This window comes from Phacochoerus africanus, chromosome 16, assembly GCF_016906955.1.
Source record: "Phacochoerus africanus isolate WHEZ1 chromosome 16, ROS_Pafr_v1, whole genome shotgun sequence".
NCBI classification, from domain to species: Eukaryota; Metazoa; Chordata; class Mammalia; order Artiodactyla; family Suidae; genus Phacochoerus; species Phacochoerus africanus.
In genome coordinates, this window is record NC_062559.1 from 54,394,906 (window position 1) to 54,663,141 (window position 268,236).

The window sequence follows — 268,236 nt, forward strand, 5'->3', positions numbered from 1 at the left end:
TCTGTTTCTTTTAAGTTTGTCTACTTACTGTCCTGTAAAGAGACTTGAAATTGCCATGCAGGACTATACTTTAATATTTTACTGTTTGTGTGTTGTGACATATCATATGATGGCTTTTTTAAAAGGGAAGAAAAGAAAAGGAGGTGGTAACTTTTTTTGCTTTCTTTATCTAACAGGTCATACCATGTCACCTGTTCTTAATGTGTGGCCTGAGCCTAAAACTTTTTCAGTAGATGTGCAATCAAAGCTGTTTTCATTTTATGATATGATTTGTCTTTATCATTCTCATTTTGTCATGAATGTAGAGTGGAGTTTTCCAGAGGCAGCATGACATGATGACATCATCATTCTGATGGCTAATGGAATGTGTGCTTGTGTGTTCATATGTTTTCTAGAGTGTTCTAAGATACTAGGTTTCTGAAATGTGTAAACATTTGGAATATCTGTCTAACTCAGTGGACCAGTATTTTCCAAATAAGTAATCGATGATGTTACAAAATCATGAATAAAAGATTCATTCAAGCTGCAGGACAGGGAGTTCCCCTTAGTGGCTCAGCGGCAGTGAACCCATCTAGTATCCATGAGACACTGGTTGGATCCCTGGCCTCAGTGGGTTAAGGATCCGGCCTTGCTGTGGCTGTGTAGGTGTAGGTCACAGACGAGGCTCGGATCCGGCCTTGCTGTGGCTGTGATGTAGCTCTGCAGCTCTGATTCGACCCCTGGCCTGGAGACTCCATATGCCACAGGCGTGGACATAAAAAGAAAATAAAAAGGAAAGAAACTACCATGGAGGTTCAGTGTAGTATCAGAGAATAAACACAATTTTTTGGAAAGGCTATGAAAATACTCCCTCTCTTTTCCAACAACATCATGTTCATATATTTCTACCAAAACAACATACTGCAACAAATTGCATAAAAAGGTACATATGGGAATTCCCACTGTGGTGGGTTAAGAATATGACTGCAGTGGCTCAGGTCGCTGCAGAGGTGCAGGTTCAATCCCTAACCCAGCACAGTAGGTTAAAGGATCCAGAGTTGCCACAGCTGCAGCTAGGATTCAATCCCTGGCCTAGGAACTTTCTATGCTGTGGGTGAGGCCATAATAAATAATAAATAAATAAGCAGATATGAGAATCCATTTCAATTCTATTCAATCAGTCAACAAAGAGATCTGAAAAGGTAAAACAATAATTTTTTGGTTTTGTAAAGATAGTTTCTTTCATTTAAATGTGGTAGTTGTGTTAATATATGATGTTGTTCTTTAAGATAAATATTTTTAAATTATCTCCTTTTTTCGGCCATACCCCTGACATGCAGAAGTTCCTAGGCCAGGGATTGAACTGGAGCCACAGCAGTGACAATGATGGATCCTTAACCCACTCAGCCACCAGGGAACTCCTCCATTTTTATTTCTAATATCAGTAGGTATAACTCATAAAAACAAAAGCTGGAGTTCCTGTCATGGCACAGCAGAAACAAATCCAACTAGGAACCATGAGGTTGCAGGTTCGATCCCTAGCCTCACTCAGTGGGTTAAGGATCCAGTGTTGCCATGAGCTGTGGTGTAGACTGGCAGCTGTAGTTCTGATTAGACCCCTAGCCTGGGAACCTCCATATGCTTCAGGTGTGGCACTGAAAAAAGCTATTTTGTGGTCCTCAAAATTTTTTCTTAAGTGTAAAATTTCTTCAGTCCAAAACTTTTGAGAAATGCCATATAAAAATCATTAAAATTCCAGTGCTTCCCTTCATGCTTCTAATGATACAGACAGTTCACAGATAGGTCATAGACTATCATTCCAGAATCCTCATAAGTAGGAATTTCTTCAGTGTCTTTCAACTTTGCTTCTCCTTTAGAAACGTTGGTTGGTTTGACTTTCATTTAGGTTTCTGTCAGTCTTGAAACAATTTAAGCTCACCTTATTTCAGCCCACTATTCTTCATCATAAAGAAGAACATCAAGCATATAGAACTTTTCATTTCAGTAATAAAAACAAGCAGCGTCTAGTATTTCCTGAGCATGTACTATATGTCAGGCTCTGCGCTGAGTGCTTTATGTTTGTTTTCTCATTTAATTTTCTCAACAGCGCCTACAAATCAGATGAACATGGTCTTTGGTTTGCCAGTTGGCTGGGGTGGTCCTGGTTTCTGCCACTTGTTCAAGAATAATTACTAATAGTATCCACTTCCTAGCACATACATTTCCCATTTTGGACATAAATTATCTGATCACACTCCCTGTAAAATTATTATCCACAATTTACAAATTAGGAAACTGAGGCATAGAAAGATTGTATCTTGCGCAAAGTACACGGCTAGTAAATGTGGATCTGGGATCTAACCCAGGTCTGTCGAGCTTTGTAGTTCAGTCTTTTAAAGAATTATGAGCTGTTTCAGTGCTCCTGAGATTTATGTTGATCCCGACCACAGTAATATATTCCAGAATAAAATAAAGCGTAACACAGAAACTTATGATAAAATTTTCAGTTCAATTGCACTAGTGAAATACAGACATAAGAGACGTGTCATCTCCATGCTCATCTTTTGTACGGTTCAGAGGCCCGCGTTTGCTATTAACACTGGGCTGAAAAGCAGTGTGTGGGTGGGTGGGCTGGGTGGGGTGGGAGGCAGTTCTTGCAGTTCAGTAAAGCTGAAGGATGCCTATTTAGAAAACAAGAATGGTGGCCCAAACTGTTAGGGATTCTCCCTGATCATAAGTAACAGAACACTAGTTTTGTTGGGTGTATAAATGTGCCCAGCTTAAAACTGCATCTGCCAGCGCTGCTTACCAATGAAGGAGCTGACCATACTATGCCGTTCTGGGCAATGAAATGCAAGTGAAAGTTGTTGGATGGGGCTTCTGGGAATGTGTTTTTTGTTTGTTTGTTTGTCTTTTTGCCATTTCTAGGGCCGCTCCAGTGGCATATGGAGGTTCCCAGGCTAGGGGTCTAATTGGAGCTGTAGACGCCGGCCTACGCCAGAGCCACAGCAACTCAGGATCTGAGCTGCGTCTGCAACCTACACCACAGCTCACGGCAACGCCGGATCATTAACCCACTGAGCACGGGCAGGGACTGAACCCGCAACCTCATGGTTTCCAGTCAGATTCGCTAACCACTGAGCCACGACGGGAACTCAAGGGAATGCTTTCTTAAAATGAAAGGCCCATTTAGCTGACCTTGCCTTCTGCTTTTCTTTACATCTGGAACTCAAATGCTATACTGGAGTTTGAGCAGCCATCCTGTGACTGCAAAGGAACACGCACATGTTAAGGATGCTGGGTGAAGGGAAGAGAGAAGGTCCTGGCTCTCCAAGGACATTGTGGATCTTCCAGATCAGCCCTGGACTAAAAAAGACGTATATGATAGGTAATACGTTTAAGCTACTGTTTTTTCCAGTTGTATTACAGGTAAGCTAAATGCCTAAATATTACAGTATGACCCCATGCCCCCCTCCCACTTCAATAGGAGGGTATCATTGGAGTTCCCATCGTGGTGCAGAGGCAACAAATCCGACAAGGAACCATGAGGTTGTGGGTTCGATCCCTGGCCTCGCTCAATGGGTTAAGAATCTGGCGTTGCCATGAGCTGTGGTTTAGGCCAGCAGCTGTAGCTCCAATTGGACCCCTAGCCTGAGAACCTCCACATGCCACGGGTGCAGCCCTGAAAAGCGCACACATGCATGCGCGCACGCGCGCGCATGCAACACACACACACACACACGCACACAAATAGGAGGGTATCATTAATAACAGCATTTTTTCCTGCTCATCCTAAGTATAGCCTCAGAATCCATCTCAACATAAGTGCCTAAAACCCACAGTGCAGCAGAATCCCCGACGTTACCCAGCAGCTCAGGCTTGAGAAGGACGTGGTCCTTGTGTGGTTCTGCAGCTGGCAGCAGAAGGGCAAGTAATCAAGCAGTGACTATTTGCAGCGAGAGGACTGTGATACTGGCCCCTCCTTTCTTGGGCGGGGGCGGGTGGGAGGACCAGTATCCTTTCCTCTGGCACCAAGGCCCCAGTGTAATACCCCAGGCTGTGGGTACCCTCATGTCTCTACACTGGCCTCCTTGGTCTCTTTCCATGAGAGTGAAGCCTTTCTTGCTGTGTCTATCAACACTCTGGGCTCTCCCATGCATTCGAACTGCGGTACCTGCCCTTCTCAGGAATGGGGGCCAGAGGAAAGGGAGGCGCTAGGAGAAAACCTTGGGGTTTGTACCAGGCTTCAGGGATTAAGTTCTTCATTCACTAAGAAAGGAATTGGCCACACAGAGGGGGTGGGGACCCAGAGTTTGGGGGAACTGGCTGGAGGGAAGGTGAAGTTCAGCCATACTCCCCATTGTTTCCACTCTGCTCTTAAATAAAGAAACCTGGGACATAGACACACAGAGGGAGCAATATATTCCAGAATAAAAAAAAGGAAAAAACAAAATGGACAGTAAAAATTTAAGATCAGTTTCACCAGTAAAACTGAAATGATCAGTGTGTCGTTTGCATGCTCATCATTCACACAGTTCAGAAGCCCATTACCTTTGAGTCAGAAATGCTACCAACAATGAAGTTATTTTTCATGCTTGTCCCGGAGCAATTTTTGTAATTATTTGGGGGAATTGCTTGGTCCAAAAATTCAGGACTCACACTCTGGGCACTAAACTACATATATGAGTTAAGCATTTATTATAGAGACAAATCAATACATTGAATCATGTCAGGATTTAAACGTACGTAATTTGGAGTTCCCATTGCGGCACAGCAGGTTAAGAACCTGACTAGTATCCTTGAGGATGTGGGTTCAATCCCTGGCCTCATTCAGTGGGTTAAGAATCGGCATTGTTGAAAGCTGCTATGTAGGTCGTAGATGCAGCTAGAATCTGGTGTTGCTGTGGCTTTGGTATAGGCCCACAGCTGCAGCTCCAATTCAACCCCTAACTTGGGAACTTCCATATGCTTCAGGTGTGGCCCTAAAAAAAGGGGGTACATAATTTATCGGAATAAATATTTTTGTTAATGTATTTCACAAGAATATTTACATTTAGGAGATAGATATTCAGGAATATTTGGAAGTTCAACTGCAGAACAAGAATAAATTTATAATTACATCACCTAGTAGATGTGATGCTGAAAGCGTAAACAAACAAACAATTCATTTAGGTTGTGTTAAAAGTTCTCATTGATGGGGTCCTTATCATCTTAAATTACATTATTGGTGATATAGTTCAAAGTAAATAATTTCCACTAGAACTTTTAAAATGAAAACATGAGTCTTATTCTGTGTTCAGATTATTGCAATAAAATTAACAGAATCAGCATTTTGGAACTGATTCACTCTTATATTTATGATCAGATGATATTCAACAATGGAGCCAAAACAATTTGATGGGGAAGAATAGCTTATTCAACAAATGGTGCTGGGACAACTCAATAGCCACATGCAAATGAATGAAGTTGGACTCTGGCTTCCTTCAATGTACAAAACTTAGCTCAAAATGGATCAGAGACCTAATATACGATCTAAAACTACAAAACTCTGAGAAGTAAACATCCGGAATAAATATTTGCAATCTTGGGTTGCACAAAACCTTCTCAGATTCAACACTAAAAGCACAAATGACAAAAGAAAAAATAGATAAATTAGACTTATCAAAATTAAAAATCTTGTGCCTCTTCAAATGACACCATCAAGAAAATTAAAAAGTGCATAAATCTCTACAAATTGTATGCATATATGTAATATGTCTGTATGGTAAAGAACTTATAGGTAGAATATATAAAGAACAAAGAACTCCCTCAGCTCAATACGGAAAGATAAATAACCCCATTTATTTATTTATTCTTTTGGGCCACCTCATGGCATATGGAGTTCCTGGTTCAGGCAGTCTCCCATCCAAGTACTAAACAGACCCAACCCTGCTTCACTTCCAAGATCAGGCTCATTCAGGGCAGTATGGCTGTAGACAGGAGGTACTAAGCCACAGCTGTGGCAACACCAGATCCTTTAACCTACTGTACCAGGCTGGAGACTGAACCTGTGTCCTGGCACTGCAGAGATTCCACCGATCTCATTGCACTACAGTGAGAACTCAAAATAACCCAATTTAAAAAACGGTTAAGGAGTTCCCATCGTGGCACAGTGGAAACGAATCCGTTGCGAGTTAGATCCCTGCCCTCGCTCAGTGGATTGGGGATCCGGCATTGCCGTGGCTGCAGTGTAGGTCGCAGATGTGGCTTGGATCTGGCGTGGCTGTGGCTGTGGTGTAGGCCAGCAGCTACAGCTCCGATTCGACCCCTAGCCTGGGAACCTCCATGTGCCACGGGTGCAGCCCTAAAAAGACAAAAATAAAAACTAAAAACGGTTAAAGGGGAGTTCCCTTTGTGACTCGGTAGTACCGAACCTATGAAGACTATTATCAATTAGGACTCGGGTTCGATCCCTGGCCCCAGTTGGTGGGTTAAGGATCTGGTGTTGCGGAGAGCGGTGATGTAAGTCACCGTCTCCGTTTGGATCTTACGTGGCTGTGGCTGTGGCTGTGGCAGGCAGCTGCAGCTCAGATTCAACCGCTAGGAACTTCCATATGCCGCAGGTGTGGCCCTAAAAAGACAAAAAAAGAAAGAAAATGCTAAACACAAAGCCACAACATGACCTAGCAATTTCACTCCTAGCTGTATGTGCTATATACCTATGAGATATAAAACATTTCTACATGCAAAAACTTGTACACAAATGTTTATTGCAGCACAATTCTTAAAGCCAAAAAGTGGAAACAGTGCCAATTTCCATCGACAGATGAATTTAAAGAAGTGACATAACTCTACAATATAGCATTTTTCAGCAATAAAAAGGAATGAATTTCTGATACATGCTACAGCATTGAAAACATGCTAAGAGAAATAAGCCTTTGTTTCCATCTTTAATCATCATCTAAAGTTCACTGTATTATTCCCATTTAATACTCAAGGAAAGTAAAGCCCAAGGAGACTGAGTTTCTACAGCCACATAAACAACATGTGAAACCTGAATTTTAATCCCAAAGCACATCCTAAACACAAATCAGACACTTTGTGATCTGTACCCACACAGTGCCTTTCTTTCCCTCAATCATGTCCTCAGTGACACACAAATGCTACCCATCTTTCTTTCCCCTTTCTGTTTTGGTGCCTGGCCTTCTCTCCAGTGTCCTGGGCATAGCTAAACCGTTCCAGTGGAAATCAAGGGATTTTGGAGCTGCAAGGAATCTTTAAAAACTAAGCTCAATCCCCTCATACTCACTCTATAGATGGGAACCGAGATTTATGCAAATCAAACGTCTTGCCCAAGATTCCAGAGCTACTCTGTGAAAGATGCTCTGTTTATTTTGTCTCCCATCCAGTACTCTTTACATTTGACTCATGGTTTTCAAACTTGGTAGTGGTACTCAGAGACATCCCAAGGGGTGCACAGGCTGGGAGAGGCTAGAGGAAGTCATCTTTGTTTTTGTTTGTTTTTTTGCCTTTTCTAGGGCTGCTTCCGCAGCATATGGAGATTCCCAGGCTAGGGGTCTAATCAGAGCTGTAGCCACTGGCCTGCGCCAGAGCCACAGCGACGCTGGATCTGAGCTGAGTCTGCGACCTACACCACAGCTCACGGCAACGCCGGATCCTTAACCCACTGAGCAAGGGCAGGGATCGAACCCGCAACCTCATGGTTCCTAGTCGGATTCGCTAACCACTGCGCCATGACGGGACCTCCAGGAAGTCATCTTTGGATGATCAACTTCCATACTTCTAAAACTGGTCTGCCTGAGGATGTACTTCAGGTCAGGGTATCTTGTTGGTTCTCTAACATTATAAAACAAAGACACAGCTCATTCTCTAATCTTAATGACACATTGTCCTAAAGCTTAAGAACAAAGACTAATCAAGGCATGACTGAAATCTTGTGTGTGGGGGGGAAGGCTTTCTAAATCAAGATAAATGACTCATTGGGAGTTCCTGCTCTGGCTCAGCAAATTAAGAATCTGACTAGTATCCATGAGGACACAGGTTCAATCCCTGACCTCGCTCAGTGGGTTAAGGATCCGGCGTTGCCGTGAGCTGTGGTGTAGACATGGCTCGGATACCACGTTGCTGTGGCTGCAGTACAGACCAGCAGCTGCAGCCGTGATTCAACCCCTAGCCTGGGAACTTCCATATGCTGCAGGTGTGGCCCTAAAAAAAAAAAGAAAGAAAGAAAAAGTGTCTCATCGTAGCAGTAGTATTCTTCTATGAACACATACATATAATACATTTACTAGTATTTAAAAATTATTAAAACATGAAGTACAGGGAATTTCCTGATGAGCTAGTGGTTAGGATTCGGCACTTTCACCACTGCAGCCCAGTTCAGTCCCTGGTCTGAGAACTTAGATCCCACATCAAGCCACTGCACACCACAGCCAAAACAAAAAACCACAAAAACAAAAACCATGAAATATATTTGCAACTTTAATCAATTGTATGTTACTGATATTTGAAATTATGACTAAATCTAGAAGAAAATTTTTAACACGTACATATTTTTATGGTAAAGATGTATGATAAGGTGATCAATAAAAGATCGAACGTGGGTTCAAAAATATGTTAGTATATTACATTAGGATAAAATTATGTGAGAAACATGGAATGGAAATACAAACTGAAAGAGGAAAATAACAATGTAAAATTTCACCTACTGAAGTTTGGACATAGTTTTTTTCCTCTTTTCTAGGGCCCACCCCGGGGCATATGGAGGTTCCCAGGATAGGGATCTAATCAGAGCGACAGCCACTGGCCTACGCCAGAGCCACAGCAACACCAGATCCGAGCCGCGTCTGTGACCTCCACCACAGCTCATGGCAACGCCGGATCCTTAACCCACTGATCGAGGCCAGGGATGGAACCTGCAACCTCATGGTTCCTAGTCAGATTCATTTCTGCTGCACCACCACGGGAACTCCTACTCCAACGATCTTAAAGGCATTTATTGGAAGGATATTAAGAGCTCATGAAATGACAGGAAGTTGTGATACCGGGCTTGAAAAATAAGTAAATCGCTGAGTAACTGCAGCAGCCAAGAAGCTGGAAAATGTTAGCAGGAAATGCCTAATAGGCCGAGAGGGACACCTTTGTTGTGGGGCGTGGCTGCTCCCCCCTTGGAAGTCCGTCTCAAGGGCCCTCCATCTACCTCCTGCTGTGAAGTAAATCGTATTGCCCCTTTGTCTGTCTTTTTGTCACTTGGTCCAGATTAAAGTTTCTGGAAAAATAGTCACTGGGTAAAAAATCCCGTGTCATGCCGGTGATGCTGGAACAGCCGAACGTGGCCTCGCTTGCCTCGAGATGGGAAGGCGCGCACGCTTCTCACTGAGACCCGGGGCGGGGGCGGGATTCCCTCAAACGGGGAGAAGGCTTGGGTACGGGGCCGAGTACAGCTGTCTGCTGCAGCTGTCTAGAACTAAAGCAAAATATGTGTTCCCACACGGCGCAGTTTGTTTTGGTGCCATGTATGTATTTAGGGCCTCTACAATGGCTTAAAAAGTAATAAAAACACATGAATTGAGTGTGATGGTTTTAGAGAAACATAATCCTCATTCTCTAGTCGAAAGGAATATTCACTACTTCAGATATGGTTATGCTAGAAGTTTTACTTAATGCTCAGTTAAGAATAGAAAGGAATTACAAAATGGACACTTAAAACATCAATGGAAAAAGAACTTAAAATACGTTTGGTTGCATTGTGCCCAAGTTATGTAGGGCTCCAGTCTCAATAGCACACAGTTCTACCTTTCTGTGGAAATTGCCGTAAGTCTGGAAATCCTAAGACCTTGAAAATCACCTACCAAATTTTAAAATGTCTGTATGGGTTTTGAGGAAAGTTTGTGGTGATTGATGTTTCCTGAAAAGCCAGTAAGAATTGGGGCTCGTATAAATAAAATGAAGTTTTTTTCTCAGATATGAAAGATAGGAACCACCTAAGGAAAAAAAAAAAAAAAGGAAAAAAAAGCCAGGGTAAACCTGAAGAGCTAGGGGTGAAAACAAAGTCTGCATCTGCACAAAACCCTGTGCATGAGTGTTTACAGGCGCTTTATTCATAATTGTCCAAACTCGGAAGCAACCGAGATGCTCTTCAAGACGCGAATGGACAACCAAACTGCAGTACACTCGGAGAAGGGAATTTTAGTCAGCAGGAAAAGAATTGAGTTACCAAGTCACAAAAAGACATGAGTGGGGAGTGGAAAGATAAATTAGGAGTTTGGGATTAACAGATACACACCGCTATGTATAAAATAGATAAACTGCAAGGACCTGCTGTGCGATCAGGGAACTATGCTCAAAATCTTATAATAACCTATAATGGGAAAACTGAAGATTTTATACACACACGTACGTGTCTATATATAACTGAATAAGATTATGTATGTATGCACATGTATGTGTATACATATAACTGTAGACTATATGTTATATAGTATACATAACTGAATATAACTAAAAAAATTTGCTGTATACCTGAAACTAACACAACTTGTAAGTCCACTATACTTCAGTTTTAGAAATAGTTGTTAGAGGAGTTCCTGTTGTGGCTCAGTGGAAATGAACCTGGTATCCATGAGGACATGGGTTCAATCCCTAGCCCTGCTCAGTGGGTTAAGGATCTGGTGTTGCTGTGCGCTGTGGTGTAGGTTGCAGACGTAGCTTGGATAGGGCATTGCTGTGGCGTGGGCCAGCAGCTGTAGCTCTGATTTGACCCTTAGCCTGGGAGCCTTCATGTGCCGCTGGTGTGGCTCTAAAAAAGCAAAAAAAAAAAATTGTGAATCTCTTTTCTGCAGGAATCATCCATTCAGTCTTACTGTTTCTTCCTTAAAAAAAAAAATCAACTTTATTGGTGGATAATTCATGTATGGTAGAGTAACAAATGCATAAGTCATACAATCACCACATAATCAAAACAAAACCAAAAGTTTTCCAAAAAAAAATTTCCTCCCACCTCATTGAAATCAAAACCCATCACCACCCACCCCAGGCACCTAACTGTAGATTAGTTTTCATGTTCTAGAATTTCTGATGAATTGAATCATAGAGTGTGTGATTCTGGATTCTTAATGTTTTTGAGCTTCCTCGTGTCGTAGCAGTAACTCATTTCCTTTTCTTGCCGAGTAGTACTCCACTGCATGGCTACACCCACGGTTTATGCACCCACCTGTGGTTGGACTTCCAGGTTGTTTCCAGTTCAGGACTATGATGAATAAGACTGCTCTGACATTCATGTATCCACCCTGGGGCATCATGGCAAGGAGTTTCATTCCCCTAAAAAAGTCCCCTGTATTCCATCTATTCCACCATTTCTCACTCCCCTCAAATGTCTGGCAATTGCTGATCTTTTGAACACCGTCATAGGTTTACTTTCCTAGAATATAATTATAATTGTCGTGATACAGTTTAGTCTTTTCAGGCAGGTTTCTTTTCCTTAACAATGTGTATTTAAGATTCATCCACGTCTTTTCACGGCCTGATGGCTCTTTTCTTTTCATCACTGAAGAATATTCCCTTATACTGATGTACTGCAGTTTGCGTATCCATTCACCTACTGAAAGATGCCTTGGTTGTTTCCACTTTGGGGAGATTATGAATAAAGCTGATGACGTTATTATTTGTTTGTAGGTTTCTGTGTAGACATAAAATCTCAAATCAGTTGGGGAAATACTTGGGAGTACAACTGCTGAATCATATGGTAAGACTACATTTAGGCTATTTTTAACTTGTAAGACGTTGCCAGTGTGTCTGCGCCATTTTCCATCCCCTCAAGCCAATGAATGAAGTTCCTCTTCTCCACATCCTCACCTCCAATAGGCTTCATCAGCTTTTTGGACTTTAGGGATTTGAATAGGTATGTAGTGGTATCTAATTTTTGTTTTAATTTGAAGTTTCCTAATGGCAGATGCTGTGGAGTATTTTTTTCATATACTTGCTATCTCTGTATCTTCTTTTTAAGATTTTATGGAGGTAGAGTTGATTTACAGTGTTGACTTGTGCTGTGCAGCAGAGTGATTCAGTTATACACACGTATATATGTATGCATATATGAGTGTGTTTATATATGTATGTACATACATATGTACACACATTCTTTTTCATATTCTTTTCCATTATGGTTTAATCACAGGATATTTCTGTATATCTTTTTTTGATGTGTTCTTTTCATATCTGTTGCCCATTTTTAAAAAATTGGGTTGTTTTCTTATTGTTGAGCTATAATATTTCTTGGTATATTAGTTATACAAGTCTTTTATCAAATACGTGTTTCACAAATATGTTCTGCCTATCTGAGGCTGGTCTTTTGACACTCTTTCGCAGAACCAATGTATTCAATTTTTATAAAGTACAACTTATAAAGTTTTTCTCTCATGGATCATGCTTTTATCATATCTTAACATTTATCACCAAACCCAAAGTTATCTATAATTTCTCCTTTGTTTCCACTAGAAGTTTTATAGCTTTGCATTTTACTTTTTTTTTGTCTTTTTGCTATTTCTTGGGCCGCTCCCACGGCATATGGAGGTTCCCAGGCTAGGGGTCGAATTGGAGCTGTAGCCACTGGCCTACACCAGAGCCACAGCAACGCGGGATCCGAGCCGAGTCTGCAACCTACACCACAGCTCACGGCAATGCCGGATCGTTAACCCACTGAGCAAGGCCAGGGACCGAACCCGCAACCTCATGGTTCCTAGTCAGATTCGTTAACCACTGCACCACGACAGGAACTCCTATAGCTTTGCATTTTAAAACAAAGTCTATGAACCATTTTTTAGTCAATTTTCATTAACTAAAGATGTGTAAAGAGGTTTTTTGTTTGTTTTGTTTTGTTTTTGTCTTTTTGCCTTTTCTCGGGCCGCTTCCCGTGGCATATGGAGGTTCCCAGGCAGGGGGCTCTAATCGGAGCTGTAGCCACTGGCCTACGCCAGAGCCACAGCAATGCAGATCCGAGCCACGTCTGTGACCCACACCACAGCTTATGGAAACGCTGGATCCTTAACCCACTGAGCAAGGTCAGGGATCGAACCTGCAACCTCCTCTTTCCTCGTCGGATTTGTTAACCACTGCACCACGACAGGAACTCCTAAAGAGTTTTTTAATATTTCATTTTCTTTCAGTTCATTACTGGTATTTAGAAATAGTTATTATATCTTATGATAATAATGTTTATTTATGTCTTTTGAATAATTTATTCCATCTGACTTGTGAAATTTATTGGCATAAAGTTCTTCATAGTATTTTAAATGTATACTGTCTCTTTTCATTTTTTTAACCTGCTTAGCTAGTAACTCATTATTTTTATTCACTTTTACACAGGGTAAACTTTTTTTTTTTTTGCTTTTTAGGACTCCACCTGTGGCATGTGGAAATTCCCAGGCTAGGGGTTGAATCAGAGCTGCAGCCGCCGGCCTATGCCACAGCCACAGCAAAACCAGATCCGAACCACGTCTGGGACCTACACCACAGCTCACGGCGATGCCAGATCCTTAACCCACTAGGTGAGTCCAGGGATCGAACCCGCCTCCTCATGGATGCTAGTCGGGTTCATTACCACTGAGCCACAATGGGAACTCCTACAAAGAGTACACTTATAGGGGTTCCCATCGTGGCTCAGTGGTAAACGAATCTGACTAGGAACCATGAGGTTTCGGGTTTGATCCCTCCTGGCCTCGCTCAGTGGGTTAAGGATCCGGCATTGCCATAAGCTGTGGCGTAGGTCGCAGATGAAGCTTGAATCCCAAGTTGCTGTGGCTGTGGTGTAGCCCAGCAGCAACAGCTCCAATTAGACCCCGAGCCTGGGAACCTCCACGTGCTTCCGGTGCAGCCCTAGAAAAGACGAAAGAGAAAAAGAGTAAACTTTTAGTTATTAGTTTTTGTTTATCCACTTTCTATTTTGTTGACTTCTACTCTACTCTTCACTGTTTCTTTCCTCCTGCTTACTCTGGGTTTAACTCACTCCTCTTTTACCAGCTTCTTAATGATAAAGCATAGATTGTTGAGTTTAGATCTCAATTTTTAAATATACACACTATCCAGATAATTAGACTCTTCTCATATCTTTTGACTGCTAGTTTCTACTTTAATTGCATTATGATCAAAGAACATGCTCACTATAACTTCAGTAAGTGTAAATTTATCAAAACTTGCTTTATGGTCCAAGATATGCCCTATTTTAGTGATTATTCTACAGCCATTAAAAAAAATATGTATTCTTCTGTTGTTGAGTGTAGTGTTCTTTATTAAAAACGTTTTTTTCTATCAATGCTAATGGGTCAATTTGGCTTAAAGGTCTTCTGTATTCTTACAGATCCGCTACTTAATCTACGATTCCTATGCTGAGTGAAATCGCCTACCGCAATTGTGGATTTTTCCATTTCCCCTTTAATTCTGTAAACCTTTGCTTCATGCATTTTGAAATGCTGTTATTAAGTGCATACACATTGAGAAATCATGTATTCCTCAGGAATTTAACTTCCTCCCCATTTTTCATACTGAATTTTTCTCCTGGCGAAGGGGTCATATCTTCACCTTCTTCACTTATCTAGTAATTTGATTTGTAATTATTTATCTAGTAATTTAATTTTTTTCCGTTTTAGGACTGTAGTCACGGCATATGGAAGTTCCCAGGCTAGGGGTCGAATCAGAGCTGCAGCTGCCGGCCTCCACCACAGCCACAGCAGTTTGGGATTCGAGCCTCATCTGTGTCCTACATCATAGCTCACAGCAGCACCTGATCCTTAACCCACCGAGTGATGCAAGAGATTGAACCTGCATCCTCATGGATACAAATCAAGTTGGTTACCACTGAGCCCCAACGGGAACTCTAATTTTTTATTAGAAGTTGAGCATTATGAATGTTATGTTTTTGAATACTTGAATTTTTGCCGCTTTCTAAATAACGCTAAATTGGCTTCCCAGGCAGTTTAGTTGCTTGGGGATCAGCTTGATCACATCAAGGCCTAGCGAAGACGTAAAGCACTTTTAGTCTAATGCTTATTTAACTTAACTACCGCATAGCAGTTCGGGGTTCTCTATTGAATGCGCCAGGCTTTTCATAGGTTTTCTTTTTTCTTTTTCTTTTTTTTTTTGTCTTTTGCCATTTGTTGGGCCGCTCCCGCGGCACATGGAGGTTCCCAGGCTAGGGGTCGAATTGGAGCTGTAGCCACCGGCCTACGCCAGAGCCACAGCAACGCGGGATCCGAGCCGCGTCTGCGACCTACACCACAGCTCACGGCAACGCCGGATCGTTAACCCACTGAGCAAGCGCAGGGACCAAACCCGCAACCTCATGGTTCCTAGTCGGATTCGTTAACCACTGCGCCACGACGGGAACTCCTCATAGGTTTTCTTCACTCTGGTTAGCAACACATGAAATGTCTCTCAGCCCTGTGTAAGCTCTAGGAATCCTTTAGCTCATAGCTCTCTGTTTTTATTCTTTGCCCAGCCTCGTGGAGTTTCGTCTTTCATAGGTTCAGATTATTATTCTGCCAAATAATCAAGGAACTCCATATACAGATTTTTGGAACTCCTTCTTTGCATAGCTCCCTCCTCTTTGGTGTTTTGCCCCACACACTGCAGCCCCTCGGCCTCTCCAAGGCCTCATTTCTGGATTTCTGGCTCATCAGCGCAGTGAGAGCTCCCTCCTGTGATATCTGGACTTCTCCTCCTGAACTATGGTCCAAAAGTCACCCCCAGGAAGAAAGCTGTAACAAACAAAAGGTACACTTTATTGTTTCCTGTCTTTCAATGTCTGAAAAGAAATGGCTTCAAGCATTTATTTCATACATTTTGTCTTGTTTTCTAGTTGTTTATAGCAGATGGCAAGCCCCAGACTGGTAACCTCTTCATGAGTGGAAGCAGAAGTCTGTTAGCCTAATTTTATTTTATTTTTTTGCTTTTTTTTTTGTCTTTTTAGGGCTGTACCCATGGCATATGGAAGTTCCCAGGCGAGGGGTTGAATTGGAGCTGCAGCCACTGAGCTGCGGCTGCCAGCCTGCATCACAGCCACAGCAACGCCAGATCCATGCTGCATCTGTGACCTACACCACAGCTCACTGCAACGCCGGATCCTTAACCCACTGAGCGAGGGAGGACAGGGATTGAACCTGAATCCTCATGTATACTAGTCAGATTCACTTCCACCAAGCCACAATGGGAACTGCAGTTAGCCTCATTTTAAATGTGAATGCATAACCCAGAATCAGCAGACTTTTGAGAGCCACAGAACACAAATATGCTTGAAATTTCAGAATATAGTATGAATGCTACAACATTGAATATATATTATATATACCATGAAGTTATGTCAATATACTCTATATAATGAAATTATTTTAATTTGTTAGGACTGCTGTAACAAATTATCACAGACTGGGAACTTAAAACAACATAAATTTTATTGTCTCACAGTTCTGGAGGCTAGAAATCCAAAATCTAGGTACCAGCAGCACCGGGCCCTCCTAAGGACTGTGGGGAAGGAGCTCTTCCGTGCCTCTCCCCAGCTTCTGGAGGCCTCCTTGCTCAGCTGCGCCACCCCCACCTCGCCTTTCCCTTGGCGTGGCATTCTCTCTGTGTGTATATCGGTCTCCACAGCTCCCCTTTTTAAGGACATCAGTGGTACTGGATGAGGAACCCAACCTACTTCAGTATGATCCCATCTTAACTAATTGTGCCTGCAGTCACTCTATTTCCAAGTAAGGTCACATTCTGAGATACTAGGGATTAGGACTTCACCTTATGAACGGGGGGGGGGCACTGTTTAATCCATAACACTAACAAAGATGCTGTTGACAAAAATATGTGAGATGGAAAGGGAACAGAAGAGATAGAGGAAAAAAATGGAAAAGACGAATATCCTGGTATCACAAAACAGGAAGGTATCATGAGATATTGACAAAAGTTTATAAACATGAAATATTAGTTTTGATGTATTATTTAAAAGTTATAGGAGTTCCTCTTGTGGCGCAATGGAAACAAATCCAACTAGTATCCACAAAGATGCGGATTCGATCCCTGGCCCTGCTCAGTGGGTCAGGGATCTGGCATTGCCGTGAGCTGTGGTGTAGGTCACAGATGTGGCTTGGATCAGGTGTCGCTGTGGCTGCGGCTTAGGCCTGCGGCTGCAGCTCCGATTTGACCCCTTTACTGGGAACTTCCACATGCCATGCGTGTGGCCCTTAAAAACAAACAAAGAGTTATCAGGATAACCAATGGCAGGGTTAGCAAACAGATACTTATAGGAGCAAAACAAGCAACATAAATAGGAAACAGGGTTCAGGTTTGGTGCTTGTGTTTACCTCGCAGATATGAGGAGAACCTTGGCATAATAGTAGGTGCCTGCCCCATCTGGAGAACACAGCCACTTAACTACCTTTTAGGGGCCATATCTGCCATGTGTTGGCATAGCCACCTGAAACCTCAGAAAGAGATCTTGTTGCTGTGGCTCTGGCGCAGGCTGGCAGCTACAGCTCCGATTCAGCCCCTAGCCTGGGAACCTCCATATGCCTTGGGTGCAGCCCTATAAAGACAAAAAGACAAAAAAAAAAAAGGAGATTTGGACTAAGAGACATGGACACAGCGAGGGAAGAAGGCCACGTGAAGCTAGAGGTAGAAATTTGAGTGATACAACTACAAACCAAGGAATGCCAGGAATTGCTGGCAACCACCAGAAGTTCAGAAGAGGCAAGAAGGGATTCTTCCCTAGAGCCTTTAGCAGGAGCATGGCTCTCCTAACACCTTGATTCTGGACTTGGGGCTTCCAGAACAGTGAGATTTGTTTTATGTTTTATGCTTCCTGGTTTGTGGTACTTTGTTACAACAACCATAGGAAACTAAAAGGTGGGCCATCTGACTCTTTTGTGGGGCTAAACATTTGGAATTTTTAAATGTTAAATCTTACAATATTTCATGTTGGTTTTCCTGTTTTTGAACTCACTGCAGTTCAAACAAAACATGTCTATAGTCAGATCTAGCTTCCATTTGCAACCTCTGCAAGAGAGAAACTAAATGTAGTGCAGGCACATGACTAAAAGACATGCCGAGGGAGGGAAGCGAACTGAGCTGAGCTATCAAAGTGCTGAACGCCTTTTTGTCAAAGCAGGAGGTAAAGAGGAAATGTCTGAAGTTGATTAATGAGATACGAACATGATTCAAAGGAGTTGCCTCTCAAAAATGGTACAGGGGTGGGGCAGGTGATGTTGCTTTTTGTTTGTAGTTCTTTTATATTCCTTGGTTTTGAAAGGTAGGTGGGCATTGCTATCAGGCTTGCCAGGAGGCTGCTCTAGAAGTGAGGGCCTATGTATTTCTGCCATTGATGATACTAGAAGCCAAGAGCTGAGAAAAGTTTGAAGCAGTAGCAAAGGCGCTGCTGCTCTCTAGAGAAAAATAGGTCTTAGGACCTTTCAAAGAATGTGCACATTTCAAAAACAGCATGTACGCGTTTCCACACTCTTCTATTTCCCGGAATTTGTCTTTATGAAGGTCACGACGGTCCTTAATCCTGAGTGTGCTTTCAGCTACAGAAAGGAAACCACTGAGTCATGTCTTATAATAGCAAGAAACTAAAACATTAAGAGTATGTTCTGGCCACTTCCTTTCAGAATCACCTGTGAAAAACCCTGCAGATGCCATCTGTGTTTCGTGGAGGTACTTGTGCCCTTCAAAGAGGGAGTATCTATCCTTAATTACACAGTCGTTCATAACATCTGACATGACTAATGATTTCAAATGATAAATCAAAGGAATCAAACCGTAGAACTTGCACAAGAGGGAAATCATCTCGAACTACACCCAGATTATCTTGAAATTCTTGTTTCCATAAAAAACCTACCAACACATTAGCAGTTTATATTTCCATGAAGTTTGCTGATTGAATTTATAGATTTAGGTAGTTACTCAGAATGTCTGGGTTGCTTCTAAGAGCAGCATTAATAAATGAAAACGGGGTTAAACTTGAGACTCATGTTATTGTGTGTCACTTTCTTCCCTCTCTGACACTGATATTGGCCAATATCTAGACTGTCTCCCTCAATCTCTTCTCCACACTAGTCCTGAGGGATTTTGCTCAAAGGCAGATCTGCGTACAGCCTTCCCCTAACCTAAATCCTTTAATGAATCTCCATTGGTGTCCTGACAGATTGATGGTTTTTCTTTCTCTGCTCACCTTTCTGGACTCCACTTCTCAGCATCCCAGTCAGTCCGGATGTGGTGCTTGCCGGTCCCTGAACCAGAGCTCCTGGGCATGGTGCCTTCCTCCTTCCTCCTTCCCATGGCTAACTCCTGCGTAGCCACAGATGTTCAACTTAGGTCCCCCTCCTCCAAGGAGGGGCCTTCTTCACCCTCCAAAACTGGGTTGTCTACCATCTTGGCTATTTCCACGGCGTCTTGTTGGATAATAAGCTTGGTGTCTTTGCTCATTCTCTTCTGACCCTAATTTCCCTAGCTGACTTCTAATCCTAGGACCATTAAAGTTGGTTTTACTGAGAAAGTTTCTCCTTTTGTTTCTAAATAATGACTTTAGCTCTCAGCTCGTTTACAAAGCAGACATATCCCAAACCAGATGAATACTCAGGCCCCTCACCTCACCCTCAAATTCCTTTACATTCAGTCGCCTTGTTCCCATTCCCCACAAGGGATGTCCCAGGTAAACACCAAATTATACAAAATCGAACAAACAAACAAACCAAAATTTCTACCAAAGAAAAAGGGTTCTTTCTCATAGAAAAAATATAGTCAAAATCCACTCTTCTGACTTTACTTTTGAATGTAAGTTTCCTGAAAGTTGGAATTATATTCCCATTGTTTAGCATATTACGCAAAATAGCAGGCCATTGCTAAATGTTTATGGCTGATGATTTTTTAAACTTGATTTCCCTTCATCCCTAGACTTATTAGTGAAAACTTATTGTATGAGGTTTTTTGTTTGTTTTTTTCACAAAAATTTTACTTGAGAATGACAGGATTCATGCAAGTTAAATAGTTTGTCCTATTTTATAAAAAGTTATGAAATAGGAGTTCCTGTCATGGCTCAGCAGTTAATGAACCCAACTAGCATCCATGAGGACGCCAGTTCGATCCCTGGCCTAGATCATTGGGTTAAGGATCTGGCATTGCTGTGAGCTATGGTATAGTTGCAGACGTGGCTCAGATCCCAAGTTGCTGTGGGTAGGCTGGTGGCTACAGCTCTGATTGGACCCCTAGCCTGGGAATCTACATGTGCCTTGGGTGCAGCCCTAAAAAGACAAAAAAAAAATTATAAAATAGTTGATAAAAAGCTAGAAATTCTGATCCAGATGAAAGTGGATATGCTGCAGGAATTTTTTTCCTGATAATTTTTTGTATTTTCTCTGAAAAATCTAGATGTTTGGAAGTCTTTGATTTAAAATTCTTCAAAATCAAAAGAAAATTCAAAGTGCCTATATTTCAGAAAAGGTAGGCTTGGCCTAAATCTGAAAAAAAAATATTTACACCATATGACATTGACTTCCTTCTAAAATATGTTCCAAAACATGACAGATTTGGGGAGTTCGGTCGTGGAGCAGTGGAAATGAATCTAACTAGGAACTATGAGGTTGTGGGTTTGATCCCTGGCCTCGCTCAATGGGTTAAGGATCCAGCGTTGCTGTGAGCTGTGGTGTAGGTCACAGACAAGGCTCAGATTTGGCTTTGCTGTGGCTGTGGTGTAGGCCGGCAGCTACAGCTCCAATTAGACCCCTAGCCTGGGAACCTCCATATGCTGAGGGTGCAGCCCTAGAAAAGACAAAAGACAAAAAAAAAAAAAGGAAAGAAAGAATGTTTTCTTACTCCTTTCCCTTTTTCTTTTGATATTCACTTCAGATTCAAAGGAGAAATTTTAAATGTCATCAGGAAAACTTAGCTGTCACTTTTGCATGGTTTTTAATCCAATAATCCTATGCACAGCTACAGCCCATTAAGCATCCTGTTGAAGACATTTGCAGATAATAACTCATTTACTTTTCAGAACCCCCGTGGGGTAGGTATTACTATCATCCATATTAAACAAGTGCAGAAATACGAGCTCCAAGAAATTACATGATTTTCTCAACATCACAAGACTGGCAAGGAGCAGAACCTTAAGTGATATTTGCAAATGTTAGAGAAAGAAGAAGAAGAGGGGCTAAAAATGAGAATTCGTCTAAAAAAGACGTAACGGTTTTGAAACATTTTTTTCACAGCTGTTTGTGGATGACAGCTGGTTAGTGCCTCGAAAGACAATATGAGGTCAAAGCAGATGCGTTTGCACCCCTTGACCACTGAAAGTGAAAGGTAAACAAGTAATTACTTCAGAAAGCCCAGGGGAAAAAATTTTTTTTAATCAAGCCTTTTTACTATCAGCAGAGATGACAGAAATTGTTGAATCCTACAGTAGCCATGAAAGGCACCATTCTAGCCATAAGAACCCAAAGACACAAACAGATGTGCTTCTTCTCTGACAGAAAAATTTCTATCTTCTTTGGTGGAAAGTTTATTTGAAATGCCACCACCTAGACTATAACTACTTGAGGCTCTTTTTCCTTATTACTAAAAAGAGCCTTGGGAGTTCCTATTGTGGCTCAGCGGTTAACAAACCTGACTAGTATCCATGAGGATGAGGGTTCAATCCCTGGCCTCGCTCAGTGGGTTAAGGACCCAGTGTTGCCAAAAGCTGTGGTGTAGTTTGCAGATGCAGCTTGGGTCCCGAGTTGCTGTGGCTGTGGCGTAGGCCGGCGGCTGCAGCTCTGATTCAACCCTAGCCTGGGAACCTCCATATGCCGCAAGTGCGGCCCTAAAAAAAAGACAAACAAACAAACAAACAAAAAAAACAGTCTTGGAGTTCCCGTCGTGGTGCAGTGGTTAACGAATCCCACTAGGAACCATGAGGTTGCAGGTTCGGTCCCTGGCCTTGCTCAGAGGGTTAACGATCCGGCATTGCCGTGAGCTGTGGTGTAGGTTGCAGACTCGGCTCGGATCCCGCGTTGCTGTGGCTCTGGCGTAGGCTGGAGACTACAGCTCTGATTCGACCCCTAGCCTGGGAACCTCCATATGCCGAGGGAGCAGCCCAAGAAATAGCAAAAAGACAAAAAACAAAAAAACAGCCTTGGAGATAGTTCATGGACGTGTTTACGTCGCCGCTGGCCCACCATTCAGCTCCCCACGAAAGGAGCCTGTGTTGATTATTGTTGTGTCTTTTGGCCCTGCCACCGCCTTCTGATTTAGGGCTGGAGAGTAAGTTTATCGACATAGAACCCCTGTTTTCCTTTCCCTTGATGAGGACACCCCGGGTGTCCAGGACACCTGATTCAGTCTAACATTTGAGTGACCTTCCCATCCCTTCCAGCATCTCAGGGAAATAGCATCACTTAATGGGTGCCAGCTTCCGCTTCCATCGCCTGAGGGCACCCGTACGATTTACAGGAAAAGTCAGGTGATGGGCATATTAATTAGGAGTGAGATTAATATATATACACACTCCTATGTATAAAATAGGTGACAAACAAGGACCTACTGTATAACACAGGGAACTCAATATTTTGTAATAACCTATAAAGGAAAAGAATCTAAAAAACAATATATCTCTTGTATATGCAACTGAATCACTTTGCTGTATCCCTGAAACTAACACAACATTGTAAATCAACTATACTCAATTTAAAAAAAAAACTTTAGGGGGTTTCCGTCGTGGCTCAGTGGTTAATGAATCCGACTAGGAACCATGAGGTTGTGGGTTCCATCCCTGGCCTTGCTCAGTAGGTTAAGGATCCGGCATTGCCGTGAGCTGTGGTGTAGGTCGCAGATGGGGCTTGGATCCCGTGTTGCTGTGGCTCTGGTGTAGGCTGATGGCTACAGCTCCCATTTGACCCCTAGCTTGGGAACCTCCATATGCCACGGGAGCAGCCGAAGAAATGGTAAAAAGACCAAAAAAAAAAAAAAACTTTAAAAAAATTACAGGAGGAGTTCCCGTCGTGGCGCAGCAGAAACAAATCCGACTAGGAACTGTGAGGTTGCAGGTTTGATGCCTGGCCTAGCTCAGTGGATTAAGGATCTGGTGTTGCTGTGAGCTGTGGTGTAGGTCACAGATATTTGCAGCTTGGATCCTGTGATGCTGTGGCTGTGGCGTAGGCCGGTAGCTTTAGCTCCGATTGGACCCCTAGCCTGGGAACCTCCATGTGCTGCGTGTGTGGCCCTAAAGAGCAAAAAAAAAAAAAAAAAAAAAATTAAAAATAAAAAAAATTTAAAAATTACAGAAAGAGTCTTCAGTTATGAAATGGCTTATCTCTGCTGTGTGCTCCTGGGGACAGCCAGGCTCCTTTAAGAGCTCTGTCTACCTCCCTTACATAGCATCACTTTCATATCACCTTACTCAGAGAGTTTGAAGGCTAGAAAGTCACTCTGTTTTTAAGAGAGTCTGGATCTTCCTTTTTTACATACAGTGCAAAAAAGTAACAATTCACATCTCATTTTCATTCTGAGGTTTTACTCATAGCCTCTGGAAGGTCTTGGCTTAATGAACCCCTCCATCTCTCGGCCTTTTTCTTGGAATTGAGATCTGAAAGAGGTTTGCTGTCAGTGGGAGTTGTGGCTTGGGCTCTCACCGTCTGACAGGCAGCCGGATCCAAGGGATTAGCAACGGTGATAGCTGAGCCTGTTACTTGGCAGGAGGCGACACAAAGGTAGGTCTTGACAAGTCAGAGCATGTGTGGTCTCAACGATAGCAGCTCTCCTGCTGTGCTCATGTGGCAAATGAAACTGCCGCTGGAAACTGTTCGGATAATGGGTCCTATGTTTTACGCTTCAACAGATCACTACAAGTCAACAGAAATAAATTCATTCTCAGAACAAACTTTTTTGGAGTGCTTGTAAGACTTTGCCTGTAAACTGCTTTTAAAGTACACTTTTACTTGGGAGTTCCCATCATGGCTCAGCAGAAACAAGTCTGACTCGCATCCGTGAGGACGTGGGTTTAATCCCTGGCCTTGCTCAGTGGGTTAAGGATCCAGCGTTGCATGTTCAGCATCACTCATCATCAGAGAAATGCAAATCAAAACCACTCAGAGGTACCACCTTACACCAGCCAGAATGGCCTTCATCAAAAAGTCTACAAACAATAAGTGCTGGAGAGGGTGTGGAGAAAAAGGAACCCTAGTACACTGTTGGTGGGATTGTAAATTGGTGCAACTCTTGTGGAAAACAGTATGGAGATGCCTCAGAAAACTAAATATAGAACTACCATTTGATCCAGCAATCCCACTCCTGGCCATCTACCCAGAGAAAACCATGTCTCGCAAAGACACACGTACGCCGATGTTCATTGCAGCACTATTTACAACAGCCAAGACGTGGAAACAACCTAAATGTCCATCGACAGAGGCGTGGATCAAGAGATGTGGTACATATACACAATGGAATATTACTCAGCCATCAAAAATAACGAAATACCGGCATTTTTAGCCACATGGATGGACCTAGAAATTACCATGCTAAGTGAAGTCAGCCATACAATGAGACACCAACATCCAATGCTTTCACTGACATGTGGAATCTGAAAAAAGGACAGACGGAACTTCTTTGCAGAACAGATGCTGACTCACAGACATTGAAACACTTATGGTCTCCGGAGGAGACAGTTTGGAGGGTGGGGGGATGTGCTTGGACTGTGGGATGGAAATCCAGTGAAATCAAATTGTTATGATCATTACACAACTAGAGATGTGATAAATTCATTTGAGTAATAAAAAATTAAAAAAAAAAAAGATACACACACACACACACAAAAAAGGGATCCAGCATTGCCATGAGCTCTGGTGGAGTTTGCAGACAGGGCTCGGATCCCATGTTGCTGTGGCTGTGGTGTAGGCTGGCGGCTACAGCTCCGATGCAGCCCCTAGCCTGGGATCCTCCGTATACTGCAGGTATGGCCCTAAAAAGACAAAAAAAAAAATTGTTATGTTATACAGTGTTGTTGGACACATATTTTACCCTTTATAATATCTGCCCCCATGTATAACTTCTAACTCACTTTAGTTCTTGAATCCTTTTCTCTCTTAGGGTTTCGAGATTCAGTCCTCAGAGGAAAGCTCAAGGGGAAATGGAGAGGGTGGAAAGAGTGAGACTGAGTTGGCGGAACTCTGCTCTGCCGTTTGTAAGTACTTCATTTACTCTTACTTAGCCGCGATTTCCCCATCAGTGAAATAGCAAGGTGATAGTGCCTCACCTATTGCTACAAAATTCTCATAATAATACTGGGGAATGTGGGTGCATCGTCTGAGCCAGCATACGAGGTATGTCCTGCCAATCATTGTACAAAGGGAGCTACGTCTTGAAGGGCTTAGTTGACCTGCCCAAGGTCACTCACAATGTACTACACTGAGTTCATACATTACCCCAGACTCACTTGGATCCCCTGACCCTGCCTCCTAACCTTGGCCTTTTGGCCTCTTGGCCATGCCACAGTGACACTGGATCCAAGCCGCATCTGCAACCAACGCCACAGCTTATGGCAATGCCGGATCCTTAACCCACTGCGCAAGGCCAGGGATCGAACCCACATCCTCACAGACACTATGTCAGGGTCTTAAGCTGCTGAGGCACAGCAAGAGCGCCTTCCTTCCTCTTCTTAGTGGGGTGTCCCAAGTACACGCGTGCCATGCAGCACCTCCAGAGATGTCTGTGTGACAGCTGCATTTTCTTGTGAAGCTGGGACCAGCTTGGTACCTCACACATGGTATGCTTTTTTCTTTTTTTCCATCATTCTTTGCTGCCTCTAGATTGCACCTCCCAATAAAACAGCTGACATGACCACGCTCTAGAACTATACTGTCCAATTCAGGATCCACTGGCCCCGTTTGGGTATATAAATTAAAATTAATTAATCGAAATTGGGAGTTCTCGGAAGTTCACTTATGGTGCAGTGGATTAAGGGTCTGGCCTTGCCACAGCTGTGGCACAGGCCGCAGCTGCAGTATGAGTTCAATCCCTGGCAGGGGAATTTCCACATGCAGTGGGCGGAACAAAAAAAATTTAGGAGTTCCCAGGCGACTCAACAGGCTAAGGATCTGGCATTGTCACTTCTGTGGCTCGGGTTGCTGCTGTGGTGTGGGTTCCAACCCTGGCCCCAGAATTTCCGTATGCCATGGGTGTGGCCAAAACTGTTAATTAATTAATTAAATTAAATTAAAAATCATTTCCTCTGTCACATGAGCCATGTTTTGAGAGCTCAGTAGCCACATGCGGTAGAAGCAGGCACAGGACTGGAGAGCCCAGAGACATGTCCGTCGTCCCAGAAAGTTCCGCTGGGCGGCACTCCTCTAAACCTTGTCGTGACTAAGAGCTCACATAAAATTGTTCTTTTAAGCCATTTCCTTCTCTGACAGATACCTTCTGTCTTTCCATCTCACTCTAGCATTCCCACTTAAACATCCGGTAACGCACATCTGGCCTGTAGTTACAAGATCCCGTGTCTTTCTCTCTGCCGACCCCTCCTCCCATGTTCTCGTCACTCCCCTACCTGCTTAAATGGGACCATCTTTCACTTTATTTTTTATTTTTTTGTATGGCTGCACTCGAGGCATATGGAAGTTCCCTGGCCAGGGACTGAACCCTTCAATCTACTGTGCTGGGTGGGGGCTCGAACTCTCACAGTCAGATATGTAGCCCAGTACGGCCACAGCAGGAGCTCCTCCTTTTATTCTTAATTCCCTTGCCTCCCCCTGGACTCTGCTCACTGATATGCAGGACGGCTTTGATGTGCCTTCCTAGGTCTGCCCTCCACCCTTCAGCCTGTTTGTGCCCTGGGACGGTGACATACGTGGTGTGCAGTCACCAACGAACCTTTGTTCTCTGGAATCCACTTGTGTTCAGTCCGTGGCCAACCGAGAAGGAGACCAGAGAGCGGGAGAAGAGTCGGGTTAGGATGTCTACCCTCCAGCTCTCTCCCTGAGAGCTCATATGCAGGCCTCATTGTAGGGACCCAGCTCCTAAAAGATCTTCCACTATTGTCTATTAAAAAAAAAAAAAAGGCGTTCCCAGTGTGGCTCAATGGAAACAAATCAACTAGCATCCATGAGAACACAGGTTCGATCCCTGGCTTTGCTCAGGGTTAAGGATCCGTTGCTATGAGCTGTGGTGTCGGTCACAGACACGGCTTGGATCTGGCATTGCTGTGGCTGTGGCCTAGGCCATTGGCTACAGATCCGACTCAACCCCTAGCCTGGTGAATCTCCATGTGTCACAGGTATAGCCCTAAAAAAAAAAAAAGACAAAAAGCTCCTGGATAACTAGGCCCCACCCTCGACAGATACCTGTGACTCAAACTACCCATCATGACTGAGTGGCATGTGTTCCATCAAAATATCAATAGTTCCCGCTGTGGTGCAACAGGATCTGCGGCATCTCTGCAGCGCCAGGACGCAGGTTCAATCCCTGGCCTGGCACAGTAGGTTAAAGGATCCAGCCTTGCCACAGCTGTGGCGTAGATTCCAGCTATGGCTCAGATCTGATTCCTGGCCCAGGAACTCCATATGCTGTGGGAAGGCCGAAAAAGAAAAAAAGAAAAAAAAATTTGCACATGCACAGCAGATTTCTTATAAAATGGAAGTGGTGTGCCCAGTCTCATTAGCTGGTCCAGAAGACACGAGGAAGCTGCACAAACAGGTGGCACAGCCTCCAAGCTGTCATTCCTCCTGCTTTTTACCTCTTTGTTGGTCCATGCCAGTGCCTCTGTGGAGTTCTAGATGGCCAGCTAATACAAAAGGAAAAACACAGGCTAGGTTTGTTTGTTTGTTTTTGTTTTTAGGGCTACACCTGCCATATATGGAAGTTCCCAGGTTAAGGGTCAAATTAGAGCTGTAGCTGCCAGCCTACACCACAGCAACACCCGACCCGAGCCTTGTCTGCAACCTACACTGCAGCCTGAGGCAATGCTGGATCCTTAACCCACTGCGCAAGGCCGGGGATTGAACCCAAGTCTTCATGAATACTAGTCGGGTTTGTTACCACTGAGCCACAACAGGAACTCCTAGTCTAGATTTATTGATGGATCTGCCTCTGATGCCATCACTTGCTGGAAGCAGGGGGGCTGCTACCCTAGTGCTCCACTGAAGCATGGTCCAGAAGGACCGTGGTGAAGCCCCAGTGGGCAGAACTCTGGGTCTTGCATCTGGTTGTCCACGTCGTGTGGAAGAAGAGGCATCCCGAGGTGCAGCACTGCAGTGACACGTGGACAGCGCTCAGGTGGTCAGGGGCTTGGGAAGATACGTTTTGGAAAATCAGTGGCGAGATCTCTGAGCCTCTGCTTTGCCAGCTCCACCAGTGCCTGTGTTCTTGGAGTAGCTAATTCATCCCCAGCCCAGTCCACACCGCGTTCCCCAGACCACGGATGCATCATATGGTACAAAAGTGGAGCACTGCACCCAGTACCATGAACTTGACTGATCTGACCACATGCTCCATTACACAGAAGTAGCTGGGGTTTTTTGTTTGTTTGTTTTGTCTTTTTACCATTTCTTGGGCTGCACCCGCGGCATATGGAGGTTCCCAGGCTAGGGGTCTAATCGGAGCTGTAGCCTCCGGCCTACACCACAGTCATAGCAACACGGGATCCAAGCTGCATCTGCAACCTACACCACAGCTCAGGGCAACACCGGATCCCTAACCCACTGAGCAAGGCCAGGGATGGAACCCACAACCTCATGGTTCCTAGTCGGATTCGTTAACCGCTGAGCCACAACAGGAACTCCAGAAGTAGCAGGTTTGATAGAACAGCGGTGTCACTTCCCAAAGGCTCAGTCCTGACCCCAGCTGGGAGATACCACCCTGTGAAGTTGGGCTGACGGTTTGTAAATTGAGGTATGGTTTTTGCTTTTTGTGTCTTTTCAGGGCTGCACCCATAGCACCTGGAGGTTCCCAGCCTAGGGGTCCAATCGGAACTGCAGCTGCCAGCCTACACCACAGCCATAGCAGTGCCAGATCCGAGCCGAGTCTGTGACCTGCACCACAGCTCACAGCAATGGTGGATCCTTAACCCACTGATCGAGGCCAGGGATCAAACCTGTGTCCTCATGGATTGTCTTTTTAGGCCCACACTTGAGGCATATGGAGGTTCCCAGGTTAGGGGTCTAATCGGAGCTGTAGCCTCTGGCCTACACCACAGCCACAGCCACGCCAGATCTGAGCCCTGTCTGCGACCTACGCCACAGCTCACAGCAACGCTGGATCCTTAATCCACTGAGCGAGGCCAGGGATCAAACCTGCAACCTCATGGTTCCTATAGGGTGACTTTATTTTATAGCCAGTCAGAATTCTGGGCACCAAGCGTGGGAGATGGGAGTGGTCCCTCTCACTATTACACCACGCCCTTGAAGAATTTTTGCTTTTTGTCCTGTGACCTTGGTGGTCCTAGCGCCCAATGGAGGAATGCAGGGAGTGAGGCTACTGTGTTGATGGGTCCTTGATCCTGATTGTCAGGGAGAAGTTGGGGTGCTGCCACCCAAGGAAGGCTGAGAACTATGTTTGGAGCTGAGAGGATTCACTGAGTGCCCCATCGTACTCAACTGGCCAATTACCCTAGTCAGTGGGAAACTGTAGCAGCACAATAAAGCAAACCACTAAGAATTCAGACACCGTAGGAAAGAAGGTCTGAGTCACTCTACCAGCTGGAGAACCCATCCTGCTGAGGTGCTTGTGGAGGGTAAGAAAAACATGAAGCCGATCTGGAAGAATGCAGCCGTGGTTCCCACCTGCTTCCACCCCATGACCAGTCACAGAACAGGGACGGTCATAACTTTGCCTTATTTATTTTTTGCTTTTGTCCATGCTTGCAGCATGCAGAAGTTCTCAGATCCTGCATTGCTGTGGCTGTGGTGTAGGCCAGCGGCTATAGCTCCGATTTGACTCCTAGTACATATGCCGCAGGTGCGGCCCTAAAAAGACAAAAAAGAAAGAAAGGTGAATGTAAGTAATGTGTGTTGCGTCTGGATAGAAATACTTAATAGCTGGTGTGCTAGCTCCCTGTGCCATCCCCCGTGTCACAGTGACCTTGGAAGCCCAGGCTGAGAGGGCAGCATTTCTGTATAGACTAAAGCTGGATTCTGCAGTTCCTGTCATGGCACAGTGGAAATAAATCTGACTAGGAACCATGAGGTTACAGGTTCGATCCCTGGCCTCGCTCAGTGGGTGAAGGATCCAGCGTTTCTGTGAGCTGTGGCATGGGTCACAGATGCGGATCAGATCCTGCATTACTGTGGTTGTGGTGCAGGCTGGCATCTGTAGCTCTGATTAGACTCCTAGCCTGGGAACCTCCATATGCCTTGGGTGCGGCCCTAAAAAGCAAAAAAAAAAAAAAAAAGAGCCAGATAGAGGAGAGCTTGGCACACCTTCATCAAAACTTATGAGGGTGAGAGAGAAACTTTTTTTTTTTTGACGTAGGTTAAGACACTGAGATTTAGGCTTCGTTACTGCATCCTACCCTACCCTATCCTGGCTAATACAAGTATGTACCATTTGATTTGTGTTGGAGAGGAGAACTGAACAACAGCTGATTCCCGAAAGGTCCTTTTCAAGTCACATCCCCCACATATCAGATGCTTAATGAGAAATTGATTTTCAACCAGCAAACGAAATACACAAAAATGACTTAGGGCTATAAGGAAAATAATAAATGGTTAAGTGCAAGGCACCCTCCCCCATGCTGGAGATGTATCATGGGGATTTTTTTTTTTGTCTTTATTTTTATGGCTGCACCCATGGCATATGGAAATTCCCAGGCTAGGGGTCAAATCGGAGTTGTAGCCACCAGCCTGTACCACAGCCACAGAACTACGGGAACTGAGCCACATGTGTGACCTACACCACAGCTCACCAAAATGCTGGATCCTTGACCCACTGAGTGACTGAGGCCAGGGAACAAACCTGCATCCTCATGGATATTGGTGGGGTTCGTTACCACTGAGCCACAAGGGGAACTCCCATGTGGATGTTTTAAGAGCAAATGCCAGAAAGTCTAAATCACATTGGCTTAAAAATAAGAAAATGCACTATTGTTCCCTTGTGGCACAGCAGTCTCAGGATCTGGCTTTGCTGCAGCTGTGGTGCAGGTTAGTCGCAACTGCAGTGCAAGTTCCATCCCTGGCTGGGGAACTTCCACGTGCTATAGGTGCGGCCAAAAAAAGAAAGAAAGAAAAGGGAAGAAAGAAAATGCACTCTCTTTCATTGCTAAAAGTTTCAACTAAGGCAGAAGAGGACTTCAGCATTGGTCAATTCAACAGCTCAAGGTACCATCAAGGGCCTGGATTCTTTTCATCTTTCTCTTCTGAAATCCCTAGTGTTGGCTTCATCCTCAGGCTTGTAATAAAATGACAGCAGTAATTCTGGAATCCACATTCCCACAGGGAAATAAGAGGAATATGGATGATGTCTGCCTTAGGAAAGAGAGACGTCTTCCCAGAAGCCTCCCAGTAGACGTCCCCTCGTGGTCTCTCCAGCCAGAATTCAGTCACGGGATTAGTCAAGCTGACCATTGACCGGGGGCAGTGGGTTACCCATGGAGGAGTCAAACCTGCTCTTATAGCTGAGGGTACTGTGACTGCCAGGAGGCTCGAAGGATCCGTCCTTTTCTTTTTTCTTCTTATGGTTCTCCCTGCAGCATGTGGACGTTCCCAGCCAGAAGTCGAATCGGAGCTGCAGCTGCCAGCCTGTGCCCCAGCCACAGCAACAACAGATCCGAGCCGCATCTGTGACCTATGCCGCATCCTTAACCGACTGAGTTAGGCCAGGGACCATACTAGCATCCTCATAGACACTATGTCGGGTTCTTAACCCACCGAGCCACAGCAGGAACTCCGGGACTCTAAGGTGTTCTTGTAAACAAAATCTGGTTGCAGTTAAGAAGGAAAAACCGTGACTGAAAGCTGGATAGAAACGAACAATGTGGCCCATTGTAGGAGTGATGGACGAGGCCTGGCCCCTCAGATGAGCGTCGTCCATAATTAAGAGCCATGTGTAAAACTGATACAAAGAAAACAAATACTTAAAGAATTCCTGGTCATATCACTTTCCCCTTTGTAGTGCTCGGTTTTAGAGCATCCAAAGCTTATCTGATTCATTAAGCTATTCAGAGACTAATAAAGGGATTAGAAAGTTGAGGATTATGTAGCAGTTATTTTAGGAATGATTATGGGAATTGAAGAACTATATCAGGTAACATGTTTTGGTTCCAGATTAAAGTACATGAACATGACTTAAACTGGCTTAACAGGAAGGAAATTTATTACCTATTGCAATAATTAACAATTAACCCCCATTCTGTAGCAAGAATCAGGATTGGTTGATTCAGCTGTTTAAGCTTCTTTTCAGGATTGTTTTGTTCCGGCCTTTCTGCTATCCTTGACACTGGCTCATTTTCAGGCTGGTGGCAGGATACCTTCAGCACTTGTGTGTGTCATGTTCTGAAATAACAATGTCGAGACGCCATGGGAGGAGGCACCTGTCCCCGTGGCTTTTCTTCAGGACGGAGGGCCATCTCTCAGAGCCACCTTCCGTCCTCAGGGTCTTTCTCCCGTCCCACTAACCGGGTTTTGTTCACAAACCCATTTGTGAACCACACAGTAGCGAGGAGTATAGAATTACCATGGTTGGCTTATGGTATTATCTGGAGTCAAGTGGATGTTTGGGAGTCAGTTTTTTTTCCACAGCATACGGAAGTTCTCAGGCCAGAGATGGAACCGGTGCCACAGCAGCAACCCCAGCCACTGCCATGACTGTGCCAGATCCTTCACCCACTGCGTCCCAGTGAGAACTCCTGGGAATCACTGAAGCCACAATGAAGTACACAATGTGTAGAGAAGAGAGAGGAGGAATAAAACCCACGGTGAAGACTCAGTTTCCCGGGACCGTCTAGTAATATGGTCAGAGTGAAGCTTTCCCACACTCTCTCCAGCTTACCAAGGACTCCTGGTCACGACCCTACAGGAAATCAGGGGAAACCATAATTTCTCACAGCTCGTCACGTAACACAGTCACCCGGAGCATGGCTGTCATTTATTCAACGTTTATTGAGCACTGGGATACATAATGAGGATAAAAGGAGTTCCCGTCGTGGCTCAGCAGGTTAAAACCTGACTAGTAAGGAGCTCCCATCGTGGCTCAGCAGGTTAAAAACCTGACTAGTATCCATGAGGATATGGATTTGATCCCTGGCCTCATGTGGTGGGTTAAGGATCCAGCGTTGCTGTGAGCTTCAGTGTAGGTCGCAGATGGGGCTCAGGCCCAGAGTTGCTGTGGCTGTGGTGTAGGCTGGCCACTGCAGCTCCGATTCGACCCCGATCCTGGGAATGTCCATATGCTGCAGGTGCAGCCCTGAAAAGAAAAAGAATAATAATGAGGATAAAATTTAATGATTTGTGGCCCCTTTCCTCAAGGAGCACGCAGCGTAGTGAGGAAGTCGTGATAAGCCATTCCAAGAGCTGCAAGGAGGACTGTGTGTCCCCTGGCAGAGACAGTGAGGTGACAGGGAGAAAGAATCAGAGGTATCTGAGGTAAGTACTAAATATGAATAAGGAATCGTCAGACAAATAAATAGATAGAGAAGAGCCTTTTAGGAAAAAGGAACAGCAGGTGTGGAGACCCTGAGGCACAAGAGGATTTGGCAGACTAGCCAAATAGCTGGTGTGGTTGGTGAGTTGGAGTTGTGTGAGCTACGACTGGTCAAGCAGGCTTTGCACAGAACGGTCTCATAAACCACGATAAGATTAGGGCCTTTTTATTTTTTTATTTTTTGGCTGCACCCACAGCATGTAGAATTTCCCAGACCAGAGATCCAGTTGCACCGCAGCAGTAACCAGAGCCACAGCGGTGACAATGCTGGATCCTTAACCCATTGAACCACCAGGGAACTCCAGAATATTGGGCTCTTTATTTATGTGGGGTTTTTTTGGCTGTGCTTGTGGCATGTCCAGCACCCCCAGTCACTGCAGTGACCACACTGGATCCTTAAGCTGCTAAAGCACAGGGAACTCTCTGCTAAAGCACAGGGAGATCCTTAGTTAGTAGAGCTACTGAAGGATTTTAAACAGGGTACGACCGAGTCAGATTTGTACAATCCGGAGCTTATTCTAGAGCCGATGGAAGGTAGTGCAGGGATGAGGCGAAAATCCAGCGAACTGTTTAGAGAGGTAAATCAAGTGGGCTTCGGTTTCCTTCTCTACTTCGGCGTTGGACCAGATGAGGCTTCACAAATGCAGGCTCTACTGGACACATCCTGTATGCATGTCAGGTGCACTGTATGTGGCTGGGGCTGCACTGATGGTAGAACATGCCTCATCTAAATGACGGCAGCAGGGAGTTCCTGTCGTGGCGCAGCAGAAACGAATCCGTCTAGGAACCCCGAGGTTGCGGGTTCGGTCCCTGCCCTTGCTCAGTGGGTTAAGGGTCCGGCGTTGCCGTGAGCTGTGGTGTAGGTTGCAGACGTGGCTCGGATCCCGCGTTGCTGTGGCTCTGGCGTAGGCCGGTGGCTACAGCTCCGATTCGACCCCTAGCCTGGGAACCTCCATATGCCGCGGGAGCGGCCCAAGAAATAGCAAAAAGACAAAAAAAAAAAAGAATGGTGTCTTATGTTACTAAGACTTTATCCAAAGGAAAGTATTTAATTTGTGTATGAAGATTTAACCATAAGGATGATCACCATAATACAAATTTTAGAAACCTGAAAGCAGACCAAATAAGTAGCACTAGGAAGTTGACTAAATAATAACATAAATGTGCTACTAGCTAGTCATTAACTATGACTCATTTATTCTCATAGAAAGCTGTCTCAGGGAAGCCTATGTTGGCTTATATATAAGAACCTTCTGGAGTTCCCTGGTGGCTCAAAGTTAAGGATCTGGCATTGTCATTGCTATGGCTCGGGTCACTGCTGTGGCACAGGTTTGATCCCTGGCCCCAGAATTTCCACATAAGGCAGGTGCAGCCAAAAAAAAAAAGAGATAGATTTCCTGCTGTGGTGCAGCAGGATCTGGAGCACTGGGATGCACATTCATCCCCCAGCTTGGCGTGGTGGGTTAAAGATCAGGTGTTGCCAGAGCTGTGGTGTAGGTTGCAACTGCAGCTCAGATCCGATCCCTCACCTGGAAATTCCACATGCCCAGGGCAACCAAAAAAAGCCCAACCAAACAAACCAAAAAAAACAGGAGTTCCTGTTGTGACTCAGCAGTAGCGAACCCTATTAGTATCCATGAGGACTCCAGTTTAATCCCTGGCCTCGCTCAGTGGGTTAAAGGATCTGGTGTTGCCATGAACTGTGGTGTAGGTCACAGACACGGCTTGGATTCTGAGTTGCTGTGGCTGTGGCATAGGCTGGTAGTTGTAGCTCCAATTTGACCCCTAGCCTAGGAACTTCCATATGCCTCGGGTACAGCCCTAAGAAGATAAAAAAAGCAAGCAAGCAGGAGAGAGGAAGGAAAGAGAAAGAGGGAAATAGAGAAAGAAAGAGGAAGGAAGGAAGGAAGGAAGGAAGGAAGGAAGGAAAGAAAAAAGAAAGGGAGGGAGGGAGGAAGGATGGATCTGCTAACAGCCAGAGTGATGTGGCCCTGGAGTGGGCAACCTGGGGCACTCTAGCAAGACTTTCTGGCAAGAGCTGTCCTGTGTCACCCAACTCTATGGGCAATAGGATAGGGCTGGCAAGGAGGGAGAGAACTAGATGGAACCAGGAAGACCATGTTAGGGAAGTGGTTAAGCCCCCAAAAGGTTAGTTTCAATGGAAACCATCCGATAAATACCACACGTCCAGACCAGCAGCAGCTGAGCCATGTTATATAACTTTAAACTGCCTAGTAGCCAAATTTGCAAAGGACAAATAAACAAGTAATATTAATTTAAATAGTATATTATATTTGACCCAGTACATCCAGACTATTATCATTTCAGTATTCTATCTATCGAGTATCAATGAGATATTTTACATTCTTACTGTGAGTCCACAGTGGCATAGTAAGAATTCCACGCTTAGAGTACCTTCTGCATGAGCCACCTTTCAGGCGCTCGGCGGCCATGTCTGGCTTGCGGCTGGGATGTTGGACTGCGCTGCTCAGAGGCTGACCCGTGAGTGTTAGCACTCGCAACACCTGCGACCAGTGTTAGTGCCTCCTAGGCTGTTTTGTTCGCCACCTCTTTTCGGAGCCTTGCTGGGTGAGGAGGCACTTGATACTCAGATGAAAAGTGCACCTGAAAATTGGTCCAAGGGCAGAGAGCTGCAGCAGTCAGCATCTAAGACAAATGTCCCCACAGAGTGTGAGGGATGCAATTCCTGCCCTGGGTGAGAAGTTGGACTTCCGTGTCCTTCCCAACACTGAGTACCTGACCTCCAAGGTGGGTTTCAGGCCCCTGACTGCACAATTTCTGTCAAAAGAAATGGCAGGTGCTCAATTTTTTTTGCTATTTTAGGACCGCACCCGCAGCATATGGAGGTTCCCAGGCTAGGGGTTGAATCGGAGCTGCAGCTGCTGGCCTACACCACAGCCACAGCAACGCCAAATTGGGGCTGCATCTGTGACCCACACCGCAGCTCACGGCAATGCCAGATCCTTAACCCACTGAACGAGGCCAGGGATCGAACCTGCATCCTCGAGAATGCTAGTCAGATTCATTTCCGCTGAGCCATGACCAGAACTCCAGTCCTTGACATTTTCATTGCAGTGGTAGGGCTATAATTTAATGTTGCTCAGCCAAGAGTCTTACTCAGAAACACTAACCTGATGGATGAAAAAAGGGGTCCAGGAAAGAGCTGGGAAACTTACTTTATGATCTATTTCCTGGGACAGAAGCCAGGAGGTTCATGCTTGTACACCCTGGCTGGTGCTCAGATCTAAGCTGTGCAGTCATGTTGGCAGTGGGGTGGGCAAGTGGCAGCAGAAACATAAACATGTTATGAGGACAGAGGGTATCATGATTGTCATCATGTCTCTGAAGTCACAGGTCTATGAGGCAATTTCTAAATCTTGGCTTGCCCAGCAGTCACCTCGGGGTCTTGTTTAAAATGCGTAAATCTCATCTCTACCTTAAGGATCCCACATTGCTGTCGCTGTGGCATGGGCCAGCAGCTGTAGCTCCAATTAGGCCCCTAGCCTGGGAACTTCCATATGCCATGAGTGCAGCCTTAAAAAGAAAAAAAAAAAGAGAGAGAAAAAAAGGGAGTTACTGTCGTCACACAGTGGAAACAAATCTGACCAGGAACCATGAGGTTGTGGATTCAATCCCTGGCCTCACTCAGTGGATTGAGGATCCGGCACTGCTGTGAGCTGTGGTGTAGGTCAAAGACATGGCTCAGATCTGGCGTTGCTGTTGCTGTGGCTCTGGCATAGGTTGGCAGCAACAGCTCCGATTAGACCCCTAGCCTGGGAACCTCCATATGCTGCAGGTGTGAACCTAAGAAGACAAAAGACAAAAAAAAAAAAAAATGAAGAGGGGTTAGGCTGTGAGGACCTGATTGGCTGTTAAGTCATGCTTTGTTAGCCACCATCTCTCCAAGGTATTTTTTCCCTATGAAATGAGCCAACACCAAGACTTGGCAGTCCTGCCGAGTTAAGTTTATTAGTGCTTCTGGTCTAATCTTGCCTTGAGTCCATATTTCCAACACGGACTCTCATAACCAGTACTTTGGGGTTCTTAGAGTTGTCAGTACGTGTAATCATCCAGAAGCAGGCTAACATAGGACGCAAATGGCAAAAACAGGATTTTGGTGTGAGAGTCTTTGGAAGGCGAGTGGTGCCCTACTTGGATGCGTCACCAGAGGGCGCCAGAGCATCTTTCTCCTAAAGACAAAACACTTCCCCAAAGGGACAGGCTCCGTGGAAGTGACCCTGGAGGCAGAAAAGAATGGCAGGTGGTCCCTGAAAAGTTCTGAGGCATGCAGTTTTATTGATGTCGTCAGTTTTACGCTAAAAGTTGACATGATATCCACGGGATCTCCTGATACATACTGGTATGGTTTTTTTTTTCCTGGCCGCCCCCGGAGCAGGCGGAAATTCCAGGGCCAGGGATCGAACTCACCGCAGAGGAGCGACACCTGCCGGATCCTTAACCGGCTGAGCCACGAGGGAACTCCCTGGTTTGCTTTAATACAGCACAGAACGGTTCTCATTTCTCACAGTAAACAGAGCGCTGCGGAGGGCGCCGTGCTGATCTCCGGCCCACAGTGGCGCCAACCCCCGCGTCCTGGCTTCCTGCCCCCCGAACCGGTGAACCCACTCACTCGCTGAGGAGGCCTCCTACAAGCCGTGATTCTGCACTTGGAACCCTGGGCTGGCGCCGCGGATGCCCTCGGGTAGCCCATCTTCCACGGTCTGCGTTTCACGCAGGGGAAGCCGAGGCTCGGAGGCGCCCAGGGCCTGCTTAGAGTTACAGTCGGATGCGTTTGCGGCAGAGGCGAAGCTGATTTTCTAACCTGTGAACTGACACTGGAGTCCCCGACAGAACTGGGCTGGGGCCGCTGACCGCCTAAAGCCTAAACAAGGAGAAGGGACTGATTCCCAGGCAATGGAGCTCAAACTCCAAGAAGGCATCCTTGCGCCCGGGTGGGGGGAAGGCGGCTCCCAGCTACACGCTTCTGCAAGATCCCCCAAAGGGCTGCCACCCTCTGTTCCACTGAGAAATTAAACTCCGACTTTGCCACCACGCTGGCTTTTCCACTAGAACGCTGTTTTGCGAAAGAGCTGGCGCTTTGCTAGATTTCTTTTTTCCTTAAGGCATTTGCTTGGCATTTCCGGGTCCTTGATCATCAGAGGAACATGAAGGGACAAATGAGAAGAGACGGGGAAATTCCACAACCAACCACTTAGAAATTCAACCCAAAACTTCCATTATGGTCTAGACCCAACCTTTGTTCCTGTGAAAAAACTGTGGGTGTGGAATATTTTGTAATATGCGTTTTCTATGTAATCACCCACAAAACATTATGAATTAACGTAATAGCAAATATCTGAGTATTTACGCCGTGCTGTGTCCATGTTTTATGTGAATAAAATACTTTATGGTTGCATCAACTGTCTGTACATTTTGTGGTTTAATTTTCCCTCCGCCCCCACCCCCGCCGGGTGATACAGAGGGTTAAGGATGGGATGCCGTCACCGATGTGATACAGGTTCGGCCACTGGCCAGGGAACATCTGTATGCTCTGGGAACAGCCAAACAAACAAACAAACAGAAGCCAATAAAAACACTTTCTGGGACCTAGAACATACACATATATTGTGAAACATAATAGTAATATAATTAAGGCCTTAAAAATTAGCTTTACTTCCCAAACTTATCAAAGCACTGGTGACTGTCAGAGATTCAACTGAGTTTTGTTTAGGGAACAATCCACTTCTGGGAAGAAAAGGCCGAAGGGCAGAGGGTGCTGGTGGGTTCCGAAGGGAAGCAAAGGACCCACCCAGGGATCCAGACCAGAGGCCGGCAGCCGCCAGCCGGGAATAATTCCACTTCTGCTCCAAAACAAAACACACAGTGAATGTTAAAGAGGGGAAATTGCTTGAGCTGGAGATTTTTTGTTCCTCGGCTTTTTGACAGCCAGAGAAAGAACAACGGGCCTCCCAGCAAAGGTAGGGTGTATCCCATTGCAGCAGCTTGGATCGCGGGCGCTAGACTCCCAGAATTCCCTTCCTGCACAGGTCCAGGTTGGCAGAGGCCGCCAGGACCTCTGCTGTGGAATTCGGAAGGCGGAAGTGGAACCCTGGCCCCATTTCCTCTCCGCGGACTGGCGAGGGGCTGGAGGCACCTTCGCACCTCCGGCCCCTGCTGCCTTTATCTGCTGGCTCCCCTCTGGGCTCACTGCCTCTCCAGCCTCCACTGGAGCCTCCTTCAGCTTCTGACTCCGGAGCCAGTGCTGTGTTTCCTTCCTCAGGGGAGGGCTCCGACTCCTCCTGGGGGACACGCGCTTCCTTGAGTTTGGAGACTTTCGGAATGACGCCTGTGAGTTCCGCTTGTCCTTGGGTTCCAGCCTTGTGCTTGAGTGTTTCAGTTTGTCCTTGCTCTGCCCACGTCACATCTGTCCTCATCTTCACTGGTGGCAATGCCAGATCCTTTCACCCACTGCGCTGGGCTGGGGATCCAACTTGAACCTCTTCAGTGCTGCTGCAGTTGAATACTTAAGCCATGGCACCACAGCGGGAACTCCCAGGAATCTCTTGATTTTATTTTCAAGTTATTGAAAAACTTCCAATACGGTTTCCATCCCTTTCTTCCTCCTATTCTGCTTTCTTTGCGCCATAGCTTCCTTCTCTTGGGGAGGAGGGGAGAAGGCTGCGACCAGAGCGCGTTTGGATTCTGCTGGCAGTCTAGCAGTGACTGGACCGAGGGTAGTGACCATGGGGATGGGTAGAAGAGATGAGATGTGGAGAAGGGACATGCCAGGACCAGGTCACCGGGTGGCTATGAGGGCTCGGGAGATGGAGGAGGAAAATCCTGCAGGATTTGGAGGAAATAGGGCTGCAACTGGCAGAAACGGTAAGATCTAAAGGAGAGAATTCTGAGGAGACGAAGGTAACGCGTTTGGACTTGCTGGCTTGAAGAACTGGTGGAAAATCTCTACTAGGCTTTGGTAGCATAGTCCTGGAACTTAGGGTCATGGTTAGACAGAGGGAAAAGCTTCAAGCAAAATTATAAACCTCAAAGACTGATATTTATGGCCACAATGAGAAGACTGGAGGAGTATGTCAGGGGAAGGTAATTTTAAAAATTTTTTTTATTTTATTTTTATTTTTTGGTCTTTTTAGGGCCACACCTGCAGCATATGGAGGTTCCCAGGCTAGGGGTTGAACCAGTGCTGCAGCCTCTGGCCTACATCACAGCCGCAGCAACGTGGGATCTAAGCTGCATCTGCAACCTACACTACAGCTCACGGCAATGCCAGAGCCTTAACCCACTGGGCGAGGCCAGGGATGGATCCTGCGTCCTCGTGGATGCTAGTCAGATTCGTTTCCACTGAACCATGACGGGAACTCCTAATTTTTCTTTATTATTGTTGATTTATAATGTCCTGTCAGTTCGAAGGTAATCTTTCCTAGAACTTCTAGAATAACAGAGAGGGCCCGCGTCTAGTGTTCCGTGTCTAGTAATCCGTTGTTTTTCTGATGGTTGGCCATAATTTCTACATATTTGTCTTAGAATTGTTCTTCTTATTATTTTTTTTATTTTTTGCTTTTTAGGGCTGCACCCTCGGCACATGGAGGTTCCCAGGCTAGGGGTTGAATCGGAGCTGTAGCCACCGGCCTCCACCAAAGCCACAGCAATGCCAGATCCGAGCTGCATCTGTGACCTATACCACAGCTCACGGCAACACCAGATCCTTAACCCACTGAGCAAGGCCAGGGATCAAACCCGCAACCTCATGGTTCCTAGTCGGATTCGTTAACCACTGAGCCACGACGGGAACTCCAGGAGCTTCTTTTTTTAAAAAAAAATTTCTTTTTTCTTTCTTTCTTTTTTTTTTTTTTTTTAGGGCTGCACCCAAAGCCCTTCCCATATAGAAGTTTCTGGGCTAGGGGTCAAATCGGAGCTGCAGCTGCCAGCCTGTGCCACAGCCACGGCAACTCGGGATCTGAGCTGCATATTCAACCTATGCTGCAGCTTGTAGCAACACCCCACTGAGCAAAGCCAGGGATCAAACCTGCATCCTCATGGATGCTGGTCCATTTTTAACCCGCCGAGCCACAGTGGGAATTCCTTTCTTTTTTTAACGGTAACATACAGGGAACATAAGTTTTACCACCTTTATCTTTTTTAGACGTGTGGTTCCGTGTCATTAAGCTTTGACTCACTTTGTTGTGCCACCGTTACTGTCATCCACCTTTAGAACTCACTTCAGCTTTTGCAAAACTGAAACCTGTACCTGTTACACAATAACTCCCCGTTCTCTCTCGCTTCCAGCCCCTGGTCACCACCGTTTTCCACTGTCTATGAATCTGACTGCTCTAGGGACTCATGTAAGTGGAATCATACAGCATTTGTCCTTTCCTTTTTTTTTTTTTTTTTTGTCTTTTTAAAGCCTCACCCACGGCATATGGAGGTTCCCAGGTTAGGGATCGAATTGAAGCTGTAGCCACCGGCCCACACTACAGCTCATGGCAACGCCAGATCCTTTAACCCACTGAGTGAGGCCAGGGATTAAACCTGCATCCTCTTGGATACTAGTCAGATTCATTTCCACTGAGCCACGACAGGAACTCCCCTCATTTGTCCTTTTGTGACTGGCTTAATCCACTTAGTACAGTGTCCTCACGGTTCATCCATGTTGTGGCATATGTCAGAATTTCCTCCCCGTGTAAGGCTGAAAAATATTTCATTGTATGTTTATGCCTCATTTTCTTTATCCAGTCGTCCCTCAGTGGACCCCCGGGTTTCCTCCCTCCTTCCCTCCCTCTCCCTCCCTCTCTTTCTTTCTGCTTTTTAGGGCTGTACCTGCAGCATATGGAAGTTCCCAGTCTAGGGGTCGGATCAGAGCTACAGCTGCCAGCCTACACCACCACAATGTTGGATCTGACCTGTGTCTGCCACCTACACAACAGCTTGTGGCCACGCCAGATCCTTAACCCACTGAGTGAGGCCAGGAATCAAACCCTAACCCTCACGGATACTAGACAGATTCATTACTGCTGAGCCACATCGAGAACTCCGGGTTAACTTTCGCCTTTTGGCTATTGCAAATAATGCTTCTATGAACATGGGTATATAAATATCTCTTCAAGATGCTGGTTTCATTTATGTGGGGTATATATTGGATCATATGGTAATTCTGTGTTTAGTTTTTTGAGGAACTTTCACATTATTTTCCACAGTGGCTCTACCATGTCACATTCTCACCAACACTACACAAGAATTCCAATTTCTCCACATCCTCTCCAACACTTGCTATTTTCTCTTGTTGTTATTTATTTGATTCTATTTTTTTCCTTTTTATGGTCACACTTGTGGCATATAGGAGTTCCCCGTTTTGGGGTCGAATTGGAGCTGCAGCTGCAGGCCTACACCACAGCCACTCCAACACTAGATCTGAGTCGCATCTGTGACCTACACTGCATCTTGCAGTAATGCCAGATCTGAACCTACTGAGTGAGGCTGGGAATCCAACCTGTGTCCACACAGAGACTGCTTCAGGTCCTTTGCCTGATGAGCCACAACGGGAACTTCTGTTGTTGTTTTTAATATCTATTAAAACCGTCTTAATAAGTGTGAGATAATATTTCATTGTGCGGTTTTTTTGTTTGTTTTGTTTTGTTTTTATTTTCAGGGCCACACGTGCAGTATATGGAAGCTCCCAGGCTAGGGGTCGTCACTGCTGTGGCTCAGGTCACTTCAGTGGTATAGGGTTCAATCCCTGGCCCAGGAGCTTCCTCATGCCTCGGGAGCAGCCAAAAATTCCTATTGTGGCTCAGCAGGTTAAGAACCCAACTAGTATCCATGAAGATGCAGGTTCAATCCCTGGCCTTGATCAGTGGGTTAAGGATCTGACGTTACCATGAGCCAAGGCGTAGGTTGCAGATGTGACTCGGCTCCAATGTTGCTGTGGCTGTGGTGTAGGCTGGCACCTGCAGCTTTGATTTGACTGACTCCTAGCCTGGGAATTTCCATATGCTCCAGGTGCGGCCCTAAAAAGCAAAAAGAAACAGAAAAGAAAACGAAATGAAAAAGAGGAGTCCCCATGCTCAGCGGAAATGAATCTGACTGGCATCCATGAGGTCATAGGTTTGATCCCTGGTCTCGCTCAGTGGGTTATGGATGGTATTGCCATGAGCTGTGGTGTAGGTCGCAGATGTGGCTTGGATCTGGTGTTGCTGTGGCTGTGGTATAGGCCAGCAGCTACAGCTCTAATTCAACCCCTAGCCTGGGAACCTCCATATGCTGTGGGTGTGGCCCAAAAGAGATCCCCCCCCCCCGCCGAAAAAAAGGAAAGAAATGAAAGGGAATCATTTGACTCATGCAGGCTGAAGAGCACACAAATTGAGCATATTAGCTGATTTCAGTCTTAGCGGTGGGCTCCAATAAGTCACCTAGATCCACCTTCTGCTCTGCTTCCTCTGAGTCTATCCCATCCTGAGACAGGCTCTCTCTGTGTGATCTGAGGGTAGTTGCCTGGAAGTTCCCTTGTGGTGCTGCAGGTTAAGGATTTGGCATTGTTGCCACTGGTGCAGCTCACAACTGCAGCTTTTTTTGACTTTTTAGGGCCGAACTGGCAGCATATGGAAGTTCCCAGGCTAGGGGTCCAATCGGAGCTGTAGCTGTCGCCTACACCAGAGCCACAGCAATGCGGGATCCAAGCCACATCTGCAACCTACACCACAGCTCACAGCAACGCCGGCTCCTTAACCCACTGCGAGAGGCCAGGGGTCGAACCTGCCACCTTATGGTTCTTAGTCAGACTCATGGACCACTGAGCCACGATGGGATCTCCTGTTCTGTTTTGCTTTTTAGGGCCACACTTGTGGCCTATGGAAGGTCCCAGGCTAGGGGTTGAATTGGAGCTGCAGCTGCCAGCTGGAGCTGCCTGCCAGAGCAACACCAGATCCGAGCCATGTCTGCGACTTAAACCATGGCTCATGGCAACGCTGGGTCCACGAACCCCTGAGCGAGGTCAGGGATTGAACCCTAATCCTCATGGACCCTAGTCTGATTCGTTTCTGCCGTGCCACAATGGGAAATCCTGCTCAAGAGTTTTTACAGAGCTCATCTCCAGCCTCCCCACCTTCCCAGAGGTTGGTGGGTGTGGTCACCTCATTAGCATAAGCTCAGGTGTGCACAAGAAGGGTTCCTTGCCGATGAAAAAGGCACTCCCCGTCACTCAGGAAATGCCAAGGTTTTAGGGCTCAGTGCCAGGAAGTATGGCAAAGACCAAATATATTTCCTATTTGCACCACGCCCCTCAGCTGGTTGCCCAGCTGTTCACTTTTCATCCCATTTGTTTTGTCATTCTTTTTCTTGTCCCTACTTTATACACACCTTACCTGCATGTGTTTGTGTATAATGTCATTTTTTTGAATCATGGTTGATGAGTTGCTGATGTGATGATGTTTATCTCTAAATATTTCACTGCGTATCATCTAAAAATGAGAATCTCAGAGTTCCCGTTGTGGCTCAGTGGGTAACAAACACGACCAGTCTCCATGAGGATTCGGGTTCAATCTCTGGCCTTGCTCAGGGGTTCATGATTAGCATTGCCATGAGCTGTGGTATAGGTAGCAGCTGCAGCTTGGTTCTGGCGTTGCTGTGGCTGTGCTATAAACCTGAAACTGCAGCTCCAATTCTACCCCTAGCCCTGGACCTTCCATATGCTGTAGGTGCATTGCTTTAAAAAAAAAAAAAAAAAGGCAAGATATTAAACTTGATATAATGTCAGCTAATCCACAGATCTCACTCAAATTTCACTAATTGTCCCAATAACACCTTTCACGAGAAAATAAATTGCTGAATGTGAATTGTGTTCTGTTAGTCTCTTTGCAATCACTGAATTCTCCAGCCGGTTATAACATTTTGCAACCTTCCCCCACCCTGTCTCGTCCCAGGAATGTATTATAGCAGTAGCTCTCTATTTTTTAAATCTTTTTAGGGCCACACCTGGCATATGGAAGGTCCTTGGCTGGGGGTCGAATAGGAGCTGCACCTGCCAGCCTACACCACAGCCACAGCCGTGTAGGATCCAAGCTGCATCTGTGACCTGTACCATGGCAACCCTGGATCCTTAACCCACTGAATGAGGCCAGAGATGGAACCCACATCCTCATGGATCCTAGTCAGCTTCATTAAGCCGAGTCAGGGCAGGAACTCCAGTAGCTCTATTCTTATTCACATCCAATGAGAAAGAATAGGTCCAAGCCTCTCCGGGTGAACTCAATTTCTCGCAATAGAATCTTTATGTCCTGATTGGTCTGACGTGGTTCGCGTGTTCTTCCTCGAACCAATGACCGCTGTCAGCTTCGCCTGGATCACCTACTTCTCCCCAAGAGCCGGGGTGGATTCAGGGTCCCCTGGAGCTTGTGGGCTCATCGTGTGGGAGGAGTGGTTCCCTAGAGCAAAATCGGGGTACTGTTACTACAGAGTAGAGCTAGATGAAAACAGCAGCAACAGCGACAAATGCCCAATACATTCTCCCCTTAATAGGTGTCCAACCTTCACTTCGGCACCAAAACTGAGCTCGGCCAAAGAAAACATCTCTCAGGACCAGAGCACAGGTACCCTCCAACCGAAGTGTTCATTTTCATGCAGCAAATATTTTAATCTCTCTTCTTTCATTCACAGCGCAGAGATGCTCTGGTCCAGCTACCACTTCTGTTTTGTTTTCGAACGTAATTCATTCTCACAACAGCTGCCCGCAGCAGCAGGAGATGGCACTCAGGACGGCTGTTCTCTTGCTCTCTGTGCGTCACCTACTCGGCCGGGGCCTGCTTCCCCTACCCCCCACCCACAGCCCTGACCGTCCCACTCCCCAGCCCCAAGGCCCTAGCGAGAGCTCGTCGCAATCCGAAGGGGCGGTAAGGGGCGTGCCCCTCTGCCGGTTTCCCTGGCAGCTGAGGAGCCAATCCGACTTCAATGCCGCCCAGACCTGGCCCTCGCCCGCCCCCCAAGCAAGGTCCCGCCCATCTTCCGCCGCGGGCGGTGCAGCGCCGGCCGGGCCTCGGACGGGTAAGCTCCCCGTCCATTAATCCCTAAAGGTCTCTGTCGTGGACTCCGCGGTCTTTCTTTGCTCCTCGAGCTGTGCAGATGCAGCCCAATACCCATTCTTCCCGCTTTCGAAAAACATACGGTGTACTAAAAAAAAATTATGTCTTTGAAATCATTTTACTAAGGAAATAAACCCAAGGGTTTCTTTGTTCCAAGCCACAGGTCTTCTGAAATTGTGATCTTCAAACAAACAAACTTATGTGCTATTTTTCCTCTCAGTGTCTTATAAAAAAAAAAACAAATCCTGAGAAGCTTGTCATTTTTCTGCCTTTTCTTTCTTCTAATAATAATATATATATATTTTTTGCTTTCTAGGGCCACACCTGCGGCATATGGAGGTTCCCAGGCTAGGGATCTAATCGGAGTTGTAGCCGCCGGCCTACACCAGAGCCACAGCAATGCCAGATCTGAAACGAGTCTGCCACCTATACCCCAGCTCATGGCTGGGCCAGGACGGGAACTCCTTTCTGCCTTTTCAAATGACAGTTTTCATCTTTCCTGGAAGCTGGAGGGCTCGCCGTGTGGGGTGATGATTTGTTCCTGTTCACGTGTCTTCTAATTGTGCACTTGTACATTTTGCTGTCACAGAAGATCTTCAGCCGGTCTTGTTCCCCTGCTCTCAGCTCTGTTGTTGCCAAAACTCAGCCTCTGTCCATCGGCGCCTAATAGAAACGCAGGCGGAGGAATGAGCAGCTTTTATTGCTTTGCCAGGCAAAGGAGGTCACGGCCGACTAATGCCCTAAAGACTGTGCCCTCCTCCGGGAGAGAATAGGAGATGGTCTTATCGTTTGGGAGTGGGAACCAGGGCCACAGATAAGGATCAGGGTAGAGCAAATTTCATTCTTCCTTTAAAAATTTCCTTTAGGACTTTATTGCATTTGTTGTAAATTACACGGGCATATTTATTGTTACAGTGTTTTTCTTTTTTCTTTCTTTCTCATTCTTCTTCTAAGTTGGTGTTGAGTGGCCCTGGGACTGGTTCGGGTGGTCCTGGAGTGAAGAAGGCTTTGTCAGGTAGTCAGCGTCTTTCATTTGCTGGGGGTTTTACCTCCGCTGCTCTTCTGTGCATCCCTTGAGGAGGAACCGGGACCTGCCCCAAGGCTGCCCTTTTGTTTCTTGGCTGTCCCTTTTCTGCTCCTCTTATCTCTGATGAGCAACTGCTTGATCCCACCCTTTGGAACTCAGGGGAGGTCATGGAGGCTGAATGAAGCCTGTTGCCTAAAGACAGGAAATGGTTTCACTCACACCAGGCTGGTTTCTTTCTTTTTTTAAATTGAAATGTAGTTGACTTACCCTGTTGTGTTAATTTTTGATGTCGAACAAAGAGATTCAGCTCTACATACATACATATATATATACACATTCTTTTTTAAAATATGTATTTTCCATTATGGTTTATCATAGGATATTGAGTGTAGTCCCATGTGCTATAGAGTAAGAACTTTTTTTTATCCATTCTATATATAATAGTTTGGTCTGGTAAACTCCCACTCTATCCCTCCTCCACCCCCCTTCTCCTCGACAACCACAAGTCTGTTCGGTGTCTGAGTCTGTTTCATAGGTAAGTTCATTTGTGTCGTATTTTAGATTCTACGTATAAGTGATATTATATGGCCTTTGTCTTTCTCTTTCTGACTTCCTTTGCTTAGTATGATTTCTAGGTCCATCATGTTGCTGCAAATGGGATTGTTTCATTTTTTATGGCTGAGTAATATTCCATTGTATATATGTACCACATTTTCTTTATCCATTCCTCTGTCGATGGGTATTCAGGTTATTTCCGTGTCTTGGCTATTGTGAATAGTGCCGCTATGAAGATAGCGGTGCATGAATTTTTTGAATTATAGATTTGTCTGGATATATGCTCAGGAGTGGGATTGCTGGATTACGTGGTAATCCTATATTTAACTTTTTGAGGAACCCCTTCCATCTTCCACAGTGCCTGCACCAATTTACATTCCCACCAGCAGTGTAGGTGGGTTCCCTTTTCTCCAGACTCCCTCCAGCATTTGTTATTTGTAGACTTCTTGATGGCCATTCTGACTAGGGTGAGTGGTACCTCATTGCAGTGTACCGTGGCATATAGAAGTTCCCAGGTGAGGGGTTGCATTGGTGCTTTAGCTGCTGGCCTGTACCACAGCCACAGCAAGGCCAGATCCGAGGCATGTCTGCGACCTACACCACAGCTCACAGCAACGCTGGATCCTTAACCCACTGAGCAAGGTCAGGGATCGAAGCTGCACCCTCACGGATCCTTGTCGGGTTTGAGCCATGAAGGGAACTCCTCATTGTTGTTTTGATTTGCATTTCTCTAAGCGTTAGCGATGGCGAGCATCTTTCCATGGGTCTGTTGGCCACCTGCAGGTCTTTGGAGAAATGCGTTAGTTCTTCTGCTGGGCAATTACTTTAAGTCCAGGAACGTTACTTCTCCCAGGTAAGTCTGTACCAGGACAAACTGATTTCTTGTTTTAGATCCAAAGGGTGTTTTCAGAACCTAAGTGCTTAGAATACTTGAAAGCACACACATTTTATGCCCCTTGCCACTAAACCTCAAAAAGTTCCATCATTCCTTGATCTAGGAATTTACCCCTCTTTATTTTCCATAATTTTAAAATTTTTCCACTCAGCTGAGACTAGAAATGCCTATTTTAAAAAATGGCATTTAAGTCAGTCCCTATCCATTCTTTCTTTCTTTTCTTTTTTTTTTTTTTTTTTTTTTTTTTTTTTTTTTTGCTTTTTAGGGCCACTCCTGTGGCATTTGGAGGTTCCCAGCCTAGGGGTCCAGTCAGAGCTACAGCTCCTGGCCTACACCACAGCCACAGCAACAGGGGGATCTGAGCCCTGTCTGCAACCTACATCACAGCTCCCGGCAATGCTGGACTCTTAACCCACTGAGTGAGGCCAGGAATCGAACCTACGTCCTCATGGATGCTAGTCAGATTCATTTCCACTGAGCCATGACAGGAACTCCGAGGCTATCTTTTTAAAAGTCTTGTGCAGACAAATTATGGAAGAAGACCCGCCTTTGGGAAAGGCAGATTGATTCCTTCAAAAGCGTTGTTCCAGGAGTTCCTGCTGTGGCTCACTGGGTTAGGAACCTGACTAGCTGGAGCACCTGTCATGGCTCAGGGGAAACAACCCAACTGTAAACGTGAGGATGTAGGTCACAGATCCCACGTCCCTGTGCCTGTGGTGGAGGTCAGCAGCTGCAGCTCCAATTCGCCCCTACCCTGGGAACTTCCATATGCTGCAGGTGGGGCCATAAAAAGGAAAAAAAAAAAAATCCACAATGTATTTATTTATTTATTTTTTAGGGCAAACAGTATCTCTAATTTCCTGTTACTCTTACTTAGTCTGGAGACTACACTTCATTGACCCCATGTCCCTCCAAAAATAAGATAGTTTAAGCACCAAGAAATGTCTTAGGAGGCACTCTTATTACAGATAGTTATTCTTTCGTTTAAATGTTTATGAAGAGCATTCTGAGCACGTGGTAAAGAACCAACCCAAAGGCTGACCTCCTGAAGCCGGATTCTGATGAGATATCTACAGTAAAACCTAAGAGTTTAACATCAGCTGAAGTTAAGTGCTGCAAAAAAAAAAAAAGGCATCTTAAAGATGCAGAGCTGGTGGGGGGCACTGGTTCCGTTTAGGTAGGGCGACCCAGAAAGACCTCTGATGAGATGACCTTTGAGCAGAACCTTAAATAAAGTGAAAGCCTGCAACATGAGGTTACCTAGTGTAACAGATGGCAAACTTTTTCTGCAAAAGAGGCCAGACAGTAATGATCTTGGCTTTGCAGGCCCTACAGTTTCTGTTGCAAGTACTCAGCTTTACCCTTGGGCCAAGAAAGCCCTCGTGGACGATGTAAATGCATGGGCGAGGCCCTGTTCCAGCAGTCCCTTATTTTTGGACAGGAAAATTTGAATTTCAGGTACTTTTCATTGGTGTTTCTTGTGATTTTTTTTTTCCTAAACATTTTAAAATGTAAAAAGGTTCTAAGAAGGCAGTCAATAATAGGCTGTGGGGAGTTCCCATTGTGGCTCAGCAGAAACACATCTGACTGGCATCCATAAGGACCCAGGTTCGGTCCCTAGCCTCGCTCAGTGGGTTAAGGATCCAGCGTTGCCGTGAGCTGTGGTGTAGGTCACAGACTCAGCTCGGATCTGGAGTTGCTGTGGCTGTAGTGTAGGCCGGCAGCTACAGCTCTATATGCCTTGGGTGTGGCCTAAAAGAGACTAAAAAAAAAAAAAAGAGAGAAAAGAAAGAAAGAAAAAGGCCATGGGCCATGTTTGCTAACCCCTGATCTCTGATCCTTGATTTCAAGTAAACACCTTCCGGGAGAGGGAACCTTTAGGCCCGAGCTGGAGCTGACAGAAAGCAAAAGAAAGGTGTCAGCTTCTGACTTTCCTTTAGTTTGAAAATTTGTTTGACAATCACAACTCTTTATAGAAAAAGACACTGCATTTCCAAGGATTGGATGAATCTGGAGAAATTTCTTAGAGGAAATAGATGTTGGAAAGGTTTGGCTTATTTATTTATTTGTTTTTGGCTCACCTGTGGCCGGGGGCGGATCCCGCACCACAGCCGTGACCTCAACCTCTGCAGGAACCACACGGGACCCTTTAACTGCTGGGCCACCAGGGAACGCCCAAACAGGTTTAATTTGAAAAACGAACAAGGTTCCAACAGATGGGCCTGGACGTGGAAAAAGAAGGTGTTCTGGTTAGAGGAATAACTTAAATAAAATCTGACAGTGGGATGGGACGGAGCTCTGTGCTCCACGTGAATCCCGGACGGATGCTGCCCGTAGGCTTCACCTCCTCACACTGCACCATCCCTGGGATCCCTGCCTCCCAGGGAAGGAGCACTGGCTTCAGCCACCTTTGTGTAGCTCACAGGGGATGGGCTGACCGGCCAGTGAGAGTGACCACAGGCAGGAAGAAATTACCCCCCCCCCACTGTGAGGCCGATGGGAACCAGGAAATGTTTAACTCTACTCCCTGCACTTTTAATAGAAAAGAAGCTTGAATTCGAGGAGTTCAGTGGGTTAAGAATCCGACTGCAGCAGCTTGGGTCGCTGCACAGATGTGTGTTCCATCGCCTGCCCCGTGTACTGGGTTGAAGCTGTGGGTTCAGACCCCGTGTACTGGGTTGAAGCTGTGGGTTCAGACCCTGGCCTGGGAACGTCCCTATTCTGAAGGCACAGCCGTAAAATGAACGAATGTGGATTCTCATTCAGGCAAGGCGGTTCTTTGGGGCGCAAGTCCACCATCGTCTCGGTCTGCTGGCCTTCTGAGTAGCCTCTGTTCCTTACCCCAGCAGCTCGTCTTCTGACTTGTTGGCCTGCTGTGTGGCCACAGCCGTATTAGCGTGTACTCCTAACAAAACAAAAGCAGGAGTGAGCCGTTGCTGTTGTGGCTCAGTGGTAAGGAACCTGACTCGGGTATCCATGAGGACACAGGTTCGATCCCTGGCCCTGCCCAGTGGGTTAACGATCTGGCGTTGCTGTGGCCGTGGTGTAGGCCTGCAGCTGCAGCTCTGATTCAACCCTTAGCCTGGGAACTTCTGTATGCTGCCAGTGTGGCCCTAAAAACACCCCAAAATAAAAATAATAACAGTAATTTAAAAAAGCATCCCTCTATATCTGGAAGTGACTGTGTTTAAAGCAGTTTATTAAAAACGTGGGAAAGAAATGTCCTTTGTGATCCTGCTCCAGATATTGTGTGTGCGTTGCATGTCCTTACGTCTTGACATGTGAGCCTGTAAGCGGTGGTTCTCAGATTCGGCTGCATCGGAATCACCTGGGGGGCTTGTAAAAACCAGTTGCCAGACCTGACGCACAGAGTTTCTGATTTAGTAGGTCTGGGGCAGAGCCTGAAGAGGTACAGTCCTGGTAAGTTCCCAGGTGATGCTGATACTGCCGGTCCTAGGACCCCGCTGGGAAAACCACTGCCCTACAGGGGTGTCTGCTGCAGAGGCAGGATGGGGTCGAGCAGTCTTCTGCTGCCTGACCTTCAGAATAGGGCTGTACCTGAGAAATAGTGCAAAGCCCATAGCAGTCTGTCTGTCTTTTTTTTTTTTTTTTTTTTTTTATCATTTTAGTGCCGTACCCACACGATATGGAAGTTCCCAGGCTAGGGATCAAATCACAACTGTAGTTGCAGCCACAGCCACAGCAACGCCGGGTCCTCAACCCTCTGAGCGAGGCCAGGGATCGAACCTGCGTCCTCGCGGATGCTTGCTGGGTTCGTTACCGATGAGCCATGACAGGAACTGCCATAGCAGCCTTTCTTAATGCGTGAATTCCCTTTCTCTCCCGCCTTTGCCACAACTATCCAGAAGGGCTTAAAATCTGTCAGCATGTTTCCTGGGGTGCTTCTGCTTCCAGATTTTAAAAAAAGTCAGGGATATGTTTTGCCGTCAACAACAAACAAAGCAACAACATAGTGGCAGGCAGTCCGTGAACAGTCAGGGAATCCTAGGACACTGGAGACACTTTGGAATTGACTCACACAGTGAGTTTCTTTCTCACCAATTAAAGGCCAACGCCAAACTTAAGTTTTCCAGCAGCTAAGAGCATCATGATGAAGCTTCCTATTTATACATGGTATTGATTCTTTTGTCTTAACCATTTTTTTAGAGTGGCCCTTAAATGCAACTGAGCATCACCTATTTCTCTGAAGTAGTTCACTTGCAACAAATTTCCTATGATTAGCAAAAATCTAGAAGGAAGGCGATTGGAAGATCAGTATGCTCTGAAAGAATTTTTTTTCTCTTTTCGGAATTCCAAACCAAACCTCTAGCCGTCAATTTATTCTTTATCTCCACACACTTTTTTTAAAAAGCTAGTATCATTTAAAAATGTTCTTAATATGAATTCCCGTTGTGGCTCAGCAGCAACGAAACCAACTGGAATCCATGAGGACGTGGGTTCGATCCCTGGTCTCATTCAGTGAGTTGGGGATTGGGCCTTGTGGTGAGCCGTGGTGTAGGGTCGGCGCAGATGCAGCTCAGATCCCTCGTTGCTGTGGCTGTAGTGCAGAGCTACAGCTCTGACTCTACCCCTGGCCTGGGCACTTCCACATGCTGCTGGTGTAGCCATGAAAAGAAAAAAAAAAAAAAAAAAGAGTTCTTGGGAGAGTGCTAAGAAGACATTAATTTTATCAAATCTTTGACCTTTGCATACACACCTCCTTAATATCCTGTGTGTGAAATAAGTAGGTATAAAGCGCTTTTGTTCCATATACTGCAGTTGTTCCGGAAAAGCCCTGGGGCTATTGTTTGAGGTGCCCATGGACCGAGTTGCGTTTTTCATGGAACACTGCTTTTACTCGAAAGATCACCTGCCAAGCTAAAGGTAAGTCACATTTGAGGGTTTTGTTTTGCTTTTTAGGGCCGCACCCTACACCCACAGCATATGGAGGTTCCCAGGCTAGGGGTCCAATTGGAGCTACAGCTGCTGGCCTACACCACAGCTCATGGCAACGCCAGATCCTTAACCCACTGAGCAAGGCTGGGGATTGAACCTGCGACCTCATGGTTCCCTGTCGGATTGTTTCCGCGGCGCCATGGCAGGAACTCCTCATTTACATGTTTGGCAGGCCTTTCCTCAAAAATGAATGAAGACCATTGACAGCATTTGTTGCCAGTTATAAAATTTGAGGCCTTGGGCTCTTGCCGTTGTGGCTCAGTGGATTAAGAACCTAGCTAGTATCCACGAGGATGTGGGTTTGATCCCTGGCCATACTTAAGAATCCAGCATCGGCACAGCTGTGGCATAGTTTGCAGCTTCGGCTTGTATTCGATCCCTGGCCTGGGAATATCCCTTTGCCGTAGGTGCAGCCAATAAATAAATTGAGAATTTACATTTTTATTTTAAAATCAATTAGTTTATTTATTAAGTGTTGTGATCACCCTCAAAGAGGCAGGGTGAACCCAAGGGTCTTTGTTCTCTTGCTTTGGCTTGCAAACTGGCTCTCTTGCCTGCTGCCAAGCCAAGCCTGCATTCTGCGCTGCTGCCTACTGGCCGGTGTGCTCTTTGAGCTGTGTTGTTCATGCTGCGGGGGGTCCCACCGGGGTCCCACCCTGAGCTGCACTGCTTTATGCTGCTTTTGCTGAGTCCCCTCAAGCCTCTGCTATACATGTAATCAACCAAAGTTGTAAGTTTTGAGAAGGGACATTTGGGACCTGGACAATGGGTTTGAGGCCCTCTTTCAAGTAGCCGTGCGTGGGTCACGCATCTCTCAGCCTTTGCCAGATGCTGCCGTGCTGGAAGTGGTCCCCTGGCCCCCTCTAGACCCGTTGGCTATGTGGGGAGCCTCGGAGTCAATTCCATGAGTAGCAGTGGGCGTTTAACCAGTTGACGGACAGCATTGCCATCCTTACGCAGGCCGGAGCTCGCGGGAGAGCTGCCACTTTGTACCCCATTATAGGATCATCCCTCATTAAGGACCGGCCACAAGGATCAGCGCAACTAGCTGGACTTGGGGCAGTCATCCCAGCACTGGCTCCAGATCACCGGTCGGCCCCAGGTGCACATGTTTGTAGACACGTGGGTCATTCGTCGGCAGTGGTCAGCCGTCAGGTCCCGCCAATGGCAGCAGCCATTCCTCAACCACCATTGCGTCCTTATGCATAAAAATCGAGGAATCTGTGGCCTCGCAGATACTCAAAATCTAAACCAAGGTCACTCATATCTCTGGACCTACTAAAGCCACAACATAAGGAGGCACCAAGACACTTCGCTCCTCTGCACTCCTAACATTATTAATAGCAGCCAATGCATTTCACGTAGCAAAATACGAACCACTGGGCTCTGAAGGCCTAGCACAGAACTTTCCGCTTCCCTGCCAGCCTCAGGCCACGGACGTCGTCGAATACCACCAGGGCTTATGTGTCACAAGTTCACGTTCAGTTCAGTGAAACACAGCCTCTCTGTCCTCAGTCAAATATCAGGTGAATTTTAAGGGGGTCTGCTCCTGATTTTGCTCTTTGGGTGTTGGCGTATCTCAGCCTCTCCCTGCCCTCACCTGTCCCTCTTGTCCCACAGCTGAAGGTGGTCACAAAGCTTGGCACCCCTCCCTTTGCGCCAACAAGCAGTTCAGACCACCAGGATCTGGCCCTCGTCAGGGAACCCTCACTCCGGCCCCCACCCCCAACGACCGTAAGGCTCCAACCCCTCTTCCTGCTTGCTTTTCTTTTGTCTTTTTCTTTTTTGGCTTTTTAGGGTCACGCCCATGGTGTATGGAAGGTCCCGGGCTAGGGGTCAAACTGGAGCTACAGCTGCTGGCCGACACCACAGCAACGTGGGATCTGAGCTGCGTCTGCAACCCACACCACAGCAAGGCCAGGGATCGAACCCGCATCCTCATGGAAACTAGTCAGATTCCTTTCCGCTGCACCATGACGGGAACGCCTCACCCTGCTTTCTTAAGCTGTTTTTGGACCTTCTTCTGAGCCTGTGCTTCTCTTCCCAGAAAGCCTCATTATGTGACTAACAGAATTCTTCAAACCCCTGTGGTGTGTCTCTTATTTCCTTCTTCTGTAGTTCTATTGCAATGCCTTGTTCTGGTTAAAAGGGTTTGAAGAAAATCCTCACTTAAGTGGTTAGAAAGGGGGAGTTCCCTGGTGGCACAGTGAGTTAAGGACCTGGCCTGACTGCAGAGACTTGGGTCACTGCTGTGGAGTGGGTTCCATCCCTGGCCTTGGAACTTCCATATGCCAGGCCGTGGCCAAAACTAACAAGAAAGGGGAGGAATATTTTGGTTTCAGACGCTTTTTATTTAATTGTGGCTATTGTTGGATATCCCCATCCTAAGTTGCAGTGTGTAATCTCAAACCCCGTCAGTGAACTTTTCATTCTCTGCTACATTAAAATCCATCCTGCCCTTTGACTAGATCTTCACCTCTTCATGGTTTTTTAACATCATGCCTCGATCATTTCGGAGAATAACTGAGTTAATCAAATCTTACAAACGTTGACGCATTTATTATGTAATTAATATAAAAGAAATCAGGAGTTCCCGTCGTGGCGCAGTGGTTAACGAATCCGACTAGGAACCATGAGGTTGCGGGTTCGGTCCCTGCCCTTGCTCAGTGGGTTAAGGATCCGGCGTTGCTGTTGAGCTGTGGTGTAGGTTGCAGACTGGGCTCAGATCCAGCGTTGCTGTGGCTCTGGCGCAGGCCGGCGGCTGCAGCTCCAATTCGACCCCTAGCCTGGGAACCTCCATATGCCTCGGGAGCAGCCCAAGAAATGGCAAAGAGACAAAAAAAGAAAAGAAAGAAAAGATATCACTTTTCTTTTGTGAGTTCCTGTTGTGGCTCAGTGGTAGCAAACACAGCTAGTATCCATGAGGATGTGGGTTTGATCCCGGGCTCGCTCCGTGGGTTAAGGGTCCAGCATTGCCTCGAGCTGTGTGGAGGTCACAGACGCAGTTCGGATCCCCAGTTGCTGTGGCTGTGGTGTAGGCTGGCAGCTGCAGCTCCTACTGGACCCTTAGCCTGGGAACTTCCATGTGCCTCAAGTGCGGCCCTAAAAAGACAAAGGTAAAGAAATCACCTTTGTTAATATGTGACTATAGATCTTATCGGGAAAGGCTTTAAATACTGGGAAACTGTCACCCTCATGGTGGTGGGCACAAGTTTTCCAAAGTTCTAATTGTCACTGAAGGCTCAATTTTTATTTTATTTCTTTAAGATCTGAGCTGTGCCCATGACCTACACCACAGCTTCTTAACCCACTGATCAGGGCCAGGGATTGAACCCACATCCTCATGGATACTAGTCCGGTTCGTAACCCAACAAGCCACAATGGGAACTCCCCGAAGGCTCAAGTTTTATCACTGGCAACATGCTCTCAGGGCTCTTCATTTTTGAGGAAATGCCTGCCAAATACTCAAATGTGACTTTGGTTTGGGGGGAGTTCTTTCAAGGAAAAATGGCATTCCATGAAAAATGCAACTCAGTTTGCAACTCAAGCAGTAGCTCAGGTGCTTTTCCTGGGTAACTTCAGTAGGCAGCAAAAGTGCTTCGTGCCGATTTATTTCATACAGAGGATGCAGAGGAGCTGTGTATGTAATGATCAAAGATTTGATGAAAGTAATGACTTTTTAAGTGCTTTATCGAGAACATTCTTAAGCGATACCAGCTTTCTATTTTTAAAAAAAGTGCACGGAGGAGTTCCTATTGCGGCTCATCGGGGGGAAAACCACCCCCCCCGACTAGTATCCATGGAGATGCAGGTTCCATCCCTGGCCTGGCTCAGTGGGTTAAGGATCTGGCTTTGCCTCGAGCTGTGGTGTAGGTTACAGACGTGGCTCCAGATGTGGCACGGCTGTGGCTGTGGGGTAGGCCGGCTGCTGTAGCTCTGATTCGACCCCTAGCCTGGGAACCTCCATATACTGTACTTGAAGTCCTAGATAAAAGTGTGTGAGGATAGAGAAGCCACTGACGGCTAGTGGTTTGGTCCCACTGCTTTGATTGGTGCTGAGAGACCAGGAATCTAGAGTCACGTGTCCTGTTCTGGCCCCTGCACACCCAGCCTAGAGATTTACAGATAGTAGGTGATCAATAATTATTTTTTTAAGTGATCGATGAACTGTGTGACCTTGGGAAAATCACGTAGCCTCCCTGGGGCTCAAGTGAGATGAACCTGATGATCCCTTAGGCTCCCAAACAAGGTGATTCCATGTTATTTTGCTCAAAATAAAAATTCATCAATTTGGTCCCTGTCCCTTATCTCATTTCTTCACTAACTTTGTAAAACATCCTTCATTCCTTTCCCGATTCAAGTTAACAGCAGGAGCTTTATTTATTTTTCCCGACTTTCCTTGAAATAGAACATCCTTTGTAGTGGACTGTCTCATACATTGGCAGGCAGCTGGGGAAAGGATGCTCCCTGTAAAAGTGCACGACTGTACGGAGCAGAGCACGTGGGTCATTTATTTGATGTGCCACTTCACCGGTGGGAATAGTCTCTTCTGATCTTTTAAATTGTTGCTAGATGTTTGGCAACGTCCACCAAAAGCCTTACAGAAGGAGTTCCTGTCATGGCTCAGTGGTTAATGAATCTGACGAGGAATCATGAGGGTGCGGGTTCGGTCCCTGCCCTTGCTCAGTGGGTTGAGGATCCGGCGTTGCCATGAGCTGTGGTGTAGGTTGCAGACGTGGCTCGGATCCTGAGTTGCTGTGGCCCTGGCGTAGGCCGGCGGCTACAGCTCCAATTCAACCCCTAGCCTCGAACCTCCATATACCTCGGGTGCAGCCCTAAAAAGACAAAAAATAAAATAAAATAAAAGCCTTACAGAAGACCTTCCTTATTTGGAGCCAGGTGAAGACAAATCAAATGAAATACCAAAAGTGAACAACTTTAGTAAAATTTATTTAATGACATATACTTAATTCACAGTGTTGTGTTAATTTCTGTTGTACAGCAAATTCAGTTGTAGATAGTATGTTCTTTTTCGTATTCTTCTGTTTGGTTTATTGAATGGTATTGAATAGCGTTCCCTGTGCTAACAATAGGACCCTGGTGTGTGTCCATACGATGTATACTGGGTGGCATCTGCTCATCCCGAACTCCCAGTCCTTCCCTCTACCACCGCCCTGTCCCCTTGGCAACTTCAAGTCTATTCTTTATGTCTGAGTCTGCTTGGTAGACATGTTTATTTGTGTCACACTTTAGATTCCACATATGTACTGTCATACGGTGTTTATCTTTCTCTTTCTGACTTCCTTTGCTTAGTATAATCTCTAGTTCCCACTATGCTGCTGCAAATGGTATTACTTCATTCCTTTTTATGGCTGAGTAGTATTCCACTGTTTATATATACACACACCACATCTTAATCTAGTCATCTGCTGATGGACATTGAGGCGGTTTCCATGTCTTGGATATTGTGGATAGTGCTTCTGTGAACATAGTGGTGCATGTATCTTTCTTAATTAGAGTTTTGTCTGAGTAAATGCCCAGGAGTGGGGTTGCTAGATCATGTGACAGCTCTATTTTTAGTTTTTAAAGGAACCCCCATACTGTTCTCCATAGTGGCTGCACCAATTTATGTTCCCACCAGCAGTGTAAGAGGGTTCCCTTTTCTGCACACCCTCTCCAATATTTATTATTTTAGATTTTAAAAAAAAATTATGGCCTCACTTGTGGCATATGGAAGTTCCCAGGCTGGGGATCCGATTCGAGCCATACTGCAGTCTACACAGATCTTTTAACCCACTGTGCCGGCTGAGGATCAAACCTGCACCTGAGCTGCTGCAGTCAGATTCTTAACCCACCGCACCATGGTGGGAACTCCCGTAGATTTCTTAATGATGGTCATTCTGACCAGTGTGAGGTAGTGTCTCATTATGGTTTGGATTTGTGTCTGTCTAATAGTAATGTTGAGCATCTTTTCATGTGCCTGTTGGCCGTCTGTATGTTTTTGGAAAAATGTTTATTTATATCTTTTCAATTGGGTTGTTTTTTGCTATTGAATTGTGTGAGCTGTTTGCATATTTTGGAGACTAAGCCCTTGTTGGTCACATCATTTGCAAATATTTTTTCCCTGTCCATAGGTCGTCTTTTTTTTTTTTCTTTCTTTTCCTTTTTGTCTCCTTTTTGAGGGGCCACATCTGTAGCATATGGAACTTCCAGGCTAGGGATCGAATCAGAGCTGCAGCTGCTGGCCTACACCACAGCCACAGCAATGTGGGGTCCAAACTGCATCTTCACCCTACACCGGAGCTTGCGGCAGCGCTGGCTCCTTAACCCACTGAGTGAGGCCAAGGATCAAACCACATCCTTATGGATACTAGCTGGGTCCTTAACCCACTGAGCCACAGCAGGAACTCCCGTAGGTCATCTTTTTCTTATGTCTTCCTTTGTTGTACAAGAGCTTTTAAGTTTGATTAGGTCCCATTTGTTTACTTTTGGTTTCATCTGTATTGCCTTGGGATACTGACCTAAGAAAACATTGGTACAATTTATGCCAGACGGTGTTTTGCCTGCGTTCTCCTCTGGGAGTTTTATGATGTCCTGTCTTGTGTTTGGGTCTTTAAGCCATTTGGCCTCGATGTTTGTGTGGGATGTGAAGGAGTGTTCTGACTTCACTCATCTGCATGCAGCTGTCCAGCCGGGCACGTGGAGGTTCCCAGGCTAGGGGTCTGATTGGAGCTGTTGCTGCTGGGCTACACCACAGCCACAGCAACTCGGGATTCAAGCTTCATCTGCGACCTAGCCACAGCTCATGGCAACGCCGGATCCTTAACCCACCGAGCAAGGCCAGGGATCGAACCCGAAACCTCGTGGTTCCTAGTGGGATTCGTTTCTGCTGCGCCACGATGGGAACTCCTGCATTGTATATTCTTGCCTTCTTTGTCAAAGCTTAATTGACCATAGCGTGTGGGTTTATTTCTGGGCTCTCCGTTCTGTTCCATTGATCCACGTGTCTTTTTGTACCAGTACCGCCCTGTCTTGATCGCCGTAGGTGTGTAATGTTGTTTGAAGTCTGGGAGAGTTATGCCTCCTGCTTGTTTTTTTTTTTTCCCCCTCAGCATTGCCTTGGCAATTCTGGATCTTATATGATTCCATATAAATTTTAGGATTATTTGTTCTAGTTTGTGAAAAATGTCCTGGGTAATGGGATAGGAATCTGTCAATTGCTTTGGGTAGTATGGCCATTTTAACCATTTTAGTTCCTCCAATCCAAGAGCATGGGATATTTTCCCGTATCTTTAAATCATCTCCAGTTTCCTTTATTAATATTTTATAGTTCTCAGCATGTAAGTCTTTCACCTCCTTGGTCTGGTTTATTCCTCTAAGTATTTTACTTATTTACCTTTTTGATGTAGTTTTTAAAGGAATTTTTTTGGTTTACATTCCCTTTATGATATTTCATTGTTAGAATACAAAAATGCAACTGATTTCTGAATGTTAATCTCATCTCCTGCTACTTTGCTGAATTTATTTATCTGACCGAGTAGTTTGGGGTGGAGTCCTTAGGGTTTTCTATAGGTATAGTATCATGTCCTCTGCATAGAGTGACAGTTTTACCTCTTTCCTTCCAAGTTGGATACATTTTCTTTCTCTAGTCTGATTGCTGTGGCCAGGACTTCCAATACTATGTTGAATAAAAGAGTGTTGAGGAGTTCCTGTCGTGGCTCAGCGGAAACGAATCCGGCTAGGAACCATGAAGTTGTAGGTTCAATCCCTGGCCCCATTCAGTGGGTTAAGGATCTGGTGTTGCCGTAAACTGTGGTGTAGATGGCAGACTTAGCTCAGATCTGATGTAGCTGTGGCTGTGGCATAGGCTGGCAGCCATAGCTCCGATTGGATTGGAGTTGTGAGAATACCCATCCTTGTCTTGTTCCAGATTTTAATGGGAAGGCTTTCAGCTTTTCTCCATTGGGTATTACATTGGCTGTGGGTTTGTCATAAATGCCGTTTATGACGTTGAGATGCTTCCTTTATACCCACTGTGGTAAGAGTTTTTATCATGAATGGATGCTGAATTTTGTCAAATGCTGTTAGTGCCTCTGTTGAGGTGATCATGTGGTTTTTTCCTTTCCTTTTGTTGTGGCGTATCACATGGATTGATTTGCATACGTTGAACCGTCCTTGTGACCCTGGGATGAATCTAACTTGGTTGAGGTGTATGGTGGTCTTTTTTTTTTTTTAATTTTATGGCCACAGCCATGGCAACATCAGATCCTTTAACCCACTGCCTCAGGCCAGGGGCCAAACCCATGCCTCCACAGTGACCCCAGCTGATGCAGTCAGATTCTCAACCCACTGCACCACAGCCAGACTCTTGCATGGTCTTTTTTATGTATTGTTTGGTTTGTTAATATTTTGTTGAGAATTTTCGCATCTATATTCATCAACGATATTGGCTGATAAGCTTCTTTTTTGGTATTGTCTTTGTCTGTTTTTGGTCTATCCATTCTGTATACGTAGTAGTTTGCATCTGCTAATCCCAAACTTCCAATCCATCTCTCTTTCCCCCCTCCCCCTTGGCAACTACAAATTTGTTCTCTATGTCTGTGAGTCCATTTCATTGATAAGCTCATTTTTGCCATATTTTCGATTCTACATATAAGTGTTGTTATGTGGTATTTGAAAGACATGGAACGTGTCATGAATTTGTGCATCAGTTTTGCACAGGGGCCATGCTCATCTTCTCTGCATTGTTCCGATGTTAGTGTTCGCGCTGCCAAATCAGGCACAGGAGCTGAACGATTGACTAACGCGTCTGTACTAGTTTGAATAGCATCCCCTCCAATTCATGTCCATCCATAACCTGTGAAGGCGACCTCGTTTGGAAACAGGGTCTTTGCAGATGTAAACAAGTGCAGATGAGGTCCAACTGGGTTCGGGTAGGTCTTCTCATGAGAGGGTGATTTGGAGACAGAGACACAGACCCGGAGAGAAGAAGGTCGTGAGACTGTGAGGGCAGAGACTGGAGTGATGAAACCTCAAGGTGAGGGAGGCCAAGGATGGCCAATAACCAGCAGAAGCTAGAAGAAGCAAGAGAGGATTCTCCCCTGCAGGTTTCAGAGCAGCACAGCCCTGCCAACATTTTGCTTTCAGACTTCTGGCCTCCAGCACTTGGAGAGAAGAGCTGTTCTAAGCCACCTCATTTGTGGTACTTTGTTACAGCAGCACTAGGCAACTAATATAGCATCTTAGGAAGCATCCATTTGAGGAGTTCCCATCATGGCTCAGTGGTTAATGAACCCGACGAGTGTCTATGAAGATGCGGGTTCAATCCCTGGCCTCACTCAGTGGAGTAAGGATCTAATGTTGCTGTGAGCTTTGGCGTAGGCCGCAGATGCAGCTCGACCCCACCTTTGAGAAAACTAATTATGAATAGTTCTTGGACATCTCTAGGCCTGATATTTAGGTGGAAACATTGTCTTGTGCCTATGACTTTTAAAGATACACGTTTTTAAGAGATAACACGAGTTCCTGCTGTGATGCAACTTGATTGGTTGTGTTTCTACAGTGCCAGGATGCAGGTCCCATCCCCAGCGGGGCGCAGTAGGTTAAAGGATCCAGCATTGCTGCAGCTGCGGCTCAGTTCTGACCTCTGGCCCAGGGAACTCCATATGCTGCAGGGCAACCAAAAATGAAAAAAAAAAAAAAAAAAAAGACGACAGTGAAAACTCATAGAGTTGCTTTGTTGTGTAAGCCAGGTGCCCTTTTAGGTATAACCTGTATTTTTCTGACCTTGGCCACTTGTTCTGAAACTGGCAACACCTATGGCTTGAACCCAGCTTAAACCCTGATTGGGACTTCAACCCACGGTTTTTATTTGTTTTATTTTTTGTCTTTTTGGGGCCACACCTGCAGCATATGGAGGTTCCCAGGCTAGGGGTCTAATTGGAGCTGTAGCCGCCGGCCTCCACCAAAGCCACCACAACGCCAGATCCAAGCCGCATCTGCGACCTACACCGGAGCTTACTGCAACTCCAGATGCTTAACCCACTGACTGAGGCCAGGGATCGAACCTGCAGCCTCATGGTTCCTAGTCGGGTTCATTTCTGCTGCGCCATGGCGGGAACTCCCCACGGTTTTTAAATTAGGATCACTCACCCGATGTCTGGACTTACTAAGATTCAGGTGCTTTGTGTCTCAGCACAGAAGGAATTCAGCGAGAGGCAAAGTGATAGAAATAGATTTATTAAGAGCAGGCGCTTGTGCGAGATACAAGCAGGCAGCTAAGGAGGCTCTGCCCCGAGGACAGGTGGGCTACATTTTTATAATCCAAGGGGAGCAGGGGTGAGGCAAGACCGCCTCTTCCTCTTTAGTATCTGGTGAGAGAGTATCTGACCCTGCGAGGTCAAACCAGGACTGACCAGGTGCTGATTCAAGCCAGCAGAAGGGCCGTCCTTGAACTCCTGTCCTTGGCCCTAAGGGGAATTACCTGAGGCATATCTCGTGCTTTTATTTGTGGTTTTAAGCAAGCTGCTTCCTTCCGCTGGCTCTCTGGAGCGTTATTAACTTACAGTGGCTCCCAAGGTTCCCTGGGCTTCCCTCTCTCTCCGGGGTCCCCTACTGGGACTCCCTACAACTCCCTGTGTAACCATCCTGCTGCATCCCTACCCATTCCAACTCCCTGGAAAGACCCACCTTGAGGACCCCTCAGATCGGGGCCCTGACTGGGGTGAGGCTACGGGACAAACCACATGCATCCCCAAATGCTGTGCCCCCCAGGCTTGCCCTGACTCTTTTCCCAGCCCTGCCCCAGGGTGCTCACCAGTGCGCATGCACACAAAGACTTGCGTAGAAGCCGCACCTAAGACACCTTAGATGACACTTCCCTGGTGGGAGCTGGAATCTGCATTTCATGAAACTTTCCAGGTGACTCTGAGTCTGACCCAAGTTGGGGGGTGGTCACAGCCAGTCCCAGATATAATGATTCACAGACTTAATGTTTCAATTTTTTTTTTTTTTGAGTTCCCATCATGGTGCAGCAGAAACGAATCCAGCTAGGAACCATGAGGTTGTGGGTTCCATCCCTGGCCTCACTCAGTGGGTTAAGGATCTGGCATTGCCGTGAGCTGTGGTGTACGTCGCAGACACGGCTCGGATCCCACGTGGCTGTGGTGTAGGCTCTGATTAGATCCCTAGCCTGGGAACCTCCATGTGCCAGGAGTGCGGCCCTAAAAAAACAAAAAACAACAACAACAAAAATTCTCTTAGCCTCACGCTTTCCACATTCATGTAGGTTTAAAGTGCAAATATTCCGAGGAAAGATAACACAGTGTCATGTTTTACAGCAGGGAGGCTGAGGCACTTCCCAGGGAAGAGGAGAGGCTGGAAATGAGGAACAAATGAGATACACAGGGAAGAGTAAAGAAGGTTCAAAGAATTGATGAGAAATATTAATTTATATGAAATGTCTGGAATAGGCAACTCCGGAGAGGCCAAAAGTAGATGAGTAGCTGCCAGGGCCTGGAAAGACCAGGGACTGTGGCGTGAGTTCTTCGGGGGTGCACGGTGTCTTTTTGGGGAGGTGATGATGTCTTGGGAAGTCCCCGGTGTGCACACAGGTGGGAAGAGCAGCTTTCAGCATTTGCCCGTTCCGGGATGCTGGGATACAGACAATCAACAGCAAACTCAGAGAGGGAGTTCCCATTGTGGCTTAGTGGGTTAAGGACCTGACACTGTCTCTGTGAGGGTGTAGGTTCTATCCCTGGCCTCGCTCAGTGGGTTGAGCATCCAGCATTGCTGTGAGCAGTGGTGCAGGTCTCAGGTGGAGCTTGGATCAGCATTGCTGGGGCCTTGGTGTAGGCCCGGATTCAAACCCTGGCCCAGGAACTTCCATGTGCCCCAGGCGCAGCTGTAAATATAGAAAAGAAGACTCAGGGCTTCCCAGTTTGGCTCAGCAGTAACAAACCCGACCAGAATCCATGAGGATGCGGGTTCGATCCCTGGCCTTGCTCGTGGGTTAAGGATCTGGCGTTGCCGTGAGCTGTTGTGTAGGTCACAGATTCAGCTCGGATCTGGCATTGCTGTGGCTGTGGTGTAGGCCAGCGGCTATGGCTCCGATTAGACCCCTAGCCTGAGAACCTCTATATGCTGTGAGTGCGGCCCTGAATAAAAAAAGTGAATAAATAAAAATAAAAAAGAAGACTCAAAGTCTCAAGTTGTTAGGTTTCCTGAATTCACACTTTTCTCCACCAGCCTACTGAAATGTGGCACTTTTTTCTTGCACCGTTTTTTTTTTTTTTTTTTCACTTTACAATTTATTTCAGAGGCATTTCATATGACTGCTTTCTCAATGATGCATTATGGTCTTAACAGCAGTACAGTCAGTTTTGCTGGAAGAGAGCGTGAGTTTGTGCCAGTGCAGTTGCTACCCTAGAGAACTAGCTGAGCCGAACGGGAATGTCCCATTTACTCATGCACCACTTTTTCTGCAAGACATGCTAGGTGAACACAGAAACCGCATTCTACTGAACTGAGCCACGGAAGGAAACTGCCCACGGGTGCACACCTCAGACGCCCTCCAGGGCCCACAGCTAACTGTTAGGAGCCACACCCTGGCAGATGGGGCACTTTTGAAGCAAGGACTCCACCCTTGGAAGAAGAGAGCCAGCCAATCTGCATTTCACTTTTGCAAACTAAACGCCTGAACCTCTTTCCAGATGACTCATTTTAGAACACGGAAACGGTCACATCACAAGTAATTGAGACATTTAAAGAGACATTCAGACTTCACAGATGCAAGAGAACAGGTTTCCCTGACATGAAAAATGTGTTGAACACCTAGGTGGGAGGATCAGATTAACCCGACCAGAGAGAAAGTGACAAAATCATCTGGCCAGGAGGTGGCGCCCGCGTGCGTGCAGCTGGGAGCCTGGCAACCCAGCAGCATTCTTCTGGAAAAGTGAGGCTGGCAAGCTGTGGCCTTCCAGAAAAGTGAGGTTCCTCCCGCACTGCTGGCAGCAAGGAGACTGGGGGTATGGGGAGAGGGAGATCTCAGTGGGCCAGCAGCAAACCAGAAAAATGAAAAATTGCTTTTTTTCATCGCTCACTCCTCAACATAAGTTGGGTCTCAAACTCCTTGGGGATACTGGAGAATCGCCAAAGGTATATTTCAAGTGTAAACGTCGGAGTTCCCACTGTGCGCGGCAGGTTAAGCATCCAGAGTTGTCTCTGCAGCAGCTTGGGTCGCTGCTGAGGTGCCCGTTCAATTCCAACCCCCGACAGTGGGTTAAAGATCAGCAGTGGCATAGATTCCATCTCTGGCCTGGAACTTCCATCTGCTTTGGGTGTGGCTGGAAAAAACAAGAAATGAAGGTAAATGTGGTTATGGGCCTGAAGCCAGCCTCCAGGTCTACAACGTCTGCATTGCAAGAAGCATCCTGGGGTCCGGACGTAGGCGTGATCCTTGGGTAACAGCCATGATTATTTTAGGAGAAAAAAAGCACTTTTTTTTTTTTTTTGGTCTTTTTAGGGCTGCACTCGCAGCATGTGGAGGTTCCCAGGCTAGGGGTCAAATCGGAGATGTAGCCACTGGCCAAGCCGCATCTGCAGCCTACACCACAGCTCACGGCAACGCCAGAGCCTTGACCCACTGAGAGAGGCCAGGGATCAAACCTCTGTCCTCATGGGTACTAGTCAGATTCATTTCCGGTGAGCCATGACAGGAAATCCAAAAGGCACATTTTGTAACTTCAGATTCGCGGCCCCATAACTTGTAGACGGAGAGGACAACGAATCTCACCTCTCTGTCTACAAAGGGTTTTCTCTTCTTTCTTTTTCTCCTTGGTCACACCTGAGGCTTGTGGAAGTTCCTGGGCCAGGGATCGAACCCAAGCCCCAGCAGTGACGATGCCAGATCCTTACCTGGCTGGGCCACCAGGGAACTCCTCAAAGGGCTTTCACAGCACAGGTTTTGTGGGGACTCAGAATGACCCTTTTCCTGAGCTGGACACTGAGGAGTCCTCCGGCAGCACCAGCAAGGCTTGTGTTCCTAGAGTCCCATGTCCTTCCTCAGCCCTAGGCAGCGTCTCCAGGGCCCCCATCAAAGAGGGGGTCACCTCAGTGCTTCTCAAAACGTGAGAACCAGTGGAATAAATCAGCTCCAGGGATATATTGTACAATACAGGGAATATAGCCAACGTTTTCTAATAACTAAAAATGGAGCCTAACCTTTAAAAACTGTGAATCACTGTGAAATTTCTATACTGTTATATAGCTATACTTCAGTTAAAAACGGAGTTCCTGTCATGGCTCAGTGGTTAACAAATCCAACTAGGAACCATGAGGTTGCAGGTTCAATCCCTGGCCTTGCTCGGTGGGTTAAGGATCGGCGTGGCTGTAGCTGTGGTGTAGGCCGGTGGCTACAGCTCCGATTAGACCCCTAGCCTGGGAACCTCCATATGCCGCAGGTGTGGCCCTAGAAAAGACAAAAAATATAAAATAATGGATGGAACTAGAGACTCTCGTACTGAGTGAAATGAGCCAGAAAGACAAAGACAAATACCACATGATATCACTTATAACTGGAATGTAATATCCAGCACAAATGAACATCTCCACAGAAAAGAAAATCATGGACTGGGAGAAGAGACTTGTGGCTGCCTGATGGGAGAGGGAGGGAGTGGGAGGGATCGGGAGCTTGGGCTTATCAGACACAACTTGGAATAGATTTACAAGGAGATCCTGCTGAGTAGCATTGAGAACTATGTCTAGATACTCATATTGCAACAGAACAAACGGTGGGGGAAAAAATGTATACATGTAAGAGGAACTTGGTCCCCATGCTGTACAGTGGAAAAAAAAAACATAAAAATAAAAATAAAAAACAAAAACATGGAGTTCCCATTGTGGCTCAGCAATAAGGAACCCAACGAGTATTCAAGAAGATGCAGGTTCCATCCTTGGCCTCACTCAGTGGGTTAAGTATCTGGTACTGCTGTGGCTGTGGCATAGCTGGCAGCTGCATCTCCAATTCGACCCCTAGCTTGGGAACTTCCATATGCCGCAGATATGGCCTTAAAAAGCAAAAAAAATAATCCAAACAAAACCAGGAGTTCCCACTGTGGTACAACAGTATTCGTGGCATCTTGGGAGCGCTAGGATGCAAGTTCGATCCCCAGCCTGGCACAGTGAGTTAAGGATCTGGTGTTGCCTTGGCTTCAGCTTAGGGCTTAGGTTGCGACTGCAGCTCAGATCTGATCCTCGGCCCAGGAATTCCATATGCCAAGGTGTGACCAAAAAAGTAAAAAAAAACAAAACCAAAATACCCCATAAGAACCAGATCACCTGGGATCTTGTGAAAAGGTCAATCTGGAGGGCTCTACCCCCAAAACCTATGGACTCAAAGACTCTGGAGTGGCCCAGCAACCAGTGTTTGTTAAACACAGGCCTCCCCCGGCGATGCTGAAGCTTGAGAAGCACTGGGATACCTCAGTCTGTTGCCGAAATCTCAGCTGCTGCCTCTGTCCACTGATGCCACACAGAAACGTGGAGACAAGAGTTGGAGGAAGCAGAAACAGTAGCTTTAATTGCCAGGCAAAGAGGGAACTCGGGCAGGCTGGTGTGTCAAGGACTGTGCCCCCTCCACTCTAAAGTCAGGAGTCTTGGTGTTTGAGGAGCAGGGCGTGATCAGCTCATGGACCTTTTCCTGATTGGATGGGGGCGATGTGACAGAGTCAGCGCATCAGCGTTCTGGTTCCAACAAGTCTGGGGTCTACGCGCTTGTGGGCAACATACAGTCAGTGTCTTCCACCTGGCAGGGGCTTCGGCACCAGCAAAACAGCTCCGAGGACGTGGCTCGGGAGTAGCCATAGCGCTTGAGGAAGAATGAGAGGTCCTCACTTTGGCGAATGGGCAAGCAGTGATTATTCTGTCTTGCTGGATGGTTTTCCTTTTTTCTCCGTATTTTCTCACTTCTCTGATTAAATTGATTCTTTAACTAAAGGTTTTCTATAGACAAACTGTAGACCAAAGGCAGACAGGGAGTCCCAGTTGTGGCTCAGCAGGTTACGAACCCAACTAGTATCCACGAGGCTTCACTCAGTGGGTCGAGGATCCCGTGCTGCTGTGGCTGTGGCTGTGGTGTAGGCCAGCAGCTATAGCTCCGATTCGACCCCTAGCCTGGGAACCTCCATATGTCCTGGGTGCGGCCGATCTTGTTGTGCGTATTTTTGAGGAGGAATCAGGACCCTGCCCCACGGCTGCACTGTTGTTTTGGAGGCTTCCTCCCTGGTCTCTGCATCCGCTCCATTCTCGAATGAGCAGTTATTTGAACCTGGCCTTTGGAGCAGGGAGGGCCCTGGAGGCGGAAGCTTATTCCCTAAAAGCAAGAAATGGGGGACACAGAAAAGCTTGTGTGTCCAGGAGCCCCACAAGGTCCAGGTCGTTTTCAGCACCAGGCCAACAGGTGAACTGAGAGGTGTGTCACCCCATCTCTGAGCCACATGGGCGCTGGGCTTGACTAGAGGGTGGAGGGGCAGTTTGGTTTTGGTTTCAGTTTTGGTCGGGCCTGCAGCATATGGAAATTCTTGGGCCACAGCAGTGACAGTGCTGGATCCTTGCCCCCCTGAGCCACTGGGGAACTCCTCGGAGGGGCAGAGCAAGGGTCTCGTGTGTGAATTGGAGATTAGCACCTCCCATCTGCCTCCACATGGATTAAACCAGGAGCCACGGCAGCTGCTGAGCCTCAGCACCCCCTGAGTGGAGCTCAGGGTGGAGACCAGGAGTGAGACACTCTGGGCTCTGGGAAAACTGGCAGAACAGGCCTTCAGAGAGTCAGATTTTTTTTTGTTTGTTTTTGTTTTTTGCTTTTTAGGGCTACACCGGGCGCATATGGAGGTTCCCAGGCTAGGGGTCTAGGGGTCGAATTGGAGCTGTAGCTGCTGGCAACTTCAGATCCGAGCCCCATCTGCGACCTACACCATAGCTCATGGCAACACCAGATCCTTAACCCACTGAGTGAGGCCAGGGATCGAACCCGCAACCTCATCATTCCTAGTCAGATTTGTTTCTGCTGCGCCACAATGGGAACTCCTAGTTAGCTATTTTTAGAAGATGTTAGGTGCCCAATTCTTGCATCTCGTCAAATCTAGAAAAGCGCTGAACGGCCTCGTCTGCTTCCCATGACTCGTCGCCGCCCTCCCGACACCAGCAGCAAACTCTGTAAAATGCAGGCGCCTCCCCCTCCCCTTCGTCACTCGCATCTTGCTGTGTCCCCTTTCCTCCTTGGGGGGGGGGGCATTTCAGAGCTGTCTGAATTGCTGCCGCCTGGGCTGCCGTCAAGCCCACAAAACAAAAGCTGTCCCAGTCGTCTGCGAGTGCAGCCACCTCCAGGTGAGCCCGCGACCCCGGGGGAACTCAGGAAGGACACCAAGAACACCTGCCAGCCAGCAGCCAGCAGCCGGCAGCCTCTCCCCACAGGGAGCCCCGAGGAAACTGGGGCTGGGCAAGCACAGGACACCGGCCCAGACGGCCCAGGAGCCGCTCAGGGATGGGTGCAGGGAGCCCAGACCTTCGCACCTTCCCACACACAGAAAAGCCCTGAGTTCCTCGAGAGCTCTGCTTTGCTTTGCTTTGCTTGCTTTCTTTTTCTTTCTTTTTTTTGTCTTTTTTTTTTGCCTTTTCTAGGGCCGCTTCCGTGGCATACGGAGGTTCCCAGGCTAGGGGTCTAATGGGAGCTGTAGACGCCAGCCTACACCACAGCCACAGCTACACCGGATCCAAGCTGCATCTGAGACCCACACCGCCGCTCACGCCAACGCCGGATCCTTAAGCCCCTGAGCAAGGCCAGGGATCGAACCCGCAACCTCATGGTTCCTAGTCGGATTCGTTAACCGCTGAGCCACGATGGGAACTCCGAGATCTCTGCTCTTCTGTCATTAGCAGGACTCCGTTGTTCCTCCACCTGCCCTTTGTTGCAAAACTCCTGCACATCCTGACTCCCCCTTGTCTCCCCAGAGCTGTTTCTCAGGGTCACTTGAGGTGCTGCCTTCTGGGCTGAGGTCCTCGTTTTGCCCCAAACAAAACACTTCGGCTTTGGGTTCCTCCGTTAAGCATTTAAGGACCTGTAAGTGCACAAAAGAGAAGGCCCTCCTTCAAGGGGTCCCTTTGATATGCAGGCAATTCTCCCGTCCTGGAAATAACATCGCCCTCCAATTTGCTGCAATAGAGAGTCAATGGTCAGCCAAGGAGGAGACTGGTGGGGGGGGGGGTGCATTTAGACACAGGGTGTCTTTTACACACACTCTCCTGGGACCTGTGCTTCTGCCCTTCCAGTACTTTCATCCCAGAAAGCCGTGGCATGGTCCAAGAGAGAAAAGATGTGAAAATGGTTTTTAACGAAAGAGCTAGGCAGGTTGGGGTCTTAATTAAGTCGGTGACTTCCAGGGTCCCTGAGCCTCTGGGGAATCAGGCGACAAGGCAATAAGCAGATAGATAACTGAGAGCTTCTGGGGAATCAGGTGACAACGAGGCAATGAGCAGATAACCGTTACAGCTGGAGGCCCATGAAGACCTTTGAAATTTTTTTTAGCTGGTCTGCTCACAGGTCAAAATTTGGCACTAGTTTCCATGGAAAAATGTGGGCCACTTCAGTCATGGGTCGACTTAAAAAAAAAAAAAGAAAGAAAAGCACAATGTAAAAGCTGAGAGTTGTTTTGTTTGGGGCAAAACGAGGACCTCAGCCCAGAAGGCAGCACCTCAAGTGACCCTGAGAAACAGCTCTGGGGAGACAAGGGGGAGTCAGGATGTGCAGGAGTTTTGCAACAAAGGGCAGGTGGAGGAACAACGGAGTCCTGCTAATGACAGAAGAGCAGAGATCTCGGAGTTCCCATCGTGGCTCAGCGGTTAACGAATCCGACTAGGAACCATGAGGTTGCGGGTTCGATCCCTGGCCTTGCTCAGGGGCTTAAGGATCCGGCGTTGGCGTGAGCGGCGGTGTGGGTCTCAGATGCAGCTTGGATCCGGTGTAGCTGTGGCTGTGGTGTAGGCTGGCGTCTACAGCTCCCATTAGACCCCTAGCCTGGGAACCTCCGTATGCCACGGAAGCGGCCCTAGAAAAGGCAAAAAAAAAAAGACAAAAAAAAGAAAGAAAAAGAAAGCAAGCAAAGCAAAGCAAAGCAGAGCTCTCGAGGAACTCAGGGCTTTTCTGTGTGTGGGAAGGTGCGAAGGTCTGGGCTCCCTGCACCCATCCCTGAGCGGCTCCTGGGCCGTCTGGGCCGGTGTCCTGTGCTTGCCCAGCCCCAGTTTCCTCGGGGCTCCCTGTGGGGAGAGGCTGCCGGCTGCTGGCTGCTGGCTGGCAGGTGTTCTTGGTGTCCTTCCTGAGTTCCCCCGGGGTCGCGGGCTCACCTGGAGGTGGCTGCACTCGCAGACGACTGGGACAGCTTTTGTTTTGTGGGCTTGACGGCAGCCCAGGCGGCAGCAATTCAGACAGCTCTGAAATGCCCCCCCCCAAGGAGGAAAGGGGACACAGCAAGATGCGAGTGACGAAGGGGAGGGGGAGGCGCCTGCATTTTACAGAGTTTGCTGCTGGTGTCGGGAGGGCGGCGACGAGTCATGGGAAGCAGACGAGGCCGTTCAGCGCTTTTCTAGATTTGACGAGATGCAAGAATTGGGCACCTAAATCTTCTAAAAATATCTGACTCTCTGAAGGCCTGTTCTGCCAGTTTTCCCAGAGCCCAGAGTGCTTCCCTCCTGGTCTCCACCCGGAGCTCTTTTCAGGGGTGCTGAGGCTCAGCAGCTGCCGGGGCTCAGCGGTAACGAACCCAACTACTCACCCTGAGGATGTCAGTTGGATTCCTGGCCTTGCTCAGTGGGCTGAGGATCCAGCATTGCCTCGAGCTGTGGTGTGGGTCGCAGACACAGCTGGGATCCCGCGTGGCTGTGGCTGTGGTGTCGGCCGGCAGCTGTAGCTCCAATTGGACCCCCAGCCTGGGAATTTCCATAGGCCCCAGAGGCCAGCCCTTAAAAAAAAAAAAAAGTTCAGCCTTCGAAGTGTCTTTTCTCCAATAAAGTAAACCAGGAGGTCAGGTCACAAGTATAAAAACAGCATTTGGTTTGTAGAGAAGAACCCTGTGGTCCCTTCTAGACCCACTCCCCAGACCCAGCATCTTAAGAGGTGCCCTCCCCGTCACAGGAGGAAGTGCCACGACCAGCAGCTTGCCAGAACCTGAGGCATATGTTAGCACACAAAAACTTCCCGGCTGGAGTTCCCGTCGTGGCTCAGCAGAAACAAATCTGACTGGCATCCAGGAGGATGCAGGTTCAATCCCTGGCCTCGGTAGGTTAAGGATCCGGCGTTGCTGTGAGCTGCAGTGTAGGTCACAGATGAAGCTTGGATGTGGCGTTGCTGTGGCTGCGATGTAAGCCAGTAGCTACAGCTCTGATTTGACCCCTTGCCTGGGAACCTCCATAACCTGTGGGTGCGGCCCTGGAAGAAACATGCAAAACTTCCTGGCTCATGGAGCTGAAGTTCATTTACGCTGAGTGTCAACACTGCAGGTTCTCGTTATGATAGGAACCAAAACCCGTGTACACGGAACACTTTCATCTGAGGAAACCACGCTGGGGGGGGAGAGATGTGTGTGAAGAATCTTATTTTATCCCCTGAAACTCTGCCCCGCTTCCTCGCCAAACCACAGCAACACCAGCTGCAATGTCTATGCCGCTTAGCAACGCTTCCTATGCACCAACGGATCCGTTCCCTCTAACTGCTTACCAGCCGCTTAGGGGTTTTTTGTTTTTGCTTTTTCTTTTTAAGACCGAACCGCATATGGTTCCCAGGCTAGGGGTCCAATCAGGGCTGTAGCTGAGGCCACAGCCACAGCAATACCGGATCCAAGCTGCATCTGTGACTTACACTGAAGCTTGTGGCAATGCCGGATCCTTAACCCACTGGGCGAGGCAGAGATTGAACCCGCATCCTCAAGGATACCGTGTCAAGTTCTTAACCCACTGAGGCACGAGGGGAACTCCAAGCACATAGTATTTTTTTATTTTTACTTTTTTGCTTTTTAGGGCCACACCCATGGCATATGGAGTTTCCCAGGCTAGGAGTCAAACCAGAGCTACCGCCGGCCTACACCACAGCCACAGCAATGCAGGATCCAAGCCACGTCTGCAATCTACACCACAGCTCACGGCAACGCCAGATCCTTAACCCACTGAGCAAGGCCAGGGATCGAACCTGAAACCTCGTGGTTGCTAGTCGGATTCATTTCCAATGCGCCACAGCAGGAACTCTGAAACTGAGGTTGTCAACTGCTCAGACCTGGGAAGCACAGGCCTCCCTGCTCCACTCTGTCATTATCCAGCTCTTTCAGCTGCTTTTGTGGTCTGGCTGAGGTTGGTCTCCACGTCAGGCCTCTGGTGATGAGATCAGAGCTGGCTTCCTGCCACCCATCGAGACTGGCGACGCTGTGGTCTAGAGTGTCTCGCTGCAGCCTCGCGCTGCCTCTGCTGTCTAGAGTCTAGAGTCTGCCTTCAGGGACATTGTGGGTGTCACTGCCAGTCCCACTGCCAATCCCGTGATGAGCCATCCAAGTGGAGACTCGCTTCCTGGTCCCACTGAGGCGGCTCCCACCTGTCTTCCGGCCGAGATGAGTCACTGATGATGCTCTGCTCCTGATCTAACACTGAAGCCCAACTTTGCAATTACTTGTGGGAACGTTCAAGAATCTGTTGTCCATCAGAATTTCGAGGGGTGGGGTCCAGGCATCTTGTTTGTTTTTTTGCTTTTTAAGGTCACGCCTGTGGTGTATGGAAGTTCCCAGGCTAGGGGTTGAATTGGAGCTGTAGCTGCTGGCCTACAGCACAGCCACAGCCACAGCCACGCCGGATCCAAGTTGCATTTTGTGGTGTCTGGACTACACCACAGTTCACAGAAACACCGGATCCTTAACCCACTGAGCGAGGCCAGGGATCAAACCCGCCTCCTCATGGAGACTAGTCAGATTTGTTTCCACTGAGCCACCACAGGAACTCCAGTCATATTTTAAATTTAACCAATATGTCTTGAGCATCTATTCTGTGCCAAGTATTACGCTTGATACTGGAAAAGACAGACAAGCAATTCCAGGTGAGCCTGACACCTGTGATGAGGATGAGTTCTATGGAAAACTGTCAAAGACAAAAGCCAGACCATCCATTTTAGCCTCTTGTCTTAGGGAGAGCCGAATCCCTAAGGTGGTTTTGCCTTAGACTGTCATAGGGAGGCGCCAGTAAGTTACAATTGTGGGGGATTTACAGTTTAGATTTTTTTTTTTTTAAGTTAAGCAAGTCTGCTTCATTCCAAGGTGTTCTGACAGCTTTCCTGAGCAATTACGAACGTACAGTGTGTCCCAAAGTCCCCTGGGTTTCCTTCTCTCGCTATGGGCCCCTAAGGGGACTCCCTCAGCGGCCTGTGTAACAAGCCTACTCCTTCCCTGTCAGAGTTTTCTGTTCCACAGGGACCCCTCTTGGGCCAAGGCTCCATGCTCTTCCTTGAGGTGGGAACAGAGTCTGGTGGATCTCAGAAACATCTTCAGAACAAGCAAAATGTGTCTTTCAGGGGACTTGCTTCTCTCACACAGCATCTCCTACTCCTGTGGGCAGAGGCAGGCTGGCTCCTGCCTGGTCCAGGCTGGTAGATTACAGGCGGTGTTGCGAGGAGTTTCTGTTGTGGCTCAGCAGGTTTAGAACCACGCTAGTATCCATGACCCCTAGCCTCGCTCAGTGGGTTAAGGATCTGGCATCGTCACAAGTAGGGTGTAGGTCGCAGATGTGGCTCAGGTCCTGCGTTGCTGTGGCTGGGTAACCGAGCAGGGGCCCTGTGAAGCCTTCCCAGAGTTGACCCTACCTACATCCTCCACCTGCCTTTTTAGCTATAGAAACACTTTAGTCAAAGAATCAGTTTAATCAGCCAAGTGAGAACATACAGACAAAAAAGAAGAGTCAGGTAGACTAATGATAGTTTAACCATCCAGCAAAGTCGGGTACCTTTAGTTAGTTCTTCAAAGACTGTAGATAACATTCTGAGCCAGGTCCTTGGAGCTGTTTTGCAGGTGCTGAAGCCCCCACCACGTAGAAGTCAGTTGTGTGCTGCCCACGAGCACGCAGACCCCAGACGGGCTGGAACTAGAAGGTGGATGGTGCTGGCTCCCGAGCACCTCACCACCCACCAGTCAGGAAAATGTCCACGAGCTCATCGCGCCCTGCTCCTCAAACGCTAGACTCCCCACCCCCCACCCCAGCGGGGCACAGTCCTCGAGGCACTGGCCTGCTGTTTTCCCCCTTTGCCTGGAGGTTAAAGCTACTTTTTTCTGTTTCCTCCAACTCTGTCTCCATGTTTCTATTGGGTATCGAGATTTCGGTAACGGTTGTGCTGTAGGCTGGCAGCTGCAGCTCCCACTCGATGCCTAGCCTGGGTCCTTCCACATGCCTCAGGTGCAGCCATAAAAAGAAAAAAAAAAAAAGTGGTGGGGCCAAAATTCAGTCTCTGTCCACAGGTGCCAAATAGAAATGTGAGACAGAGTTTTGGGTGAAGGAGGAAAAAACAGCTTCATTGCTTTGCCAGGCAAAGGGGGACAGGGCAGACTAATGCCCTAAAGATTGTGCTCTCCCTTGGGGGAGAACAGGAAGTGGCTTTATAGTTCCGGAGTAGAAAATAGGGCCGTAGATAAGGCTAAGGGTAGACGCAGTCTTTCATTCTTCTTCAAAGCTGGCCTCTGGTGGCCCCGGGGCTGGTTCTGGGGGTCCTCCTCTCTTGTTTTCATTTGGTGGGGGTTTTAGTCCTGCAGAAGAACTCACAGATCTTGTTATGTATGTTTTTTGAGGAGGAACCAGGACCCTGCCTCAAGGCTGCACTTTTTTTTTTTTTTTTTTTTCTGACTCTTCTTTCCTGGTCTCTGCATCCAGGCTCTAACCTGATTACCAGCCGTTTGAACCTACTCTTTGGAACTCAGGGAAAGTCCTAGAGGATGGAGTTTATTGCCTAAAAATAAGAAATGGGGGACAGAGCGAGGCTGGCGCCCAGGAACCCACCAGGGCCCCGCTGGCTTTCAGTGGGGCTGGGCTCTCACTGGCTTGTTCTGCCCGAGAGCTGCCCGGAGAAGGGGAGAGGCCCGCGTTCTTGGTTGAAAGAAGGAAGACACCACACAACACACAGCTGAGTCCACAGGCCAGGGCAGAGCTGAGCTGGCAGCAGGGACTTGGGAACTTAGAGGTTCCCAGGAGAGGGGAGACACACCCCCAACCCCCAAATGTGGCTGTTCACCTTGGAGAGCTGCTGGGAACATCCGCTCCCGGAATGGGGTCGCTCAAGTTGGGCAGCAAGACACGCTGCCCTGCGGAAAACTCCTGCCTCCATAGGTTAACCTCCCGCAGGGACCAACTGCCCTCTGTCCTGGGACTCGCCCCCCTCCCCCTCCCCTGACCTTCCCTCCTCCCTCTTTGTCGTTCCCGCCACAGGTTCCAGCCGTGAACTCCATCCAGCCACAGATGCCCTTGATAAGCCCAGCGCCTCCTCACCATCGGGGCTGGTGCCATCTGGGGCTCAGCCCGCCCCCCTCTGAGGCCTTCATAAATCTCTCTGGCTGTACCCACGTGGCCTTGCACCTTCCTCCCTCGGCACACCTGACAGGAACTCTCTGCGGAGACGGCATTGGAAGTAGGAAGTGAGCTTAGGCCAGGACCTGGAGAGATGCCCATGTTTAAGTGACGGGCAGAGGAGTCCATTTACATCTTGGTCCCTTTTGCTTAAGCTTCGTAACTGGCCCTGCTTTCTGATTTTTCTTGTCCCCAACTGTGTTCCTATGGCAAAAACGACAAAACTAATAGGGGTGGAGCAGGATGGTTACACAGGTAGTTGTAGGAGTCCCAGAGGGACCACAGAGAGCGCGGGAACCCTAGGGACCTTTGGGAGACACTGTAAGTTAATAACGGCTGCAGAGGAGCTGCCGTCATGACACAGGGGTTAACGAATCCCGAGTTGCTGTGGCTCTGGCGTGGGCCGGTGGCTACAGCTCCAATTCGACCCCTAGCCTGGGAACCTCCATCTGCCACCGGAAGCGGCCCTAGAAAGGGCAAAAAGACAAAAATAAATAAATAAATAAATAAATAAATAGGATGCTTGTGAGAGCTGTAAGCGGGTGAGGAAGCTTTGCCTGGAGGATTAGGGGGCTACATTTCTATAAGGGAAGTGGGAAGGGAAAAGACCGCCTCTTCCTCCTTTTCCAAGTAGACGTGGGGCTTACATCGTTAGCTCCGCCTTCGTATATCCGGTAAGAGATTATTTGACCCTATGAGGTCAAACTAGGACTATCCTGGTGCTTTTTCCGATCAGCAGAAGGGCAGTAACACAGGCTAACATATATGGAATCATCTCAGGTTTCTGCATGAGGGTCTCCTACTTTGGAAGGTCATCCTTCCCTTAAAGTGGTTCTATTCTTGGTCGTGGGGCCATCGTCTTGCTGAACTTGAATGCGGGCCTCGTTTCATCTTGTACTTAGTGACCTGAGGCGTATCTCAAGAAGCAACCCTGCCTCATTCTGATGGCTTGCTTTCTTTCTCCTTTTCTTTCTCTCTTTCTTTGTCTTTTAGGGCTGCACCTGCTGCATATGGAAGTTTCCAGGCTGGGGTCCAATCAGAGATGCAGCCGCCGGCCTCACCACAGCCATGGCAGTGCAGTATGCAGGCTGTGTCTTCGGCCTACACCACAGCCATGGCAATGCCAGATCCTTAACCCACTGAGTGAGGCCAGGGGTCAAACCTGAGTCCTCATGGATGCCAGTTGGGTACGCTAACTGCTGAGCCACGCCGGGAATTCCCTGATGGCTCTCTGGAGCCTTTTTTTTTTTTTTTTTTTGGTCTTTTTTGACATTTCTTGGGCCGCTCTCACGGCATATGGAGGTTCCCAGGCTAGGGGTTGAATCGGAACCATAGCCGCTGGCCTACACCACAGCCACAGCAACTCAGGATCCGAGCCACATCTGTGACCTACACCACAGCTCATGGCAACGCCGGATCCTTAACCCACTGAGCAAGGGCAGGGATTGAACCCGCAACCTCATGGTTCCTAGTTGGATTTGTTAACCACTGAGCCATGACGGGAACTCCACAAGCATCCTATCTTAATAAATCTATTTCTTGCCCATCACTTTGTCTCTCACTGAATTCCCTCTGGGCTGAGGCACAAAGAACCTGAACCTCAGTAAGTCCAGACACCAGGTGAGTGATTCTATTTTAGAAGCCATGGGTTCAAATCCCAACCTGGGTTCTTGCTAGTTCAAGACATGAGCGTTGTCAGTTTCAAAACCCCAAATTACAGCAAAGTGGTGTGGCCTTGCCTTTGGAGACACGGAGGGCAAGAAGCGATAGGGTTTTATTCCACGGCGGGTTGGCTCCAGGAGGAGGTTGGCGCAGTCACCAGGATGAGAAAGAAGCAAGATGAGTCCCTGGGAATTACAGAAATGGGGGAGGAGAAGAGCAGCAGAAGCCAGACGAGCCAAAGGGGAAAAGAGTTAACACAAAAAGCGTGGGGACCCAACACTGAATACACATTTAATGAGAATGCATTTTCTTTATTAAAAATTAAATACGCTCTTTTATTGAGGACCATGTGCTTGGCACTTAACTCTACTTTTTTTTTTACATAATTATAGGGGCACCCTACAGAAGAGGGGCTCACAGCCCTGAGGCTACAAGTGAGCAAACCGAGGTTCTGAAAGATCACTCTGCATCTTGCCGACTAGAAGCAGTGGAAATGACCCATGTCCTGACTCAGTCACTTCCTAACTGTGGGATCTGGGGCAGGTCCCTTGAACCCTGCAAAGACAACTGGCAGTTGAGAGAGATCTCCAGGCTTGGAACCACAGGCCTAAAGGGGCTCTAAAGTCCCTCCACCCCCTCTCCCACGTCCAAAGTCTCAACGTTCCCACTTTACAGATGAGGAAACTGAGGCGGGAGCCGAACCCTGGTCAGCAATGCAGGCTCCTGGTTAAAAGCGTTCCAGGCTCTCATGCTGATCATCACAGGCAGTCCCTTCTCTCCGTTCTGCACATGGAACTCATGCCCAGAGGAGAAACCATGATGTGAGAAAGCTAGAAGCCACTGGACTCTAATGCCGACAGAGGCTAGGCCCCTGCCTCCCTGGCCTTGCCTCCCCTCTTGAACGGTGCTGCAGGGCGAATCTGGAGCAGGGAGGAACCGGTTTCCAGTTTCCAGGCACAAGGGATGTCGCAGCCTCCGCCCGGGGGGATGCCCGTCTCCTAGAGCGGGCTGGGGGAGGCACGTGGGCACCAGTGCCTGGGTGCAGCCAGCTTGCAGTTACCACGGAAACCGCCTCCCTGGTCCCCGGCAACCAAAGCGCTTCTTCCTTCCCACGCAGGGCGGGGGTGGGGTGGAGGAGGAAAGAACCACCAATGAGATGGCGGGAATCCCGTGACGTCGACGGTATCCGGGCTGTGTGGAGGAGCTGGCTGCGAGCGAAGCATGGTACCCGAGCCTCTGGTCGGGGGTTGGGAAGGGTGGTGCCTGGTGAGGAGTAAGACGGAGTCTAAAGACTCAGCTTCCTCTCCTCCTGGGAGCCCCACAGGCATCTCCTCTCATGTGGGTCCCCAAATTCACCGCTCCCTCCTGCAGATGCTCCTCCAGAATTCAGTGTTCAATGGTGGCACCGCCATCTGTTCTAGGAGTGGCTGAAGCCATCGCTAACTTCAGATGCTGCCTGCAAAGGCTGAGTGGGGTTCAGGTCGCAATGGGAGGTCCGGGTGGGGAGGGCTTTTCCTGAATGGGCAGGGAACCACCACCGTGGGAAACGGAAGTGGGCGCAACTGAGGTACATGGGGGGAGGGGAGGGTTGGCTAGCGCCAGGTTGGGAACCAGAATGCCAACTGTGTCTCTTGGTCCTGCTAGGGGTGGCCAGCAGACAGTGACAAAGGTGGGTCCCTTGCCCCAGAGACCAGGCTGGACGTTCCTGCATGGTTGGCCTCTACTCATGTGTGTGTGTGTGTGTGTGTGTGTGTGTGGGTTGGGGGGTGGAAAGTGGGCATGGGTGGTGTCATTGTCAAGGATTCTTTGGACCCAGGATGCCAACGTGCTGTTCCTCACATGCTAGAGAACGTGGCTCAGGCCTCCTCGGGGAGGGTCCCGGGAAGGAGGTTAGTCCTGCTACAACCAAAAAATAACACTGGTTTGAATGGTCTCCACTCTGCCATGTGCGGCCGTAGCCCATCAAGGACACTGTTTGCTTTCTAGTTAGGATTATATTTCACCGAGTGTTTTCCCTTTTTTAACTGGAACACTCCTAACGCCCTCTCCCTGTAAGCAGCCTTCATTCCAGAGAAAGTCAAGGGACCATCAGAAAGCCATCGTCGGACCATCTGATACCCGCCCTGATGAATCTGAAATGCTGGATGGATGGAGAGGATTAGACCCCTTCCTCAATAACCCCCTCGTTCATGCTAAACCTGTAAGACCCCTTGCTGTGCCCTCTCAAGGCAGGACACAGCTTTGAGGGATTCGTCTGCTGTGGTCTCCTTTGTCTGGCAGAGCAGCAAGGCTGTTCTTTCTGCTTCTGCCAAAACTCGGTCTCTGAGACGTCACTGGAGCCGGGGCACAGAGGCCGCTTTGCAGCCACACTCCCTCCTCTCCCTCGTTCAGTGTGTGTTAAGAGCCATCTTTGAGCCAGGCCCTGTTCCCAGGACCAGGGATACAGTGATTTGTTGTTTATTTATTTATTTTTGCTTTTGAGGGCCACACCCGAGGCAAATGGAGATTTCCGGGCTAGGGGTTGAATCAGCTCCAGCTGCCGGCCTACACCACAGCCACCGCATCGCAGAATCCTTAACCCTCTGAGTGAGGCCAGGGATCGCACCCGCAACCTCATGGTTCCACGATGGGAACTCCTTTAATTATTTATTTAACTAATTTATTTATTTGTCTTTTTAGGGCCGCACCTGCAGCACATGGAGATTCCCAGGCTAGGGGTCTAATTGAAGCTGTAGCTGCTGGCCTACGCCACAGCCCCAGCAACACCAGATCCGAGCTGCATCTGCAACCTATACCACAGCTCATGGCCACGCTGGATCCTTAACCCACTGAGCAAGGCCAGGAATCGAACCTGCGTCCTCATAGATGCTACCCGGTTTCGCCAACTGCTGAGCCATGACGGGAACTCCTGGAGATACAGTTGTGAATGAGACAAGGTCCAGCTCTCAAGGAGATTAGATTCCTGAACCTAAACTCTAGGTTTTATACCTCAGCATCGACCCTGAAGGTTATCATTTGTGCTGAACTCAATGAATAGATCACGTCCAGGTGAGGGCCTAAACCTCAGGTTTTTGTTTTTTGGTGTTTTTGTTTGGATGGTTTTCTGTTTTTCGGCTGCACCTGTGGTATATGGAAGTTTCCTGGCCAGTGATCAAATCTGAGCCAGAGTTGTGACTATACTACAGCTATGGCATTGCTGGATCCTTAACCCAATGTGCTGGGCTGGGGAGTTAACCAGCACCATCACAGAGATAAACCGGATCAGTACCGTGGGAACTCTACCACCGTGGGAACTTACCTCAGTTTTATTGAGGAATAATTGACATATAAAATGGTAAGATTTTCAGGGAGTTCCCATTGTCGCTCAGCCAACAAGAACCCAACTGGCACCCACAAGGATGTGGGGGTTGATCCCTGGCCTCGATCATTGGCTTAAGGATCCAGCATTGCCACAGCTGTGGCCTAGATCACAGATGTGGCTCAGATCTAGCATTGCCATAGCTGTGGTGTAGGCCTGCAGCTGCAGCTCCGATTTGACCCCTAGCCTGGGAACTTCCATATGCTGCAGGTGTGGCACTACAAAAAATTTTATACAAATATAAGTATAAATTTGTATGTATGTAAAATTTTAAGATTTTTAAAGTGTGCGTCATGGTGATTTGCTGTATGTTAAATTATATATTTGCCTTGTGAAAGAATTCCATCTATTAAAACATCCATAGCTTCACACATTTGTCTTTTTTGGTTGAGAATATTTCAGTTCTATTCTCTTAGCAAATTGCAGTCCTACAATTCAGTATTTTCAACTATGGGAATAAGTTTTAAGTCAGCTCCTCAGACTGTATTAGGGAAGAAATTTGTCTTCTATTACAAGTTAATCACAAAGGGGTGTTGCCCACGAGCTTACATTTTACTTGATGTCCCATCTCTGGGCAGCCTCCCAGGTAATGAGCATTAAGCTAAAATACCTTTAACTCACAGGAAACGTCCTGACCAGGCTCATCTGTGAATGACTACAGGCAGGAAGAAATTAATAAGCCCCTCCAGAGGCTGATGGGAATCAGGAAATGCTGGACTTTACCCCTCCCCTCCTGGTATAAAAGAAGCCTGAGTTCTGCCCTGGGACATGAGTTAACCACCTTCTCAGGCTCCCAGCTTTCTGAATGAGGTTGCTGTTCCTCTCGCCTCAACAACTCATCTTTTGATTTATTGGCCTGTTGTGTCCAGCAGCACAAGCTTGGACTCAGTAACAGGTTCTCATGAGCCAGCCAGGAGTCTTGTTGCTCACGGCGAGCTGGTCCCAGTTGGGGAACTTTGGAGTAAGGTCCTAGCAGCTGCCGGGACCACTTGTCCCGAGGATCTTCCCTTCAGAATTCCCCAAAGTGGCACCGGCTGCCCTAGCTCTTGGCAGCTGAAGCAACGAATCCACATTTGGGAACCAACAGGCTCCATACAGTAGGGTAAGTGGCTCTGGTGTGTACAGCCAGGAACCTTATTTCCTTTCCACTTGGGGCTTTTTCTCCAGAATAAGCCAGTTTGTTTTATGGTTGAGTGGGGTACCTGGCAGGGAAAAGGAAATCGTTGTACTTGTACTGAATGTGTGAAGCCGATTCATTTGTTTCTTTGGATGCTGGCATTTGTGTGGGAAGTTTGTGTTTCATTTGCCTTGAATTTCTGTCTTTAAAAATCAAGGATGGGCGTTCCCGTCGTGGCTGGGTGGTTAACGAACCCGACTAGCATCCATGAGGATGCGGGTTCGATCCCTGGCCTCGCTCAGTGGGTTAAGGATCTGGCGTTGCCCTGAGCTGTGGTGTAGGTCGCAGTCGCGGCTCAGATCCCGAGTGGCAGTGGCTCTGGCGCAGGCTGGCGGCTACAACTCCTATTCGACCCCAATCCTGGGAACCTCCATATGCCGCCAGTGCGCCCCTAAAAGACAAAAAGACAAAAAATAAAAAATAAATAAAAATAAAAACCGGGAATGTTTCAACTATCCCTAAAGAAATTCCCCTCTGGTGCATTCTCGGTGAGTGATCTGATCACAGGCATGAGCCCATGGGTGAAGAGAAGATGGTATTTTATGGTAGCAGCGTGGCCTCCACAAGGGGTCTGGGCAGAGTTACCCTGGGACCCTGTGCGCCACGTACCACGACTCTTACTGTGTCGCTTAACGGTGTTTGTGGTCTCCTGTGTCCTTGGCACGTGTGAAATACCAAGATCGAACTCGAGGGTTTATTCAGGGTTTTCTGTTTGTCCTTTGGGATTTTTGTTTCATTTTGTTTGGTACTGTCTCTCCATTTACAGCCAAATCCATTTTGTGATATTTAAAACTTTTTACTGATAGCAAATTGAGGAAAGGAACAGGAAGAAAAAAGCCCGTTTGTTCTTATCCAAGAGTGGGACATTTCTAGGAAGAGAGAAAGGATCGAAGCGGTTCCTAAAATTACCAAAACTACAAATAGAAATAAAAGTGTCTTTTCCATAAGTGGTAGTAAAAAAAGGGTTTAGCCGTTTAGGCAGGTCACCTTGATTTGTCCCATCTGCCAGAAACCTAATTTGACTCCGACGTCTTGGTAACCGATGGGTTTTGTGTTGTTGTATCTGATTCATGGCTAAAATTTGGGACTGGGAGCTCTGTATTTGTATGTGTGTTATTGGCGTGTGGCATTACCGAAATTAATTTGTCAAAGAGCTCTACTTCACAGTCTTAAAGGAAATGAAGTGCTTATATAAATACTCAAATAGAAAAGAAACTGGCTAGAAATGAATTTCGAGTTCCTTTGACCTAGAAAATATCCAGGAGTGAATTAATATCTGGTATTAAAGTTAGCTTAAGCCTGACGCTTTGATTAACAGACATGTCTTTAGAGTTCTCAACATTAAATGTAACACTTCATTGAACCTACGTTACAAAGTTCGTCAGCAAGAAAAATAACATTGTGACAAAGCTTTAAAGTAAATGAAGTAAGAGTTTTAGGTAAACTTTATGGGAATAATTTTGGGGATTGGAAATGTTTGCCTAAAATTGTCTCTCCACGTTTTTGTAACTTGACTGCTCTTCATTTAACTTAGTTGAGTTTCATTAACTGTCGAGATCATTTCAAGTAGGAAAAAATGTTAGAACATTACCTGCTGGGCAGGTCTGAGGGTACCTGCCTTTGCCTTCTCAGGAATGGAGGACTAAAGCATACGTTTTGTCCATCTCAGGAAATGCTTGTATGACAAACAATTTACAATTACTCATTTCTTGGTTTCACTAGAGATTAAGGTTTTAAGATTAAGAATTGTAAAGGAGGAGTTCCTGTTGTGGTGAAGCGGAAACAAATCCGACTAGAATCTATGAGGATGAGGGTTTGATCCCTGGCTTCGCTCAGTGGGTTAAGGATCTGGCGTTGCCCTGAACTGTGGTTGTAGGTCAGAGATGCAGCTTGGATCCTGTGTGGCTGTGGCTGTGGCTGTGGCTGTGGTGCAGGCCAGCAGCTATAGCTCCGATTTGACCCCTAGCCTGGGAACCTCCATATGCCACGGGTACAGCCCTTAAAAAAAAGAAAAAGAAATTAAAAAGAATGTAAAGGAAACACTTCCGTCTGCAAAGATAGGATGTATTTTCAACAAAGAAGGTATGAGGAATGAAATTTCTTTTGTTCAAAGGGAAAAGGGGATTTTGTCTTAGAGCTGGTTGTTTCTGAATGGAAGAAAAAGTGAGAGACAGACGAATAGGGTTACAGAAAGCTGGGAAGGTTTGTGTATGGGGAGCCCTGGGAGTGCTTTGTTCATGGCCAGGATTGGCAAAATAAGGTTGAACTTAATTAAGAAAATGAAATTTAGAGGAAAAGAGATACAAAACCTGAATTTGGGTCTCTAGGAGGACAAATCTGTTGTAACCTATTGAACTGCTTTTGGTTGCAGGTTGTTTCTTTGAAATGATCTGTATTTGCCATTGAGATCTTTTATTATCCTGGTTTAAAACTTTTTGATGTTTTTGACAAGCTTCCCAAAGATCAGCTTCTAAGCGAAGTTCATTTGACCTCTAGATAACTTTGAGGTGTTCCAAAGGGCCCCTGGAACACCTCAAATTATGTTTTCCCTCCTCTCAGAGAGAGGAGTATGAAATTAATCAGGCTCTTTCTGTGTATGTTGCATTACATGGGAAGCACTGCCAAGTAAGTGGTGATAGAAGATCTTAGATTGTGTCGTATGGTTAAATGTTATTGCTGTACATATTCCAGCAATCATATAGACCTCCTAAAATTCTGGAATATCCTGGTAAATGATGTCAGACACAGTTTCAGTAATTATCTTAAATTGTTGTATGTCACCGCAGTACCTGTGTTTCTTTTCGGTGTCATTGTAAAACTCGGGGTTGGTTGATGCCAAAACAAAAAGGCGTCCTTTTCATGGTTTGAAATGACCGCCGCTATTTATAGCTTTTGGGTTTTTTCTTTTTTTAATCTTTTTTAAGGGCCTCACCTGTGGCATAAGGAGGTTCCCAGGCTAGGGGTTGAATCGGAGCTGTAGCCTCTGACCAACGCCAGAGCCACAGCAATGTGGGATTGGAGCCATGTCTGTGACCTACACCACAGCTCACGGCAACGCCAGATCCCTAACGCTCTGAGCGAGGCCAGGGATCGAACTTGCGTCCTCATGGATGCTAGTCAGTTCATTAACCTCTAAGCCAAGACAGGAACTCCTATTTATAGTTTTAAAGTGGCTTTTGAATGACTCTATAGCTGTTTTGTGAAGAAGGGGGAAGAATGATGAAATCCTTTTGCGTGCAAGCATTTGCGCTCTTCCATCGGGGAAAAGAGGAAAAGGAAGCGAATGAGAGTGAGGCTGTTTGCTTTAAACATTAGACGCTCTGGCTGAGCTGGCCGTCCCAGCCGTGCTGCATCCACCCCCTCCATGAGCCTGCATTCCCATGCAGCCCCAATTCCTGCCACTGGGACACAGGACTTCCCCCCCCTCTGAGGATCACTTACAAAGTCCTGGGGGAGGAGGTCCCGTCGTGGCGCAGTGGTTAGCGAATCCGACTAGGAACCATGAGGTTGAGGGTTCGATCCCTGGCCTTGCTCAGTGGGTTAAGGATCAGGTGTTGCCGTGAGCTGTGATGTAGGTCACAGATTCAGCTTGCATCTGGCGTGGCTGTGGTGTAGGCCAGCGGCTATGGCTCCGATTCGACTCCTAGCCTGGGAACCTCCATATGCCATGGGACTGGCCCGAGAAATGGTAAAAAGACAAAACAAACAAACAAAAAACAAACAAACACCCCCCTCCCCCGCCCCCAAAAAAACAAAGTCCTGGGTTAGTTCCTGAGGCACAGAGACTTGGTCTGGTATTGCCCTCTAAGACTGGAGAGGGTGCCTGATTTGGGCCGGCACCGTGCTCCCAGGCAGGGTGATTTCCATTGCGATTATCTCAATTGGGGGCTGTATGCAAATGATCAGCCAGCTGGCTGAATTTCTCAGACTTGCTTAATTGAAAAGATCACATCCCTCCTTTGTAGGGAGCATCTTTGACCCCTGAGGCCCCCTTGGCAGAACCAAGGGCTGCATCAAATTGGGACCTGTGTGAAGGAAGAAGGCCCTTGTTAGAGTACCTGCTTATCAGTGCATCTTGGCAGGGCTTTGAAAGGGGAGCCAAAGCAAAATAGTTTCAACAAAATTCAAGAAACTCAGTTAAAAAAAAAGAGAGAGAGAGAAAGAAAAAGAAAAAACCCCAAAAACAAACCGTCAAAAACTTTCTGAATTTTTGGAAAGGGTTTAGTAGGCCTATAGACATCATCTTAACGCACACTCCGAGGCTCCCGACGCTACTAGAATGGCAAGTCTGACCTATCTGGGGGTCAAAGTGCCTCATGTCGGGAGAAAGTCGCCCACATTAGATGGCACGAACCCTTCACAGTTGGCAGATGTTGCTTTTAAATTGGAACAACAGAGGAAAGAAGACACAAAAAGAAACATCAGGGTTTTTTTTGGCAGTGGCATTGGATTCCCAGAAGGCAAGGAACCCAGGAGCGCTAAGCCTCCACTGGGGAAGAAACAGTACACTTAGTGCATGGAGGAAGAACGCTGGGAAACAGACCGCCCTAGTTTAACACAGAAGAAAACAGCGAAAGGCGAGGAGTTCCCATCATGGCTCAGCAGAAACAAATCTGACTGGCATCCATGAGGACGCAGGTTCGACCCCTGGCCTCGCTCAGTGGGTTAAGGGTCCAGGATTGCTGGGAGCTGTGGGGTAGGTCCCAGATGCAGCCGGGATCTCGCGTGGCTGTGGCTGTGCTGTAGGCCGGCAGCTACAGCTCTGATTGGACCCCTCGCCTGGGAACCTCCATATGCCGCAGGTGCGGCCCTAGAAAAGACAAAACAGAAACAGTAGCAGGTGGTAGAAAGAGAGGCACACGCTGATGAATGAAGAGGCCCAGGGGCTCCCTTGAACTTGACGCTCCTAATTCAGGTAACACTGACAGGGGAGTGGGGGGAATGAGCTGGTAGACTGAGGACCTTGCCGATAGACCTCGCCTTGAAGTTTTTCACCAGAAAGCTTGACATCCATTCCACCAGAACTCACTCGAAGCCTCCAGGTGGTGCTCATGAAAACCCCAGCAAAGGAGAGCGCCCACCCCAGGTCTTTGAGAAGGTAAGAAAGACCCAGGAGTGTGTGCTGATGGCATATCCTGTGGCAGACCAAAACACATGGCCAGGGCCCAATCCCCTTGAACAGGGACCCTGGGACAGCCGATCTAAAACAGCCTCAGGCACGGGCCTCCCTTCTCCCACAGACTGGCCTTTGACATACCAACCGGTGTGTTGAGAAAAGGGCAAAGAGTGGGGTTTCCCTTGGATGGCACCTTTCCCGGCAAGGCAGTGCCTGCTGCTCTGAGTGCCCGGGGCGCTCTGGGCCGCTGTGTGGGGGCCCGGTCAGAATCGCGCTGCAATGGGAGAGGAGCAGACTACAGGGATTCAGAAATAGATTGATGGAGTGCTCGCTTCGGCGGCACATACGCTAAAATGGGAACAATACAGACAAGATTAGCCTGGGAGTTCCCGCTGTGGCTCAGTGGTTAACGACTCCAACTAGTATCCATGAGGACAAGGGTTCGATCCCTGCCCTCGCTCAGAGGGTTGAGGATCCAGCGTTGCTGTGGGCTGTGGTGTAGGTGGCAGACGCGGCTTGGATCCCACATTGCTGTGGCTGTGGTGTAGGCCAGCGGCTATAGCTCCAATTCCTAGCCTGGAAACTTCCATATGCTGCAGGTTAGTCCCTAAACAGACAAAAAAATAAAATAAAGAGATTAGCCTGCCTCCTACACCAGGATGACATGCATATTTGTGAAGCATTCAATATTTTAAAATATATATGGGTGTTTACACACATTTATATATAATGTATATTAGATATATTATATAAAATACATGTATGGTGTATATATATGGTATAATTCAGTGGGGCCTAACCTACAAAAACTATCCAGTGAATCATTCAGAAATGCATGACTTGTGCTGAAAAAATAACCCAACGGTTGCTGTCCGACCTCCCTAGGCGGGGGCCCAACACAGTGGACCCTGCCTCTCTGAGGACTGGAAAATAGATTTTACTTAAGTGCCTCAAGCTACAAGACATTGCAGATAACCTTCTAGTGTTTACAGACACGTTTGTAGGATGCGTAGGAGCACAGCTCACCTGGACAGAAACGCTCCGAAGTGGTTAAAGCCCTTCTCAGGGAAATTATCGCCTGATCCGGATTCAGGCATTGACACCACCCTCATCCTGGAGACCAGAATCAACAGGAAAACCAAGAAAATGAATCCTACATTAAAAAGAAACATTGCCGGAGTTCCCGTTGTGGCTCAGTGGTTAAAGAGCCCGACTAGGATCTATGAGGTGCATGTTCGATCCCTGGCCTTGTTCAGAGGGTTGAGGATCTGGCGTTGCCGTGAGCTGTGATGAAGCTCGCAGACGGGGCTCAGATTCTGCATTGTCAGCTGTATCTCCGATTTGTAGCAACGCTGGATCCTTTAACCCACTGGGCCTGCTTCCCTAGCCTAAGAACCTCCATATGCTGCAGGTGCAGCCTTAAAAAGACAAAAAAAAAAAAAAAAAAGTTCGCTGCAATATGCAGAGACAAATTTAACTTGGAATAAGGTATAGCCAGTTGTCCTGCTATGGCTTGGTGGCTCTCAGAAGCAGGCTTAATTAAGTTAAGCCCCCTTGAAATACTGTCCAGTAGGCCAGTCTGGGAGAATATCCGCCCAGGTGGGAGAATAGATACAAATGCTCTAGAGGACCTGGGAGTTGCCAACTATGAAAACTTCGGGCCACTGTACTAACCTCTGGTCGTGAGTTTGCTTCTAAGAGGTCTGCCTAGCCCGCAGAGGCAGGGGGACATTTTCCCATAGCTGGAGAAGGGTCAACCCATTTGTTTCCAAACTAAGAGCACAAAAATTTAATATGTGTATTGGGAACTGGACCAAAACCCCCAAGTTCAACTGCAAGTCAGACAACAACGTGCTGAGGGTCATCACATTCAAATAGTGTGGATAAGAGAAGCGAAGAGGCGGGTCCCAGGACGGCCAGAGGTTCGAAGGACGATCCATCAGCTCAGCAAAGGGCCAGAGTGGTCTTCAGCCCTTTGCCCACAAGACTGTGGAACAGACATTGCCAGTGTGGGAGTGGGATGGGACGGAGCTCTGTGCTCCACTCCACGTGAATCCCGGACAGATGCTGCCCGTAGCTTCACCTCCTCACACTGCACCGTCCCTGGGATCCCTGCCTCCCAGGGAAGGAGCACTGGGTTCAGCCACCTTTGTGTAGCTCACAGGGGACGGGCTGACCGGCCAGTGAGAGTGACCACAGGCAGGAAGAAATTAACCCCTCCCCCCTTCCCCCCCCCCACCGTGAGGCTGATGGGAACCAGGAAATGTTTAACTTCCCCCTTTAGTGCAAAAGAAGCCTGGATTCTAACTCAGCCAAGCTGGTTCTCTGGGGCACCAGTCCAGCATCTTCTCAGTCTGCTGGCTTTCTGAATAAAGTTGCTGCTCCTTGGGCTGACAACTCGTCTCACGGTTTATTGGCTTGTTGTGTGGCGATCAGTATGAGCTTGGACTGGGTGACAAGGCTTTACTCATCTTATGGTGGAAGCTCGTTCCCTTTTACCAACCCTTCCTGATTTCCCCCAGCTCCTAAAACCACGCTCTACTCTCTGCTTCTGATTTTGATCTGAGTGATTCAGTGATTCCATGTGGTGTTTGTCTTTCTCTGTCTGACTTTCAGGAAGGTATCCTCTTTCTCTCTCTCTCTTTCTTCATGGCCATCCCCATGGCATTTGCATGTTCCCGGGCCAGGGGACTGACTCTGAGCCACAGCTGTCATCTATGCTGCGGCTGCAGCAACACTGGATCTTTAACCCACTGGGCCTGGCTGGGGATTGAACCCACACCTCTGCAGTGACTGAGCTGCCGCAGTCAGAGTCTTAATCCACTGCGCCACAATGGGAACTCCAGAGGGTATTGTCTCTCTCTCTCTCTCTTTTAATGCCTTTTGCATTTTATTTATTTAGTTTAATTTATTTTTTTGTCTTGTCTTTTGAGGGCTGCACCTGTGGCATATGGAGGTTCCTAGGGTCTAATCAGAGCTGTATCCGCCAGTCTACACCACAGCCACAGCAATGCCAGATCCCTAACCCACTGAACAAGGCCAGGGATCGAACCTGAAACCTCATGGTTCCTAGTCGGATTTGTTTCCACTGCGCCACAACGGTATCCTCTCTTGATGGTACACTGCCTGCCTCCTAAAATCATCTCCTCCCTTGAACTAAGGGCTGAGGCCTCGGGATGCCTCTCCAGCCCCTGGGCGGTATTGATTCCACCGGGTTTTATCCGTCGGTTCTCTCCCCTTTGGTCTTGGACCAAAGGATTCACCCAGGAAGACCAGGGCTGGGTTCAAGGAGGCCCTTCCGCCCTCCTCGGCGGCAGTCCCCAGAAGCAGGTAGTGGGGCGAGGGACTGGGACCTGATTTAAGGTTCAGGGAACTCGGGACTGTGCAAGGAGCAGCACATGAACACAGAGGCAGTTGTGCTGGGGAGCAGGGTGCACGCAAGGGGAAGTCGCTCCCAGCATGAGATGGTGACAGGCTTCTGGCGAGTGGGTCCCAGCGTGAGAAGAGTGCCTTCATTTGCCTGTATGCATGTTTTATGGCGCTTGCTCCCTGTAGAAATGCGGGTCGCCACCACCGCAAGTGGGATACAGGACAGCTCCGCTGCTGCGAGAACTCCCTGCTGCTGTGTCTTTGTCTCCGCCCCTGTCCTCCCTGGAAACTGCTCATCTGGCTCACGCTGCATAAAGGGACTCATAGGGTCTGCAGTCTTTATTTCAGAGAGAACAGCTTTATTGACATCTAATTCGCATAGCACACAATACATCCATTTAAAGTGTTCAGTCCACTGGTTTTTAATGTGTTGAAAGAGGGGTGCGACCATCCCACAGTGGATCTTAGAGCCTTTTCATCACCTTACAGAGAAACCTTAAGCCCTTTAGCAGCCTCTCCTATTTCTCCCAAACCCCTAGATCCAGGCAACCGCTAGGCTATTTCTGTCTACATTTGGGACCCTTCATATAAATGGAATCATATAATAGGCAGTCTCTTGCTACCGGCTTCGTCCACTGAGCATGTTTCAAGGCTCATCCGCGTTGTTGTAACTGTGGGGAAAGCGCAAACTTGTCCTGCTCTGTTGTGTTTCAGAGATAACAGAAGGAAGCCACAAATCATACAGCATGTGCAGAAGAGACAATTTTTGACTCAAATAACTCCCAGAACCAGTAGCTCTTTTCCCGCTGCCCTCCAGAACCAAACAGTGAGAACATGGCTAACTTGGAACCCGGAACACTTTCAGAAACGAGGGGGTCCCTTCCCTAAGAAGATCCAGTGCAGAATCCTTCCAACCCCTACCATAAATGGCCAAGTTCCAAAGCCCTTCAGGGCAGACCTGTCCTGCCAGCACTTCTGCGTCCACCCCATCCTCCCCAACTCCTCAAAGTGTGATTTTTTTTTTTTTTTGGTCTTTCTAGGGCCGCACTTGCGGCATATGGAGCTTCCCAGGTTAGGGGTTGAATCGGAGCTGCAGCTGCCAGCCTACACCACAGCCACTGCAAGTTGGGATCCAAGCTGCATCTAGGACACACATCACAGCTCATGGCAATGCTAGACCCTTAACCACTGAGCAAGGCAAACCGGTGTCCTCATGGATACTAGTCGGGTTCGTTGATCACTGAGCCACCATGGGAACTCCTAGAAGTCTGATTGCACCCCAGATCATGGAGAGAGATTTGAGTGGGTCTCCTTGCAGGTTGAATTTTGCCATAAAGCTTTTTCTTTCCTCAAAACCAGTGCCGTAGTATTGGCTTCTGTGTACGTCAGACTGAAAGCCTTTGGCTCAGGAGCACTGAAGCATTTGCTTGCTTCCGTTCTATGCTGAATAACGTTCCATTGTATGTGGATAAACACGATCGCTTATCAGCTGGTGGATATTGGGTTGTTGGTCATTTTTGCCTGTGATGAATAATGCTGCTGTGAACATTTATGTACGTTTTGAGTGGATGTGTGTTCTCAGTTCTCTTGGGTGTACACACCAAAGAGTGAAACTGTTGGATCATTTGTTTATGCTTAACCTTTTGCGGAACCGCCAAATTTGTTTTCCAAAGCAGCTGTACTGTTTTTACATATTCTCGCCATGACAACATACACCATTAGTATATGAAGTTCTAATTTTTCCATACCCTTATCAGTAATGCTTATTGTCTTATTATCTGTCTTTTCGATTTTAGCTGTCCTATTGAATGTGAAGTAGGATCTCATTGTGGTTGTTTTATTTTGTTTTTTTGTTTTTGTCTTTTTGTCTTTTCTTGGGCTGCATCCTCGGCATATGGAGGTTCCCAGACTAGGGGTCTAATTGGAGCTGTAGCCACCGGCCTACACCACAGTCACAGCAACGCCAGATCCGAGCCATGTCTGCGACCTACACCACAGCTCACGGCAACGCCGGATCCTTAACCCACTGAGCAAGGCCAGGGATCGAACCCACAACCTCATGGTTCCTAGTTGGATTCATTTCCACTGCGCCACAAAGGGAACTCCTCATTGTGGTTGTGATTTGAAGTTACCTAATGACTAAAGACATTGAATATATTTTCTTTTTCTTTTTTTGGCTTTTATAAAGAGTTCGAAACAACAGCATGGGTCTTTGCTGTGGTGCCAGATTGATCCCTGGCCTGGGAACATTCATGTGCCATGGATGTGGCCTGAAAAAAAAAATAGCACACGGCTTCTAATTTCCGTATAACTTGCGAAGCCCGAGTAACGTGTGTCTTTGTATTCATGCATTGTATAGTTCATTTACCATTTTGTGTTTCTTTCTGGTACACGGAGAAGTGATTTGTTCACACACACACACACACACACAATTCTTTTTCGTAGTCTCTTTCATAAGTTCTGTCCCAGGAGACTGGATACAGTTCCCTGTGCTATATAGTAAAACTTCATTTCTTATCCATTCTAAACATTTCCTTTAATTTTATAATGATTTTTATTTTTTCCCTTGTAGCTGGTTTACAGTGTTCTGTCAATTTTCTACTGTGCAGCAAGATGACCCAGTCACACACACATGTACACATTCTTTTTTCTCACATGATCCTGCTCCATCGTAAGGGACTAGACATAGTTCCCAGTGCTGTACAGCAGGATCTCATGGCTTATCCACTCCAAAGGCAATAGTTTGCATCTATTAACCCCAAATTCCCAGTCCCTCCCACTCCTCCCCAGCCCCCGCCCCAGGCAACCACAAGTCTGTTCTCCAAGTCCATGATTTTCTTTTCTGTGCAAAGATTCATTTGTGCTGTATATTAGATGTTCCAGATATAAGTGATATCATATGATATTTGTCTTTCTCTTTCTGGCTTCACTTAGGATGAGAGTCTCTAGTTTCATCCATGTTGCTTTTTAAAGGCTAAGTAGTATTCCATTGTGTATATATACCACATCTTAATCCAATCATCTGTCAATGGATATTTAGGTTGTTTCAATGTCTTGGCTATTGTGAATAGTGCCGCAATGAATGTGGGTGCATTTGTCTTTTTTTTTTTTTATTACTCAAATGAATTTATCACATCTGTAGCTGTATAATGATCATCACAATCCAATTTCACAGGATTTCTATCCCACAGCCCAAGCACATTCCCCTACCCCCCAAACTGTCTCCTCCAGAGACCATAAGTTTTTCAATGTCTGTGAGTCAGCATCTGTTCTGCAAAGAAGTTCCGTCTGTCCTTTTTTCAGATTCCACATGTCAGTGAAAGCATTGGATGTTGGTGTCTCATTATACGGCTGACTTCACTTAGCATGATAGTTTCTAGGTCCATCCATGTGGCTAAAAATGCCGGTATTTCGTTCTTTTTGATGGCTGAGTAATATTCCATTGTGTATATGTACCACATCTCTTGATCCACGCCTCTGTCGATGGACATTTAGGTTGCTTCCATGTCTTGGCTATTGTAAATAGTGCTGCAATGAACTTTGGAGTACATGTGTCTTTTTCAGAGAAAGTTTTGTCTGGATATATGCCCAAGAGTGGAATCGCTGGGTCATATGGTAGTTCTAGGTATAGTTTTCTAAGGTTGTAATATTGTCTGAGGTCTAGGAGAGTTATGCCTCCTGTTTTGCTTTTTTTCCTCAGGCTTGCTTTGGCAATTCTGGATCTTTTATTGTTCATTTAAAATTTTGGGATTATTCTAATTCTGTGAAAAATGTCATGGGTTATTTGATAGGGATCACATTAAATCTTTAAATTGTTTTGGGTAGTATGGCCATTTTAACAATATTATTTCTTACAATCCAGGAGCATGGGATATCTTTCCATTTCTTTGACTTCTCTTTAATTCTCTTGATTAATGTTTTATAGTTCTCAGTGTATTATAGTTCTCAGTGTATAAGTCTTTCACTGTATTGGTTAGTTTTGCTTCTACGTATTTTATTTTTTGGTGCATTTATTCTTTTTTTTTTTTTTGGCTTTTTAGGACCGCACATGTGGCATATGGAGGTTCCCAGGCTGGGGTCCACTTGGAGCTATTGCTGCTGGCCTATGGCACAGCCACAATAATGCAGGATCTGAGCCACATCTGTGACCTCACGGCAAGGCCAGATCCTTAACCCACTGAGCGAGGCCAGGGATTGAACCCGAAACCTCATGGTTCCTAGTCGGATTCGTTTCTGCTGCACCATGATGGGAACTCTGGTGCATTTATTCTTGTTTCTAATATTTCATTGTTAGTATAAAGAAATGCAGCCAATTTCTGAATGTTAATCTTGTATCCTGCTGAATTCGTTGATCAGATTGAGTCGTTTTTGTGTGGAGTCCTTAGGGTTTTCTATATTTAATATCATGTCATCTGCATATAATGACAATTGTATCCCTTCCTTCTTTTCCTTCCTTCTTTTCCTTCCTTCTTTTCCTTCCTTCTTTTTTCCTTCCTTCTTTTTTCCTTCCTTCTTTTCCTTCCTTCTTTTCCTTCCTTCTTTTCCTTCCTTCTTTTCCTTCCTTCTTTTCCTTCCTTCTTTCTTTCTTCCTTTCTTCTTTTCCTTTCTTCTTTCTTTCTTCCTTCCTTCTTTCCTTCCTTCTTTCCTTCCTTCTTTCCTTCCTTCTTTCCTTCCTTCTTTCCTTCCTTCTTTCCTTCCTTCTTTCCTTCCTTCTTTCCTTCCTTCTTTCCTTCCTTCTTTCCTTCCTTCTTTCCTTCCTTCTTTCCTTCCTTCTTTCCTTCTTTCTTTCCTTCTTTCCTTCTTCTCTCTGATAGCTATGGCTAGGACTTCCAATACTATGTTGAATAGAATTGGTGAGAGTGAGCATCTTTGTCTTGTTCCAGATATTACTGGGAAAGTTTCAGCTTTTCTCTGTTGAGTATTACATTGACTATAGGTTTGTCATAAATGGATTTTATTATATTGAGATATGTTCTCTCTATACTCACACTTGTAAGAGTTTTTATCATGAATAGATATTGAATTTTGTCAAATGCTTTTTCTACATCTATTGAGATGATCCTTTGGCTTCTGTTTTTCTTTTGTTCATGTGGTATATTAGATTGATTGATTTGTGTATGTTGAACCATCCTTGTGAAATTGGGATGAATCCCACTTGGTAATGGAGTATGATCTTTTTCATGTATTGTTGGAATCTGTTGGCTAAAATTCCTATAAGAATTTTTGCATCTATATTCGTAAATGATATTGGCCTATAATTTTCTTTTTTGGTAGTATTTTTGTCTGGTTTTGGTATTAGGGGATGGTGGCTTTGGGAGTGTTACTTCTTCAATCTTTGAAGAGTCTAAAAAGGATGTCTCTCAGTCCTTTGTATGTTTGGTAGAATTTGCCTATGGAGCCATTTGGTCATGGACTTTTATTCATAGGAAGTTTCTTTTTTGTCTTTCTGTCTTTCTAGGGCTATACCCATGGCACATAGAGGTTCCCAGGCTAGGGGTCTAATCAGAGCTGTAGCCACTGGCCTACACCAGAGCCATAGCAGCACAGGATCCAAGCTGCATCTGCAGCCTACACCACAGCTCATGGCAACACCAGATCCTTAACCCACTGAGCAAGGCCAGGGATAAAACTCTCATCCTCATGGATGCTAGTTGGGTTTGTTAACCACTGAGCCATGATGGGAACTCCTTTTTTAAAGTTACAGAGTCAGTTTCATTTATAGTGATCAGTTCTGTTCAAATTGTCTATTTCTTATTGATTCAGTTTTGGCAGGCTGTACATTTCTTGAAAGTTGTCCATTTCTTCTAGGTTGTCTAATTTGTTGGCATATAATTGGTCATAGTTCTCTCATGGTTTTTTGTATTTTGCAGTATCAGTTGAGACATCTCCCTTTTCATTTCTTGTTTTATTTATTTAGGTTCTCTTCTTGGTGAGTCAGGCCAGAGATTTGTTGATTTTGTTTACTGTTTCAAAGAACCAGCTCTTGGTTTTATTACATTTTTTTCTATTTTTTAATCTCTATTTTATTTCCTCTCTGATCTTTATGATTTCCTTCCTTCTGTTGTCCTTAGGTTTTGTTTGTTCTTCTTTTTCTTTTTTTTAATTTAATTTAATTTTATTTATTTATTTTTTTGTCTTTTTAGCTATTTCTTGGGCCGCTCCCGCGGCATATGGAGGTTCCCAGGCTAGGGGTCAAATCGCAGCTGCAGCCACCGGCCTACGCCAGAGCCACAGCAACACGGGATCCGAGCTGCGTCTGCAACCTACACCACAGCTCACGGCAACGCCGGATTGTTAACCCACTGAGCAAGGGCAGGGACCGAACCCGCAACCTCATGGTTCCTAGTAGGATTTGTTAACCACTGCGCCACGACGGGAACTCCTGTTCTTCTTTTTCTAATTCTTTCAGTTGTAGGTTACGTTGTTTATGTGACATTTTTCTTGTTTTGGAGGCAGGCCTGAGTTGCTATGAACTTCCTCTGTAGATCTCTTTTCTTCCCTTCCTCTTAGTCATCAAATCGCAAGAGAAGAGAACAACATTTAATGTTGTGTTTGGATTGCTGCTTCTTTTGTGTGGGTGTATCTATTGTATGCTTTTGGTTTGCAGTTACCCTGTGGTTTTAATATGGTAGTCTCTCTACATATACAAGGTTGTTTTAAATTGCTGTTGTCCTAATTTCAAAAGCATTTTCAATATCCTGCTTTATACGCGCCTCTTCTCACAATTGCTGGTTTTGTTATCACATTTTTTGGCAATTCACGGCAACGCCGGATCCTTAACCCACTGAGTGAGGCCAGGGATCGAACCCACAACCTCATGGTTCATAGTCGGATTCATTTCCGCTGCACCATGATGGGAACGCCTCGTTCATCACTTTAAATATATTGTGACACTCCCTTCTGGCCTGCAGTGTTTCTGCTAAAAAAGAGAATCAGCTAACGACCTTGTTGGGATTCTGTTGTATGGTGTTGGTTGACTTTTCCTTGCTGCTTTAAGTATTTTCTCTTTGTCTTTAATTTTTGTCATTTTGATTAATATGTGTCTCGGAGTATTCCATCTGGGTTTATCCTGTATAGGAGTCTCTGTGCTTCCTGGATTTAAGTGAATGTTTTCTTTCCCTTGTTAGGGAAGTTTTTGTCTATAATCTCTTCACACATCTTCTCAGGCCTTTTTTCTCTCTTTTCTCCTTCTGGGACCCTTATGACATGAATATTGATGTGTTTATATTGTCCTAGATGTCTCGAGCCTATCCTCATTTTTTTTTTCATTCTTTTTTCTTTTTCTTTTTTTGTCTTTTCAGGGCCACACTTGTGGCATATGGAGGTTCCCGGGCTAGGGGTCAAAGTGGAGCCGTAGCCACTGGCTGAGCTGTGTCCGCAACCTACACTACAGCTCGCGGCAATGCCAGATCCTTAATCCACTGAGTGAGGCCAGGGATCAAACCTGCGTCTACGTGGGTTCTAGTCAGATTTGCTTCTGCTGCGCCACGATGGGAGCCCCTCTTTTTTCTTTATTCTGTTCTGGGGCATGATTTCCCCCAGTCGACCTTCTAGATCTCTTGTTTGTTCTTCTGCCTCGTGTAGCCTGCTATCGATTCCTTCCAGTTACCGTGTTGTCATCTCTGTTCTTTTCTCGCTCTTTGTGAAACGCTTCTCATTTTCTAGGTCTGTGCCTCTGTTCTTTCTCCGAGATCTTGGATCGTCTTTACTAGCATTACTCTGAACTCTTCTTCAGATGGCCGCCTATCTTCATTTTACTTAGTTGTTCTTCTGGGTTTGTGTCTCGTTCCTTCATCTGGAGCATATTTTATCTGCTTTCTCAATTTGTGTCATTTTGTTTGTGGTCTCCTTTCTGCAGGCTGCAGCATTTTGGCCTCTCTTGCTTCTGGGGTCTGCCCCCTGGTGGATGAAATTGTGCTTGGGCAGCTCCCTGGTGGGAGGGACGGGTGTCTGCCAACTGGTGGGTGGAGCTGGGTCTTTCCCTCTGGTGGGCAGGGCCCTCGCAAGGAGTGTGTTTAGAGGCAGCTGTGAGCTCAGCAGGATGCTGGGCGGCCTGTCGACTGATAAGTGGGGCTGCTGGGTGTTTGGCCTGAGGCATCCTGGCACTGGAGCATTCAGGCCAGGAGGTGGGCCAGGTCTTCCTGCCAAAATGGCAACCTCGGAAAGAGCTCACAGGGGTCAGTATTTTCTGGGGCCTCTGCCACTTGTACCCCTGCATGTGCCGTGAGCCATAGCCAACCAGTGCCTCCCCAGGAGACCCTCCAAGACCCACAAATAGGTCTGCTTCAGGCTTCTATGGGCCACTGCTTTGCTGTGGGTCCTCGTGCCCGGGAAGCACTGGGTGTGCCCTCCAAGAGTGGAGTCTGTTTCCCTCAGTCCCGTGACGCTCCTGTACTCAACCCCACCGGCCTGCAAAGCCAAACATTCTGGGGGCTTCTCCTCCAGAGGCCCGACCCCAGGCTGGGGAGGCCGACGTGGGTTCGGAAATCCCACTCCTGTGTGGGAACCTCTGTGATGTAATTCTTTTCCAGTGTGTGGGATCTGATTACATTTTGCAAAAGTGCCCCACCTACTGCACTGCTATGGCTTTGTCTTTGTCTCTGAACGCCAAAGTATCTTTTGGGGTCAGTTCTCAGCTTTCCTGTTGAAAGTTGTTCAGCATTTGGTTGTGACTTTGGGGTTTTCATTCGAGGAGATGAGCTCAAGTCCTTCTATTCACTGTCTTGTCCCGAATCTCTAGTTAGAATTTTTTTTTTTTTTTCATTTTTGGCCACCCTGTGACTATGGCGTTCCCAGGCCAGGGAGCAGATCCAAGCTGCAGTTGTGACCTATGCTGCAGCTGGGGCAATGCCAGATCCTTTAACCCACTGTGCTGGGCCAGGTTCAAACCCGTGTCCTAGCACTGCAGAGATGCGGCCTATCCCATTGCACCACAGCAGGAGCTCAGTCTACTTAGAATGTTTAAAATCTGACACACTGAGCATTCCCGCTTCTTCAAATCTTCCCAGCGCTGTAAGGGAGTGTGTTTTTCCTACCCAGGCTGCAACAGACCTCAAGCCTTCACATTTGGTTACGAGTAGCATTGAGTTTCTGAGAAGACCTTTCAATATTTCTTTTAGGTTAGATTTCGTATTGCTATCCTTTTGGTCTTGCTTGTCTGAGAAATTCGTGGTCTCTTCTTCTGGTCTAAATGATAATCTTGTTGAGCAGAGCATCCTAGGTGGCATATTTTCCCTTTCAGGACTTTGAATATATCTTTCCACTCTCTTCTGGCCTACAGAGTTTCTGTAGAGCAATCAGGCGATGACTTTATTGGGGCTCCCGTGCAGGAGCCTTAATTTTTCTCTTGCTGCTTTAACTTCTTTCTTTGTTTGTTTTAGGGCCGCATCCGCAGCACATGGAGGTTCCCAGACTAGGGGTTGAATTGGAGCAGTAGCTGCCAGCCTACACCACAGCCACAGCAACACCAGATCCAAGCCACCTCTAAAACCTACACCATAGCTCACAGAAATGCTGCATCCTTAATCCACTGAGCGAGGCCAGGGATCAAACCTGGGCCTACATGGATGCTAGTCAGATTCGTTTCCCCTGAATCTCAGCAGGGACTCCCCTCTCTTTAACTTTTGCCCTTTAGTTATAATGTCTGGGTGTAGGTCTGTTTCAGTCCGTCTCGTCTGGACCCTCTGTGCTTCCTGTACCTGGATATTTGTCTCCTTCTTTAGTTGTGGGAATTTTTCAGCCACAATTTCTTCAAATACATTTTCAATCCCCTTTTCTCTTTCTTTTTTTCTGGGACCCCACTTATGTGTAGATTGGCACACTTTATATTATCCTATAGGTCTCATCTATTTTTTTACAATTACTTAATGAATTTATGACATGTACAGGTGTACGGCAATCATTTCTATCCCAAACGGTCTCTTACATTTCTTCGATTTTTTTTTTTTCATTTGACTGTCTTTCTGTTTTTCTGACGCGTTGATTTCCACCATTCTGTCTTCCAGATCTTACATTTTCTTCATTATTCTGCTTTTCAGTGCCTTTAGTTCATATGTTTTTGGCAAGTGAGTTTTCTAATTTTCCTTGACTCTTCTTGGTATTTTCCAGTTTGTTTGTTTTTTTTTACAATAATCTGTTTTTGTGTCAATAACCTTTCTTACTTCCTTCAGTGTCTGCATTATCTCCTGCTGAACAAGTGGTCTTTTTCATTGTTCGTTCTTTCCAGGGACTTCTCTTTATCTTTTCGTGGGGGTGGTTCCTCTACTTCTTCCCTTGTGCTCTCTGACTCTGAGGTGAGGAGAAGCGGTTCACTGCCGTGGTCTTGAAGGGTGATGTTGTGGGCAGTGCCCCTGGGTAGCCTCTGGGAGCCTGATGCTGTTGGGGCAGGGGCTGTTTGGAGCATGGATGCCACGTCCTTCCTCGGTGGGTGCTGCCCGTTGTTCCTTTGATGGGGGGGTGGCTGGTGTCGTGATGACCTCAGCCTGCACTGGCTCTTGAGCGGGGCCTCCTCTTTGTTCTCCTCCTTGTGACAATAGGGATGTCACAGCCCTGTGGGGGTACGGTCTGGAGCAGACGCCCCCATTTCTGAGTTGCGATAGGAGGTAGGCAGGATTCGGAGCTCCCCTCGGAGAGGAGGCGGTGGGTGTCTCTCTCTCCCAGGAGCTGTCCCTCAGGGAGTGCCTGCTGGGGTGGGTGTTGCCTGTCACCCGTTGCGCAGGCTCAGATCATACACTGCTGTTGGCATTTTCGTCGGCCCTGCGTCAACTGTGGCGGCGCAGGCAGTCCGTCCCCAGGTGTCCCTCGGCACAGAGCTGGAGGCGCAGGCCCACCGAGGTCAGTGACCAGGACCACGGGAGCCACATGCCCCGGGACCCGCCACGGGAGCTACGAAATCAGCGCAGACCTCGGCGCTGCCTCTGCACGCGTACCTGTAAAGCCCACGCTGCCAACGCAGGCCCTGCCCCGGCCCCGGGAGCACCCTTGGTCCACTCAGATGTCCCGCAGGCACTGAGCTCAGAAAGCTGACAGCGGTAGCGTAAATCCGTGGATGGCACTTTAGCAGGGAGAGGGCTCAGATTTCAGCCCTGCTTCCTAAGCCACGTGGCCCCTGGGGCTCAGCTCTGATTTCAGCCCTGTTTCCATGTGTGGGCACCTCGCTGGCATTCGTGTGCTCCCAGTAGAGGTAGCACTGTGCCAGCTCCAAACACAAGGAGAAAGCGATTGCCAGGGCGGGGGCCTCATCCTTCCCTTTGCTTGAGCCTTAACAGGGGGATTTCAAAGGTGTCACACACCCACCACAAGCTCCCCAAGAGTGAGTCTGCTGGGGGGGCCCCACCCCTCCCTTTATGAACAACGGCCCTCTGCCTCTATGGCAGGCCTGGGCTGCTTCTGTGTGCACCTCGTATCACACTCCAGCCCCTTCAGGCTGTGTCCATGCAGCCAACCCCAGTTCTGCCCCCGGGTCTGTCCTCTGAAGCCCGTGTTCCAGCACCCGGGCCCCTCGGGTCCCAGCAGGTGCTCGTCTCAGGCGGGGACCACAGCGCCGTGGCCAAGACTATCTGTGCAGGTCCCTATCTGTCCTGCCTGCTGCACTGCAGCTGCTGCACGCTCCTCCAAGGCTCCGAAGCGCCCCTGCTGCCCTGGCTGATCTCCCTGTGGGTTCAGGGGCTTCCCAGGGTGCGGGAACTTTCCTCTTTCACAGCTCCTCCCAGGGATGCGGGTCCTGTCCCGATTCCCTTTTTATTTATTTGTTTATTTATTTATTGCTTTCATTTGGCCTGCTTACATGGAGATCTTTCTTGCACCTTTGGGTGTCTGAGATATCCTGCCAGCATGCAGTAGGTGTTCCATGAGAACTGTCCCTTATGTACACATATTTCCGATGTATTGGTTGAAGTGAGTGCCGCATCCTTCTCCTCTGCTGTCTTGTTCCTGCCTCTGAGCATTTTTTCATGTGCTTATTGGCTATTTGCATTTTTGTCTTAGGGAAGGTGTTTATCTGTGTCTCTTGTCCATTTTAAATTGGGTTATTTGTCTGTTTATTGCTTTTTGGGTTTTTTGTTTTTGTCTTTTTTAGGGCCGCACCCTCGGCATATAGAGGTTCCCAGGCGAGGGGTCAAATCAGAACTGTGGCCGCTGGCCTACACCACCGCCGCAGCAATACCGGATCCTTAATCCACTGAGTGAGGCCAGGGATTGAACCTATGTCCTCATAGTTACTAGTCAGATTTGTTTCTGCTGAGCCACAGAGGGAACTCCTGTCTGTTTGCTGTTGAGTTGTAAGTAGTTTGTTTTACGTAGTCTGAGATGCAAGTTCCTTGTCAGATGTATAATTTGCAGATATTTCCTTCCCTTCTCTGGGTTGTGTATGCTCTCTCGATTATATTCTTCAAAGCACTGAAGTTTTAAATCTTGGGTATGTTACGGCTTAGAAAGCTTTGCCTAATCTAGATTACAAAGACTTACTGCTATATATTTTTCTCCTGAGAGTTTTGTAGTTTAGCTCTACCATTTTAGGTGAGAGATCCATTTTGAGTTAATTTTTGTGCACGGCATAAAGATCACATGAGGTGTTGCTCTTTCGTACGGGGATGTCCAGGTGTCCCCAGCATTATTTTGTTGAAAAACTCTTCTTTCCCATTGAATTGTCTTGGCACCCTTGTCCAAAATAGACTGACTACAAATGTGAGGATTTGCTTTTGGACGCTAAATTCTATTCCATTTGCTCTATTTGTCTGTTCTGATGCCAGTACCACAATCTCGATTACTCTAGTTGTGAAATCAGGACTTTATTTTTTTCTTCCAAGGTTGTTCTGGCTAGTCTTGAATTTACACATCAATTTTACAATCAGTCAATTTCTGCAAAAAAAAAAAAAAAAAATCTTCAGGGACTGTGATAAGGACGGCCTTGAACACGTAGACTATTTGGGGGGTGTTACTGTATTAGGAACAATGAAATCTTCTAATCCATCAACACGGGGTAGCTTTCCATTGGTTTAGGTCACCTTTCATTTCTTTCAACAATTTACTTTTCAAGCCTCTCGTTTCGTACGTCTTCTTTTGAATTTATTCGTAAACTGTTGACTCTTTTGATGTTAGTGCAGACGGAATTGTTTTTCTTAAAGGCATTCGGAGACTGGTCATTGCTGGCGTCTAGAAGTGCAGCTGATTTGGAACACTGGTGTGGTGCGCTCTGCCATCTTGCCGAGCTTATGTAGTAGTCCTACTAGTTGTAGATGGATTCCCTAGGATTTTCTACATGCAACCTCATGGCATCTGCAAAGAGGGCTTTTCCCACACATTTTAGTTGATTTTTTATATTGCATCTCGTGTTTTCTTTCTTTTTCTTTTTTAACATATAATCACTTTTATTTTTTTCCATTATAGCTGGTTCCACTCATTTTAAAAATAGACTCACATTTCCCACGGTGGTGCAGTGGATTAAGAATCCGACTGCCGTGGCTCCGGTCACTGTGGAGGTGCCTGTGTGATGCCTGGCCGGGCACAGCAGGTTAAAGGATCCAGTGTTGCCACAGCTGCTGCACAGGTCATAGCTGTGGGTTGGATTCAGTCCCTAGCCTGGGAACTTCTATAGCCCATGGGTGCGGCCATAAAAAAAATAGACTTTATCTTTTAGAGTAGTTTACGTTTACCCCAAAATTGAGAGACACGTACCCCCGGCTTTGGTGTTTGTCTGCACCAAAGTATGCATACAGTCGGCGAAGCTACACAGACCCTCACCAACCAGAGCCCATAGTTTACCTCTGGCTTCCCCCTTGTGTACATTCCATGGGCTCGCACACATCTGCCATGATATGAGTCTGCCCTCTGGCATGTCACACGGAACATTTTCACAGCCCTCCACATCCTCTGGGACCCACCTGTTTATCTCTTCCTCCTCACTAATCCCGGGACTTTTTATTGTCTCCATAGTTTTAGCTTTTCCAGAGTGTCAAATAGTTGGAATCATAGGGTAGGCAGACTTTTCAGATTGGCTTCTTTCACGAAGTGGTGTACGTTTTAAGGTTCCTCCATGACCTTTCATGTTGATACTTCACTTTTACAGTGCTGCGTAATATTCCACTGTCTGCATATACCCGTTTTCTTATCTGTCCACCTAGTGAAGGACATCATAGTTGCTTCTAAGTTTTGTTAAGTATGATTAAAGCTGCTGTAGATATCCACGTGCAGTTTTTTTTTTGTGTGGAGCTCAGCTTCCAATTTCTTTGGATGAATGCAAAGGGGTGTGATTGTTAGATACTTGGTAAGAGAATGTTTAGATTTGTAAGCAACCACCAAACTGTCTTCCAAAGTGTCTGTACCATTTTTGCATTCCCACAAGCAAGAAATGAGATTTTTTTTTTTTTTGCTCCACATCCTTACGAGCAGTTGGTGGTGTCATTTTAATAGGTGCATAGCAGTATCTTCTTTTTTTTTTCTTTTTTTTGGCTGGCTCACAGCACATGAAGTTCCCCAGGCCAGGGATCAGAGCTGAGCTGCAGTTGCAACCTACACTGCAGCTGTGGCAACACTGGATCCTTAATCCACTGTACTGGGCCGGGTATTGAACCTGTGTTCCGGTGCTACAGAGATGCCACCGATCCTGCTGCACCACAGCAGGAGCTCCTCTCCTTCCTCTTTCAATCTGCGTTTCCTTAGTAACATATGACATGGAGCATCTGTTCATGTGCCTGTGTGCCTTCTGCATATCTTCTCTGGTGATGTGTCTGTTAGGGTCTTGGGCCTCTTTTTTATTGGGTTGCTTTCTTAATACTGAATTTGAGGCGTTCTCTGCATGTTTTGGATAAAATCCTGTAACAGATGTCTCTTGCAAATATTTTCTCCCTGTCTGTGACTTGTCTTCTAACCCTCTTGACAGTGTCTGTAATTTGCATTTCATGGCGAGGAACCTCTTTTTGTGCGCTTATTGGCCATGTAGTGAAGTATCTGGTTTATGTCTTTTGTCCATTTTCTAATTTTTTGTTATTTTGGAAGTTCTCTCTACATTCCAGATATAAAGCCTTTGGAGGCTCTATGTAATCATATATTTAAGAAAGTTTCGATTATTTCAAGCAGTACCCGAATGCATCCTTCATCAGAACATAGGATCACGTTTAACGCTCAAACCCTTTCTCTCACCATTCTCTCTTGGGTAACCATGATTATATATTTTAGGTATATCCATCTAGATTTTTTAAAAACAGCTTTCTCAAGATAAACTTATAGAATGTACACAGTGTGGTTTGTATAATGGTTTTACAAAAATGCTATGTTTGTATCACAGTGCAAGATACAGTTTTGACTCGGCAATATTTTAGAGGCGTTCCTGTTTGGGTGCAGTGGAAACGAATCTGACTAGTATCCACGAGGATGCAGGTTCGATCCCTGGCCTTGCTCAGTGGGTTAAGGTTCCGGCGTTGCCGGGAGCTGTGGGGTAGGTCACAGAGGCGGCTCGGATCCTGCATGGCTGTGGCTGTGGTGTAGGCCGGCAGCTGTAGCTCTGGTTCAGCCTCTAGCCTGGGAACCTCCATGTGCCGTGGGTGTGGCCCTAAGCAAAAGCGAGTGTTTTAGAGCCCTCTATGCTGACAAGCACCTCCACTCTGGTCCTCTAAGCTGCTGCGCCGTATGGACATGCAAACGAAGGGTGTGTGTTCTCCTGCCGGGGCTCTCGGGCGGGTCTCAGCGGTCTCACCGCCTGGAGCCTGATTCCGGGCGCAAGCGCAAGCGGTTCTTTCGCGAGCGAGATGGAGAAAGGGGATCCGGAGAGCGTGAGGCCCGGGCTTTGGCTGGTGTCGCTGTGCTGCCATGACGCCCTCCAAGGTGTGTGTTTTCCCAGGCCCTGGCCAACAGCCGCCTCTCTTCCGCGTGTCAGACGCACCCGCTGGCATCCCACTTGTCCACCGCCCGCAGACGCGAGCCGTGTCCAAGCGAGGCCTGGAAGGGGGGTCCGGACGTGTTGCTGGGGAGGGTCCCCCTTCCGAGCGCCTCCTGTGCCCGGGCGCGAGCCCGCCCACCCGCCGTTCGTCGCTCTTTGGCAGGCGTCGTCGGGGAAGGACACATGGGGACGACGCGAATGCTCAGGTGGCTTCTAGGCCAACTTCCAGGTGCCCGGGAAAACGTCGAAATATCTTCCCACCCAGTCTGGCGTCTCTGCAAAGATCCGTCCGCACCAAGCAGCGGCGCCGGCGCTGCTCCGGGCGACCCGCTCCGTCCCTTCCGCGTCGACAGACCTTGACTCCCGCTTGGGGGCCCTTGCGACCGCTCTGCCCTTGGCAGCGTTTTCTCACGGCTCGGAGCGAGCAAGCACCTAAACGCTTCAGCTGTTGGCTTTCCTGGGGGCTTTGGCTAAAGGCGACCTTGTTCCTCCATCAGCTGAACTGTGCACGTCACCAGGGCTCTCACGGCCTCTCCTCAGCGGCTGTGACATGCTCTCCTGCCCGCTCCCTCTCCCCAGAAAGGCTGTCCTTCGAGGACGGAGGCAACACGAGCCCGACGTCCCTCCCCACCCGCTGGGCAGCTGGCGCGAGGGCCTGGGAAATTCTTTTGCAGTTGGAGGAACAGGGGGTGAGAGCTTTGGGGCTGCCAGAGAAGGCGGCCTCTTGACAGATGTTATGGAAAACGCCCTGGAAGACGGACTCTGCCACCGAGCTCTGAAGTTTTCCCTCCGGAGCGTCGTCTTTCTCTTCGCAGCGGGGCCGCAAGCACGGGAGGCCTCTGCGTTCAGGCAACCTCTGCAAGCTCTCCACAGACCGTCGCTGACCAGGTGGCTGCAGCCTTGGGGAAATCTTGGCCTTGGGGAAATCTTGGCCGTTTCCCACCTTGGTGCAGGCCTTCAATAATTAACCCTAGTCTCTGCTCTGCCTCTTCTCTGTGCCGTGATTCAGAGCATGGGCTAGGGAGCCAGACGACTTGGCTTCCAAGCTCAGCTAAATCGTTTTACCAGCTTTGGGGCCCCGGGCAAGTCATTCAACTGCTCCATGCCTCAGTTTCTCCATCTGCAAAATAGGGACTTAAGGGTAGCACCTACCTCATCAGGTTAATACTAAATTACAAAAAATACAGAAGCTTTGCTCATGGCGTGCACAGATGTGTTTGCTATTATGATGACTTTGCAATTACAAGAAATAGGGGATTTAGCCCAGTGTAAGGAGACCCAGACCTAATTTCTCATCTTTTTAAAACTTCCTTTTCTTAGGCATGAAACACTTAGGTACTTTTTCAGTGTGAATTTCTGTACTTGTCCCTAATTCATGTTTGTCCTTCCATCTGTTGTCCCAGCAGTGGCCAGAGTAGGTGGTCCATAAAAACCTGCTGATAATGCACCGTACATCAACTATACTTCAGCTAAAACAAATCAGGAGTTCCCTGGTGGCTCAATGGGCTAAGGACCTGGAGTTGCCACTGCTGTGGCACAGAAGCTGAGTGCTGTGGGCACAGCCTCCACTGCCTCCCACACTTGATTCGCAAAGTGATTTGCTAAAGGAGACTTCTACCTAGATTAGATAAGAGGATTACTTTGAAAACTTTATAGGAAGTTTTGATAAATGCACGACAGTTTTAAGGCAGTTATGTAAGGTTGCCGAATCTTAAGTATTACATCCTTGCCACGGAATTTTGAAAATGACATTCTGATTGAGTTTGAGACCAGAACTTCCTCTAAGTACCTATTCAACATCATGGCCTTGATGGGTGTAAAAATGGGTCCCAGAGTGAAGTTAAAAGTATGCCAAGTCTAACGTAAGTGTGCTCACACTGGCACCGTTTAGGAGTAAAAAATGGAAGTGAATTGGATGTTGAAAGGTTGTGCTCAGCTTTGGGCCGGATTGTTTCTAACCCGGAGGCTGTGAGAGTTAATGGGCCACCGTTTCTCACCAGACAGCAAATGTGAGGCACTGGCCTGAAGCTGGATGAAATGTGGTTGGGGGGGTGTGGGGGGGGTCTTCCTGCTCCAGCTTGGAAATGAACGTGTCTCTGCGGATCATTCTGACTTAGAACAGGGATATAAAGCTGCCACCTACTCACTCTAGAGTGGGCTATTCGAGAAGCAGCATTTGCATTTGTGACTCTCGCGACAGCAAAAGAGTATCTGCTGTGCAACTGTGCACACGGGCGCGTCCATTTCTGAGCCTTGGTTAAACCAGAGCCACAGAGGTCCCTGACAGGAAATCTGGCAGATTTCTTCTCGCACAGAAGCCCCTAAACTGATAGCTCCAAAGATTTCGTTGTCTTAAAATCTCGGGTAAGGATGCCCAGGTCAATAAATCTGAATTTTACGCGTAACGTTGTAAACATCAAGGAACACCACAAACGCTAAAAAAAAAAAAAAAAAAGGAAAGTTTATTGGTCTTTAAATGGCTCAAATTGCAAAGAAATCAATCGGGTAGTGGCATCAGCCTAAGACACATGATGCTTCTTTGTCGTTTGGCTTCATAGCACCTCGGTACCCAGGAGAGGAAAGGCCTCAAAGCAGAGTCACAATGGTAGTGGTTGGGCCCGGCTCAGGGACACGGCGATGCGTTCACACGGAGAGCGCTGTGCCCGCGGGCCGGGCTTCCATGGACGTTTACTTCTGCACACAGCACAGCCTATGGAAACAGGAAGGGAAAGATGCACACCTCGACCCCTGAAGGGCAGACACTCCGCATGACAAGCTGGACGCAGCATCTAAGGAGTTCGGGTCCTAAAGAGCCTAGTTGAGCTTCACATATGCACATCTGCTACCTGGAAGGCCAAGCACGTCTTTGACTTGTTGAAATTAGGACGGAGCCAAAAGAAACACTTTGGGATGAAACCAGGACAGCTCACTCGACAGAGAGGAATCTGACAGGGGCGTGTTTCCCCCTGGATTAGGTTCTCGAGCGGCGCAGCGCACGGCCTGGGCCTACCGTCTGGGGCACACGCGCCGTCTGCGCTGTGCTTGGCTTTGGTGGTCTGAGGACAGCTTGGGGGGCGCAGCTGTGGTCCTCATTACAACCACAGACCACAGGGACGCCCGGCACCTCGCGTGCAGCCAAACTGCAGCCCCAGGAGCACAAGCGGAGCCGTTCACGGGCGGCAGCACCACGGTTCCCGAAGGTTTTGGCTTCTCTGCGCCCGGCTCCCGGGCGTCAGAAACGTCCCACACACTGGCCACTTGCCGAAAGGGATCTGCAGGGTCCAGCATCTTGGAGAAAGAGGGTTGGTTCACTGAAACTAGTACGGAATCTTACAAGCAAATGCTGGCCCTTCCTTTTCAACTCCATTAGGGTTAATTAAAAGCGAGCAAGGCGCTCTGGAACCTTCCTTTCGAGAACCAGAGTATGGCACACAGTTTCAATTTGGACAGACTCCTAGCAGTTGTTTCTCGAGAGTCTTCTATACAAAAGTTGTTCTCCACTCTGGGTGGACCTCTAGTCCCTCTCCTGGACACCTGGGCAGCGGGGCCAGGCTCAGGGAGGACACACCCAGAACGACGAGCGGGTATGTTCGGTTTCTAAATTAAGGCATAGAAAACATTTCCATGTACAAGTTGCCACCACTTTTCTAAGTTAATCACCAGGTAATGGAAGCTCACAGATGAATGACTCGCGATTTAACGGTATGCAACAATCATGCCAGAAACGGCGTCTCTGTATTTCGCATAACAATGGTTAAAAAGTGGTACAGTTTAACAATCATATTCACAACTGTCATTTTTCAAGGCAGTAGAAGACCAAGACAGTTTAAAAGGATATAAAATCTAAGCTTTATAACAAACCAGAGGACGCGGCCTTTCCTCCCACTGCCCACCCCGATCTCATCTGAGTAAGTTCAAGAAAGATTGCCGGCAAAACACAAGCTCCCACGCTACATTCAGACCGTGATACATGTAGGCGATTATGAAATAAGTTGAATTTTGCTTCTTGGTGAAGCCACATTAATTTCTTTTTTAAATGAATTTGACTTTCAGTGCAGTTCCAATTCATGCTTTTAGAGATACATAACAATTTCCAAAATGTTAAAGTAATTTCAGTCAATTGAGCCTTCAATGGCAAAGCTTATAAATTATATTTATTAGTATATGGTCAAGATAAGAAAGGAGTTTGGGCTTTGATTATAAAATGCAGCATCTTTCTCTGATTCTCTTGGCTAAACTTTTCCTCTTCTTTTTTCCATTCTTTTCTTTGCTGTCTTCCATCTTTCGGGCTCGAATTTCCCTCATTAAATCAAAAAACACCTAGAAAGAAGAGAAGAGGTTAAATTAAGTAAGTAAGAGGTGCCTGGTGCTTCTCCGAATGACAACAGTAAACCTGGGGATATCATATGACTGTTTAAGAGCGCTTGTTGGGGGAGTGCAGGGAGAGGGGAGCACACAACTGAAGCCTGCTTCTCCAAGTATACTGACGAAATGGGAAGAGGATTTTCCGAATTTTTGGCAAAATGTGTTTATCTAATATAATCTAATCTCTCCATCTGAATTTCCAAGATAAAAATGAAAAGGAAAAAAAAAAAACCACACAAGTGATGATAGCTCCAAAACTAAAACTTGATGGATTACATCTGAGTAAATTTCTTTTTTTTTTTTTTTTTGTCTTTTTGCTATTTCTTGGGCCGCTCCCAGGCATATGGAGATTCCCAGGCTAGGAGTCCAATCGGAGCTGTAGCCACCGGCCTACACCACAGCCACAGCAACTCGGGATCTGAGCCGCGTCTGCAACCTACACCACAGCTCACGGCAATGCCGGATCATTAACCCATTGAGCAAGGGCAGGGATCAAACCCACAACCTCATGGTTCCTAGTCGGATTCGTTAACCACTGCGCCACGACGGGAACTCCACATCTGAGTAAATTTCTAATTAGCAAATATAACTTTATCAACTAATTAATTCGTATTTAACACAATTACACTGAATAACCTGTTTTCCTTCAGCTCCATTTTAAAGAACAGACTGCTTCCTTTATGTTTTGATGCCAGGCACTAGGGCTTATGGGACTATACTTGAAGACTTATCAATTCTTGTTTGATGTCTAGAACTTGGCAAATATGGGGGATATTAGCATAATTAAAAAATTACTGGTATAACAATTCAAAAGTTAAATATCAATAACTAATGTTTGGGGGCACACACCAAGAAGGGCCTGGAAGGATATGGACTCACTGTACACGAATAGTTAGAAGTGTGTGAAAAACTTTTTATGGGTGACACTTTTGCATTCTGGATTTTTAAAAAAAATTCAGTTATTCTAGAATAAAAAAACTTGATAAGATTAAAAACAAACAAGAAATATAAAAGAGATAATGTTCTAAATACCACAGCCAAAGCCATCCTGAGAAAGAAAAACGGACCTGGAGGAGTCAGGACCCCTGACTTCAGACTATACTACAAAGCTAGAATCATCAAAACAGTTTGGTACTGGCACGAAAACAGCGCTGTAGATCAATGGAACAGGACAGAACGCCCAGAAATAAAGGTGCACACTTAGGATCAATTAATCTAAGACTAAGAAGGCAAGAGCGCACAATGGAGAAAAGACAGTCTCTTCAAGAAGTGGTACTGGGAAAACTGGAGAGCTACATGTAGAATAAGATCGGAACATTCTCTACCACCATCTACAAAAGGAAACTCAAAATGGAGGAAAGACCTAAAGCTCAGACCAGATTCTATAAAACTCTTAGAGGGAAATATTCTGACATACGCTGCAGTCACATCTTTTTGGATCCACCTCCTCCTAAGGAAAATGAGAACAAAAGTAAACAAATGGGACCCAATTTAACTTAAAAGCTTTGGTAACAGCAAAGGAAACCATAAATAAAACCAAAGCTAACCCACAGGATGGGAACATATATTTGCAAAGTGGACCAATAAGGGATTAGACAGAGAAACAGCTCGGGCAGCTCAGTATCAGAAAAATAAACAGCCCAATAAAAAAACGGGCAGATCTAAATGGACATATCTCCAGACAGATGGCCAAAAGTTATATTAAAAGATGCTCAGCACCGCTAAGGATTAAAGAGATGCAAATCAAAACTACAGTGAGGTACCACCTCACGCTTGCTATACGAATGGCCATCTCCGAAGAGTTAGAGTAAACGCCGGAGAGGGTGTGGAGAAAAGAACCTTCCTACACTGTTGGTGGGGGTATAAACTGGTACAACCACCATGAAGAACAGTAGGGAGGTTCCTTAAAAAATTCAAAATAGGAGTTCCCGTCGTGGCTCAGTGGTTAGCGAATCCAGCTGGGACCCATGAGGTTGCAGGTTCAATCCCTGGCCTTGCTCAGTGGGTTAAGGATCCGGTATTGCCATGAGCTGTGGTGAAGGTCGCAGAGGCGGCTTGGATGTGGCATTTCTGTGGCTGTGGTGCAGGTCAGTGGCAACAGCTCCGATTAGACCCCTAGCCTGGGAACTTCCATGCGCCACAGGTGCGGCCCTAAAAAAGACAAAAAATTAAAAACTACATAACACTAGATAATCAACAAGAACCTGTCTACTCAATATTCTGCAATAACCCTACGTGGGGAAGAATCTGAAACACAATGGATGTGTGTATGTAAAACAGAACCACCTTGCTGTGCACCTGGACTACAAACTGTAAACCAGCTATATTCCAACATAAGACACACACCCTACAAGTGCATGTCAGGCGAGACTGCTGCGCCTTTTCAAATGCGTCCAGAGCTCTCTCACGGAAACTTTTTTTTTTTTTTTGCTTTTTAGGGCTGCCCCTCTGGCATAAGGAAGTTCCCAGGCCAGGGTCAAACTGGAGCTGCAGCTGCCGGCCTACCGCACAGCCATGTGGGATCCAAGCCACGTCTGTGATCTACACCATAGCTCATGGCCATGCTGGACCCTAACCTACTGAGCGAGGCCAGGAACCGAGCCTGCATCCTCATGGATATTAGTTGGGTTCGTAACCCACTGAGCCACAACAGGAACTCCCTCTAATGGAAACTTTAATTGAAAAGCCAGGCGCCAAACAGTATATGTTTGGGTTCAGAACCGAACTTACATGTATTTGCCTGCGTTTTCAGAAAGGATCAATGAAATGATAAACCAAACACTAGCAATTTTCTTTTCAGGAGAAAAGGAACAGAATAAAAATAATGGGGCATCTCTGAATATACTTCGTTATATAATTTCTAGTTTGGAAAATTTAATGTTTTACATATTCGAAAATGAAGTTGAAAACACAAAAGCAACTGCTAAAACTGAAAATCAAACTAAAATGAAGACTATATGTCGAGATGGTGACATAATCATCCAGAGGAAAGAATTATTTCAAAAGACATACTGAAATATTCCTCTCAGAACAACAGATGCTCAGAATAAAAATAAAAACAAAACCTCAACTTCAACAAAAAACAACTCTTTACTCTGCAGTTCAGTCATTAGTGGTAATAGTGGTATACTGCTCTTTTAGAATATGTATGTATATAAATATGCATTGGAACATGACAAGTAATTATGTCACACTAGTTTAGAACCCAAAACTTTCAGTGTAAGAGAAAAGAGATAAAAACAAATCCAGGAGGTAAATATCCTGAGCGCTAAAACTGGATTGGCAAGAGCAGTACAACCTCATGTTTTCACTTTTAATAACTGATATGTTGAAGTTCCCATCGTGGCGCAGTGGAAACGAATTTGACTAATATCCATGAGGATGCGGGTTTGATCCCTGGCCTTGCTCAGTGGGTCAGGGATCCAGCGTTGCTGTGAGCTGTGGTACAGACTGCAGACTCTGCTCAGGCCCTGCGGTGCTGTGGCTGTGGTGTAGGCCGGCAGCTACAGCTCCAATTGGACTCCTACCCTGGGAACTTCTACATGCTGCCAAGTGTGGCCCTAAAAAGCAAAAAAAGCAACCAAAAAAAAAAGAAAAAAATCCACATGTTTTTTAGCACTATTCACTGAAAGGCCAGGAAGCCACGAAACCCAACAACAACAAGCAGACTGGCCCCCAGGTTGTGGCTGCTAAATACAGTTGCTCCCACTGAGACTATGGTTGCTTTCAGCTGGATGGCTGATTCCTGAGCTGGAGTGAGAACAGAATGGAAGTCAGAAAGCCGGGACGAACAGACTAACGGGCTGAAGTCAAATGGACACAGGACCAACACAAAAGGACACAAACAGTCAGAGAAGGGAAAACGGAGGAGTTGCTGCTTTGGCGCAGTGGTTTAATGATCTGGTTTGTCTTCGTGGAGCTTGGATCCTTGTCGTGGCACAGTGGGTTAAAGGATCCGGCGTTGCCTTAGCAACAGCCCAGGTGGCAGGTGTGGCTCAGACTCGATCCTGGCTGACATAAGCCCCTGAGTTCTTCCCTGTTTGCTGCTGCTCCACTTCCCAGAGCCGGGGGACTTGGGGATATACCCTATCTGCCCGGCTGGGCGGGACCCTCCAAACTGACTACCTGTGATTAGCAGAGTCCTCCCGGCACTGCTTTCTGATGTGGATGCATCACAACGAATCGGATATGAGAAGATCTGTGTTCTGATTTTAGATACGTCTCTGCAGTAAACTTCAAAGGAATCCCTATTAGAACCCGCCAAAGGGCACCCTAACTAGCAAACCCGGCGGGAAACATTTTAAGTCTCCATCAGCCAACGTGGCCAATTACAGCTAAAGGAGGTCCTGTTTCAAGTGCCCAGTGGGAGGAAATGAGCAAAACAAAGAACCGGTTCTGATGAACTCAGGCGATGACTCCCGAAGCACGGGGCTCCTTCCGACCTCTGCTAACACGCTTTCAAACTCTTCTCGCCTTCATTCCCTCCCTCTTTTCTTCTCGTTCCCTTTTCTTTCTTTTTTCCCCCGTTGTAGGGCAGCTCCATGTGTAAAAATTTGAGTCTTCTAAATTCCAGACTAGAGATCACAGGAAACCCCTCTTCTCACATAAATCAAAGTCAAAACTAGTTAAACACACACAGGCTCAAAATGCTTAGCCCAGAATAGAGCTGGAAAAACACATGTAAACGTTATCAGAAATGACCAAACTCTCTCTTTAAGCATCATGGGCTGTTAGCTTTAATTTTAAACCTTTGCCTTCACCAGTTTCCTTATTTTCAGTACATAGCGGCCCCTAGGTTACCACACAGATACAAAGGAATTAAGGATCTACTGTGAGCGCCAACACAGAAAGAAAGTAACAAGTACAGGTAGGTGTTTTTTTAAATTTAGGCTTGGAAGGCATGGTGTGGATGAGGAGACAATATTCGCAACAGATAGAAGGGGGCTTATGAGTAAGAAAGACGCCCCTGCCCCATCTGATCAAGGGGCGGAAGAAAGCAACTGGGTAGCAGATGAGGCGCCACAGGTATTCCAACCCTTGGTTTCCGGGAAACGGTGAGGAGGTCACACCCGCCCTGTGACTTGGAGCCAGGAATGTCCTTTCTCCGCAGCTCAGTTTCTCATCTGCAAAGGCAGCGTTGGGGGAAGACCTACGCCCCCCAGGCTTAAAGACCAAGCAGCGAGCGCTCACACGTGCCTGGAACCACGGGATACACCACCTCCTCGGGAAGAACAAAGCTAACCGAAGCGCGACCTAATTTCCGGAAGTGAAAGAGCTGCTGCAAGTTACTCTTCCCGAGCCACGGGGGTTCCTGACCTGGCAGCCACTCTTCAGGATGCAGCAGTGAAAATGCATCTACCTGGGACTTAGGTCTCTGGTCAGATTCTTACCTACAGTCCTGATATATACACACATGTGTGCTTAGGGGTCTGCGTGTGAGTGTGTGTTTCAAACACAGGTGGCAACCAATGACAGACCAAGTACAAATACACTGTTTGTACTTTGCTTTTTTTCCCCATTTGCCAAAACAATGGAGAGAAATTAAGCAGGTAGGGGTCAACAAGGAGAGTAGGATTTATTACATCAAGAGAGCCGCTTGTGGAGTTCCCACTGTGGCGGAAACAAATCTGACTGGCATCCATGAGGTTGTGGTTCAATCCCTGGCCTTGTTCAGTGGGTTAAGGATCGGGCGTGGCTGTGGCTGTGGTGTAGGCCGGCAGCTGCAGCTCCGATTCAACCCCTAGCCTGGGAACCTCCGTGTGCCGAGGGTGCGGCCCTCAAAAGAGTAACTCACTAACTAAATAAAAAGAGAGGCACTTTTATGTTGAAGAAAGAATTTTAGAAATGGACTGGTTTTTCAAATGTGCCAAGTACACTGTTCTGAACTGTGCTTTGTCATGTACAATGTTGACGAGCATTCCCCACAAAGACATTTAGCTCTCTCTTCATTTCTTTCTTTCTTTCTTTTTTTTTTGCTTTTTTGGGGGTGTACTCTCAGCATATGGAGGTTCCCAGGCTGGGGTTGAATCAGAGCTGTAGCTGCTGGCCACAGCCACACAGGATCCAAGCCACGGTTTGCAACCTACACCACAGCTCATGGCAACAGCCGGATTGAGCAAAGCCAGGGATCGAACCTGCGTCCTCATGGATGCTCGTCAGATTTGCAATGGTTGAGCCACGATGGGAACTCCTCTTCACTTCTTGTTGATGACTGCATCGTGTTCCACTGTATGCACACACCAGAATTTAAAGCAGTTGCTGGACACCTGGATGTTTCCAGTCTTTACCACTAGACATTCACTGACGTGTCGATGTATTATTTTATCTCTGTTACATTCTTCGAATTTGAATTGTTGCAGCCATGACTTTGATAGATAATTGCCAAATTGCCCTTCCATGAACATATGAAGTTTCCTTTTTTTCTCATACTCCTGTCAACAGTATTATCATCAACACCGTAATACAGCTTTTTTATCTGTCACACTGGGAAAAAAGGATCATTGTATTTTCAAATTGCACTTCCCTTTTTTTAAGTGAGACTAAACCTCTTTTCAAGTTTGAAAGGGGTTTGCATTTCTTTTTTTTTTTTCTTTTTTCTTTTTAGGGCCGCACCTGTGGCATATGGACACTCCCCAGGTTAGGGGTCAAACGGGAGCTGCAGCTGCTGGCCTACACCAAGGCTACAACAACGCCAGATCTGAGTCAGGTCTGTGACCTACCCTGCAGCTCACAGCAACGCTGGATCCTTTAACCCACTGAGTGAGGCCAAGGATCAAACCCACGTCGTCATGGATACTAGTCAGGTTCTTAACCCGGTGAGCCACAATGGGAACTCCTACATTTCTGTGACCATTTTTTTCTGACCATTTCTCCACGGGGTTGCTGGTCTTTTTCCTACTGTCCTGGGGCAGCTCTGATAATGCACACGACCGTCCCTGCCCAGGGCCTCTGAAGACAGCAGGTGACACCACAGGACGGCTCCGAGCCTCGGGACTTGGACTGTTACTGTTTTTGCCTCTGTTCTACGACCCACTCAAGACACGGACGAGGAGGAAACAAAGCACGTACATGCGGTGATGATGTTCAGTGTTGCCTTTCAAACCCCCAAACACGCTGAACCTTCAAGTACGTTTCACTATCGCTTTAAAGACATGTGCCCTAACTTTAGAGGAAACGGGTACAGGGAGCAGAAACGCCGCAGTGCTCATTTTGTACAGAGATCTTGAGCCTATAGGAATCTGACCATGTGACTAAAAAATCAATCCGCTTAAGACAGTAATGACACTGTCTTACGACTTCCATTAAATGAACAGAATGAATTGCTGATTTTTTCAAACATGACTTTTGGACCAGGTTATTACACATCTGCGGGCAGGGCAGACGGGCTCACTAACACCTGCAGCCTCCTGCATGGTGTCCCTCTCAGGACGGTCCACAGTCCCCGCCCTGCAAACCCAGGAGCTCACGCTACAAGCCAATTCTCGAGTCTCACCTCGACCAAACGGATCCACCTCTCCAGGGAAGCCCCAGGAATCGTGTTTATCAGGCTTTACAGGCAATTCTTCTGCACATGAGTTTGTGAAAGGCACTCACTCAGGAGAGCCTAGAGACCTGGGGCTGCAAAGGGCTCCCCCCGACTGCCGGAGGGCCCTCAGAACCTGTGCTGCCCTCGCCCAGGGCAGGCCGCCTGAGTGCTGCTGACAGCAGGTCCAAGGCCCTGGGGAGGCTCCCGGGAGTGAGGTAAGGGTGTCCCTCTCCGGGTCTGCAGGAAGGGCCCATCTGAACAAAGCGGGACGATGAAAGGGCAGAGGGCCGAGGAGTTCCCTTTCCCGGGGGTGGGGGAACAGGGGCTGGGGTGGGAGTGCTGTGGGGGTGACAGAGATGACAAACTCCTCTCCCCTGGGGCTCCTGCATCTTGGGAGGATGTCAGTGGGGCCGGGAAGGCTTCGGCTCAGGGGACTTAACAAATGCCTTCCAGATTCTCCAGCCAACCAGAATACGGGGGAAAAAAAGGCAGGGCTTCAGGTCAGGCCTCGTAGTGAAGCCAGTCTCGCTGCAGTGTCTCTGGTTTTAATGCCTCTTGGGAAACTACGGACAAGGGTAGGTAAGAAATCCTACCACGCTGTCCTGGAGCACTCGGGGCTGATGAAAACCAACGTGGGTTACCTCTCTACTGGAAAGTCTCACAGAACCTCCAAACAAGAGGGGGCAGCGTTAGTGCAAACCAACTGTTTTTGACACAACGCAGTGGCGAGGAGGGCCGCCTACCTTGTCGACATTGGCTCGCGTTTTAGCGGATGTTTCCACGTAGTTAACGTTCCACTGATCCGCTCTGGTTTTGGCCTCTTCTACAGAAACCTGCCTTTTATCTTCTAAATCTGATTTGTTTCCAACCAGCAGAAATGGAACATTCTCATCTTCTTTTACTCTTAAAATCTGCTCCCTGGAAGTAAAAAAAAAAGAAAAAAAATTGGCAAGAAATATGAACGCCATCTCTACATGTTCAAATGGCACAGCAACCGCTGACCTGTACCAGGAGCACTGAGTTGTTCCTGTCCAAGAACAGTCGGCTCACGTAGCACCTGGGAGGAAGGAAGCACGTCTTCCTCCTTCCACCACTGGCCACTCGAGCAGCACACTCACTGCACCGAAGAGGGAAAACTCACCCCCAGGAAGAGTATGGACCCGGCCGTGGAGCTAAGAAACCAAAGTACCGGATGCAACTGCCTCCGAAACGCCTTTTTAGAAACGAACTGCTCGTATCAGAGTTTTTAGACTCACAGGCAGCGGTGAGGAGTGTACAGCCTGTTCCCACACACTCGGCGGCCAGTCCCTACTCTGAGCCCTGGAGCCACTCATCACTGTCTACGAACCAGTAAACCACGACGATGACCCGCGACTCCACGACATGACTTAGACGGCTGTGAGCTGTGAATCACACCTGATGAGCCAACACGGGTACAAGGAAGCCCCAGCTACCCCGATGCTACTGTGCTGCACAGATACCATGTTTTTCACAGGCTAAAGATCTGCAGTCGCCCTGCGTCAAGCACGTCTACTGGTGTCATTTTCCAAAAGCATCTGTCCACCTTGTGTCTGCGTCACATTTTGGTGATTGGCACAGCACACCAAACCTTCCCACCATTGTCCCATCTGTCACGGTGATCTGTGGCCAATGACCTTTGATGGGACAGCTGTAATAGTTCGGGCATTTTTGCTTAATGTGACGCTCCCGTTATTTTGATTTTTTTTGTCTGTTTAGGGCCTTACCCGCGGCATATGGAGGTTCCCAGGCTAGGGGCTGGCTTGGAGCTGTAGCTGCTGGTTACACCACAGCCACAGCAACATGGGATCTGAGCCGTGTCTGCGACCTACACCACAGCTCATGGCGACGTGTTTTGGAGGCTATTACAGAATTTTAGAATGGGAAGAAGGGCAAAGCACCTTTACAAACTGGTGCAACCTCTTCATTTTTATCCTAAGGAAAGTGAGAGCCAACAACGATAAGAGGGTTTCTAACATTTCTATCAAACATTTACTAAGCACGACAAATTACATGCTAGCGCCTGGGCCAAAGGTGGGTGCTGGGGACACTGCAGTGGGTAAGAAACGGGCTTTACTCCCAAGAGTTTTTAGCTCCTCAGGAAAAACCCACATAAATGAATCTCAGTATAGCGTGTGGTGAGTGAGCTACTGGAGTTGTGGCGAGTGTGTAGCACACACCCCGACAGGAAAACACGGGGTTCCGCCCTGGTGATGGGAGGCCAGGAAGGCCAAGGACAGAGGAGCTGACACGCTACTCGCTGCAGGTGAGACACGGGGACTGCCCCTGGAACCATTCCGACAATCTCCAAAGTGGCTTTCCCAGGGCTGGGCGGTTACTCAGATCATGTTTTCTTTAAGGAAAAGCCAACATATTGGAGGTACAACAGAAGGGTGACGAATGATTCACTGATTTTCCATAACAGCAACAGCCTGAGATTCCTTCTCTTGGCATAAAAATATTTCCTTCCTTTGAGATTCCACTTTGGCTTTGGTGACAAAATTTATTCCATTACTTAGGCCAGAACCTGCTACATAATAAGCACTCTGATTTTGTTTGTTTGTTTGTTGTCTTTTTAGGGCCGCACCCTCAGCATATGGAAGTTCCCAGGCTGGGGATGGAATTGGAGCTGCAGCTGCCGGCCTACAGGACAACCGCAGCAATATGGGATCCGAGCCACCTATACCACAGCTCACAGCAATGCTGGACCCTTAACGCACTGAGTGAGGCCAGGGATCTAACCTGCGCCCTCATGGATGCTGGTCAGATTCACTTCCGCCGAGCCATGATGGGAACTCCTACAAATAATTGTTCAAGTTTCTCAGCAGAGCCTCCTTGCATCTCTCACAAGGGTCCCATCTTAATAAATCTATTTCTTGCCTATCAAAATAAAGTTTCTCACTGACTTTTTTTTGTTTTGTTTTTTTACAAAGAAGGTTCTCTCAGAATCTTTTATGGTCTCGAGACTTTCATTTATACATAAAAAGGAATGCTTTGGGAGTTCCTGTGGTGGCTCAGCAGAAACGAATCTGACTGGTATCTAGAGGATACAGGTTTGATCCCTGGCCTCGCTCAAGAGGTTAAGGATCTGGAGTTGCCATTGAGCTGTGGTGTAGGTTGCAGATGTGGCTTGGATCTGGCATTGCTGTGGCTGTGGTGTAGGCCAGCAGGTGTAGCTCCTATTCAAGGTCTAGCCGGGGAACCTCCATATGCCATTGGTGCAGACCTAAAAAGCCAAAAAAAAAAAAAAAAGGCGTTGGTTAAGCCCACGTTCAATTTCTTGTTTGAGCACAGGAATGACCTTGCCCGGCTGTGGAAGCCTCCTTAGCCTTCAGGGCTCGCTCGCTCTGTCTTTCTGGAGGCGCGCACGTGCGCACAGGCCTCTCCCCATTCTCTCCTGTCCTCGGGATCCCGCTGGCGGTCCCTGCCCACGTCTCCTGCTCGGTCACCCGCTTGCTCGGGGTCCTGGCTTATTGCAGGAGGCTGTGTGCATCTCGAAAGCAGAGGACGTCAGAACACATACACGTGCGAGGAGGTACAGTCTTGGCGAGGCCACAAAGGACTAAAGGACGCTGTATTTCTCTGATGTTCAGAGCGAACCCCTCTCCCCCCAAAAGGACAGATCTGGACTAATAAGCCAACCGTGCATGAGAAAGAACAGCCACAGCGTAACGAAGCCCGGCCGCCAGTCTACGGCGGCGTCACCCCTTTAGAAGCTGCCTTGTGCGGAGCACAACTACCCGGGGAGGAGGGCGGCGCTGTGCCCGCCCCGCGTGACCCAGGCGCTGGGCCCCAGGGACCCGCCCCGAAAGCGTCCCCATGGGTCAGAGCCCCTCCTGCGAGCCGAGCGCAAGGCCGACGGCAGCCGCGGCTCTGTGCTCCAGAGCGAGACCGTGAGCACCGCGCAGGGAGACGCCGGGCACGGAGACGCCGAGGGCACGGAGACGCGAGCAGCCGTGCGCCGGCCCCGGGAGGGCGGACGCCGGGTGCAGCGGCGGGCGTCTCGCGGGTGCCTGAGCGGAAATGAGCCCGGAGACCCGAGGGCCAGACCCCCGGGGAAGAAGCCGCCCCGCAGCGGAAGGTCACGCCGCCGACCCACCTGAAGTCGGCGGTGGCCGCGAAGGACTCCAGCTCCGTGATGGAGAAGACGCAGAGGAAGCCCTCGCCGCTGCGGAAGTAGTTGTCTCTGATGGCCGCGTAGTCCTCCTGGCCCGCCGTGTCCAGGATGTCGATCTGCACCTCCTCCCCGTCCAGCACCACCTTCTTCCGATAGCTGTCTGCCTTGGTCGGCTCGTAGTCCTCCACAAACTGGCAAAGACGAGAAGCCCGGGCGTTTTAAAATCATCTCCGACACCCACCATCCTTCCGGGGCGGAGGTCCCGTCACGGCTCAGCGGAAATGAACCTGCCTACCATCTCCGAGGACGCAGGTTCAAGGCCTGGCCTCGCTCAGTGGGCTAAGGATCTGGCGTTGCCGTGGGCCGTGGTGCAGGTCACAGACGCGGCTGGGATCCCGCGTGGCTGTGGCGTAGGCTGCAGCTCCAATCGGACCCCTAGCCTGGGAACCTCCATGTGCCGCAAGAGAAGCCCTAAAAAGACAAAAAAAAAAAAATCAAATAAAGTACCTTTTCACCTTTCCACTCCCCAATTTTTTTACCATCGTTGCCTGTAAGCAGGACAACTGATGGATGTGAGGGTTCTGCGTGTGCGAAAGAAATGTTGATAAGCAGTGAAAAGGGACACTGAGTGACAAAAATCTGCACAAGTGTTTCTCAGAAGATGCGGCCGAGCACTTGGTTCCTCATCTGAGACGGCTCTCCTTGGGAAGGCTGGGTACCTCCCCGAGGTTCTGTTTTCTCGTAACAGAGAAAGCACTGTTTTGAGGATTAAGAGAGGAACCATACCTCTTTGCCCCTATCTGGGAGGAAGAAAAATTGAGAAATGCTTAAATCTGATTCCCAACCCTTGAATCCTTTAGCCTTGGTAAGAGTCCTTTGGGGAAAGAACAATTGCCAGGCCTGGGCTAAGATCTTAACGCTGGGCAATGAATCCGATATAAACACACGCTCACTGATCTGTACCCCGTCTAGTAGGTTTATTATTTTATTTTTTATTTATTTTTAATTACTCAAATGAATTTATCACATCCATAGTTGTATAATGAATGTCTAGTAGGTTTACTTTAGGGACACAGCCTTGACGTGACCATGCCGAACACACAATAACTAACTGATGTTGCACTGAAGTTATTAAAAGACTCCTCTGTATGCGAACGTCAAGTCGGTCGGGTACTATATGCACCAGCTGTATTAATTCAAGGTGGGACTCCCCATGAAAACACGAAAAATGAAAAAGCCACAGACTGGGCAAAAACAGACACCGTTTCCAGTATGGTTCTGTTTTTTCAGAAGCATAAGGATTTTAAGGACCTTGAGTTCTTGACGTGTTAAATCAAGTTGTATACGAATGTTGGCTCTGAATACAAAAACAGAAAGAGATGAGGAGAAGCTTTCGAGGACTCTAAGAATCCACCCAAAACCACACCCCAACAAAGCTAGAGGACTCCTGAGGTACCCACCTCGTCGTACATGAACTGCAGAGTCAGAGCGGACTTGCCCACGCCGCCGCTGCCCACCATGATGACCTTGTGCAAGGCCAAGGAATTCTGGCCCTTGGGCTTGTTTGCAGCCATCTCGCGTCACAGGGTGTTCACCAAAGGCTTAGGAAGAATCTAAGGAAATGAAGGAACGAGCAATGTGCAATACAGTCTTCCTCCGAATTCCGGCGTAGCAAAGAGAGAGGATGTCCCTAGGCTTCGAGAGATTACTTTCACCCTGCAGTGACTTCAGACAGATGGCCAATGCAGCGTGCTCACTTGGGGGAAGAGCCACTCATTGGAGAACACCATGGCAATAAGACAGGGACATGACCCAAGGGCTTTCAGTAAGGAGCTTCGTGACCGAAAGTGAAACCGTCCCAACGCGATCACATGCCGACAACCGCGGAGTCTCGGGGGTACCGGAGGCCCGTCACACAGGTTACACGACAGGCGGAACGAGCGCTCTTTTCATAGTAACCCCTACTGGCAATAATTGGAGAGACGTTTCTTCTAATTTCAGTAAGAAACTGAGCAACCAAACTCTTTCCGGCCACCTGCTAGTGGACGTAGAAACAGAATCTAAAACCGTACACCCGGCTCCTGAGTGTCACGATTCTGGAACATCTGTGTATCTCGGGATGGACGGCTCAACCGAATACCACACCTCCATCTAGTGGCCTCGTTTCCTCACTTTCCTTCGAACGTGCCGCGTTTCCTCCATCCAGGGGCCCCGTGTGGAAAGACCAGCTTCCCCAGAAGCTGAGGTGGTGATGCTCGCTCATGGTGCCCAGGTGCCTCTGGCCATGGTACCAGGTCTTAGAAAAAGAGGCGGTGAGGCCATGGCAAACACCGATTCTATACAGAGGCCCCCATGGGAGACTGGTTTTTGGTTTTCTTTTTTGCGGTTTCTTTTTGCTTTTATTTTTAAGGGCCATACCCGCAGCATATGCAAGTTCCGAGGGTAGGGGTTGACTCGGAGCTACAGCTGCCGGCCTACACCACAGCCACAGCAACGCCAGATCCGAGTCACATCTGCAACCTACAACACAAGCTCACGGCAATGTCGAATCCTCAACCCACTGAGCGAGGCCAGGGATGGAACCCACATCCTCGTAGACCCTAGTCGGGTTCAGCGGGTCCTGAGCCACGAAGGGAAGGCCAAGGAGACTTCGTTAACAGAGGTTCGAGGGGGCGCCCGTCCTCCTGAGCGCCTCTCTGACTTGCTTGGTCAGGGCACAGCTCTCCCAAGCTGCATCTTGCGGGAACACCCCCTGCCTGCCCACCACTCCACCCTGTACCAGCCTCGCCCAGCGGGGCTGCGTCAGCCCCACACTGGTCTCTCCTTCAGCTCTGCACATGCTCTTCTCTGCCGCGCAGCCTTTGCCACGCAGCTCCCCCATCTGGCATATGCATTCTCATCAACCCCTCTGGGCTTTGGGGCAGCCTTACCTGAAACACTCAGCCTACCTCAGACTCTCCCCAGCCCCGTGCTCACGTGGCATCTGATGCTTTTCCTTCATAACCATCCCCACAAGTTGAAATCGTCTGAGCATGTGAGTTGTTTAGCATGGGTCTTCTTTCTTAAGAACCAGCAGTAGAGTGGGTACCTGCTGGGGCCGTGTCTGTGTGGTTTGCTTCGTGCTTCGGGTAAGCAACATGGCTTGGCCAAGTCAGTCATGCAGGACATGAGCCTGACTTCGCCTCGGGGAGTGCTCCGGGCTGCACTGCTATACAGCAGCTGCTGCTACGGGAGAGTCACTCCCAAGTTCGGGTGAGGAGGTCTGTGCCTCACGCAGTGGCTGTTCAGGGCACCCAAGAGCTGGGCACTGCTTAGGCTGCCCCAGAAACCATGGCCACATGCCCAACTGCCCCATACGGAAAAGCCTTGAGGAAAAAAAAAGCAACCCATAATCCTGCTTTCCGCTTGACAACATGACTGCTATACTTCGTCAGAGACGGCTGCGATCTGCACAGAGCCTAAGTGAGATCACGGTCTGTGTGCAATTTGCGATTCTGGGTTTTTTTTAGTTTTTGCTTTTTAGGGCCGCACCCATGGCGTGTGGAAGTTCCCAGGCTAGGAGCTAAGTAAGAGTTGCAGCTGCCGGCTTAGGCCGTAGCCACAGCCCTGTGGGATCCGAGCCGAGTCTGCAGTCTACACCGCAGCTCACGGCAATGCCAGATGACGAACACGCTGAGTGAGCCCAGGGATAGAACCTGCGACCTCACGGATACTAGTTGGGTTTATCACCGCTCAGCCATAATGGGAACGCCTGCTCCTGGCATTCTTATCAACATTTTAGCAGAGGGAGCTTGAACTGTGCAGTGTAGGGTAAAGAATCCACATTTGGAGGCTGGACGTTCAATTTTACCTAATAAACAAGGATCGAGCCCCTCTTTTTCCTGGATGCCAAGAACATGATCATTGGATTCTGAAAACTCTCACCATTTCTGAGCAGTGATAGTCAAACAGCGCAGTTCAGATCAGTAACTGAAAGTCGAAAAGCTCTCCTGTTTGAGCAAGTTTATGGAGCACATGCTGCTGCTCATGTTCCTCAAATGCATCAGCAAACGTCGTCTTTCTCATCACTGTGATCTTTACTTGCCGGCAGCCATAACCATCTCGTGGCTGCGTAAGGACTCTCTTTAAGACAGTAACACCACAGGAGCTCAGGGTGTTACCACAGCATTAAGTGAAGAGCTGAGCACGTGTGTTTCGTTTGTGTTTTTTGTCTTTTCTAGGGCAGCAGCTGCGGCATATGGAGGTTCCCAGGCTAGGAGTCGAATCAGAGCTGTAGCCCCCAGCCTACACCGCAGCTCACGGCAACTCGGGATCGAGCGCTGTGTCTGTGACCTACACTGCAGCTCACGGCAACACCGGATCCTTGACCTGCTGAGCGAGGCCAGGGATCAAACCCGCAACCTCATGGTTCCTAGTCAGATTTGTTAACCACTGAGCCACGACAGGAACTCCGAGTGTGTGTTTTTAAAGCAAAACATTTAGCAGTTATACCGACTGGGTAGAAACATCTTCCCTTCCAGAACAACGTACAATGCAGTCTGTGGCTTAGACAAAGCAGGGGTCCCAAAGCCGTCTTCCCAAAGTGCAAAAGCCCCTCAGAACTACTAGCACATCCCATTCTACCCAAGAAAGCGGCTCCCTAAGGCCCTGTCCCCATTTCAAAATCCTGGCTTTCCACAACTTAGCCCTTAGTCCAGATGTTGGAACTTTAGACAATGTACACGTAAGTAAGCAAAGCCTATTAGTGCTCTAAGTACAATGAAGCAGACACGGGCCACTGGGAGAAAGGGCCAGGGAGGGGCTACTTTAACCAGGATGGTCGTGGGTGACTCCTCCGAAGAGGCAGCCTGTGAGCTGAGACCTGAACTGGATAAAGGAACCCGCTGCCTCTGAGGGAAGAGCATTCCAGACCCAGGAAGGACAAGTGCAAGACCTCAGATGGGGAGGGCCTGCCGTGCTCCAGGGGCCAGAGGAAGAGCGGAGTGGATGGAGCCCCGTGAGCAACGGCAGTGCTCACAGGAGGGGAGCTTGCGAGGGAGGAGAGGCCAGATCATAAAAGCCTTGAAGGCCGTGGAAAGATGCCTGCATTTTATTCTAATTGTAATGAGAAGACTGTGGGGTGTGTCTAAGCAGGATTAGGACATAATTTATGTTTTTAAAAAGATGACCCTGCCAGGTGTGTGGCGAATGGATGCTGGCTGTGCAGGTGCTGAGAAAGCAAAGGGGTTTATCCCATCATCCGTGACCAGGTTTGGCAAGGTGGAGGCTGCCAGTGACCTTGGGAAGGGTCACGTCACTGCAGCCTGAACGGGGTGGGCTGAGGAGAAAACAGAAGCTGCAGAAAATGGACTTTCACTCAGAAGATGAATGGAGACACGGGCCACAGATCGACATGGATTTTTGTTTGGATTGCTTTTTAACTATAACTACGGGATGTTTACATGAAAATCATCTAAAAGAGGCAGAAGCTAATGATGAAGAAGGGAAGGCGCCTCTAGGAGCAGATCAGGGGACTTGAGACCCAGGGCGCCCAGGAGCAGGTATAATAGAAGGTGCGGTAAAGCAGAGAACAGGGGTACAGGTTTGGGCGGCAGACAGATTTGGCTATTACTTTGCTTCCTCAATGAAATACGATTCACAGAGCAATATTGTGAGGAGCTAGAATTCAAAAGCAAGCCTGTCTAGACAGGTTAAGGGAACAGAAGATACAGAAATAGATTCAAGGACACACCAGAGTGTGTAATAAAGGCATTTCAGATGCAGGGTCAGGGAGGGAAGCCGGGAGGATAAGTCAGTGCACGGTGCTGGGTAACTGGTGGCCACACAGAAAACATACATTGGACCCTGTCTCCTCACACCGATATAAACTGTGAGCAAGAAAATAATAACAAAAATAAATTGTGAGCACATCAAAGATTTATATGACAAAACGAAATCACAAAAGCACCAGGAAAAAAACCCACAAAAATTTTGTTTTATAATCTTAGAAAGGGAAAGGCATAAAGTGTTACATAAGAAGTCATAAAACAACTTTGATAAATTTTACTGCTCAAAACAATTTCTACGTGGTAAAATCTTTTATAAGTAAAAAGGTAAACTGAGGACTATATTTGCAATTCACTTCAAAGATAAGAGGCAATTTCTCTCTATAAAGAGTTATTAGAAATAAGACCAACAACTCTAAGAAAATGGGCAAAAAATATGAACTGTCACGGAAAGGGAAATACAAATGCTTGAATATGCTCCGGCTTTTTGCTGAGAAGAGAAATACAATTAAGATTAGCTGGGAACATCACTGTTTTACCCAAGAGACCTGTAACAGTATCGCACAAGGGCTAACAAGCTGTAGCCCCCGTGGCCTGCTTTTTGTGTGGCCTGAGGCTAAGAATGGTTTTATGTTTTTGAAGAGTTATAAACAAAACGAAGCATAACCAGGAAGAACATGCAACAGAGAAAGTATGTGGCCCCGAAGATGTTTACTCCCTGTCCTAAACAGAAAAAGCTTATCCCTGGGAGTTCCCATTGTGGCTCAGAGGTAATGAATCTCACTTGTGTCCATGTGGATGCAGGTTCAATCCCTGGCCTCACTCAGTGGGTTAAGGATCTGGCATTGCCTTGACGTGTGCTGTAGGTTGAAGATGTGGCTCGGATCCCACGTGGTTGTGGCTGTGATGTAGGCCAGCAGCTACAGCTCCAATTCAACCCCTAGTCCGGAAACTTCTATAGGCCATGGGTGCAGCCCTAAAAAGCAAAAAAAAAAAAAAAAAAAAAAGGGAAAAAAAAGGAAAAAAAAGAAAAAAGAGAGAGCGAGAGAGAAAAGGCTCGTCTCTCCCTGGTGCGGCAGAGGTATAAATGGAAACATAGAATAACTAGTAACCATAAAAAAAAAAAAAAAGGAGTTCCCGTCATGGCGCAGTGGTTAACGAATCTGACTAGGAACCATGAGGTTTCGGGTTCGATCCCTGCCCTTGCTCAGTGGGTTAGGGATCCGGCGTTGCCATGAGCTGTGGTGTAGGTTGCAGACGCAGCTCGGATCCCGCATTGCTGTGGCTCTGGCGTAGGCCAGTGGCTACAGCTCCGATTCAACCCCTAGCCTGGGAACCTCCATATGCCTCGGGAGCGGCCCAAGAAATAGCAACAACAACAACAACAACAAAAAAAGACAAAAGACAAAAAAAAAGACACTCTTTACCCACTGATATGCAGGGAGCTCAAACATCATTAAAGTGAAAAAAACAAGATATAGAACAATGTACCCTGTATGCTACAAATTGCAAAAAAGGTGAGAAAAAAAGATTATTTCGAAGTTTCTTGTTTTTATATCTGAAAGGATATAAAAACGTAGCAACATCCTGTGAGGGTGGAAATTAAGTCACTGGTGGAGAGAAGTGGGATAATGGCTTTCTACTAATTACCACTGTGATTTTTGTTATCATGTGAACATGTCTTATTTTAAAATTACAATTAGTTACAAAATAAGCTAATAACAGGAGCCTGCTTATTTTCTGCCCTCACTCGGAAAAAGTGCAATTAACTACTTTCTTGGTACAAACTAGGCACTGGAGGAATGACCCTGAATTTTAAGTGAAATGTGACTTCTCCGTGTGTGTTCACAGACTCCTGTTTCCCCCTTCGAGTAACGAGACAGGAACCCGCATTTCAAATTGTTTGGTTTATTTGCTTCAACTATCTTCTACCTTTTACGGTTCAAAAAAATTTTTTTTAAATTACAAAACTGCCGCCCCCCCCCGAGTAACATTATATTTCCATGACTTACATATTATTAATTTTGCTTTTAAGGCTGTACTTGCGGCATATGGAAGTTCCCAGGCTGGGGGTCGAATTGCTGCAGCTGCCGGCCTACACCACAGTCACAGCCACGCGGGATCCAAGCTGCATCTGAGACCTACACCACGGCTCATGGCTACTCTGGATCCTTATCCCACTGAGCAAGGCCAGGGATCAAACCCACATCTGCATGGATACTAGTCAGGTTCGTTTCCACTGCGCCACAAAGGGAACGCCAAGATTTCCTTTTTTCCGTGGCTGAATGACACTCCATTGTGAGTGGGTGTGCACATGCGTGTGTGCACGTGTGTCTGTGCCACGTTTCCTTCATCCGTTCATTAATGGGCATGTTGGTGCTCTGTGTCTTGCCTACTGCAAACAATGCTGCAATGAACATGGGGGTGCATGCATCTGAGTCAGTGTTTTCGTTTTTTTTTTGGATAAATACCCAGAAGCAGAACTGCTGGATGATGTGGTAGTTCTATTTTTTAAAAGTCCTCAAATAATACCATAGAATCTATTGGGTTATGATAGGCTTCCAGTTTTCAACCTTACCGTTAACTCTGCTTCGCCCAGAAGCTAGACACCTATGCAGTGCTCGCAATGGTGCCTTAAATTAGGAAGCACCTAACTTCTCCTCCCTCCCCCCCCTTCCTCCATCACAACTACATCGAGCATGTGTGGCACAGTTCTAGGTACTGGGGACACGGAGTTGAATTCTATACGCCTAGACTGTCTTACGGTTCTTGGTATCAGAAGTCCAAAATGAATCTTAAGGGGCTAAAGTCAAGGTGTCTGCAGGGCAGGTTCCTTCTGGAGGCGGCAAGGAAAATTGTTTCCTACTTCTTCCACTTGTAGAGACTGGCTTTCCTTGGTCCCTGGCGGCGTCACTACAATCTCTGCTTCCTGGCCATGCAGGCTTCTCCTCCACTGTAGTCAAATTTCCCTCTGCCTTTTTTTATTTTTTTTATTTTTAACATTTACTTTTTAATTTTTTAAATTTTTTATGAATTTTATTATATTTATAGTTTTGTACAGTGATCATCACAACCCAGTTTTATAGCATTTCCATCCCCTTCTGCCTCCTCTTATAAGGAGACTTGTGACGGGGACTTGTGGTCACGTTTAAGGCCCTCAAGGAAAACGCAGAAAAATCATCCCCAAAGCCTTAACTTAATCACACCTGCAAAACCCCTTTTGCCACAGGAGGTAATATTTAGATTCTGGGGACCAGGACAGGGGTCTGGTCAGGTCATTGTTCAGCCTCCCTCACCCAAGAGGAAGCGGGTCATGGCGCCTCACACCACCCGTCTTCCACCCAAACTCTAACCTATTTTAAACTGTATGAAAATTTCTAAGAAACAATCCGTTCTCCAATATTTAATAAGGAATACTCTTCCAAGTAAGACATCAAACACACCCTGTCCAGTAAGAACAAAAAAACCAATGATCTTTGTATTTCCAGAGTTTACTATTACCTTTTTAGACTTTGAAAATAAAGACAATCATTATTAGGCTTTAGTTTAACAAAACGAGTAGCTGGTAAAAGTTCTTACTGGGAGATTCCTTGTTAATAAAAGAGATTAAATGAAGCATCTCCCCCCACTCCAATTTGAAGAGTGTATCAAAGGCTGTGATCCCTAAGGTTCAGTTCCTATCGACTCATCGCAAACCACTACTGAGCACGAGGAGGCCAAATTAGCGACTCACCCTCAAAATGGAAAGTGTTTCATATGCATAACTCATAAATGACACCCCCTATCTGCAACAAGAATACCTGCTCAAGGAGCTCCTGTTGTGGCACAGTGGAAACAAAGCTGACTAGTATCCATGAGGATGCAAGTCTGTCCCCTGGCCTCGCCCAGTGGGTTAAGGATCTGGTGTTGCTGTGAGCTGTGGTGTGGGTCAAAGACGTGGCTTGGATCCCACACTGCTGTGGCTGTGGTGCAGGCCCCTAGTCTGGGAACTTCCATGTGCCCCGGGTGGCTGTGGCCCTAAAAAGCAAAAAAACAGAAGCAAAAACAAAACAAAAAAAGAAAAGAATACCTGCTCAGTAAAGGAATTCAGTTTAAAATAATTTTAGAAGAGCTAGAATATACTTGATCAAGAAAGCAAGATACAGAATTCTATTCTGAAAGAGATCTGAGACTTTGGGTTTATTACCAGGTACAGATAATATCACTGGCACATTTCTCCAACCATTTAAGGAATAGGTATTATTAATACTATTTAATGTTTTACAACATAGATAGAGCCTCCAAAGAATCCAGCACATTAGAAGAATAAACCAAAGTGACCAAGCAGGATTCGACCAGATACGCAAGAATGTCTATATGTTAGGAAGTCAATGCAATTCTTCCTATTAATAGATGAGAAAAGTCAAAGATTATTTCTACATTATCAGGAATGACATTTGATAAAATTCACAGTCCACTTCCTATACTGATAATATAATTTCACACTTAGGCCAAAGGAATCAACTAAAAGTTACTATAGATTTCAAAGGTAATTGGTTATAAAATCAATCCAGACAAAACTACAATTCAAAAAGGTACATGCATCCTTATGTTCACTGCAGCCCTATTCACAATAGCCAAGATATGGAAACAACCTAAATGTCCATCAACAGATGAATGGATTAAGAAGATGTGGTACATGTACACACTGGAATACTACTCGACCAAAGAAAAGAATGAAATAATGCCATTTGCAACATGGATGTGACTAGAGATTATCATACTAAATGAAATAAGTCATAAGAAGAAACACAAATGCTATATATTACCACTTAGATGTGGAATCTAAATTATGGCACAAATCAACCTACCTACAAAACAGAAACAGACTCAGACATAGAGACTTGTGGATGCCGAAGGGAAGGAAGGAGAGAGTGGGACGGACTCAGAGTTTGGGGTTAGTAGAGGCAAACTAACACATTTAGAATGGACAAACAATAAGGGCCTACTGTACAGCGCAGGGAACCACATCCAGTCTCTTGGGATGGGCCATGACGGAAGGTTACTTGAGAAAAGGAATGTACATATGCGTACGACTGGATCACCCTATGCTGGACAGCGGAAGCTGACACAATGTTGCAAATCAACTCCACTTTAATAAAGAAAATGATAAATGGTTATACGATCAGTATGTTATATAAAAAGATAAGTTTCTTGTCAAATAACTGGTTAGATATATAATGCAAGTCTCTTTACGACAAGACTCACAAAGACTATATACAACTAAGAATAAAAGGAACAAAAAACTATGTAAGATATTCATGAAGGGAGTTCCCTTAGAGGCTCAGCGGTTAACAATCCCAACTAGGATCCATGAGGATTCGGGTTCAATACCTGGCCTTGCTCAGTGGGTCAAGGATCTGGCACTGCTGTGAGCTGTGGTGTAGTTCACACACTCGACTTGGATCCTGCATTGCTGTGGCTGTGGCATAGCCCGCCAGTTGCAGCTCCTATTCAACCCCTAGCCTGGGAACTTCCATATGCCACAGGTGTGGCCCTAAAAAGCAAAAAATAAAAAATAAGTAAAAACAAGGGTTTTTTGAAAGCAGGTTTCCAAAATTAGTATGGTAATCAATGTTGTGCATTCTTTGTATGGTTTGGATGAGTGGGTAGTATATCTAATTAGCTCTTAATCTATCCTCCTCTAATTAATATCATGTCCTATTGTCTCTCCTGTCTCTGTTGCTACTGACTCAAGCTTACAGTCTTTTCAGGACTCTATGGGGAACAAAGATTCCACTTGCAGCTTCCCTCATGGGTATGCTGGGCTGGGACTTCCTCCACCCAGGTTCATCCTCCAACACCATCTGTTTTCTGTCTTCTGGAACCTGGAAAGTCTCTGTTTTGCTGATGGTCACTCCATCTGTTCTCATTCTCGGTTATGGATTTACAAATGTCTGCCTGCAAATTTCCCCCCCCCCCCCCCCCCCCCCGTCATTTCACAGGGAGCTGGGGCTACAAAGGAACAGGACACAGTAATTTAGTCCATTGGCTTTCCCTGTAAATGAGTTAAAATCAAGAGCTGATTTAATTTGGAATCCCCAAATACTTCAAATTTAGGAACTATGAAAATCTCTATTAAAGACATCTAATTAAAATTAGACTGAGGGTTTTGTTTTTGTTTTTGTTTTTTTTTTTGCGGAGCAAAGAAAACCATAAACAGAATGAAGAGATAACCTACTGAAATGGGAGAAAATATTTGCAAATGATATGACCGATAAGGGATTAATATCCAACATATATAAACAGCTCATACAACTCAACATCGAAAAAGCAAATAACCTGATTAAAAAGAATGGAGAGAAGAACTGAATAAACATTTTTTCCAGAGGAGGCGCAGATGGCCAACAGGCACATGAGAAGATTCTCAGCGCTTGCTAATCATCAAGAAAATGCAAATCAGAACCAGTGATAATCACCTCACACTGGTCAGAATGGCTATCATCAAAAAGACAACCAATACATGTGAGCAAGGATGTGGAGAACAGGAAACCTCACACGCTGGTGGTGAGAATGCAAACTGCTGTGGCCACCGTGGAAAACAGCATGAAAAACAGAACTACCGTATGTGATCCCGTAACTCCATTCCTGGGTATAGACATGAAAAAAAATGAAAACACCAATTCAAAAAGATACATGCACCCCAACGATCACAGCAACATTATTTACAATCGCCAAGATACAGAAGCAACCTAAGTTTCCATCAACAGATGTACAGATAAAGAAGATATGGTATATATACACAAGGGAATACTACACAGCCATAAAAAGAACGAAATGTTTGCCATTTGCAGCAATATGGATGGATATGGAGAGCATTATGCTAAGTGAGATAAGACAGAGAAAGACAAATACTGTAAGAAAAATGCAGCAAACTAGTGAATATAACAAAAAATAAACAGACTCACAGACACAGAGAACAACTAGTGGTTACCAGTGTGGAAAGGGAAGGGGGGAAGGGCAATCAACAGGTAGGGGAACAAAGAGGTAAAAATTATTAGGTAGAAGATACAAGAATATACTGCACAACACAGAAAATAGAGCCAATACTTTATAATCACTATAGTGTATACCTGGGACTTAAATACTACTGTCCAACAATTACCATAAAAAAAATGAGTTTAGCCTGAATTTTAAAGAATACAAGTTATTAAAGAGTTCCTGCCATGGCGCAGCAGAAACGAATCCTATCAGGAACCATGAGGTTGCGGGTTCAACCCCTGGCCCTGCTGTGAGCTGTGGTGTAGGTCGCAGATGCGGCTCGGATCCTGAGTTGCTTTGACTCTGATGTAGGCCGGCAGCTGTAGCTCCGATTTGACCCTTAGCCTGGGAACCTCCATATGCCACTGGAGCGGCCCTTAAAAAAAAAAAAAGAATACAATTTATTCAGTACCAGCCATAAGAATACATCAGTCTGCCGATGTTAACTGAAGAAAGATGCCCAAGCTCCAAGTTACGAGGTGTTTTACTCGGAGACCTTAGCGAGGATGACAGCCTGGGAGGCAGCCTCTCAGACGCTCTGAGGACCTGGTCCAAAGAGAGGAGGGAGGAGCCAGGACACACAGGAGTCCCTGCTGAAAACCACCCACCCAACCCCGAGAACCACACACACACACACAAAGACACCTAACGTTAACGACTTCAGTGCTTTCTAGGTACGGGAAGACGCAGGAGTCTGGGCTCACCGAACGTACTCCTTAGACGTGCGTCCCAACTGTCTAGGGCCAGTATCCTGCTTTCCCCACCCTGAAGTCCCCTCGGGTGCACTGCAAGGGTGCCTACAGTGGCTTTTTACAGCTTGATGGCAGGCGACATTCGTGGTTTACCGGAACAGCAGATCACATTTTTTCTCTGTCCCCACAACAACTGGGTGACCAAGAATCACCAACAAGGAAGTAGTTAGGATTCGGCTACATCTGGCATAAAAGGGGTGGGAGTGAGGCACAAGAGGGAGAGCAGAGAAAGGAGGGCCAGTAGCGGGCATCACTAGAGAGGAGCCTGGAAATGATTCCGTCCTGCCGTTGTCTTTAGCTCGGGACAGTTAGCTGAACTCAGTTCTCAGGGAGCCTACTGATGAGTTACGGCCCTGCAAGTTACGGGCCCTGACACTCTGCTAACAAACCAGGAATTCAAGGCTAACGTTTAACTCTACAGTAAAAAAGAAAAACTCCCTTTGGGTCCATTGGCCTTTACTAAGGCTCTTTAACAGATCACCCACTGAATTTCTACTTCATGGAATTGTTGTTGAACAGCCAATTCTTTTTAAAGAATAACAAGGAGCCACTAAAGAACGAGAAAGAAAGAAAATGCAAACTAGTAACCGCTGAAATCCTGGCTTGCTCTGCACAGCACCATGTTAACCTCATCGTATGCGTGATAAGATGCTCACTGTTGAGTGTGGTTCAACAAATACATAGGAAATACCATTTTTTATTTTTATTTTTTTGGCCGAGCCTGTGGCACGTGCAAGTTCCTGGGCCAGGGACTGAACCCAAGCCACAGCAGTACCCAGAGCCACCGCAGTGACAGCGCTGGGTCCTTAACCTCTAGGCCACCAGAGAACCCCAGGAATATCAGTTTTTAAATTAAAAACTTCCTCTGGGAGTTCCCGTCGTGGTGCAGTGGTTAACGAATCCGACTAGGAACCATGAGGTTTCGGGTTTGATCCCTGGCCTCGCTCAGCGGGTTAAGGATCCAGCGTTGCCGTGAGCTGTGGTGGAGGTCGCAGACGCGGCTCGGATCCTGCACTGCTGTGGCTGTGGCGTAGGCCGGCAGCTACAGCTCCGATTCGACCCCTAGCCTGGGAACCTCCTTATGCCGCGGGAGCAGCCCAAGAAATGGCAAAAAGACAAAAAGACAAAAAAAAAAAAACTTCCTCTGACAATGAACACAAGGAATATATTATATGAACTTATATTTAATGGTAACTTTATATCATCAGTTAAATTCTCCCCTGAGCACCTGTGTACCACAGGTTCACTTCCAAGGGCTCTGCTGAGGGCGGTGAACACTCCTCGTCTTACCTGGAGGGCTCACCGCCCAGCCGCCCACACACGCAGCACACACGCATGCACGCGTGGGACGGGGGCTCCTTCCTCCCGCAACGATTTTCCACGATCTCAAAAGCAATGCGTGTTCATCACAGAGAACGCGGAGAGTGAGGGGGCGAGTCACCGTGTGTTCCTACCACTCACGGTTAATATTTTTGAATTTGTATCTTCTTCTAGGACTACCTTATATGAAGCATTTAACCAGTCATATGGTTCAAGAAACTGGGAGAAACATTTGAAGGAAAGCAGACGAGAGAAAAGGAGATTTAAAAGACTGTAGCATCTAGAGATGGGACAATGACATTCGAAGAAAATAAACATTTTTTTCATTTATCGAGTGTTTATGACAGATACTTTTTCAACTACTTGAATATCTCACAAAATTCTTAAAAGACTTAATAACTACGATCCACTTTTTATAGGTGAAAAACCTGGGCCACACAGAACTTTAAAAAAAGTCTCAAATCACACTGCTGATGTGGAATCAGGATTTAAAAAAATCCAGATTCTAAGTGTTACCACCTAAAGTTTACTACACTGTGGAAGAAAATCCTAAGAATGACTTTTTAACAAAGCTTGGGACACAGACAGTTTTAGATGCAATTTCTTTTAAAGATAAACAGATAATTCTCATGGGTATTAACAGAAAAACTACCCACATCATTTTATCTGAGTTATAAAGTCCATGGCACAAGAAGAGGGATAATCCTATCAGAAAAGCCGTACTGCAACTGCATTCATGAATGCGGAAAGTCATGAAATACTGACGCCGGAGTTTTACCTCTTAATAAAACAACAATCCACTAGAGCTAAATGTTTTATCCCAGAAATACAATAATAGCTTAATATTAAGAATGCTAGAAAATAATATAATCACATCAGGCCCAATGAGAAGAGCCATATAATCAACACGAGAGAGAAGAAAAAGACATCAGAAAGAACGCAATATTCCTTCCCGATAAAAAGGTTTCTGAATTAAACACCAGAGGCTGTCCATATGTATTTTTCTTCTTCTTTTTTTTTTTTTTTTTTTTGCTTTTTAGGGCCACACCCATGGCATATGGAGGTTCCTGGGCTAGGGGTCGAATTGGAGCGACAGCTGCCGGCCTATACCACAGCAACTCAGGATCCGGGCCCAGTTTAGGCCTACACCACAGCACATGGCAACACCAGATCCTTAACCCACCGGGCGAGGCCAGGGATCAAACCCGCAACCTCATGGTTCCTAGTCGGATTCATTTCCGCTGCGCCTCGACAGGAACTCCTGTCCATATGTATTTCTAACAAAATGCTTCACACACAAATTTGAAAGCCATTTTTGTACAGGAGCCACACTAAACTTCTATTTTAGAAAAGTATACTCGTGACGAAAGCAAGCACATTTCATGTATTGGGAAAATGCAAATGAGAGAGAACATGTTAGTGGGAGTTAGAAAAATTGCTCCAAATTCTCTTTTCTGGGTCTTACTATTTTTGTCTACAGCTGCCAGTGAACTAAGTGAAAGGTCTGCCCATAATTCTGGACTTATCTAAAGCCCACCTACTTGGAGATTTCAAAACAATGGTTAAAACTAAGAGGACAACACACAAATAACCATCAGTGAAGGGAGACAGTTGCTGTTCAAAGACCTCCTTCCATTTTCTCCCAGCTACATTAAAATTATGAATCATATAGAGAAACCGCACTGTGAGTCTAGTGAGTCAAGGAAGTTAATACTGAACTGCTGTCTGCTTACTACTGTTCATTCTCTTTTTCATGAACAGGCAAAAGAGTATCTGAAAAGCACAAAATTCTAACTTTAAGTTGTAGGAAAGATAATGTGAAGTTACAGACTAGGGGGAAAAGAGATTTGGGAATTCCCAGAAAATCAAGAAAATATCTTGTAGCACCTAGATTTCTCTTTCCAAGATTGAGTACTGATAAATCTTTTTTTTTTTTTGTCTTTTGTCTTTTTGTTGTTGTTGTTGCTATTTCTTGGGCCGCTCCTGCGGCATATGGAGGTTCCCAGGCTAGGGGTCGAATCGGAGCTGGAGCCACCGGCCTACGCCAGAGCCACAGCAACGCGGGATCCGAGCTGCATCTGCAACCCACACCACAGCTCACGGCAACGCCGGATCGTTAACCCACTGAGCAAGGGCAGGGACCGAACCCGCAACCTCATGGTTCCCAGTGGGATTCGTTAACCACTGCGCCACGACGGGAACTCCATGAGTACTGATAAATCTTAATTTGAGATTTGATCACATCTTAAAGCTAAAAATGAGAGTCCTCTGTAGAGTCATAACACCAAAGTTGCAGTTCATGACCAGACAACCGACTATATCAAGGACATACAGGAGTTCCCGCTGTGGTGCGAGTTAAGGATCCCGCGTCACCGCAGCTGTGGCCTGGATTCAGTCCCCGTCCTGGGATCGTCCACAGGCCACTGGTGCAGCCAAAAAACAAACAAACAAAAAACCCATACAGGTCTGTATTAAAAAAAAAAAAAAAAACCTATATTAAAATAAGAATAACCTGAAGGGAAAATTCTTTCACAAGTATTTTAAAGCTGGAATATGAGTTCGAACCATCTGGGAAGTCTCTTAAAAATATAATTATCCAGGACCTCTGCATGAAGAGTCTAACTCACTGGTCCAAGATGAGGACAGTGTATTTCTTGTAAAAAGCTGCCGAGATAATACCAATTGCATCTTGGTTAAGAATCACCGCTCTGTATGTACATCTATACAGCTAAGCCGTATGAACTGCCAACAGGAGATCTTTTTTTGTACATAAAAAAGCAATTTCATATGATTCATCTAATAGAAGGTGGCCAAGGATTAAAAACAGCTACCACTTACTGAATGTGCGACTTTGTATTGGCACCAAGTTCTTCCTAGCTGCTGTGGAAACTCTGATAACAGGAGACAACGGGGCACAGGCTGACTCTGCACTCGGAGGTGAGGGGACAGAGAGGCAGCTGAGAAAGAAGAGCAGCTGAGTCAGGTACGATGCCACCGGGCAAATTACTGTTCTGTTTGGGATAAAGACCATGGCGTTACAGATGTATCCATGGGGACAGGAGAGACGGGAGATGCTAATTTAAAACGAGCCCCGCGTTTAGCAGCTGACTGTGGTCGAGGAAGGGACCACCCTTCTCAGGAGTGTCCAACGAGTCTTTAAACATCGGGAACACAGACCAGAATGCAAGTCCTTCCACTGGAAGGGAAAGAGAGGGCTTTCTGGGGACAGTCATGGCTGATCAGGAACAGTTGGGAATCACAGGCCGGGCAGCAGCCCCATGCACAAGTAAACCCTCCCATCTTTCCAAACACCCAGTCGTACGTTTAAAATTGAAATATTATAACATGTGCACCTAAATTCAAACCAGTGGAGAGAAGCTGTAGTATTTCTGATACTGACTCACAAACTTTGAAAAACTTATGGTTTCCAAAGATTGGGGGGGTGGGGGAATGGGCTGTGGGTTTGAGATGGCAAGGCTACAAAATTGGGTTGTGGAGTTCCCGTCGTGGCTTGGTGGTTAACGAACCCGACGAGCATCCATGACAATGCGGGTTCCATCCCTGGCCTCACTCAGTGCGTTAAGGATCCAGCGTTGTGGTGAGCTGTGGTGTAGGTCGCAGACGAAGCCTGGATCCCATGTTGCTGTGGCTGTGGTGTAGGCAGGCAGCTACAGCTCTGATTGGACCCCTAGCCTGGGAACCTCCATATCTATGGGTGCGGCCTAAAAAAAACAAAACAACCCCCCCCAAAAGACCCCCCCAAAACTACACAGAATCAAAAAGCCCCAGGGCTGATCATGGGAGGATGAAGGGGGATAACGGTGCTCCTGGGCCCTCTCACTGGGCCTTAAATAATGGGAATAAATCACAAAATCTGGAGTTCCGTTGTGGCTCGGCGGGGTAAGAACCTGACTAGAATCTATGAGGATGTGGGTTCGATCCCTGGCCACACTCAATGTGTTAAGGGTCTGGTGTTGCTGTGAGCTGTGGTGTAGGTTGCAGACACGGCCCAGATTCCGAGGTGCTGTGGCTGTGGCGGAGGCCAGCAGCTGTAGCTCTGATTCGACCCCTAGCGGCCCTATTAAAAAAAAAAAAAAAAATTGGGTTGTGACGATCATTGTACAACTAAAAGTGTAATAAAACTGAGTAATAAAAAATTTAAAAAATAATAAAAAATAAACTTCCAGGGAAACAAAGAAAAAAATTTGTAACATTTCATTATCAGGCTTCAGCTAACGTAGACGATAATCTGATGATAAAAGAGATGACATTTGGAAGGTCTGGACCAGAGAAACTGAGATTTTCCTGGAGACCTCAAACAATATTCTTCGGTGGTATTCTAGTCTATTTCTTCCAATTTCACGTCTGATATGATCTTAGTAAGTTATTTTCATTTTTACCTAAAACTTTCACTGCAAGATATTTTTTAATGTCAGGTCAATACAATGCAACTAAGTAACCGCAGAAGAAAGTCTTTAAATAATCCAGTCCTGGAGTTGCCATTGTGGCTCTGTGGTAACAAACCCAATTAGTATCCAGGAGGATGTGGGTTCGATCCCTGGCCTCGCTCAGTGGGTTAAGGATCCAGCACTGCTGTGAGCTGTGGTGTAGGTTGCAGACACGGCTCAGATCCCACGTTGCTGTGGCTGTGGCGCAGGCTGGTGGCTACAGCTCCGATTTAACCTCTAGCCTGGGAACTTTCATATGCTGCACGTGCAGCCCTGAAAAGACAAACAACCACCACCACCCAATCCTCTCATTTTTCACATGAGGAAACAGGGGCTGGAGAAGGGTTATTAAGTCACTTGCAAGAAACTCAACAGCAAGTTGTGGCAGTTAAAATCGGAACTGACCCAGGGGTATGATCCAGCAGAGGCTACGAGTCTGTGCCAAGGCAGGCAGATTTGATGTGAAATCACTGTGTACTCACAGATGACTTCTGAAGCAAATATACTTACCCTCTCTCATGCCCGCATTCTACCCTTAAATCCAGGGTTCAGTTCAAGGGACGGGCTGAGCACATTTGTTCTTCTTGCTAACTGTTACCCACCTACACATCTCCACATTCACCCATCCATCATACTGGCGACTGACTCAACTAATGAAGTCAGTTTAACTAACCTCCTGAGGGATCTAGTAGTTTTCTGTTATGCCAGGTGTTCAAAAACGGGGTCTTGGTTACAACAGTGACAGGTGCTGAATGAAGACAAAGAGACTTGTTACAATAGACTCTCTGTAACAACAGAGCATTCTGGTTGCTAGATAACTGGCTGCTTTTCATAAATCACCTTTTTTCTCCTTTCTGAGTTCTTGGCGCTGTCAAGCAGGGACCTCAAAGAAGATCATTATTAACCAAATTAGTGAACCTTGACTCTAAAGGCTTGAAAGGAAAAAAAAAAAAATTAAAGCTTTTACATGCCTTGAGTTCACACTGAGAAACAGCCAGTACGAACAGATGAAGCCTATATTTGTTAAATCCCAGCAGACTAAATTCTTAGGCCTAAATATAGCTGTCATTCTCATAAAACCAAGAAGTAGCCAGAAACAAGAAAATTCAAGTAGTTCTGGGCTTTGAATTGCTAGTTATATTTTATTTTATTTTATTTATTATTTATTATTTTTTTTTGTCTTTTTGTTGTTGTTGTTGTTGTTGCTATTTCTTGGGCCGCTCCCGCAGCATATGGAGGTTCCCAGGCTAGGGGTCGAATTGGAACTATAGCCACAGGCCTACGCCAGAGCCACAGCAACGCGGGATCCGAGCTGCATCTGCAACCTACACCACAGCTCACGGCAACGCCGGATCGTTAACCCACTGAGCAAGGGCAGGGACCGAACCCGCAACCTCATGGTTCCTAGTCGGATTCGTTAACCACTGCGCCATGACGGGAACTCCTGAATTGCTAGTTATATTTTAGACAGGCTACAATTGTAATATACAAAGCCTGGCATCAAATATAAGATATCAGCATAGGGGTTTTGATCCTGCTACCCCCCCAAAACTATATACAAACTAAAATACCAAAGAGATTGACACAAATCCCCTCTGCCTTTTATATAAGCACAACCTATCACATTACAAAGTAAAATTACCTGGACGTGGCTTACTTAAAATCCCCCAGGTTCCACACTGCTCCGGGGTGAAAGTCAAATGCCTCCGTACTGTCTCCATTACCTGTCCCTCGTCTACTCTTCGCCCTAAACTTTACACGCCCCGATCCTGATGCATTTTTCAGTTTCTACGCGTGAAATACGTGTAGACAATTGGGGGAAGTTTGGATTAAATGATACCAAGTAAAGAGGATCTGTAGGTAGCTGCACACTGTGCTCCCAAGGAAGCTGAAGAGAGCCTGTAGGCACCGGCATGACACACTAATGACCCGAATAAAGAAATAAAAGGCAGCGTCGAAGTACGTTTGTAATAACCACAACATCTTCCTGGTGCTATGTTCCCACCCACACACCTTTTAATAATAGGAATAATAAACTAGGGTCACAGTATGAAGAAAAGATTAAGACACTGGAAAAGAAAAACTCCGGCTACCAAAAGTGTATCCAACTACTGTCTGCATAATTTAAAAAATTTTATGTGTAACAGCTTTACTGAGGTAGAACATAAGAAACCACACGTATTTCAAAGTTCGCCCCTCCCTTCCCCATTCCCTCCCTAATCCATCAATCTGCTTTCCGTAACTATAAATTAATTAGCATTTGCTAGACAAAATGTTTAGAATTTAAAACTAAAATTGCTGACAGTAGGTTAAGGATCTGGTATTATCACTCCAGTGGCTTGCGTGCCGGCTGTGGGGTGAGTTTGATCCCTGGCCCTCGAACTTCCACATGCCACAGGCCTGGCTTAATAAATCAATAAATCTAAAATTACTGAGAAAGAGAGAAAGAAAGGCAGATTTTCACTCACTGGCAGGATCTCAAAAGTGGAATGAGCTGTCTAACTTCCCATCAGAGAATTCAGGCAGAAAGAAAGGGAGGTAGGTAGACCGAGCTGATTAAATAATTCCTTCTCACGCCATACGCATTTCAGCTATTTCTAAGATGACTAATTTAATGCATATCTGATATGTGACACTGTGTTAAATCAATGGTGAAAGAAGGTCTTGACCCATATAACTTAATAAAAATGTTTACAGCTAAAACATTGTTGCCCAATAGGGTGATGCAAACGTGCGAGTAAAGAGAAAGACCCACTGTCCAAACAGAACCATTTCTGTGATGCATTCCCGGCCTTTCGACTGTTCTCCAGGCCTGAGTGGGTAATTTCTTGGTGGTTCCAGAGCATTTTAGACAAAACTTCTTCCCGTGCTTCTCACCACATTAATTACTGGGAGCTTTTCAACAGCAAAGAGGTGCCTTCCCACCCCACCGCCCAATTCTGTAGTTCTGCCATTTAGCACAGTATCGAGCAAAGAACTAGCATATGCAGAGACATTTGAAAAAGAAATTAAAACTCTTGAAAATGACTTCGGAGAACAGACGACCAGTACTGGTAAAATTCTGAGACATTCCCCTGAAGAAGAGGAACCCCAGTAAAGAAGTATTGATTAAGGGATGGGCAGGGAGAGGAGAGCCAGCAAAGGAGACAGGGAGACCGCCCCCACATCCGACAACACTTTGCTGTATGACCTGCAACTACGATGGATTGTGCATTATGGACAAATTGAACACTGGTCTCAGAGGCTAAGTTAGCATTTACCAAACTAAAAAACAAGAAAAAAACCTCTGAAAAAAGAAATGGAATTGTCAGATAGTTCTGCTGTGCTGAGCTGAGCTGATACTTCATGCCATTTTCTTAATAAATTAATACAACTGTGTCAATGTTATATAACATTTGATACAAAGAAATTCAATCTTCTGATAATAAGGTCATTTATTAAAATCACCATAGCAAGTTACAAATCTCTAGGAAACATTTTTGCTTCTTAATTTATATAAGGTTGTATAAGTATTAGACCTGCTCTATTCTTACAGCCAACCCAGTAAGTTTATCTATGTTAAGCTATGTTCACAGTGACTGAACTATTTTCACAAATTAGCTGAGGACATAACAGGGTCCCCTTTGAGAACCCAATAAAGTCCATGGACCCTCAACATGGAAACCCCACCATGGTTCTAGTTAAAAACTAATATAAATGCGGAGTTTCGTCCTGGCTCAGTGATTAATGAACCCAACTAGCATCTATGAGAACTTGGGTTTGATCCCTGGCCTCGCTCAGTGGGTTAAGGATCTGGCATTGCCATGCGCTGTGGTGGAGGCCGCAGACTTGGCTCAGATCCTGTGCAGCTGCAGCTCCAATTCGACTCCTAGCCTGGGAACCTCCATATGCCATGGATGTGGCCCTAAAAAGACAAACACACACACACACACACACAAACTAATACAAATGCAATAAAGCTTATACCTACAGTTAGTGCTCTTGCTGAATTTTTCTGTGAGTTGTTAGTAAAAACCGGTATATGTTTTTTTTTAAAAAGGCTACTGTAATCATGGTTGTCAAGGAGACCTAACGACAGGGATATTTCTATAATACAATCCATAATAAAAGTGGAGGGTTAAATTATAAATAGCTATATAATACAGTTATAAAGCAATCATTGAAAATGACAGCAAGGACTGGGTGACACTGAAAAATGTTCACAAAATAAGGGAAAGCAGCTTACAGACAGTATTTCTGCATGAGCCTTTAAAAGATTCATATTAGTACAGATGGGAAAAAACATTAGGCAGTAAAACAAAAATACAGTCAGAGTAATCGAAACAGAAGAACATGAAAACTGTTTAATTTCCAGGGCTATTCATTTATCTACATTACAGGGGTTTTTTGTTTTGTTTTTTTTTGTTTTTACTAATAATATTACTTTTGTAATCAGAAGAAAAAGCTTTCAAAAAAGAAAAATATTTAAAACAGTGTGGCTGGGCTTTGATAGAATCAAATTGCTGCAAACTGCCATGAGCACCTGAGCAACTGGTCACACACGGCAAAGCTGAAGTCCACAGCGCAGCGCACAGAGTGCGGTGGAGGTGGAAGCAGGTCTGTGGTCGCCGCCTCAAGTGCCTGCAGTCCCCACCTCCCCTATTCACACCCTTGTTTCGTCTCTTCCTACACGGAACCAGCCTTGATGTGTGTGATCAATGTAACACAGCAGAAACGAAGGCACGACGCTCCCTGGAACCGGTAATAAAAGACTGAGGCCTCTGCCCTGGATGTGAGCTGAAAAGGAAGCCGACCCTCTGGACCCAGACAAAGGCTGCGGTGTCAGACAAAGTCCTGCCGGACAACTTGATGACAGCCTCAGGAGACTGAGTCGGAACTACACAGCTAAGCGACTGCCCCCCAGAAACTGTGAGCTAAGGGTTTTTTGTTTTAAGCTGCTAAGATTGCAGTCATGGGTAAGCAGTGACAGCTACCTACACAGACTACACAGTTAGCTCGCAGCTTTGGAGACTAGAGCCCTTTTAAGAATCTACCTGAGGAGACAGCACCTAAGTGAGAATTCATTTTGCTCAAATTCAAGGTTCTGACTTCTTACCTGGTCTGACCCAAGCAGAAAAGATATCTGAATACCTTTACAAACTGTTCATTTCAGGAGTTCCCGCTGTGGTGCAATGCGATGGGCAGCACCTTGGGGGCACGTGGGATGCAGGCTGCACCCCTGGCCCAGCAGAGTGGGTTAAGGATCTGGCATTGCTGAAGCTGCAGCTTAGGTTGTCCCTTCAGCTCAGATCTGGTCCCTGGCCAGGAAATGCCACCTGCCTTGGGGTGGTCAAAGAGGACGGGAGAAAAGTTCGGTTCCTTAGATTTACCCTCTACGTCTTCACCTCGCCCTCTCACACCTCACCCCCTCTCTCCTTCAATCTAGAGTTAGGAAACTCCTTTTGTAGAAAGCCAGAGAGTGAGTATTTTAAGTTGGTAGGTATCTCAGGGTTCAGACTGGACCCGTTCTTCCTGTCTACAGCCATTCTCTTCATGATCTCACTCAATATGTTTCTATAAGGGGAGAATCAAAAATCTCTACCTCCAGATTTCATCTCTCCCCTGAACACCAGACATATTCAACTGCCAACTCAGCATCAACTGGATATCTTAACAGGTAATCCAAACTTAATTGTCCAAACTCCAAACTGTCCAAACTCTACTCTTATCTAATTTCTCCAACCTGCCTCTCTTCGTTTGCCCTTTATCAATAAAAGGCAACCCCATTCTTCAAGTCACTCAGGCCAAAACCACTGGAATCATTCGTGACTCCTCTTTCTCAGCCCACATCTGATCTGTTGGCAAATCTGTAGGCTCTGCTCTCAAAATATATCCATTCCTAAAAGACTTCCTATGTCTCTCGGAATAAAACTTTACAATGGTCTGTAACGTCCAAAACTATCTTGCCATTTCTTCTACTAGAAAATAAACAATGGCTCACTCCCTCGTATCCGTTAGGACTCTCTTCTGTAGAATGGAAGATTCATGAAGGCAGGGAATTTTTCTTTGTTCACTGTTACATCTTCATCACCTTAGACAGTGCCTGACACTTAGTAAATCCTTAAGAAATACTTGAACAAACGAGTTAATTGTGAAAAGAGACCGAAACAAACAAACAAAAACACACCAACCAACCAAAAAGCCTTGCAAACTTGATGGAAAACCTACTGGCAAATGTATATCAACTTTCTTCTCAATTTCCATTTCACAGTGTTTTAAAAACATCATCAAAGCCCCTGATAACTTACAGCAGAAAGACGAAGTCGACGCACCTAAGCTTTGCCATGTACTCGTCTCTAAAGACTCTGGCTTTTCTAACACTTAACTGACCTCTGATGACTATGGTTTTCAGGTCTGCAAAATGATGACTGAACCAGGAGCCCTGGACCCTTCAAAATCTACAAACTTCTACAACTTTACATATAACTTCGGATGTTCCCCAAACCCATGCGGATCTGACCGTGGCTTCTATAAAGGCATGCTGATAGGGAAATGCAAGTCTGACTTCCTGGAAAAAATGTCATGCTATATAAGAGAACAGTCATACCAGCTTATGTGATACAGAAGTGAAACAAACTCCCCCCCCCCACCCCCGACTGCACCTAAGGCATATGGAAGTTCCCAAGGCAGGCATCCCGACACAGGCCACAGCTGTGGCTGCACTGGATCCCCAGCACACTGCTCTGGGCCAGGGTGAAACCCGAGCTGCCTCAGAGACAACGCCGATCCTCAACCTGCTGGGCCACAGCAGGAACTCCCGAAACAAACATTTGCTTAAGGGCTTAAAATGTCCAAAGTGTTAAGCTAGACATGAAAAAAAGTTATCTTCTGGTCTCCAACGATAACCATGGAAAGTAGGTAGGAATTTTCATCCTTTTTTCAGATGTTCGCAGTAGACCATGTAAATGAGTCCATTAAAGCTATCTAACCTGTACAAGGTCACAGAGCTTCTAAGTGGCTGGGCAAGAATTCAAATATAGGCTTATGAAACCCCAAACTCTACACTATTTCCAATGTAGCATATACCCAAACTGGACACAACACATGTGGAATGGCCACAGACAGTGAAGGAATCTTTTGATTAGAGAGACAACGTGCTGGACCCCACCTCCAGTATATTTACAAAAATCATCTTCATTGTTCAGTCATAGGTCATTGTGAAAAATAGTTCCAGAATTCACAAAATAACCCCTCTAAGAGCAGAAGCTATGTAGATTTCCTACCAGAAAGAATCCTTTCATAAGCTAATAGGAACACACAGATATATTTCTGAATACAAAGTACTGAGATAAGCCTGCTTATTTTTAAAGAAAAAAAAGCTTAAATCTGTGGATAAACATCTACTGTATCCTAATATTTTAGTGTTTATCAAAACAATTCTATAAAGCAGGCATCATATAAAAAAATAGGGCTTGGGAGTTTCCATCGCGGTGCAATGGAAACGAATCCAATTGGTATCCATGGGGATGCAGGTTCGATTCCTGGCCTTGCTCAGTGGGTGGGAGATTTGGCTTGCCATGAGCTGTGGTGGCGGTCGCAGACACAGCTGGGATCCCGAGTGGCTGTGGCGTAGGCCGGCAGCTGCAGCTTTGGTTTGACCCCTATCCTGGGAACTTCCATATGCCGTGGGCAAGTGCAGCCCTAAGAAAACAAAAAACAAAACAACAAAAAAGGGCGTGGCATTCTTGGAGTTCCCATCGTGGCTCAATGGTTAAAGAATCTGACTAGGAACCATGCACGAGGTTTTGGGTTCGATCCCTGGCCTCGCTCAGTGGGTTAAGGATCCGGCATTGCCGTGAGCTGTGGTGTAGGCCGGCAGCTGTGGTTCTGATTTGACCCCTAGCCTGGGAACCTCCATATGCCGCAGGAGCAGCCCTAGAAAAGGCAAAAAGACAAAAAAAAAAAAAAAGCGTGGCATTCTCTTGTGGCACAGCAGATTAAGCATCTAGTGCTGTCACTGCAGTGGCTCAGGTTGTTGTTGTGGCGTGGATTTGATCCCTGGACCAGGAACTTTCATAGGCTGTGGGCGCGGCCAAACACCAAACAAAACAAACCAACAAAAAAGACTCGTAAGACTATGCAAGAGATTATGCATCCCCAACATTAATCAACCGCACAGCAACGGGAATAAAGCCCATCTGTTCCCAACTGCTACTGCCCATGTCTACATGGGTATTCACAGAGAACGCCAACTCCAACTAGTTAAATAACCTGTTCCTTCTCCCATGGTCCTCATTTCCATGAGTGGCAACATCATCTACTTGGGCCTGAGAATAACTGAGGACCTTCACGCTCACTAGGATGGCTGCTATTAGAAACAAACAAATAAAAAACCAAAAATAACAAGCGTCAGTAAGAATGTGGTGAGATTGGAACCCTTGCACTCTTGTTGGGAATGTAAAATGGTACAGCTGCTGTGGAAAACAGTATGGTGCTGCCTCAAAAAATTAGAAACAGAATAATCATATGATCCAGCAATTCCTCTTGTGAGTATAATTACACACCAAGGAATTGAAAGCAGGGTCTCGAGATATTTGTACACCCATGTTCATAGCAGCATTATTCACAATAGCGAAAGCATGGAAACAAACGTGTCCATCAATGGATGCACAGATAAGCCAAATGTTATACGTACATACAAAGGAATATTATTCAACATGAAAGGCAAGGAAAGTCTGCAGTCTGCTACAACATGGATGACCCTTGAGGACACTGGGCTAAGTGAAATAAGCTAGTCACAAAAAGACACATTATGTATGATTCCACTTATGTGGGGTATTTCGTCAAAAACATAAAGACAGAAGTAGGAATGGTGGTTACCAGGGGCTCGGGGAAGGGCACACGGAGAGTTAGTGTTTAATGAAGACAGAATTCCCATTTTACAAGATGAAGGGTTACGGGGAAGGATGGTGGTGACACTGCCCAACAACGTGAGCACAGTAACACCACTGACCTGGACACTTCAACACAGTTAGCTGGTAAATGTTATGTTAGTGTACTTTCACCACAAAAAAAGGTGGAAACAAGCAAAGAATAATTACACAGAACTAAAAAATTAAAAATTGTAGTAAACTACATATATATCTGTATTAGTTAGCTACTGCTGCGTAACACATTACTCTAAACTTGCGGCTTCAAAGAACAATTACTTTCTTAAGGCCTGAGCAACTTGGTGAGGTGGTGCTTGCCCAGGGACCCTCACGAGGTTGCAGACTGCAGTCATCTGAAGGCTTCAACAGAGCAGGAGGCTCTGCTTCCAAGATGACTCACTCACAAGCCTGTTGCCAGGAGGGCCCAGAGCTCCTCCACATCTGGGCCTCCTCTCTGGGCTGCTTAAATGTCCTCATGACATGAGAGGTGGCTCCCTCCAGATGAGTGATCCAAGAAAGCGAAGCCGAAACCACATACCTTTTATGATCTAGTTTTGGAAGTCACCCAAAGTCATTTGGTCAGCCTTATTCAATGTGAAAGGGAACCATATACAAAGGGGTATGTGACTAGCAAGAGGTAAAAATCTCTGGTGGGCTTTTCAAGGGTGGCAACCCCAAAGAACGTTATATACAAAACTATGAAACACTGCTGTGAAAATCTAAAGAAGACATAAATACTGCTTTAGGTCATGCTGAAGGATTGGAACACTCATTACTGCAGTATCAACTCTCCCCAAATTTATCTATAGCTTCAATGTAATCCCAATAAAAATCTCAGCAGGTTTTTTTTTTTTTGGTGGAAATTGATAAATTAATTTTAAAATTTGTATGGAAACAGTAACAACAAGAATATCCAGAAGAGCATCAAAGTATGTAGGGGGTTGTCAAACTAGGCTGCCTGTTTTTGTTTTTCTGCAACAAATTTACTTGCTGTTAATGATACATGTTTTAAGAATGCTGAAACAATGTCTCAAACTTATAGAATAAGTTGCAAGTACAATACAAAACCATTTCCCCCCTGCATCCTTTGAGAGTAAGCTGCTGATAGTGACGCTCCATCTCACCCGGACACCTTTGTGTTTATTTCCAACAAGGACAATCTCCTACAACAAGTAATGCAGCCATCACCATTGGGAAATAGGTGATAACACATTTCTACCACAGAATGCTCAGACTTGTTCAAGATTCTGACTAGTTAGAACCACATGTTGCATTTAGTTGTCATATCTCTTTGGTCTCCTTCAACCTAGAATAATTCTTCATGCTTTCTTTGTCCTTATGAACTTGATAATTCTAAAGTTTACTGGCCAATTATCTTGCAGAATGTCCCTTAATTGAGTTCTGTCTGATGATCAGATTTAGGTTATACATCACTGTCGAGAAGAATACAAAAATGATGCTGCTGCTTCTGTCTTGTTTCTTTCTTCCTTCTTCCTTCATTTCTTCCTTCCTTCCTTTCTTTTTTAGGGCATAGAATCGGAGCTGCAGCTGCTGGCCTACACCACAGCCACAGCAACACAAGATCCGAGCCGCATCTTCGATCTACACCATGGCAACGCTGGATCCTTAACCCACTGATCGAGGCCAGAGATTGCAGCCACAGCCTCATGGATACTAGTCTGGTTCGTTACTGCTGAGCCACCATGGGAACTCTGGGCTTTCCTTTCAACAGACTATTTTCTCAGATCAGTTTCAGGTTCACAGCAATGTGCCTCTTTTTGTAAATAAAGTTTTACTGGGACATGGTCACTCGACATTGTTCATGTACTGTCTACAGCTACTTCCTATCTACAATAGTTGAGGTGAGTAGTGTGCAGAGACCATCTGGCCTGCAAAGCCTACAACATTTCATATTTGGCCCTTTAAGAACATGGTTGCTGGAGTTCCTGTTGTGGCTCAAGAAGTTAAGGACCCGATGTTGTCTCTGTGAGGATGCACGTTCAATCCTCGGCCTCATTCAATGGGTTAAGGATCTGGCATTGCCACAAGCTGTGGTGCAGGTTGCAGATTCAGTGTTGCCAGTGGCATAAGCCCCTGCTGCAGTTCTGATTTGACCCCTGGCCTGGGAACTTGCATATGCTGCAGATACAGCCCTAAAAAGAAAAAAAGAAGTTTGCTGACAATTGCATGCAAATCAATGAAGTCTGAACACATCTCACACCATACATAAATTTAACTCAATATGGCTTAAAGACTTAAATATAAGACAGAGCACCGTAAAACTCCTACCAAAAAACAAAGGCAAAACATTCTCTGACATAAATTGTACCGACGTTTTCTTAGGTCAGTCTCCCAAGGCAAAAAAAAATAAAAACAAAGGCAAACAAATGGGACCTAATCAAATTTACATGCTTTTGCACAGTAAAGTAAACCCATAAGCAAAACAAAAAGACGACTTACAGACTGGGAGAAATAGTTGCAAATAGTGCTACCCACAAGGGCTTAACTTCCAAAAAAATACAAACTTCTCATACAATTCAACAACAAAAAAACAAACAACCCAATCAAAAAATACACATTTCTTCAAAGAAGATATACAGATGGATAGGAGGTACACGGAAAAAAATGCTCTCTCTCTCTAACTAGTGAGAGGCAAATCAAGACTACAGTGAAGGACCACCTCACACTGCTTGGTATGGCCCTGATTACTAAGTCTACAAATAACAAACGCTGGAGAAGGTGTGGAGAAAAGGGAACCCTCCTCCACTGCGGGTGGGAATGTAAACTGGCAGAACCACTATGAAGATCAGAATGGAGTTTCATACTAAGAAACATATGACCCAGCAATCCCACTCCAGGGCATATATCCAGAGAAAACCGTAATTTGAAAAGATACATGCACCCAAAGTTCAATGCAGCACTACTTAGGATAGCCAAGACACGGAGGCAACCTAAATGTCCATCAACAGATGAATGGATAAAGGTGTGTGTGTGTGTGAGTGTGTGAATATACATACAATGGACTATTACTTAGCCATAAAAAAGAATAACGCCATTTGCAGCAGCACATGGATAGACCTAGATTATCATACTAAGCAAAGTAACTCAGAGAAAGACAAATCCATATGCTATCACTTATATGTGGAATCTTAACTGCAACAAATCAACATATCTAGGAAACAAAGACAGACAGATACAGAGAATAGACTTGTGGTTACCAAGGAGGAGAAGCTGGGGAGGGGAGGATTGGGAGATGCAAACTATTACAGAGAGGATGGATAAACAACGAGGTCCTACTGTATGGCACACAGAACTATATTCCATGTCTTGTGATGGACCGTAATTGAATATAAAAATATATATGTACAAATAAATCACTGCGCTGTAGAGACACAACATTGTAATGCAACTATACTTCAAGAAGAGGAAGAACATGTTTGCGGACTCCTAGTCTACTGACCAGGAAGACTTATAAAAGCTAAAGTAATTAAGACAGTAAGACTAAAGTAATCTATTAGTGAACAGATAATGCGGCGAGTTGACAAGCCTTTACTGTTACAAATGTAAACGTACCCACTTTAAAAAAGATAATCTCACCTGAACATCACCTTGAAAATTAATAATTCCTAACCTGTTTAAATCCACAGTTTCACTAGGTTTTGAAAAAATGTATTAAAAATACACACATGCATGGGAGTTCCTGTTGTGGCTCAGTGGTTAACGAATCTGACTACCATCCATGAGGACAGAGGTTCAATCCCTGGCCTTTCTCAGTGGGTTAAGGATCTGGCATTGCCATGAGCTCTGGTGTAGGTCACAGACGTGGCTCGGATCCTGCATTGCTGTAACTGTGGTGTAGGCTGGCAGCTACAGCTCCAATTAGACCCCTAGCCTGGGAACCTCCATATGCCGTGGGTGTGGCCCTAAGAAACAAAAAAACCCTAACCAAAACAAAACTACACATTCTGATGAGTGTGCAAGAAATGATCAACATCAGGGAAGAAGAAAATGAGCAGACAAATCTCAATATAAACCTGTCCAGAACTGTTAGATAATATTGAAAACTGAAGACCGTTATTAAGGAAACACAAATACCGTAATTATCCCATTTTTATCTGTATACCTTAGAAGGCATTTATTTCAACAATGACAGCAACTGAAACAAATATAAAGCAAGCTCAACCCTAAAACCAGGGTTGAGTGACCATATCACAAAATGTAAACCTCCACTAGAAAGAAGATTCCATGTGTGCAAGGATTTTTGTATTTATTATGGTCTAGTACCACCTGAAGAGGGCTTAGATTATTTTTTATTTAATTTTCCAGCTTTACTGAAGTATAATTGACAAATATTAATTGTATATATTTTAATTGTATAATGCCATGGTTTAATACACTAATCATTTGTTTTATGAATGAACCAAGGCTTTCGAAAGTTTTAAAGCATTTTCAACTACACTGCTTTCACTAAACAATATTTTAGTGAACTATTTTACTACTAATAATAAATTTTAAAAATTTAAAATAGCATTTACAATCTTTAGTTATTTTCTAACTTATAGTGCACATTGTATAACTGCACAGTAGTACATGTATACGATTTAAATGCAAATAACACATGGCAGTTTCTAGAATTCTGAACTGATGGGGTATATGATCAAAAAGAAATTACTTGGGGAGTTCCCATCATGGCTCAGCGGTTAATGAACTCGACTAGCATCCACGAGGTTGAGGGTTCAATCCCTGGCCTGGCTCAGTGAGTTAAGGATCTGGCATTGCTGTGAGCTGTGGTGTAGGTTGTAGACACGGCTCAGATCCCGCACTGCTGTGGTGTAGGCCCACAGCTACAGCTCTCATTGAACCCCTAGCCTGGGAACCTCCATATGCTGCAGGTACAGCCCTAAAGCCAAAAAAAAGAAAAGAAATTACTCCTCCACAGGAGAGGTACTCAAAGCATAAGCAGCTCATGAACAGGAAAGAATAAATTTGAGACCACACATTCAGAAACTTACAGAGGAACTTGACAGAGTATTTTTATGTCTGTTCACTTTAATTTTTAAAATGAGCTTGTTTTCTACTAAAATTTCATTTTTCTACTAATTTATTTTTATTGTATTTTATAAAAGTATCAGTCTGCTATGCATAGAGAATTTTTAAAAACAGTCTTTCATCAAAGATAATTTCAGGAGTTCCGTCATGGCACAGCAGAAACGAATCCGACTAGGAACCGTTAGGTTGAAGGTTCGATCCCTGGCCTCGATCAGTGGGTTAATGATCTGGCATTGCTGTGAGCTGTGGTGCAGGCCGGCAGCCACAGCTCCAATTAGACCCCTAGCCTGGGAACCTCCATAAGCTGTGGATGCAGCCCTCAAAAGACAAAAAAAAAAAAAAAAAAAAAAGATAATTTCAGAAGCACTGCTGCAGAGAACAGCCAAGAGGCAAGCTGATCATAAAGCTCCCTCCATTCTTTTCAATTGCTCTCCAAGGGCCTGAGATGAGGGGGTTTAAGATCTGTTTACAGCCCTCCCAGCTCTCTCCTCCAGGCCCATTTTGCTTCACTCCCTCACCCCTCAGGAATCCACCACACTCATGCCAAAGGCATGGAATGAACTTGATGCGGTGGTTCTAACACTCGGTGTCCAACTCAACCTGATCCACCTCCTTCACCAAACTCCTACTCATCCTCCTTTTGGCCACTTCCGCAAAGCCCTCCCTGTTCCTCAAGCCTAGGGCAAGTGCCTGCCCCTCTTGTGCATCTGGCACAGCGCCTGGCACACAACAGATGCTGACTGATTTGGTAAACATTTTATTAAACAAAACTTACGTTCATGTCATCAGACCACACTGTCTCCCCCAGAATGCTCTATACTTTTATTTAAAATTTTACACTCTGAGAATAAATGGATGTCCACCAACTCCAAATGTTAAAGAAAAAACAACTCTAACTTCTTAAAAAACCCCACCCTCAATTACTACCTCTCTTCCCTTTTTCATTTAGCTTCTAAGGCCGTCATTGCCATCGCGCTCCAGTTGCGGAATGAGGAAGACGTTCATCTAAATGACTTTGCTGTGACCGCCCCCAAGGGAAGGCTGCTCTCGGAACCCAACTGCCCGCCTCCCACCCTGACACAGGTTTAGAGTACAGCTGTACGGACTGAGATCTCGCAGAGAAGCTACGGGAAGAAGCCTGCTGCTGTTCGTCCTTGGCCCAAGCGTTTTACTGTAACCGATACCATTCTATACTGACATTAAGTTGACAAATGAGTTCTGGACCCAAAAAATGTTACAACTATAATCAGGACTTTAAACCAAAGAGCACTTCACATTTTTAAGATTTAAGGAAGCCTGGTCACATCATACTTCTTGATGTATCAATAAAAAAACAGCAAAAAGTAATTTATAGGCAGAAATTGGGTTTCCTGCATGTTGTACTCAAGGGGCAGGCGATGACATGCATTTTACACTGCACAACACAACTATTCTTAATAGGAAGTTACTAAAACTTCACTAAGAGCACAGGTGAGCTTACTGTTTTACAGTTCGCTATGGTAGTAATGTGCTCACAAGATTACTGCCAGGTTTTAAAGCACCAAAAAAAGACCCCATCAATATCTGGACTGTACATTTTAACTAATCTTTTTTTGACTGAAGAATGAATTGTCAAAACCGAAGAACAAACTGTACCAAAACTTTAAAGACGTAATAAAATTAGATACAGGTTAAACTCATAAGATAATGGACAGTAGCTATTTCACTAATTAACCCAAAAGAACAACCAAATGAACAGCTGCGGTCTGGAGGAAAAGGAGATGAAGGCTGAAACCTAAAATATTTCTGAAGTAATACAGTCTTCTTTTACCTCCTAATTTAAAAGAAAGCAACTGTTAACTAGGTAATTTTTTAAAGTAAATACATACTTTTTTGTTTGTCTGGTTTTTTTTTTTAGGGCCAAACCCCCAGCATATAGAAGTTCCCAGGCTAGGGGTCAAATTGGAGCTACAGCTGCCGGCCTACGCCACAGCCACAGCAACGCCAGATCCAAGCCGCATCTGTGACCTACACCACAGCTCACGCCAACGCCAGATCCTTAACTCACTGAGCGAGGCCAGGGATCGAACCCGCAACCTCATGGTTCCTAGTCGGATTCGTCTTCCCTGTGCCACAACGCGAACTCCCCACATACAATTTTATGTGAAAGCTTAAACTATGTTTCACTTAGCCTACTAACAGCATTCTCTAAATACGTAACAACTGGCAGCAGGGGAAGTGGATCAGAACACGCTAGTCAAGTTGTGAATAACCTTAACACATCCACGATGAGACAACCTGGTAATCAGGCCACAGTCCTAAGAGATGCTGAGTCCCAACTGCATATAGACTATCTTTCAAAGCCAATCAAGGAGCGATAACTACTATTTATCACACTTAATGCTCATCATACACACATCAAACCAAAAAACCCAAAAACCCATTAGAATCACTCGACAAGACAATAATCAATGTGAAATAAGCAACCTGGCCACCAGCAATGGTATCTGGATAGGACGGTATTTTACTTTTTCAGTTGCATTCAACAAAGATTTTGCGTTCAGAATTTTATGTCTTACAAATTTCTCAAATTAATTGAATAGTTTTAAAAAATTTCTTCTTGATAACCCAGAATCATAATGATCAACCATTATCCTGTTCCTGGAGACATTATTATGAATTCAGGGTGGGTTTCCCTGGACTGAACAGCCCTGGAAGCTGGAACTCTGAATTCTCCTACGGCCATTTTACAGTCTCTCTCTGCCTCTTCCCTTCCTGTCATAGTTGTCCCTCACTGCTGCCACTGCCTGTGTGCCTTCAGAGCACCCCTTAATCCCTAACAATTGTTTGGACACAAACTCCCAGGCTTACTGTAAGTGGATATAAAGAGCAGAACGTTCTGAATGATTACTGTTCTCTTGAGCACTGGATGAATAATAGCCTTTAGTGGCAAGACCTTACCTTTCCACTTTGGTCAAAAGTATGTTTTTTTTTTTTCCCATTTGTTTGTTTTTAAACTTTATTTCCTGATTCTTAATGGTGTAGCCTTGTTTCCTATCTTCTACCTCACAGGGCTGTGTCTGGAGAATGAAATGGAAATAATGAATCTGAAACTGCTTGGGTCAGGGTCTAGATGCAGAAGGAAATCTACAGACTCTAGTAATTTCCTCCTCCCTCTTCAAGTGAGTTTCATATTTCAAGCTGTCAAATTTGACCTCCAAGTAAGTGGATGCTACTGTGTTATCTTTAGAAGCTTCTGATCAGAATGGTTAAGAACTAACTGCAGACACGAAGGATGCGTCTGAACTGGCAAACACTTGGGAAGGTGGCAAGGCAGTGGTATGACTGCCGTCTTCAATTATTTGAAGAAATGTATATGTAAAAATGACTATTCTTTTTTCTTTCTTTTCTTTTTTCTTTCTTTTTTTTTGTCGTCTTTTTAGGGCCACATACACGGCATATGGAGGTTCCCAGGCTAGGGGTCTAACCAGAGCTCTAGCTGCCGGCCTACACCACAGCCACAGCCAAGCCAGATCCAAGCTGCGTCTTCGACCTACATCACAGCTCACGGCAATGCCTGGATCCTCAACCCACTGATCAGGGCCAGGGATTGAACCTGCAACGTCATGGTTCCCAGTCGGATTCGTTTCCACCATGCCACGGTGGGAACTCCTAAAGATGACCATTCTTAATTCTGTCAACAGATGCACTGTTTAACAAGAGCTCAAAAACACATCTGTGTGCTAAGTGCTTCTCCAGAGCAAAGGGGGATAAGATCACAAGATAACAGACTTCAGTTCAAAACAAGGATGGATTTTTAAATTAAAACATCCAAACAACACATTTCCACAACATCACTACACGTGTTTAGGCAGCAGGAAGTGGCGAGGTAGTTCTGGGGGGATCTCAGTCAAGGCTGGAGGATTCTATCAGATGCCTGTTCTCACTCTATAAAGAATACATTTTTTACAGACAGTCCAAAACCAGAAGTTATTTCAACACTTAATTTTCACACTAAAAATATATCCTGACAGGTACGGGAAGCAACACAAGAACCACACAGTATTCAAAGTTATTTGTTCAGCTTCATGATGGTATTTATGTATCACCTATATCTATCTATTGAGTTTAGATTAGAAGCGCTCCGTGATAAAAAGTATTTTCCTTTTTGAGCAGGAAAATCGCAGCCACATCAACAGCACTGTCCCCATCACCACATACTCAGTGTCATGAAAAGGAACTGGGAAACTAGCCTGAAATTCAAGGGGGAAAAAAACTGCTTCAGAGATGAATCATACAACATATGGACAATGACAGAGCTTGAGAGTCCAAATAAATGAAAGAAAGAATCTAATCACAAAAATGGGTTTCAGCAATCTGTAGAGAGGCAGGAACTCCAAGAGAGTCGGATACAACCCCCCCTCAGAGAGCTAAAGAAACTACATAAAACAACTCTCAAAAGAAGTATGTATTTTATTTGTTGTCTTTTTAGGGCCGCACCCGAAGCATATGGAGGTTTTTCAGGCTAGGGGCCGAATTGGAGCTGGAGCTGCTGGCGTACACCACAGCCACAGCAACCCCGGATCCTTAACCCACAGGGCAAGGCCAGGGATTGAACCGGCAACCTCACGGTTCCTAGTCGGATGCGTTTCTGCTGTGCCACGACGGGAACTCAAGAGAAGTATATAAAATCAGGCATGATGGTCACGCTGGAAGGCAGGTCTTCCCCTCACTTCCATGGGCAGCAGGAAGGAGTATGTGAAACGTTTTAGCTTAAATGAGCATGTTTAGATAAGAAAGAACTACAAGTAAAGGCTCATTTAGAGTTAAAATTAATCAGATAACAAGTGTGATTTTTTTCTGCCCAAACTCCAGATATTAATCTCCTATTCATTACTTTTGGTTTAATTTCATAAAAGTGGGCCAAAAAAATGACCTGATGCCCTTAAAAAGCACACATATGATCTGTCTGCCCAGCGCCCCTTCTTCTAGTGGGAAGCACCTTCTCCTTACTGCATCATGACAGGACTACAAAACAGGGCATCCAGCTCCCTCGAATGCTGGGTGAGAGACCCAGGCTGGCCAGAGCACGCTCTTCCTTAAGCTAGTGAGAAAGACTGGCTCCTAGACGAATCTGAAGATGAAAGTGGCCACCACAGTTGGCCAGTACGATTCAGAAAGCAGCCGAGCTGCGGAAGGAGCAACCCAGGCAATTTTTTTTGCCGCAACTGGATGTCTGGCTCTTACCCCTGGAAGAGCACTGATACCCACAGGATCTCTGTCTGCTTCTTGCGGTTCCGAAGGGAAAAGCTTCTCACTGCTTAACTGCAAAGTGAAAATGAAGGTAACTACACTGTCTTTAGTTAATCTAATACTTTAGGACTAGACATGACGAACAGAAGATTTAGCTTTTATTTCAACCTCCAAAAAGCCCCATGACAAATTAGAAAAACTAAACAAGGCTCACAGTTAGCATCACTACAAAAAAAGAAAAAAAATGCACTCTGCGAGAAAATCTTTGCAAATCACATCACTGATGGACTTGTATCCAGAACACACAAAGAACTCTAATGACTCAATAATGAGAAGAAAAATAAAATAACCCAAGTCTCAAAAAAAATGGGCAATAGATTTCGGTAGACATTTCATGCAGGAAAATAGGTAAAGGACTAACGAGCACATGTAGAGATGCTCAACACTATTATTCATTAGAGAAATGTGAATTAAACCACAACGAGATACTTATTTATACCCACCGGAATGGCTACATGATGTTTTTTAAGAAAACTGTAATAACTATTGGTAATGATGCCGAGAAATGAGAATCCTCAAAACGCTGCTGGTGGGAATGCAAAATAATGTACAACCACTCTGGAAACCAGTTTGGCACTTTCTTAAAAGATTAAACATAAATCCACCATACAATCCAGAGATTTCACTCTATAACACCCATGAGAAATGAAAACACGTCCACGCAAAGACTTGTGCATGAGTGTTCATGACAGGATTATTCATAGGAACCCAAGAGGGGAAACAACCCGAATGGCCATCAACCGGTAAACGGAGAAACAAAACGTGGTCTAGCCCGGAATGGAACACCCACCAGCTGCTCACCAATAAGACGCACTACTGACACATGACGCAGCATGATAACCAAAATGCTGTGCGAAGAAACCCAGAAGGACTGCCTGCTGTGTATTTCTATTTATACCCAATGTCCAGACAAGGCAAATCTGCAGACAGAATATAAACCAATGGTTTCCTAGGGGCAGGAATGGGAATTAACTACAAAGGGGTAGAAGCGATGTTATACTGAAGTGACAAAAATGTTTTAAAACTGGATTATGGTAACGACTTCTACACCTTAGTACTAAGTCAGCAAAAAATCACTATAAACCTAAGGGGGTGAATTTTACGATATGTACATTATGTCAAAAAAGCTAATTAGAAAAAAATGAAGTAGGCTAGAAGAGACGTAATAAGCAGAAAATATGACTCTTGGTTGGACTCTACATCAGAGGAAAAACAGCTATAAAGACCACGGAACGAAACTCATGGACTTGGAGAACAGACTTGTGGTTGCCGAGGCGGAGGGGAGGGGGTGGGGTGGTTGGGAGCGTGGGGTTAATAGGTGCAGACTATCACCTTTGGACTGGATGAGCCACGAGATGCTGCTGTGCAGCACTGGGGACCATGTGCAGTCACCTGTGATGGAGCAGGGTCATGGGAGAAAACAGAAGGTGCACATGTACGTGTGACTGGGTCACCATGCTGTACAGTAGAAAAAAACCTGCAGTGGGGAAATAACAATTAAAAAATAAAAATAACAAAAAGTTTCCAAAAAGTAAAAACAAAACAAAACAAAGACAATGGAAGACACTAAGGAAATCTGACTTTGAACCAGACATCATGTCATGGACTCTGCTAGACGCCTTAGGTATCATCACGATGCCGCAGTCACACAGGGGAAGGTCTCCCTTCTCAGCAGGTGTAAGCTCAAGTACACAGAGGTAAAGGTTCAAGTTTCCCATCTTCTTTCAAATGGCTCAGAAAAATAAAAGCATCTACACCTAGAAAGATAAAGCGAATGGGGAAAACAAGAACTGGCAGTTGGTGCACACGGGTGATGAGCAAACACCGGTATTCCACATACTACTCTGGAGAACCGCTGCATAGGTTTGAAATGATTCAAAGCACAAAGTTGGGGGGTGGGGGGAAGCACTTTATTTCCTTTCTTTAAAATTTTTTTATTTGAGGTAATATTGGTTTATAACATTAGTAAGTTTCATGTACACATTATATTTCTACTTCTGTATATCCTACAATGTACTCACCACCAAAAACGTACTTTGCATCATCTGCTACCTACAGCTGGTCTCCTTTATCCATTCTGCCCCCACCCCTTCTCCTCAGATAACCACTACTCTGCTCTGTGTAGCTACGTGTTTGTCTCTGCGGTTTGTTTGCTTTTGTTTTTTTTAATATTCCACATGAGTAAAATCAAAAGTATTAAAAACAAAAGAAAGAAAGGGGGAGTTCCTGTTGTGGCTCAGTGGGTTACAAATGCAACCAGTATCCATGAAGTTGAGGGTTCAATCCCTGGCCTCACTCAATAGGTTAAAGATATGGTGTTGCTGTGGGCTGTGGTGTAGGTCTCATACGCAGCTTGGATCCTGTGTTGCTGTGGCTGTGGTGGAGGCTGGCAGCTGGAGCTCTGATCTGATCCCTAGCCTGAGAACCTCCATATGCCCCAGATGTGGCCCCAAAAAGCCAAAAAAAAAAAAAAAAGCAGTATTTATCTTTTCGTGTCTGATTTACTTCACTTAGTATAATACCCGCAGGGTCCATGTTGTCACGAATCACAAGAGTTCACATTTTTATGGCTGAGTAGTATTCTGGTGTGTGTGTGTGTCTTTGTCTATTCATCGGTTGATGGGCACTTAGACTGTTTCCAAATCTCAGCTATCGTAAATAATGCTACACTGAACACGGGGTTCATATATGTTTTAGCCATTGTAATAGGCATGGGGTGATATCTCATTGTGATTTTGATGTGCATTTCCTTAAAAACTGGTGTTGCTGAAAATCTTTTCATGGAGCACTCTCATTTTAAAATCTAACTAGGGATAAATGGAGTCACCAAAGTAGTTTGCTGTGCATTTCGGAAAGAGGCACATAGTTGAGGCATAAAGACTGTCGCTGCCACCTCTTTGGTCTATAACCATGTTAAAATACAGAAAAAAATGGAGGGAACAAATGAAAACTGAAAGTATAAAATAATTATGCACAGACTCAGCAAATTAGACCTTCCTGGAACTGCTACTGCCAACCAATACTTTCTGGAGTAGTCATTTTAGACCAAGCAATGCAGTTATTACTTGGTGCAGAAATCTCTGAGCTGTATAGGAGCATCCACGAAAACACTGCGGAAGGAAGGTCAGTAAATTTTCCTACCTGAAAGAGCACCCATCCCATCTCTCTCTTGGATGATGTAAAGATCAAATGAAACCATATACATAAAAGTGCATAACTTTCAATAAAAAAATTTTTGGGGGGGGGGGCTTTTTAGGGCTGCACCCACAGACTATGGAAGTTCCTAGGCTAGGGGGCAAATCAGAGCTGTAGCCTCTGGTCTACACCACAGCCACAGCAACGCAAGATCCAAGCCGCATCTGTGACCTCCACCACAGTTCATGGCAACGCCAGATCCTTACCCCACTGAGTGAGGCTAAGTACGGAACCCTCAACCTCATGGATCCTAGTTGGGTTCGTTAATCACTGAGCCAAGAAGGGAACTCCCATTAAAAAAACTTAATCAGGGAGTTCCCGTCGTGGCGCAGTGGTTAACAAATCCGACTGGGAACCATGAGGCTGCGGGTTCGGTCCCTGCCCTTGCTCAGTGGGTTAACGATCCGGCGTTGCCGTGAGCTGTGGTGTAGGTTGCAGACGCGGCTCGGATCCCGCGTTGCTGTGGCTCTGGTAGGCCGGCGGCTACAGCTCCGATTCGACCCCTAGAATGGGAACCTCCATATGCAGTGGGAGTGGCCCAAGAAATGGCAAAAAGACAAAAAAAAAAAAAAGGAATGTTCACCTGGAAGTTCAAACAAAAAGTCACATTTATCGTTTTTACAATAAAGGAAACACTCTTGGAACTGGACCTTAGATATGTAAGAAGACAGATGTGATATGCTAAGAGGTAGATTACCTCATGCACACAGGACAGCTTAGACAAAGCACCCTAGCAGACGGCAGAAGATGCGGATCACAGCTCCACGGCAGTTACCATAAAAAAGATGGGGAGTTCCTGCTGTGGCTCAGTAGTGACGAACAGGTTTGATCCCATGGGTTCGGATGCAGGTTCAATCCCTGGCCCTGCTCAGTGGGTTGAAGATCCAGTGTTGTGGTGAGCTGTGGTGTAGGTCGCAGACACAGCTCAGACCCTGCGTTGCTGTGGTGTAGGCTGGCAGCTGAAACTCCAATTTGACCCCTAGCCTGGGAGCTTCCATATGCTGTGAGTGCAGCCCTAAAAAAGACCCCCCTACCCCCGCAAAAAAAAAAGAAAAAAGAAAAAGAAAAAAGATGGAAAACCATACATATTGGTGAAGATGTGGAGAAACTGGAAAACCTCAAATACCAATAGTGAGAAGGTAAAATGGTGCAGGTGCCTCAGAAAACAGTTTGTCAGTTACTTAAAATGTTAAAAGTGGAGTTGTCACGTGAGCTAGTAATTCTACTTCTAGATATACACCCAGAGAAATGAAAATACATGGCCATGCAAAAACATGTACATCAATGTTCATGGCAGCATTATCCAAAATAAGCCAAAAAGAAGAAACATCCAACTATCCGTGAACTGATGAAGAGATAAAATGTGGTGTAACCATTCGATGGACCATTATTCAGCCATGAAAAGGAATGAAGTACTGATACATGCAAAAACATGGATGAGCCTTGAAACATTACGTTAAATGAAAGAAGCCAGAAACAAAAGACTATCTATTGCATGTTCCATTTATGGAAACAGCAATGTCCAGAATGAGCAAATCTGTACAGATGAGAAGTAGATTTATAGGAGGGAATGAGGAATGATGGTTAATGAGCATGAAGTTTCTTTTGGGGGTAATGAAAATGATTTTGAATTAGACAGGGCCATGGCTGCACAGTTCTGTAATTATACTAAAAACCACTGAATTATACACTTTAAAAGTACATTTGAGGGTTATGTGAATGACATCTTAATAAATCTGTTATTTTAAAAAAAAATCAAGCCTTCCTCCATTCCCCCAAATAAGCAAAGGACATAAAAAGACAATTCGCAGAATAAATGATATAAATCACCAATGAGGAGTTCCCGTCATGGCGCAGTGGTTAACGAATCCGACTAGGAACCATGAGGTTGCGGGTTCGGTCCCTGCCCTTGCTCGGTGGGTTAACGATCCGGCGTTGCTGTGAGCTGTGGTGTAGGTTGCAGATGCAGCTCGGATCCCGCGTTGCTGTGGCTCTGGCATAGGCCGGCGGCTACAGCTCCGATTGGACCCCTAGCCTGGGAACCTCCATATGCCACACGGGAGTGGCCCTAGAAATAGCAAAAAGACAAAAAAAAATTAAAAAATAATAAATAAATAAATAAATCACCAATGAATGTGCAAAAAGTTCAAACAGTTGTAACCAAATAAATATAAACTTAGTAACAAAACATAAAAACAAGAATAGGCTTTATGATCAAGGCCAAAGCAAAGAACAAGAAGAGGTAGGCAAAGCAAATGATCAAATTTTATTTTACTCTGAGGGATCTTGCCTCTCACCACATCTATCGCCATTAAGCATCTTTTACAGAAAACCCTGCTAAAAACCACAACCAGCAAATGACGAAGTAAGAGACATAGAGAATTATGTCTCTGTGTTGTAGCTGCAGTGCACAGGCCAGGGAAATAGGGAGGCCTCAGAGACTGTGGGGTAGCGGGGAAGTTACCAGTAACCCAAGAACCAAGAGACAATAGCTGATGCTCCAGAAACCTAAGACCTCAGGGGACAGGAACTTTCTGTCACAAATAAAACGTCTTAGGCAGAAAGATGAAGGAAGACAAAATGTCTTCAGACTAAAAAGGTGGGGGTAGGGAAGGGAGGCAGAAAAGAGGGCCCGAAAAGACCAGCATCCTCTCCCCAGACCTCAGCGAGGCAGCACAGAGCAGAGGGTGAGACCCCAGGATCCTCAAGGCAGGAAAGCCCCTGAGCGTCACCCACAAAGGCAGAACTGCGGGCCAGGGGGCAACAAGACCCAGAGAGAAAAAGGCAGCATGGGTCCCAGGAAGAGTGGAAATGGACCCCTGGCCAGGGACCTGGTGAGAGAGAGCGCCTCAGCCTAGCGACGTACCAGCTGTCCCAGAGGACAGCAAAGACGGTCGCAGACTGCAAGTTGCAGGGACTTCTAAGGAGGAGCTCCTGGGCATCGGGATAAGAAATTCATAAACACCTACCACCCTGGGGAAGGAAATGCTCAGAATGACCGAAACAGAACAGGATGCGGACTTGGAGTTGACAAAATAGACCCAGATGAGCTTGAAATGAGAAGAACCTAAAGAAAATATGCTACTTGAACTTTCCGGGTGCATTAAATGGCATTAAAATGAAAACACTCTTCAGAACATGGGAGACTGAGCACTGGCGTGTCCATAACTGCCACGCGGATGCCATGTGCGCAGGCTGCCAGGCCAACACCTGATTCCGCAGGAACACACACTTCCCGCCAGGGGACTAGATCTTTACACGTGAATTCTAGAAAGAGAACTGCCTCAAGCCAGACGGGCCCAGGCCCTACAAACTTGTCTAGAACTACCCCATATCACAGATGAAAATGTACCATGGGCCACCCCATGGATAAACCCATCTAGTAACAAGCCTGACTTGCCATATGACCTAGAGATGCAAGGACTCAAGCCATAACCACACCAATGCAAGGTGAGCAAAGCACAGAAGCCACTCAAGACTGGGAAGCCTGGACGGAAACCTCATTTTAGCCGCGAGCAGAAATGGAGGCTCCAAGGCACCCGCGACCAGCTGAGTGAAAATTACAATGAGGTCTGGAAGAACTGTGTAAGGGCAAGAACAAAACTCAGCACTGGGAAACTACCTTGCTTATCATCACACTTTGCTGCTGCCCACCAAAAAGTCAGCCTTCTTGCCGCTTGCCAAATCTATCGCCATTAAGCATCTCTTACAGAAACAGTGAAGGACGGCAGTCTTTGAAAGGTATTCCATAATTAAATTAATACCTAGCACAATGCGCATCTTTATACAGCCACAGAGAAGATAATAAAGCACTCAACGTCCCTATTAAAGACACTGCATACCACTATTTAACATTGTTCTGGAGATATCAATGCTATTAGATAAGATAAACACCTTAAGGCACAAACACTGGAAAATAAGAGGATAAAATATTTACAGGGGACATGATAGTGTATTTGGGCCAAACCAGAAGCGATGATAAAAGTAACTCAAACAGTAAGAATTCAGCAAGGTAACAGAAAAACATGCAGAAATCAGCACTATTCATATACATGAATAATAATCAGTATGCATAACAGGTAAGAAAATTCTATTTATAATAGCAACAATAACGAAAAAGGTAAAATACCAAAATATGTAGGAATAAACTTCACAAGAAATGTTCAAAATGTATATGAAATATCAACCATTCCATAGAGACACAACAGTAGATTTAAGAAAATGAAGACATTGCCCGTTCCAGACGATGTTTCAGTACCATCAAGAGATCAGTTCTAAGTTAAATAACAACCCGATACAATCTCAATAAAAAATAGCAGTGAGCTTTTTACTATGATTTTTACTTTTTCCGTTATAGCTGATGTACAAGCTCTGTCGATTTTCTACGGCACAGCAACACCCTGTACACATACGCATTTACCTTCTTTTTTTCTCACATTATCGTCTCCATCCTAAGTGACTAGATATAGTTCCCAGTGCTACACAGCAGGATCAGCAGTGAGCTTTTTAATGAACTTAAGACAAACTGATGCTAAAGTTCCTATGAAAAAATAACACGTGCAAGGCTAGTAGGGAAAACACTGAAGAGGAGCAGCAATAATGGGGCACCAGCCCCACCAGACAGTAAATCACATACAAAGCCCCCATTATTAAAACAGTGTAGTACTGATACATGAATAGTCAGACAATCCAAAAAACTGTAGCTACAGCCAACTACATATAGAAATCTAATATACGATAAAGGGGCAAAGCTGCTTCTCTTTGTTACCTAAATGCTATTGGGACCACTTGACAACCACGTGGAAAAGAGAACATTAGACCCATTCCTCACACCATAAACAGAAATATACTACGAATGGATCAGAGACCTGAAAGTTCTCTGTATTATACATGAAACTGTATTAGTTCTAGAAGAAAGTATGGTTGGATTCCCCTATAAGCTGTGGGCAGCAAAAAGGCTATATCTATGACTAAAAATCCAAATGCAATAAATTTAATATATTTGACTACACAGAAACAAACTTTTGCACGTCAAAAAAACAAACCACAAGCAATGACAAAAGAAAACTGGGCAGAATATTTGCAATATATGTCCAGGTTAAACGACTTATTCTTAAATATAAAGCCCTTTAAAACTCTGAAGGGAAAAGACCAAAATCTACTTAGAAAGTAAGCAAATACCATGAACAATTTTTAAAATGTAAAAAATGGCCCTCAAACATGAAAAAATGTTCAATTCACCTATAATAAGAGAAATACAAATTAAAACTACACTCTAATACCATTCCTCACCTGTGAGGTTAGCAGAAATTCAAAAGCTTGACAGTATGTTCTGCTGCTAAAGCTTTGGCAATATCTAATAAATCTTACATATGCACATATCCCAAAGATATACGTCCAACAATACAAAGAAAAACATAACACAAAGATTTTCATTACATCATTTGCAACTGAAAAATATTGGAAATTAATGTCCAAGTACAAGAGAACACGCTGAATAAACCATGGAGTACTATGCAGTTAAAAATGAAAGCTACTTAACTTTTGCGTGTTACTTTTTTCTAATAGTTACTAAACTGTCAGTACATAAATACTTACTAAGTTGTCTGGAGCTAACTGATAAATTAAACCACTAGGTGTTTCTTTTGACCTAAGGATGCTGTGAAAAAATTACTGACACAATAAAGATGTCATGAGCTGAGAAAGTCTGGGAGCTTCTGGTAAAGGCCTGTGAAGGCTTTTGAGCGTGTGTGCGTACCTGTAGTTAGGAGGCTACTACAGACTGGGGTCAACACAATTTACAACGGGCCCACGAAGGCATTGTCCATAGCAGTAAGTGCCATGGCAGATTTTACGGCAGCATGTAAGAAGAGCAACAAGCCAAGCTTGGAAGCTGTCGTTTAATTTTTATTATTTATTTATTTATTTTGCGGAATGGGGTTGAAAGAAGAGAATCAAGATACAATTTTTGGAGAGTATAAGCTAAACTGAGTTCTAAAAGACAAGTAGGAGCATATATCAGGGGGAAGAAGGAGTGGCTAGAATTACAGAAGAGGGAATGAGGGGCTGAGAAAAGGCTAGCATACCAGAAGCCTGGACTGCTGGAACTGAAGACCCTGGGGAAAAAAGAAATGAGGCTACAGAGGGGATCTTAAAAACATAGGAAATTAAGGATAAAAGGAATTTGGGTTTTGTTAATTACCAAGAAGGAGCAGTAAAAGGGTTTTAAGCAGGGAAGTATCGAGACTGCACAAGCAAATGTGGGGAAAGACTAACACAAGGGACGCAACCAGAGGCTAAAAGGTTACGCCAGTCATCCAGAACACATCGAGAGAGGGCAGCCCAACTAAAGTGTTCGCAATCACTCAGTAGTGGGGCACCGTCCATTTTCAATGGATTCCTACGCTGGCTACTCAGCTGCTTAAGCAGAGACCCTGTGGCTTCGAAGATGCAATCAGGGTCTGTGTGCAAACTGGGGGTCTCTGCCCCCCCTTCGCAACCGATCTCAAAGTCGAATTCATCCCATCATCTTGTTGGGTTTTATTCTCCGAGATAACACTGTCAACCCTGATATTTAGTTTCAGTAAGTAAATTCTGCAATGAAATTGGATCCAAGATGTCGAGGAGATTACGTGTGTCAAGTGCCATGTCTACTGGGTCTAACACAGGACTCTAGAAGCGAAGGCCTTTAAGAAAACCATCATATTTTACAGACGCCTGCTGTGTGGCCAGTAGAGAATACCCTCCTGACACTGAGGAATTAAGCTTTCACCTCCAGGTGTAATTGCATCAAAGATGCAAATTCTCTCCTAAAATTTACTCAAATATCTTTTAAGAACTCACAGAGGGAGTTCTCATCATGGCTCAGCAGTATTATCCCAACTATAGTATTAACCTGACTGTTATCCCTGAGGACGCGGGTTTGATCCCTGGCCTCACCTAGTGGGTTAAGGATCTGACATTGCTGTGGCTGTGCCGCAGGCCAGCAGCTACAGCTACTATTTGACCCCTAGCCTGAGAACTTTCATATGCCGTGGGTGGGGCCCTAAAAAGACCCCCCCTTCCCCCCCAAAAAAACTCACAGAGCTTTGATCACATTTTTTCTAAAAGGTAACCAAATCCTTATGAGTGCAATAGGGTGGTAAGAAAGGTGTTTTAGAGCTGAAGAAAAAAAGGCAAAGAATAGCTGTTACTAACCAGGTCTGTAGAATAAGCTGTTTTTTACTTAGAACTGTACATTTCCATTTTTTAAACCAAGAAATAAACACATTCTCCAAATTAAGCCCACTTTTTTTTAGTCTTTTTAGGGCCACACCTGTGGCATATGGAAATTCCCAAGCTAGGGTCGAATCAAAGCTACAGCAACCTGGAATCCAAGCCATGTCTGTGACCTACACCACACCTCATGGCAACGCCAGATCCTTAACCCACTGAGTGAAGCCAGGGATTGAACCCATGTCCTCATAGATACTAGTTGGGTTCGTTACCACTGAGCCACAACGGGAACTCCAAGCTTTTTCTTTTTTCTTTTTTTTTTTTCGACAAGGTCCACAGGCTTGGAAAGAGTGAAGAGAAACCTACTGCCACTGAGGAGCAATTAGACTCTTACGAGCGTTCTGCCACCTTTAAGCCTCCATGCTAAACCCAAAGAGAAGATGGCAAACAATCTGAAACAGTAAAAACGGACCCATACCTTTACTTTTACCATCCTTCCCGCTTTCACACAACCTCTCCTCTATCTCCTCCCCTCCTTCCTTTTCTTTCTTCCTTTCTTTACTGGCCGTGCCCACAGCACAGATGTTCCTGAGCCAGGGTTCAAACCTGCGCCTCAGTGACCCAAGCCACAGCAATGACAATGCTGGATCTTTTAACTGCTAGGCCACCAGGGAACTCCCTCCTTCACCGCCTTTAGTTCAAGAAAGAACTAAGAAACAATAGGATTTCAGGAAAGGTCACTACATATAGGCTCTGCTAGTCTTCTCCAATAGGGACTATTCAGGTACTTGAAAGGTACAAAGCAGTGATCAAACACCAAAGTTGAGTTCCTAACACCGCACTCTCCCAAACACTTACATGAACAATGCCCAACCATTCTTCCCTCATGGCACACACAGACGGTGGTAACACACTGAAGGTCACAAACAGAAGACTGCTGTCTCAGGCCACCTGGCCAGGGTCACTGGTTACCCCAGGCCCCTTGCGATGGCCAAGAGTACTGAGGAGACCAGTATCTTTGCTTTCTTAAAACTCAGCTCAAGCAGAAGCAAACTTTTCCTCAGCCTTTTAGGATTAACTGCAATAGCCAATGCTCTCAGAAATCATTACTCGAAAATCCAAACCCTATTACACACTGCTTCTGGCAAGTAACTTCGCTTAGGCTTAATTAAGCATGGGAAAACTACCTATCTTGCAGAAGTATTGTGGAGAATAAAAATAAAGTAAAGCCCCTCTAACAGTGCTTGGCACGCAATCGATGTGAAAACTTTATTACCTAGACCGTTGTTGAAGTAAAAGAGAAATCTGACCTCTATATAGCAGTAATGTCACTGAGAAAAGAAACTGCAGGCTTCCCTCTCCTCAATGTCTAAAATTAAAACATTTTACACAACATGGAAACCATACGTTGTCGTCCAACTTCTTCAAAATCATAATCTTCTCCCCCATTAATATCTGCAGCCTCTTATTCCAGGATTTTAAGTGGCTGTCTTCACAACTCATGATTACTGATACACTCGTGTAAGAAGTGACACCGGTACATTTGGTTATGTTCTGTAGAAGCTGCACTTGGAAAACCAGTGCAGGACCCAGACATCCGGCAAGGAAAGAAGATATCAGCACTTTTTTTACTTGAAACTCCCTACAGTGAAAATAACCCAACCATCTATAGACAAAAATTACCTCCCAGACAAATGGTAGACAAGATTCTTTCCTATAATTAGCCTCTTTTCTCAGAAAGCCCTGCAAAGCAAGTGTTGTATGAGGAATTACTTCAAAATAATTGATACAGATGATTCCACACTCAGCAGACCCACCGGAGAACAGCGCTTGGATCTCTGGGGGCGGGGAAGTGAGAAAGTGGCTATTGGTAAATCATGTCAAGGTCACAGAGGATGTCAGAGGACTTCCATGTACCCATGGGGAAAAAATAAGCCAGATAAGCAGTCCTGCAATGTACCACATTATCCCAACAACGGTAACTCCCTGTTTCCTCTCTTTGGTTATGATAGGATACTGTTATCAACTCCAAACATTCAGCACTACCATTTATCAGGAAATCTCTTCCTGATAACCCTGGGCAAAAAAGCCCAAGTGACCATTTAATATCGGAATGCAAGTTATTACAATGCCCAATCACAATACCCCACATATAATTTTAACCTTTCAGGGAAGGATAGTTTTGGAAGAATGGCAAAAGATTCTTCCTGAGTTGTCCTTTGACCCTGCTAAAGAACAGAATCTGCATGTGTCCCCACACCGAAAACACACACACACACACACACACACACAAAGAAAACCTTAGCCCAACGAAATAATGTGACTACTAGACGGCAACTGTGAGATCACCTACACCTTCACTGATTCCGTGAAGAACTGTGCCAGGAACTTCCATGTTCTGGGCAGGTGGCAGGGAAACCCAGGAATGAGTAGGACATGGCTCCTGCCCTGAAGAAATTCAAAGTCTAAAAATAATGTTTTAAGAGTCACAAGAGTCATTCTGTAATAATACTGCATTGGTACAGGCAGAAAAACCTACGCTAATAAGACGCTGATTACATTAATAAACATAAGCTAAAAGGAATACCTTTCAGTAAAAACTGTGAGTTTACTAATGAAGTTTGTTATCCGACTCCTGGAGCATGATTAAAGTTGTAATTTACTTCCCGGACAAGAATGTAACTCAAGACACGTATTTTATAACGATCCCTCCCTGCCCCCAACACCAGTCGTAAATGAGGTGCTTTTCCGCTTGACAGGCAGGGCGTGGCACTGGATTCTCACACAAGCTCAATGACACTTGGACGAGCTCTCACAAGTCTGGACATTCAGGTTTCCACGCAAAGGCCCTAATTCCCCCTAAACCTTGAACCAACACCGCCACCTCTCTGCGCCGTGTCCCCCCCCCCCCCGCCCCTTACACACATATACCCGGGCTGCAGCACACAAACCACGTCTTCCACTTCTGGAAAACCTTTAGGAACCAGCCATGGAGAAAACACCCCCTCATTCAAAATATCTATATTCTCTTCCCCGTTTCAGAGGCTTGATTCTCAATTACCGGCCAAACCTGTGCAAGAGCCCAGGCCCGGCTATTCATCTAATGACCGGACCATCTAACGACGTCGGCCTGAAAAAGCCATTCCTTTAAACTGGCACAAAACCCTGCTGGAGGTGCTTAAAAAGCAACTGCTCCCACACTGTCAAGGCCTGGAAAGCGAGGAGAGGGGCGGAGGGAGGCGCGGGGACTGCGGCGACGGGTCTCCCCAGGTCGCGGGCACCGCCCAGGCGGGGACCTCGGCGCGGCGGGCCAGAGATGCGAGGTGACCTTCCGACGAGGCCGACTCGAGGGGGTGCCGCGCTCGGGAGACCTCGCCGCAACCTCTCGCCCTCGAGGGTGCACTCGCCCGCACCGCGGCGAACACGACGCCCCGGATTCCAACGCGAGCTCGTCCCGCAGCTGATTCCCGGGCAGAACGCGGGAGGTGCAATCTCGGCGTCTGGGCCCTGCTCCTGGGCCGCGGCCCCCCCGCCGCCCGGACACACCCCCGCCGCCGCCCAGGCGCCCCCAACCCCTCCCGGGGCGGCCCGGGCGGGCATCGCTCACCTGCACCGCAAGCGGGTCCGCCGCCCCGCGGGCTCCGAAAGCCGCAGCTGAGCTGCCTCCGGCCGGAGCGTGCTCGGCCCTAGTCGTCCGGGAGGCTCTGCGCCAGGAGCGGCGGAAGGTGGAGTCCGACGGGCGGCGGCAGAGCCCGGGCGGCAGGAGGAGGTGGAAGAGGACTCGGGGCGCTCGGCTCTCAGGAGATCCACCCTCCTCCTGGCCGCTCTGCCGCAGCCGCCCCCGATCACTTCCGGGGCGCTGGGGAGTGGGCGGGGCCGGCTGGAAACAACTTCCTGCCCGCGGGCGGCGGGGCGGGGCGGGGAGGGGAGGGGTTGGGAGCCGCGGCCGGAGAACAATGGCCGGGAGGGCGCGGGGCGCCGGCGCCCGCCCTCGGCGCGCGGAGGGCCTCGGCCCTGCCTTTCGGGCGGCCCCGCCCCGGGCCCTCGGCGCCCGGCCAGGTGAAGTCACCTCCCGGGGGCCTGGGAGGGGCCGCGGGCCTCGCAGAGGTTCCCGGATCTCGGCGTCGGCGCCGCGACGTCCCTGTGCCTCTTCTGGGGACCAGGAGGGGCTCCCGGGGAAGGGGGGGAGCGCGGAGGCCGCCATCTTGCCTCGGGGCAGCCCCTCGCCCGGGCTGCCGCGCGGGGAAGCGGAGCTGGCGACGTGGCTCCTGGCGGGCGGGCCCTGCTCGCGACCTCACGGCCGACTGCTGACCCCCGGAGGACTGGCATCCGCCGTCGTCTGGGGTCCTTGGCTGAGGCGACTCGAGCCTCCTACCGCCCTGCACGTCCGATGTCCGGTGTGGCCCCGAGAGCCCCCCGCCCCATCCTGTGATTCGGCGGCCCACGTTGGAAGTCGTCCCACTAACGCGTGGGCTTCGTTTAACCCGTCCGCAGGCTCGGAAGAGGCCGTGAGACATCTGTTAGCAGCTGCCGAGTCGTTCAACATCTATTTATTCCCTATCCTTCCGCCTCCCCATCCCCCGATGGAGCATCATCTCCGTGCTTAACACAGTCCATGCAAGGGACGCCCTCTGTAAAGAAAGCAAATAAGGAATGGAAGCATGGTATACGGAGGGAAGAATGGATGGCGTTAGATTTTTAAATAGGGATGTCACAGGATAGAAAAGGGGTGGGATGGCAAATTCAGAGCCTGACTCAAAGGGCATGCAAGAAAGGAAGAAATAATGAGTGTTGAGAAGTCTAGGTAGTAATTACGGAGTTACAGGTTCAAGCCCAGCTTGCTGAAAAGGATGAATCTGAAGAAGCAGACAGGAGCCAAACATGAACCGTCTTTGATGCCTCGGTGAAGCAATGAATAGAGGCATACCTGACCCTGGACAGATAAACAACTTAAACTGTTTTTAGGAGGACAGATTAGTTAAAGGGAGGAGAAGGGGAAGCAGAGAGCTTGTAGACGAGGGGCTGTTACAGAAATCTAAAGAAAGGGTACGAACCATAGTGCGAGTGCCAGTGAGCATCCAGAGAAACTAAAATATTCGAGATGTCCAGTCAAGGGATCATAATTAATTGATTCCTGGGGGCAGGTGTTGGCTGAGTAAGAGAATGCAAGTGACAATGATGCCTTGTTCTGCCTTTTCAGGGAGGATAAAGGTGTATTTTACCAAACGAGTTAAGGAGGGTTGGACTGCTGTGGGAAAGGGGGTGGAGAAAACGCGTGCCATTTTGGACGTGGTGCCCTCAGGCACAGATGGTGCTGTCCGATGGTAGTTTCTGTGTGGATCTAGAGCTCTGGGTAGGATGTGGTATGAAGTCAGAAACACTGCAGGCTTGTATTAGCACATCCAAGTCAGCTGTGCAGTCACTTCGTCGCGCCCAGATTCACAACCCCTTCCGTCCCTACTTTTTCTTGGGAAAATTGCTGAAATATTCCATTGGAAAAAAACCCCAAAACAAAAACACCACATATGCTCAATGTTCTTTTAAGGGCCATGTTTTTTCTAAGGACAGTACAAGAAATTGAGCTGACAAGACTAATCTGTCTTTAATTAACCTGTTAAACTGGCCACAGAGGGAGGATTGAGGATGGTGAGTTGTACAAATACCTGTTGAATGGAGAACTAGAAGGAGGGTGGCTTCGAGAAGAGGGAGCAATGGGAACCCAAAGCCAGCCTGAAGTTCACCAGTCAGCCTGTCTCAGCTGCTGCTTGGTTGGTCACAGCTATGCCAACCCAGCTTAAAGCAGTCAGAAATGGATCGTTTTTGAGCAGAGGCTTTGGAAAGCCAAAAGTAGCAAAAGCCCTACAAATAATAGCTAAGTGGCAAACCAAAAGCTAAGTATTAGTTTTTATTCTATATTCCTGTATGGCAGCATTTTGGGAACACAAAAGTGAGAAATTCTCATCTTTAGTTCTGTGATTATTCAAATACACTATTCTTAATTTTCCTAGAATAGAAATACATTTAAGGTATATTAAACAACCATGTAATGGATGATATACCAAACAAGAAATGAGCACAATAGCCTTGAGTCCCAAAGCTCTTTTCACTGCATGACCCCGGCAAAGCCATTTCACCTCTCCATGCCCTAGTTTCTTTGACTGTAAAAGAGAGATAATAATAACTTTCTACCCACCTGCCTCACAGAGATATTCTAAGAAATAAAAAATTAATGCTTTAAAAGCTCTTTGAGGTACTCAGATGAGAGGGCATAATTGTAAGCTTACGTAATTAATAATTTGCTCTAATACCCAGTAGAACTCACGAGCATTCCAAAATTTACTGCCTGGGCCACTCAATATGAAGCTTTTTCTGTTTTAAAATACACTTAGATTTCTTCTTGACTTACTAGTTTTTATTATTTATAAACCAACTTTTTTGTTTCTTGTTTCTTTTTTCTTTTTAGGGCTGCACCCACGGCATATGGAAGTTCGCAAGCTAGGGGTCGAATCAGCCTACACCACAGCCACAGCAACACCAGATCCAAGCAGTGTCTGCGACCTACACCACAGCTCATGGCAACGCCAGATCCTTAACCCACTGAGTGAGGCCAGGGATTGAACCTGCATCCTCATGGTTCCTGGTTGGATTCATTTCCTCTGTGCCACAACCGGAACTCCTAAACCAACATTTTGTTGTATGGATAAAAACTAAAAGTTTTACCAACTACGGTTCTTGTGTTTGCCACTACTTAGAGCTAATATATGCTTTGGGGGAAGTACAAGACACATATGCTTTTGTCAGAATCATAATTTAGAATTAATGACTACTGCCGTCATTTCACTGGAAGTTTCTTTTTCTTTTTTATTTATGGCCACACCTGTGGCACATGAGTTCCTCCGGCCAGGGGTTGAATCCGAGCCACAGCTGTGACCTACATCCCAGCTGCAGCAATGCCAAATCCTTTAACCCAATGCTCTGGGCTGGGGCTCATCAAACCCAGGCCTCTGAAGGGAACTGAGCTGCTGCTGCTGGATTCTAAGCCCACTGCACCACAGTGGGAACTCCTGGAATTTTCTGTTAAAGCATTACTCACGTCCCCATAGAATAATAAGAATTTACATGAACTTTTGTATTTCGTCTGAAGCATGAACGTGAGCATTCCCGTAAATCTGTCATTCCCATCACTGGTTAATCAGAAATACAAAATAGGGAAGTTCCCGTGTGGCTCAGTGGTAATGAGCTCAACCAGTATCCATGAGGACGCAGGTTCCATCCCTGGCCTAACTCAGTGGGTTAAGGACACAGCGTTGTGGTGAGCTGAGGGGTAAGTCTCAGACCTGCCTGGATCCCACGTTGCTGTGGCTGTGGTGTAGGCCCGCAGTTACAGCTCTGGTCAACCCCTAGCCAGGGAACTTCCTTATGCTGCAAGTGCAGCCCTAAAAAAAAATACAAAAGAATGCATGGTCCTTTGAGGTTTCATCCTATGTCTATCCCTAAAATAGATGAAATTTTGCCCCTTAAATTAGTATCTTCAGTATTTATCTTTTGAAAGGTATATGCAGATGCAAACATATAAATTTAAATATATTCATGGTAAATAATGTCTTAATTTTCATACATGTGCTTACTGTATACCGATTTATAAAAGTACTGTGTCAAGGTACGATTACTATACATATAGAAATAACAACAAAAGGCTCCTAGATGTACTAGGGATCAGATGAGAAAGTAGTTGGTTATTAGCAATTCATCACTATTGGTGGAAAAACAACTCAAAGTACACATTTTATTAGAAGTGGAGTTTTATAAGTATTGTCTGAAATACCCATGGCACCTTGACAGTTGTATTACTTCATCTTGTTTTCACAATTTTGTTAAGACATGCATTGTTCACAAAAAAAAAAAAAAAGGCTCAGAAGAGATTGTTATCATCTGCAGATGACATGATACTACGTGTAGAAAACCTTAAAGACCCCCACAAAAACTGCTAGAACTGGTAAATGAATTCAGCGAGGTGGCAGGATACAAGATTCACATATAGACATCAGTTGCATTTCTTTTTTTTTTGCTATTTCAGGGCCCCACCTGTGGCATATGGAGGTTCGCAGGTTAGGGGTCGAATCGGAGCTTCTGACCTACACCACAGCCACAGCAACTCGGGATCTGAGCCGAGTCTGCGACCTTCACCACAGCTCTGGCAAGCGGAATCCTTAACCCACTGTCCGAGGCCAGAGATTGAACCCACATTCTCATGGATCTCAGTCGGGTTCATTAACCTCTGAGCCCCGGAGAGAACTCCCCAGTTGCATTTCTTTACACTAACAATGAAATATCAGAAAGGGAATGCAAACAAATAATCCCTTTAAAAGCTGCATCAGAAAGATACAATCTACAGATGTAATGTGACCCTATCATTATCCATGACATTTTTCATAGAACTAGAAAAAATAATTCTAAAATTTATATGGAACCACGAAAGACCCATAAAAGCATTCCTGAGGAACAAAGCAGGAGGTAAAACCCTCCCAGCTTCAAAGACAGTATGACAAAGCTGCAGTAATCAGTGTGATATTGGCACAAAAACAGACACATGGACCAATGGAAGAGAATAGAGAGCCCAGAAATAAACCCAGACACCTATAGACAATTAATCTTTGACAAAGGAGGCAAGAATACACAAGGAAAAATACTCTTCGGCAAGTCGTGTTTCGAAGTTGGACAGCCACTTGAAAATGAAGTTAGAACACACCCTCCCGCCATATACACAAACTCAAAATAGCTCGAAGACTTAAAATATAAGCCAGGACATCATAAAACTCCTAGAAGAGAACATAGGCAAAACATTCTCTGACATATATCATACCAGTGTTTTCTTAGGTCAGTCTCCCAAGGCAATAAAGATAAAAACAAAAATAAGCAAATGGGACCTAATCAAATTTACAAGCTGTTGCACAGCAAAGAGACCATAAACAAAGCGAAAAGACAACCTACAGACTGGGAGAAAATAGTTGCAAATGATGCTACCCATAAAGGCTTAATTTCCAAAACAGTTCATACAATTCAATGACGTAAGAGCAAACACGCCAATGGAAAAATGGACAGAAGCAATGAGGTCCTGCTGTATAGCTAGGGTACTATATCCGGTCTCTTGGGACAGACCGGGATGAAAGAGAAGACAGGGAATGTATGTATGACTGGGTCACAGCAGAAGTTGGCACAACATTGTAAATCAGCTACAATTAAAAAAAGAGAAAATGAAAAATGGGCGGAAGACCTAAAGAGACATTTCTCCAAATAAGAAATACAGCTGGTTGGTTAGGAGGCACATGAAAAGACGCTTGTCATCGCTTAGTGTTAGAGAAATACAGATGAGCTCACATCCACAATGAGGGATTCAGAATGGCTATCACAAAAAGTCTACGAAAAACAAATGCTGGAGAGGGTGTGGGGAAAGGGAACCCTCCTACACTGTTGCTGAGGATGTAAATTGGTGCAGCCCCCATGCAAAACAACGTGGAGGTTCTTCCAAACACTAAAGGCAAAAATAAATAAATAAATAAATAGGAGTTCCCGTCGTGGCGCAGTGGTTAAGGAATCCCACTAGGAACCATGAGGTTGCGGGTTCCGTCCCTGCCCTTGCTCAGTGGGTTAAGGATCCCGCGTTGCCGTGAGCTGTGGTGTAGGTTGCAGATGCGGCTTGGATCCCGCGTCGCTGTGGCTCTGGCGTAGGCTGGCAGCTACAGCTCCGATTCGACCCCTAGCCTGGGAACCTCCATATGCCGCAGGAGCAGCCCCAGAAATAGCAAAAACAAACAAAAAAAGCTAAAGACAGAGCTGCCCTATCACCCAGCAATCCCAGCTTTCTCTTGAGAACAGATTCTTTAGCAAGTTGCATCCATGTTCCCATTTATACCCTGTTCTTTCATTGAACATGAATCCATGTTTGAATCATTGGACCGCTTACGGATGGTAATCATCAATTCATAATTGTCACAACCTCCTATTTCATTGGTCATCCTGTTTTGTTTTAGACACAGCGGTCAAGGATAAATGTCTAGTGCTTTAATATAGTTCTTTTTCTTTACATTTGAACCCCTAGGCAATCAACGTCAAGTCCAATGAGCGAGCATCTGATCTGGACTAAAGTTCCACAACTTTAGGCACATGTGATGATTTTTTTTTTTTTTTGTCTAAATTTTACTGCGACCCCAGCTCACCAAGAAAAAGCAGACGACGGGGGAGGGGGGCGGGGATTAACGTGCAGTGTCCACTGCCACCTCTCTCCGTGTTCTCAGCTTTGCTCTTTCTTCCGTCCGGAGAGCCCCGCTTCACGCCTCCCCTTCCTCCCTCGACTCCCCTTCGCTCATCTTTCAGTTCACGTCCCCACTCGTCACTACTCCTACTCTTCTTGGACATCATAACTTAGATGTCGCTTCATTCGGGAAGACTCCGCCCACCTTCCCCGCCGACGGAGGGTGACTTTTTCCAAATCTTTGTTTCTTTCTGTAGGACGACATCTCTCTCCTCCAGCACAGAAGGACCCCTCTTCACGTGGCCCCTGATACTTTCCAATCCTCGCATCTCACAACTCTCATCCCAACAAAAGGGCCAAATGCTGTTTTTCCTGTTTCCTCACAAAGTCTTGGGTAAGGCTGCCGAGTGGTCGAGTGGGGTGAGAGGTCCCCACTGGAAGCAGCCATCAGTAGGAGTCACAGAGAACAAACGTGGTGCCCACCACCCACCCCTCAAGAGTTGAGGGCTCTGATGGCTAAGTTTATGTATTAAGTACACTATAGTGTTTAATTATTTAATTAAACTCAAATCTAGGTGTTGCTGTGAAAGTATTTTACAGGTGTGGTGAACCTCTGCAATCAGAATTGATTTTAAGTAAGAGAGGTTTTACTTATGATAACGTGGGTGGGCTTCATCCAATCAGGTTTTTGTTTTGCTTTGTTTTGTTTTTTTTAGGGCCACACTAATGGCCTATGGAGATTCCACGCTAGGGGTGGAATCAGAGCTACAGCTGCCAGCCACAGCCACAGCCACACCAGATCCAAGCTGTGTCTGTGACCTACACCACAGCTCATGGCAACGCCGGAGCCTTAACCTACTGAGCAACGTTAGACATTGAACCCACATCCTCATGGATACTAGTCAGGTCCATCACTGAGCTACAATAGGAACTCCCATCTGGGGCTATTTTTTAAAGCTTCCCAGCGAATAGCAAGGTACAATCAAGGTTGAAAAACCACTGTGCTAACCATACAGCTGTGGGAGCCCCACATCCCTGAGCCGAAATGGGAACTTCCACCCAGTCAGATGAAGGCCTTCAGAGCGAAAACATGTTTGCTGGCAAACAGGAACTTCTGTCTCCAGTCTATAGTGTCATCTTGTTTTCCCCTTGGCTGCACCTACAGCATGTGGAAGTTCCCAGGCCAGGGATGGAATCCAAGCCAGAGCTGCGACCTATGCAACATTGGATCCTTAACCCACAGCACCAGGCCGGGGATCAAACCAGCACCTGCAGGGAGTTCCCGCTGTGGTTAACGAATCTGACTAGGAACCATGAGGTTGTGGGTTCAATCCCTGGCCTTGCTCAGTGGGTTAAGGATCTGGTGTTGCGTGAGCTGTGGTGTAGGCCGGTAGCTACAGCTCCAATTAGATAGACCCCTAGCCTGGGAACCTCCATGTGCCGAGGGAGCGGCCCTAGAAAAGACAAAACAAAACCTAGCATCTCCACAGAGACGAGCCGGCTCATTAACCCACTGGGCCGCAGCAGGAACTCCTGCAGTGTTACCTCCTGCTGAGTTTATAGCCTGCCCAATGGGTTTTGGACTTGCTGGCCCCACAGTCATGTGAGCCAGCTCATGAAAATAAATCTTTCTATATGTGATTGGTTCTGTTTCTCTGGAGAACCCTGACTACACAGGGACCGTTCCAGAATATGACAGAATCACTGGGATGGGAGCCAGGCAGCAATCCCAACGGTGTGTCAGTGACAGGAAGATACACGAAGAAAAGGGAAGGAAAAAAGGGAAGAACAGTGGTAATAAAAAGGCAAGAATATTAGAATGTGGCTGCGCACCGACTCATGCAGAGCTATCCTTAAGTTTTCTAACCCTTCCCTAATGCGGGAGTAATATAATCGTATAAATACACGGAAACTATCGTCCCTTTCTAAGTCAGATGAAATTTATCCCTTCATTTTGAATTACTTTCGTCAGTAGACAGTAAGTTTTCTAGAATTCATACCTTACTCTGTTTACTCCTTCTCTCTCTCCCACTGTTTCTTTTTGTCTTTTTTACGGCTGCACTTGGGGCACGTTGAATTTCCCGGGCTGGGGATTGAATCTGAGCCACGGCTACAGCAACACCCGACCCTTTAACTCACTGTGCCCGGCTGAGGCTAGAACCCTCGCCTCTGCAGCAACCTCAGCCCCTGCAGTCGGGTCTTAACTCACTGTGCCACATCAGGAACTCTGGTTTTCTTACTTAACATTCTTATACCTTATTTTCTAAATAAATGTATTGGCTTCCTATTGCTGCCATGACAAATGACTACAAATTTAGTCACTTAAAAATAAAAACAGGAGTCCCCTGGTGGCTCAGTGGGTTAAGGGTCTGGTGTCATCACGGATGCTGCTTGGGTCGCTTTGGTGGTGCCGGTTCCACCTCGGGCCCTAGAACATCTGCACGCTTCTGGCGAGGCAAAAAAAAAACAAAAAAGAAAAAAAAGTGTTCTTTTGCTGTTCTGGTCGGAGGTCTCACATGCTTTGGCAGCCTTCTGTTCCTGCCGGAGGCTCTAGGGGAGCATGTCCTACTCTTTGCCTTTTGCAGCTCCTAGAGGCTGCTGGCATTTCAAGGTCTCTTCCATCCTCAAAGTCAGCTGCATCACTCCGGCCTCTGCTTCTGTCGTCATACCTCCTCTCAGAATCCGCCCTTCCCGCCTCCTCCTTCCAGGGACCGGTTTCGTTTCCTGATCGCAAGAGCCTTGAATTCATCACATCTGTCCATTTTTTCCTTTTTCTTTATTTCGATGTGTTGCCACGTGAAGTAACATATTCGCAAGTTGCAGGGATTCAGGACAGGACTTTGGATGGGGGCCTTTTACAGGATACCACAATAAATAACCATCAAACTGATACACATGAGTAAAAATCAAGTAATATTGAAAGTCACTTTCTCCGAGGCTAGTATTTTTAGGGTTTTTTTTTGTTTTTGTGGTTTTTTGTTTGTTTGTTTGTTTTTGCCTTTTTAGGGCTGCACCCGTGGCATAGGGAGGTTCCCAGGCTAGGGGTTGAATTGGAGCTACAGCTGCTGGCCTACACCACAGCAATGTCAGATCTGAGCCATGTCTGTGACCTACACCACAGCTCACAGCAACACCAGATCCTTAACCCACTGAGCAAGGGCAGGGATCGAACCTGCATCCTCATGGATACTAGTCAGATTCGTTTCTGCTGAACCAGGACGTGAACTTCTATGTTTAGCTGTTGTTTCTATTTCTTCTCGCATCTATCTTCCTCTTTCTCAATAATGGGACTTGGCTGTTGCTTTTTCAGCTATAGATGTTATAGCTGTTGTATCTATTTCTTCTCGTATTTATCTTCCTCTTGCTCAGTAATGGGACTTGGCTCTTTTCAGCTGTAGATGTTATAGCTGTGGGCGTGCACGGTGATGGAGAAGGACTTGGCTCTGTCAGAAGCACCTTCACCTTTCTCAGTCCTCCCCGCTGGGTAATGTCGTTTTTGATGAAAGAACAATAAAGGTTGACATCATTGTGATGATACAAATATTCTTTCCTTTAAATCCAAATAGAGCCGTCTGACGACATTTTATTTTCTAGACACTTGTCTTTGGGTACTTGCTTGGTTGTTTCCTGTACATGATTTGCTATCCAGATGTTCTTAATGCTTCAAAGTCTTTCATCATATTACCCATCAGGTTTCCTTCCTCCTGGGCCTTTTTCCTCCTGATCTGTGGCCTGGCTCTTCTCTGGGTCTACGGCAGACTTTCTTCTTGTCCTTTCTCTTCACTGCTTTCTTAGATTAAGTTGTGTTAAAAAAAAATGGTGGAGAGCGAGTAGAAAAGGTGACAACTTGTCTGAAAGTTATATTTCTGACATGTTGGACTATTTTCCATGTTCTACAGTGGAAAGAAAAATGTTAAAATTAGACTTAGTCGTTAGGATCAGAAGTCAGGCTTGACTTGGGTGTAATATGAATCCTGACTCGGGATTTCTGACAACCAAATGACTCAGAATGAGTATGGGTCATTTCTGTTCCAGCTGTACTGAGATATAACTGATATGTAACTCTGTCTCAGTCTAAAGTGGACACAGTGACTTGGTAAAAGTCTCTGCAGCGTTGGAAGAGGGCGGTTTTGCCGTGAACACACCCGTCACCTCACGTGTATTCTTTTCTGTGGATGAGAAGGTCTGGTCTCTGAGCAACGTTCACGTACCCCAGGCAGTGTTGTTGACAAGGTCACCGCGGCGTCCAGCACATCCCCGGAACTTACCATCTTGTAAATGAAGTTTAGACCTTTGACTGCCTTTGCCCACCCCCACCCCCCAGTCCCCACCAGCAACCACCCATCTGCCCTCTTTCTTTGAGCTTGGTTCTTTTAGATGTCGCATATGTGAGATCATAGAGTATTTGTCTTCCTCTGACTATTTCACTTTGAGTAATGACCTCAGGGTTCATCCCTGGGATGACAAGTGGCAGGATTTACTCCTCTTTCAGCGGCTCAGTTATTCTCCATTTTGTGTGTGGGCATCACGTTTTCATTGCCCATTCATCCGTAGATAGATGTTTAGGTTGCTTCCATGTCTTGGCTACTTTAGATAATGTGGCAGCGAACGTGGGACCCAGACAGCTCTTCAAGACAGTGCTGTCATTTCCTTAAGGTGTATATACCCCAAGTGGAATTGCTGGACCATATATGGTGGTTCCATTTTTTTTTTTAATTTTTTTTTCCCCATTGTACAGCAAGGGGGTCAGGTTATCCTTACATGTATACATTACAATTACATTTTTCCCCCAGCCTTTCTTCTGTTGCAACATGAGTATCTAGACAAAGTTCTCAATGCTACTCAGCAGGATCTCCTTGTAAATCTATTCTAAGTTGTGTCTGATGAGCCCAAGCTCCCGATCCCTCCCACTCCCTCCCCCTCCCATCAGGCAGCCACAAGTCTCTTCTCCCAGCCCATGATTTTCTTTTCTAAGGAGATGTTCATGGGTGAAATGAGCCAAAAAGACAAAGACAAATACCATTTTTTTCTTCAGTTACCAGCCCCCAATATTTTATCTAATGAACGAAAGAACTGCTGAGAGCATTTGTGCACATGCCCCATCTGATGTTTTTCTGAAGAGCAGGTAGATCCCTTATCAGTAACACCGACAATGAATTCGTGCACAACCAGTAAAACCCTGTAATATGGAGTGAAACTCCAGAAAATGTAAACTTTTAATTAGACTTTAATTCCATCCAATATGTATGTTAAATAACATGAGCCTCTTTCCTGGCTCTCCACTGAGAAGGAATCACAGTCAGTCCTTCTGTAAATATTTCTCGGCTACTTATTATGTTAAGACAGCAAGTCTCCCGAGAGTTCTGATTTTTGCCGCGTTCTCTTCTCTATCTCCTTCTTTTTCTCCATTCTAGAAGCACCCATTAAACATCCTCTCCGGCCCGTTCCATCTGTCTTTCACTCCCTGTCTCTCCATCTCTCCGTCGTCTCCTCCCCTCTCAGCTGTCACTCGCTCAACCCCGGTGCCCTCTGTGCGTTCACAAGGCCTGCAGCATCCCAGCACTGAGCTGAATGGTTTATAGGCATTCAAGAAATTACTGGCTATTGAAAGATTTTAGAACTGTAGGCAAATGGTATTTCACTTACGCCCTCGCATCTAAGTCAGTTGTTTGTTTGGTTTTTTTAGGGCCGCACCCAGAGTATATGGAAGTTCCCAGGCTTGGGGTTGAATCGGAGCTACAGCTACCGGCCTGCACCACAGCCACAGCAATGTGGGATCCAAGCCGTGTCTGTGACCTACGCCACAGCTCATGGCAATGCCGGATTCCCGACCCGAGTGACGCCAGGGATCGAACCTGCATCCTCGTGGATACTAGTCGGAGTCATTTCTGCTGTGCCCCTAAGTCAGTTTCTGAGAACTGCCCATCTCTATGCCCTTGTAACAACAGGCATCTTTGTCGACATCAGGATTATTCCATAGTTTCATTAGTTAATTGTCTAACAGAGGAAAGAACCCAAGGGAGGATTAATAAATCCTGTGATCTTTGGATGTAGCCAGAAGGTTATTAAGGATTTGGGTGGAAATGGAATCCGTGCAGAGGAAAAAGGCCAAAACCAAACAGACGCATTCGTTTTCCAGTGCTGCTACAAGTTGTCATAAACTTAATGGCTTAAAACAACGTGAACGTTTTATCTTACGGTTCTGCAGCTCAGAAGCTCTACCCAGATGTCACTGGACTAAGAGCAGATTGTCAGCCAGGTGCATTCTAGAGGCTGCCTGATTTCCGTGGCTCGTGGCCCCTTTCTTTGCCCTCAAAGGCAGCAACCTCCTCTCTCTGCTTCTCTTCTGTTAGGATTCTTGGCGACTGCACTGAGCCCATTGGCATAATCAAGGCTCACTTCCCTAAAATCAGCTCATTAGCTGATTAATTCCAACTGTGACCTTCACGTCCCTTTGGTGCGTAACGTGACATATTCAGAGGTTCCGGGGTTAGGACACAGACATTTTAGGGGAGATGGGTATTATTCTTTTTACGTATCTATATATGTATTGTATGTATTGTGTTTTAATTGATGTACATAGTTGACTCACAGAGAGGGGTATGATTCTCTCTGCTACAACGAACAAACAAAAAGAGAGGATCCAGGCAGAGTCCTGAAAAAGGGACAAATTACGGCATCATTTGAGTAGTGATGACAAAGAAGCACGGAAAGTAAGGGAGCCCATTGGTGCTGGGAATACTTAGTATTTTCACAGGCTGGAAAGAACTTGGGTGTGTCAGGAAATAAAACACCAAAGCAAATTTATACTAGCAAAAAAATATTAAAATTTCAGAAAAGAATAAGAAGTGTACCAGTTATCTCTCGAAGGACTCAAACAAAATGACAGCGGGCAAATTTGTGCAAATCACTCTTGAAACAAGAAAGTATATTTCTCTTAGGTTCGATAACAATTTCAAAAGGATAATACCCCACACCTGCACGATTTGGTGAATTTTGGACTGTGAACTGATAAACACATATATAGGACTTCTCATAACTGCTACATAATGCTCTCTTAGAGTTTGATTTTTTCCAAGTGCTATTTTGGTATCATGTCTGAGGTCTTTTAATTTGCCTCTAAACCTAGACAGAAAAATCCTGGTCACATCCTCATGTATGCACAAACACAGCAACTGGGGTTTTCTCTCTATCCCACCATTCACCCCCTTCTACCTCCATGCTCAGAAAAAAAATCACAAGGGTGGAATAGATTTATGCAGCACAGAATCAAAGTTCTACTTTTTCCTGCCTTTCTCACTCTGAGCCACAAACTGATCATCGTCAAAGAGGGCAAGGTTAAAAGTCTCCTTTCCTTTTGAATTTGCCTGAGGTTTCCTAATGTTAAAAACTGCAGGTGGAATTGAATACACTAGCATTCTTTTTTTTGTTTTTATCTTTACTCACTAGTATTCTTTTAGTTGCCAAAATTTTATTAAGTGAAATGTGAAGTCTAAATACTAAACGTATATTTCTGAAATGGCTTTTTAAAAATTTTTTTTTTTTTTTTTTGGCTATGCCCACACCACATGCAAGTTCCTGGGCCAGAGATCAAACCTGCTCCACAGGAGTGGCCCAAGCCACTGATCCCCAACCCGCTGAGACATCGGGAAACTCCTAAAACGGCTAAACACAATCTATAGCTCTCTTTATTCTGCTTTTGACTCAATGGGCTTGCATTTTCTCTTTTCGGAGTGCAAAAAAGTGAAGCTAGATGTCCCAAAGGAAAAAAAAAATGGAAGCAGTAAATTAATATAATCATGGGATTTTAAAGTTGTAGGAGACTTTTGAGGCAGAGTCTAAACCAGAGAACTGCTCAGCTGTTTTACTACCATCCTCGGACAGACGACGAAGGGAAAAACACCCCGAGGCCCCCCTGTTTCCATTTGCCAATGAAAAGAGATCAGTGATGGTGAACCGATGGTAGAAAATGAAGCAGAATCAGAATTCTAGTAATCCTCAAACCAGCAATAAGCAGAAGGGGTAATCTGCAGAATGTGACTCACCTGTTAGAACTGAAGAAAGGGCTTGCTTTCTGGGAACCCAGGAGAGCCAACGGTCTAGTTCAGGCCAAGTCCAAGGGCCTGAGGCCAGAAGAGCCGATGATTAAGTTCAGGTAGAAAGTCAGCAGGGTAGAGACTGAAGAAGAGTCAACATCGGTTTGACTCTGAAGGCAGGAAAAAAGCTGATGTCCCAGCTCAAAGGCAGGAGCAGTTCCCTCTTACTTGCGGGAGGGTCGGCTTTCTTCTTTTATTCCGGTCTTCAGCTGATTGGCTGAATCCCACCCGCGTTAGGGAGGGATATCCGCTTTACTCAATCTGCTGATGGAAAGGTCAGCCTTCTCCAAAAACCCGTACCAGGTGCTTTCACCTGGTCTGGTTTCGCGCCAAAGCAGGAATCTCTCAACAACACGGTTGCTGGATGGCTATGTTATATTGGCCTGAAGAGTCTCTCAGTGGAATTTCAGTTTGTCCTACTTCTAACTTGTGCGACTACCCAGAATAAGTCTATACTCTATTCCACGTAATAGCCTTTCAAATAGATTAAAGTGCCTATTATATTCTGCCAAGCATTGTTTTGTTTCGTTTTCCAAGTTAAATATCCCCTGCTTATTTGTCTGATCTTCACAGTACGTGCTTTCTTTGAGGCACTCTGGTTTTGTCAGTGTTCATAAAATGTGATACCTTTAACCAAACCCATTATTCTAAACGTGCTCCAACTCCTTTATGCTGAAAAAACAAACTTCAAGTCTCCATTTACGTCCTTCCCAGAAAGGACCGTTTTGTTGAGCCACTCAAAGCCTCATTTGTGACTATAGTTGATAACGAAACCAGCCGTAATATAAGTGGTCAAAGTGTCTTACACAAATGATTGAAATGTGTGTGTATCTCTACTGATGGAAATACATGTATCTCACATTTCCTGTAATGGGTCATTTTCCATGAGACTCAAAGTCAGTGGGGGGCACACTAAATATCTAAAAACCCTAATTTTCTTTTCTTTTTTTTTGCTTTTGAGGGACACAGCTGCAGCATATGGAGGTTCCCAGGCTAGGCGGTGAATCAGAGCTACAGCTGCCAGCCTATGCCACAGCCACAGAAATGCTAGATTCGAGCTGCGTCTACGACCTACACCACAGTTCACGGCAATGCCGGATCCTTAACCCACGGAGCGAGGCCAGGGATCGAACCTGCAACTTCATAATTCCCAGTTGGCTTCATTTCTGCTTTGCTACAAATGGGAACTCCTTAAAATCCTGATTTTCTTAAGTCTCTACCCATCCCTCTTGTGACCCAGGTGAAGTGACTCATCCCAGCCCATGAGTAAATCCTGATTGGTCCAAGCCAGTTAGGATGTTTCCAAGGAGATTGGTTTACTGGCAGGCTTGTGATCCAGTTCTGGCCAATTCGACACATAGGAAAGTCTGCTGGGAGTATTTCTTGGAAAGATTTCCTCATTCATAAACAGGAGATGCCAAGAAATGGCCTCCTTCCTGCCTCTGGATGTTATAAGTGGATATATTGCCAGGAACTGCTGTAGCCATTTGGCTTCAGCTGAAAATGTCAGAGGAGAGATATCGAAAGAACCTGAGTCCTCGACACCACCCAGCCCTCCTCCGTCCTTTCCGTCCTTCCTCTGTACCTGCTGTCACACCGGAGTGCGAGCTCCCCTACTGATCAAGTCACGCTGAACCAGGGCTTTCTGCCACTCGTGGCCCAAATCATCTTCATCGCCACATTCGTCCCCTGAGCATTTCAGAAACAGAGTTAACCTTCCAAAAAATGAGCTAATCTTCCCCAAACGGAGTTAACCTTCAAATCTCAGCTGGCGGGGAATCCAACATCCTCCCAATATCTCTCTGAATTTCCTCGGCTGACATTCTCCAAGTCCAGCCTCTTGATTCTGTTGAACTCTTGCTGTCTCATCTCATCTCCTTTGGCGAAGTGCCGCCTTATACACCGCGTCGGTCCAGCCACGGAACGTGGTTTCTTCTCCTCCACACAAAAAGAGATCCGCTCGCGGCAGACCCACAAAGTGTGTGCGTGCGCGTGTGTGTGCGCGCGCGCGCGCGCCAAACCTTATTGAAGGTTTGGGGCAAGGGAATAGTGTTTACATTACTCCATTAAAACAGTTTAAAGTGGATTATTAGATATCCTTGTTTTTAAACATCCTCAGCAATTCTATCTCTTGGAAATTTTCATGGTCACCTTTCAGAGTCACTAGTCTCTGTTTTCATTCGCCGGGCTCATCTTTTCAGGGAGAAGGACTTCTTTGCAATTCTCAGACCCTGTTTTCAAATCAATTTAGTTTTGCCCATGCTTAGGGACTCCAGTTTATTTTTGCATATCAAAACCCAGTGTGTGCACCGCTAAATTAAAAGCCATCTACTTAACTTTGCGTCTTACTTTGGAGAAGCAGAGAAAAATTGGCGGATACTTCCAACTTTCAGTCTCTCCTTTCTTCCTCGTCTACCAGTCTCTGCAAAAGGAAGGAAGCAACACAGTGAGTTGTTTTCCCACTGATAGAATTCTGCCACTCCGCCTTAGAAGAAGGAAGCAGCTGTAGTCCCTCTGAGTTTTAAATAACATTTTCTTTCCTGTGATACACATGCATGCTAATATAATGAGTCATTTTGCTGGAATATTTGCGAAGTGAATCCTCTTGGAAACTGGATTTTGGGTGTGTTGGCAAAGAGCTCTGCAACATCCCTATTTCACCAGTTTCTACTTCTATTAAAACGGGAATAAAATCAAATTCTACTTTTAAAACATCTCAGAAATGTACTGTCTAATGAGCTCTGCAGGTCTCTTCTTAGGTACCAAGGAAGCCAAGTCGTGTGACTGTTCTTGCTTCAGTGGTCCACTGGCTGGAGTGCCTTGGGTTGGAGTGTGGGGTCTTTCTGGCATCAGCAGATGGAGGAATTTTCAGGGAGAGACTCAAGGCTTAGCCAGCCCTGAATTTAATCCCGCACCTCCAACTGGATATTCCTTTAGGTCTCGTCTTTTCTGACTGGTTGTTTCTTTGAGTCGCTCTAGTCTGCTCCTAAAAGGATGGCAAACATGATGCGAGGACAGTGACGACGCCACAAAAATTCCTGTTAATTACTCCTCGGTGGTTCAGTTTTCAAAAGAAACCTGCTCTTAACCAATTAATTCTCCCCTCCTTCATTCCTTCATTTAATACCTGTTGTGGGTCTTCTATGTGCAGCGAGTTGCTGGGTACTTTTCATCATGACTCACCTGGAAGTTAGAATATGCATGAAAATACTTCAGACTTCTCATTTCATATCAATATCAAATCTGTATTATGACCCACCTAAGTGTCGGCTTATTCTCATGGGATTCAGTGCCACAAAGACCAGCCAAGTTAAGGTAGCCAGATTGTTCCTTATAGTTCATTGCTGCACTTACTGTCAGTTATCCTGGAGAATTCAAAAGCAATACTTTTATAAGCAGAAGACTTGTTTTCTGGTGTTCTTGGCCCATAAACCTTTTACAGTTGTTTTTTTTTTTCCCTTTCTTTGGCCCCACCTGAGGCTTATGGAATTTCCCGGGCCAGGGGTCCAATCTGAGCCATGGCAACGCTGAGTCACGGCAGGAATACCTACAATTCTGGTTTTATTGTTTGTTTGTTTTTTAATATTAAAAGTGATGACAGAACTTTGACTTAAGTCAATTAGACAATGAGAATTATTGTGTAGCTGATCTCAATCTGCTTACTGTATCTACCAACTTAGTCAGCTGTAATGTCGGAAATTAAACATGCTTCTGGAATTTAGTAATATCATGCTGGTTCCAAAAACTGACTTAGATAACTTTTTAGAACTATGCTTACCCCAAAAGTCATTTCATCTTGCCCTTGATTGTATTTTATTTGAATAGTGTTGGCTTACGCAAAATAATACTCAAGCCTCTCAGAATGTATTCAAACCACAAAAAGCTACACTTACATATTCACATATATAGCACTTTTTAAGATGATGATGCGACTAACTTGTTGAGTCGGTTTCCTGAGGCTACAGCAGCGTACGTCGTTCTGGAGGCTGTACAGTGCTGGCAAGGATTGGCTGTTGTGAGGATTTGTGAGAAAGAGTTGTTGCAGCCTCTGATCGAGCTCCTGGCAGTTTGCTGCCAGTCGTTGGCATATCCCTCTGTAGATGCGTCACCTCAGTGCACGCCTCTGCCTTTGTGCGGTGCTCCCCCCCGGTGTGTGTCTGTCCCCATGTTCCGGCTTTTAATAAGGATACCAGGAATGCTGGATTAGGCTCCTAACATTCTCCAGTTATGACCTCACTTTTTTTTTTTTTGCCTTTTTGCCTTTTCTAGGGCCGCTCCTGAGGCATATGGAGGTTCCCAGGCTAGTGGTCTAATCAGAGCTGTAGCCACCAGCCTCCACCACAGCCACAGCAACACGGGATCCGAGCCTTGACTATGACCTACACCCCAGCTCACGACAACACCAGATCCTTAACCCACTGAGTGGGGCCTGGGATCAAACCTGTGTCCTCATGGTTCCTCGTCGGATTTGTTAACCACTGCGCCATGATAGGAACTCCAGACCTCACCTTTAAAAATAATGAAAAAATGTTTTCCTTATTGAAATATAGTTGATTTACAATGCTGTGTTAGTTTCTGATGTACAGCAAAGGGATTCAGTGTGTGTGTGTGTGTATATGTATATATATATATAGAGAGAGCCAGCTGTGTACATACATGTATATAGTATATAGTAAAAAATACGCATACGCATGTTTTCACATTCTTTTCCATCATGGTTTGTTACAGGGTATTGAATATAGTTCCCTGTGCTCAACAGTAGGACCTTGTTTATCTATTTTATACATAGTATAAATAAAAATATATATATATATATATATATATTTTAAATGAGAGTCGCAGCGTTTATTTCAGGTTCTCTCTCTCTCTTTTTTTTTGTATTTTTTTTTCCTTTTTGCCACACAGGCAGTATGTGGGAATTCCTGGGCCAGGGATTGAACCTACGCTGCACAGCAGCCACCAGAGCCACAGAAGTGAGAACGCAGGAGCCTCAACCCGCTAGGCCATCAGAGAACTCCCTATATTTTTATTTATAGTCGTTTGTATCCGTTCATCCCAAACTCCTAATTTATTCCTCCCCCCACCTTCCCCTTTGGTAACCATGACTTTGATTTCTATGTCTGTGACTCTGCTTTTGTTTTACAAATAAGTTCATTTGCATCATATTTTTTTTATTATTTTTATTTTTTGTCTTTTTAGGGCTGTACCCGTGGCATATGGAAGTTCCCAGGCTAGAGGCTGAATCGGAGCTATAGCTGCCAGTCAATGACACAGCCGCAGCAACGCCAGATCTGAGCCGCGTCTGTGACCTACACCACAGCCACAGCAATGCTGGATCCTTAACCCACTGAGCAAGGCCAGGGGTCCAACCTACGTCCTCAAGGATACTAGTCGGGTTTGTCACCACTGAGCCACAAAGGGAACTCCCTGTATCTTATTTTAGATTCTGCATAGAATGGAATGGTGTTCGTTTTTCTTTTTCTGACAGACTTGACTTAGTAGGTCATCTCTGGGTCCATGTTCTGTAAATGGCATGACTTCGTTCTTTTTTATAGCTGAGTAGTAGTCCTTGAGATGTACACAGTTAAACCCATAACACTGTGGAGTTCCCATTATGGCTCAGTGAAAAGGAATCTGACTAGTAGCCATGAGGACGCAGGTTCGATCCCTGGCCTTGCTCAGTGGGTTAAGGATCTGGTGTTGCTGTGGCTGTGGTGTAGGCTGGTGGGTACAGCTCCGATTTGACCCCTAGCCGGGGCACCTCCATATGCCCTGGATGTGGCCCTTAAAACAAAACAAAACCCTATAACACTTGTAATTAAAAATTTTTAAGTTTTATAAAGTTATTCTTCCATTCCTCCAACAAATATTTATAGTCTATATGCCAAAAACTATGCTAAGTACTGGGAATTTGATTCTAAATAAGATACCATCCTTATGCTCGGGAAAGTTCAGTTCATGGACCCATGCCTCTTCATCTATAGCTTTTTCACTTTCAACGAAATGAAATGATATGAATAATTACAGATTATTACTTACTGGGATAAAGACAATAATGATGACCAATATTTGCTGAACACTGCGAAACATCATCGTGCAAATTATCTCAGTTAATCCTTAAACAACACATCGTGGCAGGAGCTGTTATTTACAAATGAGGACGCTCGGGCTTTCAGAATACGGCAGAGTGAGGGTATAAACCTAGACGGCCTGGCCCCTGAGCCGGACCCTCCTCTACAAGCCTCACCGTCTGTGTCTCCTGATGGTGGAAGAATGGAAAGAACGCCTGTCTTCTATTTCTTTTTCTTTTTCATCTTTTTGCCATTTCTGGGGCCGCTCTCTCGGCATATGGAGGTTCCCAGGCTAGGGGTCTAATCGGAGCTGTAGCCGCCAGCCTCCACCAGAGCCACAGCAACGCCAGATCCGAGCCGTGTCTGTGACCCACCCCACAGCTCACAGCAACGCGGGATCCTTAACCCACGGAGCAAGGCCAGGGATCGAACCCGCAACCTCATAGTTCCTAGTCAGATTTGTTAACCGCTGCGCCACGACGGGAACTCCTGTCTTCTCTTTCTAATGTAAGTTGGACGATTCCGTGAGTCATTACTGAAGGGGATCCAGCCTGAATGTTTCAAAATGTTCCTGAAGATGTTAATAGGATCTTTTCTACTGTAAAGAAGCCACAGTTCAAAGGTGACTGCATATTAGGGACAAGCCTTGCCTTTGCAGGCTGTTAAGCAATGGCAAATACGGCGAGGGAGCTAGCACGGGTCACAGCCTAACCCAGGTTGTGACGTCGGGAAAGTTGTCCAGGAGATGGCAACATTTAAGCTACCTCACGACGAGTAACTCTTGCTGGGAGTGGCTTAGAGATCCCTGGAGCTGGTAAGCTTTTATTTTGTCAGTTTCCACATGTTCCAAGTAAAAAAAATGCCTCTCTTTTGCAAACTCTAAAAGAAATATCATTTTGGTGATGGAGAATTTAGCCGCGTGCCTACCTTTGTCTTTTGTCGCTCAACTATGAAGGTCAGACATTGAAAAAGAGACACAGGCAATACAGCCGACTGTGTATATAACAACTGGGCAGGGCCGTCGCTGCTCGAGTTAGCGAAGGAAACGTGCTGTATGCAGATGTGATCAGAAAAACACAGGTGACTCCTTGTCTTCTCAGGAGGGCTTGATGCAAGGCAGTTCCCAAATGATCCTGGAGTTCCGAATCTCTTTGCGTCTTTAAACCCGATCCTTCCAGACCTGAAGTCCCCCGCGCATCTGTGTATCGCCCACACAGGACGGCCTTTAGGAAGTATGAGGAGGTCACCGAGCATTGCACCTGGGAGTAGGAGGTGAGGACGCCACTGCCCTCTTCATCCACGACGGAGTAGTTGTTTAGGAACCAGTTATTTATTCATTCTTCAAATTTTACAGTAGGGTATATAAATTGTACCATCTTTTTTTTATTAAAGTATAGTTGATTTACAATGTTTTGTCCAGTTCTGCTGTATAGCATGGTGATCCAGTCATACACACACACACACACACACATTCTTTTTGTCATTTTATCTTCCATCACGTTCTATCACAAGTGATTGGCTGTAGTTCCCCGTGTTATACAGCAGGACCTCATGGCTTATCCATTCTAAATGTAAATGTTTTCATCGACTGACCCCAAACTCCTCATCCACCCCACTCCCTCCCTCTCCCCCCTGGCAACCACAAGTCTGTTCTCCAGGTCTGTGAGACTGTTTCTGTTCTATAGATAGGTTTATTTGCGCCATATTTTAGATTCTACATATAAGTGATACCACATGGTATTTGTCTACCTCTTTCAGTTAGTATGAGAATCTCTAATTGCATCCATGTTGCTACAAATGGCAATATTTCAATTCTTTTTTATGGCGAGAAACATTCCATTGTATATAGGACCATGTCATCTTAATCCACTCATCTGTCGATGGACATTTAGGTTGTTCCTATGTCTTGGCTATTGTGAATAGGGATGCAATGAACACATGGGTACAAGTATCTCCTTGGATTGTCGTTTTGTCTGGATAGATGCCCAGGATTGGCATTGTTGGATCATATGGTAGCTGTGTATTTAGTTTTCTGAGGAACGGCCAGACTGTTCTCCATAGTGGTTGTACCAATTTACTTTCCCACCAACAGTGCAGGAGGCTTCCCTTTTCTCCACACCCTCTCCAGCAATTGTTGGCCAGCAGGCACATGAAAAAATGCTCAGCATCACCAATTATTACAGAAGTGCAAATCAAAAGTACAATGAGGTACACCTTCCACCCATCAGAATGGCTATTATTAATACGTCTACGTATAAAGTATCCTAATAAAGCTGTATTTAAAAGGACATTTCTGTGCGTTCCAATGTTTCTTCCCCCAGAGACCCGCACAGTTGGGCACACAAAGGTTTCCAGCATGGTTGGCAGTTCGGCCTGGCTCACGTCCCACGGTAGGCTCTGCATCGCCTCAGGACCAAGTCCCAGGGCGCTCATCCTTTCTCGTTTCAAGGTTATGCCAGAGGATGTGAATTCAGAAATTTCCTGTGCAGCCCTCCAAAGACCTTCTACGTATATGTCCTTGTCAACAAAAAGAAAACATTTGAGTGGCGTGATTGGGAATGTTCCAAGGCACGTCCTCAACCTTAGAAAACACCCCCAGTCTGTATCGTTTCTGCTCGCTAATCCCCAGGTATAAAACGGGAAGGGTAAGTCAGAACAAGCAGCCCAGCAGCATCTTTTCGGCAAGAAAATGAGATAGGAGCACCGGAGGATGAGAAGGGAGACAGTCCTCTTTCCAACAGGTTTAGCTCTAAACTTTAAAAAAAAGGAGTTCCTTTCGTGGCTCAGCAGTTAACTAACCCAGCTAGTATCCATGAGGACTCAGGTTCGATCCCTGGCCTTGCTCCGTGGGTTAAGGATCCAGTATTGCTGTGAGCTGTGGGGTGGGTCACAGACATGCCTTGGATCTCTTGTGGCTGTGGCTGTGGTGTAGGCCGGCGGCTACAGCTCTGATTGGACCCGTAGCTTGGGAACCTCCATATGCCACTGGTGTGGCCCTAAAAAAACAATATATATATATATATATATTGTCTCTCTATATATATATATATATATAAGCACGAGTAACTTATATCAGGCAAACCATCCCATAGCTAACATTTACAAAGTCTGGACAAAACATAAGAGAACAACTATATGAAGGCATTGAAAGTGACCAAAGCAGGCAGAAATTTGGAAGGGAATCAACACTTGGAAGAAAGGAAAAACATTGGGTGAGTTTTCCATTTTTTTTTTTTTTTTAATAACTCTTTACCTGAGGGTAGGCTGAGGCAGCAGCACACAGGGAGCTAAGTCTCAGAAATCTGCAGTCTTGCGGGTTAAGTATTCAGAATCAACGCAAGGAACAACCACAGCTGAAATGGGAAAGAGACTATTTCAGAAAAGAGAGCGCCTTAGAGAGGCCCTCAAGTTAGGTGTATAAAGTCTGCTTGAAAATCTGACTCAACCCTGTGCTATGTATGCGCAGGGCAGAATCCAAGCAGCCTGTGTGAGGCTAAAAGAACTTGATAGAGTTTTCAGCTGCTGCTTGACATGGAGAGACAAATTTGGAGTTCAAATTCTGCCCAATTAATTGTCAACTAAAAAAATCACTATTTAGGAGACCGTAACAGTTTAGAGTCTCTACAATTTGCTCTTCCACATGTGCAGGATACGACCCAGAATTAGAAAGAAGAAACAGGAAAACGCAACCTCTGTTCAAAAGGCAAAGGAGATCAACCCCAGGACACCTCACATGCCGTAAACTAGCAGACAAGGATGCTAAGGCAATTGCTGGGACTACACTTCAGGATGAAAAACAAAACACTTTTTTTTCCATTTTTGGCCACACCCATGGTATGTGGAAGTTCCTGCGCCAGGGATTGACTCAGAGTTGCATCTGTGACCTATGCCACTGCAGCAGTAATGCTGGATCCTTAACCCACTATGTCACAGTGGGAACTCCAGCAAAATGTAATGGGTGAATATATAGGAAATCTCAGCAGAGAAATAGAAACCAACAAAGAAATAACCCAATGAAAATTCTAGAACTAGATATTAAAATATCTGGTATAAAAATGGACTGGATGGGCTGAACTGCAGATGGAGGTAGCAGAAGCAAGAGTTATTTGGACAGGTCAATAGAAGTGATCCAATCTGAAAAAAAACAGTAGAAAGCCTGGGAAAAAATGAACAGAGTCCCAGTGACTCTTTGAACAATATCATGAGGTCTAACGTTATGTATAATTGGAGTCCCGTGGGGAGAGAGAGAGGGCGAGCAAATGACCAACATTTTGAATATTCAATGGCCACAGTGTTCCCAAATTGGGTAAAATACTCAAGACACTTGGTGAACACCAAGCCGTGTAAGTTCAAAGAGACCGACCATGTGGGCTCCTCATACTCAAACTACTGAAACACTCAATTAAAGACAGCATCTTTAAAGCAGCCGGAGGAAAACAGGGCATTGTCAGCAGGGCAACAATGAAACACAACGACAGCTGACTTCTTATCAGAAGCCAGATGGCAACTGAAGGGCATGTTTAAAGTTCTGAAGGAAAGAAAACACTTGAACTTTATGTTGGTTTTATATCTAGTAAAAATACACTTCCAAAATGAAAACGAGGCGTTCCCGTCATAGCTCAGCGTTAATGAACCTGACTACATCCATGAGGTTGCGCGTTCAATCCCTGGCCTCGCTCAGTGGGTTAAGGACCCTGTGGTGTAGGTCGCACTTTCGGCTCGGATCTGGCGATGCGGTGGCTGCGGTGCCGGCCGGCAGCTGTAGCTCTGATTCCACCCCAGCCTGGGAACCTCCGTGTGCCGCGGGTGCTGCCTTAAAAAGACAAAAAAAAAAAAAAAAAGGGTGGGGGGAGAAAGTGAAATAAAGGTATTTTAACATAAATGAAAACAAAGCGTTCATAGCCAGTAGACCAACCCTACAAAAAATCTTAGAGACATTTTTGTCCTGGGCGCCAAACAGCTTCCTCCACACTTCCTGCAGGCATCTGTGTCCAAACCTGGAACAACGTTGCCACTGAAGCCGTTTACCTGGTGGATGTTAGGTGCCGAGTTGTGTGGAATTCGAATTTACGTGTCGAGTCCTAATTCCCAGCACCTCCGAACATAACCTGCTTGGAAGTGAGGCTTTCGTGAGGTGATTAAGCCAAAGTGAGGTTTTCCGGGTGGGCCTCATCCAGCGACATGCTGGTCCTTGTAGGAGGAGGACATGTGGACACATGGAGAGACAGAGGGATGGGCGAGCCCAGGGAGAGGACCCTGAGGGCGCAGCTAGAAGGTGGCCGGCCATCCGCAAGCCAGAGAGCGAGGCCTCAGGAGGGGCCGCACCTGCTGACACCTGCATCTCAGACCGCTCGTCCCCAGGACTGTGACAAAGCAATTTCGGTTGTGCAGGGTGTGGCATTTTCCTATGGCAGCCCTAGCAAAGTAGTCTAATGGGCGATCCCAGGAAGCAGGAGAGGGGTAGGGATGGAAGAGAGGGAAAGAAAGGCAGTATCATTAAGATCGATGGACACGGAGGCTTCTTCGTGAAGGCCGGAGGGAACAGTGTTAGGGCCATATCAGCTAAGGGGACGGGCTCTGGAGCCTGGCAGATATGCGCTCAATCTTACTAGCTCTTTATGTATTTATACCACAGCGATAATATCACCGCCTAATGAGAATAAACGAACACTGTGTAATATCCTTGGCCAGTACTTGACATACTTTAAATGCTCCCCAGTATCATCAGTTGATCGTTTGATTCCATGACAATGGCGTGAGATTAATGTACATGAAGATAATTCCTTTAGTATTTCTAGTAAATAAATCAATTAAAATTTAAGTTGTGGTGGGAATCTTACCAATATCACTGTGATTTCGAGTGCTCTGTACAGTGTCTCAGGAAGTAGCTAATATCCTAAGTGCTTACATATACAGTATATACTCGATCATAACTCATTCATTTATATATCTGAGTTTTATGTTGGCGGGGCTGGGCCATAGTGGAGTTAGATGCCGTAGTGATCTGAGTTTCCTGCTGCTATAGTCGCATCCTGCCAAGCACAACACACACATATTTTATTCGTGGCACCTGTCGGGTGTTTTCTTCCTCCAAGCCCTGGGGTTTGGAAAGGGAATTTTGGTGAGTCATTGTCTTGGTGTCTTGTGGTGACGTGCGACCTTATCGCCTGCCTGCTGCCTCCAAGCATGGCTTCCTGAAACCAGGCTGCAGTTCCCTAAATGCCAACTGGTTGCAATGGTTTTGTCACTGCTGCAGACGCTGCCACGCCATTCCTGGAATTACCCTTGATAGGCCTCACGGGGCCTTCTGGCAAACAGGAGAGTATTTTGTAACAGAGATGTCAGGTGCTTAAGTAAATTACTTTTAATTATGAAAATACAAAGGCTCATAACAGAATTAGTCATCAAAACAGATTATTCTTTTATTAGCAGTAATTAAGAAGAATAAAAATTTAAATAGAGAAGGTCTATCTTCACATTTAAAAAAACTTCAGATCATATAACTGAGACTGAAAGAGCCGATTTACTTAAAGAATTTATTAAGGGAATGTTGAAAATACATTTTTAACAGTTTTGTTTTTATTAAAAGCATGACAAGCATTTTATTGATTTCGGTAAAAGAAGAAATCAATTTATGTGTGTACTATAACTAGTACTAGGCATTGGGAGATAAAAAAAGGGATTTGATTTAAAATGTTTACTCATTTCTTGAACAGATATTTATCAAGCAGTAAATATTACCAAGCACTAGTCTAGGTACTATAGTCATAACTGTGAATAAAATCCTTAAAAAAAAAGAACGAAAAATTTACTACCCTTACATTTGAAAGAAATATTTTAACGAACATATCCAGAAAAAAATTATGAAAGAATAATGACCAAAACCAATTCTTTATGTCAGCAAATGTTAAAAGAAACAGTCAATTAAATCCCAGGGGATGATCAGTGACAGCCGAGTTATTCCTACTTTGGAAAATGATTTACCAAAACCCAAACAACATGCACATTACAGGTAACTGAGAAAGCGACCATGAAAATGGCAAGGCAATACTGAACACAACAGTCAAAGAATGGTGGCCATTTGAAAACTTTAAAACCCTGCACCAACAAGCAATCCCAGGTGACCTATATAGCTATCCGTTCCAGGGAGGTAAGATTCCAGGGATAAAATAAAGGGGACACTAACAGAAAATACGTTCCCAGGAGGTGTCCATCTTGCTGGGCTCCCCGGACGCCTGTCAGGCCCTTACGAGGTGTTCAGGAGCCTACTTCTTCTGTTCAGTGGAATCAGGTCCTGGCCAATTAAGTCGCATAAACTAAATTCAAGAGACCTGGACAAGCCAGACTGATTATGTCACTTTATGCATGAATACCTTTCCAGAGAATAAAATCCTCAAAGACATTCAAGACATCTTTCCCCAGAAAAAAGGCGCTCGGATGAGTTTAAGGACGTCTGATGCAGACTGCGGGAGAGCTCCCGGGATCATTCTGGGGAAAGCCGTTCCCTCCGGGTGTCTACTGAGCCTTTAGCACGTGTCTAGCGCTGCGCTAAATGCTGAGGAGTCAGCGCTTAGGAGCATCTGTTGAGGAGTTCCCGTCGAGGCTCGGCGGAAATGAATCCGACTAGGAAGCATGAGGTTGCGGGCTCGAACCCTGGCCTCGCTCCTCGCTCCATGGGTTAAGGATCCGGCATTGCTGATCCGTGAGCTGTGGTGTAGGCCACAGACGAGGCTCAGATCCTGAGGGGCTGTGGCTGTGGGGGAGGCTGGTGGCTCCAGCTCCTATTGGACCCCTAGACCCCTAGCCTGGGAACCTCCATATGCTGTGGGTGCAGCCCTAAAAAGACAAAAGACAGGAAAAAAAAAAGAGAATCTGTTCAGTCCTTCTGAGAGTTAACGAGCTCGAGGGGTAACACTGTGTAGGCAGCACCAGGGGAGAAAAGAGGAGAAAGTTACGCCGTGGTCTTGGGACAGTGAGTCATGGTTTCCCAGAGGCGATGACACTTCAGCTGAATTTAAAGGAGGAGACAGTGGAAAAATTCATTCCAGCCGCCGCAATACTCACAGCGACACGGAGTAGTTGGGAAACAGCCGACGTTACTGTCGCTGATGTGTGAGGCCATCTGACACGGCGACACTGGAAGCGGAGGCTGGGCCAGGGCTCTCAGGCCTAAGGAGATGTGACCAGACGGGTGTCTCAGAAGATCCCTCTGACCACGCTGCGGAGGACGGGGCGTGAAGCGGGAACTCCGACGGCCCAGGCCAACGCTGTCAGGCAGGCGACGTGAAAACCCACGGGTTTGAAGCTGTTTCTGAACCTGCCTGAGCACGTGCGGCTGGAGGAAACCTTTCCCCTTGGACGGGGCTGGGTACACACCGACGAGTGCGTCTGAATAGATTCTTTTCCTCGCATCCACCCAGACAATAAGAAAACAATGAATCCGTGTGTTCATCTCTCCGCAGACACTGGGTGTCCGTCTTTCCTTGGAGCTGAGGACACCACCTAAACCACCGATAAGGTGTGAGAGCGAGCAGGCACCCAAACGCTAACACTCCCTCTTACGCAGTGAGTCCAGCAAGCCCCTCGCTAGAGAGAGAGCAAACGAGCCCTGAGTTTCGCAGGACTCCTCAGGAGGTGGGGGCCCTGGGCTCACTCGAGCCGGTGGCAGTGGAGGGAGGGCTGTGGGGATGGGTGGGAAACTTGAGCCTTGGTGGTTAAACACTCTGCGGAAGAAGACAGGATTTCTCACACAGCTAAGAACCGGGTTTATACACTTTGAAGAAGAGGAGGGTTTGGTCTGGTCTGGTTTTACTGAGAGACCACAGAATTTGGGGTCCCCAGTTGTACAGAAAAGATGACTGGTAAGGATTTCCACACACAGCAATAGCACTGTTCGAGCACTGCTGACTGTAACCGAGCGACCCAGGTACCGCCAAGCTGACGCTCCAGCCGGAGGACACGTTTCAGAGGGGACGCGGTGCTCCTTTGCGCGTGTTCAGGGTTGTGCAATCACCAGCCAACAAACAGCTTCAATTTTAGACTTCAGAGTCTCGAGGCCGCCTCAACTACAGCTACACAGACAGCTACATAGTAGGGCCTTTTATCCATTGCTACCACTTTTCAATAGTCATCAATTTGTAAGGTAAATTAATTTCTATCGTTTCTAAAATTATGACTTTTTTTCAGTGTTAATTTTAATTTTGGGGCTGCACACTCAGCATGTGGAAGTTCCCAGTCCAGGGATCAAACTTCCACCACGGCAGCGACCCAGCTGCTGCAGTGACAAGAGACATCCTTAAGCTGCGGCACCATGAGCGAGCTCCTAAGTGACTTACCCTTTTTATAATAAAAGCCCTTTATTTTAAACTACAACTAAAATGGTATGATATTTAAATTTTTAAAGTAAACCCTAAAAACGGAGTGTGACTTCTTGAAACATCAAAAAGGAGCAAAAGGGAAGAGAGGAATCTTGTTTCATCTGCTGCTAAGACCCAGTGCATGTACCTAGTGAACAACATTTGACCAAACGGCTACATACCTGGTGCACGTGGGGAAGCCCTGTCCTCGGACGGAAGGCCGTTGATGTGAAGAAACGCTGTGGCAGCTCCTGCCACCGCTGTGCAGGAGGGCAGCTATCGTTTCCCTTCTCCCGGGCATTGCCAAGCGCCCGGCCTCTAGAAGGAGAGCGTAACGCTAGCTTCTCAAGACCAAGACGTCCTCAGTGTTGGTCGTTAAATCCAGGGCCAGTGAAAGACAGCCCGGAGAAACGTTAACCTAAGAGACAGGACAGCGGTTTGGATCTTTTAAAAGTCCTGGAGACGAGCCGAGACTGAGATCGACTGGAAACAATGAGCCACGAAAAGGAAATAAAACCAGCAGTGCCTGGAGAGAAGGGAGGACGATACACACGCAAGTCTGTGCTTTCTAATTTCTTCCTAAGTTTTATCCTTCAAGCAGTGGCTTTAGACACCATCGCCTCTTCCAGAACCCAGGTGTTGTAATGCTTCCTTTAGTACCTCGAAACGAAATTGGGAGGTAATTTATCGACTCAGGTAATTAAAAAAATTATGAGGGGGCCCTAACGATAACATAAAGGAGAAATAAAAGGAAGAATATTCACAGCAGAGGAACCTGTATTGCGGTGCTCAGATGCTGGTGCACAAGCCCACTAAGCCATGACAGCGGCACAGGCAAGGGGCAGCCCGGCAGGTGAGTTAAACTGGTGACTTGATACGGGAGCAGTGTTGTCATCAGCTGGCCAAGTTACAAGCACAGCACAGCACAGTCCTTCCATTAAGACAGTGGTCACATCCCCGGAAAATTCAATGTAGATTAAGCCGTACCCCCGCCCCCCATAAAGATATTTCATGTTTTAAAGAAACCATGGCATGAGGAAGTTCAAGTAAAGAAAAGGCTTGTAGAAGAAGGTGGAAGTGAAAGTTCAATTCAAGTCCCGAACTCTCCCCTGTGTAGTGGACCCTGGCCCTTTTGGGTGCCCAGCGTCAGTCTCCTTCCCTGATTGGGGATCCCCCTCCCACGGCGGGAGGCTTGCTGGCAGACGTGACTCCCTTAGTGTGGGTACCCGAAGTCCCTCTCTCTGTCCCTGGCGGGAGGACGATTAATGGCACACTCTTGCCTGGGATTCAGGATGGGAAGGGATTAGGGAAAACCCCGGGTGACAGATCATCTGCAGCATCAGCGGCGGCGTCGTCAAGTGTCGAAGCGGCTAGTGGTGGCTGGGAAGCTGCTGTCCCCCTCCCTTAAGTTTCTGAGCTTGGTTTCCCCTTGGTTCCCTGCGATCCTGCAAGAGTCTGGGGCGGGGGGCGCTTCCGTTGACCAGAATCCACTCGCTGAGCACAGCCAAGAGCCCCGACAGGTCTCATCTCCTCGGGGCCTCAGTTTCCGCGTAAACACAATGATTTACCATCCAGGCTTGCAGGCCACAGTGGAGGGCAGGTTGCACACTAGCTTGAGCTGTAGTTTCTCCAAGAGGCTTTTCCAATCCATCATCTCATTGGCTCGGAGGGACAGGGGTACTCTAAGACACTGTAAGCAGTGCTTGTCCCCGTGCCGGAGCCTCAAGAAATGACAGCCACCGTGACTGACACAGACACGTGGGATATATTTTTAAGCGAAAAGATAAACCTGCTTTTGTTTATTCGGTATGATCTCATTTCAGTGGGATTTGTTCTGCACACCAACAAATCCTCTCTGAATACAGTAAGTACTCAATAGAGATCTGTTGAAACAATGAATTTCTATGAAATAACGTTGTGCCATTTGCTAGAAAGATCCTGGAAGAGTCTGGAGAGGTTATTTACTAGTTTGCCAGGGGTGCTGTAACAAGATACCATGGACCAGATGTTCAACAACAGAAATTTATTTCCTCGTAGTCCTGGGGATTAGATACCCAAAGTTACGAGGCCTCACTCCTTGGCGGCAGGTGGCAGGCTTCTTGCTGTGTGTTCACAGGCTCTTTCCTCCGTGCGCTCAGCGGGACGGCTCTGGGGGCATCCAAATTTCTTCTTTAAGGGTAGTAGTCAGACTGGGGATGAGGCCTATCCTAACAGCCTCATTTAAACCCCATCGACTCCTTAGAGGCCCTTGCTCTCTCTCTTGGAACATTCTGAGGCCCTAGGGGCTAAGTCTTCGACATGAATTTGGGGGGACACACAGTTTAGTCCATAACTGGTGGCCACATGGAAGGTTTACTTTTCCTAAATAATCCTTTTACAATGTTTCTGTAATGTTTGGGTATTATTTTACAAGGAGTCTAGTTACTTTATAATTTGGAAAAGTAAGTGTTCGGATGAAAGTGGTTGTGATTGAGATGCAGTGACACCCTAGTGAGACCCTAGGCTTAGATCATTCTTGTCGTCGTTGGCGGGACCGTCTGCCGGGGATTTGAAATTCTTTGCTGCAGCACTGACCTGGGCAGTGCAGGATGCACGGCAGACCCTCCCCACAACTACTGCCAGGAGCACCCTTCCCTCCATCACTCTGGCAGCCAAAAACTGCCCCACCCCGCGCTTCCAAAAACCTCACTGATCACCGCCACTTTACTTTTATTTTTTAAATTTTTTGTCTTTTTGCCTTTTCTAGGGCTGCACCCGTGGCATATGGAGGTTCCCATTCTAGGGGTCTAATCAGAGCTGTGGCCGCCAGCCTACGCCAGAGCCACAGCAATGCAGGAACCAAGCCGAATCTGCGACCTACACCACAGCTCACGGGAACATTGGATCCTTAACCCACTGAGCAAGGCCAGGGATCGAACCCACAACCCATGGCTCCCAGGCGGATTCGTCAACCACTGAGCCACGACGGGACCTCCTATGTCAGGGGAAGCTTGATGGTGTCTGAGTGACGGCAGAGAATCAAGACAGGTCAACCTCTTGCTGCAGTTTATCCAAATTGCAGGCGTGATGCTCAGGGGAAAATGCAACAAGAGCTAACGTGCGGTGAGAGCCAGGAACCTGCGCCAGGAGCTGTGCGCAGTGCTTCGCGCGTGCAGGTTCACTCCGTCTTTACCGCAACCTGCGACGAGCACCAACACCTGCGAGAGGAAGAGACAGGCACAGGGTCCGCGACCTGCGGGAGACAGAGCTGCGGCTCAGAGCCGCCGTTCTCAGCCACTGCAGGGTGCCCGCCCTCCCCTCCTGAGTGCAGAGGGTGCCCAACGCCTGGCAAGCGCTGCCTTACAACCCTCACGGCTCGTGATCCCCACGGAACAAGACGACGGCTGCCATTAGCTCCGCTTTACACACTCGGACACGAAGGGGCTCAAATCTCCTTGGGGAAGTAGACGGCTCACACGCACACCGTTTATTCACGGCAAACTTAACCAAAGTTATTGCCACAATCAAGTCAATATCGAGAACCAAAGAAATGATGTGAATATACAGACTCCTTCAAATCCCTGTAAGTTAGCAGTCACTTATTGAATTTTCTGAGGTTCTGTCCGAGTGTCTTATTACTGGATATTATACATTGTGTAGAAGCGATTTATATGTATGATATTGGTTTTCCCCAGGAGTGAGTGCAAAAGAACACAATTGGGCTAGCAGTAGTCCCAATTTTATGAACCTTATTGATCTTTCTCTTTTAAAACAGAAGTAATATTGTAACAAATCCGATAAAAACTTTATTTCTTTAAGAGAAGGCAGTCCCAGAGATTTTTAAGAAAGCCAGTTTACTCATGCTGCCAAGAATGCACCCATGTTCTTGGCACACTACTCCCGTCACGGCTGGTGTAACTGGTAGCATCAGCCGAAGTAAAACCTTACAAAGCCTGGCCGAGAATGAACTGAAGGCAAATAGCAATGGCTTTTTTGACATACTTGGAAAAATGTGTGAACTTCATAAACTTTTGCTGATTTCTTGTACCCCTTACCAGAGAGTAGTCTGGGGATCTTTTCCTGATCAACTGCTTGAATTAAGTGTATTTGTCTTTTTCCCAGATTTTGATTTCCAGGATAAAGTAAATATTGTTCTTCTTCTTGAAAACGAATACTTCTCCAAATGGTTTTCTTTTCTTATTGTCAAATAGCCCAATGACATAAAAGAAAGTCTTGAAAGGAAGTTCCCGTTGTGGCTCAGTGGTAACGAGCCCGACCAGTATCCACCAGGACCCGGGTTCGATTCCTGGCTTCACTCAGAGGGTTAAAGGATCCAGCATTGCCGTGAGCTGTGGTATACGCTGCAGATGTGGCTCAGATCTGGTGCGGCTGTGGCTGTGGTGTAGACCGGTAGGTGCCGTTCCTACTTGACCCCTAGCCTGGGAACTACCACATGCCATAGGTGTGGCCCTAAAAGGTAAAAAAAGAAGAAAAGTTCTGAAAAAGAAAAAACTCCTCTAATCCTGACTCTTTAATACATTTACCATAACTGAGAATAATCTTCAGATTTTTATCTCCGAAAAGAGTTTTACATCATTTGTACACATGCGCACATGACATCTGATGGCGACTTCCACTTAAAAAAGAGTACATGGTGTTTCTTTGCGTGGATGTGTCAGCATTCACTTAGCAATTCTATTGCTGGTTGTTTGTTTCCAATTACTTTCTAGTCGACATAGGCAACCAATCTTTGTGTTGAAAGTTTCTGTCACCCGTTTACTATTTTCTCAGGTCAAATTCCTGGCAGTGGGGTACCGCTGATTTGGTACCTACTCTGTCAAACCAGAAGCTACCCTGATTTTCACCACACTCAGCCCCTCTGCTCCTTCTATCAGTTGAACCACACCTGTCAATGGCCACTTATTCTGCCTCATTTTTTTCAAGCTGTCCCTTGGTTACTTGCTTTGCAACAGCCGTGACTGTGAGGTCAGAGGTCTCCCGAGCACAGCACAGAGGTGGAGCCTGTGAGCAGCTGAGCAAACGCGGATCGCATCCCTGACCCCAGTTCTGCTGCTGCCTTCGCGGAGGCACGCCTTTGTTCTAGTACATCGAGATAAAACCTGGCCTCTGAGCTCTCGGACGGGGTCCCCATCAACACCACGCCCGACTCAGGGGGCCCATGAGCCTCATTCGGGCCCACGAGGTTAAAATGCAGACTAATTACGTCTCGTTTGGCATCCTGAACAGCAAAACAAAGTTATTTCAAATGAAAATAATTTAATTGGCGCCCACTGGGGATTTAAATGTCTAAAAGAATTAAATGAGTTTTGGTCCATAATAAACTCTGTGGCAGTAGTTTCTAGTACAGCTGGTAGATTAACATTTATGGTTAATTTTTAACAAGCAGTGATTTTATCACTGAAGGTTCCTAATGTACAATTTGCTGTTTTCCTGTACTTTATAATCACAAATTAGAATCCCTGGTTATTTTAGGATCTGATATTTGAAGAAAAGTGTTTTGCAATGTCTCCGAAGAAGAAAAAGTTCATTTTCAAGTTATTTACATTATATCTTCATTTTGGTCCAGCTTCACTTTATTGACAAGAATGGTCAGTACTACTGCTGTCAAATCACTCATATATTATTACAAAGGATCTAACAAAATAATTTATGCTCAAAATTCTTTAGGAAACCTTGTAAGAAAGGAATATTATATAACAGTAAATCTGCAATTCATAAGGGAACAAGCTTAAATATGAGCTGGAATGAGTTGTATCTGATATGAGAAAAACTTACCTATAGATTTGCTGACTTAAAAAAAAGGTTGTAACATATTTGCTAGGGTAACAAAGAAAGCTGTGGTCTCTCCGGACCTTCCTATCCGGTGAATCCTGAGTTGTCTGAGTGTGCGAAACAGAGTGAGCAGGGAGGCGGAGGTTACAGTTGAGGCAGTGCCCTCGGACAGAGGAGAAATGCTTCATGCATGTAAAATTCTAATTTTATACCACTTCTGTTCAAAGGCTTTGGGATCTAGGTGTTTATCTTCAGAGATTTAGAGACTGAAGGGTGTTTTCTCCTGTGAACCAGCTTCCTGCCTGATGATTCTTTCATTTTTAAAATTCTTAGCCTAGAATTTTAAAAAAAGGGGTGCACCCTAACCCACCCAATTTTATAAATGACTTAATCTGGCACAGATAAGAGCTTCGGGATGATCGCTGGCTCCCTGCTCTTGGGCGCACAGCACATATCGGGGTGCACTAGCGCCACCCGGTGGCCTTGAGCGAATCCAACAGCTCCTTGGAAATAAACAGGATGCAGCTCAGGGCCTCCCTCTCAAGACAGAAACACGCAGGAAAGCACCAGGTTGGCGTCTGCAGAACTGAATCTGCTGCACGTGGTTTGGATTCTACATTGTTAACCTTCCTTATGGGAAGATCGGGCTATTTACAGGGCAAGAAAAGAGTCTGGTGTATGCGAAAGACTCTTGGTTCTTTTCCGCAGACCTGTAGCAATAGCTACACCTCTCAATAGTGAATGCCTTGTTTTTGAAAGTAGGAATTTATGAAAAAGCTAAAGAAACATTATCACAGTGACTGACACCAGTTATCCTCTCCATGAGGCGTGTAGAGAGTCTAAGGAGTCCAAGGAGAATTTAGTTTCTGTTTATGCTACACACACTTTTTTTGGGGTCTTTTTAGGGCTCCACCCATGACACACAGAGGGTCCCAGGCTAGGGGTCAAATTGGAGCTGCTGCTGCCGGCCTATACCACAGCCACAGCCACGCTGGATCCAAGCCACATCTCTGTACCTACACCACAGCTCATGGCAACACGGGGTGCTCACCCACGGAGGGAGGCCAGGGATCAAACCCAAGTCCTCATGGATACTGGTGATTTGTTAACCATTAACCGCAGAGCCACGGCAGGAGCTCCCAAACACAGCTGTCTCTTCCCTTTCCTAGATGACGCACTGGGGAATGGAATCTCTCTTGATGTAAACAAAATTTTCGTTCCTTGTAGCTGCTTCTCATTACACACCACAAATACTATGTGCTGACTGGGGACGACTGGAAAAATGCAGCAAAGGAGACGCGAAGGGCCAGGGGAAGGTGCAGTTGCGCCCTCCCGCGAACGGTCACCGCGGCCGTGTTGGTTCTGCACCTGCTCGCCGGGCGCCGGGGTCGCACGTGGGCTGCTCGGCACACGTGGTGCGGCCACGGGGCCCTGGGCTCCTCGCCTCCGGGGTGGGGACACCGCACAGCGCTGCTCAAAGGGCTGCCACGGGGAGGAACAGCTGACGCAGTGCAGCCTTCCGCCGCGCGTCTGCACATCGTGTCCCCGCTCCTGCTCTTCCTCCAACTCTCGACTGTGAGCGGACACGGCGCTCCCGCTCCAAGCGTCCAAGGCGTTCTGCCAGGAGCACTTTTTGCGTCCTTCCGCATTTCTTCTTTTGCAGCTTTTTCTCTCTTCTGAATAGCTAAACTGCATAAGCGTAATTTAGTATCATTAAAAGTTACATTGAAATATTACTCATTTGTGTGGATTTTTTCTTTTTTCGGCTTTTTTTAGGGCCGCTCCTGTGGCAGCACATGCAGGTTCCTCGGAGAGGGGTTGAACTGGAGCTGCAGCCGCCGGCCTACCCCGCAGCCACGGCCACAGCCACGCCAGATCTGAGTCACATCTGTGACCTACCCCACAGCCACAGCCATGCCAGATGAGTCATATCTGCAACCCACAGCACAGCTCACAGCCACGCCAGATACCGAACCCACTGAGCGAAGCCAGGGATGGAACCTGCGTCCTCACGGATACCAATGGGGTTCGTTAACCACAGAGCCAAGACAGGAATGCCCCCATTTGTGTGATTTTTAATGACTGGTAAATATTACTGCTTTTGTGTTTCTATTTAGCTTAGTACAAGATGAAAACAGAATTTGTATAGTGGATTTTTATTAATATGAAAATTAAAAGAAAAACTAAAGGGCAAACATAAAGGTTAGTTTTCCCTTCTAAAAACAAAAGGCTGTACCATGATGTATTTTGGAACCCTGAATTCCCAGTTTTATTTCATTTTGGCTGGAAGACTCAGTTAATTTTCCTCGCATCAAGCGCCACATACACATCTACACTCAGGCTGTGGTGCTAAGTGCCGGGATACAACAGTGAGTAAGGGGTTTTCCTGAACAAATCTGAACTCTGAGGTACTGAAAGCGGCACAGAGGGAACACTGGGAAGGGCGACTACCGCTGCCTGAGAGTCAAAACATGAGCTGGCACTGAAGGATAAGTAGGAACGTGCTGGAAAGGATGAGGAGCTAAAGTGTCCTGGGCAGCTGGGAGTAAATTCAGAAGTTGGGAACTATCCATAAAGCACTGAAGCACTGTCCCTAAGGAGTGTGGTGTGGGAGTTCCCGTTGTGGCGCAGTGGAAATGCATCTGAGAGGAACCATGAGGTTGTGGGTTCGATCCCTGGCCTCACTCCGTGGGTTAAGGATCTGGCGTTGCCGTGAGCTGTGGTGTAGGTCACCGATGCAGTTCGGATCTGGCATGGCTGTGGCTGTGGCGTAGGCTGGTGGCTGTAGCTCTGATTAGACCCCTAGCCTGGGAACCTTCATATGCTGTGGGTGTGGCCCTAAAAAGCCAAAAAAAGCAAAAGCAAAAGCAAGAGTGTAGCGTGTGCCTGGTGGAGCAGGAGGCGCTTGGGCCTGGAAATGAAATTCAAGTTTACACTTTATCCAGTAGAAGTAAGGCGTAACGAGCAGGATGAGAAGTGCTGCTGCAGAGGAACTGTAAAGGGGACGGTGCATCACGTGCAAAGATGGAGGGACAAGTGGGAGAACTGAGAGCCCGTCCGGCAGTTGCTGGTTCCGCAGCCACCAGGGATCTTAGCAAAACACAGTCTGAAGCTGAGAAGTGAATGGGGAGAAAGCAGTCAGAGACAGTGACGGCTGACTCTCCCTCCAGTACGTTTGTTGAGAAAAGGAAGTAAATGAGAACAAAAGCAGAAAAAGCAACTATGGTGAAGTATCTTCATGATGGAGACCTGCGAATTCACTGGAATAGAAACCGTGTAGAGCGAGAAGTCTGACGGGCAGTCCACAAACACGACACACGATGTTTACTTCGTCTCTGGGTCTGAAATTAAGCACGTCTCTCTAAAACGCCAAGTAAAGCTCTGAGGAGGTACCACCACACACAGGTCACAACGGCCACCACGAAAACACCTACAAATAAGGAGCGTCGGAGAGGGTGTGGAGAAGGGACCCTCCTGCCCCTTTACTGGGAATGTAAATCAGCACAGCCACTGCGGAAAACCGTGGGGAGGCGCCACCAAAAACTAAAGATAAGAGTTGCCACCTGATCCAGCAATCCCACTTGTGGGCATATATCCAGACAACACTGTAATCTGAAAAGATCCATGCACCCCTATGTTCAAAGCAGCACTATTTACAACAGCCAAGACATGGAAACAACCTAAATGTCCATCAACAGAAGCATGGATAAAGAAAATGTGGTACAAATATACAATGGAATATTACTCAGCCATGGAAAATACGGAAATAGTGCCATTTGCAGCAACATGGATGCACCTACAGATTATCATACTCAGTGAGGTCAAAGGAGAAAAAGACCGCATGACATCATTTATACGTGCAATCTAAAACATGACACAAATGAACTCATCTACGGAGCAGAAACAGACTCTCAGGCATTTAAAAAAACAGACTTGTGGTTGCCAAGCGGGGGTGGGACGGACTGGGAGTGTGGGACTGGCAGATGCAAACTATTAGATGCAGAATGCATAAGCAAGGTCCTACCACATAGCACAGGTGACTACCTTCAATATCCTGTGATCACCCACATGGAAAAAGAGTATTTAGAAAAAAAGAGTGTCTCTATACCTATCTCTCCATCTTCGCCTGGAACACAAAGCTTTATTTCAGTTTGAAGATAGGTGACAACTACAACTTGGGCTTGGCTCAAGGCTTTTATTTTGGTTTAGCATAAACACAGTTTATGCTTAGTGCTAAGGAGATAAGCGAGGTAAGGATATAGGTAGGTGAATTCAGCTGCCCACTCCCTGCTTGTTTGTGTATCACAAAAATTTTGGTGGTCTCAAGAGCTCCAATGACTTCTGCATGTTGTGGGCACGGCCAAAACAAACAACAACAACAAAACAAAACACCCCCAAATCGGCTTGTCAAATGTCACTTGATATCCTCAGCATGTTTGAATATATCCTGAAATACTATGTGCTCTTCTGGCTTAAATCTGTTGCTTGAATTTCGTCATGTTCAGTGAGCTCTGAGGAGGTTCTAAGATCACAAGAGTACATTTTCTCAATCTCTTGAAAGACCCATTTTATCTGATTTTCTTTCTCACCGTGTCTTTTAGAATAGACGGTAGATACACATTAAGACTATCAATGAGGAGCAACCACTTGGTGTCTCTGAAGTAAAGCATGTTATATATATACAAATTTGCATTCTGGGCCAAAATATAATGAAAAACCCTTTGCTGATCTTATATGCTTAGGTCCTGGAGCAAAAATCTGGATCTAATTTTTCCACGCTAGACTAAGAATATTGCTACAAGTAATAGAGATGTTGGTGGTTTGATGCTTTATCACTAAGTGAATATGAAGCAAAACTGCAATTGGGAATAATCTGGCACATTGTCAGGCAGCAGGCTAACTCATTCATACTTGGAAAGACTAAGTACTTGAGCATGAAACATACATACATATATATATATATATATTTTTTTTTGGTCTTTTTGCCATTTCTTGGGCCACTCCCATGGCATATGGAGGTTCCCAGGCTAGGGGTCCAATCGGAGCTGTAGCCACTGACCTACGCCAGAGCCACAGCAACGCAGGATCCGAGCCGCGTTTGCAACCTACACCACAGCTCACGGCAACGCCAGATGCTTAACCCACTGAGCGGGGCCAGGGACCGAACCCACAACCTCATGGTTCCTAGTCGGATTCGTTAACCACTGAGCCACGACGGGAACTCCCATGAAATGTATTTTTAATGGAATTGTATCCTTACTTTTAAATAAAACTAAAACAAACTTCAACAAATATTATATGATATCATTCATATGTGGAATCTAAAAAATATACAAATGAACTTATTTATAAAACAGAAATAGATTCACAGACATAGAAAACAAATTTATGATTACAAAAGGGGGAAGGGGTGAGGAATAAATTAAGAATTTGAAATTAACACATATACCCTAGTATATACAAAACAGATAAGCAACAAGGACCTACTGCACAGGACAGGGAACTACAGCCAATATTTGGTAATAAGATACAAGGGAAACAACATGTGCGACTGAATCACTTTGCTGCACACCTGAGACATCAGTCAATCATACTTCAGTAACAACTGAAACCATTTTTTTTTTAATTTATTTTTTTTTATCTTTTTAGGGCAGCACCAGCAGCATATGGAGGTTCCCAGGCTAGGGGTCGAATTGGAGCTGTAGCTGCTGGCCTCTACCACAGCAACGTGGGATCCGAGCCTTGTCTGTGACCTACACCACAGATCATGGCAACATCAGATCCGTAACCCATCGAGGGAGGCCAGGGATTGAACCTGAGTCCTCATGGATGCTAATCGGGTGAGTCAATCCCTGAGCCACGACAGGAGCTCCCTTTTTTCTTTAAAGTTTAGGGATAAACCTTTTGGAGCTAGGACTGTCTCCCTTCTCATCTTGGATGCCAGTCAGATTCATTTCTGCTGAGCAGAGATGGGAACTCCCTGAAACAAACTTTAGTATCTTACTTTTAATCATCAGTATAAACATTTCTTTAGCTTCTTAAACTTATTAGCCTCTTAATTTCAATACCTATAGGTATCTACATATCTGTATATCTATGTGTGTCTACTTACAACTTTAGCCATTAGGTTCCTTTTTATTTATTTTATTTTTTGTCTTTTTTGCCATTTTCTTGGGCCGCTCCTGTGGCATATGGAGGTTCCCAGGCTAGGGGTCCAATGGGAGCTGTAGCCAATGGCCTACGCCAGAGCCACAGCAACGCGGGATCCGAGCCGCGTCTGCAACCTACACCACAGCTCACGGCAACGCTGGATCCTTAACCCACTGAGCAAGGGCAGGGACCGAACCCGCAACCTCATGGTTCCTAGTCGGATTCGTTAACCACTGCGCCACGACGGGAACTCTGCCATTACGTTATTTTTTATTCCTCTGATTAGCTGATGAGGTCCTAACCTCAAGACGATATGACAGGCGCAGAAGGCTAAGTCCTCACAAAACAACAGTTGATGGAGGTCTTGATATATTGCAATGGACTGGTGGTGTCTCTGAAGCCCCAGGACACAGGCTTGATCCCTGGTCTGACACAGTGGGCTACATACAGGGCCCAGTGTGGCCACAGCCATGGCGTAGGTTACAACTGTGGCTTGGATCTGATCCCTGGCCTGGGAACTCCACGTGCTGTGGGGTGGCCAAAAATGAAAAACAAAACAGCAACTGATGCTTGAACCACATGGGTCTGCATTGCAAGGAGGGTCTACTTATGCTTGGATTTTTTTCAACAGTAAATACCCAGTACTACACGATCTGAAGGTGATGTAATGGCAGACCCATAACTGTAGACACGGAAGGCCGGCCACGAGTTAGTTACATGAGAATTTTTGACCTTATGGTGGGTGGGCACCTAACGCCTGTGTTGTTCAAGGGTCAACTGTGGCCTGATTCTTTCTTCATTGCTGTTAATTCAGAGTCCGAAAACGCTTGATTTTCATCAGAGACTGGAATTTCTGACCACATCTTAACACTACATAAAAATTCCCAGTGACAGGAGTTCCCAATGTGGCTCAGTGAGTTATGAACCTAACTAGTACCCACGAGAATGTGGGTTTGATCCCTGGCCTCCATCAGTGGGTAAAGGATCTGGAGTTGCCGTGGCCTCAGCTCCAACTGGACCCCAGCCTGGGAACTTACATATGCTGAAGGTGTGGCCCTAAAAAAAATTCCCAGTGACAAAGACAGCAGGCTTATGGTACATTTAAGAGTGTTAATTCTGAAAACCTTTCAAACTTCTGTGAAGGAAAACCTGACAAGCGAAGTGTTCAATGTGGAAACCAGTACAGGTTTTGGTTCCAGCTTGTTCAGAAACAAAACGCTCTACGAATGTTCCTGACATTATTTTCATTATTACAGCAAAGATAATTTTTACCGCTGTTTGAGGTGCTGTAACACGTCTACTGACACCCCCAGCTGTTTCACCAAACTGGCCGTCTGTTCCAAAATCCAAGTGAGGCTTGGGTTTTCGGAACGTGCAGGCTCCTGCGTTCCGCAACATTTTAAAGATGCACAAGCTACCCCACTGAGGCTCTTCCCACAGCTTTCGTTAACCTCAGCATGACCGTCACGGAATCTCTCCTCCTCGGCTTCGTCAAGCTCTTCCTCAGCTGGAGCTACATGACCAAGGTCCATGTCCTGAATGGAGTCCAACAAACCCACAACACGGGGCTGTGGAATGACTGATTTCAGACGTCTGAGCACATACCCTTCACACTGGCCAACTGCATCCAGGAGATTATTTATCTCACTGATCAAAGCCGAACTATTACCATGAAGGTGACACCAGGAGAGCAAAGCGCTGAGCAAAAATATAAACAAGAGTTAAACAGGAAAACAATGACGCAATCAAAGGCTTTTAGAATTTTTGACGCTAAGCTTACAAGTTTCTCTTAAAATTATTAATAATAGTAACACAAGTCAATAATCAGGAAACTAAAAAATACAAGGATATTATCTTTCAATAGGAATTAAACAATTGGACTTAATCGTATAAACTGTTTCTAAGTCATGACCTCTTCTTCAAGCTCCACACCCACTGTTCTTGATTTTAGATTCTCCCCCTCATGACTGTGTAGCTTCTGCTGAAGAGGGACGCAACTCAGAGAACGAGCTGAGAACTTAGCTCCTCCTTTAAGGACATCGACCCGCTTCCAAACCAGTGATTTGCAAGACGGGAGGCACACAGAGGCACCTGGGAAACTTTCAAACTCAGCAAGGCCCAGTCATACCCAAGACCAATTAAATCAGAATCTCTCAGGGGATTTTTTTTTCCCCCTTTTTTCTTTTTAGGGCTGCGCCTGCAGCATGTGGAAGTTCCCAGGCTAAGGGTCAAATCAGAGATGCAGCTGCCGACCTACACCAGAGCCTCAGCAACACGGGATCCGAGTCAGGTCTGCGACCTACACCACAGCTCACGGCAACGCCAGATCCTTAACCCATTGAGTGAGGCCAGGGACCGAACCCACATCCTGATGGATACCAGTCAGGTTCATAACCCACTGAGCCACAACAGGAACTCCCACCTGCGGATAATTTTTAAAGCTTCTCAGCTGATAAGAACGTACAATCAGGGTTGAAAACCACTGTTCTAACCATACAGTTGTTTGCCATCAAAACTAAAGGTTTGGGGGGGAGAAATATTTTTTGGTCTTTTTGTCTTTTTAGGGCTGCACCTGAGGCATATGGAGGTTCCCAGGCTAGGGGTCCCATCAGGGCTGTAGCTGCCGGCTTACACCACAGCCACAGCAACTCGGGATCCGAGCTGCGTCTGTGACCTACACCATAGCTCAGGGCAATGCCGGATCCTTAACCCACTGATTGAGGCCAGGGATCGAACCCTTGGCCTCATGGATGCTGGTCAGGCTCGCTAACCGCTGAGCCACCAGGGGATGAAAGTTTTCGGACAACTTCACCTTTTCAACTTATGTGAGAGAGCAGACACTTTGCTGAGCAAACAATTTTCTTGAACGTTAGAATTCTTCCAGCCTTAATAAATACCTTTACTTTTCTTGTACAGATAGTACTTGTATCTTTTGACATTTGAGACTGCTCATGTCATGAAATAACAGTTGTGGGAAGTAATAATGTTTTTAAAAATGGAATCAGTTGATATAAGATTTAGCAATAAGCTTTCTAAATATAAAAGATTAATTTAACTTGATGGAAGGACAAATACGTGATCTTTTTCCCACTGTGCATTATAAATGCTGATTCCTGACAGCTGAATTTCATAAAACTTCAAAAAATTTTTTTCCTTTTTTTATGGCCACACCTGCAACATACGGAAATTCCCAGACTTGGGGTCGAATAAGAGTTGCAGCTGCAAGCCTTTGCCACAGCCATGGCAACACCAGATCTGGGCCCCATCTGTGACCCACCCCACAGCTTGAGACACCGGATTCTTAATTCACTGAGTAAGGCCAGGGATTGAACCGGCATCCTCATGGAGACTATGTCAGTTTTTAACCTGTTGAGCCACAAAAGGAATGCCTCAAACCTCAAACTTTTTGATAGTTTTTATTTTTTATCTTTTTTTTTTTTTTGGCTGTACCCATAGCATGCGGAAGTTTGTGGGCCAGAGGTCAAACCTGAATTGCAGTTGCAACCTGCATCCCATCTGGGGCAATGCCAGATCCTTAACCCACCATGCCACAAGGGAACTTCTTATATCTTCCTAAAATCAGTGACTTCTTGAAGCATTTTATGCTGTTCTCGAAAGAAGGCAGTTTAAAATGTACAAAGCATCAAGGATACACCTGTCATGCTCCCAGCTCCATGTGTCATGTGATCACTTGGCTCTGAAACACGCCATTACTGCCACGGAATCTTGATGGGTGTTCAAAGTTCAGGATAAAGTAAATGGAATCATTTTTCTATCACCGGCTACAATCTTCATCAAGTCCTTCTGTCTAGTAGACTGTTGTGCCACATGCACAAGACTAAAAGCTTTATTCAAAATTCGAAGTTCTTTTTAATTCCTTGAGGTATAGATTGGCGGTGATTCCGGTAGCAAACAAATACATATCCCTATCGTTTCTTGGCAATAAAGGCAACACCTGGCTCACATATTAAAGCGGATGAACTTTTGACGTTTTGAAGGCGACTTTATTCTACGCTCTGCAGCACCCTCTTACATTTAACACTAGGAAAAGCACTTCAGTTTAAACATTTTATTTTTAAAAGTCCTCCAATAGTACTGAGGTTAAAATGATTTAGCATTTAAGTTTTAAAAATTACCTCAATGTTCCTCTGAGTTGTCCATAACTTATAATGACTTCTGCACCTTCCTTATAGCCTTGATTGAAGCCTTGCTGAAGAGTTACTGCTTTGCCAGCATCTATCCCATCTCTATAACCCTCCTAAATATAAGGAGATAACGAAGAAATTACAGCTGTAACTAACACCACGTAAACCACCGTAGGTTTTCCCAGTAAGTCAGAGACCCAATGTACAAAACTGATGAGATAGGCCTTACTGTGTTCTCATGCTTCTGTAACACATGGCACTGCCACCCACACAACCAGAGTAGACTATGCTTCTCATAAAAGTTTACTATTGGTTTTTCCCTTCTTGACATCTAGACCTACTGGGCGCATTTACAGATACTGATTTTTTTTTTTTTTGTTGTTGTTGTTGTTGCTATTTCTTGGGCCGCTCCCGCAGCATGTGGAGGTTCCCAGGCTAGGGGTCGAATCGGAGCTGCAGCCACCGGCCTACGCCAGAGCCACAGCAATGCGGGATCCGAGCCGCGACCGCAACCTACCCCACAGCTCACAGCAACGCCAGATCATCAACCCACCGAGCAAGGGCAGGGACCGAACCCACAACCTCATGGTTCCTAGTCGGACCCGTCAACCACTGTGCCACGACGGGAACTCCCTACAGATACTGATTCTATATACTTTTAAAAACTGTGTTAGCAATAGCTCCACAGAAAGTAAACATGAAGAATTAAGCGTCTGGTCCCTTGGCGACTGGATGGGTGTGGGTGGATGGGGCAGGGCAGTGAACAGGGCTACCCAGGTCTTGGAAATGAAGTAGGGAAAGAGGAAACTGGTTTAGCAAAAAGATGAGAGGCTTGGTTTCGGAAATTTTCCTTGATCCCTACATTCAAATAACCTGCAAATTCTCTGTGGCAGGGATTCTGTCCTGCAAAACACTCAAAAGATGCCCAACACATACTGGTTTAGGCTCAGCCTCACCTACGGCACTTCTATTTCAGAGTATTTGCCAAGCAACTATTACTTTACTGAAACATTAAATAAGGGCAGATTTGATGGCAATTTGATGGCTGGCAAGGATATTAAGTGGAATGAACTTCATCATTTGGTACTCATCCCGAGCTAAGCTCCCAGCGCTTCGCCCAGAAACCGGGTGTGTGGTATTAAGCAGCGTCCCGGTGAATAGCAAAACAAATTAGAGATAGATAATTCACATTCAGTAACAACCAAAAAACAACCCCCCCAACCCCACAATCACAGTCCCTTACCGGCCACCGGCATTCCACTCTCGCCTTCCCACACCGCCCTTCGACACCAGTCTCAGTTCAGTTTTTCCACCTGTCTCGGTGAATTCCCCTTCTACCTTTCGGGTGCCCCATCCCTCAAGCAACCCACGTACACTGTGCACGTGTCCTTTGACAGACGTCCTTAGAACAGTGTATACGTTTCTCCCCCACCCCTTCCTCGCGATCCCCAGCAAACCGAAAGCGCTTCCAAGCCCAGAACGAGTTTATTTCAGTCCGTCCCCAGCATCCCACGCAGCCCGCGGAGCGCGCACGCTTTCAGGTACCGCCCTGGGAAATGCTGGCAGGACGCGGACCGCGCTGAGCGGCAAAGGGTCGGGAGGGCAGCGCCGGGCCAGGCCCGGACTCGCCGGCCTCCTCGCTCGGGACCGCGCTTCCCCGCAACGCCCGGCACGGCAAGGGACCCCCGCCCCCCCACGCAGCTTTACTTTGACTCGTCTCTGCATGTGGCTCCGCCATTCCCGCTGCACCAGGAGCGTCTCGTCCGCTTCCTCGTCAAACACATCCCCCTCCTCGCCAGGACCTGGGTCCAGAGCTGCGGCTTGAACCCACGACATCACCGAGGGAGCCCCCGCGCGGCACGGCACCGGAAGCGCCGGCCACTCCTTCCGGCCCGGGGGCGGGGCGGAGGCTGCGAGCCGAGCCCGCGGGACCGCTGCGCGTGCGCGTGGGGGCGCACGACGTGCTCGCGGCGTCAGCGCTCTGCGCGCGCGTCCGGGGCGGTCTGCGCTCCCGCCGGCGTTTTCCGCGCCGCGGTGTCTGGGCCGCTGCCTCGCTCGTGGGCGACGCGGCTTCCCCCGTCGTGGGGTCTGTCCGACCGCGGTGCCTGCGGAGGGCAGTGCCGACTCTCAGGGAGACTGTCCGCTCCCATCGCGGTCTCCGCTGGGGTCTGGGCGTGGAGACGCGCGAGTGGGCACACCGCGCAAGGTAGTCGGCTTCTGGGAGGCCGTTGGAGACTCTGCCGCCACCCCCGGCCCGGTGCGCTTTAGTTGTTAGGAGCGTGGAGCCAAGGCTAACATAAAAAAGTTGGATGCTACGGCGTTTCGAGGTCCGTACATATAGAGTCCACTTTAAAAACGAAGTCCTTTTCTCTTTGCGTCACAGTATCCTCCGACGACTCCGTTCCTTCTCAAGTGCCGGACAAGGAGGTTGTTGGCTGGGTGAGGACGGGCACCCGTGTATCTCTACGTACTCAGCGCCGTCGCTGTTCCGACCTGTGGCAGGTGTTGAAACATGTTAATGAATGGGCACCAGCAGGACTCCTGTTTTGCCCTTTACTGGCTCATGGAATGATGATTTATTTAGCTAACAGATATTCCTGCGGAACTGCCGTGTGCCAGGCACCTTTGTAGGCTATTGGGATACATCGTGAAGGACACAGACGAAAGTCCCAGCTTCGGTGGACTTTAGACTTGACAGAGAATAAACACTGAGCGCTATAAAAGTAAATTATGGTCGTAATACATACATGCCATGAAAAAAAATTAAGAACAAGCAAAGTAAGGAGAGTCATGATTATGGGTGATACAGGTTATAACCTTAGGTGTTCACAGAGATTCTTTTGTATATATTTTTTGTATATATGAAAAAATATATGTGATGTACTCGTAGGTCCATGGGATATGTATAAAAACAGTCTATACTTTACCACAAAAAAATACCGTAGTAAACGACAAAGAGCAGATTTTACAGGTCATAGTCTTTGTAATCCAACAAAATTGGTACGAAATAATAAAAACTGCCCCAACAAGGTTAACTGTAATGTAAATATCATATTGGACATTAGAAACACCTCCCTAAATAACATTTGGATCAAAAAAGGAATAAAAATTAGAACAACATATTCACTAAACAATTAAATCAGAATACTTCCTACCAAAAACCTTGGGAACAAATGAAGGCTGCCCTACGAGGCAATTCTGTAGGCTTTAATGTCTTTATTATTAAAGAAGAGGGGAAAAAAGACACAAAATTACTGTCAGAAACAAAATGGTAGTACGAGAAGAAATAAAGAAAACAATTGAAATTCGTAGAACAAAAAAACCCCCCAAACTTGCATAAGTAAATCCAAAAGCTTGTTCTTTGAAAACACCAATAAAACAGATAATCCTTTTTTGACCCTGATTTTAAAAGAAGAGAACAAAATTATACAAGCTAGAAATGAGAATGGAGGTGAGGATGGAGAAGGAAATTCAAATGTAAACTATTCACTAAAACTCAAAAGCAACATGTTTGAAAACTTAAAAGATATGAATGACTGCCTAGTAAAATTTATCTAATTTCATGTGGAAAACATGAAGAGACTAATTACCCTAGAAAAATTGGTGATTCAATGTCTACTATAAAAAATAGCTTGGAGACTTGACAGTTTCACAGTTATTAAATGTTTTCACAGTTAGATCCTTTTTAAAGAGTGATAATTTTTTTTTTTTTTAACTCTTCTAGGGCACAGAAAAAGATAGAAACTCCCTAAATCATTTCATGAAGCCAGCTTTACTGTAACCTGATAAAGGTAATATTTTAAAAAAAAACTCCACAGTTCAGGTTATTTTGTGAATATGTATTCAAAAGAGAATCCAGTGCCTATGAAAGGAGTAATTCAAGGGTTTTATTTTGTGAAAGCAAACTGTTGTTAGAGATTAGGAAATCTGTAAGTATATTTCATTGCATCCATAATTTAAAGGAGAAACACCATATATTGTGTGAGTGAATGTGAAAAAGGCATTTGGAAAACTAAAAAAAATCATTCTTAATAAAATAGAAGTTACGAACTCATAGGGACTATATAAAGTCCAACAGCGAGTGCTATTCTCAACACTCAGAGGTTAAGATACTTGCTATAAAGTAGGGAAAAAAGAGGACATCTGCTGAGTACCATTGTTATTCAGTGTTCTTTGGAAGACTAGTGAATGCCAAAAAGAAGTTAACATAGGCTTAGAAAATCCGCCGGATTTCAGTTAAAAACAACTGAATAAGGGAATTTGGTAAGATTTCTGGATATAAGAAATATAAACAGGCATTCTTCTTGTGCCTCAGGGGTAATGAACCTGAGTAGTCTCCATGAGGATGCAGGTTTGATCCCTGGCCTCTCTCAGTGGGTTAAGGATCTGGCGTTGCCATGAGCTGCGGTGTAGGTTGCAGACATGGCTTGGATCTGGTGTTGCTGTGGCTGTGGGGTAGGCCAGCATCCACAGCTCTGATTTGACCCCTGGCCTGGGAACTTCCATATGCCACCAGTGTGGCCCTAAAAAGACAAAAAGAAAAATAAAGTGTGTGTGTGTGTGTGTGTGTGTGTGTGTGTGTATAAACAAACCAATAGGCTCTTTATTTTCTATCAATAACCATCCAGAAATGTAGTGAGATAAATATTCCCCTTGCAATACAGCACATACTATTAGAAATAGTATTTATATATTTGTTCAGTATTTGGTATTTATTTAGTGTAGATATTTATAAATGTTGGGAATGGATGTTAAAAAATCAGTTTTATTAAAAAGGTATGATTTATATGCAATAATATGCATACATTTTGAATATGCAGTTTGTTGAGTTTTGACAGATATATATATATATACCTATATAACCATCACCCAATCAAGCTATAGAAATTTCCATCACTCTAGAAAATTCTCTCATACTGGAGTTCCCGTCGTGGCGCAGTTGTTAACGAATCCGACTAGGAACCATGAGGTTGCGGGTTCGGTCCCTGCCCTTGCTCAGTGGGTTGATGATCCGGCGTTGCCGTGAGCTGTGGTGTAGGTTGCAGACGCGGCTCGGATCCTGCGTTGCTGTGGCTCTAGCGTAGGCCGGTGGCTACAGCTCCGATTCAACCCCTAGCCTGGGAACCTCCATATGCCGAGGGAGCGGCCCAAGAAATAGCAACAACAACAACAATAACAACAACAACAACAAAAAGACAAAAAAATAAAAATTAAAAAATAGAAAATTCTCTCATACTTCTTTGCAGTCAGTTCCTCACCAATGCCTCACAGAGGCAACCCCAATCTAATTTCTATCACTGAAATCACATAGGCTCTTTTATGTATTTGGCTTTTTGGACTCAATTGAATGTTTCTGAGATTTATTCATGCGTTTGCATGGGCCAGCAGGTTGTTCTGTTTTAGTGCTAACTACTCTTTTCATTGTGTGGATGTACCATGGTTTGTCCTTTCTCTGGTTGGACATTTGGATGGCTTTCCGTTTGGATTGTTTTCAGTTTTGGACTCTTATGAATAAAGCTGTAACGAACATTCTTGTACAGGTCATTTTGTGTTCACATGTTTTCCTTTCTCTTGGGCAAATATCCAGAAGTGGAACTGCTAAATCGGATGGTGTGTATACATTTAACTGTATGAGAAATTGCTAAACTGTTTCCATAGTGACTGGACCACTTTACATTCCCAGCAGCATCGTACGCCAGGGTCACTTGCTCCACATTCTCTTCCTCACCTGGAATTTTCAGTCTTTTAAGTATTAGCTGTCTTTTTTTGAAGTTCCCAGGCCAGGGATTGAACCCACGCTGTAGCAGCTACCAGAGCCACAGCAGTGACAGTGCTGCATCCTTAATGCACTGAGCCACCAGGGAACTCTAATATTGGCTATTCTGATAGGTGTGTAGTGGTGTCTTTTTGTGGTTGAAATGTCCATTTTCCAGATGTTTTCTGACATTGGAAATATTTTCAGATGCTTATTTGTCATGTATATATTTTAAAAAATGAAGTCTTTGCTTATTAAAAATTGGGTTGTCTTGTTATATTTAAAAGTTTCTTTATATATTCTGGGTATAAGTCTTTGGTCAGATTTATGAATTGCAAATAAATTCTTTGTATTAGTTGTATCCATCAGATAGTTGTGGAGCTAGTGGTGGGAGTTGATGAGGCTTTTTGGGGGGAGAGGGGGCACAATACCTGTGGAAGAGGAGGAAGCATGATTAGGCAGGGAAAGCTTATATAAAGGGGTGCCGAGCTGATCCCCATGCTAAGATAGGAAGGGAGAAGGAAGTGGGATTGGGCAGAGGGAGCTTCAGGCAGTAGGTAGATCTGGGCAAGTCTCGGCTAACATACAAGAGGGGTCTGGAGCAAAGGGCAAAGAGGAATTCTGCATTAGGCACACATGGCCAGGCCTAGGTACCCCTGCCCTGCTCAGTAGTGGCTGGGGGAATGCCCTGGATGCCTTGGCTAGAAATCTGAGGGGAATCCCACAGGGGCCAGTGGCTGGAGACTGACAGCCTACTCTGTTGTCAAGAACTTGATTTTTCAAGGTCCTTTCAAGTGTATGATTCTAATTTTTCCAAAAGAGCTTTCCTTTCCTTTCCTTTTTTTTTTTTTAATGAGCTATAAATAACAATGACATCTCCTGCATAAATTTCGGTGTCACAGTGTGAACTTACTCAAAATATTTAGTAAACTTATCTTGCATCTCAGTATCTCTTATATAAATACCCTATGATGAGGTCAAGCTCCAGGATTCACTCTGTTCTTTCCCAAGTCTTCTGCTTATCGTTCATCCTTGTCTTGTCTTTCAAAGCCTTCAATAACTCTTTTTTATGTCCTTCTCTTTCCCATCTCTTGCTAAGTTTCATTCTTTATCTCAGTCTTCCACACTTTATTTGTGCCTTTTGCCAACTGCTCTTTTGTGGTTGGTGTAATAAACTCCGAGAGGGCACAGACCTTTCTCGGTTCCTCTTCAAAGCTTCGCACATATACTGGCTTTAATCATTGTCTCTGGCGACCAGCCAGCACAACTCCAGAGCTCTTGATGCCAAGGGAAGTAGTTTTCCACTTTTTCTTGTCCCTTCTAAATTGTCATGTTCTGTGAACCTCCGGGGCATCCCGTTAGTCACTGGAGTCTTTGGGTGCTGACTTTTAATTGCTTACATGGCGTTTTCTCGAAGCCGTGAAATATGTACTGGAAAAGTAAAGTCATTGCTAGCAGTGAAAATGATAGGAGAGCATTAAAAACATGGCCTCTAAAATCAGGGCCTGAGAATTAGTAACCTGCTGAACTACAACGGGAACTCCCCGCAGCTTAGGCTCTTAAAGCGCTTATCTGAGCCCCAGCTGTCTCTTCCCACTTCCCAGCAACCCGAGTGGCCGTGAACTGGGATGGTGGGGTCACAAGACGGAGCCAGCCTGGACCCCTGAGTGACCACTCTGAGGGAGCTTCCCTGGAGAGCCCAGGTCTAAGGTAAGAAGGACTTTAACTTGTTAAGCTGCTAGGAGTACACGTGTTCTCTAGCAGAGCCCTGCAGATGTGAGTACTGCATGTGTGCGCGCTGATCTTTCTAGGTGTTTCCCAATGCTCTCATGGTTTCAAACAGCATCCAGCTGCCTCACCTCACCCTCTCCTCATGGGTGTCGTTACACCAGACCTTACCTCTGCTTTAGACTTGGTGTTCAGCTATAGGTTGGACATTTGTACAAAGAAGTACCAGAGGAACCTCCTACTTAATCTGTGTAAAACTGAACTCGTTGTCTTTCTGCCCCAAACCCAGTCATCTTCCTGGGTTCTCAGTGTCAGGGGGTAGCACACCTGTGCCCTCACGTTTTGAAAGGCGCGGTCGTGAGGGGAGTTGGTTGAACATGGCCCTGGAAGGCAGATGTCTGTGCAAGGGACTATCATTCAGCCATAAAGAGAATGAAGTCCTGAAGCTGCTTCGGCGCGGGTGAACCTTGAAAACAGCGTGCCACGTGAACAGAAGCCAGTCCCAAAAGGCCACGTGTTGTGTGACTTCATTATGTGAACTGTCTAGAATAGGCAGATCCACAGAGCTGAAGATTGTTTGTTTGTCACGGGCCAGGAGGAGGGTGAAGTGGAGGGGCCTGCGGGTGGTGCAAGGTTTTCTGTGGAATAGTGAAAATATTCTGGAATTAGATAATGTGGATAGCACGCACCTTTGTGAATATACTAAAAGCCACTCAACTGTATACTTTGAAAGGTGAATTTTATGGCATGAGAAATAGCTCGTTTAAAAAAATTAACAGAAGAGAAGATGAAATTTTAAAAAGTCAATAGCTTACAGTTCTAGATCAAAACAGAAGGTCAAAGGCTGGTTTTGAAGAAAGCCTGTTATTTTGTCGCACAGATTTCATTTAAAGCATACAGCGCACCGTCAGTGTTTGGAGAACACGGTGTCTCTGATAATGATGTAACCTCAGTCTTACACTATAAAGCCAAACTCGACAGTGCAGTTTATACTAAACAGTGTTACTTCAAGATGGCTAGCAGAGTGAGAATGGAAGAAGAAGAAGCTTTGAAAATGTGTTAAGGTGAAGCACATGCAAGTGTAAGATTAAAAGCTGCATCATACAAAACTAGACATCAGAAATGTTTTGTGGGATGCCAAAGTTATATTCACTTGTATAGTTATTTATCATGTAATTGAAATCTAGTTGGTTAAAAAAACCCGCGATAGAGTATGGGCTCTGGTTTTAGACCACTGGGGTTCAGTCAAAATTTAGCGCTTCTAGCTGTGTGGCCTTGGACCTAACTTGTCTCTGTCTCGGTTTTCTCATCCATAAAATGGAAATCGTGCCATAAATTTTAAGATGTACCATTATATTATGTACCACTAAAACCAAATGTTTCGGTCAGAACCACAGTGAGGTACCACTTTATACTCATTAGATGTCTTTAATCAAAAAGTAACCGAGAGACTTTGGCCCGTGAGAGAGTAGAAGTTGCCACTCTGTCCTAATAACGATTAAAATACTGAACAGATAGAACAATCAACAGCTCTTCTTCCAGATGCATTAGAGAAATGAGATCCCAGGGCAGACTATCTCTCCCAAATTGGAGAGGCAGAAAGTGGACACAGAATCACAGCATACTGGAGCATAAACCCCAAAGCAGACAGCAGTGCCAGGGTAGGAAAACCTGAACAGTAATTGATGACTCCTTGGAGGCCCAGGAGGACCCGGAATGAGTCCCCCCCACTTAGAAGCAACCAAGATGTCCTTCAGTAGGTGAATTGGTAGATTCCGTTACATCTGAATGGTAGACTATTACCCAGTGATAATAAGAAATGAACCATCAAGCCGTGAAAGGACATGGGGGGAACTTAATGCATGTTATTAAGTGAAAGAACCTGGTGTGAAGAGACTGTCTATTGTAGGGTTGAGCTGGCAGAGAGGGATGAATAAGTGAAGCTCAAAGGACTTGCGGGCGGTTAAACTACCCTGTATGAATCTTACCGTGGTAGATACACTCTGTTATAAATTTGTGCAAACCATGGAATGTGCAACACCGAGAGTGACCCCTGAAAGAAACTGTAGACTCTGGGTGATAAGGACGTGTCCATGTAGATCCATCAGTTGAAAGGAATGTCCTACTGCAGTTCCGGGGAGGCTGGGGCAGGGGCAGGAGCTATGTGGGAAATCTCTGTCTTGTGCCCAGTTTTGGTGTGAACCTAAAGCTGCTCTAAAAAACAAAGTATTATGAAGAAAATACTGGTGAGAGTTCCCTGGTGGCTCGGTGGGTTAAGTGTCCAGCGTCATCACTGCTGTGGCTTGGGTCACTGCTCTGGTGCAGATTCAATCCTTGGCCCGGAACTTCAGCATGCCCTGGGCGCAGCAAAAAAAAAAAAAAAAAAAGAAATATTGAGCAACTTCTGAATCTTGTAAGATAATGGAAAGAGAGACTGAGGGAGAAAAAAGACGTAAGAAGTTTTGTTCCTGATACTTCGATATGCCTCAACTTTGATGGCCCTTCTGAAAACATGCAGTACAGGAGATTAGGACAGACAGTCATCAAGAAAGGCAGGCATATGAAAAGAAGTCCAGCATCACTGATCATCAGGTAAATCAAATCAAAACCACAGGACGCCACTACACACCTGTTAGAATGGCCAGTAGGAAAAGCAATGACCGTACCAGTTGCTGGTGAGGATATGAAGGAACTGGAACTCTCAAATTCTGCCTCTGGAGGTCAGATGCCAAAAATGTGAGAGCCACTTAGTAAAACACCCTGGCACTTTCTTAAAAAATTACTGTGTAACCCAACTATTTCACTGGTAGGTATTGCCCAAGAGAAATTAAAGCCTCCGTCCGTGCAGAGGCTTGTGCATGATGGTCCAGCAGTGACAGCAGGTTTGCTGTTGTTTTGTCATAGCCACATTGTAGTCTGTCCTATGGATGTGACTGCCCAGCACTGAAAAGGATCGGCTGTTGATACCACACCAGCATCGATACATTTCAGAATCATCATGCTAAGTGAAAGAAGCCATACAAAAAAGGATATATATGCTGAGTCAATTTGTATAAAACTCCAGGCAATGAAAACGAACCTCTAGTGACAGCCGGCAGATCAATGGTGGCCAAGAGATGGCAGGTGGAGGGTGAGACGGGAGGATGGAAGGACTGTGTGGATGCGCTCATTGTCTCGACGTGTGATAACTTCACAGCTGCGAGCGTCTCACTTTACAAGTTTGCATGTTGGAGGTGCCTGTTGTGGTTCAGTGGGTTAAGAACCTGACATAGTGTTCGTGAGGATGCACGTTGGATCCCTGGCCTCGCTCAGTGGGTTAAGGGCCTAGTATTGCTGCAAAACTTCGGCGTAGGTTGCAAATGCTGCTCACATCATGCAGATGTTCCCGTGGCTGAGGTGTAGGCTGGCAGCTGCAGCTGTGGTTCGACCCCTGGCCTGGGAACTTCAGTACGCTGAGAGTGCAGCTATTAAAAAAAAAAAACAACAAAAAAAAACCCCAGCAGTTCCTGCCGTGGCTCAGTGGTTAATGAATCCGACTGGGAACCATGAAGCTGCGGGTTCCATCCCTGGCCTCGCTCAGTGGGTTAAGGATCCAGCGTTGCCGTGAGCTGTGGTGTAGGTTGCAGACGCAGCTCGGATCCCGTGTTGCTGTGGCTGTGGTGTAGGCCGGCAGCTACAGCTCCGATTAGACCCCTAGCCTGGGAACCTCCGTATGCTGCGGGTGTGGCCCTAAAAAAGGCAAAAAGACCAAAAAACCCCACAAAAACCAACCAAACAAACAAAATTCATGTCTGAGGAAAAAGCCGTAAAGATTAGACGACCATCACAACGGATGCAGCGACACAAGCCCTTGAGACTCCACTGCCCCGACCCAACGAAAAGGACCTCAGCAAACAAGGCAAACCAGGAGCTGGACAAGTCACTGACGCGTAGAAAGAGAAAGTTAAAAAATTGTAACATTTATGATAGGATCACATCATCCAGTATTTGCGAATAAGTAACAAAAATGTATAAAACTTCCGTGTTAAAAAGTGTAAAATGCTGGGAAAAACTAGAGTTTCGCGGATTGAAAGGCTCCCTGTTGTGAGCTGCTGATCTCGCACGTCCGGGAGGGTTGGGGCAGGGCCCTGGGGAGGATGGGAAGCACCCGGAACTCCCAGACGCTGACGGCGGGCGTGTAGGCTTGTGAAACCACCTTGGATCCTCGGCAGTGTCGGAGTGCACGCGTGGCCCTGCGCCCAACACAGCTCAGCACTTCCACTCCCTGATGCACGTCCGACAGGAGTGAGTGTGTGCAGCACTGAAGGACGTGTGCTGGGCTGCTCGCAGCAGGCCTGCTCCTAATGCCCAAAATCTGGAAATGCCTCTTCGTTCGCTTAGTTCTTCTTCGACATCTTAGATTTCGTAGTTTTCCTCATGTTTCGTTAGGTTTCTACCTAAGTATTTCATTTTTAGGAATGCTACTGTAAATGCTCATGTGTTTTATTTCATATTCCATTTGCTCATTGTCAGGATAAGGCAAAGTGACTGATTTTTGTATATTAACTGAAACCTTCCTGTAATTGCTTATTGGTTCCTGGAGTATTTTTGTCTTTTTTTTTTTTTTTTTTTTTTTTGGCTAATGCTCTACATTAGATCTCCAGAAAATATTTATCTTCTAACTGCAAGTTTATAACCTTTGATCGGTATCTCCATAGGCCCCCCCCCCTCCTGTCAGTCCCTGGTAACCACCATTCTACTCTGTTTCTACAAGTTCAGCTTTTTAAGATTTCACATGTAGGTGGTGTCATACAGTATTTGTCTCCGTCTGACTCATCTCACTTGGCCCAGTGCCCTCAGGCCCATCCACATTGTTGCAAATGGCAGGGTTTCCTCCTTTCTCATGGCTGAGTACTGCTTCACTGTACTCAGAAACCACGTCTTTGTCCATTCATCCATTGATGGGTATTTAGGTTACTTCATATCTTGGCTATTGTGAATAATGCTGCAGAAACCTATTTTTTGTTCCTTTGTATATATACCCATATGTGTGATTGCTTGATCTTAGGATAGTTCCTTTTTTTTTTTTCATTTGTTGGGGAACCTCTTATGTGTTTTCTTTAGTGCCTGAACCAATTTACATTCCTGGCAAGAGTGCACAAGAGTTCCCGTTTCTCCACGTCCTCGCCAAGGCTTGTTATCTCTTGTCTTTCTGATGATAGCCATTCTAACAGGTGTGAGGGGATATCTCATTTTAGTTTTGACTTGCATTTTTGTGATGATTAGTGATGTTGCCCATTTTATCTTTTTTCTCTTTTTTAGCACTGTACTGGAAGCATATGGAAGTTCGTAGGCTAGGGGTTGAATTGGAGCTGCAGCTGCCGGCCTACACCACAGCCATAGCAACTCGGGATCTGAGCCACGTCTAAGACCTATCCCTAACCCACTGAACGAGGCCAGGGATCGAACCCACATCCTCATGGTTGGGCTCCTTACTGCTGAGCCACAAAGGGAACTCCTCCTCTGCCCATTTTAAAAGGAGATTGTTTTGTTTGTGTTTTGTTATTGAGTTGTATGAGTTTTTAAAAAATATATTTTGGATGTTAACCCCTTATGAGATAGGTATATAGTTTGCAGATATTTTCACCCATTCTGTAGATGGCATTTTTATGTTGTTGTTTCTTTTGCTTGTTAGTTTGGTGTGGTTCCACTTGTTGATTTTTGCTTTTGTCGCCTGTGCTTTTGGTGTCACATCTGAAAAGTCATTGCCAAGACCGACGGCGACTTTACCCATTTTCTCCTAGAAGTTTTATGGGTTTAGGTGGTTGGTGTGTTTTAAGTCTTCAGTCCATTTCAGGTCAGCTTTGAGCGTGTGAGATAGGGTCCCATTTTATTTTCCGGCCCGTGGTTAGCCGGTTTTCCCACCATCACTTACTGAGGAGGTTATCCTTCCCCCATCGAACATCCTTGGTGCCCTTGCCAAATATTTGTTGACTATGCATGCGGGGCTTTACTTCTGGGTTCTCTTTCTCTGTTCTGTTCCATTGGTCTATTTGTCTGTTTTTATTTCAGTAGCACACTAAAATAAAACTGTACTGTAGCTTTTTTTTTTTTTTTTGTCTTTTTGCCATTTCTTTGGGCCGCTTCCATGGCATATGGAGTTTCCCAGGCTAGGAGTCTAATTGGAGCTGTAGCCACCGGCCTACGCCAGAGCCACAGCAACGTGGGATCTGAGCCGCGTCTGCAGCCTACGCCACAGCTCATGGCAACACTGGATCCTTAACCCACTGAGCAAGGGCAGGGATTGAACCCGCAACCTCATGGTTCCTAGTCGGATTCGTTAACCACTGCGCCACGACGGGAACTCCTGTACTGTAGCTTTGTAAGATAGTTGAAATCAGTTGCCTCCAGTTTTGTTCTTCTTTCTCCTGATTACTTTGGCTATTTGGGTTCTTCTTTGGTTCCATAGAAATTTTGGATTATTTTCTCTATTTCTGTGAAAAATGGCACTTGCTTTTTGATGGGGATTGTGGCTTTGGGCAATGGGGACATTTTAACAATATTTACTCTTCCAACTGATGAATATGGGTTATCTTTCAATTTTTTTCTTCACTTTTTTCCATTGGCTTTATAGTTTTCATTGTATAGATGTTTCACTCCCTTATTTTTTTATTCTTAAGTATTTATTGTTTTTGATGCTGTTGTGAATGGGGTTGTTTTGTTTCTTTTTCAGATATTTTGTTGTTTGTTTATAAAAATATGGAGTTCTTGTGGTGGCACAGTGGTAACAAACCCAACTAGTATCTATGAGGAAGTGGGTTTGATCCCTGGCCTCGCTTGGTGGGTTAAGGATCTGGCTTTGTTGTGAGCTGTGGTATAGGTTGCAGACATGGCTCGGATCTGGCACTGCTGTGGCTGTGGCGTAGTCTGGCAGCTACAGCTCCTATTCGATCCCTAAGCCTGGGAACCCCCATATGCCGTGGGTGCAGCCCTCAAAAGATTAAATAAATAAATAAATAAAGCTGATTTATGTATATTGATTTTGTGTCCTGCAGTTTTACTGAATTCATTGATTAGTTCCAACAGTTTTTTTGGTTTAGTCTAGGATTTCTTTTTAAATATATAGTCATATCATCTGCAAATAAAGACAATTTTACTTCTTCCTTTCTGATTTAGATGGTCTTTCTCTTCCTTCCTTTCTTTCTTTCTTTCTTTCTTTCTTTCTTTCTTTCTTTCTTTCTTTCTTTCTTTCTTTCTTTCTTTTTCTTTCTTCCTTTCTTTCTCTTTTGTCTTTTTAGGGCCACACCTGCAGCAAATGGAGGTTCCCAGACTGGGGGTCTAATCGGAGCTGCAGCTGCCAGCCTATGCCAGAGCCACAGTAATGCCAGATCCGAGCTGAGTCTGTGACCTACACCATAGCTCATGGCAATGCCGGATCCTTAACCCACTGAGTGAGGCCAAGGATCAAACCCGCAACCTCATGGTTCCTAGTCGGAATTGTTTCTGCTGCACCATGATGGGAGCTCCAGTCTTTTATTTCTTTATCTTGCTTGATTGCTCTATAGCTAGAACTTTTAGGGCTGTATTGAATAAGAGTGGTGATGGTTTGCACCCTAGTTTTCTTTCTGATCTTATAGGAAAAACTTCCAGTCTTTCATCATTGAGTATGATGTGATCTGTGAGTTTGTTGGTTATAACACTTATTATGTTGAGATACATCCTTTCTATACCCACTTTGTTGAGGGTTTTTTTGTCTTTATTTAGGGCCGCTCCCACGGCATGTGGAGGTTCCCAGGCTAGGGGTCGAATTGGAGCTGTAGTTGCTGGCCTACACTGCAGCTCATGGCAACACCGGATCCCTAATCCACTGAGTGAGGCCAGGGATCGAACCTCTGTACTCATGGATACTAGTTAGATTCGTTTCTACTGAGCCATGATGGGAACTCCTGAGGTTTTTTTTTTTTTTTAAATCATGAAATAATACTGTATTTTGTCACATGCTTTTTTGCATCTGTTTAGATGCTTATACAATTTTTATCTTTTATTCTATTAATACGGTGAATCATATTTATTGATTTCACTTGTTGAACTCTTCTTACATCCCAGAGATAAATCCCTCTTTATCATGGTGTATGATCCGTTTAGTGTACTATTATATTTGATTTGCTAATATTTTGTTGAGAGTTTTTAAGTATCTATTTTCATCAGAAATAATTGATCTATGATTTTCTTTTTGTGTAGTGTCCTTATCTGGCTTTGGTATCAGGGTAGTGCTGGCTTTGTAAAAATGAGTTTGGGAGTGATTCATCCTTTTTGATTTTTTTAGAAAAGCTTGAGAAGGCAATAGTCCTTTTTAAAATGTTTGGATGAATTTGCCAGTGAACCCCATCTGGTCCTGGGCTTTTCTGTATTAGGAAGTTTTTGGTTACTGATTCAATCTCCTTACTCCTTGCTGGTCTGGTCAGATGTTCCATTTCTTTATGATTCAGTCTCGATAGGTTGTGTGTTTCTGGGAGTTTATCCGATTTCTTGGCGTCTGTTTGCTCATGGTGGTTTCTTATGCTCCTGTGTACGTTTGTGGTATCAGTTATGATTTCCTCCCATTCATCTGACTTTGCGTATTCTCTTTTTTCTTAATTTGGGTAAAAATTTAGTCTTTTTTTAATCTTTTCAAACAATCCAGCTCTTAGATATTTTCTGTTGTTTTTCTAGTCTCTGTTTGACTTATTTCTGTTCTGATTTTTATCATTGCCTTTTCCTGGTTATCTTGGGCTTGGTTTGTTCTTCCCTTTCTAGGTCCTAAAGTTGTAAGGTTGTTCTGAGTTCTTTCTTTTGTCTTAATAAATGCATTTATTGTCATAAACTTCCCTCAAAGAACTACTTCTGCAACATCCCATAAGCTTTAGTATGTTGCATTCCTGTCTTCATTAGTTTTGAGTTATTTTTAGATTTCTCTTTTGATTTACCCTCTGACTTTTTGGTTATTAAGGAGTATGTTGTTTAGTTTCCGCATGTTTGTAAATTTGCTTGTTTTTCATGACCTTGACATCTCTGTGGACTACTGGCAAGGCATCCTGAAGACTGTCCCCAGTATGAGTTTGCCTGATAATTTTTAAGAGTTAGCCTGGAGTTATGTTTTTTGGGGAAGGAAGACCAGCGAGGTGAGCTGTCCTTTTAATCACATCCCATCAGGGGATAAATGACCTTCACATGACACTAACTCCCATCACTTGGTTACCGAGGTGTTTTCCAGGTCTCGCCGTGGTGAAGATACTATTTATTGCTTGTCTTCACCCTACGGTAGAAGGTCTGTGAGCTAGGGGTGCTGCGTGTCGTGCGTGCTTCTGCGTCCTCAGGGTCTGGGGCAGTGCACGACCTGCAGGCACTCGGTGGACGTGTGTCGAGAGGGTAAGTGCGTAAATGGAAGGATGTGCTGGGTGATCCCTAGCTTCCCTCGTCATCAGCTCTTTCACCAGTTCGTGCTGACCCTACCTGCGATTACTAACAGCAGCGATGTGAGGGCGTATCGTCTGCGTGCAGTACTGCCACCCGTTGCTCAGTGCCTGTGGGCATTAGCACCCCTTTGTGGACGGGGGACTTTCGAAAACTGTGTTTAATTGTGGCTTGAGAAGCCGGGGCAAGAGCGTCGAGGCCCCGTCCGTCCAGGCTAGGCGCGTGCACAAGCAGCGCGGGTGACGGTCGAGTGCGGAGAGCCAGGTCCCCTTCCCTCCGCTTCTGAGCCCCACACTTCTGGGCGATCGGCTCAGCCTCTTTGACTGTCCCATCTCTGGAATGCGGGTGGCTGTTCTTCCCTGGCAGGTTGGTGTTGGGATCAGGGACTTCGCACTGCGCTGCGTTTCTCTTTCAGTGTCCGGGGTTTTGCTCAGCAAGTGCTGGTTTTTACTTCACAATCTTCTGAAGCACGTGGTTGAATTAATTCTTTATTCTGGGACAGTCATTTTCTACAGAAGAGCATCTTTTATCTGGAAGATCAGTGCAGACAATTCCATTTCGTCCAGAGCTGCTGATTTCATCATTTGCTTAGAAGCGGGCTGCGGCTTCCATTGTAAAACGCATCTGGCATAAGTGCAAAGAACTGCTATTATTTTCCTACAGGCAAGAAAGCTGATGGAAGAGAAATACTTCACCCACGTGCACAGAACAGTTTACCCTCGTGCTGTGTGTGCACCTGAAGAGATACCGTAGGGTGCCCTGCAGCAGATGTGGCCCAAGCACTTGACATTCACCAGAGCCCCGCCCTGCAGGTGCTTATTTGGTAATGCGGCTCTTGCCTCCTTATTTCAGGAGCCGAAGTGACACAGCCCTGGTTTCTAATTTGCCCAGTGACTGAAGGTGCTGGTAACGTCACGGATTCCTAGTTCTTGAAGAAAGGACAGCGGGCATCGAGCTTGAGGGTGACATGTTCTGTGGGACTCGCTGCAAGTCGTCGATGATTTGTTCTCCTGTTCCAGCCAGAGGAGTGGAGGGACGTATTTCAAATGCCCACTGGCAAGGGCTCCGGGTTCTTCTGTAAAGATTTGTGAAATTCCATGCCTTTGAATCTTGTTGGCAGTCCGTGGACATCTTCCAGGCTTTCCTTGCGTAGAGCTTTCAACATGCAGAGCTGAGCTGGCTGGGCAGGAAACGTGTACGTGAGCCTGTGTGCTTGCGTGTGTGTTGTGTGCCTGTGTACATGTATGTCTCTGTGAAGCTGCCTGGATCAAAATGCTAGTGTTCTGTCCCTTTCTGGTCGGAATTTACTCTGATGATGAAACGGAAGCATCCCCCTGGGTGGTGAAGCGGACCAGTCGAGTCCCGCTATTTATTTAGTTGAGTTGGCTCGGCCTTTTGGCTCCTTTCTTGTCCTCTTCTCAGCTTCTCCTTAGCTGTTGAGTTCAGGGCAAAACCCTTTCCCTGCACCTGTGGGGAGAGGCAGGGGCAGTAGGTGTGAGTGAAATTCCTACGGAGCCTTAGGGTTTGAAAAGGTCTTCAGTTTCTGTTGGCACCTCCATTCACATGTAAATCACCAAATCTTGTTGGGCAGTTTCCACCTCTTCCCAAGTCATCAGGTGGTGGGTGGTGGAGGTGGCATAGCCCCAGAAGTTGGTTCGTGGGCTGCAGGTTCAAAAAAAGCACTCGTGACTGTTCTCAGCCGCTTTTGAGGTTTAGGAGCAAATGACGGAAAAGCAGAATTAAGCAAAAGTCATCTTATTAGGAGGAAAGACTTCAGCTGTTTGCTTTACCCTTTGTGGGTTGGTTCAGATTCAGAAGTTTCTATGGTTCTGTGAAGCAGGATTCTGGGCAAAAAATAAAATGAGCGGTAGGCCCCGCCAAATAGGTGCGATTTCCCTTCGAACCCTCTGAGGGTCCTCGGAGCTTACGGGATGTCCACATAGCTGGTAAACATTTTTGGGTGTTTCAGGAAGAGATTAACATTTGCTTTTTTTTTTTTTTTTTTAGGGCTGCACTTCTGGCATATGGAAATTCCTAGGGTAGGGGTTGAATTGGAACTGTAGCTGCCAGCCTACACCACAGCCACAGCACAGAGCTGCATCTGCGACCTACACCACAGCTCACGGCAATGCGGGATCCTTAACCCACTGACCGAGGCCAGGGGTCGAACCCACAACCTCCTGGTTCCCAGTCAGATTCGTTTCCGCTGCTCCAGGATGGGAACTCCTGCCTAGGGCTTTCTGAGCTCTAACCTAGGGCAGTTTAGAAGAGAAAATGACTTTACCTTACGTTTCTTTTTTCTTCGCTTAAACAGGAGGTGGCTGTTGTTGGGGTGATGCTCTCACAGAGGAGGGAAAGCAGGGCCAAGGTAGAGCCGGTTCTGGCTGATCACCTGGCGCACTCACCTTCTCTGCGGGCTGAGGGGGTGCATCTTGTTAGCGAAGAGGAAATATATTTGTAGAGTGACTTGGAGAACATGCTGACAGGCTGGCTCGAATCATTTAAAATGGTCACGCTTTTCCCTTTGCTGCTGGCAGAGGAATCCTGGCAGGGGAGAGTTTAACTAAATGGTCCTGTCGCTGAAGTCGAGAGGCCAGCTCAGGACTCCACAGAACCCGAGGGTCCCCTTTCCCTTTGCCCTCGGAGCTGGTCTGTGTGACATCCCTGAACCCTCCGAGGAAGCGACCTTAGAATCCGCCCTCGTCTCTTGGGGCTGCTGTCACAAAAGACCGCAGACGGGGGGCTTATAAATGGCAGAAACGTATTTCTCACCGTTCTGGAGGCTGGAAGTCCCAGATCAGGGTGCCAGCCCAGGCAGGTTCCGTGGGCACCCACTTGCGGGTTGCAGAATGCCGATGGCTCGCCGTGTCCTCCCGTGGTGGGGGTGGATTGGGGGGCAGGTGAGCTCCCGGGGCCTCTCACGAAGGCCAGGGGGTGAAAGCAGGGCGGCGGAGCTGGGTCTGAGGCATCGTGGAGGAGGGCCAGCAGGAGGGGCTGCTGAGCTGGACTGGGCCCGGTGGTGGCTGCCCCGCTAGGCCGTTTGGATTTGGTGTGAAGACACAGATGGCCCCTGGCATCTTCTAAGCAAAGGAGCGGCCTGACGCCCGTCCCGTCTTTAAAAGCTCACTCTGACTACAACCTGGAGAGTGGCTTGGAGGGAGGTCCCCAGTGCAAAGCGTGACGGACCCCACTCTGGCTTGAGGACCCTGCTGCGTAGCCCCCCAGCGCCGGGTGTTTATTGGAGCGCTTCCGAATCACAGTCCCGACTGCCCATTGACAGTCGGTTGTCTCCACCAGGCTGCACTCCTTTAGAACAGGGACTGTGACTTTGATCTCAACGCCGTATAATAACTGTTCGTGAGAAAATGAAAAGAAGCCCTGTGAACAGAGCACCACGTCCAAGTGTTTCTAAATCTCTCGTTCTCTCTTCTTAAAAAAAACCAGCCTTGGAGTTCCCTTTGCAGCTTAGCGGAAATGAATCCGACTAGTATCCACGAGGATGCAGGTTCCATCCCTGGCCTCGCTCGTTGGGTTAAGGATGAGCTGTGGTGTAGGTCACAGATGCGGCTTGGATCTGGTGTTGCTGTGGCTGTGGTGGAGGCCGGCAGCTATAGCTCTGATTTGACCCCTGGCCTGGGAACTTCCATATGCCAATTTTTTTTTTCTTTTAGGGCCGAAAGAAAAGAAAAAACCAAAACAAAACAAAACCCTCAACTTGGAAACTGTCCAGCTGTAAACTTCTGTAAACCATGTTTGGTGGGAGAGAGGATGTTTCCGATGAGGCGCCGCAGTGAGCGGCCTGAAGGCAGAGGGAAGAGCGTGTCGTGGCCGTGCTGGAGAGGTGGTGGGTGGGGGATGAAGGGGCATAAGGGGGGTGAAGGGGGCTGAAGGGGGGATGGTGGGGATGAAGGGAGGCTCCCTTGACAGGGCCGGAGGTTCAACAGCCACTGCCTTTTCTTTTTAGGGCCATACCCATGGCCTATGGAAATTCACAGGCTAGGAGTAAATGCAGGTGCAGCTGCTGTCCTGTGCTACAGCCACAGCAACACCAGATCCGGATCTGAGCCGCATCCATGATCTACATGGCAGCTTAAGGCAACACCGGATCCTTCACTCACTGAGCGAGGCCAGGATCGAACCGGCATCCTCACGGACACTGTGTTGGGTTCTTAACCCGCTGAGCCACAACAGGAACTCCAACAGTCGTCTTTAAGTACTGGTGTTTTTCTGGATTGCGAGATAGGATTCTCCATGTAGGGGGAAAGCCACCAAATCCCCCACATTCATCAGGACAGAAACGAGGCTGACACCCACTCGGGCAGCCCGCTCTCAGAGCCCACCTTGGCTCCTCTCCCCAAAACAAGGAGCCGATAAGCTCTTAACTCTCAAAACTTCGTACAGTGAGAATTTGTGTACCACCCACCCATTTCTGCATGATAATACAGTGAGATAAAAAGTATTGAAGCCAGTGAAGGAAATGAAGACTACATGTGGGATAAATTTGGCCTTTCATAAAGGCATCGTGCAGGAGGGCAATTGCATTAGGCTGTGAATATGAATCACGGTCAGACAGTGTCCCACTGGCCGAGCCTCCCCACCGCAGAGCCAGTCTGCCATTGTCGCGGGGCTCTGCGTGTGGAGTGTGGATTGATGACGAGCCTTTCCTTGGTGAGATTTTGGGCTCACGTCTCATTTACGCCTCTGCCTGCCAGGTGGCAGAGCCTTTATTTGTCGTCGCATTTCTCAGCCACTTCTTGATCTCTGAGGCTTAAGTGCATAGATGCTAAAGCAGTGCAGTATGTAGGCCCTGGAAATGAATTGGTAAACACGGAGAAGACAGGGCCGAGGGCAGGAGCTTATCCCACAGGATAACAGGGATGAAGAGAAGAGAAGGAGAGAAGTATCAGGAAAAATAACCCTGGCCGCTCAGCTCTAAGAGTTAACTTCCCAGGGGAGGCCGTGAAAATCCCGCCACGTGGGGCATGCTAGAGTAGATTTGGATGATGTGTTGGAGCTTCTCCTGGAGGGAGTGAACTCAGATAGCACCCCCCGCCCAGTGGTCCTTTGTGGTTAGGATTCTGGGTGTGTGGTCAGGTCTTGCTTTATTGAATCCTTTGCTACAACCAGTATGCATCTCTGCAGGCCGAACTGAAGAGCAGCATCTTAGGTGTTGGGCCATGGTGGGCACGCGTGCCGTGCCCGTGGTCTGGCCGGTTGAGGGCTCTCCATGTGGTGTCTGATTGGCAGTGCGACCCCTGTTCCCTCCCCTCGCTGCTTTTCCTCTCCCCCGACTTCTCCCCTGCTCTCGATTCCTTCTCGCCTCCCTCCATAAAGGAAACAGAAGGCTGGTGGCAAAAGCTTGGGAACCATCCTGTGTGGACAGGTCACCCCGATGTGCCCGTTGGCTGCCAGCTCTCCACTGCTCACGGCAGAGTGTGGTTTGGTGTTTAGAGGAGAATATGGCGCTCAGCCCCTAGAGTCAGCCAGAGTCGCAGGAACTGCTGAGACCCGCTGGCTGGCCCGCAGCGGACCAGCCCTGCAAAGCCTGTACAGTTGCCGTTCAAATCTTCTCCCTGCTCCTGCCCCAGAGGTCTGCTGGGAGTTCCGGTCTTTTCTGTTGCTGATGATTTGATGGAGTGAGGGTGGGAGGGGGAGGAGCAAAGGGTTAATTCCCTATGCACAAGCCACCCCTGTCAGTGGAGTTCCGGTAGGAGACTCCAGAGTGAACACGATGAAGGCCAGCTGCTCATTCTTTTTCTTCTCCTAATTAATTGTAATTGATTAAAAATACTTATATTTGTGAAAGTCTCTGAAGCTGGAGCTGGATCAAGTTGCTGATGTGATCTCAGAACTGGATCTGAGGCAGGCACAGGAGCCTTGGCAAATCAAACGGTTGCAAAGCCATTTTTCATAGACATGGAACAATCTAAGCTTTGTGGGGAACCACGAGAGACTGAAAAGCCAGGGCACTTTTGGGAAAGAAGATCAAAGGTGAAGGAGTTCCCGCTGTGGCTTAGCAGGTTACAGACTAGTATCCATGTGGACGTGAGTTCAATCTCTGGCCTCACTCAGTGGGTTAAAGATCCCACATCGCTGTGGCTGTGGTGTAGGCTGGCAGCTGCAGCTCCGATGAGACCCCTAGTCTGGGAATTTCCATGTGCTGCAGGTGTGGCCCTACAAAGGAAAAAAGAAACAAAGATGGAGACGTCATGTCCCCTGATTTCAAACTAGGGTAATCAGAGCAGGGTGGAATTGTCGTAAAAAATGGACACACAGATCACTGGGACAGACTGCAGAAAAGAGAGCCGGGAAGTAAACCCACGCGCGTGTATCGCCAGTTAGTCTACAACAAAGCAGCCAAGAATGCGCAGCGAGGAACGGATAATCTCTTTAGTAAGTGGTGTCGGAAAACTGGAAGCCACATGTAAAAGGATGAGACTGGACTGCTGTCCTACACCATACACAAAAATGAACTCGAAACGGATCAGAGACTTGAGTGTAAGATCTGAAACCTTAAAAATCCTAGAGGAAGACGAAGGCAGGGAGCTCCTTGACACCGTCTTGGCAGTAAGCATTGACTCCTGACACCATTAAGCAGAGGCAGCACGAGCAAATACCAAGTGGGACTTCATGGAACTAAAAAGCTTCTGCAAAGGAACCACCAGCCCAGTGAAAAGGCAGCCTTGTGAATGGAAGAAAACATTTGCAAATCACGTATCTGATCCATATACAAAATACGTAAACTGGAGTTCCCTTCGTGGCTCAGTGGAAACCACTCTAACAGTATCCACGAGGATGCAGGTTCGATCCCTGGCCTTGCTCAGTGGGTTAAGGATCTGGCGTTGCCGAGAGCTGTAGTGTAGGTTGCAGATGCAGCTCCGATTCAACCCTAGCCTGGGAACCTCCATATGCCTTGGGTGCTGCCCTCAAAACACAAAACAAACAAAATGTATGTAAACAATACATGCAACTCAATGGGAAAATCAATCTGATTAAGAAAAGGACAAAAGATCCGAGTAGACCTTTTTCCAAAGACGGCACTGATGGCCAACAGTTGCCTGGAAAGGTGCTCAGCATCACTCATCACCAGGGAGTGGGGTTCCCACAACCCCCCTTTAGGGGTAGTAATTTGCCAGAATGGGTCACAGAATTCAGGGACTCACTTTCCTTATGTTTACCAGTTTATCGTAAAAGATATTATAGGGGATACAAATGAAGACTAGGTGAGGAGGTACATAGGATGAGGTCTGGGGGGGTCTCGAGCACAGGAGCTTCCACCCTGTGAAGTTGGGGTGTACCACCCTCTCAGCATGTGGATTCACTCACCAACTCAGAAGTTTCCTGAACCCCATTGTTTAGGGTTTCCTTACATGTGAATGACGGGTTAAATCATTGGCCCTTGGTGAGTGGACTGTCTCCTGCCCCTGTTTCCTTCCTGAAGGTTGGAGGGAGAGGCTGAAAGTTCCAAGCTTCTTACCGAGCCCCATCCAGAAGCTATCCAGAACTAACTCCCCCACCCCCCCAGCAATTCATCTCATTAGCCTAAGAAAGACACTCATTGCTGGAGAGTCCAAGGGATTTAGGAATGGTGCACAGGAACTGGGGGTAAAACCACATATTTATTTTTATTGCATCACAACCACCAAAGGAAATTACAAGTGTTCCATGACGTCAGAGAAAAATCAGATCCATTTTTAAGACCTCATCTCGCGATATTAGAATATCATGTAGTGGGAAAGGACTTGGATTCTGGAGTCTGCCCGTCCTGGCTTTGCCTTCTGGGACAACTCAGAGCCACTCCTCTCCCTCTGCATCACAAAGTTGAACAATGTCAGTTCCCGGGAAAGTGTGAGTTCCCCCAGCTCTCCTACAGGACAGGGACTTCTTGCCTAGGGTGTTATTTTATTGGCTTGTCTGTTCAGGCCTCTGCAGGTTTGTGTTGTCTCCCCGCCCCCGCCCCCTGAAACCACGTAAGATGGGGAGATTACTGCTTGGAACTTGCAATCCCATTATCTGTCAGCCTATGAAAGATAAAAACCGCCACTAGTGTATCCAGAAAGTCATTTTTCAGTAGCCATCGGTGACAAGAATTACATTTCTCCTCAAGGACATCTTGATGTGGCGTATAAATATTCAGGTTCTGTAGACTTTTAAAAAAGATATCTCCTTTCTTGTGTAACACGAGCTCCAAGGTCAGATTCAGGATGACTCAAAACTAGGAACTCGGAATTCTTATACAGAGAGATGAGGAGCAGTTGGGGAGCAGGCTGAGGGGGTTGAGGCATTAGGACCTGGGTCCTGAAGCAGGGTTGGCCTGTGGGTTTGAGAACCATGTGGCAAGTCCCTTACCCTTAGGCCCACGTAGACTGGCCTGTTTGTTCCCCGAGGGCCTTGCTGCCCTTGTGGGGGTTGGGGAGGAAGATCTGTCTCGTCCAAGAAAACCTGGGGCCTTGGGGGCGTCACTGGGTCCGTGTGAGTGCTTGGACAGGCTCCTTTCACAGTTTTTAAAAACCCTTCAAGTACTTGCTGGGACCAGTTCCTCATTTTGAGTTGGCAGCTTCAGAGCACAACACCCTCCCGCTGCTCTTAAAAGGTAACTGAAAAACCTGAAAAGTAGGTGTGAGGTATTGACATTCAAGAAGAAGGGGGAGAGAGAATCACCCAAACGCTTGAAAAACCTCCCCAGAACCCCTCGTGCGAAATAACTGACCAGACTCACTCAGGAAACCGGCGGCAGCTCAAGTCTGATTTGGAGGAGCGGAGGCTGGCTTAGGTCCCTCGCAGAGTCGCAGACCAGTCCCCAACAGTGTCATGGCCCTTGGGCCACCCCGGTCCTGGGGTTGCAGACGCGGCTCAGATTTTGTGCTGTTGTGGCTGTGGTGTAGGCTGGCAGCTGTAGCTCCAATTAGAGCCCTAGCCTGGGAGCCTTCATATGCCAAGGGTTTGGCCCTAAAGAGCAAAAAAGAAAAAAAAAATTTGTTTTTCAGCCTGTTGGCGCCCGTAGCTTTGAATTCTTGATGCTGTGACAGCTGCAAGTCAGTGACACAGAGTCCTTCCCTGCGCGGGTAGCAGCTGAGGGACTCAGAAAGTCTGGGGCTGGGGAGCGGCGTTGAGCCCCCTGCAACACGGTCACTCCTGGGAGAAGCCCTGGGAACGCTGTACCTGTGCTGCTCAAGGGTCACTCTGCTTCTTTTGACAGAAACGGGTCCACACTGAGCTTTACGGTGAACCAGCAGTGACACTTGGAGCAAGTCGCTTAACCTCTCTCAACACCCAGCTTCCTCTTCTCTAAACCATGGAAAGCAGAAATTGGCACAACATTATAAATCAGCTATACTTCATTTTTTTTTGTCTTTTGCCTTTTTTAGGGCCTCACCCACGGCATATGGAGGTTCCCAGGGTAGGGGTCTAATCAGAGCTGTTGCCACCAACCTCCACCACAGCCACAGCAACACCACATCCGAGCTGTGTCTGAGACCTACACCACAGCTCATGGCAATGACGGATCCTTAACCCACTGAGTAAGGCCAGGGGTTGAACCCACAACCTCATGGTTCCTAGTCTGATTCGTTTCCGCTGCGCCACAACGGGAGCTCCATATACTTTAATTTTTAAAAAAGGGAAAAATAAAACACAGAAAGAATACTTACTCTACTTACAGGAAAAGTTGAGAGAGGAATAGTAGACATCATACATAAACGATACAAATGAACTGATTTACAAAAGAGACTTATAGGCGTAGAAAACAAATGATGGTTTTACCAAAAGGGGAAGGGTGAGGACGCATTAGGCGTTTGGGATGAACAACACAGATTACTAGACATAAAACAGATAGCAACCTGGACCCACTGTGTAGCACAAGGAACTGTATTCAGTATCTTGGAATAACCTGTAATGGAAAAGAATCTGCAAGAGAAGAGCTGTATAGCTGGTTCACTTGGCTGTCCACCTGAAACGACCACAGCATTGTAAATCAACTTACTTCAATTTAAAAAAAGGCTCCCCTGGTGGCTCAGTGAATTAAGAACCCAGCACAGTGCCCATGAAGATAAGGGTTAGATCTCTGCCCTTGCTCAGTGGGTTAAGGATCCGGAGTTGCTGCAAGCTGTGGCATGGGTCAGAGATGTGGCTTGGATCCGGTGTTGCTGTGGCTGGGGCATAGGCCTTCAGTCGCAACTCTGGTTTGACCCCTAGCCTGGGAACTTCCTTATGCCCTTTGCCGCTGGTGCAGCAGTAAGCAAAGAAAAGAAGTGTGAAACTCAGTGCTGCCACCTAGCAAATGTCTAGTAATAGCAGCTGTGCAACAGGTGGAGTGTACTTGCAGCCACAGCCTATACCCGGCCCTGGGCTGCAGTAATATGAGTTAAGGCAAGTGTTCCTAAGATTGTATTCTTTCTTCCTCCTTGGGAAATGAGAGAACTTTCTCCGAGGTTCCTGCCTGGTGGCTGAGGAGGTCGTGGGGGTGCTGAAGGTCGTTGGAGAAACATCTCAGTAATGGAGAGTGGGCGGAGCCGAGGGCCTCAGGGTGCCGCACAGCCTGGCTTTTAAGTGGCAGAGCAGAGGGTGACTCACTGCAGCGTCACTGAGACCTCTGCAGCTCGGGGTTTCCTTCTGTTCTTTCATCTCCTGCCTCAGGTCATTCAGCAAGTTCCGCCTCTCCTTTCAAGCTCACTTTTCTTTTCTTTTTTGACACTGTTCTTGCTCTGGCCCAAGCTCTTGTCTCATGCCTGAGTTACTGCCAAAGTCCTTCCCTACTTTGCCCCCTCATTTCATCTGTAAAATATTAAAACTACTGTAGTTGATTTTTGTTTCAAAAACAAAGAGATTCAAAAGTAGGAAAATAGTGAGAAGGTACAAGGAAGAAGTAAGTCTCCACCTAGCGGTGGCAGCGTCTTGATTTTTTTCCTACTTAAGCATTGATACAGTTGAAGCTCAAAAGGAATCGTATGTGCGTAATGTTTTACCCCTCTGGCTCTTTTACTTAAGACGGTGTCTATTGCTGTGTGACAAACCACCCCCAAAGTTAGCAGCTTAGAGCAGCGGGCTCGTATCAGCTCACTTGGTCGGAGGGCCAGGGGAGCGCAGGAAGTGCTTAGCCGATGGTTCTGGCTCACGGCACCTCATGAGACTACGGTCAAGGTGTGGGCTGGGCCGCAGTCATCCGAAGGCTTGGCCGGGTGGAAGGACCTGCCTGCAGGATGACTCATTCCCATGGCTTTTGACCGGAGGCCTCAGTGCCTCTGCCACATGCACGTCTTCCAACAAGGCAGCTGGCCTCCCCCAGAGAGAGGAGGACACGGCAGGGCCATGCTGTCTTTTTTTCCCGACAGCGTCTCGAGACATGGTTCACGTACCTCACAGTTCACCATTTGAAGTATGCACCGCAGTGGTTTTTAGTGTATTTATGGGGCTGCACTACCGTTAGCTCCACGTCGTCCCAGAACTTCTACTAGGCCAAATGAAGAGTGGTGCCCCCCCCCCCCCCGCCCCCGATTGCTCTGTTTCTATACATCGGCCTCTGGTGGACATGCAGTCATATGCTGTGTGGCCTTTGTGTTCGGGCTCGTTTCCTTAGCATGACGCGGTCAAGGACTGTCCGTGTTAGAGCACGTCAGTGCTTTCTTTCCATGGCTGCGTAATATTCTGCTATGTGGAAAGCATTTTGTTCACTCATTAGTTGGTGGACATTTGTGTTTTCACCTTTTAGCTAACATGAATCCTCCTGCTGGATCCTTCGTGTGCAGGTTTTTGTGTGGACATTTGTTTTCATTTCTTTGGAGTATGCATTTAGGAGGGGAACTGCTGGGTTATGTGATAACTCTGTGCTTAACATTTTGCAGAACTGCCTGATGTTTTTCCAAAGAAACTGCACCATTTTGTATTTCCATCAGCGGGACGGGAGGGTTCCAGCTTTTCCACATCGTCACCAACACTGTATCTTTCAGTATAGCCATCCTAGTGCGTGTGAGGCAGTACCTCATTGTGGTTTTGATTTGTGTTTCCCTAATGACTCATGATGCCAAGCAACTTTTTAAAAGGTGCTTATTAGTCGTTTGTATGTCTTTTTTTTTTTTTTGTCCTTTCAGGGCCACACCCTTGGCATATGGAAGTTCCCAGGTTAGGGGTGGAATCAGAGCTATAGCTGCCAGCCTGTACTGCAGGTCATGGCAATGCAGGATCCTTAACCCACTGAGCGAGGCCATGGATCCAACCTGCATCCTCATGGATGCTAGTTACATTCTTAACTCACTGAGCCACAATGGGAACTCCCTGTATGTCTTCTTTTGAGAAACGTTTATTCTAATTCTTTGCTCATTTATGCAGTTGGGTTGTCTTTTTATTGTTGAGTTGTGTGAGTTCTTTACATATGTTGGATACAAATTCCTAATCGGTATATGATATGCAAATATTTTATTCCATTCTGTATGTTTTCTTTTCACATTCTTGATGGTATTTTTTGCGGCAAGAAAGTTTTGAACTTGGTTTTTTTTTTAGCTGCACCTGTGGCATGCCAACCTGAGCTGCTGCAGTGACAATGCTAGATCCTTAACCCACTGTACCACAGGAGAACTTCAAGAGTATTTTTTTAAATTCAGTTTTTTTTATAGTTGATTTACAGTGGTGTGCCAATTTCTTATACAGTAAAGTGACCCAGTTGTATTATTTTTGCCCTTTCTTATATTATCTTCCATCATGGTATATCCCAAGAGGCGAAACAGTATGGTGGTTTCTCAGAAAACTAAATAGAGAACTACCATATGATCCAGCAATCCCACTCCTGGGCATCTATCCAGACAAAACTACAATTCAAGGAGATACCTGCACCCCTGTGTTCCTAGCAGCACTATTCCCAACAGCCAGGGCATGGAAGCCACCTGAATGTCCATCAACAGATGAATGGACTAAGAAGATGCTGTGCATAGATACAGTGACACACCAGTCAGCCATAGCAAAGTAGAAGATAACGCCGTTTGCAGCAACGTGAATGCAACTAGAGATTCTCATATTGAGTGCCGTCAGTCAGAAAGAGAAAGGCAGAGACCCTATGCTACCACTTACATGTGGAACCTACAATATGGCCTAAACGAGCCATCTATTCCGCAGAGACGGACTCACAGACACAGAGAACAGACTCCTTGCCAAGGGGGGGCAGTGGGACAGACCGGGAGTTTTGCAGTCCATACGGTTGCATTTAGAGTGGACAGAGAGTCAAGTCGTCCTGTTCAGCACAAGGAACTCTGTCCCGGTTCATGGGATAGAGCCTGGCGGACGGCAAGAGAGGGGGTGTGTGTGCGTCTGACTGGGTCCCTTTGCTGTGCAGCAGACATCGGACCAACACTGTAAACCAACTATCCTTTCATAAAAAAGACTTCCGTCCGTGAGGTAATTCGGAGGCAGTCAAAGCTTCTGTTATTTCTGGAATTTCCCTTTCCTCGGGGGCGGGGACGGGGGGGGGGGGGGGGGACACTGACACCCTATTTGATAGGGACTTGCTGAAATATGAGACGCGGCGTTCCTCATGGCTCAGTGGAAACGAAGCTGACTGCTGTCCATGAGGGCGCAGGTTTGATCCCTGGCCTTGCTCAGTGGGTTAGGGATCCGGTGTTCCTGTGAGCTGGGGTGTAGGGCGCAGATGCGGCTCAGATCCCGCGTTGCTGTGGCTGTGGTGTAGGCCAGCGGCCACAACTCCTATTTGACCTCTAGCCTGGGAACCTCCATATGCTGTGAGTTCAGCACCAAAAAGACAAAAAAACTAAGCAAAAAAAGAAACATAGCCCCTTGTTATGGATAAAATCAGTGAGGGCCAGCTTGTCTTTCCTTAAGCATTTTAATCACTCAAGGTATTGTCTCTTTAACAATAAGGACTATTCTTGTTAGATTTCCAGTGAACTATTTCTCGTGCCTCATAAAGTACAGTTCATTGATAGTCTGAAAAAGCTCCCGTGTCTCAGACACGACACATTCTCCTGAATCCCCCAGTTTGGAAGTCTGTTGACAGCAGCAATGGTGACAGGAGAAACAGCCGCGCCCTGTGATTCCCAAACAGTAATACTAATGCCGTCCTGTCCTCTGAATCGTGTCTTCCTAAGTGAGCTTGGCCCTGTGTCAATCTGACTTTTGTGCTGTCAGGACTTTCAAAAAGAAGTTTATAAGGGTAGTTTTCACTTTATTGGCCGAAAGAGTGATTGAAAAGCTGGCAGCAGGTGGCGCTGAAGGACTGAACTTGGAAATGGCCCGTGGGGTGCTCTGGCCTGTGGACTGGGCTTTGGGCCCTGCGCCCTGTGTCCCAGGCCCGTTAAAGGAAGGAAGGTGCGAGCGCAGCCCTGGCGTCCGGCGAGCGCCCGGAGCCAGCGATGCTGGCCTCGCCCTGCCTACCTGTCTCGGTCTCTTCCCTCCAGAGGCGACCACCTGAAGGTGTGGGTAGACGAAGGCCTCAAGGGGCAAAAACACAAACACACCAAAACCAACCCAGATTTTGTGAAGGACAATGAAAACGCACTGCTCGAGAAGCGGCTTGGGAGGGCCAGCCTTGCTCTCGCCGCTGCGGACTCCTCTCCAGGAATGTAGCCTGGTCGGGGTGGCGGCGGAAGAAAAGAGCATCCTGAAATTCCTTCTCGGGGACCTTGTGCAGAAGCAGCCTTCATCGCTCCAGGCCCAAACACGGCAGGGGGATGGGGCCTGGTTTCCCGCCAGCCTGGCTCTTATTATCTACCCTGTCCCCTGCTTTCTAGAAGTCTCCAGTGTGCCCAGAAATGTTTTCCTCTAGGGCCGTTACCAGGAAAGTAAAATTCAAAAGGGAGACTTTGGGATTTTTTAAATTTTTGGACCATATCCACAGCATGCCGAGGTTCCCACATCAGGGTTTGAATCCAAGCCGCTGTGGTGACAATGCCAGATCCTTAACCTGAGTCACATGGGAACTCTGAGAGGCTGTGGATTTAAAGAGGAAAATAAACTTCCACCGGGCCTCCAAGAGGACAGAAAGGAGACGAGCAGGAGGTGAAGTGGAAAGGTCTGCTTTGGAGCTCCCGTCGGGGCGCAGCAGTTCACGAACCCGACTAGGAACCTCGAGGTTGCGGCTTCGATCCCTGGCCTTGCTCAGTGGGTTAAGGATCCGGTGTTGCCGTGAGCTGGGGTGTATGTTGTAGGCGCAGTTTGGATCCGAGTTGCTGTGGCTGTGGTGTAGGCCAGCGGCTACAGCTCCAATTTGACCCCTAGCCTGGGAACCTCCATATGCCGCGGGCGCGGCCCTAGAAAAGAAAAAAGAAAAGAAAAAAAGCCAAAAAAAGGAGCAAAGATCTGCTTCAGGGAGCCTGAAAAAGCCACTAAGTTGAAGCATGACAAATATTCAGGGAGAGAGTGGGCACGTGGAAGGTGCCTCCTGGGGCAGAAATACTGGAACATTGAGAGGGAGGGTCTCTGGGAAGTGAATTTGGGGGGGGCACTGGGGAAGGAGGGATGTTTTTAAATTGTCTGGAATTTCCACCCATCAGCGTTTTTCTTTTCTCAGGTCAGGTTCACTGAAAAAGCAAGCAGAGGGGTAAAGGTCTTACTGATGCTTGATTGACGTGAATCTCTTGCAGGGTGGTTGTGGGTACCCTTTAGAGAAACAGGGCACATTGCCCAGGGACACTTGGGGACACTAGAACCAAGTAAATGACTCTCCACGAGTGATTCACCATCACGTCCAGCCGGATCTGACCCTGGGTCCACACAACGCATGCTGTCTCTTCATTCCCTGGTCGCATTATTCTCCCGCTGTCGGAGCGAGGCTGAGCGTGGAGCCTCCTGAGTGGGTCAGCCCCAAAGACAGTGGCAGCAGGAATGGGATTGCTGACGTAAGGCGACGTGATTTATGCCTCCATCCCCACTGCCTCCTCCCTGTTTCAAGGTCCTCCCCATGACGAGGGGGGCGGACGTGGTGGCAGGCGAACCATCTTGGGGCCTTTGGCTTGGTTCTCACCTTTAGCTCGGCATGACCTGGACAGCTGGGTGTTCCTTGGCCAACAGGGAAGCAGCCTTTTCTCTTCGTCTTCAACGTTTGGTCCAGTTAGTTCGACATTCTCTTCTGGAACCGTTATTTAGACACCGTGCTGCTAATTGACACTCGTTCAGCCCATGCGAGCAGTGCCATCAAAGAAGGGACGTGACTGGCTTTTTCAGGAGCTGAGTCCGAGATCGGAATGTGATTGATAACCTCCTCTGCCCGCAGGTTAGCCGCTGCGCCTGCCGGGGACCATTCACGACTTCCCACCGCTCTGCTGTCTTTCGTTTAAGGCCTCAAAGGGATTCTAGAAACATGTGCCCATGTTGGCTGACACATAAGATTGGTCCCCTCACCCTGTTTTATTGAGATATAACTAACAGATAACGTTGTATAAGGGCAAGGTGTTGAAACAATGATTTTTTTTTTTCTTTTTACGGCCTCACCTGATGGATATGGAAGTTCCTGGAGCCAGGGGTCGAATTGGAGCTGCAGCTGCAACCTGTGCCACAGCCATGGCGACACCAGATCCTTAACCCACTGAGCAAGGCTTGGGATCGAACCTGCATCCTCATGGAGATGACCTCGGGTCCTTAGCATGCTGAGTCACAGCGGGAACTCCCGCGTAGTGATTTGATGTGTGTGTATGTTGCTCATGTCCCCAGGGTTTCCTTAATGATGGTTTAAGGTGGGAAATGATGTTGAAAAATGAGCGCAGTGTTCATAGACCAAAACATCAGCCATGGCGTCGTCAGCAATTTGCTGTGGTGCAAACTGTCTTGGTGTCAGTTTCTCCTTGGCCAAATGGGTGTCATCTGAGGGAGGTGTCGCCTCCTCTAGTCAGTTCTGGGACTGAGGGATGACTCCCTCCCTACTGACAGCCCCTGATTTCCCTGCCCTCAATCCAGGACAGGGGACGCTCCACTTACTGTCTGGGACGTGTTACCTCAACTCACTGGGGCTGGCATTGCCCTTGATTCTGCTCCTGATAATAGAGCCCTGTCTCTCCACCAAGAGTGCGCGGGGCTCTCAGGCCGTAGAGAGCAGAGCTCATGGGTCTCCTCTTTGGGGGAATTTTCAAGGAAGGACAGTAATTCTTAGCCTCAGTGGGGTCTGAACCTGTAGAGGCATCCTTTCCTAGTTGTCCTGATAATAGGCAAAGCCACCTCTCTCCTGGTGGCTGTGCCAGCTCAGGGTGTTGTTAGTTTTTGGTTTTTTTAGGACTGCACCTGAGGCATATGGTAGTTCCCAGGCTGGGGTCACATTGGAGCTGCAGCCGCCGGCCTACACCACGGCCACAGCAGTGCCAGCTCCGAGCCACCTTTGTGACCCACACCGCAGCTCATGGGAGCGCTGGATCTTTAACCCGCCGAGTGGAGCCAGGGATTGCAGCCATGTCCTCGTAGATACCAGTCTACTGCTGAGCCATAGTGGGAACTCGAGTCAGTCCTTTCATGCTCTTGCACCGTGGTTTCTGCCACCACCTACTCTTTGGTGATGACACCATCCCGCGGGGGCAGGGCAGGAAGAGCACCTCGCGTGTTGTCCTGAAGTGGTTCCGATCAGCCACCTCCTCTAGGTGCCCCGGACTCTGTGACCACAGTGTGGGCACAGGCACGCCACGCTGTCACACACCAGGAGAGGTGATGGGATTCAGACTTGGGTGGTGCCTGGGCAGAGCTGCTATAGACAGGAATGTCTTTTATTCTCCTTTCAAAGGCAGCCGCCTTCTGTTGTCATAAACCCTGACGAAAGCTTGATGTCTGGGGCACTTCTTCCTGGTGGATCTCGGTAAAGAGGTGGAGCCACCACATGAATTTGTCTTGGATGACAGAACCACCTGGACGTTGGGCGGGGCCAAGCCGAGGCCTTTGGGAGCATCAGCGCCCCCTTCTGTCCACTCCGCAGTGGGCAGCGCCAGGCAGCATTGCACATTTAGTTCTGGGGTTTGGGATTCGTTTTTTGTTTTTGCTTTTTAGGGCCACACCTGCAGCATATGGAAGTTCCCAGGCTAGGGGTCGAATAGGAGCTGTAGCTGCCGGCCTACACCACAACCACAGCAACGTAGGATCCAAGCCGCATTTGCGACCTACACCACGGCTCACGGCAACGCCGGATCCTTAACCCACGGAGTGTGACCAGGCATCGAACCCGCGTCCTCATGGATACTAGTCAGATTTGTTCCCACTGAGCCACGATGGGAACTCCAGCCCTGCACATCTAGGATTAGAGGGTTCTTAGAAAACACCTAAGGCATTGAAGGGATCATTACAAGTTAAAGCAGCACTTTGATTATGTGTCCATGCCGTCCAGGTCTGTTAGCTGTGAAGCCTCAAACATAGATGCTATTAAAAATCTCCACACCCAAGCTACGCTGTGTGTGTATGTGCGTGTGCAGGTGCGTGCTTAATGCCCACTTACTGTCAAGCTGCGTGTCGTTCATGAGTGTATTTGTATGGCAGGGGGTATATTACACATGCATTTTCCTTCAGTCACTGGAAGCTTTTAAAGTCAGAAAATTTGCGCTAATAGAGCTAATATTTTATGTATTCCCTTAGTGCATCTATTTAACATGTAGTCAAGGAGTTCATTGAAATAAATGCTGCGGTTGAATTTTTAACAGCGGCAGCATAAATATACAGCCATCTATAGCCTCTATGCCCGTGGGGCCCAGGAAAATGAGCTGTGTAATGAACCCCTGATTGATCTGGTCTTTTGGCTGCTAGGGAGAGTCTGATTTCCGTGTAGAGCAGGATGTACCCCTGAAGCTGAAGGTAGCTCGATATTTTGTGTGAGAGAAAGTTTCTTTGGAAGGACTAAGCAAGCATTTATGCAGCAGAATCCTTATGTTATTCCACCTCCTTGAATGTCTCCATTTACGCCGAAGAGTTGGGAGGCGGGGGGCACAGCCTCTGAGATCTCGGGTTATTTACTCTGATTCCATAGGTGTGGCAGCTAGAAGCTCGCGGGCGTGATTAACAATTAAGTGGAGATTTATAGCCTCTCGTAAGCGTTCCAGTTTTCACCATGACGGAGAAGGTGAAAGCTGGGGCGCCGCTGACAGTCATCTCAGACTTTGGCAGATTGTCCTGCATCGCACTCCAGGCCTCCATAGCTGGTGGCGGAATGGAATCAGTGCCTCTAGCTGTGTGTCAGCTCTGCAGTTGCTTTCCAGCTCTTTCTTGACCAACTCCCCACCCCCCACCCCCGCTCCCCGGCTCTCTCCTCATCTTCACTTGTTTTTGTCGAGTAATGTTTGAAGTTAAGAACAGTCGGCTCTGTGGAGGTTTACCTAGTAGAAAACAGCCAGAGCCTTGCTTAATCCTGAGGCATTTTACTTCTCTCTTCGTAATCTCAGTGCCCCCGGTATAATATAGGTGTACTGCTGTGACTCTGTTAGTTCAGCCATCTGCATTGCTGTTGTTTTAGTTAATGCTGTACCCATCACCCAAATATGAAGGCTCTGCTCTCTCCAGGCATTGCTATGTCGTAAAAAGTTTTACAGCCTTGCCGAGGGACTCCAAGGAAAAAAACAGGAACCTTGATGTAGACGTTACTCTGAGTGGGGCTTGGTGTCACGACTGCCCTGCCCAGGTCTGTTGGAATAGGACGTGGGAGTGTGTGCGTGAGTGTGGGGGGCGGGTGGAGGCTGGTGGTGAGCCTGTGTGACGGGACAGAGGGCCTGAGCAGCGCCGCAGTCAGGTGCCCGTCTGGGAGATACATAGCATCCTTTTATTCGATGTCAAAAGTAGGCTAACTAGCTAGGATATTTTTTCAGCCTTCTTCCAATGGTAGCTTTATTTTTTATAAGTTTTTTGTCTTTTTGGAGATATACCGATTTTTTTCCCCCTGCAGCTCAGACAGCAGAAGAAGGTCAGAGTCTCCAAGCCCCCAGCCCCACTGTGGCCCCCCTGTGCTGAGTTCTGTTCCATTAGGAAATGAGACTCTACCGGCCCAAGCTGCCTTTTCAGAGCCGCATGTCTTAGTCTGTGTGTTGGGCTAGTAATCAAATTTTCTTCTTTCTGGGTAAGAGAGGAGGTCGGGAGGAAAGGAGCCTCATGTATCTTTTTCGTATTTTCGCTTTCACTGTTTATCCCCCTTTGGTCAAGCTTTATAAACAAATAAAAATGTTGTGTATGGGACAGCTCCTGGGGACTGGGGAATCCTATACAAACCGGTCAAACGTGTTTTTGTTTTTGTTTTTAGTTCTAAGTAGAGGTCATCTATTATTTTGTAAAATAAGACCCCTTCACCCTTCTTTAGGTAAAATAATGGTCTAAATTATATATGATTATGATGTGTGGACCCCGAGAGGTGGCTAGTGTGCTTGGATGCTACTTTGTCGTTTAGAAGATGGACGTACTGAGGAGTTTTCAGCTGCCCAAGTGACAGGCACTCAGGTCCGTACCGACAGCTGCAGACGTGCACAGGCGCTTTAGACAAGATTATAACCCAAGTGAACATATGGGGTGAAAGACTCAACCTGATGTTTATGATTGAAGAAATCGTGGTGGAAGATGGTGTGAGGCAAAGAATGTGTGTGTATGCACAGTGCTCTAAATCAACTATAACAAAAAGAAAGAAGAAAAAAGTCTCAAACGTGGGAAGCTGTGTTCCATTTCCCTTCTGGAGCAATTATGAGCTCTTAATAATAGTGCTTTTGCTTTTTTTTTTTTTTTTCGGCTGTACCTGTAGCATGTGGAGGTTCCCAGGCAAGGGATGGCACCTGAGCCCCAGCAATGAGCTGAGCTACTGCTACTGTGACAACGCCAGATCCTTAACCTGCTGCGCCACAAGAATACTATGCTCTTTGGTGGTGAAATTTGTCTAGAGAAATCTATATTCAGATTTAAAAGTATTTATTGTGCCTTAGCAGGTTTATTGGTTTAACAGTGGTGATTTGAAGGCGAAGTGGTGTTAGAGCCGTTGGTGGTAGTTAATAGTGATTATAAACTCTGTTGAGAAGTTTGGGTTCTGGTAAATCCAACTCAACCAGCAGACATAGTCTCTGTAGCAGTCACTTCTCTGCCAATGGCTCCTTGTCATCACTGCTCCAGGCTTGTCAAACTGTTGCCGTTGGAAATATGTTATCAGCTGGCTGAGAAGAATAATAGGGTATCTCAATTGTGTGTTGGCTTTGGAGCATGGATCTCAAGTTTGGGGTGTTTGAATCTATTTGTTAATTAGTGTTACAAATGGTCCATTTGTCCCTGGGCACACCCTGTTTTAGCAGTCAGCCTGGTGTTAGGCGATCATGGAACATTTACAAGAATAGCTGTAAGAGTTTCCTTATGAGAAGACAGCCACTGGCTTGGCTAGGGTTCAGCTCAGAGGCATGCACCATCTGGAATATGAGGGCTCTTTGGGAATGAGTATTTGATAAGATGTGGAGTGGAACGGGCCAGCTCAGCGGTTCCTAGGTGCAGGCAGATGTGATCCAGCCCGGGGCCAGTTAGCCAGAACTAAGAGGAGAGCATTCAGGAAGAAGGCAGTCGCAGGGCGGGAGGTGGACGTCAGGACACCAGCTTGGGGTTTCAGCTGTTAGTCTGTGGTCGTGCCAGTGGTACTGATGCGAGTGGGGAGAAGGCTATGTAGGAGAATTAATATCTCATTTTAATTTCTCCAGGGCACCGTTTCCTGAACGTTTCGCCAAACTCTAGGACTTCTCAAGATGTCAACACAATGCCAAGTAAGTTTGACAGACATTCTGTATCATGTTCCCATAAAGACATTCATAGTGCGTATTGGGTTACTGATGATTCTAGTCAAAATTCTGCAGAATGGAACCCTAATTATTTTGTTTAATTAACCATTCACTACCCTTATTTGCCTGTAGAAATGTCCTTAGCTCCTAGTTGATTTGTGCTGCAAGAAGACCTACAGATGATCAAGCAACCAGCCTTTTCTCATTTAGGTTATCGTCTCGTGTCTGTTCTCTGGTTGTGTCTAGATGGTTCTGGGGACCACACGCCTAAGGGCCAGTGTGCATTTTCACCAGAGCCCAAAGAGCTAAACACACAGTGACAGTGACGGTCATTATTCTTTTACCCTTCCAAGCTTGCCATGACTTAAACTTTTAGCAGTCTCTTCAGGCCCCATCTGTTAAGAAGGTGAGTAGAATATTCCAAAATCCTGGAAACCTTGGATCTTGGCTCTCAAATTCTCTTCTCAGACGCTAAACAAGAGCTTTAGGAAGAGAGTCTAAAGACCATTGCATACATCAAGGAAGGACATTTTAGTTGGGAGAGAAAGCAACATCTCTAAACTGTTACAAAAAATACCATCTAAATATTACCTGTCTGTGAAATAGAAGGACAAGCTACAGGTTGAAACTGTTGAAGCTGAGTGGCAGGTATTCTGAAGTTCATTGTAGCATTCTTTCTACTTTTCTCCCCATGTTTGAAATTTTCCATGAAAAAAGTGTTTTCTTTTTTAGTAACTAAGTATATGTTTTCAAAAAGAATGAGTCTGTGCTCAAAGAGGTATCTGCACACCCGTGTTCACAGCAGCATCGTTTGCAACAGTCCGAGAGTAAAAGCAGCCCAGTGTCCCTGGGTGAATATTCGCGCACAAACTGTGGTGTGTACATGCGATGGAGTATTTTTAGCCTTAAAAAGCAAGGAAGTTCCGACACCTGCTACTACCTGGATGGATCTTGAACACAAATTCTCAGTGAAATAAACCAGTCACAAACAGACAAATACTGTATGATTTCACTTATAGGAGGTATCTAGAGTGGTCAGACTCAGAGACAGAAAGTAGAACTGGGGTTGCCGGGGGGGGGGGGGGGGGGGGGGGGGGGGGGGGGGGGCGGGGAGCTGTCTAAGGGTCTAGGGTTTCAGTTTTGCAAGATAAAAGCGTTCTTCTGGAGGTTGGCCTCACGATACGAATGTACTTAACACGACTGAGCTGTACACTTAGAAGTAGGGAGGTAAGTCTTATGTGTATTTTATCACAACTGAAAATAAAGTATTTTTCAAAAGAATGAAGAAAAAAGCTACCTGTCTGTAACGGGCATTCTGAGGCGCACCCGTGTCCAGTGCTCATCTCTCCGAGCACCCACGTGGGTATGTGGGTGTGTCTCTCCTGGCAGATAGGTGGGGCCATGCAGCTAATTCTGGCCAATGCGCTGTGAGTGGATGCTTTTAAAAGCGTTCGCCTTTGAGTACTGGTGTGAGAACTGCAGCTCTCCTTCTTTGTCTGCTGTGTCTTTTGAGGCTTTACGGTCCTGACTGTGCCTGGGGGCCGTGGCCTTGAAGAGCCACCTGGATCTGCGGCTGACTCCGTGTGAATGGGAAACACACTTGGTTGTGTGAAACCAGTGAGCTTTGTGGCTTTCAGCTACTGCCTGTCTCGAGTTATTGTGAAACCAGATGAGATAATCCGGGTGAACTTTCCCAAGACTTAGCTTCCCTTCTGTGAAGCACGGCGATCGTTCCTAACGCCCAGGGTGGTGAGGATTCCCTGTCAGAGAGCCTTTCGCACCGTGTCTGTCCCAAAAAGTCTCAAGAACTGTTAGGTGTTAAAGCAGTACTAGTATTATCTGTGGGCACGTTTTCTGACTCAAAGTCCTTTATCTGATTTGCAAACACGTTCTCGTTGGTTTGTGGCTTGTCTTTCATTCTCTCAGCCGTGTCTTCCAAAGAGCAGACGTTTTAAATTTTGATGAAATTCAGTTTAGTTATTTGTTTTTTACGTGTTGTGCTATTGGCATTTGCTAAAAAGGCTCTGCCTTGGGAGTTCCTTGGTGGCACAGTGGGTTAAGGATCTGACACTGGCACTGCTGTGGTGCAGGTTTGATCCTGGCCTGGGAACTCCTGCTGCAGGTATAGCCAAAAAAAAAAAAAAAAAAAAAAAAGCTCTGCTGACCCAATGCCGCAAAGCTTTTCTCCTGTATTTTCCTCCCAAAAGTTTTATTGTTTTAAAACATACATTTAGGTATGATCCATTTTGAGTTAATTTTAAGTAAAATGTGAGGTATGGATCCAGATTAATTTATTTTCTTTTTGGCATATGGTTATCCAGTTTTTCAGAACCATTTGTTGAAAAGGTATTGTTCTCCACCAGTTACTTTTGCACGTTTGTGAAATAATCAACTGTCCCCGTGTGTGAGGGTCTATTTCTTCACGCTTCATTCTGTAGCGTTGATCTATTTATTGATCTTCATGCCAGTGCCACACTGTCTTTAGTACTGTAGCTCTATAACAGGTCTTGAAATCAGCTAGTATTAGTCTTCCAAATCGTTCATATCTTTTGTAATTATTTTGGTGATTCTAGATAATACTTTGCACTTCTGTATGAACATAAGAACTAGTTTAGTCCATTTGTACAAAAAAAAGACTTAAGATTTTCATTGGAAATTCATAGAATTACTGATCTAGTTGGGGAAATTGACAATTTAGTAATATCTTGTCTTCTGGTCCGTGAACATATTAGATCTTCTTTAACTTCTCTCAGTAGTTTGTTACAGTTCTCAATGTATTAGTCTTTCAGTTTTGTCAGACTTCACCCTTACGTATTTTATGTCTATTGATGTTATTATAAATGATACAATTTTTTTTTTTTGTCTTTTTAGGGCCTCACCCACGGCATATGGAGGTTCCCAGGCTAGGGGTCGAATTGGAGCTGTAGCCGGCGGCCTGCACCACAGCCACAGCAACACAGATCCGAGCCGCTTCTTCGACCTACACCACAGCTCATGGCAACACTGGATCCTTAACCCACGGAGCAAGGCCAGGGATCGAACCTGCAACCTCATGGCTCCTAGTCAGATTTGTTTCTGCTGCGCCACGACAGGAACTCCTAATGATATGATTTTTGAATCTCAATTTCTGATTGTTCATGGTCAGTACGTAGAAGTGCAGTGGGGTTTGGTTTATCGGTGTGACACCCTGCCACTCTGCCAAACTCACGTGCTTATTCTAGTCAGCTTTGTTTTTGGTAGGTTCCAGAGGACAGTCCACGCACATGGTCATGCTCTCTGTAGAGAAGAGTGAGTTTCTCCTGCTCTTTTCCAGACCGCGCGCCTTTCCCCCTTGGCTGGCTCCAGCCTCCGGTACAGTGTTGGACAGGAGTGGTGAATGGACGCTCGGGGGGAGCCTCCAGTCTTTGCTCATGAAGGACGGGATCAGCTCTAGTATTTTCATAGATGTGCTTTTCCAGGGTGAGGGAGTGCCTTTCTACTTCGGGTTTGCTGAGGGGTTTCTTCCTTCTTTTTTAAAAATCAAGAATGGATGTTGTATTTCGTCAAATACCTTTTCTGCATCTGTTGGCTTTCTTCAAGCCAATGAGCCAATAGCCAAAAGATAAAGATAGTTTCCCGTTTTGGCCTGAGGAGATAAATATGGCATTCAGTTCTTTTCATAATGCCTGTTTTCAGTTGCAAAGGACATTGTTTAGAGTCAGTCAGCACGGTTTGTTGAAAAATGAAATTATAACTTATCATCTCCTGGAATTCGTGATTCTTTCTTCCACAATCCCAAGCTGCTTCTTTTCCTGGCTCTCTTATTTATTTATTTGTCTTTTTAGGGCCGCACCCATGGCATATGGAGGTTCCCGTGTTAGGGGTTGAACTGGAGCTGCATCTGCGGCCTACACCACAGCTCACAGCAACGCCAGATCCTTAACCCACGGAGTGGGGCCAGGGATTGAACCCGCGTCCTCATGGATGCTCGTCAGACTTGTTTCCACTGCGCCATGACGGGAACTCTCTGGTTCTCTTATTTTTGTTACTAGAACTACTATTTTTCTAGTTAGTTATAACAAAATACTATTCATTCTCTGAGTAAAACAGGAATTATGATAATAAAGGTTTTGATTTAGTCTAGTCAGCAATCAAAGGTTTGATTTAGTCTAGCAATTTGGTCTGGTCTGGTCATGTTACCTCTTGCCGATGGTTTAGCCGAGTTCTTGGAGAAGCAGATGCCAGGATGGACTTGGGATGGTGGTAGGAAATGACTGTCAGGTGTTGCCACAGCAGAATATCATGCAGTGGGTGGCTTAAACAGCAGAGATTAACTTCTCACTGGTCTGGAGGCAGGGAAGTCCAGGATCAGGATGCGGGCCGATTCGGTTCCTGGTGAGGGAGCCTGGAGATGACCAGCTTTGTGCTGCGTCCTCGCACAGAGCTGTCGGGGTCTCTCCTTGTGTCCTTGCAGGACCCTGACCTCGTTGAATCAGGCCGGTCCCCATGGCCGCATGGAACCTTGGTCGCCCTCTCCAGGTGCACTCGTACTGGGGGGTTAAGGCTGCAGCGTAAGGTCGGGGTGGGAACACAACTCGGTTCATAGCGGAGGGAAGGAGCCGGAGGCGAGGGGAGCCTTCCGCGTGTGGCGCAGGCCTGGCACTTCTGAAGGAGGAGGGGAAGGAGGATGGTGGGGCAGCAAGCGCCTCAGACTGCAGCACAACTCTAAGAGCGCTCTGGTCAGCCGGCGGGGCCTCCTGGGGCCAAAGTCCCCTGTCGAGGGAGCCCTGTTCACAAGCAGTAGGCCCACATTGGGACCTGCCCTGTGCTCCGTCACCGTCTGGGAGCAGGGTGGGAAATGTGGCCTCCGTGTGCACGTGGGGATGGGTCCGGAAGGGCCGCAGCTGGGGGCATTCGTCAGCTTTGTTTCTTGCAGCAGATCTGAGAGGTCCATGCACGTGGCTGCCACCCCGATCGGTCATTGGTAAAAATGACAGTATTGGACTTTCAGGTTTAAACTACTGCCTGTAAGTGTGTTTTATTTGGAAGTACAGTTTTATGTTAAAAGAATTCGTTTCTAACATCTAAACATCTTGGAATTTGGAGTTTCCATTGTGGCTCAGTGGGTTACAAACCCAACTAGTATCCATGAGGATGCAGGTTCGATCCTGGGCCTCACTCAGTGGGTCAGGGATTTAGCATTGCTGGGAACTGTGGTGTTGGTCGCAGATGCAGCTTGGATCTGGTGTTGCTGTGGCTGTGATGTAGGCCAGCAGCTGCAGCTTTGATTTGATCCCTAGTCAGGGAACTTCCATATGCCGCAGGTATGGCCCTAAAAAGCAAAAAAAAAAAAAAAAAAAAAAAAAAGAGGGGGCGGGGAGGAAAAGAAAAAAATCTTGACATTTCACCTAAAATGTGTATGTCTAGATTCTGGTGACACCGGGCCAATTGCTGCGTGGCTGTAATGGTCCAGAGCTGCGTAGA

General features: G+C 46.3%; 3 protein-coding genes, 1 long non-coding RNA gene and 1 other non-coding gene across 6 annotated transcripts; 2 read left to right on the forward strand and 3 right to left on the reverse strand.

Moving 5' to 3' along the window:
• The first annotated feature begins 3,081 nt into the window (after positions 1 to 3,081).
• LOC125117693 (uncharacterized) lies at positions 3,082 to 38,999 on the forward strand. Its single transcript, XR_007132690.1, has 3 exons — positions 3,082 to 3,367; positions 25,069 to 25,162; positions 38,159 to 38,999. It is a non-coding gene; the product is annotated as an uncharacterized LOC125117693 (long non-coding RNA).
• Positions 39,000 to 46,322: 7,323 nt separating this feature from the next.
• LOC125117659 (vegetative cell wall protein gp1-like) lies at positions 46,323 to 82,942 on the forward strand. 2 transcript variants are annotated; one of them, XR_007132675.1, is made up of 3 exons: positions 46,323 to 46,680; positions 78,644 to 78,849; positions 80,836 to 82,942. XR_007132675.1 is itself a non-coding variant. In XM_047763685.1 (2 exons), the coding sequence occupies exons 1-2, from the start codon at positions 46,383 to 46,385 to the stop codon at positions 78,745 to 78,747; spliced, it is 402 nt and encodes a 133-aa protein (XP_047619641.1). In that variant the 5' UTR covers positions 46,323 to 46,382; the 3' UTR covers positions 78,748 to 79,266. The 2 variants fall into 2 exon arrangements, 1 of the variants encoding a protein (XP_047619641.1); XM_047763685.1 differs by lacking the exon at positions 80,836 to 82,942 and having other exon boundaries at positions 78,644 to 79,266.
• Positions 62,828 to 62,932, reverse strand: LOC125117841 (U6 spliceosomal RNA). Its single transcript, XR_007132746.1, has one exon. It is a non-coding gene; the product is annotated as a U6 spliceosomal RNA (small nuclear RNA).
• A 28,834-nt stretch (positions 82,943 to 111,776) lies between the features above and the next one.
• RALA (RAS like proto-oncogene A) lies at positions 111,777 to 178,188 on the reverse strand. The gene is made up of 5 exons (XM_047763075.1): positions 177,935 to 178,188; positions 126,823 to 126,975; positions 125,345 to 125,553; positions 121,971 to 122,145; positions 111,777 to 113,657 (listed from the first exon to the last, which is right to left on the reverse strand). The coding sequence occupies exons 2-5, from the start codon at positions 126,934 to 126,936 to the stop codon at positions 113,535 to 113,537; spliced, it is 621 nt and encodes a 206-aa protein (XP_047619031.1). The 5' UTR covers positions 126,937 to 126,975; positions 177,935 to 178,188; the 3' UTR covers positions 111,777 to 113,534.
• A 41,326-nt stretch (positions 178,189 to 219,514) lies between these two features.
• YAE1 (YAE1 maturation factor of ABCE1) lies at positions 219,515 to 226,064 on the reverse strand. Its single transcript, XM_047763341.1, has 3 exons — positions 225,877 to 226,064; positions 224,161 to 224,282; positions 219,515 to 221,722 (listed from the first exon to the last, which is right to left on the reverse strand). Exons 1-3 carry the CDS (start codon positions 226,003 to 226,005, stop codon positions 221,293 to 221,295), a joined length of 681 nt encoding a protein of 226 aa, XP_047619297.1. The 5' UTR covers positions 226,006 to 226,064; the 3' UTR covers positions 219,515 to 221,292.
• Positions 226,065 to 268,236: the final 42,172 nt, after the last annotated feature.

Excerpts from the sequence above, each read along its gene's own strand:
- YAE1 (XM_047763341.1), bottom strand. The coding sequence starts at position 226,005 with ATGTCGTGGGTTCAAGCCGCAGCTCTGGACCCAGGTCCTGGCGAGGAG. Across the intron at positions 224,283-225,876 it reads ACATGCAGAGACGAGTCAAA|GAGGGTTATAGAGATGGGAT; the intron begins GTAAAGCTGCGT and ends CCTTATATTTAG. Across the intron at positions 221,723-224,160 it reads CAACTCAGAGGAACATTGAG|CGCTTTGCTCTCCTGGTGTC; the intron begins GTAATTTTTAAA and ends ATTTTTGCTCAG.
- RALA (XM_047763075.1), bottom strand. The coding sequence starts at position 126,936 with ATGGCTGCAAACAAGCCCAAGGGCCAGAATTCCTTGGCCTTGCACAAG. Across the intron at positions 122,146-125,344 it reads GCGGCCACCGCCGACTTCAG|GGAGCAGATTTTAAGAGTAA; the intron begins GTGGGTCGGCGG and ends TTTTACTTCCAG. Across the intron at positions 113,658-121,970 it reads CGCGAGCCAATGTCGACAAG|GTGTTTTTTGATTTAATGAG; the intron begins GTAGGCGGCCCT and ends TCTTCTTTCTAG.
- LOC125117659 (XM_047763685.1), top strand. The coding sequence starts at position 46,383 with ATGGCACTCAGGACGGCTGTTCTCTTGCTCTCTGTGCGTCACCTACTC. Across the intron at positions 46,681-78,643 it reads GCCGGCCGGGCCTCGGACGG|GTTCCAGCCGTGAACTCCAT; the intron begins GTAAGCTCCCCG and ends TTCCCGCCACAG.